General features: G+C 46.8%; 1 protein-coding gene across 1 annotated transcript; it reads right to left on the reverse strand.

Annotated features, from left to right (window-relative positions):
- Positions 1 to 71,619: 71,619 nt before the first annotated feature.
- LOC139265468 (transmembrane protein 255B) lies at positions 71,620 to 184,941 on the reverse strand. Its single transcript, XM_070882485.1, has 9 exons — positions 184,890 to 184,941; positions 178,240 to 178,382; positions 170,854 to 170,916; positions 114,387 to 114,476; positions 113,778 to 113,858; positions 103,504 to 103,589; positions 89,901 to 90,060; positions 77,701 to 77,850; positions 71,620 to 71,766 (listed from the first exon to the last, which is right to left on the reverse strand). Exons 1-9 carry the CDS (start codon positions 184,939 to 184,941, stop codon positions 71,620 to 71,622), a joined length of 972 nt encoding a protein of 323 aa, XP_070738586.1.
- Between the last annotated feature and the right edge of the window lie 103,417 nt (positions 184,942 to 288,358).

Genomic DNA, 288,358 nt, shown 5'->3' on the forward strand with positions numbered 1-288,358 from the left:
GTAACCTTTGCCTGCGGTGTGACCAACTCACTAAACGTGCTATTCACGATATCCTCAGCATCGCGGATGCTCCAGAGTGAATCCATGCGCAGCTCCAGTGCCGCAATGCGAACTGTCAGGAGCTGCAGCAGGATACACTTCCTGCACATGTCGTCGTCAGGGACACTGGAAGCGTCCCTGAGTTCCCACATAGCACAGGAGGAGCATGACATGGGTCTGGGCTCTCCTGCCATGACTTAACCCTTAAATTAACTTAATTTGGCAACAATGATAAAGGTTACCTCCTGATAAAGGCAAAGAAAAAGAAGAAAAACTACTCACCGATCACCAGCCAATCACTTACTCCCTTGGCTGTGACGTCACCCTTCAATTTCTTTCTACTTCTTTTTTGCCTTCTCTCCCTGCTGCAGTTGCACCAGCTGGCTCCTCCTCTGACACTGCCTCTCCCCGACTGTTGGGCCTTTTATAGGCCTCCCCACTCACCGCCTCCTCGATGCTTCAAAACAACCTCTTCGCATCTACCCTTTCAATTCCCCTTCAGAATCGTATATGTTTCAATAAGATCGCCTCTCATTCTTCTAAACTCCAGAGCGTATAGTGTCAATTTACTCAATCTCTCCTCATAGGACAATCCCTCATCTCAGGGATCAATCCAGTGAACCTTCGTTGCACCGCCTCTAAGGCAAGTATGTCCTTCCTCAGATAAGGAGACCAAAACTGTGCACAGTACTCCAGGTGTGGTCTCATCAAAGCCCTATACAATTGTAGCAAGACTTCCTTGCTCTTGTAACCCACCCCCTTTCAATAAAGGTCAACATGTTATTTGCCTTTCTAATTGATTGCTGTACCTGCTTGCTAATTTTATGTATTTATGTAAAGGCATCAAGGGGTATGGAGAGAAAGCAGGAAAGGGGTACTGAGGTGAATGATCAGCCATGATTTTATTGAATGGTGATGCAGGCTCGAAGGGCCGAATGGCCTACTCCTGCATCTATTTTCTATGTTTCTATGTTTCTATGTTTGCAGATGCTTAAAAAATCTCTGAACACCAACATTTAATAGTTTTTCATAATTTAAAAACATGGAAGTTATTTATGTCCAGTGTTACTGAGGCAGTGATAAAATAAATTTAGACATATGAGGGTAGATTTCCAACTTGCCGCCCGGGCTTGAAACTGATATTGCTCACTCATTATAGAAAAACACCTGAGTCTCCTTTCCATTCATTTCATAGTGTTTCTATAATGGGCAACTTGATGGGCTCAATTTTTCCCCAAGCCCGTTTTCTGGCGTATTGCCAGAGTTACGGCCGTTTTTCTAGGACAGAAATGCGACAGAAATAATTTGCCAAAGTTTCACCGATGTATAATTTGAATTAGGTGCCGCACAGTGTGTCCAGTCGCCTCAGGGGGCGGGGGATGGAACTGTCTGCACTGAAAAATGATGCTGCACCTTCTGCACATGTGCGGGAAAAAAAAAGTGATGTTCTTGACGTCATTGCAACGGACGCACATGCGCAGTACAACTCCGAGTTGGCAGTCGGCCATTTTTAAAGAGCCAGTTGTATGTGTGAGAACGTTGAGTGCTGTGTGAGAGCATTGGGAAAATCGCAGCTGCAGCAGTACAAGATGCAACGCGATGCAAGGACCAAGAATTTATTACAGGGTGAAGTGGAGCCACTAGTTACTGTGATTGAGAACAGGTGGCAGGAGCTGGACACCGGCAGAGGTCACATAAAAGTTCCACCCAAAGAAATGAAGAAACTCTGGAACCAAGTTGCAGAAGATTACTGCGCAGTGGTGACCACCACGAGATCTGGAGGCCTGTGTAAAAAGAAATGGCAGGACCTTGGTCAAGTAGTTAGTGTTAGTAATATTTTCATTTATTCAATGCAATTGCAATTGTAAATGTGACCATCTGTATATGTCTCACCCAGCAGAAAGACACCCTCTTTAAAAAGTTAGGTTTTCATATTTTTGCAGAGGAAGGTGGCACATAATAAAAGGGACAGAACTCGAACAGGAGGAGGCCCGGCAAATCTGCAGCCACCGACACCCTTGGAAGAGAGGGTCGCTGCTTTGATGAGTCCTGCCTGGAGAAAAGCAACCACCACTGCACAAGCTGGGCCCACACTCGAGGGAGAGGGTAAGTCCTGCAAATTCATTGTGGTCCTTCAAATCAGCCTGCTGTCTGGCCTGTGATGTGTGAGCCTACTCTTGCCACCCACCCTGGCCCCTCCTCTGCTGCTAACCATTTGTCTGTGTTCTGTTATATTTTGCAGAACTTGAGTCCAACTCTGACGATGCGGAAGAAGATTCAGATGCGGACAAACCTGAAGAGGAGAACATCGTCCAATCCAACCCTCCAGACCAAGAACATGGGGGTGAGGGTGAGGGGGAGGGGGAGGGGATGGAGCTGGATGAAGCTCCCACTGTTGTACTGACTTTGGAGGAGGTGACGCTCATGGAGGTGACAGCCCCTTCCGTGCCGAGTGGTTTGAGTGCTGGTGGGACATTCCATGGTTTCCCACCTTCTGAGGTTGCGGGTCCCAGTGGTGTGGTGCAGCGAGGCACACCCAGGGCCCCACCATCCCAGGCTGCGGGTCCCAGTGGTGTGGTGCAGCGAGGCACACCCAGGGCCCAAATTGCAGTCTTGTGACTTCTTCTCTCTCCCACCCCCGCCCCCCCCTTAACTAATTGGAGTCTTGTGACTCCTCCCCTTCTCTCCCTCCCTCAACCCACACCCCGCCCCCCCGCCCAATCATTGCAGTCTTCAGTGCAGAAGCTTTCCGATTGGCACCTCCCTCTCTGTCTCTCCTCCACCCCCTCCCCCACCCCCACCCCACGGCTTGTTTTGTAGCCGAGCCCCGCGCCCCCATGTCCTGGCGCAGGGCCGATTCTGCCGGCCAAACCTACGACCCTCCAGTCCTGCTTCAAGAGCAGAGAGTTGTTGATGCCAGTTCATTAGATATATTCAAGAGGGAGTTAGATATGGCCCTTACGGCTAAAGGGATCAAGGGGTATGGAGAGAAAGCAGGAAAGGGGTACTGAGGTGAATGATCAGCCATGATCTTATTGAATGGTGGTGCAGGCTCGAAGGGCCGAATGGCCTATTCCTGCACCTATTTTCTATATTTCTATGTTTCTATCTTTCTATGTTTCAAGACGGTCGATGGTGGTGTGTGAGTGAGTAAAAAAATGTGAAAACTTCTGAAATCCAACAAATTTATACTTCTACGTTGACAGGTAAAAAAAAGTTGAACTTTATTATAGATTTTGACAGTGTTCTTGACTCCCTCCAAAATCTTCAATTTAAAAACAATGGCATCTTTCAACGCAGATTTGTGAATGGCCGCTGGTTTTCTTAAGTGCCCAGAAGGTTTTTCGCGACTGGCCAGATACGCCGACCTAGGAGGAAAAAATGTTGGCCAAACTGCAAAAAATTGAAAGAACCAGTGCAGACATGACGTAAAAAAAAAACTGGCCTAGAAAAATTGTAACTAAGTCAGTTATGCCGGTGCAGATCACAGGAGGAAACTTGGAAAAAATAAATATGCCAGAGAAAAATGGCGCAAATGTCCGGGGAAAATTGAGCCCACAGTTTCTGTTGTGTATCTGTAAAGCATGCACTCCCATGTTCCGCCACCAGGGAGCTCATCCCCTGAAGTCCCAAGGGATCCCAGCATCCCTTGGGAGCACTGTATATAAGCCAGCCCCTAAGACCTGTTCTTCACTTTGGAGTATCTTATTAAAGACTGAGGTCACTGTTACTTTAACCTCTCTGTGTGCAGCCTCATCTGTGTTAGGAACACAATAACTGGCGACGAGAATACGAATCCAACGCAAAGATGCAGCAAACTGTGGGCATCCTGGAGAAGTTCTCGGAGGGTGAGGACTGGGAAGCCTATGTCGAACAGCTAGACCAGTACTTTGTAGCCAACAAGCTGGACGGAGAAGGAAGCGCTGCAAAAAGGAGAGCGGTCCTCCTCACAGCTTGCGGGGCACCGACCTACAGCCTCATGAAGAATCTTCTGGTTCCGGTGAAACCCACAGATAAGTCGTATGAGGAGCTGTGTACACTGGTTCGGGAGCATCTTAACCCGAGGGAGAGCGTGCTGATGGCGAGGTATCGGTTCTACACGTGCCAGCAATTTGAAGGTCAGGAAGTGGCGAGCTACGTCGCCGAGCTAAGGCGACTTGCAGGACAATGTGAGTTTGATGTCTACCTGGAGCAAATGCTCAGAGACTTTTTTGTACTGGGCATTGGCCACGAGACCATCTTACGAAAACTTTTGACTGTAGAGACACCGACCCACAGAAAGGCCATTGCGATAGCACAGGTGTTTATGTCCACCAGTGATAACACCAAACAATCTCTCAGCACACAAGTGCTAGCAATGTTCATAAATTAACTGGAACTGTGTTTGCGAGCAGAAATGTACAGGGCAGAAACCACGAGTCTGCAACTGCCAGCAGGCCTCAGGTGACCCAGATGACTCAGAGTCCCCAACAAAGGATGAATGCAAGGCAATTCACACCCTGCTGGCGTGTGGAGGCTTCCATTCAGCCTATTCATGCCGCTTCAAAGGGTATGTTTGCAAGAGCTGTGGAACAATGGGGCACCTCCAACATGCGTGCAACGAGCTGCAAGATCTGCAAAACCTGCTAACCACCACGTGGCAGAGGAAGATCAGTCCATGGTGGATCAAAGCAATTTCGAGCCTCAGAGAGAGGAGGCAGATGCTGAAGTACACGGGGTGCACACATTTTCGACGAAATGTTCACCTATAATGCTAAATATAAAATTGAATGGCTTACCCATAGCCATGGAACTGGACACTGGCGCTAGCCAATCCATCATGAGTAAAAAGATGTTTGATAGAATGTGGTGCAACAAGGCATTCAGACCAGCCCTGAGCCCCATCCACACGAAACTGAGAACATACACAAAGAGCTTATCACTGTGCTGGGCAGCACCATGGTCAAGGTCACCTACGAGGGCACGGTGCATGAACTGCCACTCTGGATTGTCCCGGGCGATGGCCCCACACTGCTTGGAAGGAGCTGGCTGGGCAAAATCCGCTGGAACTGGGATGACATCCGAGCGCTATCACATGTCGATGAGGCCTCATGTACCCAAGTTCTAACAAATTTCCTTTCCTTTTTGAGCCAGACATTGGAAACTTTTCCGGGGTGAAGGTGCGGATCCACTTGGTCCCAGAGGCACAACCCATTCACCACAAGGCACGAGCCGTACCTCACATGATGAGGGAGAGAGTGGAAATCGAGCTGGACAGGCTGCAACGCGAGGGCATCATCTCCCCAGTGGAATTCAGCGAGTGGGCCAGCCCGATTGTTCCAGTACTCAAAAGTGATGGCACGGTCAGGATTTGCGGCGATTATAAAGTAACTATTAATCATTTCTCGCTGGAGGACCAATACCCATTACCTAAGGCAGACGACCTATTTGTGACGCTGGCAGGAGGCAAGACGTTCACCAAGCTCGACCTGACTTCGGCCTACAAGACGCAAGAGCTGGAGGTGTCTTCGAAGGGCCTCACCTGCATCAACACGCACAAAGAACTGTTCATCTACAACAGATGCCTGTTTGGAATTCGGTCGGCTGCAGCGATCTTCCAGAGAAACATGAAGAGCATACTCAAGTCAGTACCACACACGGTGGTCTTTCAGGACGACATATTGGTCACGGGTCAGGACACCTCCGAGCACCTACAAAACCTGGAGGAGGTCCTCCAGCGACGGGATCATGTAGCGCTGTGGCTGAAGAGGTCGAAATGCGTCTTCATGGCAATAGAAGTGGAGTTTTTGGGGAGAAAGATCACGACGGATGGCATTCGGCCCACAGACGCCAAGACAGAGGCTATCAGGAATGCACCCAGGCCACAGAATATCACGGAGCTGCGGTCGTTCCTGGGATTCCTCAACTATTTTGGTTACTTCCTACCGGGGTTAAGCACCCTTTTAGAGCCCCTACATGTGTTATTACGTAAAGGTGAGAACTGGGTATGGGGAAAAAAACAAATAATTGCTTTTGAGAAAGCCAGAAACATTTTATGCTCCAACAAGCTGCTTGTATTGTATAACCCATGTAAAAGACTTGTGCTAGCATGTGATGCGTCGTCGTACGGAGTCGGGTGTGTATTACAACAAGCTAACATTGCGGGGAAGTTGCAACCTGTCGCCTATGCCTCCAGGAGCTTGTCTAAGGCCGAGAGGGCCTACAGCATGATTGAGAAAGAGGCATTAGCGTGTGTGTTAGGGGTAAAGAAAATCCATCAGTACCTGTTTGGCCTCAAATTTGAGCTGGAAACCGATCACAAGCCCCTTACATCCCTGTTCGCTGAAAACAAGGGGATAAATACTAATGCCTCAGCCCGCATACAAAGGTGGGCACTCGCGCTATCAGCGTATAACTATACCATCCACCACAGGCCAGGCACCGAGAACTGTGCGGATGTTCTCAGTCGGCTACCATTGCCCACCACGGGGGTGGAAATGGCGCAGCCTGCAAACTTGTTGATGGTGGTGCAGCCCGCAGACTTGTTGATGGTCATGGAAGCATTTGAAAATGATAAATCACCTGTCACGGCCCGCCAGATTAGGACTTGGACCAGCCAAGATCCTCTGCTGTCCCTAGTAAAAAACTGTGTACTGCATGGGAGCTGGGCCAGCATCCCCGTTGAAATCCAAGAGCCAATCAAGCCGTTCCAGCGGCGAAAGGACAAGCTGTCCATTCAGGCAGACTGCCTGTTGTGGGGTAATTGCGTAATGCTACCAAAAAAGGTCAGGGAGACGTTCATCTCGGATCTCCACAGCACACACCCGGGTATAGTAATGATGAAAGCGATAGCCAGATCCCACGTGTGGTGGCCCGGTATCGACTCTGACTTAGAGTCCTGTGTACAGCAATGCAGCGTATGTGCTCAGCTGAGCAATGCGCCCAGAGAGGCACCACTAAGTTTGTGGTCCTGGCCCTCCAGACCATGGTCGAGGATCCATGTCGACTATGCGGGCCCGTTTCTCGCTAAAATGTTTCTGGTTGTGGTGGATGCTTTTTCAAAATGGATTGAATATGAAATAATGTCGGGAAGCACCGCCACCGCCACCATTGAAAGCCTGAGGGCCATGTTTGCCATCCACGGCCTGCCTGACATACTGGTCAGTGACAACGGGCCATGTTTCACCAGTGCCGAATTTAAAGAGTTCATGACCCGCAATGGGACCAAACATGTCACCTCGGCCCCGTTTAAACCAGCCTCCGATGGGCAGGCAGAACGGGCAGTACAAACAATCAAACTGAGCCTTAAATGAGTCAAAGAAGGCTCACTCCAAACCCGCCTGTCCCGCGTACTGCTCAGCTACCGCAGGAGACCCCACTTGCTCACAAGGGTGCCCCCGGCTGAGCTACTCATGAAAAGGACACTTAAAACCAGATTCTTGCTGGTTCACCCCAACCTGCATGATCAGGTAGAGAGCAGGTGGCAGCAACAAAATGTAAACGATGGTCGCGTCACTGTGTCACGGGAAATTGATCTGAATGACCCTGTGTATGTGTTAAACTATGGACGTGGTCCCAAGTGGATCGCGGGCACGGTGATAGCTAAAGAAGGGAATAGGGTGTTTGTAGTCACAGACTGCCCTGAACAACCCACAGCAGACACCACCTTTTTCGAGCCCACAACACACACCCAAAGGATCAACGACACCACGCCGGACCAGGAAATCGAACCCATCACGCCCAACAGCCCAGCAAGGCCAGGCTCACCCAGCAGCCCTGCAGGGCCAACAACACGCCAACCCAGCGAGGGCACAGCCAACACATCAGAACAGACATTTGTACCGAGGCGGTCCACCAGGGAAAGAAAGGCTCCCGACCGCCTCACCTTGTAAATAGTTTTCACTTTGACTTTGGCGGAGGGAATGATGTTATGTATCTGTAAAGCATGCACTCCCATGTTCTGCCACCAGGGAGCTCATCCCCTGAAGCACTGTATATAAGCCTGTTCCACATTCTGGAGTGTCTTATTAAAGACTAAGGTCACTGTTACTTCAACCTCCCTGTAAGGAACACAGTAGTTTCTATAACGGGCAACTTAATATCTGTGCAACAAGTTGAAAATTTACCCCTTGATGTTATGAGGCAATTTGTTACTACCCCATTTAAAGTAGTCTGTTTTAGTGCCCGTTTTTTCTAGTACTACTTACAGGAAAGTGGGTCAGATATCCAGAGTAATGTGATCCTGTCCCACTTTCCACCCTCATTCTCTTGGAATATCGTCTGATTATTCGGCAGTATTTAGAGTAAATTTTAGGAAGGTATATTCAGACGAGCCTGATTTTTTCCATGTAAATCTAATTACAAAATTAGGACCTAATTACTGAAGGACATATCCTGTGTTGGCATACAAAATGTAAAAAGCTAAGTCTTAATACATGAAAGATAGACACTGAAAAACCTCTGTCCTGTTTAATCGTAGTTTCCTGTCTTTTTCTCAGGCTTATTTATTTTCATTTTCTTACTTACTTTATTTATTGAAATTAGATATCCCAGTGGATTTGCAATGGGTTTAAAGCGGAGGTCAAGTGACGGACATTTTGTAGTGCAGCATTGAATTAGAATAACATTGTACTGTCTGTGACATTAACTTTCTTATTGGAACCTATAATATTGAAGATTTTGTTGAAGATGTGAGAAAAATAAGATCGCTCAAGCTTAATCTTAGGCCATGGGCAAGAAACTGATTGGAGGACATAATTCTGATTCTCGGATTAGGATAGTGAATGTCAGGGAGGGAGCCAGGATACGGGCTGTAAATGTTTGGGTTACTTGTTGAGATTAGGAAAGTTCAGCATGTGGGAATAAAGGAATGTCTCCCAGTTGGAGCCAGCAATTCTCAATTTTGTTTGAAACCACAAACTCCAACTAGACACTGACGATGCAAAGTATGGAAGGTTTCAATAATAGATAGGGTCTGGTGCCTATCAGTCCCTGTGGCAAAATCAGTCTGTCATTGGTTGGGGTTCAGTGATGGCTATAGCCAGTAGAGGTTGGCATACTAGAGAGGTTGGTGTTAAGTGGTTAAGGTCGACTAAGTAATTTTCCTCCTGGAATAGAAAATGCTAAGAAGATAAGAAATAGGAGTAGGAGTAGGCCATTCGGCCCTTCGAGCTTGTTCCGCCATTCAATATGGCTGATCATCTACCTCAATTAAAGCGTCCCACACTATCCCCATATCTCTTGGTTCCCTTAGTATCAATGTTTCCGTTAAACTGCGCGGCCATGCAGTCTGGGGGTCCCATGCAGGTCGCTCAGCTGCTTCTAAATGGAAAAACTGTGCATGTGCAAAAATCTGTATGGGCAGCACAGCCCATTAAAGGGGCAACGTACCCAAAATAAAATTAGCAGGAACATTGCTTTGTATCCAAAAATCTATCGATCATTGTTTTGAATATACTCAAAGACTGAGCCTTCACAGCCCTCTGCGGTAAAGAATTCCATAAATTCACAACCCTTTGAGCAAAGAAATATCCTCTCATCTCAGTCCTAAATGGCCGACCCCTTATTCTAGAACTGTGAGCCACTGGTTCTAGACACCCCAGTCGGGGAAACATCCTCCCAGCATCTACAATGTCAAGCTCCTTAAGAATTTTATATGTTTCAATGAGATCACCTCTCATTCTTCTAAACTCTAGGGAATATAGGCCTAGTCGACTCAATCTCTCCTCATATGACAATCCCCTCATCCCAGCAATCAGTCTAGTGAACCTTCGTTGCACTCCCTCTATGGGGACATGATTGAGTGTGGTCGGTGCTTCAATGCCAGGGCTGTTAGCCTGGACGAGGACACTAATGTACTCCCAGGGGATTTATGGGATCTTGCAGAGACATCGTTGGTGATATATCTCCAGCGACTTGAGGTGTCTTCTGCACATCGTCCATGCCTCTGATCCATACAGGGGGGCGGGTATTACTACAGCCCTGTAGACCATGAGCTAGCTGGTAGATTTGAGGGCCTGGTCTTCGAACACTCTTTTCCTCAGGCGTCCAAAGGCTGCACTGGCGCACTGGTGGCGCACTGTTGCGGAGAAACTCGGAAACATTACACACGGTCTCTTGATCCAAATCATCGGCCCGTGGTCAGCCTCTGGCTCCGAAGTAAGCTTCGCACAAAGGTCTCGCAAACTCTGTGGCGAGAAGTTCGGCTTTTCCGAAAATGAATTGAAATCAATGCGCGTTAATGGGCAACTCCCAACGCGAGCTGCTGTGACAGCAACAAGCTGCTTAAGCAACCAATCAAATTGTAGAATTCTCACAGACAGCAAACGTTTTGAAAGTGTTGAGAAAGCAAGACAAAGATTGGTGCTGTCACATGGCCAAAAGGCAAACCTGAAATAAAGATACACAAACTATTTAAAGAAAATTATACATCTTTTCAAGTTTCTTAAAAATTTTAATTTTTATTAAAATAAATACATTTGACACTACACAAAATGAAAATTATTTTTTCAGTGCCATAACCTTTGTTTATCAGTCAATACGCTGTTAAAACCCCAGTTACACTTAATCCAAGAGGGTCTAAATTTGAATGGGATATTTAACAGCAGCATTACCGTGGCAGAGCCAAAGTTTTTGTCAGTTTCCCTGATTTGACAGATTACACTGATTGCCTGTTCTTGGCACTACATCCTGAAGTTGCGGTCAGTTTCAGAGGGGTAATAACAGCAAGCACTATTCGTTCCGTTATTACCGACCGCAAATTACAGGCCTTTGATTATAGATTGTAAATTGCTGAGTCGCGAGCACTGATCCTTCGAGCACCCCACGAGTTACAGCCCACCAACTGGAAAATGGCCCATTTATCCCGACTCTCTGTTTTCTGTCCGTTAACCAATCCTCAATCCATTCTAATATTTTACCCTCAATCTCGTGAGCCCTAATTTTGTGTAATCACCTCTTGTTTGGCACCTTATCCATGCCTTTTGAAACTCAAAATAGAGGATGAGCATCCAAAATCCGGATTTCCGGGATCCAGAATGTTCCGGAGTCCGTAAAATGTTCTGGAATCCGGACCTGCCGACCTCGAGGTTCCGCCGCTGCCCGGCCTCGAGCCTCGCCTCACCGCTCCTCGCCTCGCCTCACCGTCCCTCGCCTCGCCGCTGTCCGGCCTCGAGCCTCGCCTCACCGTCCCTCGCCTCGCCGCTGTCCGGCCTCGAGCCTCGCCTCACCGTCCCTCGCCTCGCCGCTGTCCGGCCTCGAGCCTCGCCTCACCGTCCCTCGCCTCGCCGCTGTCCGGCCTCGAGCCTCGCCTCACCGTCCCTCGCCTCGCCTCACCGTCCCTCGCCTCGCCACTGCCCGGCCTCGAGCCTCGCCTCACCGTCCCTCGCCTCGCCGCTGCCCTTACCTCGAGCCTCGCCTCACCGTCCCTCGCCTCGCCACTGCCCGGCCTCGAGCCTCGCCTCACCGCTCCTCGCCTCGCCACTGCCCGGCCTCGGGCCTCGCCTCACCGTCCCTCGCCTCGCCGCTGTCCGGCCTCGAGCCTCACCTCACCATCCCTCGTCTCGCCTCACCGCCTCTCGCCTCGCCACTGTCCGGCCTCGAGCCTCGCCTCACCGCCCCTCGCCTCGCCACTGCCCGGCCTCGGGCCTCGCCTCACCATCCCTCGCCTCGCCTCACCGCCTCTCGCCTCGCCTCACCGCCCCTCGCCTCGCCGCTGCCCTTACCTCGAGCCTCGCCTCACTGCCCCTCGCCTCGCCACTGCCCGGCCTCGGGCCTCGCCTCACCGCCCCTCGCCTCGCCACTGTCCGGCCTCGAGCCTCGCCTCACCGTCCCTCGCCTCGCCACTGTCCGGCCTCGAGCCTCGCCTCACCGTCCCTCGCCTCGCCTCACCGTCCCTCGCCTCGCCACTGCCCGGCCTCGGGCCTCGCCTCACCGCCCCTCGCCTCGCCACTGTCCGGCCTCGAGCCTCGCCTCACCGTCCCTCGCCTCGCCTCACCGTCCCTCGCCTCGCCACTGTCCGGCCTCGGGCCTCGCCTCACCGCCCCTCGCCTCGCCACTGTCCGGCCTCGAGCCTCGCCTCACCGTCCCTCGCCTCGCCGCTGCCCGACCTCGAGCCTCGCCTCACCGCCTCGCGCCTCGCCTCACCGCCCCTCGCCTCGCCACTGTCCGGCCTCGAGCCTCGCCTCACCGTCCCTCGCCTCGCCGCTGCCCTTACCTCGAGCCTCGCCTCACCGCCTCTCGCCTCGCCTCACCGCCCCTCGCCTCGCCGCTGCCCTTACCTCGAGCCTCGCCTCACCGCCTCTCGCCTCGCCTCACCGCCCCTCGCCTCGCCGCTGCCCTTACCTCGAGCCTCGCCTCACCGCCTCTCGCCTCGCCTCACCGCCCCTCGCCTCGCCGCTGCCCTTACCTCGAGCCTCGCCTCACCGCCTCTCGCCTCGCCTCACCGCCCCTCGCCTCGCCGCTGCCCTTACCTCGAGCCTCGCCTCACTGCCCCTCGCCTCGCCTCACCGCCTCTCGCCTCGCCTCACCGCCCCTCGCCTCGCCGCTGCCCTTACCTCGAGCCTCGCCTCACCGTCCCTCGCCTCGCCACTGCCCGGCCTCTGGCCTCGCCTCACCGCCCCTCGCCTCGCCACTGCCCTTACCTCGAGCCTCGCCTCACTGCCCCTCGCCTCGCCTCACCGCCTCTCGCCTCGCCTCACCGCCCCTCGCCTCGCCGCTGCCCTTACCTCGAGCCTCGCCTCACCGTCCCTCGCCTCGCCACTGCCCGGCCTCTGGCCTCGCCTCACCGTCCCTCGCCTCGCCACTGCCCTTACCTCGGGCCTCGCTTCACCGCCTCTCGCCTCGCCGCTGCCCTTACCTCGAGCCTCGCCTCACCGTCCCTCGCCTCGCCTCACCGCCTCTCGCCTCGCCGCTGCCCTTACCTCGGGCCTCGCCTCACCGCCCCTCGCCTCGCCGCTGCCCTTACCTCGAGCCTCGCCGCCACTGCCCTTACCTCGAGGCCTCTTTGCCGGCCCGTCCGAAGACCCTCTCGCGATGGGGCCGCCCAACCAGCTCTTCGGCGGGCCCCGCCCGAACACGTCCTCAGCGGCGGGGCCCTGGCGACAACCTCATCGCCCGGCGAACACCACTTGCAACGACCTCATCGCCCGGCGAACACCACTTGCAACGACCTCATCGCCCGGCGAACACCACTTGCAACGACCTCATCGCCCGGCGAACACCACTTGCAACGACCTCATCGCCCGGCGAACACCACTTGCAACGACCTCATCGCCCGGCGAACACCACTTGCAATGACCTCATCGCCCGGCGAACACCACTTGCAACGACCTCATCGCCCGGCGAACACCACTTGCAACGACCTCATCGCCCGGCGAACACCACTTGCAACGACCTCATCGCCCGGCGAACACCACTTGCAACGACCTCATCGCCCGGCGAACACCACTTGCAACGACCTCATTGCCCGGCGAACACACCCCCCACCCACCTTCTGACGTTCCAAAATCCGGAAATACCCGAACCTGGGCTCGGGGGTTTCCAGATTCGTGACATCAGAAAGACGTTCCAAAATCCGGCAAAATGCAAAATCCGGAACAGCCTCAGTCCCGAGGATTCCGGATTTGGGGCGCTGCATCTGTACATTACATCCACTGGCTTTCACTTATCTTCCCTGTTAGTTATGATCTCAGAAACTCCAACAGATTTGTCAAACATGATTTCCCAATAATGTTATGATTTTCTGTCCCTAATAATAGATTCTACTATTGATGCCAGAGAGTGGATGTAGGGAAATTGGATGCAATGATTTACAAGCACATAGTTCAGTTGAGCAATTTTAATCATGCCAATACTAAAGCTTATGTAAGAATAAAAGTGTTTAGTAATGATAAAATTGATTCTGTATATATCTAAAAGTGTAGATTATATGGAAAGGCTGCAGTGTTAAAAGAAACAAAATGGATGATGTCCCCAAGTTTATGTCAGCATGGCTTTGAAACTCACCAAACTAGAAAAGGTGTGCATTGGAAAGCCATTAACCTAATCAAGGAATGGCACTGGTCCTCCAGACAGACACATGTATGAGGAGAAGCCAATCAGGAACGGCCCTGGAAATAATACCCAATCCTGAGGCTTTCTGAGAAACAATGGCCACAAGGAGTATAATAATCCAAGCAAAGATTGCTGGGTCTCTCTTCTCCTGAGCACTCGGTAAAAGCAGGAACCGCCCTCCACAGCAGAAGCAAGGACGAACGCCATGTACTTATGCTTTGCCTGAGGGAAGAAAAGTATACCTTTTTATAAATCATTATTGTAACATCATTGTATCTGTTGTAACTCAGTAGATCCATAGGATAGCTGACGACTGCTGATAGATGTGCATGTGTGTGTGTTTAATAAACTATTCCAAAATTGTTTTAAAAGAATTGTTCTTGCTGTCAATTTAATGCCAGAGATTTAGAAATATTACACATGGGATTTATAAACAGCAGAGGTCTCAAAATAAATCACTCCCTTAAACTCAGCGCTTGTAACTTTTAATTGTGCATTTATATTACGTCTTTTCTTAAAGTTTCATTTTCTTGTTGTGGGGTCATTGAATGCAATCGCATTGTTGAGGTGATGTAGCATATGTCAAAAGGCAATAAAACTGAGTGTGAGATAGGGCCCATCTTGCTATTACTGTACTAACTTGTCTATTTTTCAAATACAGATTTTTCTTTTCAATTCAGAAACCTAAGTGGAGGGCCAAGGCCCATAATGCAGGACACTACTGATGCAGAAACTAGTAGGAAGGAAGACAAGAAGCAGTGATCAGGAGATACCAAAGTTGAAGGAGGTAAAGACATCCATAGCTAGAAATTCATTTGCCCACGAAAACAGGTGCAGAGATCACGATGGGGGATCGATCCGTGCCCGCTCAAAGTAATGCAGGAAGCCCAGTGCTAAAAGCACTGCTGAGTGGCTCAACACTCAGCAAGGTTCCATGTGTGTGCAAGGGTAGCACCAATTAAAGCCAGTCTGCACCTCTTAAAGGGGAGGTACATTCTGTCTGCAGCAGATGATTCAATTGGCTGAGGAACAGAGTCTGAGTCGGAAAAAGTACTACTAATGTCACAACAGGGCAGAGAACATGCATCTAGCTTTTCCAATGCAGAACTAATGGTCTTAATGCAGGAGGTGAACAGGAGGAGAGAGGTCCTATTTCCACAGGAGGCCAGGAGGCCCTCCAAGCAAATGGGGAATAGGCGATGGGAGCAGATAGCCAATGTGGGGCAATGCCAGTAGTGTAGTCCCAAGGACCGGGATGCTGTGCAGGAAGAAGTTCAATGACCTCACACGTATGGTCAAGGTCAATGAATTCATCTTCAAATGTCATATCCCACCAGCTGCACCACTAGCCTCACACACTGCTCAATGCAGCACACCCCCATCACTCATCTACCAACAATCTCTACCAAACATGGCTCATACCTCACAATTATACCTTTACCTACCCTCACACACTTACCACTGCTGCACACAAGCCTCCCACCCACATCTCATAACTTGCACACACAGTCAGCTATTTAACCATGACAGGCACATCACCCAAACACATTACATCGCACTGACTGACATACTTCCTTTTCTCTTGCAGGACAAGATACCTCACAACCGGAGGAGGCAGGACCTAAACAGCGAGGGACAGGCACGCCCCCACTACCTTACCTCGATCGAGGAGACGGTGCTGACCCGTTATTGGGAGGGTCATTGCTCATTCAGGCCAGCAGCAGGGCTGAAACAATACAAGATGACGGTCCCCTCATACGTAATCCTCCTTCTCACATCCCACTTCCCTCTCACCCCACAATCTCTTCTGATTTACAAGCTGTGCATGGTGCACTCTTGCTTTCCACCCGCAGCCCCTCACCACAACATTACCCTTGTGCCTTGCTCCTTTCAGATAACCCAGACCTGTCCCCTGAACAGGCATTGGTGGAGGGGCAGGAAATAGAAGACACTGAGGATGAACACACAGTAAGTCACGGATAGATAGATTTTTAACCAATAAGGGAATTAAGGGTTACGGGGAGCGGGCGGGTAAGTGGAGCTGAGTCCACGGCCAGATCAGCCATGATCTTGTTGAATGGCGGAGCAGGCTCGAGGGGCTAGATGGCCTACTCCTGTTCCTAATTCTTATGTTTTATGTCACCCGATTTCACACTTGCAGCCACCAGCTCAGATACTGACACTGTGCGTACTTTAGAGGATAGGTTCGAGGCGAAATCTGCATGTGATGAGTCACCGGGCGCGAGTGGCCTGCAGCCAGAGCCGGGGGGGAAATGAAGCGCGGGCGCTCGCTCCTGGAGGGCGAGGTCGCACACACGTTCTTCTGCAGAGGACTCAGGTGACGTCACGACTTTGATGAGGTGGCCGACAGAAGACTGCTGATGGGTAGGCTGAATTAAATGCTTGGTGCATTGGCAGACCTGCCAGAAAGCCTGAGCGCAATGTCAAGGAGCATGGAAGAGTCCGGCACCAACCTCACACAGGGTTATGCGCAGAGCTTGGAGCCCATGATTTCCAGCATGGAAGAGATGGGCAACTCCATTAGCACATTTGTGGACCCCAACATCATGCAGTGTCTTATGGCTGATGTCTCAGCTTCCATTGCAGCAGAAGCAGAAGCCACCCAACATCTGAATGCTGCAATGGAAGTTCATACCAAAGTCATGGAACCTCAGTCTGCTCCCATGCAAGCTCAGTCTGCTGCTATTGTGGCTGCGTTTACCAGTGTGGAGTGGGGCTCGCAGGGTGTCATAGCAACCGATCCAACAGATTACTCGGATTGCGGAGGCACCGCCCTTGGGAAGTGGCAGTGGCTTGCTGTCCTCTCTCAGGGTGACAGCATTCGTAATCCCACCACTGCCGCTCTGCCAGTGCCTTCGCTGTTGCCTGTCAGCCGGCCAGCCCAGACTGCTGCCGCCCAGGCTGAGGTGGGGGCAGACTAAAGCCAGGCCTTCTAAGCCCAGAGCTGCTCAAGGAGACCTGCAAGGCAATCTGCAGTCTCCCCCACTGAAATTCAGCAGCCTCCCACCAGCCTTTTTTTAAAAATTCGTAGCCAATCTTTCCAATTCTTTGTCAAATCACAAACGCCAGAGGTTGCTCCCACCAGCCATGATGCAGCCACTGGAGTAGCACCGCATAGTAGCGATAGGACAGGAAAAGGCAGACACTAATGCTGAGATTTTCCTTACCTCGGCCAGTCCGGTGCGGCCGGGGTTGATGGCGGCTTGCGGCCCCGCTGCTGACTCCATCCCACTCGAGAAAATGTATAACCATTGATACGGTTTGTTACACCCGCCCAGCGTGTTTCCCGGTCCAATTAGAGAAAGCGGGTATGGTGATGTCATTCATGGCGCATCATCAGCTAATTTCCTTAAAGGGACCGTGGCCAACTTTACTTTGACATTTGTGCTGTCAGTGTTCTACAGCATTAAAGTGCTGCAAACACTGGAAATCATTACAGAGAAGAGGGCTGTACCCAGGTTCTCCCATGACACCCTTCCCGTGGGCTGAAGAGACCTCCCCAGGAGACCAACGCCGCCTGGTTGCACATTGCAGAGGAAGCCACTGTTATGTTCATAATAAAGTAATGTAATTGAGTACTGTAGACGTGAGTAATAGTTCTTTTACTTTAACTCCAGAGTGCTGGTACAGCATGGGAGCCTGCTTATATACAGTGCTTCAAGGGATGCTGGGATCCCTTGGGACTCCAACAGGTACGCCCTCTGGTGGCGGTATGATACTGGTTACATAGGGTTGCCTAAATAACATCACTCCCCCCCAAAGTCAATAGTACACTTATTTACAGGGTGAGACGATCTGGGGCCTTTCGCTCCCTAGTCGATCGTCTCGGTACAAATGCAAGTATAGGTGGGTTGGTTGGTTCTTCGCTGGGCTGCTGTGCAGCTGGCCTTGCTGGGCTGCTGGGGATGGTGAGTTCAGCTTCGTGGTCAACCGTGATGTCGGTTGCTACGTGTGTGTGCGTGTCGGAGGGTCGAAGTTGGTGGTGTCCTCATCAGGTTGCTCGTGGCTGTCTGTGAATCGCAGTTTGGTTTGGTCCAAATACTTTCTGCAAGTTAGTCCATTTGAGAGTTTGACCTGAAACACCCTACTCCCTTCTTTGGCTATGATAGTGCCAGCGAGCTATTTGGGACCATGTCCATAGTTGAGTACAAATACAGGGTCATTGACTTCCATATCGTGTGACAAGTTTTTGCGATCATGGTACAGGCTTTGTTGATGCCGCCTGTCCTCAACGTGATCATGGAGATCAGGGTGGACAAGAGAGAGCCTTGTTTTGAGCGCCCTTTTCATGAGCAGTTCGGTTGGGGGAACCCCGGTGAGTGAGTGGGGTCTGGTGCGGTAGCTGAGCAGGACTTGGGACAGGCGGGTCTGCAGGGAACCTTCCAACCTGCATTTCAAGATTTGCTTGATGGTCTGAACTGCCCGTTCTGCCTGGCCGTTGGATGCGGGCTTGAACTGGGCAGATGTGACGTGCTTGATCCTATTGCGGGTCATCAAGTCCTTGAATCCAGCACTGGTGAAGCACGTAAGAACATAAGAACATAAGAATTAGGAACAGGAGTAGGCCATCTAGCACCTCGAGCCTGCTCCGCCATTCAACAAGATCATGGCTGATCTGGCCGTGGACTCAGCTCCACTTACCCGCCCGCTCCCCGTAATCCTTAATTCCCTTATTGGTTAAAAATCTATCTATCTGTGATTTGAATACATTCAATGAGCTAGCCTCAACTGCTTCCTTGGGCAGAGAATTCCATAGATTCACAACCCTCTGGGAGAAGAAATTCCTTCTCAACTTGGTTTTAAATTGGCTCCCCCGTATTTTGAGGCTGTGCCCCCTAGTTCTAGTCTCCCTGACCAGTGGAAACAACCTCTCTGCTTTGATCTTGTCGATCACTTTCATTATTATAAATGTTTCTATAAGATCACCCCTCATCCTTCTGAACTCCAACGAGTAAAGACCCAGTCTGCTCAATCTATCATCATAAGGTAACCCTCTCATCTCCGGAATCAACCAAGTGAATCGTCTCTGTACCCCCTCCAAAGCTAGTATATCCTTCCTTAAGTAAGGTGACCAAAACTGCACGCAGTACTCCAGGTGCGGCCTCACCAATACGCTGTACAGTTGCAGCAGGACCTCCCTGCTTTTGTACTCCATCCCTCTCGCAATGAAGGCAAACATTCCATTCGCCTTCCTGATTACCTGCTGCATCTGCAAACTAACTTTTTGGGATTCATGCACAAGGATCCCCAGGTCCCTCTGCACCTCAGCATGTTGTAATTTCTCACCATTCAAATAATATTCCCTTTTACTGTTTTTTTTTCCAAGGTGGATGACCTCACATTTTCCGACATTGTATTCCATCTGCCAAACCTTAGCCCATTCGCTTAACCTATCTAAATCTCTTTGCAGCCTCTCTGTGTCCTCTACACAACCCACTTTCCCACTAATCTTTGTGTCATAGAAACATAGAAAATAGGTGCAGGAGTAGGCCATTCGGCCCTTCGAGCCTGCACCACCATTCGATGAGTTCATGGCTGAACATGCAACTTCAGTGCCCTGTTCCTGCTTTCTCGCCATACCCCTTGATCCCCCTACTAGTAAGGACTACATCTAACTCCTTTTTGAATATATTTAGTGAATTGGCCTCAACAACTTTCTGTGGTAGAGAATTCCACAGGTTCACCACTCTCTGGGTGAAGAAGTTTCTCCCCATCTCGGTCCTAAATGGCTTACCCCTTATCCTTAGACTGTGACCCCTGGTTCTCGACTTCCCCAACATTGGGAACATTCTTCCTGCATCTAACCTGTCTAAACCCGTCAGAATTTTAAACGTTTCTATGAGATCCCCTCTCATTCTTCTGAACTCCAGTGAATACAAGCCCAGTTGATCCAATCTTTCTTGATATGTCAGTCCTGCCATCCCGGGAATCAGTCTGGTGAACCTTTGCTGCATTCCCTCAATAGCAAGAATGTCCTTCCTCAAGTTAGGAGACCAAAACTGTACACAATACTCCAGGTGTGGCCTCACCAAGGCCCTGTACAACTGTAGTAACACCTCCCTGCCCCTGTACTCAAATCCCCTCGCTATGAAGGCCAACATGCCATTTGCTTTCTTAACCGCCTGCTGTACCTGCATGCCAACCTTCAATGACTGATGTACAATGACACCCAAATCTCGTTGCACCTCCCCTTTTCCTAATCTGTCACCATTCAGATAATAGTCTGTCTCTCTGTTTTTACCACCAAAGTAGATAACCTCACATTTATCCACATTATACTTCATCTGCCATGCATTTGCCCACTCACCTAACCTATCCAAGTCACTCTGCAGCCTCATAGCATCCTCCTCGCAGCTCATACTGCCACCCAACTTAGTGTCATCCGCAAATTTGGAGATACTACATTTAATCCCCTCGTCCAAATCATTAATGTACAATGTAAACAGCTGGGGCCCCAGCACAGAACCTTGCGGTACCCCACTAGTCACTGCCTGCCATTCTGAAAAGTACCCATTTACTCCTACTCTTTGCTTCCTGTCTGACAACCAGTTCTCAATCCATGTCAGCACACTATCCCCAATCCCATGTGCTTTAACTTTGCACATTAATCTCTTGTGTGGGACCTTGTCGAAAGCCTTCTGAAAGTCCAAATATACCACATCAACTGGTTCTCCCTTGTCCACTCTACTGGAAACATCCTCAAAAAATTCCAGAAGATTTGTCAAGCATCATTTCCCTTTCACAAATCCATGCTGACTTGGACCTATCATGTCACCTCTTTGCAAAAGTGCTGCTATGACATCCTTAATAATTGATTCCATCATTTTACCCACTACCGATGTCAGGCTGACCGGTCTATAATTCCCTGCTTTCTCTCTCCCTCCTTTTTTAAAAAGTGGGGTTACATTGGCTACCCTCCACTCCATAGGAACTGATCCAGAGTCTATGGAATGTTGGAAAATGACTGTCAATGCATCCGCTATTTCCAAGGCCACCTCCTTAAGTACTCTGGGATGCAGTCCATCAGGCCCTGGGGATTTATCGGCCTTCAATCCCATCAATTTCCCCAACACAATTTCCCGACTAATAAGGATTTCCCTCAGTTCCTCCTTCTTACTAGACCCTCTGACCCCTTTTATATCCGGAAGGTTGTTTGTGTCCTCCTTAGTGAATACTGAACCAAAGTACTTGTTCTGCAAATTCTGCAAATACTCATCTGCAAATTTTGTTACACTACTCTCTGTCCCCTCTTCCAGGTCATCTATGTATATTGTAACGAGTTGTGGTCCCAGCACCGATCGCTGACATCAGGCAGGCCGTGCGTGGCGAACATGGCTCGTAGGTTTTCGCTGGTGACAGTGGATGTGCTTGCACACTCAATCCATTTTCAATAAGCAACCACAACAATCAAAAACATTTTGCCTAGAAATGGGCCAGCAAAGTCAACGTGGATCCTAGATCACGGTTTGGAGGGCCATGATCACAAACTTAGCGATGCCTCCCTGAGTGCATTGCTCAGTTAAGAGCAAGTGTTGATTTGGCGCACGCAAGATTCCAAATCTGAGTCGATGCCAGGTCACCACACATGGGATCTGGCTATAGCTTTCATCATAGAAACATAGAAACATAGAAAAATAGGTGCAGGGGTAGGCCATTCGGCCCTTCGAGCCTGCACCACCATTCAATAAGATCATGGCTGATCATTCCCTCAGTACTCCTTTCCTGCTTTCTCTCCATACCCCTTGATCCCTTTAGCCGTAAGGGCCATATCTAACTCCCTCTTGAATATAGCCAATGAACTGACATCAACAACTCTCTGCGGCAGGGAATTCCACAGGTTAACAACTCTCTGAGTGAAGAAGTTTCTCCTCATCTCAGTCCTAAATGGCCTACCCCTTATCCTAAGACTATGTCCCCTGGTTCTGGACTTCCCCAACATCGGGAACATTCTTCCCGCATCTAACCTGTCCAGTCCCGTCAGAATCTTATATGTTTCTATGAGATCCCCTCTCATCCTTCTAAACTCCAGTGAATAAAGGCCCAGTTGATCCAATCTCTCCTCATAAGACAGCCCAGACATCGCTGGAATCAGTCTGGTGAACCTTCGCTGCACTCCCTCAATTGCAAGAACGTCCTTCCTCAGACTAGGAGACCAAAACTGAACACAATATTCCAGGTGAGCCCTCACTAAAGCCCTGTACAACTGCAGCAAGACCTCCCTGCTTCTATAGTCAAATCCCCTAGCTATGAAGACCAACATACCATTTGCCTTCTTTACCGCCTGCTGTACCTGCGTGCCCACTTTCAGTGACTGATGAACCATGACACCCAGGTCTCGTTGCACCCCTCCTTTTCCCAATCTGCCGCCATTCAGATAATATTCTGCCTTTGTGTTTTTGCTCCCAAAATGGATAACCTCACATTTATCCACATTATACTGCATCTACCATGCATTTGCCCACTCACCTAACCTGTCCAAGTCACCCTGCAGCCTCTTTGCGTCCCCCTCACAGCTCACATCGCCATCCAGTTTAGTGTCATCAGCAAACTTGGAGATATTACAATCAATTCCTTCATCCAAATCGTTAATGTATATTGTAAAGAGCTGGGGTCCCAGCACTGAGCCCTGCGGCACCCCACTAGTCACTGCCTGCCATTCTGAAAAGGACCCGTTTATCCCGACTCTCTGTTTCCTGTCTGCCAACCAGTTCCCTTTCCATGTCAGTATATTACCCCCAATACCATGTGCGTTGATTTTGCACACCAATCTCTTGTGCGGGACCTTGACAAAAGCCTTCTGAAAGTCCAAATCCACCACATCCACTGGTTCTCCCTTGTCCACTCTGCTAGTTACATCCTCAAAAAATTCTAGAAGATTTGTCAAGCATGATTTCCCTTTCATAAATCCATGCTGACTTGATCCGATTATGTCACTGCTTTCCAAATGTGCTGCTATTTCGTCCTTCATGATCGATTCCGACATTTTCCCCACTACTGATGTCAAGCTAACAGGTTTATAATTACCTGTTTTCTCTCTCCCTTCTTTTTTAAAAAGTGGTGTTACATTAGCTACCCTCCAGTCCATGGGAACTGATCCAGAGTCGATAGACTATTGGAAAATGATCACCAATGCATCCACTATTCCTTGAGCACTCTGGGATGCAGACTATCAAGCTCCGGGGATTTATCAGCCTTCAATCCCATCAATTTCCCTAACACAATTTCCCGCCTAATAAGGATATCCTTTAGTTCCTCCTTCTCACCAGACCCACTGTCCCCAGTACCTTCGGAAGGTTATTTGTATCTTCCTTCATGAAGACAGAACCGTTGGTTCAATTGGTCTGCCATTTCTTTGTTCCATATTATAATTTCACCTGAATCTGACTGCAAGGGACCTACGTTTGTCTTTACTAATCTTTTTCTCTTCACATATTTATAGAAGGTTTTGCAGTCAGTTTTTATATTCCCTGCAAGCTTCCTCTCGTACTCTATTTTCCCCCTCTTAATTAAACCCTTTGTACTCCTCTGTTGAATATTACATTTCTCCCAGTCCTCAGGTTTGTTGCTTTTTCTAGCCAATTTATATGCCTCTTCCTTGGCTTTAACACTATCCTTAATTTCCTTTGTTAGCCATGGTTGAGCCACCTTCCCAGTTTTATTTTTGCTCCAGACAGGGATATACATTTGCTGAAGTTCATCCATGTGATCTTTAAATGTTTGCCATTGCTTATCCACCGTCAACCCTTTTAGTATCGTTTGCCAGTGTATTCTAGCCAATTCACTCCTCATACCGTCGAAGTTACCTTTCCTTAAGTTCAGGACCCTCGTTTCTGAATTAACTTTGTCACTCTCCATCTTAATAAGGAATTCTACCATATTATGGTCACTTTTCCCCAAGGGGCCTCGCACAACAAGATTGCTAATTAGTCCCTTCTCATTACACAATACCCAGTCTAGGGTGGCCAGCTCCCTGGTTGGTTCCTCGACATATTGGTCTAGAAAACCATCCCTAATACACTCTAGGAAATCCTCCTCCACCGCATTGCTACCAGTTTGGTTAGCCCAATCAACGTGTAGATTAAAGTCGTCCATGATTACTGCTGTACCTTTATTGCACACATCCCTTATTTCTTGTTTGATGCTGTCCCCAACCTCACTACTACTGTTTGGTGGTCTATACACAACACCCACTAGCGTTTTCTGCCCTTTGGTATTCCGTAGCTCCACCCATACCGATTCCACATCATCCAAGCTAATGTCCTTCCTTACAATTGCATTGATTTCCTCTTTAACCAGCAACGCCACCCCGCCTCCTTTTCCTTTCTGTCTATCCTTCCTGAATGCTGAATACCCATGGATGTTGAGTTCCCAGCCTTGGTCCTCCTTGAGCCATGTCTCCGTGATGCCAATCACATTGTATCTGTTAACTGCTATCTGCACAGTTAATTCATCCACCTTATTCCGAATACTCCTTGCATTGAGGCACAGAGCCTTCAGGCTTGTTTTTTTTAACACGCTTTGCCGCTTTAGAATTTTGCTGTAATGTGGCCCTTTTTGTTTTTTGCCTTGGGTTTCTCTGCCCTCCACTTTTACTCTTCTCCTTTCTATATTTTGCTTCTGCCTCCTTTTTATTTCCCTCTGTCTCCCTGCATAGGTTCCCATCCCCCTGCCATATTAATTTAACTTCTCCCCAACACCAATTACAATGCCTGGGTGGGTATTGTGTAGGTCGTGTATGAACTTTTCTTAGGCAAAACCACGCGATTACCCCACAAAAGACAGTCCGCCTGTATGGACATTTCGTCGACACCACTGGAATGGCTGGATCTCTTCATGCAGCTCTGCTGGACCAGCTCCCATGGAGGACACAGAGGGACAGTAAAGGATCCTGGCTGGTCGAGTTCCTGATCTGGCGGGCTGTAACGGGTGACTTTTCGTTTTCAAATGCATCCATCACCAAGAGCAAGTCTGCAGGCTGTGCCATTTCCACCCCGGTGGTGGGCAATGGTAGCCGACTGAGAGCATCAGCACAGTTCTCTCTGCCTGGTCTGTGGCGGATTACATAGTTATATGCAGACAGCGTGAGCGCCCATCTTTGGATGTGAGCAGAGGCATTGGTATTAATCCCTTTTCTCTCTGAGAATAGCGATATGATCGGCTTATGGTCAGTTTCTAACTCAAACTTAAGACCAAACAGATACTGGTGCATTTTTTTTTACCCCGTAAACGCATGCCAGAGCTTCTTTTTCAATCATGCTGTAGGCCCTTTCGGCCTTGGACAAGCTCCTGGATGCATAGGCGACCGGTTGCAATCTTCCCGATTCTTTTGCTTGTAACACACACCCGACCCGTATGAAGATGCATCGCAAGCTAGCACTAAACGTTTACATGGATTATACAGAACAAGCAGATTGTTGGAACATAACAGATTTCTGGCTTTCTCAAAAGCAGCCTCTCGTGATTTCCCCCATACTCAGTCATCTCCCTTGCGTAGCAACACATGTAAGGGTTCTAGCAAGGTGCTTAACCCGGGTAGGAAATTACCGAAATAGTTGAGGAGTCCCAGGAACGACCGCAGCTCCGTCACGTTCTGTGGTCTCAGCGCGTTCTTGATGGCCTCCGTCTTGGCGTCGGTGGGTCTGATGCTGTCTGCCGCGATTCTCCTCTCTAAGAACTCGACCTCTGGCGCCAGGAAAACACACTTTGAGTGTTTCAACCTGAGTCCCACGCGATCTAGCCGACTTTGAACCTCTTCCAGGTTCTTCACGTGTTCGATGGTGTCCCGACCTGTGACCAATATATCATCCTGGAAAACCACGGTGCGCGGAATCGACTTTAGCAAACTCTCCATGTTCCTTTGAAAAATCGCCGCGGCCGATCGAACCCAAACGGGCATCTATTGTAGATGAACAGACCTTTGTGCGGGGGGTTGATGCAGGTGAGACCTTTCGAAGATTCCGCCAGCTCCTGCGTCATGTAGGCCGAGGTCAGCTCCAACTTGGTGAATGGTTTTCCTCCAGCCAGGGTCGCAAATAGGTCGACTGCCTTGGGTAGCGGGTACTGGTCCTGCAGCGAAAAACGGTTAATCGTTACTTTATAGTCCCCACAAATTCTGACCATGCCATTGCCCTTGAGGACCGGAAGAATCGGACTGGCCCACTCGTTGAACTCCACCGGCGCGATGATGCCTTCTCACTACAGCCTGTCCAGCTCATCCTCCAATTTCTCTGGCATCATATATGGCACCGCCCGTGCCTTGTGGTGGATGGGTTGTGTACCGGGAACCAAATGGATCTGCACCTTCGCCCCCGAGAAACTGGCTCAAACAACGACGGAAACTTGCTCAGAACCTGGGCACGTGAGGCATCATCGACGGACGAGAGCGCTCGGATGTCGTCCCAGTTCCAGCGGATTTTCCCCAGCCAGCTTCTGCCGAACAGTGTGGGGCCATCTCCTGGTACAATCCATAGCGGGAGTTCGTGCACTGCTCCTTCATGCGAGACTTTTACTGCTGCGATGCCAATTACAGGGATCAGCTCTTTGGTGTAAGTTCTCAGTTTGGTATGAATGGGGCTAAGCTTGGGCCTGTGTGCCTTGATGCACCACAGCTTGTCAAAGGCCTTTTTGCTCATGATAGACTGACTCGCACCCATGTACAGTTCCATGGATACTGGAATTCCATCCAGTTCAACTTTTAACATGATCGGTGGATATTTCGTGGTGAAGGTGTGTACCCCAGTCAGTCGAGGAGGCGGGAGCTCGGAGCAGCGCGAGTCCGGGGTCGGCGAGAGGCCTATAAAGGCCAGCGGGAGTCGAGCAGTTCGAGCAGTCAGTCGAGGAGGCGGGAGCTCGGAGCAGCGCGAGTCCGGGGTCGGCGAGAGGCCTATAAAGGTCAGTGGGAGTCGAGCAGTTCGAGCAGTCAGTCGAGGAGGCGGGAGCTCGGAGCAGCGCGAGTCCGGGGTCGGCGAGAGGCGTACCGGTGCAGCTACAGGGAGAAGGCAAAAAACAAAGGTGACGTCACAGCCTAGGGGGTAAGTGATTGGCTGGTGATTGGTGAGTAGTTTTTATTTTTCTTCTTATATTGGTCAGTAACTTTTAACATTGTTATTACCAGTTTAAGTGTATCTAAGGGTTAAGACATGGCAGGAGAGCTCGGTCGGGTGTTATGCTCCTCCTGTACCATGTGGGAACTCAGGGACGCTTCCGGTGTCCCTGACGACTATGTGTGCGGGAAGTGTATCCGCCTCCAGCTCCTGACGGTCCGCGTTGCGGAATTGGAGCTGAGGGTGGATTTACTCTGGAGCATCCACGATGCTGAGAATGACGTGAGTATCACGTGTAGTGAGTTGGTCTTACCGCAGGGAAAGGGTCCACAGCCAGATAGGGAATGGAAGACCAGCAGGAAGAGTAGAGCAAGGAAGGTAGTGCAGGGGTCCCCTGCGGTCATCCCCCTGCAAAACAGATACACCGCTTTGGGTACTGTTGAGGGGAATGACTCATCAGGGGAGGGCAGCAGCAGCCAAGTTCATGGCACCGTGGCTGGCTCTGCTGCACAGGAGGGCAAGAAAAAGAGTGGGAGAGCGATAGTGATAGGGGATTCAATTGTGAGGGGAATAGATAGGCGTTTCTGCGGCCGCAACCGAGACTCCAGGATGGTATGTTGCCTCCCTGGTGCAAGGGTCAAGGATGTCTCGGAGCGGGTGCAGGACATTCTGAAATGGGAGGGAGAACAGCCAGTTGTCGTGGTGCACATTGGTACCAACGACATAGGCAAAAAAAGGGATGAGGTCCTACGAAACGAATTTAAGGAGCTAGGAGCTAAATTAAAAAGTAGGACCTCAAAAGTAGTAATCTCGGGATTGCTACCAGTGCCACGTGATAGTCAGAGTAGGAATCACAGGATAGCGCAGATGAATACGTGGCTTGAGCAGTGGTGCAGCAGGGAGGGATTCAAATTCCTGGGGCATTGGGACCGGTTCTGGGGGAGGTGGGACCAGTACAAACCGGACGGTCTGCACCTGGGCAGGACTGGAACCAATGTCCTAGGGGGAGTGTTTGCTAGTGCTGTTGGGGAGGATTTAAACTAATATGGCAGGGGGATGGGAACCAATGCAGGGAGACAGAGGGAAACAAAAAGGAGTCAAAAGCAAAAGACAGAAAGGAGATGAGGAAAAGTGGAGGGCAGAGAAACCCAAGGCAAAGAACAAAAAGGGCCACTGTACAGCAAAATTCTAAAAGGACAAAGGGTGTTAATAAAACAAGCCTGAAGGCTTTGTGTCTTAATGCAAGGAGTATCCGCAATAAGGTGGATGAATTAATTGTGCAAATAGATGTTAACAAATATGATGTGATTGGGATTACGGAGACGTGGCTCCAGGATGATCAGGGCTGGGAACTCAACATTCAGGGGTATTCAACATTCAGGAAGGATAGAATAAAAGGAAAAGGAGGTGGGGTAGCATTGCTGGTTAAAGAGGAGATTAATGCAATAGTTAGGAAAGACATTAGCTTGGATGATGTGGAATCTATATGGGTAGAGCTGCAGAACACCAAAGGGCAAAAAACGTTAGTAGGAGTTGTGTACAGACCTCCAAACAGTAATAGGGATGTTGGGGAGGGCATCAAACAGGAAATTAGGGGTGCATGCAATAAAGGTGTAGCAGTTATAATGGGTGACTTTAATATGCACATAGATTGGGCTAGCCAAACTGGAAGCAATATGGTGGAGGAGGATTTCCTGGAGTGCATAAGGGATGGTTTTCTAGACCAATATGTTGAGGAACCAACTAGGGGGGAGGCCATCTTAGACTGGGTGTTGTGTAATGAGAGAGGATTAATTAGCAATCTCATTGTGCGAGGCCCCTTGGGGAAGAGTGACCATAATATGGTGGAATTCTGCATTAGGATGGAGAATGAAACAGTAATTTCAGAGACCATGGTCCAGAACTTAAAGAAGGGTAACTTTGAAGGTATGAGGCGTGAATTGGCTAGGATAGATTGGCGAATGATACTTAGGGGGTTGACTGTGGATGGGCAATGGCAGACATTTAGAGACCGCATGGATGAAGTACAACAATTGTACATTCCTGTCTGGCGTAAAAATAAAAAGGGGAAGGTGGCTCAACCGTGGCTATCTAGGGAAATCAGGGATAGTATTAAAGCCAAGGAAGTGGCATACAAATTGGCCAGAAATGGCAGCGAACCTGGGGACTGGGAGAAATTTAGAACTCAGCAGAGGAGGACAAAGGGTTTGATTAGGACAGGGAAAATGGAGTACGAGAAGAAGCTTGCAGGGAACATTAAGGCGGATTGCAAAAGTTTCTATAGGTATGTAAAGAGAAAAAGGTTGGTGAAGACAAACGTAGGTCCCCTGCAGTCAGAATCAGGGGAAGTCATAACGGGGAACAAAGAAATGGCGGATCAATTGAACAAGTACTTTGGTTCGGTATTCACTAAGGAGGATACAAACAACCTTCCGGATATAAAAGGGGTCAGAGGGTCTAGTAAGGAAGAGGAACTGAGGGAAATCCTTATTAGTCGGGAAATTGTGTTGGGGAAATTGATGGGATTGAAGGCCGATAAATCCCCAGGGCCTGATGGACTGCATCCTAGAGTACTTAAGGAGGTGGCCTTGGAAATAGCGGATGCATTGACAGTCATTTTCCAACATTCCATTGACTCTGGATCAGTTCCTATGGAGTGGAGGGTAGCCAATGTAACCCCACTTTTTAAAAAAGGAGGGAGAGAGAAAACAGGGAATTATAGACCGGTCAGCCTGACCTCAGTAGTGGGTAAAATGATGGAATCAATTATTAAGGATGTCATAGCAGTGTATCTGGAAAATGGTGACATGATAGGTCCAAGTCAGCATGGATTTGTGAAAGGGAAATCATGCTTGACAAATCTTCTGGAATTTTTTGAGGATGTTTCCAGTAAAGTGGACAAAGGAGAACCAGTTGATGTGGTATATTTGGACTTTCAGAAGGCTTTCGACAAGGTCCCACACAAGAGATTAATGTGCAAAGTTAAAGCACATGGGATTGGGGGTAGTGTGCTGACGTGGATTGAGAACTGGTTGTCAGACAGGAAGCAAAGAGTAGGAGTAAACGGGTACTTTTCAGAATGGCAGGCAGTGACTAGTGGAGTGCCGCAAGGTTCTGTGCTGGGGCCCCAGCTGTTTACATTGTACATTAATGATTTAGACGAGGGGATTAAATGCAGTATCTCCAAATTTGCGGATGATACTAAGTTGGGTGGCAGTGTGAGCTGCGAGGAGGATGCTATTAGGCTGCAGAGTGACTTGGATAGGTTAGGTGAGTGGGCAAATGCATGGCAGATGAAGTATAATGTGGATAAATGTGAGGTTATCCACTTTGGTGGTAAAAACAGAGAGACAGACTATTATTTGAATGGTGACAGATTAGGAAAAGGGAAGGTGCAACGAGACCTGGGTGTCATGGTACATCAGTCATTGAAGGTTGGCATGCAGGTACAGCAGGCGGTTAAGAAAGCAAATGGCATGTTGGCCTTCATAGCGAGGGGATTTGAATACAGGGGCAGGGAGGTGTTGCTACAGTTGTACAGGGCCTTGGTGAGGCCACACCTGGAGTATTGTGTACAGTTTTGGTCTCCTAACTTGAGGAAGGACATTCTTGCTATTGAGGGAGTGCAGCGAAGGTTCACCAGACTGATTCCCGGGATGGCGGGACTGACCTATCAAGAAAGATTGGATCAATTGGGATTGTATTCACTGGAGTTCAGAAGAATGAGAGGGGACCTCATAGAAACGTTTAAAATTCTGACGGGTTTAGACAGGTTAGATGCAGAAAGAATGTTCCCAATGTTGGGGAAGTCCAGAACCAGGGGTCACAGTCTGAGGATAAGGGGTAAGCCATTTAGGACCGAGATGAGGAGAAACTTCTTCACCCAGAGAGTGGTGAACCTGTGGAATTCTCTACCACAGAAAGTAGTTGAGGCCAATTCACTAAATATATTCAAAAGGGAGTTAGATGAAGTCCTTACTACTCGGGGGATCAAGGGTTATGGCGAAAAAGCAGGAAGGGGGTACTGAAGTTTCATGTTCAGCCATGAACTCATTGAATGGCGGTGCAGGCTAGAAGGGCTGAATGGCCTGCTCCTGCACCTATTTTCTATGTTTCTATGTTTCTATACACTTCTGCCTCCTCGGTTTGAGTCTCTAGTTCAGCCTGATCCACCATGGATCGATCTTCCTCTGCAACGTGGTGGTTTTCAGGGTTTGCAGCTCGTCTGCACATTCACTGGAGGTGTCCCATTGTTCCACAGCCTTTGCACACATTGTGTTTGAAGCGGCATTGATGGGCTCGATGATCACCTCCGCAGCGCCAACAAGGTGTTAACTGCCTCACATTAACGCCTGATGGTGGACTCTGGGTCATCTGAGGTCGTGCAGCTGCAGAGGTGTACATTCTGCCATATGCATTCCTGCCTGAAAATGACGTTCTTTGTGTACAGTATTTGTCGAAACCTCTTTATGCTGCCAAATTTGTTTGGTGTTATCGTTGGTGGACATAAATGCCTGGGCCATCGTTATGGCCATGTTCAGGTTCGGTGTTTCAACAGTCAATAGTTTGTGAAGGATAACCTCATGGCCAATGCCAAGCACAAAAAAGTCTCTTAGCATTTGCTCCAGGAATCCATCGAATTCGCAATGTCCTGCAAGGTGCCTTAGTTCAGCGATGTAGCTCGCCACTTCCTGGCCTTCAGACCATTGACATGTGTAAAATCGATACCTTGCCATCAGAACGCTCTCCTTCGGATTTAGGTGCTCCCGGACCGGCGTACACAGTTCTTCATACGATTTGGTTGTTGGTTTCACGGAGCACGAAGATTCTTCATGAGGCCATAGGTTGTTGCCCCGCAGAGGGTGAGGAGGATCGCCCTTCATTTGGCAGCGTTCGCACTCCCTTCCAGCTCGTTGGCCACGAAGTATTGGTCGAGTTGCTCCACGAAGGCCTCCCAATCGTCCCCTTCTGAGAATTTCTCCAGGATACCAACAGTTCTCTGCATTTTCACGTGATTGTTCATTATCTCTGTTGTATATCTGTAAAACATGCAGTCCCATGTTCCGCCACCAGGGAGCGCATCCCCTGAAGTCCCAAGGGATCCCAGCATCCCTTGGGAGCACTGTATATAAGCCTGCCTCTAAGGCCTGTTCCTCACTGTGGCATGTCTTATTAAAGACTGAGGTCACTGTTACTTTAACCTCCCTGTGTGCAGCCTCATCTGTGTTAGGAACACAATAACTGGCAACGAGTATATGAATCCAACGCAAAGACGCAGCAAACTGTGGGCATCCTGGAGAGGTTCTTGGAGGGTGAGGACTGGGAAGCCTATGTCGAACAGGTGGACCAGTACTTTGTAGCCAATGAGCTGGACGGAGAAGGAAGCGCAGCAAGAAGGAGAGCGGTCCTCCTCACGGTCTGCGGGGCACCGACCTACAGCCCCATGAAGAATCTTCTGGCTCCGGTGAAACCCACAGATAAGTCATATGAGGAGCTGTGTACACTGGTTCGGGAGCATCTTAACTCGAGGGAGAGCATGCTGATGGCGAGGTATCGGTTCTACACGTGCCAGCGATCTGAAGGTCAGGAAGTGGCGAGCTATGTCGCCGAGCTAAAGCGACTTGCAGGACAATGTGAGTTTGATGGCTACTTGGAGCAAATGCCCAGAGACTTTTTTTACTGGGCATTGGCCACGAGACCATCCCACGAAAACTTTTGACTGTAGAGACACCAACCCTCAGTAAGGCCATTGCAATAGCACAGGCATTTATGTCCACCAGTGATAACACCAAACAAATCTCTCAGCACACAAATGCTAGCAATGATCATAAATTAACTGGAACTGTGTTTGCGAGCAGAAATGTACAGGGCAGAACCCACGAGTCTGAAACTGCCAGCAGGCCTCAGGTGACCCAGATGACTCAGAGTCCCCAACAAAGGATGAATGCAAGGCAATTCACACCTTGTTGGCTTTGTGGAAGCTTCCATTCAACCTATTCATGCCGCTTGAAAGGGTATGTTTGCAAGAGCTGTGGAAGAATAGGGCACCTCCAACGAGCTTGCAAATGAGCTGCAAGCTCTGCAAAAGCTGCTAACCACCATGTGGCAGAGGAATATCGGTCCATGGTGGATCAAAGCAATTTTGAGCCTCAGAGAGAGCAGGCAGATGCTGAAGTACATGGGGTGCACACATTTTTGACATAATGTCCACCTATAATGCTAAATGTAAAATTGAATGGCTTACCCATAGCCATGGGACTGGACACTAGTCAATCCATCATGAGTAAAAAGATGTTTGAGAGACTGTGGTGCAACAAGGCATTCGGACCAGCCCTGAGCCCCATCCACACGACACTGAGAACGTACATCAAAGAGCTTAGCACTGTCCTGGGCAGCGCCATGGTCAAAGTCACCTACGAGGGCTCGGTGCACGAACTGCCACTCTGGATTGTCCCAGGCGATGGCCCCACACTGCTTGGAAGGAGCTGGCTGGGCAAAATCCGCTGGAACTGGAATGACATCCGAGTGCTATCCCATGTCGATGAGGCCTCATGTACCCAGGTTCTTAACAAATTTCCTTCCCTTTTTGAGACAGGCATTGGAAACTTTTCCGGGGTGAAGGTGCGGATCCACTTGGTCCCAGAGGCACGACCCATTCACCACAAGGCGCGAGCAGTACCTCACATGATGAGAGAGAGAATGGAAATCGAGCTGGACAGCCTGCAATGCAAGGGCATCATCTCCCCAGTGGAATTCAGCGAGTGGGCCAGCCCGATTGTTCCAGTACTCAAAAGTACTCAGCACGGTCAGGATTTGCAGCGATTATAAAGTAACAATTAATCATTTCTCGCTACAGGACCAATACCCGCTACCTAAGGCAGACGACCTGTTTGCGACGCTGGCAGGAGGCAAGACGTTCACCAAGCTCGACCTGACTTCAGCCTACATGACGCAGGAGCTGGAGGAGTCTTCAAAGGGCCTCACCTGCATCAACACGCACAAGGGACTGTTCATCTACAACAGATGCCCGTTTGGAATTTGGTCGGCTGCAGCGATCTTCCAGAGAAACATGGAGAGCCTACTCAAGTCGGTACCACACACGGTGGTCTTTCAGGACGACATATTAGTCACAGGTCGGGACACCGTCGAGCCTGGAGGATGTCCTCCAGCGACTGGATCGCGTAGTGCTGCGGCTGAAGAGGTCGAAATGCGTCTTCATGACAACAGAAGTGGAGATTTTGGGGAGAAAGATCGCGGCGGACGGCATTTGGCCCACAGACACCAAGAACACGCTCCGGCCACAGAACGTCATGGAGTTACGGTCGTTCCTGGGATTCCTCAACTATTTTGCTAACTTCCGGCCGGGGTTAAGCACCCTTTCAGAGCCCTTACATGTGTTATTGCGACAGGACTGGACAGGTTAGAAACATAGAAACATAGAAAATAGGTGCAGGAGTAGGCCATTCGGCCCTTCTAGCCTGCACCGCCATTCAATGAGTTCATGGCTGAACATGCAACTTCAGTACCCCATTCCTGCTTTCTCACCATACCCCTTGATTCCCCTAGTAGTAAGGACTTCATCTAACTCCTTTTTGAATATATTTAGTGAATTGGCCTCAACAACTTTCTGTGGTAGAGAATTCCACAGGTTCACCACTCTCTGGGTGAAGAAATTCCTCCTCATCGCGGTCCTAAATGGCTTACCCCTTATCCTTAGACTGTGTCCCCTGATTCTGGACTTCCCCAACATTGGGAACGTTCTTCCTGCATCTAACTTGTCTAACCCCGTCAGAATTTTAAACGTTTCTATGAGGTCCCCTCTCATTCTTCTGAACTCCAGTGAATACAAGCCCAGTTGATCCAGTCTTTCTTGAGAGGTCAGTCCCGCCATCCCGGGAATCAGTCTGGTGAACCGTCGCTGCACTCCCTCAATAGCAAGAATGTCCTTCCTCAGGTTAGGAGACCAAAACTGTACACAATACTCCAGGTGTGGCCTCACCAAGGCCCTGTACAACTGTAGCAACACCTCCCTGCCCCTGTACTCAAATCCCCTCGCTATGAAGGCCAACATGCCATTTGCTTTCTTAACCGCCTGCTGTACCTGCATGCCAACCTTCAATGACTGATGTACCATGACACCCAGGTCTCGTTGCACCTCCCCTTTTCCTAATCTGTCACCATTCAGATAATAGTCTGTCTCTCTGTTTTTACCACCAAAGTGGATAACCTCACATTTATCCACATTATACTTCATCTGCCATGCATTTGCCCACTCACCTAACCTATCCAAGTCGCTCTGCAGCCTCATAGCATCCTCCTCACAGCTCACACTGCCACCCAACTTAGTGTCATCCGCAAATTTGGAGATACTACATTTAATCCCCTCGTCTAAATCATTAATATACAGTGTAAACAGCTGGGGCCCCAGCATAGAACCTTGCGGTACCCCACTAGTCACTGCCTGCCATTCTGAAAAGTGCCCATTTACTCCTACTCTTTGCTTCCTGTCTGACAACCAGTTCTCAATCCATGTCAGCACACTATCCCCAATCCCATGTGCTTTAACTTTGCACATTAATCTCTTGTGTGGGACCTTGTCGAAAGCCTTCTGAAAGTCCAAATATACCACATCAACTGGTTCTCCCTTGTCCACTCTACTGGAAACATCCTCAAAAAATTCCAGAAGATTTGTCAAGCATGATTTCCCTTTCACAAATCCATGCTGACTTGGACCTATCATATCACCTCTTTCCAAATGCACTGCTATGACATCCTTAATAATTGATTCCATCATTTTACCCACTACCGATGTCAGGCTGACCGGTCTATAATTCCCTGTTATCTCTCTCCCTCCTTTTTTAAAAAGTGGGGTTACATTGGCTACCCTCCACTCCATAGGAACTGATCCAGAATCAATGGAATGTTGGAAAATGACTGTCAATGCATCCACTATTTCCAAGGCCACCTCCTTAAGTACTCTGGGATGCAGTCCATCAGGCCCTGGGGATTTATCGGCCTTCAATCCCATCAATTTCCCCAACACAATTTCCCGACTAATAAGGATTTCCCTCAGTTCCTCCTCCTTACTAGACCCTCCGACCCCTTTTATATCCGGAAGGTTGTTTGTGTCCTCCTCAGTGAATACCGAACCAAAGTACTTGTTCAATTGGTCCGCCATTTCTTTGTTCCCCGTTATGACTTCCCCTGATTCTGACTGCAGGGGACCTACGTTTGTCTTTACTAACCTTTTTCTCTTTGAATATCTATAGAAACTTTTGCAATCCGTCTTAATGTTCCCTGCAAGCTTCTTCTCGTACTCCATTTTCCCTGCCCTAATCAAACCCTTTGTCCTCCTCTGCTGAGTTCTAAATTTCTCCCAGTCCCCGGGTTCGCTGCTATTTCTGGCCAATTTGTATGCCACTTCCTTGGCTTTAATATTATCCCTGATTTCCCTTGATAGCCACGGTTGAGCCACCTTCCCTTTTTTATTTTTACGCCAGACAGGAATGTACAATTGTTGTAGTTCATCTATGCGGTCTCTAAATGTCTGCCATTGCCCATCCACAGTCAACCCCTTCAGTATCATTCGCCAATCTATCCTAGCCAATTCACGCCTCATACCTTCAAAGTTACCCTTCTTTAAGTTCTGGACCATGGTCTCTGAATTAACTGTTTCATTCTCCATCCTAATGCAGAATTCCACCATATTATGGTCACTCTTCCCCAAGGGGCCTCGCACAATGAGATTACTAATTAATCCTCCCTCATTACACAACACCCAGTCTAAGATGGCCTCCCCCCTAGTTGGTTCCTCGACATATTGGTCTAAAAAACCATCCCTTATGCACTCCAGGAAATCCTCCTCCACCGTATTGCTTCCAGTTTGGTTAACCCAATCTATGTGCATATTAAAGTCACCCATTATAACTGCTGCACCTTTATTGCACGCACCCCTAATTTCCTGTTTGATGCCCTCCCCAACATCACTACTACTGTTTGGAGGTCTGTACACAACTCCCACTAACGTTTTTTGCCCTTTGGTATTCTGCAGCTCTACCCATATAGATTCCACATCATCCAAGCTAATGTCCTTCCGAACTATTGCATTAATCTCCTCCTTAACCAGCAATGCTACCCGAACTCCGTTTCCTTTTATTCTATCTTTCCTGAATGTTGAATACTCCTGGATGTTGAGTTCCCAGCCCTGATCATCCTGGAGCCACGTCTCCGTAATCCCAATCACATCATATTTGTTAACATCTATTTGCACAGTTAATTCATCCACCTTATTGCGGATACTCCTTGCATTAAGACACAAAGCCTTCAGGCTTGTTTTTTTAACACCCTTTGTCCTTTTAGAATTTTGCTGTACAGTGGCCCTTTTTGTTCTTTGCCTTGGGTTTCTCTGCCCTCCACTTTTCCTCATCTCCTTTCTGTCTTTTGCTTTTGCCTCATTTTTGTCTCCCTGCATTGGTTCCCATCCCCCTGCCATATTAGTTTAAATCCTCCCCAACAGCACTAGCAAACACTCCCCCTAGGATATTGGTTCCGGTCCTGTCCAGGTGCAGACCGTCTGGTTTGTACTGGTCCCACCTCCCCCAGAACCGGTTCCAATGCCTCAGGAATTTGAATCCATCCCTGCTGTCCCACTGCTCAAGCCATGTATTCATCTGCGCTATCCTGCGATTCCTACGCTGACTATCACGTGGCACTGGTAGCAATCCCGAGATTACTACTTTTGAGGTCCTACTTTTTAATTTAGCTCCTAGCTCCTTAAATTCGTTTCGTAGGACCTCATCCCTTTTTTTACCTATGTCGTTGGTACCAATGTGCACCACGACAACTGGCTGATCTCCCTCCCTTTTTAGAATGCAGGTAGATTGTTCCCAATGTTGGGGAAGTCCAGAATCAGGGGACAGTCTTAGGATAAGGGGTAGACCATTTAGGACTGAGATGAGGAGAAACTTCTTCACTCAGAGAGTTGTTAACCTGTGGAATTCCCTGCCGCAGAGAGTTGTTGATGCCAGTTCATTGGATATATTCAAGAGAGAGTTAGATATGGTCCTTACGGCTAAAGGGATCAAGGGGTATGGAGAGAAAGCAGGAAAGGGGTACTGAGGGAATGATCAGCCATGATCTTATTGAATGGTGGTGCAGGCACAAAGGGCCGAATGACCTACTCCTGCACCTATTTTCCATGTTTCTATGTTTCTATGAAAATCATTAGAATGCAAATGTGTTAATGGTCATGAAATGTAATGTCTGCGATGATTTGGAGAGTGGTGGTGCTTTTGTTGTGCATATGCTGTGTGTAGCGCTGGACTCACCTTGTGACCCTAGCACGCCCTTCTCTTCTATTAACCTTATTTGTGTTTTGGAGCTCAGCCAGTGACGCGTCCCAAGGCAAGACCACAGAGGCCAGAAGGTGGGGGCGTGGGGCAGGAGTTGGCGGACGATCCTGCCACATCTGGTGCTGAGGAGGTCCAATTCTCGCCCGTCAATCCGCTGGGTCTATTCTCCACGGATGAGAGCATGGACTTCAAGGAACCTGCTTCGCCATGCTCTAGAAGCCATTCCACCCCGAGGCTATCTCGTGGCCCTCCAGTCATTCCCGCCTCCATTCTGGAGATACTGGGTCCAAGCAGTTCGCCACAGGGCACCCCATTTGTCCCTAGGACGGCGCCAACCCCGCAGAGGCCTCGTGGATGCTGCAGGTCTGTTCTATGAGTGTCACATGACACTGGAGAGATGGTACAGTTATCCAGGAGGACTGTAGACATTGGTGACCAGCTCATCGAAGCATTGGTGGGCATATCCTGACAACTGGCCGCCATTTCTGGCACCATGACCAAGTATGTTCCACGGATGGCGGAGTCCCTGGATGTGATAGCCAGGAACACTGCTGCCACAGGTCTCCCAGTGGTCCCCGAGTGCGGCACTCTACCCCTCAGTTCCGCACCACCACTGTGAATGACAGATGAGAGAAGGACCAAGATCCTGCTTCTGCATCAGATAATGTTGCCCCTTCGGCACCCCCCGCTCCCATACCCGTGCAACCACCGCCTCTGCCTTCATCCCCCCCAATGAGGCACCACCTGAGGAGCTCCTCGGTCAGGCGCTGTGGAGCGAGGAGGGGAAGGGGTAGAGGTGGGGAGAAGAAGGGGGGGGGGAAGGAAAGTGAGGTGCATGTCCGCGGGTGATGGTTGTGTTATATCTCCATCTGTGCGTAAGCAATTTGTTGCAATGTATGGGGGCTGGGGACCACGCTCCTGCTTTGTCTTTGTATTCTGTGTTGCTGGACATGTTGATCATGTGATTTATGTCACAAGTGGAAAAAATGGGGTGTGGGCTGGGGTTGGGTGTTATTGGCTGTGATACTTAAGATTTCAGATCAATGTTGGTATAAAAGTTTTGTTATTGAACATAACCTTGTTGCGCGTTGTCTCAGAAAGCTGGACTGTTACACACCATTGATTCCTTACCATGAAAGGGTTAAATACAACTTAATATCAATCAACGTTAACTTTAACTGGCACCAAGGTGATGGGCACCATTGATGTCTGAGCTGCACACACACAGCAGTGTGGCAGCGTTGTCACTCACATCAACACTATTTCAGGCAAATCGTTCAGATATCAGCTCCTCACGTAAGAGTGGGATTTTACAAATGCCAGCCACACCGCTGGTGTTCGTTCCGGTTAGTTCCATTTTTTGTGGGCGGTTTTTTGGGCGAGCGATATTGTGCGCGATATGTGTGCGAGGTGGTGAATTTGATGCTGGCCGATCTCATGGCTGCTAGTTTCGGCAAATATGCTCTTTACGACAAAAAAAAGCGGGTGGGCATTAATATTGAATCTCGGCGTTAAATCCGTGCGGAAAGTAACGCTGGGTGAGATTATGGCCGTTGATTTCGGCCATTCTGATGATTCCGCCCCAAAAAAGTGGGCCGGCAGTAATTTTTTTTCCTGGCGTTAAGCAGATGGGGAAAGTAACGCTCGCCGATAAGTTTTCTAAAAATGGGTGTCAGTTTCCATTTTGTGCCAAAATGGGCGATATATGGGCATTATACATTATTTCAGCGGTAAAATGGGCGTTCAGTGGGTGTTAAACATGCAAAAAAAGTGGAGGTTCTAGCCCATGGACATATTTTGCCTTATTTACAAATCAAACTTAAGCACTGGTTTTCTGATTCAAAGAGGATACCTTTGCACTTGAACAAAACCGTCCAAATTTGATGTCGAACTTGGACTCATTCTAAGCTGAGACCAAAGAGAGTTTGTCTCCAAGGACAATCCTTGATTTACATTTGAACTCTCTAATATTTGAGACTGTTTGTCCGCCTGACTCAGACTCAGACTTAAATTCTGACTTTCTCTTGGATTTGTTTCTAGCCCATCTGATGTAGGATTTGCTACTGGTACTCTACTTGTAACAATACTATCTGATTCATCAGAAATAATCAAATCATTGCAAACTTTCAACTCCTTCCACATCTGTAGGTAAAATATGATCAATGTGATCAAACACCTTGATCAAATATGTGTGAGGACTACATATCTTCACTATTCTTCCTGGTAACCACTTTAATCATTTATGTTGGGAAATTGTGTTGGGGAAATTGATGGGATTGAAGGCCGATAAATCCCCAGGGCCTGATGGACTGCATCCCAGAGTACTTAAGGAGGTGGCCTTGGAAATAGTGGATGCGTTGACAGTCATTTTCCAACATTCCATTGACTCTGGATCAGTTCCTATGGAGTGGAGGGTAGCCAATGTAACCCCACTTTTTAAAAAAGGAGGGAGAGAGAAAACAGGGAATTATAGACCGGTCAGCCTGACATCGGTAGTGGGTAAAATGATGGAATCAATTATTAAGGATGTCATAGCAGTGCATTTGGAAAGAGGTGACATGATAGGTCCAAGTCAGCATGGATTTGTGAAAGGGAAATCATGCTTGACAAATCTTCTGGAATTTTTTGAGGATGTTTCCAGTAGAGTGGATAAGGGAGAACCAGTTGATGTGGTATATTTGGACTTTCAGAAGGCGTTCGACAAGGTCCCACACAAGAGATTGATGTGCAAAGTTAGAGCACATGGGATTGGGGGTAGTGTACTGACATGGATTGAGAACTGGTTGTCAAACAGGAAGCAAAGAGTAGGAGTAAATGGGTACTTTTCAGAATGGCAGGCAGTGACCAGTGGGGTACCTCAAGGTTCTGTGCTGGGGCCCCAGCTGTTTACACTGTACATTAATGATTTAGATGAGGGGATTAAATGTAGTATCTCCAAATTTGCGGATGACGCTAAGTTGGGTGGCAGTGTGAGCTGCGAGGAGGATGCTGTGAGGCTGCAGAGCGACTTGGATAGGTTAGGTGAGTGGGCAAATGCATGGCAGATGAAGTATAATGTGGATAAATGTGAGGTTATCCACTTTGGTGGTAAAAACAGAGAGACAGACTATTATCTGAATGGTGACAGATTAGGAAAAGGGGAGGTGCAAAGAGACCTGGGTGTCATGGTACATCAGTCATTGAAGGTTGGCATGCAGGTACAGCAGGCGGTTAAGAAAGCAAATGGCATGTTGGCCTTCATAGCAAGGGGATTTGAGTACAGGGGCAGGGAGGTGTTGCTACAGTTGTACAGGGCATTGGTGAGGCCACACCTGGAGTATTGTGTACAGTTTTGGTCTCCTAACCTGAGGAAGGACATTCTTGCTATTGAGGGAGTGCAGCGAAGGTTCACCAGACTGATTCCCGGGATGGCGGGACTGACCTATCAAGAAAGACTGGATCAACTGGGCTTGTATTCACTGGAGTTCAGAAGAATGAGAGGGGACCTCATAGAAACATTTAAAATTCTGACGGGGTTAGACAGGTTAGATGCAGGAAGAATGTTCCCAATGTTGGGGAAGTCCAGAACCAGAGGTCACAGTCTAAGGATAAGGGGTAAGCCATTTAGGATCGAGATGCGGAGGAACTTCTTCACCCAGAGAGTGGTGAACCTGTGGAATTCTCTACCACAGAAAGTTGTTGAGGCCAATTCACTAAATATATTCAAAAAGGAGTTAGATGAGGTCCTTACTACTCGGGGGATCAAGGGGTATGGCGAGAAAGCAGGAATGGGGTACTGAAGTTGAATGTTCAGCCATGAACTCATTGAATGGCGGTGCAGGCTAGAATGGCCGAATGGCCTACTCCTGTACCTATTTTCTATGTTTCTATGTTTCTTCACTCTAACCTTCTGATTCAATGTTGCACTGCTCTGTCTAATGTTACCTCTATCATGATTCTCTTTCTGTCTTAATTGTTTCTCTTTACTGATTGTGCCAAGTTTGGCTTTAACAACGAGAACCCGGTTCATGGCTGTCATTTGAGAAACAACTTTGCTGGTGTTCTACCAGTTGTTGGATGAGGAGTTAAAGTTAAATGTGCAAGGAGTTAAATGTGCAAAGTTAAAGCACATGGGCTTGGGGGTAGTGTGCTGACGTGGATTGAGAACTTGTTGTCAGACAGGAAGCAAAGAGTAGGAGTAAACGGGTACTTTTCAGAATGGCAGGCAGTGACTAGTGGGGTGCCGCAAGGTTCCGTGCTGGGGCCCCAGCTGTTTACATTGTACATTAATGATTTAGACGAGGGGATTAAATGCAGTATCTCCAAATTTGCGGATGACACTAAGTTGGGTGGCAGTGTGAGCTGCGAGGAGGATGCTATTAGGCTGCAGAGTGACTTGGATAAGTTAGGTGAGTGGGCAAATGCATGGCAGATGAAGTATAATGTGGATAAATGTGAGGTTATCCACTTTGGTGGTAAAAACAGAGAGACAGACTATTATCTGAATGGTGACAGATTAGGAAAAGGGGAGGTGCAAAGAGACCTGGGTGTCATGGTACATCAGTCATTGAAGGTTAGCATGCAGGTACAGCAGGCGGTTAAGAAAGCAAATGGCATGTTGGCCTTCATAGCGAGGGGATTTGAATACAGGGGCAGGGAGGTGTTGCTACAGTTGTACAGGGCCTTGGTGAGGCCACACCTGGAGTATTGTGTACAGTTTTGGTCTCCTAACTTGAGGAAGGACATTCTTGCTATTGAGGGAGTGCAGCGAAGATTCACCAGACTGATTCCCGGGATGGCGGGACTGACCTATCAAGAACGACTGGATCAACTGGGCTTGTATTCACTGGAGTTCAGAAGAATGAGAGGGGACCTCATAGAAACGTTTAAAATTCTGACGGGTTCAGACAGGTTAGATGCAGGAAGAATGTTCCCAATGTTGGGGAAGTCCAGAACCAGGGGTCACAGTCTGAGGATAAGGGGTAAGCCATTTAGGACCGAGATGAGGAGAAACTTCTTCACCCAGAGAGTGGTGAACCTGTGGAATTCTCTACCACAGAAAGTAGTTGAGGCCAATTCACTAAATATATTCAAAAGGGAGTTAGATGAAGTCCTTACTACTCGGGGGATCAAGGGTTATGGCGAGAAAGCAGGAAGGGGGTACTGAAGTTTCATGTTCAGCCATGAACTCATTGAATGGCGGTGCAGGCTAGAAGGGCTGAATGGCCTGCTCCTGCACCCATTTTCTATGTTTCTATGTATTACGATAAATAATTAGACATTTTGCCAATTTGTAGTCCAATGACAACTGCTGTTTCCTTGGATTTGGATCCAACATTTGCTTGATGAGAGCACATTTTACAATTTGTACTGTGCGCTCTGCTGCACCATTTGAAGCAGGGTGGTATGGTGGAACCTTGGTATTTTTCACACTGTTTCTGCTCAAACTGCAAATTCTTCTGAACAAAATTGCAGTCCATTATCAGACACAATTTCTTCTGGGAGGCCATATAAAGAAAACAATCTTTGCAAATTGCCTAGTGTTTTACTTGTTATTTTCTGCATCGGAAACACCTCTGCCAACTTCGAATGGTTATCAATCACAATGAACAATTGCTGTCCTTCTAGCTCAGCAAAATCTACATGTAACCTTTGCCACACCCTGGAAGGCCATTTCCATGGCTGTAATGGTACTGATGATGGTTTCTTGCTTACCAATTGACATGTTGTACACTGATTGACAATGTACTCTATATCTTTATCTAGATCTGGCAACCATAAGTAACTGCGTGCAAAACTCTTGGTCAAGCACATTAGTAGGTGGTCATGAAGATCTCCTAATAATTTGGATCTGAATTTATTTGGAATAACTACTCTTGCACCCCACATGATACAATCTTTATCCACTGGAAATTCATTCCTATGAATGAAATATGCATGAAAATCTTTCTCTGATACCTGGTTTGGCCAGCCATTTGTTATGTAATCATACACCTTTGACATAACTGGGTCATGTTTGGTTGCTCTACCAACCACTTCAGCTGCGACTGGCAGTTCATCAATGTATGAAAAATAGAACACTTCTTCCCTATTGGGTGTAACTTGTGATGGGGTGGCAACCTGGACAAAGCATCAGCATTACTGTCATCAGCTGATCGTCTGTATGTCATACATATATGCTGACAAAATCAAAGCCCATCTCTGCATTTGGGCTGTAGCTAAGTTTGGAACTGGGGACTTTGGATGGAGGATTGCTGTCAGGGGCTTATGGTCCATAACGATGGTAAACTTATAACCATACAAGTATTTGTGGAACTTCTCGACCCCAAAATTTAATGCCAAAGCTTCCCTTTCGATTTGCGCACAATTACGCTCATTGGCACTGAGTGTGTGTGAAGCAAAAGCAATTGGTCTCTAATACCCACTATGTAATACATGAGAGATCACTGCCCCAACTCCATACAGAGAGGTGTCACATGCTAGCTTGATCTCCTTAGAGACGTCATAGTGAACTTACATAGTACTCTCTACCAACTGGTTTTTACACTTTTTGAATGCTGTGTCGCATTCTTCTGACTACTTCCAATGGACCTGTTTTTTCAATAGTTCATTCAGTGGATGTGATACTGTAGCCAAATTTGGTAGGAACTTCCGATAATAGTTCAAAAGACCCAAAAATGATCAAAGTTCAGTGACATTCTTGGGATTCTTGGGATTTCTAATTGTATCCAGCTTTCTCTTGGGTGAATGTAAATCATCTTTGTCTACTCTGTGCCCTAAGTGCTCCAGGGATATTTGAAATGACACACAATTGTGAGCAGTCACTCGTACTCTGTGCTTCTCTAGCCATTTGAGCACTTCATTCAACACGTTATTATGGATGTGTCTGTTTGGTGTTGAAATGAGTATGTCATGTAATTAACATACTACCCTTCAATGCTGTGCAAAATCTGATTCATCGCACCTTGGAATTTGGTGGGGGCGGAAGACCTCCAAAAGTTAGCCTATTAAATTGATGCAAGCCTAGATGAGTATTTATAGTCAAGCATGACTTGCACTTCTCATCTAGTTCAAGTTATAAATAGGCATTTGTGAGATCTAACTTTGAGAAGGTCTGACCACCTGTCAGCGCTGTGAACAAATCTTCTACATTTGGCAATGTATTGGGTATATTACCGTCCAGAACCTGGTTTACGGTTACTTTATAATCACTACACAACCTTACCATACCATCTGACTTAGGTACAATGACAATGGGTTTAGCCCAATTACTTAGATCTATCTTAGAGATAACGTTCTCAGTCTCTAGTCTTTTGAGTTCTTTCTCAACTTTCTCCTTGAATGCGTATGGTACACGATGTGGCTTGCAGTAAACTGGCCTAGCATCCTTCTGTACGCTGACACTCACCTTGAAACCTTGGATCGAATTGCCTGTTTCACAGAACACCTTCGGATATTGCTTGATGACATCATCCTTCGATGCAAATCTCATTTCAACTCAAAAAATCTCATTCCAATTCAGCTTCAGTGATCCTAACCAATTTCTATCTATTAAAGCAGGCTTGTCTCCTGACACTACTAAGAGACGCAAGCTCTGAAACCTATCCTTATATTTCACCTGTACGGTGATACATCCTACCACAGGGATTTGCTCTCCTGAGTAGCCTCGCAGCTCTATCTTTGATTTCTTCAGTGGAAAATCGCTCAACTTGTCGAGACATAGCAATTCCGGTACTACACTCACAGATACACCAATGTCGATTTCCATGGGTATCCTGATTCCTGCAACATCTATTTGGATGACGATACTTTGCAAATCATTGTTAGGTACCCTTGTGCTCCTGATGACGTGTATCTCCAGAACCTCCTCGTCCTGTTGCTTCTCTTCAATGCTATGTAGTGTCTGGCAATTTCTGCTTATAGCATTGAAAGTTGGTTTATTCTTCAGTCGGCATGCCTTGCAAGATGCTCTGTTTTCTTGCAGAAGAAACATTCTGCCTTCACATATGGACAACATTGAGCAATCTATTGTCCCAGACACCGATGTCACGACTTCATTGCGCTGTTACCTTGGCTAGTTGCTGAGGCCTTGGGGCCCAACTGCCTTTTACATCTAACCTGCAGGCGATTCACCTCGGTTGTCTGACGATTGGAAATGGCGCGAAATTCTCGGGAGTATTGGTCGGCCATAGCTGTCTGACAAGCTAAATCAAAAGTCAAGTTAGAGGTTGACAACAACTGATTGCTTCTTTTTTCATCCCACAAATAAAGTGGTCACGTAATGCTCGGTCCTGAAAGTTTCCAAAATGACAGTGAATGGATAGCTTCTTTAAAGCTACAATGTACTCACTGATACTCTTGTCAATGAATTGATTTTGTATTCCAAAACCATAACTGTCAGCGATTTCCAGAGGCTCAGGACTGTAGTGCTGTTCTAACTTGGTTAGAATCTCTGTCAGTGGTGTGTCCTTCAGCTTGACGGGAACAAGCACATTGTTTAGGGTTTCATACCTCAGGACCTGCTTCAGTCAGGAAAATAGCCTATTTTCTTTCTAAAATCGCCCGGTTACAGTTTTCATCATCGGGGACTTCAACGATACTATATGTGGTGAAAAACATTTCTAGTCGCTCCACATACATTCCGAAAGTCTCTCAGTCATGATGGAATTCAACCAAGTGCATTATTATTCCCATAGGCACGGCCATCTGGACTCTGACAGTTCAGCTAAGGGTGCTTGCCATTTACCTTGGATTTTTAGCTGTTCTGAAAAACAAAGAAGCTCCCAAAGTCTCTCAGTTGGTTGACTGAGTCATCCACCAACAAAAATTTCAGCTAGGGAATCCTAATTCCGATCCTATGTCGCCAATGTGATATATTCTTTATGGCATCACAAACACACACTGACAAGATGGCTCCATTACGCAGGAACTTGTCAGGTGACCTTGTCACTTGACGCTTTTATTTTATTTACATAAGCAATTGCATTACCATTACACTTCAACCATCTTTTTAACCATACCTTTTGAATTTTACTGCATGATCATGAGAATGACGCAGCTCGGGAACCATGCCTGTCAAGCTGAGGTGAAAGCTCAGTAGCCTTTGATCGAGGTCATTACTGCAGAGCATGGAATGTGCAATAAATACTGACACCTCACACTTGTTTCCTTTCCTAAGGGAAATGCCGTTGCTGAGTGCACTTTCAGCACAGATTTAGGTCTCTAGAGTTTGCAAATCTTTTCTGTAAATTTGGAAACCACTGTCACCTCATTGCTACTACCTATCACACCATTGGCAGATTGCTTCTCTGATCTCTACATGATCTGCCATCTATTCCATCATTATGGGTGCAGTTTGTACTGTCTCACCTTGGTCCTCAGAATCTGACCATGGTGAGCCCCAATATCAGCAGCACCAGTCACACCAGCAGCAGCAACAACACCAGCAACCTTATTCTCAACCACTTAATGCTCCACTCGATAGAGGGCATCAGTCCTGGGCAGCAACATGTCGGAGGCGATACCGCCAACACAGTGTATACAGGCAGAGGATGAGCTTCCTCAACAACACTGCCAAAGGAGGCTCAGATAATCACTCCAGGTCGGCGCAGACATTTGCAGCTTGCTGGAGCAAGACTCGCTGCCCAGAGAGCAGTGGCTGTCAAGTCACCAGCGCCCTCCACTTTTTTACCTCAAGCTCCTTCCAGGGGTTGGCACCAGCCATTGGCTGCATCTGGCAGTCAGCCGCAAGCCAATACATCACACAGGTCACCGATGCCCAGCCAGACAAGTCAGTCAATTATCTCAACTGGCCATTGATAACACCAGTGTTACTGAGTCGGGCGCTGGGCTTTTCCACTCTGGCTGGCTTACAAGAGTGCAGGGCTTCATCGACTGCACACATGTGGCCATCAAGGCACCCCACATCACCCAGGAGTGTTTGTGAAGCACAATGGCTTCCATTCCCTCAATGTGCAGCTCATCTGCAACCATAGGAAGATCATCACGCATGTGTGCACCAAATTTCCTGGCGGCTGCCATGGCCCATTGGTCCTTCACAGGTCCACCTTCCCTTAGCTCTTCGCTCATCCAACTGGACTTTCCAGGTGGGGTCTTGGAGACAAGGGCTATCCTCTGAAGACGTGCCTCATGACACCTTTGAGGAGGCCAGATTCTGATGCTGAGGAGAGATATAATGAAAGCAACATGTCCATCTGATGTGTCATAGAGCAAATAGGCATGCTGAAAATGCACTTCAGATGCCTTGACAGATCTGGAGGAGCCCTTCAGTATGCACCAGCCAGGGTCTCCAGAATTGTCGTGGTCTGCTGCACAACATAGCGCAGTAGCAAGGATTAGCTCTACATGTGCAGCAAGGCTCTGAGCACACAGCCTCTTCAGAGGAAGAGGAGCATCAGCTGGGAGGAGAAGCAGGGGGAACCTCCAGATGCCACCAGCACCCAAGTACATTGCTGCCCAGGAGGCTAGGGATGGCCTAATCATGGCGAGATTTACTTAACTTCATGCAGTGCATCCATATGGCTGTCACATGCTGAGCCAGGTCTCCCCACACCCACATCTCCCAACACAACAATACCATAAAGCATCCCTACAATGACCAAGCCATTCCTTTCACACTAACTGTCATGTATTTAAACATCTTGCAATGACATAGTCATGTAACTGTAACTCATGTACACTGTACCTGTACCCTAGAAATGCACACCTTGATCACAAGGGGTGAACTTGCGGGAGATACTCCTCACCTGGATTTCCAGGTATAAAAGGGGAGGTCCCACCCAGGGTCAACACTCCTTGGTCCTTGCAATAAAGGTGAAGGTCACAGAGTGACCGTGTCTGATATGTCTATGCCTCGTGTGAGTCTGTAGTAAGGTGCAAGGGACACTACATTTGGCGACGAGAAACGGGAATCACCGAACCACGAGGATGGCCACCGGTGGCACAGAGGAACGTTACTGTGTGGGTGAGGACTGGGACGACTTCGTGGAAAGACTCCAGCAGAGCTTTGACACAAAGGACTGGCTGGAAGAGACAGCGGCTGACAAGCGGAGGGCGCATCTACTGACCAGCTGCGGACCACAGATGTATGCGTTAATGAAATACCTGCTCGCACCCCAAAAGCCAGCGGACAAGTCCTTCGAAGAGCTCAGCCAGCTGATCAGTGAGCATCTCAAGCCGGCGAGTAGCATACACATGGCCTGGCATCGGTTCTACTCTCACTGGCGTCGGGAGGGACAAAACGTCTCGGACTACGTGGTAGAACTGCGGTGCTTGGCCAGTCTCTGTAACTTCTCCGATGTCTGTAGGGGGGAGATGTTAAGGGACTTTTTCATCGAGGGCATTAATCATGCCGGCATTTTCAGGAAGCTCATAAAGACTAAGGATTTGACTTTAGAAGGGGCGGCGTTGATAGCTCAGACCTTTATGGCAGGGGAAGAGGAGACCAAGCTAATTTACGCGCACAGCCCTGGTCCAAATGTGACGATGGACCAGGGAGTTAACATTGTGAACGCGGCTCGGGACCCCACAGGCAGGCAAGGGCATTTCAAAACCGCCCAGGCAGCAACAGACTCTAGAGTGGGCCTGCAACAAGGACAATGGAAAGGGGATCGGCAATTCACGCCATCTCGAGGAACAATGCGTCCCGCGATGGGATCATTAACACCCACCATCAGAGTGCTTAGAAACAGCCAAATGGGCAATCAGAGAGGAATGCCTGGTAATAGTCCTTTTGTTAACAGCAATCTCAATCTCAGCTCATGCTGGAGGTGTGGGGGTAGACACACTGAGAGAAGCTGCAGGTTCCAGCAATATACCTGTAGGATTTGTAATGTCAGTGGACAATTGGCCAGGATGTGCAAAAAGGCAGTAGCGAGGCTAATCTGCGAGACAGAGGAACCAGACGAGGGGTCTGCAATGCAGGATGAGGCCTGGCGTAAAGTCATAGATGCTGAAGTTCAGCGGGTTCATGTGGCAGACGTTCACAGCTCATACACTAAAACGCCACCCATGCTGATGAAAGTCTTACTGAATGGCATCCCGGTGCACATGGAGCTGGATATGGGAGCTAGCCAGTCACTCATGAGCGCCCAACAACTTGAGAGACTATGGCCACACAGAGCTAGCAGGCCCAAACTGGAATGGATTGAGACGCAGCTATGGACATACACCAAAGAGATCGTCCCAGTGCTGGGCAGTGAAAGCTTGGTGGTAACACATAATGGATTACAGAACCGGTTGCCACTCTGGATCATTCCGGGAAATGGCCCCACGCTTTTGGGGAAGGGTTGGCTAGCTGAGATGAAAAGGAAGTGGGAGGATGTGCACGCCATTTCATCCATGGAGTGAAGTTCATGCTCACAGGTCCTGCAAAAATTCGGGTCACTGTTTCAACCCGGTGTCGGAACGTTCAAGGGCACTAAAGTAGTGATATGCATCACTCCGGACGCCAGACCAGTGCACCACAAAGCCAGAGCGGTGCCGTACGTGATGCGTGAAAAAATTGAAAGTGAACTGGACAGGCTGCTCAGAGAGGGCATGATTTCGACCGTTGAATTCAGCGACTGGGCAAGTCCCATTGTTCCCGTCCTCAAAGCAGATGGCTCGGTCAGGATTTGTGGCGACTACAAAGCCACCATCAACATGGTGTCGCTGCAAGACCAATACCCGCTCCCGAGAGCGGAGGACCTTTTTGTCATGCTCGCAGGTGGCAAGCTGTTCACGAAGTTGAACCTCACTTCGGCCTACATGACTCAGGAACTGGCTGAAGAATCCAAGTTTCTGACCACCATCACGACGCACAAGGGATTATTTGTCTACAACAGGTGTCCGTTCGGCATTCGTTCGGCAGCAGCCATCTTTCAGAGAAACATGGAAAGCTTGCTCAAATCCATTCCTGGAACGATCGTATTCCAAGATGACATTCTCATAACGGGTCAAGACACCGAGGAATACCTCCGCAACCTGGAGGAGGTTACTACACCGATTGGATCGGGTAGGCTTGCGACTGAAAAAGGCCAAGTGTGTTTTTGGCCCCAGGGGTCGAGTTTTTGGGCAGGAGGGTTGCCGCAGACGGGATCTGGCCCACTGAATCAAAAACGGAGGCGATCCGCCGGGCGCCCAGGCCCAGCAACACGTCGGAGTTGCGATCATTCCTGTCACTTTTGAACTATTTTGAGAACTTTCTGCCGAACTTAAGCACATTGTTGGAGCCGTTACACATGCTCCTGCATAAAGGTTGTGAATGGTTTTGGGGGGACTGTCAAGAACAGGCTTTCAATAAGGCGAGGAACTTGCTGTGTTCCAACAAACTGTTGACTTTGTATGACCCTTGTAAAAAACTGGTCTTAACGTGCGATGCGTCATCCTACGGGGTTGGGTGTGTGTTGCAGCAGGGTAACGATGACGGCCGACTCCAACCGGTGGCTTACGCCTCCAGGTCGCTCTCCCAGGCAGAGCGTGGATACGGCATGGTTGAAAAGGAAGCAGTCGCTTGTATTTACGGTGTGAAAAAGATGCACCAGTACCTTTTTGGTAGACATTTCGAGCTAGAGATGGACCACAAGCCGTTAACATCCTTCTTGTCCAACAGCAAGGCTGTCAATGCCAATGCGTCAGCTCACATACAGCGATGGGCTCTCACGCTGGCTGCGTATGACTACACCATACGGCACCAGCCAGCCACCGAAAATTGCGCTGATGCGCTCAGCAGGCTCCCACTGGCCACCACCGAGGGGGCGTCGGAGCAGAGCGCTGAGATGGTCATGGCCGTTGAGGCTTTTGACACTGCGGGCTCCCCCATCACAGCCCGCCAGATCAAACTCTGGACCAACAGGGACCCCCTCCTATCCATGATAACAAATGTGTCCTGACTGGGGATTGGGCGCCCGCACATAGGGCGTGCCCCGAGGAAGTCAGACCATTTCAGAGTCGGCTGGATGAGCTCTCCATCCAAGCCAACTGCCTGCTATGGGGCAGCCAGGTAGTTATGCCCCAGAAAGGAAGGGAAGCGTTCATCAGGGAACTCCACAGCGAGCACCCTGGCATCGTGTTAATGAAGGCCATTGCCCGGTCACATGTATGGTGGCCGGGGATTCACTCAGACTTGGAACACTGGGTTCGCAGGTGCACGACGTGTGCCCAGCTGGGCAATGCCCCCAGGGAGGCCCCACTCAGCCCGTGGCCCTGGCCCACCAGACCATGGTCACGTATTCACGTGGACTATGCGGGTCCGTTCATGGGGAAAATGTTCCTGATCGTTGGCGATGCATACTCGAAGTGGATCGAGTGCATCATATTGAACTCGTGCACAACATCCATCACCGTGGAGTCTGGGTACAGTTTTCGCGACCCATGGATTGCCGGACATCCTGGTCAGCGACAATGGCCCGTGTTTCACCAGCCATGAATTCCAGGAGTTTATGTCGGGCATTGGTATCAAGCACGTCCGGACAGCGCTGTTCAAGCCAGCTTCCAATGGCCAGACGGAACGGGCGGTCCAAGTCATAAAGCAGGGCATGCTCTGGATTCAAGGACCCGCCCTTCAGTACCACCTATCGTGCCTCCTGCTGGCCTACAGGTCCCGCCCGCACTCGCTCACGGGAGTCCCGCCAGCGGAACTCCTCATGAAACGCACGCTCAAGACATGGCTGTCCCTCATTCACCCAGCCCTGGCAGACATTGTTGAGGGCAAGCGCCTGTCCCAAACTGAACTCCATGACTGAAACTCAAATGACCCGGTATTTGTTCTTAACCATGCTTTGGGACCCAAGTGGCTTGAGGGCACTGTAATTGGCAAAGAAGGAAATAGAGTCATGGTGGTCAGACTAAACAATGGGCAGATATGCCGCAAACGCTTGGACCAAGTAAACACAAGGTTCAGCATAGACACGGAGGAGCCTGAGGAAGAGCATGAGATGTCACCCACACCACTGCCAGCGGACGAGCAACAAAGACAGCCCTCAGCATGCACAGTCCCTGCGGCCAGCCCGGAATCACCTCAAGTGACAGAGACGCGTGCTGAGGCTCAGCCACCAGAGCCACAACTGCGGCGCTCCACGAGAGAGTGTCGACCACCTGACAGACTTAACCTCTGAAACTAAAAGATTTAAGGGGGGAGGTGATGTCATGTATTTAAACATCTTGCAATGACATAGTCATGTAACTGTAACTCATGTACACTGTACCTGTACCCTAGAACTGCACACCCTGACCACAGGGGGTGAACTCCTCACCTGGGTTTCCAGGTACAAAAGGAGAGGTCCCACCCAGGGTCAGCACTCCTTGGTCCTGGCAATAAAGGTGAAGGTCACAGAGTGACCGTGTCTGATATATCCATGCCACGTGGGAGTCTGTAGTAAGGTGCAGGGGACACTACACTAACCCCCATTGTTGGAGGTACGTTATGTCTTACCATTCACCCCAACTCACGAAGCCATTCCCAAGGTAGCTGAGAAAATTGGGCATGACCGGAAAGTGGTGAAATTAAATAGTTTTATATGTGACCTAAGAGTAATGGAACCTTAACAGAAACAGTTCATTCAACACCCATGTGCTTACCCTTGTGCATCTACTTCTGTGTCATTTTTTGTTTACGGGTGTTTCTACAAGGTGCATCCCCTGTGGCTTCAGCAGAGGAAGGCAACCAGCTCACTTCCCTGCTGCGATTGCATAGGCACTTTTGGCGGACGTCCTCTAGGTTTTGGAGCCTCCGATGACCCCACCAAAGTCTGCTCCTCCTGCGACTGTGCAGGAGCAGACTTGCCCATCGCAATCCCAGGAGGCATCTGGGGCTCTGACTGGGGGGGAAGGCAAAGGGGACGAAGTGCATTATCCCTCTCATGGGCCATCCGCACCTCTCTGCTCGCAAGGAGCTGAAGAGCACCTTGTTGCGCATTAGCGTGGCCATGAGGACCCAAGTCTACGTCAACATCCCTCCTAGAGAGGAGGTCTATAAGCCTCTGCCACCTATTCTCCGTGGATAGCATGTGCTCATGTGAGTAGTGCATTAGCTGCTCCATGCAGATGGCCATTCTTTCCAATGAAGAGCCTACAGTCACCATCGCCTGCAGCAGGGTGCTGCTCATGTTGGAGATGGACACCTCCATTCTCTGCACATTTACTGGCATCGCGGTCACAAAACCTGTCAGAGCCTCCTGGACTTCTTGCTGCACCTCGATGCCCTTCGAAGCTCAACGTCTGCATGCAGAGCTGGGAGTGTCCTGCACCCCCCCGGTGAGAAGTATCCACTGCTGTGCCTGTCTCCAACATCTACTCTTGCTCACTTGTGAGCCACCAGGTGACAACACTACTCTACCCCGCATAGGATCCACTGAGGTGTGCGTCTCTGTGTTGGTGCTAGGTGCGCCTTTGTGTATGACGTTGCATCCTCAGAGGCTGGAGGCTTCTCTGAGGAGTCGTCTTCTTCCACCTGGACAGTTGGGGGGGGGGGGGGGAGGGAATGTGGGTGGGGGGGGGGGGTGCAGTGGGTGGGGCTCTTGACGGACATGTGGGAGAGTAAAGAATATTTAGAAATGTCATATTAAGAACGACACCATTATGCACATGTTGACCATTCACTGGCTGATGACATCAGTCCCCATGTGAGTGACTGCTGTATGCCATGTGGCTGTATGATATGTAATTCTGTCACCCGGTTACTGAACTGTCGTCTTCTCTCCGCCTCCCATCGCCAGCTGCTCTGCAACTCCTGAGACGTGCAGGGCGACCTACTCTGCTGGAGTCAACGTGGCCAAATGATGGTCGGTCACCTCTGGGTCTCTCCCTCTTCCTCTTATTATGGGCTCTCTTCTCTTGCACAGAGGGAAAGAAGAGAAGTTTGAGTGAGAGTGATGGAATGAGTGTAAGGAATGGATGGGTTATATCTGTCGAGGGTGACTATGAGGGAGTGGAGTGCCAATGCCAAATGGCCTCCTTGTTTGGTGTTAGTTGGTATGAATGCATTAGGATGAGGGTGCATGTGAGGGGTGGTAAGTCAGATGGGGATGTGAGAATGTAGATAGAGAGGGATGGGTGGATGTTCAAGGTATGTTGGTGTAAGGATGTGGAGGAGCAGGGTTGGGAAGGCAGAGTGATGGGGATGTGAAGAGAGGCACAGCAGGATGAGGGTGAATGTGGCTTTGCACTCACCTTTCCTGATCTAATGAGATAATTGAAGCATTTCCAGCACTGCACCCAGGTCCTCCTGACAACATCCCTGTTGTTCACCTCTTCTACTATCTCCAGCCAGGCTCTTTTGGTCTTCGGAGGAGGACTCTAGCGTCGATCAGAAGGGAAGAGAACCTCCCTGCGTGCTCTCACTCCATCCACAAGCATATGCAGGGAGTCATCTAAGAACCTTAGTGCAGCCCTCTGCCTCCGTGCAGTCATGTTTGCAAGGCTGAGCAAGATCCAAAAGCTGAAATGTAGTGCTTGCACACTCCTAGATGAACCTTCAAATGTGATGCTGCCATGGCTCCTTTAAATATCCCGGCTGGAAGTGAGTCATCGATGACATCATCAGACCCAACCCATTTAATAGGCACCATTAAGGGAAAGTCGCTCTGAGGAGCGGGATCCCGACCAGCTAGGCCGATTGCCCACACCCAACACACCCATAGTATTCCCGTCCCAGGTCACAGGATGGGAGAGTGGAGAGCACCAGTTCCCACTGTCACAGGACAGAGAGTGGAGAGCATCAGTTCCCACTGTCACAGGACGGGAGAGTGGAGAGCACCAGTTCCCACTGTCACAGGACGGGAGAGTGGAGAGCACCAGTTCCCACTGTCACAGGACGGGAGAGTGGAGAGCACCAGTTCCCACTGTCACAGGACGGGAGAGTGGAGAGCACCAGTTCCCACTGTCACAGGAGCATCCAGTCGTGCCCCGGTAACTGCCCCCAAAGGAAGTGGAGTGTGGGAAATTGCGCTCCGCTTCCATTGAGGAGTGGTAAGGCCAATTCTGCGGCGGGAGCAGGACTTCCACGCTGAGGGCTAAAATTCCCTGCCCCAGAAGGTTACCGCCCCCAAGCTGGGAGCCTGTGCGGGGAGGCAGAGTGAAGTGGAGGGGAGACGGGGGCGGGGGATGGAGGGGAGAGTGGTGGAGGTGGGGGGGGCGGAGAAACCCAGGGCGGGGGACAGGAGGGGCCACATTGCAGCGAAGGTCTGGGGGCGGGGGCGAAGTGTGTTGGAGGGGCGGGCCTGGGGGCTCTGTGCCTCGGTGCGGGGAGTGTTTGGAGCGGGGTGGACTGTGCAGATGGCGGTTGGTGGATGTGGTGTGGTTGGCGTTGCGGGGGGGGGGGGGTGGGTGGCTCCGGGGTGGCCGGGGGCTCGACATCCGGGGGTGTTCGGCATTTGGGAAGGATTCTGACGGGACGGGGCGGGTTGGGTGCGGGGGGAGTGTTCCCGGTGTTGGGTGGGTCCGGAGCCGGGTGGGGGGGGGGGGGGGGCACGGTCTTGGGATGGGGGGGTGGGCTGTTTGGGGCTGGGATTGGGAGCGACTTCTTCACTCGGGGAGTTGTTGGCCTGTGGGGTTCCCTGCCGCGGAGAGTTGTTGATGCCAGTTCATTGGATGTGTTCGGCAGGGAGTTGGATGTGGTCCTTGCGGCTGGGGGTGGTCAGGGGACGTGGGGGGGGAGCATGGGTGGTGGGAGGTGCTGGGGTGGGTGATCAGCCATGATCTTGGCCGAATGGCCTACTCCTGCACCTATTTTCTATGTTTCTATGTCCCACTAATAAGCTAAGATAGAGGTTAACGGGGTAGATTTTCAACTTGTCGGCTCCGCGTAAAACTGGCATTGCGAAGCAGCTGCCCGTTATAGAAATGGCCTACATTCCATTGTTGATAACGGAAATTGGAACCAAGTGGTTCTAATACCGGGCAGCCGAACTGCAACATCAGTTTTACGCTCACGTGACAAATTGAAATCTACCCCATCCTATTCAATAATGACAGAGGTATTTTACTATATAATGCACAGGGCTAGAAATTCCGTTGCACCCCGTTTAGGGCGGTATATGAAATCTTTGAAAAGTATCGACAGGTGGTAATCATTATTTGCTCCCGGTAATTTCAGCTTTAGCGCTCCAAGAGGCAAGTGGAGCACTAAATCAAGCTCTAACCACTTCTCTTGGGGCGCTAAAGTGCGTGCGCGGGGCAGTAGCGGCAGAGCGCTGAACTATGTGCGGTGCTGTGTTACCGGCATCAAAGTCTGCTTCCCTCTCTTAAAGGGAAGGGCCAGTGATGGTTTACAACATCCTTGTGGTCAGTTCTGTGTGGCCAGGGGACCTGCACAACTTCAATTACAGCCACAATCACTCTCAGAGAGTAGAGGGCGTGGACATTGTGCAGTAATGATGCATCAAAAACTTTCAGCGGGCACCAGACTCGTGCCAAGAATAAAGTTTGGCCCTAGCTGAACACCACTGCCTTGAATTATTGCTCCCCAAGCGGCCAGCCAGGGTGACAACGTCTCTTCTTGATACATTGTTGACGCCCGGCGATACAGCAGGGGGCGGGAGCGAATTTCACATCCGGGGTGGTAACGGGGCGCCGTGCACTTGATGGCGTCACGATCTACGGGGCGCTAGAGACCGAGGCTGTAAGTGTTAGCGCCAGCGCCAAACCGGCAGGGAAGTTCACCGGCGTCGCTAAATTTGCCGCGCCCGATCGGTAAACCCTTAGCGATCCGTTACTGCCCCCCCGCAGGCACTAATGGGGAGCGCAAAGCAGCCAAATTTCTCCTCCGTAATGTTTTGTTAAGGATGGGAATTACAGAGCATAGGGCCTTGGCAACTGAAAGCGCGGCCACCAATGGTGGAGCGATGAAAATTGGGGGTGCGCAAGAGGCAGGAGTTACCTTTTACAGAACCTTGACTTTTGTTCTGGTATATAATGGCTCGCATGCTATAGAAACTGGTTCCACAATCGCTCAGTTGCAATAAAGTGAGAAATTCAACAAAAGGTTAAACTTTCCATTTTTAAATTTTAATAGTCATCTTGCATTAGTTAACGTTACCATACGGAAAATTCTCTTCATACTGAAAGATGATTTCATGATATAAATGCATTCAATGCACAAAAAAGAGCACATTCAATATTACTTTCTGAATGATCGCTTGATGAAATGCAGAAGTTGGGTGAGAGTTCAATTACTCAAAACAGATGTTGAAATCGTTGTTATCTTAACACGAGATCAGAGAATGAATCTGAGACTCTTAATCCACAGAAGGTGTTGTGTCCTCCACCTCCTCTGAGTCTTGCATGAAATTGATGGCAGACTTTGTAAAAAATGGGTTGAAATTGCGCCTTAAAGGAGTGTGCAGAGGTAGAGAGGCGGAGAGGTATAGGAGGCAAGTCAGAAATTAGGGCTTAGATGGCTGAACACAGGGTCATCAATGTTGGGGCGAAGGAAGTGGGGGATGCACCAAAGGCCAAAGTTGGAGGAACATATGGGCTAGACTTTCCACTTTTAGGCTAAGGCCGAAAAAAATAGGCCTTGTCCCAGCGATGCGGGACCTATCGCCCGTGCTGATAGCCGGCTCAAGGCCCATTTTTTTTTTTTTGCGATTTTCCACTCGGCCTTACCCCAGCGATGTTAAATGGGCCATGTCATTTCTCGGCGATCTCCTGATCGCCCAAAGAAAACGGAAGTGAATGAAAAAAAAAGCTTCCCTAGCAACGCATTACTGCGCATGTGCAGGTTGATTTTTTTTTTAGGTTGATGTTCTTTCCCGCGTTTTGGGAGGTCAGGGATCATCACACATGCTCAGAAGCTCTGTGAGGGTCGGGGAGAGAGAGAGAAAGAGAGAGGAGAAAGCATTTTGCGTGGCAAACAATCTGTTGGTAGTAATCTTTAACGGAGGCATCAGGGGAAAGGCATAGGGCCAAGCCTTTTAGCGAGGAGGTCAATGAGGCCCTCGTGAATGTAGTGAGCACCAGGTGGGAGGATCTGACACGGGGTGGGCATGGGAAACCTCCATCCCGTGCATATCGCAGGATTTGGGCAGAGATTGCCGACGTGAGCCCGGACACCGGACCAGTGCCGCAAGCGTGGAACAGCCTACTTGCAGCCGCGAGAGTAAGTTGAAATTTATATTTATGTATTGTTTAATGATATAAATAGTGACTAGAATCTGCAATGTTATTTGGTTACATTTAAACATAACTAAATTATGAATAAATTTATGCAACCCAGCGTAAAGTTAAATGTTGTAGTGTGAAATATGCAACGTAATGCTAATTTGTATTAGAACATTTAAGTCTGTCAGTCTTAAATGTCTTCAATGTCTTAAATTGCCTGCTCCATTTGCTTATGCCGTGCAACGTTATCGTATCATTAACAGAAGAAGATCTCGATGAGTAATCGGGAGCAGCGCAGGACGGGCAGGGGCTCTGCAATGATGCACACTCTGTCTGCTTACGAGGAGCTCGCGGTGGCCTTGGTGGGGCCAGAAAGCCGTTCGGTCACATCCCGTGGTGTGGCCGAACCCACCCTTGAGACATGTGAGTAATGAGAAATGTGCATTGTGCAATGTGTGAATCATTAGTAGATACTGAAAATATCGTCATTGCACATGTAATGTTATGCAATTAAAATGTAATTTGATGTTATGCAATGTTATGCAATTACAATCTAATGTTATGCAAGTATAATATAATCTGATATATAATGGTGATGTACTATAGATGTTCGAATGAAGTCATGTTAGGTCATGTTGAAGCTTGTGATCGCCTGTGCATATGGGGTAAATGAAAGCATTGCAATGTTTTGATTAGAGAAAAATTGTAATGCAATGAATTGAATAGTTAATCGTTGTTTATCAAATTAAAGGTCAAGTGGTCGTCGAGTCCTTGGAATCAACTGCCAGTGAACCGTCTCCTACATCACAGGAGGCTGAAGAAGAGGAACCACTACAAACTCCTGCTGCTGTGCTTCACCAAGAGGAGGAGCCAGAGGAAGAAGAAGAGTTTTTTTTGCGGGGGAGAACAGCCTGCAGCCATCTCGGTTGAGATGGAAGAGGCACCGCGACCAAGCGGTGTGCAGGTGGCGATGCCAAGGCGCGTCATATTGCAAACGCTGACCCCACGGAGGTCCGGTCAGCGTGGTGAGCAATGGCCTGCCTTGGAGGGCCAGGCAGAGAGCTCGATTTCCCTGTGCAGGGAGACGGTCGCGATTGGTCGCGACCTTATCCAGGGGTTCGAGGGATTCTCTGCGAACTGGAGCCAGTTTCCAGCATCCTGGAGCGAGTTCTGCCAGAACTTCTCCAACTGGTCTTCTGAGCAGTCACAGACTGCAAGGGAGACCTTGGAGACTATTCGGCAGCAGACAGCCGCAACCAATGCCCTACGGCAGGCGTTGCTGGCTGGACACGGCGCTGTACCCCAAGGTGTCGTGTCTGCGCGCAAGCGAGACCCCTAGCGCGCAAGCGAGTACGGAGGGCACAAGTTCCTCCTGACTCCGAAGTGGAGCTTCAGGCTTACGCTTCCTCTCCGTCACCTCCACCACGGCAGGAAGTCTTGACATCCCACTCTGCACAATGTCTTGGTGTCGGTCTGCGTAGCCCAAAACGGGCGGGTGGGGTGCGAACACGGGATGGGACAGGATCTGGAGGGAAACGTGGCCGCAGGTAGGGAGGGGGAGCTGTTTTCTATGTAGTTCACTTGTTTTAAAATGTTCACTTGCTGTTATCTATTTTTTATACTCTTGTTATTGTTATTGCCACTAAATTGGCCAACTTTATTCAATAGTTAAATGTTCATTTGTTCACTTGTTATCATTACTTAACTGTTCACTTTCCATTCTTTCTTAAATGGTCACTTGTTAGCATGATTGAAATGGTCACTTGTTATCATCACTTCATTGCTCACTTGTTCCTTAAAATTTCTTCTTTTAACATTTTGGGGATTTTGAGGGAAGGGTGGGTTTGTGCGGGGGGTGGGGGGTTAGAGGGAGGGTGTTGTTCACTAGTTGTTTAAAAAAAATTTTGTTTCTTAATAAAAAAAATATTTTTCTACAACTTTTGTACCTTCTCTCTTAGTTACATAAATGTTACAATGTACAGTTTTTCATGCATATTTGTTTGTTTATTCAGTTTACCCACACAAATGAAACTTTTGATTAACCGTAACTGTAATTGAACGTTTAAATATCAACAATAATAGTTCATGCGAAGCGTTCATTAATGAGCTGCTGACACAAAAGCTTAGCGGCCGTGTAACTGCCCCGGGCTGCTGATCTTCGGGAAAGGTGAGGTGGTACCCGTGCTAGATCGCCAGGCTGATTAAGTTCCCCTGTGTCCTCGCCCGCGTCCTCTCCCGCCTGTTCCTCCTCTTCATCTTCGCTGGCTGCCTCTTCTGTCTCATCTCCTTCTGCAGGTGGACCTGCGACACGATCTGGCATTATTTGTCCTCTCTTTACAGCTAGGTTATGCAGCATGCAACACACCACAATAAACTCTGCTACCTGATCAGGGCGGTACTGGAGGCTGCCTCCTGAATGATCCAGGCATCTGAAGCGCTGCTTTAGGACTCCAATTGTCTTTTCAACGATGTTGCAAGTCACTATGTGACTTTCATTAGAAACATGGAAAACATAGAAAATAGGTGCAGGAGTAGGACATTCGGCCCTTCGAGCCATTCAATGAGTTCATGGCTGAACATGCAACTTCAGTACCCCATTCCTGCTTTCTCGCCATACCCCTTGATCCCCCTAGTATACCGTCTCTGTGCTTCAGTGACAGGAAATGTAGCATTTACTGTCAGAATTGTTCGATTGTGGTCGACAAAAAGCTACACATTTAGGGAGTGGAATCCCTTTGTTACGAAACACCCCTGCGTTCTTTAAGGGTGCTTTCAGGGCAATGTGCGTACAGCCTATTGCTCCCTGCACCTTGGGGAAGTCTGTTATTCTCGAGAAACCCAACGCCCTCTCGGTCTGTGCCTCCCTGGTCATTGGGAAGCTTATGAAGTCCATCCTGCGAGCGTAAAGGGCTTCAGTCACTTGTCGAATGCAGCGGTGTGTAGCGTGCTGAGAGATATGGCAGATGTCACCAGCTGAAGCCTGAAAAGATCCCGATGTGTAGAAGGCTAGGGCAGCAGTAACCTTCACCTCAATGGACAGTGTGGTTCTGATGGTGCTGGAAGGCTGCAGATCACCCTTGACGAGTTGACATATCTCATCCATAACCTCCTTCCGGAATCTCAGCCTCCTAAGACAAGCATTTTCAGACAAGTTCAGGTAGGATTGCTTCTCCAAGTACCTTCGTTGGCTGTACGGTCTCCTCCTCTGTCTTCGTCTCCGTCTACACATTACTGTGCCACCTCTTCGATTGATCCCTTCAGTAACCAGTGTGTGGGCAGTTGCAATTAAACGCAGGGAAAGCATAGGCCCCATAATCACTATCAATAATTACTTTCACTAATTTTAATAATCTCTATGCTCTATACTCTCTAATCTGTAGCCTGCCCTCTCTGTACCAGTCAGTTTGATAGGCCCCAACAATATCATTAAATAACTTCACTATGTAAAAGCTATTTACTAAATTATTCCAATATATGAGATCTATTTAGCATAAATAAGTTGATAATACCTATTTATATTCCCTGTACAAAATTTCTGAGTACAATTTTCTTCAATTTTACTCTCTAAATAACTCAGAACTAATTCTCCACCCTTCCTCCAAAGTTAAAAATGGCGTCCGTAGTGCCCATTTCCCTCTAAGGCCCTGAAAAAGCAACTATTTTTGAGCACTCTTTTGGGCCTTGCATTGGCCCAGCGAAGTGCATGCTAAGTGCTGAAACTTGGGATGGGCCTTGTGTGGGTGATCATTTGGGTGATCATCGCGGCGATCAAAGTGGAAACTTAGGGGCCTGTTTTTCCGGCGATATTTTGGGCCTAGTTTCCACTTTTTGCTCACAATGGGCGATAGAGGTCCGTTTTGGGCCATAGATGGGCGATGTGAAGTGGAAAGTCTGGCCCATAGAGTTCTCGGAGGGTTGTAGGGCTAGAGAAGGTTACAGAGAGAGGGCGGGGCGAGGCCCATGGGGTGATTTAAACACGAGGATGAGAATTTTAAAATCAAGGCGTTGGTGGACTGGGAGCCAAAGTACCTCAGCGAGCACAGGGGTAATGGGCGAACGGGACCTGGTGTAAATTAGCGTGAATGGTATGAATACGAGCAGCAATAGTTTTGGATGAGCTCAAGTTTATAAGAACATAAGAAATAGGAGCAGGAGTAGGCCATTTGCTGTTTCGAGCCTGTTCTGCCATTCAAAAAGATCATGGCTGTTCCTTTACGTCAACACCACCTTCCCACCCTATTTTCATATCCTTTGATTCCCTTTGTATCGAAAACTCTATTGACCTCTGTCTTGAATATATTCTAACAACTGAGCATCCCCAGCCCTCTGGGTAGAGAATTCCAAAGATTCACCATCCTCTGAGTGAAAAAATTTCTTCTCCTCTCAGTCCTAAATGGCCGACCCCTTATTTTGAGACTGTGACCCCTAGCTCTAAAATACCCAGTCGGGGGAAACGACCTCCCAGCATCTACCCTGTCAAGCCCTGTAAGAATTTTATCAGTTTCAATGAGATCACCTCTCATTCTTCTAAACTCTAGGGAATATAGGCCTAGTCTACTCAATTGCTCCTCATAGGACAATCTCCTCATCCCAGGAAACAGTCGAGTGAACCTTTGTTGCACTTCCTCTCAGGCAACTATATCCTTCCCTAGGTAAGGAGATCAAAACTGTACACACAGTGCTCCAGGTGTGGTCTCACCAGGGCGCTATATAGTTGCAGTAAGACTTCATGTGGCCAAAATTGCCCACCGCCTGAAACAAAGCACACCTTAACGCTTTGTGGCATGCATTCCCGCCGCAGTGAATGCAGAGGTTAGTAGAGCAAAATTCAAGCAATTATGCTGAAATATAAAGGAGCGGTGCAGCACTGGTGGCGGGAATGGGCTCTTTGCAGCAGTGTGGGGGCAGAGTGGCCGATTAGGCCGCGAAATTCAGCTGATGCCCATTGACTGATAACCAGGCAGCTGATCCCTGGCCTTCTCAAAGGGGCAAGTTTTGCAGCTAGGTCCTGAGCACTGAGTTTGCGAAGGAATGACGAATGAAAGAGGTTTTAAGGAGGGCCAGCCGCTTCTCGGATGTTGAACGGGAGACCCTGGTCCAAGCTGTGGAGGGAAGGAGGTGCGTTCTCCATCAGGACACCGGCAGACCCAGTTGCGCTGTCTTTGTCAAAGCGTAGAGCGAGATCGTTATGGAGGTGTCGGGGACCACCATTCATGACCGCACCCCCACCCAACGCCCCGATTTAAAAAAGGAGGCAGACAAAAAGCAGGAAACTATAGACCAGTTAGCCAAACATCTGCGGTTGGGAAGATGTTGGAGTCCATTGTTAAAGAAGCAGTAGCAGGACATTTGGAGAAGCAAAATTCGATCAGGCAGAGTCAGCATGGATTTATGAAGGGGAAGTCATGTTTGTCAAATTTGCTGGAATTCTTTGAGGATGTAACGAACAGGGTGGATAAAGGGGAACCAGTGGATGTAGTGTATCTGGATTTCAGAAGGCATTTGACAAGGTGCTACATAAGTAGCACAAGATAAAAGTTCACAGGTTTGGGGGTAATATATTAGCATGGATAAAGGATTGGCTAACGAACAGAAAACAGTAGGAATAAATGGTTCATTCTCGGGTTGGCAATTAGTAACTAGTGGGATGCCGCAGGGATCAGTGCTGGGACCCCTACTATTTACAATCTATGGAGGAAGGGACTGAGTGTAATGTAGCCAAGTCTGCCGACAATACAAAGATGGGAGAAAAACCAATGTGTGAGGAGGACACACAAAATCTGCAAAAGGACATAGACAGGCTAAGTGAGTGGGCAAAAATTTGGCAGATGGAGTACAATATTGGAAAGTGAGAGGTCATGCACTTTGGCAGAAAGAATCAAAGAGTAAGTTATTATTTAAATGGAGAAAGATTGCAAAGTGCTGCAGTACAGTGGGACCTGGGGGAACTTGTGCATGAAACACAAAAGGTTAGTATGCAGTTACAGAAAGTGATCAGGAAGGCCAATGGAATCTTGGCCTTTATTGCAAAGGGGATGGAGTATAAAAGCAGGAAGTCTTGCTACAGTTATACAGGGTATTGGTGAGGTCACATCTGGAATACTGCGTGCAGTTTTGGTTTCCATATTTACGAAAGGATATACTTGCTTTGGAGGCAGTTCAGAGAAGGTTCACTAGGTTGATTCCAGAGATGAGTTATGAGGAAAGGTTGAGTAGGTTGGGCCTCTACTCATTGGAATTCAGAAGAATGAGAAGTGATCTTATCGAAACGTATAAGATTATGAGGGGGCTGACAAGGTGGATGCAGAGAGGATGTTTCCACTGATGGGGGGAGACTAGAACTAGAGGGCATAATCTTAGAATAAGCGACCGCCCATTTAAAACTGAGATGAGGAGAAATTTCTTCTCTCAGAAGGTTGTGGATCTGTGGAATTCGCTGCCTCAGAGAGCTGTGGAAGCTGGGATGTTAATTAAATTTAAGACAGAAAGAGACAGTTTCTTAAACGATAAGGGAATAAGGGTTTATGGAGAACGGACAGGGAAGTGGACCTGAGTCCATGATCGGATCAACCATGATCATATTAAATGCCTCGAAGGGCCATATGGCCTGCTCCTGCTCCTATTTCTTATGTTCTTATGTTCTTAAAAGGATGAACGACATCATTCGACTGATGAAAGTGAATACATGTTCCCCCAACTTCTCACTTTCCATCTGCCAGCCTCTCCTTCACTCTCTTATTTCCCACCTTCACTATATAGTCAGTGAAGCGCCATTTGTTTGCTGAGGCATCGATATCTATGTGTGCATTCTCAGATTGAAGGGTCCCTTTCATGTGAGAGTTAGACCTGCACGTAATGGACCCACACTTGCACTAATTGCCGAGGCCTCATGACACTGCTACTCAGCAATCCTTCTTTGCTTTGCAGGCCAAGGTCTCCCACAATCATTTGGAGCAACACAGGACTGGTGGGGGTGAGGCCGATATCTCGCAGCAGCTAGTGGGCCCGCATGTTGCCTTCCCTGTGGCTGCCGGCACTGTGGATTCTGCTAGGGGGCAACGTCGGTAAGTGAAGGCCTTCCTTTAATGCCATCTCTCCCTGAAAGTCCAAGCGCCTACTAGTCAATTTGCTTATGATTGTGTGCAAGTTGCTGGCTGCATGGTGCAATGCCCTACCTCACCCTGATGGGACCGCTTGTGCCATTTATGAGACCCCCAAGTGTGAGTCAGAGTGAGACCAAGACCCTTGAGGCGAGTCTGAGCCAGAGTCAGGCCAACACGCTTGAGCCGAGTGCAGACATTGGCGGCATGTCCGATGAGGGCGATGAAGAGGGGACACTGCTGTCAGCACCACGTCACTAATTCCTACACTCGCACGCGGCAGCTCAGATACTGCGAGTACGTGGCCGGGTCAATTAGATTTAGCAGAGGGGTGATGCACCGGGGCCTAGCGGGCTGCAACATGGTCAAGGGCAAAGGAAACTTCGGGTGCCATCTCTACGGGGGGGCGAGTACACACACGAGTTCTGCTGGAGGAGGATTCAGATGAGCCCAGCGATGTTGGGGCTTGTGAAAGGAGGGTGGAGGCCATGGATTCGCAGATGTTGGGGGCAATGGCAAGGGTGGTCAGGGGCATGGAGGTGTCTGCCTCCCGCATTGTGGACAGCTCTGCGCACTCCATGGAGCCCATCATTGCCAATATGCAGATGATGGTGGACTCCCAGAGTGACCATGCAGATCCAGCTGTGATGCCGCATGTCAATTGGGTGATGGGGCAGCTACCATTACAGCACAGGGACAAGAGAATGAGTGTATGAATGCTGCTTTTGAGAGGATGGTCGCTGCCCTGGAAGCTCAGAATGCTCTCACGCACTCTGAGCAACAACCACGGAGCATCTTACTGCTATCGTCTCTGGCGGCATCGAGACGGTGTCTGCTCTCATGCAGTCTCAGCTGGACGCCACGCGAGATCTGACTGCTGCCATTGTGGCTGGGTCCACCGTGGTCCACGGGGGACCTTCCGGTGTCGCGCCACCCCACCGAGCTGTGCCCCAGTAGATCGGTGGCGATGGTGAGGTGCTGCCCCCCGGAGCGTGGCGCAGGCCCATCGGGGCAGGTTCCCGATGTGCTCTCCCAGGATCAAAGCAGTCCTGAGCCAAGACCTGCCACTCCGCCATTTCTCAACGATAGAATCACCCCGGCCAATTCCGACTGAAGGCACCGAGGAGGATGAGGCTCAGTCTGCAGCCGGCCCTTCCCGGGCCAGAGCTGGTCGAGGGCATCCTAGAAGGACATCTGTACCATCTAGACCTGAAACACAGCAGCCTTCCCAGAGCCACGATGCAGACACTGCGACGTAGTTCCAGAGGAGGAATGCGTAAGAGGGGTTATAAGGAAATGCACGAGGGTGAGAATTGATAATGTGTATGTTTTGTGGATCCATTATTTCTGGCGTAATAAATCTTTAATTTGGGTTTGAATATCTGCGCAGGCCTCTCATTTCAGTGTGGGGAATGCTGTGTGAAAGGGCCTGTTGGTTTTCCCATGGAGATGCACAGATGAAAGTTAAAGTGCGGATGGACTCAGCGGAGACGAGCAGCAACGAGACGGTTTAGGACTTCCCTTGCAGGGTCCGGATGGCGACACCACCTCCCGCGTGGCCGCTGCCCCACATCCTGCACCTCCTCCTCCTGGTCCTCCTCCTCAGGCGGCACTGCTGCCTCGTCCTCCGATGGTTGTGCCCTCATGATTGCCAGGTTGTGAAGCATGCAGCAGATGACCACGAAGAGGGATACGCTCGCTCAAGTACTGCAGCACTCCTTCTGAGCGAACCAGGCAACGGAACCTCCGTTTAAGAATCCCGATGGTCTGCTCAATGCTGCATCTGCTGGCTGAAGGAGAGTCACTGTATGATTGCTGTGCTGCAATCCTGGGGTGGCGAAGAGGGATCAGCAGCCAAGGGCCGAGTCGGTAGCCCTTGTGTCCAAGGAGCCGGCCGCAATCTTGGTTTGGACCAGCAAAGACGCCTGGCACACCGGTCTGCCGCAGGATGAAAGCATTGTGGTTGTTGCCAGGATACCGGGCATCAACTGCCATGATTTTGCCGTTGTGGTCGCACACCAGGTGGATATTGAGGGAGTGGAATCACTTGCGGTTACGGAAGATCTCAGGATTGTTCTGTGGCACCCTCGATGCGACATGGGTGCAGTCGATGGGGCCCTGAACCCCGGGGAGGCTCGCTATCCTGACGAATGCAGTCTGCCTCTCCAGCTGTTTCTCCCTGCTCATCGGGAAGGTTAGGTACTCCCTCCTCCTTTTATACAGGGCATCTGTCACCTGACGGATGGAGCTATGCGCGGCGAACTGGGAGATGTTTGCGATGTCTGCTGTTGCAGCTTGAAAAGATCCAGTCGCATAGAAATTGAGTGCGTTAGTGGCATTTAATGCAACGGTCCGCGTTGCCCTCAACCTTGTTTGAGGCTGCAGGTCTGGCTGCAGGAGATTGCACAGCTCTGTGACGATGTCCTTGTGGAATCGCAGTCTCCAGAGACACTGGTCATCTGTCAGGTCCATGAAGGAGAAATGCTGTCTGTAGACCCTTTGACGATAGGGCCTTCTACCACCACGTCTGTGTAGGTGTCTTCCTCTGTTCCGTCTTCTCCCTCCTGCTCTGTTGGTCCTCTAGAGCTGGCAAGCATCTGGCTGCTGTGTATGCTGCCTCCTCTCCACCTGGTCCATTATGTGGTGCTGGGGTTCTGCGTACCTGACCCTCCTCCTGAAGCAGGCCCTTCCTGAGGTCCTTCCCGGTGCATGCGCAGGAGGCGTTCCGCTGCCGGCAGTGACCCACTTAGTTCTCCTCTGCAAGCCCAGCCTCCTCAATCATGGCTCTCTGTTGTAGAGCATGAACAGCCTGGGCCAATATAACTCAATCCCGCTGTCAAATACAGCTTCTCGCAATGGCTGAAAAAAATCTCCCCGGCAAGAATGCTGCGACACGCAACATGCCCTTTAAATGTCGCTGGCGTTCTTGCGGAAGCAGTGAAGCAGTGTGTCCCGACCCAGAAAACCTGTCGTTGGCACCTACAGGCGGCCGGAAGACGACTCGAGCTGAATTTAGCTTCCAGGGTGGGCTCGAGGCGGAGCGCAATCTAATGACATCGTTAACGACGCATCTGCAGGGGCGGGGCGGAAGTGGGGGGGAGTGGGCGGATATCCACACTGCCGGAAAAACCCTCCAGGGCAATGTCGCAAATGTCGGCCAGTCTGCCGCGACCCGGCAGCCATTGCGCATCGACCTGTGGCCGCCGCTTGCAGGCGGCCAAAGGCCTTATGGAAAGGGGCAATTTCGGTCCCCCTTACTCTTATACTCAATCCCTTTGTAATAAAGGCTAACATACCATTTGCTTACCTAATTGCTTGCTGTACCTGCATGTAACATTCATGTACAAGGACACCCGGGTCCGTCTGAATACTCTCTGACTGGGAATATTTCCCAGTCTCTCACCTGTTAAAAAATATTTTGTTTTTCTATTTCTCCTATAAAATTGGATCATTTTACGTTTCTCCACTTGCCGCGTTCTAGGGCATTCTCGAAGATCAAAACCAATGCATCCAGTGTCTCTCAAAACCAATGCAGCCACATAAGAACATAAGAAATAGGAGCAGGAGTAGGCCCCTTGGGCCTGTTCCGCCATTCAATAAGATCATGGCTGATATGATCATGGACTCCGCTCCACTTCCCTGCCCGCTCCCCATAACCCGTTATTCCCTTTGCGCTCAAAGATCTGTCTATCACATGGCTCTCTGTTGTAGAGCATGCAGAGCCTGGGCCATTATAACTCAATCTCGCTGTCAACATCGCTACTTGCAATGGTTGTAAAAGTCTGGAAAAATTCTCCCCAGCAAGAATGCTGCTACACGCAACAAGCCCTTAAACATATTCAGTGACCCAGCCTCCACAGCTCTCTGGGGCAGAGAATTCCACAGATTTACAACCCTCTGAGAGAAGAAATTCCTCCTCACCTCTGTTTTAAATGGGCGGCCCCTTATTCTGAAACTATGCCCCCTAGTTCTACATTCCCCAATGAGTGGAAGCATCCTCTCTGCATCTACCTTGTACATGTTTTAAAGCCATAGGATGTAGGCCATCAGGTCCAGGGAATTTGTTGGCATTTAGACCCACTAATTTTTCCAGTACTATTTCGTTACTAATACTAATTTCGTTAAGTTCCTCATTCTCACTACATTTCAGGGCCCCCATTATTTCCTGAATATTTTTTTGTGTCTTCTACCGAGAAGGCAGGTACAAAGTATTTGTATAAAGTCTCTGCCATTTCCTGATTCCCCATTATAATTCCTCCTGTCTCTGCCTGTAAGGGACCCACGTTTACTTTTTCTAATCTCTTCCTTTTTACATACCTATTTTTATGGCAAGTGGAAGATGCGAGGCCGGACAGGGGAGCATTCCAGGGGAACTGAAATGATTAATCCTGAAACTCAGTACCTGTCGGATGATTATGTGCTTTGGAAACTGAAGTCCCATTGGTCTGTATGGTGCCTTGTGTTGTTCCTCATGGGCTGAAAGTCAGATTTGCTGCAGGTTTCCATTACAAGCTGGAGTAACAGGTTATTCCATTCCATTACATGGTAAATTTAGCTGGAATGTTACATATTTTCTTTATAAATGAGTTCTATTATAGCAGCTAATATATTGAAAAATACAATTTGTACGATATAAATATATACAATTGTTTAACAAAGTGAAACCAATACATACATCACACTCTGACTAAAACTTCATGGGGAAGATCTTGATTGTGTGCGATAATGTAAAATGGGTGATAGCGAGCCGACTGCCCATATTACATCGTTTTACATTGAGGTCAATGGAAATAAAAATCGGGAAAAGTGGGGTAAAATGGGCTGCCAACTTTCTATCTATCACCCGTTTTACACCAGTGCATAAGTCAAGATCTTCCCCTTGCAGTCTAATCCTTTTAGGCCTCAGATTTTAGTACCGGGGTAGTTTGTCATTGCACACAGGCACAGAATAAGTGATCATATTGGATATGCCACTGGATTTTCTGGCAACAAATTATATAATGGGGCAAATGCTGGAGGGTTGCTGTCCATCTTGGTGGGGTTAAAATTGCAGCAAGGTGAAGATGCAGCCATTGGCATAGACATGTATTGGACAGTGGGCCTCTGGAGGAGAGAAAGACAACACTAGTGATTATCATTTCAATGTATTTTTTTACAATGTACATTTTTTCCGTAATTAGTACAAATGTTAAATGTAAGAATCTGGAAATGCTTTTATGATCCAAGTTATTTTTGTTCGTTACAACTTATATCCACCAGACAGTGTACTATCACCACAGCAGTTATATCATTTAGGAAAGGATGTGGAAGTGTTTGAAATGTATTTGTAAATTTCTTTTGGGAAGGTACAGTAACCAGGTTCTCACAGGACAATGCTCTGCTACAGGTTAAGAAATTGATTCCTGCCTCATTTTACATTGAAATAGGAGAATCTCCATCTGATTTAACCTTTGTGATTGCTTGCAAGTTCAGAGATATGATGGTCTTCCTGGACCAACTGGATTTGTAAGTTTTTAGCTCATGCACTATGATACTGAAACAAACAATAATATGACATTAATAAGTCTGTTCAATGTCAGTTCAATGTTCAATCATATTACAATAATATTCAATAAACAACAAAAGCAAAGACTTAAAACATTGGAACCAAAATTGTTGTAAAACGTAAACAGTTCAATTCTGCTTGTTCCTTCCTGCCTGTTCTTCTTTAGTACTTTCTCAGCCTGGTGCTACTGTTTTATTCTACCTAATTTAGTTTTTCTATCCTTTCAAAGAGATTTGGTGGAATTAAGTCATTGAGCTAAGTAATGTAAGATGGATTTTAATGTAGCCAAATATATGGTAATGCATAAGCAAAATACTGCGGATGCTGGAATCTGAAATAAAAGCAGAAAATGCTGAAATCTCAGCGGGTCAGGCAGCATCTGTGTCAACGTTCCAGGTTGATGACCTTTCGTCAGAACTCATTTTATATGGCAATACATGTTCGAACAGGAATGACTATTGTCATGTATTCAACTGTCATTGTAACCCATGTATAAACTGACCTAAGTTGTACACCATGATAAACACTGACCACTAGGTGGTGAACTTGTGGGAGACACTCCTAACCTGGACTTTCCGGTATAAAAGGGGAAGTTCCACCCACCTTCATCACTTCAGTGCTGGCTAATAAAGGAATGGTCACAGAGTGATCTTCTCTCAAGTATGGGCCTCGTGTGCATTTGTACTGTATAGTAAGGACATATTATTGGCGACGAGAAACTGGGATTTAAAGCACGCGAGCATGGCCACTAGCAGCACAGACGAGAGGTACTGTGTTGGTGATGATTGGGAGATTTTATTGAGAGACTGCAGCAAAGTTTCATCACTAAGGAATGGCTGGGACAGGATTCGGCCGACAAACGCAGGGCTCATCTCCTGATGGTTTGTGGATCCAGGACGTACTCCCTGATGGAGGACCTTCTAGCGCCAGAGAAGCCGGCGGACAAGACTTTTGAAGAGCTCAGTAATTTGATTGGGGAACACTTTAAACCGGCGAGCAGCATGCACATGGCGGGACACCGGTTTTACACGCACCGGCGGCGAGAAGGGCAAAGCATTCCAGACTTCGTGGCAGACCTCCGGCGACAGGCGAGCCTATGTAAGTTCCCAGATGCATGCAGAGCGGAGATGCTGTGAGAATTTTTTATTGAGGGCATCGGGCATGCTGGGGTTTTCAGGAAACTGATTGAGACCAAAGACTTGACCCTGGAAACGGCGGCTTTGATGGCCCAGACATTTATCTCAGGGGAGGAAGAGACCAGAATGATGTTTGACAAAAATCTTGGTTTAAATGCAGCAAATAGACAGGTAGTCAACATTGTTAACGCGGCACACAGTTCTCCAGGCAGACATGGGCAATCGGACATGCCCGAGCCTGTAGTCGAACCCAAAGGGGGATTTCAACAGAGACAATGGCTAGCTGAATGGTGATTCATACCATTGCAAGGGACAATGCGGCCAGTAATGGGGCTATCAACACGTGTCAATGGTGCGCTTAAGGACAGTTACAGAGACAGTCAGAGACGATCGACTGGTAATGGACCTTTTGTTTCCAACAACAGCTCATGTTGGAGGTGTGGAGGCAAACACACAGCCAGAGCTTGCAGATATCAGCAATATACCTGCAGAAATTGCAACGTCAGTGGTCACTTGGCGCATATGTGCAGGAAGTCTGCAGCCAGGTTGATGTACGAGGAGGACGGGCCCGATGTAAGCCCTACGAGGCCAAATGGACACTGGGGGAAATCGCTGGAAGCTGAAGTTCAGCGAGTTCATGTGGAGCACATATACAGTTCATACACCAGGACGCCACCGATAATGATGAAAGTGCTCCTCTATGGCATCCCAGTATCAATGGAGCTAGACACGGGGGCCAGCCAGTCCCTGATGAGTATCAAACAGTTCAACAAGTTGTCCAAGGCCAGGAGGCCGAAATTATTGCCGATTGACGCACAGCTACAGACATATACAAAGGAGATCATTCCGGTGCTCGGCAGCACCACGGTAGTTGTGACCCACAAAGATTCGGAGAACAGGTTGCCACTCTGGATTGTCCCAGGGATGGTCCCGCACTGCTGGGGAGGAGTTGATTTGCTGTCATGAACTGGAAATGGGGCGATGTCAATGCAATTTCTTCTGTGGAGCAAATATCGTGCTCACAGATCCTGGACAAATTTGACTCACTATTTCAACCCGACATTGGCACTTTCATGGGGAGTGCCAAGGTAGTGATTCACATAAACCCGGACGCCAGGCCAGTACACCACAAGGCCAGAGCGGTGCCGTACGTGATGCGGGAAAAGATAAAAGGCGAATTGGACCGCCTGCTGAGGGAAGGCATCATCTCGCCAGTCGAATTCAGTGACTGGGCAAGCCCGATTGTGCCAGTGCTCAAGGTGGATGGGTCGGTCAGGATATATGGTGATTATAAGGCCACCATCAATCGGGTGTCACTCCAAGACCAGTACCCGCTATCAAGAGCGGAGGACCTCTTTGCGACACTATCTGGTGGCAAACTTTTTTCAACACTGGACCTGACCTCAGCTTACATGACCCATGAGCTGGCAAGTGAGTCGAAGAAGCTGACTACCATCACGACACACAAGGGGTTATTTGAGTACAACAGATGTCCGTTCGGGATTCGCTCGGCCGCCGCGATCTTCCAACGAAATATGGAAAGTCTCCTCAAGTCGATTCAGGGACGGTGGTTTTTCAAGAAGACATCCTCATCACGGGTTGCGATACTGAAGAACAACTCCGCAACCTGGAGGAGGTGTTACGCAGACTGGACCAGGTAGGTCTGCGACTGAAAAAGGCGAAGTGCGTCTTCGTAACTCCAGAGGTAGAATTCCTGGGGATAAGGGTAGCAGCAGACGGGATCAGACCTACTGCGTCCAAAACGGAAGCGATCCAGAGAGCACCCAGACCCCGTAACACGACATAGCTGTGTTCTTTCCTGGGGCTCCTGAACTATTTTAGTAACTTTCTTCCCAAATTGACCACGCTGTTAGAGCCGCTACATGTGCTCCTACGCAAAGGTCGCGAATGGGTCTGGGGGGACAGCCAGGAAAGGGCTTTTGATAGAGCACGCAATTTGTTATGTTCCAACAATCTGTTAACGCTATATGACCCATGTAAGAAACTTGTGTTAACGTGTGATGCGTCGTCCTATGGGGTCGGGTGTGTGTTGCAGCATGTTAATGCCAAGGGTCAGTTACAGCCGGTAGCTTATGCCACCAGAAGTCTGTCCCAGGGAGAAAGGGGCTATGGGATGGTAGAAAAGGAAGCGCTTGCATGTGTATATGCAGTAAAAAAAATGCACCAGTACCTGTTTGGCAGGGAATTTGAGCTGGAGACAGATCACAAACCCCTAACGTCCCTTTTGGCTGACAACAAGGCCATAAATACAAATGCGTCGGCCTGCATACAGAGGTGGGCATTCACGTTAGCCGCCTATGACTATACAATTCGGCACAGACCGAGCACTAAAAACTGCGCCGATGCACGCAGCAGGCTCCCACTAGCCACCACTGAGGGGGCAACCGAGCATGCTGCTGAGATGGTCATGGCTGTTGAAGCTTTCGAAAGCGAAGGCTGACAGCCCGTCAAATTAAAGTCTGGACAAATAGAGACCCGCTGTTGTCTTTAGTCAAGAAATGTGTCCTGAATGGGGACTGGGCAGCCACGCACGGGGCATGCCCTGAGGAATTTAAACCATTTCACAGGTGCAAGGATGAACTCTCGATTCAGGCCGATTGCCTACTATGGGGAAACCGAGTAGTCATGCCCCAGATGGGCAGAGAGGCGTTCATCCGAGAACTCCACAATGAGCACCCGGGCATTGCCATGATGAAGACAATTGCCAGGTCACACGTTTGGTGGCCAGGGATAGATGCAGACCTGGAACTTTGTGTTTGCAGGTGCAACACATGTGCTCAGCTGGGCAGTGCCCCCAGGGAAGCCCCCCTTAGCCTCTGGTCCTGGCCCGCCAAGCCTTGGTCACGCATCCATGTGGACTACGCAGGTGCTTTCATGGGAAAAATGTTTTTGGTTGTAGTAGATGCCTACTCCAAATGGATCGAATGTGACATTCTCAATTCAAGCACATCCTCTGCCATGGTAGAAAGTCTACGGGCAATGTTCGCCGCCCATGATCTACCAGACGTCTTGGTCAGCGACAATGGCCCGTGCTTTACAAGCATTGAGTTCCAGGACTTCATGGCAGGAAATGGTATCAACAATGTCAGAACGGCACCGTTCAAGCCGGCCTCAAACAGCCAGGCGGAACAAGCAGTGCAGATAATCAAACAGGGGATGCTCAGAATCCAAGGGGGTTCTCTACAAAGCCGCTTATCACCCCTCCTGTTGGCCAATAGATCCCGACCACACTCGCTCACAGGGGTTCCACCCGCAGAGCTGCTAATGAAAAGGACGCTCAAAACCAGGTTATCCCTCATACACCCCACCATGAAAGAAATTGTTGAGAGCAGGCATCGGTCACAATGTGACTACCATGACAGGAATGCGAGGGCGCGATGTATTGATGTCAATGACCCTGTCTTTGTCCTCAACTACGATGCAGGGCCCAAATGGCTCGCAGGCACCGTGATTGCCAAAGAGGGGAATAGGATTCTGGTAGTTAAACTTATCAATGGACAAATCTGCCACAAACACGTGGATCAAACAAAAAGGAGGTTCAGCAACCCCATAGAAGAAGCAGAGGAAGAACACGACGTAGAGTTTACTCCACCACAGGTGACCGAACACCGAAACCAAGTGGAGGAGAGCGCAGTCACTGTGGGCAGTCCGGACAGGCCTGAGGCACCGCTAACAGCAGACACTCAGGCCAGCGCCCAACAACCGGAGCCCCAACTCAGACGCTCTACAAGGGAGCGTAAACCACCAGAGAGATTTAACCTGTGATCCCAATAAGACTTTGGGGGGGAGGTGATGTCATGTATTCAACTATCATTGTAACCCATGTATAAACTGACCTAAGTTGTACACCGTGAGAACACTGACCACTAGGTGATGAACTTGTGGGAGACACTCCTAACCTGGACTTTCAGATATAAAAGGGGAAGCTCCGCCCACCTTCATCACTTCAGTGCTGGCTAATAAAGGACTGGTCACAGAGTCACCTTCTCTCTAGTATGGGCCTCGTGCGCATTTGTACTGTATAGTAAGGACATATTAACTATCTTGTGCATGATGAAAGGGTCATATTTTGCAATGGGCCAAAATGGGAAATTCAGGGAAGGGAAAAGCCTAATTGATGTTATTACCTTAATGGAAAAGGAAAAGAATTCTTCTTGACTGACCATTTCCAGACAGACAATGTGACGTTATCAGCAAAACAAATCCAAGATGAGGAGAGACTTATTTGGTCAAAAGTCAAAACAAAGTTATTTCCAGCTTTCTATAGATCACTGGTGAAGCCATATTGGAATAGTATGCCCTCTTCTAAATTCACAAAACAAAAACACAACATACCAGCTCCATTGTGTCTACCCCTTGTTCTTGTAGCAGGAGAGGTGCTGTTGGAGATAGCGTAGGCTGTATCTGCATCTGTTCCTTGGACTTATGTCTGGAATTTTGAATGTTGAAGAGCTGGATGCTAACATCAGGTCCAATGAGAGACGCCTAGCATTAGCACAGACAGAATGTTTCAAAGCACCAAACCGAGCAGTGGCTTTATTGGTAAGATAAGCTACACTGCAATTATCGTGCTAGCTTAAAACAAAATAATTTGGGGCCGAAATTCACCTGTTGTGCGCCTCCCGTTAGCACCTCCGGAGGGCACGAACCGGGCCCACATCCGTTCCTGGGGAGGAAGTTAAAGGGGAGCTGCGCCGTGCTGCCATTTTTTTTGGCCGACTCAGCGGAGAAGCCGCGTAGCGCTGCCAATCGCGCCCAAGTAGCGCCAATGATACCGCCCCAACAGGAAGTGGATCGCGCAACATTACGCTCCACTGCCTGTGAGGGGTGGTATTCCCAATTACGTGGCCGGGCTGTGCCGGCCACAGGAAATCCCACCCCGACTGGGTTACTGCCGCCAAACGCTCGAACGCTGGGGAATTTTGTCCTCTTTACCGATTCTAAATAAATTCACAGTACAATGCTGCAAATATTTTTTACAAGGGCATCATCTTCAGGAAAATAGGTAACAAATGAAAAAAAGGTGTGACAAACGCACGATGAAATAATATAAATTATATCAAAATACATCAGAATATTACGCTAAGTGAGACCGCAACATTGAAAATGATACACAACTCAGCTGAATTTCTGCTCCTCAAAACAAAACAAAAAAGGATTTGCCTAATACTTTTTCATACCCCACTGAATTACTAATGCTGGTACTTGATTAATCATTTTCAATTTTTCAGCTATAAATATTGTTTTTAGTGCTTTGCTCCAGTACATTCAAACTCCTTAAAATTTAAGATATTCATTCATTGAATATTTAAAGATATTAATGTGATTCTAATTGTAGACATGGTCTAGCATAGAATCTCAGTTCAGTTTATTAGATCATCTAATGGCAGTGCTCCTGCTCTGCTCCAAAAATATGCTTTCTACACTGATTAATTTGGAAAGCCAGCCGGTATGGAATAAATGGCTACCACTGCCCCAAACTGTTTCTACCCTCCTGCAGCTGATTTACCCTATTACCGTTATTTGGTAACTTTGCAGGAATTAGCTGAAGTAATTTCAACAACAAATGCAAACAAAATACTGTACATGCACTGCACTGATGATGATATCACATAAGAACTTAAGAACATAAGAAATAGGAGCAGGAGTAGGCCATTTGGCCCCTCAAGGCTACTCCGCCATTTAATAAGATCATGGCTGATCTGATCTTGGTCTCAATTCCACTTTCCTGCCCGTTCCCCATAACCCTTGACTCCCTTATCATTCAAAAATCTGTCAATCTCCACCTTAAATATATTCAATGACCCAGTCTCCACAGCTCTTTGCGGTAGAGAATTTTAAAGATTCACGACCCTTTGAGAGAAGAAATTCTTCCTCATCTCCATTTTAAATAGGTAACCCCTTATTCTGAAACTATGCTCCCTAGTTCTAGATTCCCCCATGAGGGGAAACATCCTCTCAGCATCTATACTGTCGAGCCCCCTCAGAATCTCATATGTTTCAATAAGATCACCTCTCATTCTTCTAAACTCCAATGAGTATAGGCCCAACCTGCTCAACCTTTCTTCATAAGACAACCCCTTCATTGTAGGAATCAACCTAGTGAACCTTAAGGATGTCATAGCAGCGCATTTGGAAAGAGGTGACATGATAGGTCCAAGTCAGCATGGATTTGTGAAAGGGAAATCATGCTTGACAAATCTTCTGGAATTTTTTGAGGATGTTTCCAGTAGAGTGGACAAGGGAGAACCAGTTGATATGATATATTTGGACTTTCAGAAGGCTTTCTACAAGGTCCCACACAAGAGATTAATATGCAAAGTTAAAGCACATGGGATTGGGGGTAGTGTGCTGACATGGATTGAGAACTGGTTGTCAGACAGGAAGCAAAGAGTAGGAGTAAATGGGTACTTTTCAGAATGGCAGGCAGTGACTAGTGGGGTACCGCAAGGTTCTGTGCTGGGGCCCCAGCTGTTTACACTGTACATTAATGATTTAGATGAGGGGATTAAATGTAGTATCTCCAAATTTGCGGATGACACTAAGTTGGGTGGCAGTGTGAGCTGCGAGGAGGATGCTATGAGGCTGCAGAGCGACTTGGATAGGTTAGGTGAGTGGGCAAATGCATGGCAGATGAAGAATAATGTGGATAAATGTGAGGTTATCCACTTTGGTGGTAAAAACAGAGAGACAGACTATTATCTGAATGGTGACAGATTAGGAAAAGGGGAGGTGCAACGAGACCTGGGTGTCATGGTACATCAGTCATTGAAGGTTGGCATGCAGGTACAGCAGGCGGTTAAGAAAGCAAATGGCATGTTGGCCTTCATAGCGAGGGGATTTGAGTACAGGGGCAGGGAGGTGTTGCTACAGTTGTACAGGGCCTTGGTGAGGCCACACCTGGAGTATTGTGTACAGTTTTGGTCTCCTAACCTGAGGAAGGACATTCTTGCTATTGAGGGAGTGCAGCGAAGGTTCACCAGACTGATTCCCGGGATGGCGGGACTGACCTATCAAAAAAGACTGGATCAACTGGGCTTGTATTCACTGGAGTTCAGAAGAATGAGAGGGGACCTCATAGAAACGTTTAAAATTCTGATAGGTTCAGACAGGTTAGATGCAGGAAGAATGTTCCCAATGTTGGGGAAGTCCAGAACCAGGGGTCACAGTCTAAGGATAAGGGGTAAGCCATTTAGAACCGAGATGAGGAGAAACTTCTTCACCCAGAGAGTGGTGAACCTGTGGAATTCTCTACCACAGAAAGTTGTTGAGGCCAATTCACTAAAAATTCAAAAAGGAGTTAGACTAGGGGGATCAAGGGGTATGGCGAGAAAGCAGGAATGGGGTACTGAAGTTGCATGTTCAGCCATGAACTCATTGAATGGCGGTGCAGGCTCGAAGGGCCGAATGGCCTACTCCTGCACCTATTTTCTATGTTTCTATGTTTTCTCTGACCTACCTTCAATGCAAGAGTATCCCTTCTTTAATAAGGAAACCCAAACTGTATGCAGTACTCCAGGTGTAGTCTTGTAGCAAGATTTCCCTACTTTTATAAACCATCCCCCTTGCAATAAAGGCTAACATTCCATTTGCCTTCCTAATTACTTGCTGTACCTGCATGCTAACTTTTTGTCTTTCATGTACAAGGAACTCCACATCCCTCTGTAGCATTTGTGGTCTCTCTCCATTTAAATAATAATTTGCTTTTTTATTTGGTCGACCAAAGTGGATAACCTCACATTTTCCCACATTATATTCCATCTGCCAAATTTTTGCCCACTCACTTAGCCTGTCTATATCCCTTTGCAGATTTCTTTGTGCCCTCCTCACAACTTGCTTTCCCACCCATCTTTGTATCAGCAAATATGTCTACAGTACACTCGCTCCCTTCATCCAAGTCATTAATATAGATTGTAAATAGTTGAGGCCCCAGCACTGATCCCTGTGTTACCCCACTGGTTATAGTTTGCCAACCTGAAAATGACCCATTTTTCCTGACTGTCTGCTTTCTATTAGTTAGCCAATCCTCTATACACGCTAATATATTACCCCCAACCCCGTGAGCTCTTATCTTGTGCAGTAACCTTTTATGTGGCATCTTATCGAATGCCTTCTGGAAATCCAAAAACACCACATCCACTTTACTCACCCTGCTCATTACATCCTCAAAGAACTCCAGCAAATCTGTGAAACACGATTTCCCTTTCAGAAAAGCATGCTGACTCTGCTTGATTGTTTTTTGATTTTCTAAATAACTTGCGGCTACTTCCTTAATAATGGACTCCAGCATTTTCCCAATGACAGATGTTAGGCTAACTGGTGTATAGTTTCCTGCTTTCTGTCTCTCTCCTTTCTTGAATAAGAGCATTACATTTGTGGTTTTCCAATCCGCTGGGACCGCTCCAGAATCCAGGGAATTTTGATAGATTACAACTAATGCATCCACTATCTGTGCAGCCACTTATTGTAAGACCCTAGGAGGCAAGCCCTCAGGTCCAGGGGATCTTTAGTCCCACTAGTCAGCCTTTAGTCCCACTAGTTTGCCTAATACTTTTTCTCTAGTGATAGTGATTGTTTTAAGTTCCTCCCTCCCTATAGCCCCTTGATTATCTATTATTATTGGGATGCTTTCCATGTCTTCTACCGTGAAGACCGATACAAAATATTTGTTCAAAGTCTCTGCCATTTCCTTGTTTCCTATTATTAATTCCCCAGTCTCATCCTTTATGGGACCAACATTTACTTTAGCTATTCACTTCCTTTTTATATAAGTGTAGAAGTTCTTACTGTCTGTTTTTATATTTCTTGGTAGTTTACTCTCAATCTATCTTCTCTTTGCCAAGTAGTAGGGATGTTGGGGAGGGCATCAAACAGGAAATTAGGGCTGCATGCAATAAAGGTGTAGCAGTTATAATGGGTGACTTTAATATGCACATAGATTGGGCTAGCCAAACTGGAAGCAATACGGTGGAGGAGGATTTCCTGGAGTGCATAAGGGATGGTTTTCTAGACCAATATGTTGAGAAACCAACTAGGGGGGAGGCCATCTTAGACTGGGTGTTGTGTAATGAGAGAGGATTAATTAGCAATCTCATTGTGCGAGGCCCCTTGGGGAAGAGTGACCATAATATGGTGGAATTCTGCATTAGGATGGAGAATGAAACAGTAAATTCAGAGACCATGGTCCAGAACTTAAAGAAGGGTAACTTTGAAGGTATGAAGCCAGAATTGGCTAGGATAGATTGGCGAATGATACTGAAGGGGTTGACTGTGGATGGGCAATGGCAGACATTTAGAGACCGCATGGATGAATTACAACAATTGTACATTCCTGTCTGGCGTAAAAATAAAAAAGGGAAGGTGGCTCAACCGTGGCTATCAAGGGAAATCAGGGATAGTATTAAAGCCAAGGAAATGGCATACAAATTGGCCAGAAATAGCAGCGAACCTGGGGACTGGGAGAAATTTAGAACTCAGCAGAGGAGGACAAAGGGTTTGATTAGGTCAGGGAAAATGGAGTACGAGAAGAAGCTTGCAGGGAATATTAAGGCGGATTGCAAAAGTTTCTATAGGTATGTAAAGAGAAAAAGGTTAGTAAAGACAAATGTAGGTCCCCTGCAGTCAGAATCAGGGGAAGTCATAACGGGGAACAAAGAAATGGCAGACCAATTGAACAAGTACTTTGGTTCGGTATTCACTAAGGAGGATACAAACAACCTTCCGGATATAAAAGGGGTCAGAGGGTCTAGTAAGGAGGGGGAACTGAGGGAAATCTTTATTAGTCGGGAAATTGTGTTGGGGAAATTGATGGGATTGAAGGCCGATAAATCCCAAGGGCCTGATGGACTGCATCCCAGAGTACTTAAGGAGGTGGCCTTGGAAAAAGCGGATGCATTGACAGTCATTTTCCAACATTCCATTGACTCTGGATCAGTTCCTATGAAGTGGAGGGTAGCCAATGTAACCCCACTTTAAAAAAAAGGAGGGAGAGAGAAAACAGGGAATTATAAACCGGTCAGCCTGACCTCAGTAGTGGGTAAAATGATGGAATCAATTATTAAGGATGTCATAGCAGTGCATCTGGAAAATGGTGACATGATAGGTCCAAGTCAGCATGGATTTGTGAAAGGGAAATCATGCTTGACAAATCTTCTGGAATTTTTTGAGGATGTTTCCAGTAAAGTGGACAAAGGGGAACCAGTTGATGTGGTATATTTGGACTTTCAGAAGGCTTTCGACAAGGTCCCACACAAGAGATTAATGTGCAAAGTTAAAGCACATGGGATTGGGGGTAGTGCGCTGACGTGGATTGAGAACTGGTTGTCAGACAGGAAGCAAAGAGTAGGAGTAAACGGGTACTTTTCAGAATGGCAGGCAGTGACTAGTGGGGTGCCGCAAGGTTCTGTGCTGGGGCCCCAGCTGTTTACATTGTACATTAATGATTTAGACGAGTGGATTAAATGCAGTATCTCCAAATTTGCGGATGACACTAAGTTGGGTGGCAGTGTGAGCTGCGAGGAGGATGCTATTAGGCTGCAGAGTGACTTGGATAGGTTAGGTGAGTGGGCAAATGCATGGCAGATGAAGTATAATGTGGATAAATGTGAGGTTATCCATTTTGGTGGTAAAAACAGAGAGACAGACTATTATCTGAATGGTGACAGATTAGGAAAAGGGAAGGTGCAACGAGACCTGGGTGTCATGGTACATCAGTCATTGAAGGTTAGCATGCAGGTACAGCAGGCGGTTAAGAAAGCAAATGGCATGTTGGCCTTCATAGCGAGGGGATTTGAATACAGGGGCCGGGAAGGTGTTGCTACAGTTGTACAGGGCCTTGGTGAGGCCACACCTGGAGTATTGTGTACAGTTTTGGTCTCCTAACTTGAGGAAGGACATTCTTGCTATTGAGGGAGTGCAGCGAAGATTCACCAGACTGATTCCCGGGATGGCGGGACTGACCTATCAAGAAAGACTGGATCAACTGGGCTTGTATTCACTGGAGTTCAGAAGAATGAGAGGGGACCTCATGGAAACGTTTAAAATTCTGACGGGTTTAGACAGGTTAGATGCAGGAAGAATGTTCCCAATGTTGGGGAAGTCCAGAACCAGGGGTTACAGTCTGAGGATAAGGGGTAAGCCATTTAGGACCGAGATGAGGAGAAACTTCTTCACCCAGAGAGTGGTGAACCTGTGGAATTCTCTACCACAGAAAGTAGTTGAGGCCAATTCACTAAATATATTCAAAAGGGAGTTAGATGAAGTCCTTACTACTCGGGGGATCAAGGGTTATGGCGAGAAAGCAGGAAGGGGGCACTGAAGTTTCATGTTCAGCCATGAACTCATTGAATGGCGGTGCAGGCTAGAAGGGCTGAATGGCCTGCTCCTGCACCTATTTTCTATGTTTCTATGTTTCTAAGAGGTTATCCTTTGCTGGTTTCTAAAAAATTCCCAATCCTCTGGCCTACCACTAATCTTCGCAACATTGTACCCTTTGTTTTCAATTTAATACCATCCTTAATTTCTTTAGTTAGTCACAGATGGTTCATCCTTCTCGTAGAGTCTTTCTTTCTCACTGGAATATATCTTTGCTGAGAGTTATGAAATATCTCCTTAAATATCTGCCACTGCTTATCTACCATCTTATCCTTGAATCTATATTCCTATTCCACTTTTGCCAACTCTGTCTTCATAGTTTTGTGATTGCCTTTATTTAAGTTCAGGACACTAGTTTGTGACCCAAGTTTCTCACCCTCAAACTGACTTTGAAATTCTAACATGCTATGATCACTCTTCCCTAGAGGATCCTTTGCTATGAGATCATTAATTAATCCTGTCTCATTACACATTACCAGATCTAAAATAGCCTGCTCCCTGGTTGGTTCCACAACATATTTTTCTAAGAAACCATGGAAACAGGCTAGATGAAGCATACAAGTGTGAGGGAGGTGAGAGGACATGAACTGGGACACAATTATTAACTTGGGGGTACTCCAGCTTTAACACTGTGCCTGTATTTTCTGTCGCTCTAGAAATTAAAAAATAAAATTAAGCAGAAGCTGTGACAAGAGCATTGCCCAAAATTGAAGTGGAATAAGAGGCATGTGCACGATCTCTAGACATCTCCAGATCAATAATTCTGAAGCAGGATTCTTCTCCAAACACCAGGTAATGTGGACTTTACCCAATTGTGCAAAAGGATAGTATGCAGGTACAGCAAGTGATCAGGAAGGCCAATGGTATCTTGGCCTTTATTGCAAAGGAGATGGAGTATAAAAGCAGGGAAGTCTTGCTACAGCTATACAAGGTATTGGTGACGCCACACCTGGAATACTGCGTGCAATTTTGGTTTCCATATTTACAAAAGGATATACTTTGGAGGCAGTTCAGAGAAGGTTGATTCCGGGGATGAGGGGGTTGACTTAAGAGGAAAGGTTGAGTAATTTGGGCCTCTACTCATTGGAATTCACAAAATTCCGGTTCTGGGGTAGGTGGGACCAGTACAAACCGGACGGTCTGCACCTGGGCAGGACCGGAACCAATGTCCTAGGGGGAGTGTTTGCTAGTGCTGTTGGGGAGGATTTAAACTAATATGGCAGGGGGATGGGTACCAAGGCAGGGAGACAGAGGGAAACAAAAAGGAGGCAAAAGCAAATGACAGAAAGGAGATGAGGAAAAGTGGAGGGCAGAGAAACCCAAGGCAAAGAACAAAAAGGGCCACTGTACAGCAAAATTCTAAAAGGACAAAGGCTGTTAAAAAAACAAGCCTGAAGGCTTTGTGTCTTAATGCAAGGAGTATCCGCAATGAGGTGGATGAATTAACTGTGCAAATAGATGTTAACAAATATGATGTGATTGGGATTACGGAGACGTGGCTCCAGGATGATCAGGGCTGAGAACTCAACATCCAGGGGTATTCAACATTCAGGAAAGATAGAATAAAAGGAAAAGGAGGTGGGGTAGCATTGCTGGTTAAGGAGGAAATTAAGGCAATAGTTCAGAAGGACATTAGCTTGGATGATGTGGAATCTATATGGGTAGAGCTGCAGAATACCAAAGGGCAAAATACGTTAGTGGGAGTTGTGTACAGACCTCCAAACAGTAGTAGTGATGTTGGGGAGGGCATCAAACATGAAATTAGGGGTGCGCGCAATAAAGGTGCAGCAGTTATAATGGGTGACTTTAATATGCACATAGATTGGGTTAACCAAACTGGAAGCAATAAAGTGGAGGAGGATTTCCTGGAGTGCATAAGGGATGGTTTTTTAGACCAATATGTCGAGGAACCAACTAGGGGGGAGGCCATCTTAGACTGGGTGTTGTGTAATGAGAGAGGATTAATTAGCAATCTCATTGTGCGAAGCCCCTTGGGGAAGAGTGACCATAATATGATGGAATTCTGCATTAGGATGGAGAATGAAACAGTTAATTCAGAGACCATGGTCCAGAACTTAAGGAAGGGTAACTTTGAAGGTATGAGGCGTGAATTGGCTAGGATAGATTGGCGAATGATACTGAAGGGGTTGACTGTGGATGAGCAGTGGCAGACATTTAGAGACCGCATGGATGAACTACAACAATTGTACATTCCTGTCTGGCGTAAAAATAAAAAAGGGAAGGTGGCTCAACCGTGGCTATCAAGGGAAATCAGGGATAGTATTAAAGCCAAGGAAGTGGCATACAAATTGGCCAGAAATAGCAGCGAACCCGGGGACTGGGAGAAATTTAGAACTCAGCAGAGGAGGACAAAGGGTTTGATTAGGGCAGGGAAAATGGAGTACGAGAAGAAGCTTGCAGGGAACATTAAGACAGATTGCAAAAGTTTCTATAGATATGTAAAGAGAAAAAGGTTAGTAAAGACAAACGTAGGTCCCCTGCAGTCAGAATCAGGGGAAGTCATAACGGGGAACAAAGAAATGGCGGACCAATTGAACAAGTACTTTGGTTCGGTATTCACTGAGGAGGACACAAACAACCTTCCGGATATAAAAGGGGTCGGAGGGTCTAGTAAGGAGGAGGAACTGAGGGAAATCCTTATTAGTCGGGAAATTGTGTTTGGGAAATTGATGGGATTGAAGGCCGATAAATCCCCAGGGCCTGATGGACTGCATCCCAGAGTACTTAAGGAGGTGGCCTTGGAAATAGTTGATGCATTGACAGTCATTTTCCAACATTCCATTGACTCTGGATCAGTTCCTATGGAGTGGAGGGTAGCCAATGTAACCCCACTTTTTAAAAAAGGAGGGAGAGATAACAGGGAATTATAGACCGGTCAGCCTGACATCGGTAGTGGGTAAAATGATGGAATCAATTATTAAGGATGTCATAGCAGTGCATTTGGAAAGAGGTGATATGATAGGTCCAAGTCAGCATGGATTTGTGAAAGGGAAATCATGCTTGACAAATCTTCTGGAATTTTTTGAGGATGTTTCCAGTAGAGTGGACAAGGGAGAACCAGTTGATGTGGTATATTTGGACTTTCAGAAGGCTTTCGACAAGGTCCCACACAAGAGATTAATGTGCAAAGTTAAAGCACATGAAATTGGGGGTAGTGTGCTGACATGGATTGAGAACTGGTTGTCAGACAGGAAGCAAAGAGTAGGAGTAAATGGGGTCTTTTCAGAATGGCAGGCAGTGACTAGTGGGGTACCGCAAGGTTCTGTGCTGGGGCCCCAGCTGTTTACACTGTACATTAATGATTTAGACGAGTGGATTAAATGTAGTATCTCCAAATTTGCGGATGACACTAAGTTGGGTGGCAGTGTGAGCTGCGAGGAGGATGCTATGAGGCTGCAGAGTGACTTGGATAGGTTAGGTGAGTGGGCAAATGCATGGCAGATGAAGTATAATGTGGATAAATGTGAGGTTATCCATTTTGGTGGTAAAAACAGAGAGCCAGACTATTATCTGAATGGTGACAGATTAGGAAATGGGGAGGTGCAAAGAGACCTGGGTGTCATGGTACATCAGTCATTGAAGGTTGGCATGCAGGTACAGCAGGCGGTTAAGAAAGCAAATGGCATGTTGGCCTTCATAGCGAGGGGATTTGAGTACAGGGGCAGGGAGGTGTTGCTACAGTTGTACAGGGCCTTGGTGAGGCCACACCTGGAGTATTGTGTACAGTTTTGGTCTCCTAACCTGAGGAAGGACATTCTTGCTATTGAGGGAGTGCAGCGAAGGTTCACCAGACTAATTCCCGGGATGGCGGGACTGACCTATCAAGAAAGACTGGATCAACTGGGCTTGTATTCGCTGGAGTTCAGAAGAATGAGAGGGGACCTCATAGAAACGTTTAAAATTCTGACGGGGTTAGACAGGTTGGATGCAGGAAGAATGTTCCCAATGTTGGGGAAGTCCAGAACCAGGGGTCACAGTCTAAGAATAAGGGGTAAGCTATTTAGGACCGAGATGAGGAGGAATTTCTTCACCCAGAGAGTGGTGAACCTGTGGAATTCTCTACCACAGAAAGTTGTTGAGGCCAATTCACTAAATATATTCAAAAAGGAGTTAGATGAAGTCCTTACTACTAGGGGGATCAAGGGGTATGGTGAGAAAGCAGGAATGGGGTACTGAAGTTGCATGTTCAGCCATGAACTCATTGAATGGCGGTGCAGACTAGAAGGGCCGAATGGCCTACTCCTGCACCTATTTTCTATGTTTCTATGTTTCTAAAATGAGAGGTGATCTTATCGAAACGTATAAGATTATGAGGAGGCTTGACAAGGTGGATGCAGAGAGGATGTTTCCACTGATGGGGGAGACTGGAACTAGAGGGCATGATCTTAGAATAAGGGGCCGCTAATTTAAAACAGAGATGAGGAGGAATTTCTTCTCTCAGAGGGTTGTAAATCTGTGGAATTTGCTGCCTCAGAGATCTGTGGAAGCTGGGACATTGAATAATTTAAGACATAAATAGACAGTTTCTTAAATGATAAAAGAATAAAGGGTTATGGGGACCAGTCGGGGAAGTCGAGCTAAGTCCATGATCAGATCAGCCATGATATTATTGATTGGCAGAGCAGGCTCGAGGGGCCGTATGGCCTACTCCTGTTCCTATTTTTTATATTGTTATGTTCTTATAATTGAGATCAAATTTGAATATTTACAGATGCATGGGAAAGAGAACAGTCAGCAGGAAATTTTTAGCACAGGTTGTGTTCAACAAGTTTACTACAGTTTCTTGGACATCACTGCGTCGATAGAGGAAATGCAGTAGATGCAGAGTTTATAGATTTACAGAGGCATTTGATAAGCTGTCTCACAGGAGGCTTGTTGCAAACATTCAGTCATATGGTAATGTAGCAACATGAATAGAGAGTTATCTAAGAAGATAAAAGATGCTTCAGAAATGCAAGCTTTCTTTATATGTGCTTTATGTGTTTACACAGGTATTAAAGCACAACAAAAAACATTGCTTAATTTGAGTAAATCTAAGCATTCACCCTATAAATACTTTGACCACTAACTGACTGCACCTGAAAGAAAAAACATTCCTCATCGAAGATCAGATCGTTCTTGGCAATTTTACATTGTCTTACCATGTTTTTAAAGCTGCCAAGAATGGCAGTGGTGATAATTCCCAAAAGAAAGGCAGACACATTCAGCGCTGTTACCAGCCAAATCATGATGTATACAAAGTGCACCTCTTGGCAACTCTTCACTCCAACAAACTCGAAGTAATTGTTCAAATAGCCGCCACTGTAGAAAGAAAAGTGCTTAATTGATGAATGAATTTCTAACCAGATAAGAGTGGACTAAGTTCTGATCTCTTGATTAAGTGCCCACCCATCTTAAATCAGTTTGTAACGCAAGAGATTTTCTGACACAAACTTGATGGAGCAGTTAGAATCCCACGTGTATGCCACCAATGCTATTCAAGTGTATTTTAACTAGCAAGTTTGTCATTGATTAAGTGTTATGCTCAATGAGGCAGTGCTAGGAAATCTGGGGGCGAAATTGCCCCGCGCCCCATTTGGGTTCGGTAACCTTCTGGGGCCGGGACTTTTAGCGTCCGGCGCCAAAGTCCCGCCCCCAATGTGGAATTGCCCCTTTAATCACCCCCCCCCCCCGAGCGGATGTCCCCAGCTTCGCAACCCGCTAAGCTAGCGTTGAAATTCGCCCGTGCCAGCCTCATGGCCCCGCAGTGCAATTTCCCCCGCGGGGCGTTAAGGGGTTGATGCGGGGTGGCGAGGGGTTGCCACGCATGGTGGTGACATCATCACCTGTTGTGCGACGGCAAGGGGCGTTAACCGCAGGACGCAGCACTGCCAAGCCAGCGCCTCCACAACCACCTGGGAAATTTCTCAGGAGGTGGTAATGTCTCCCCCCCCCCGGACAAAAATTGTCTTCCCCCCCCCCCCCCCCCCCCGGAGGTGCTAACGGGGCTATAAAAAGGGCCAATTTTCCCCCTCAGAATGTACTTGCAAAGTTACCACCAATTCTGAAAGATCAGATACAGCAGGAGCCAGATGCAGTGTCAGGCTCACAAGGCTTTGGAGAGAGTGCAGAGGAAATTTACTGGAATGGTAGCAGGGATGAGGGCTTTCAGTTATCTGGAGAGGCTGGAGAAGCTGGAGGTGCTCTCGTTAAAGCAGAGAAGATTAAGGGGAGATTTAATAGAGGTGTTCAAAATTATGAGGGGTTTTGATAGAGTAAATGGGGAGAAACTGTTTCCCCCGGTAGGAGGTTTGGGGACCAGATTTAAGATAATTGGCAAAAATGTCAGGGGGAATGAGGAGAAACGTTTTTAATCAGCGAGTTATGATGATCTGGAATGCATTGCCTGAAAGGTTTGTGGACGCAGATTTAACAGTACTTTCACAAGGGAATTGGTACATATTTAAAAAGGAAACATTTGCAAGGCAGCTGGGAAGGAGTAGGGAAGTGGGACCAAATGATAACTCTTTGAGAGCCGGCCTAGACATGATGAGAGAATGGCCTACTACTGTGCTGTATTTTTAAAAATTCATTCATGGGATGTGGCCATCGCTGGTAAGGCCGGCATTTATTGCCCATCTTTAATTGCCCTCGAGAAGGTGGTGATGAGTCACCTTCTTGAACCCTGCAGTTGTGTGGTGAAGGAGCTCCCACAGTGCTGTCACGGAGGGAGTTCCAAGATCTTGACCCAACGACGATGAAGGAACAGCGATATACGTCCAAGTCAGGATGGTGTGTAGATTGGAGGGTTAACGTGGAGATGCTCCCATGCGCCCGCTGCCCTTGCCCTTCCAGGTGGTAGAGTTTGCGGGTTTGGGAGGTGCTGTCAAAGAAGCCTTGGCGAGTTGCTGCAGTGCATCTTGTAGATAAGAACATAACAACATAAGAAATAGGAACAGGAGTAGGCCATATGGCCCCTCGAGCCTGCTCTGCCATTCAATAAGATCATGGCTGATCCGATCATGGACTCAGCTCCACTTCCCCACCCGTTCCCCATAACCCCTTATTCCCTTATCGTTTAAGAAACTGTCTATTTCTGTCTTAAATTTATTCAATGTCCCAGCTTCCACAGCTCTCTGAGGCAGCAAATTCCACAGATTTACAACCCTCTGAGAGAAGAAATTCCTCGTCATCTCTGTTTTAAATGGGCGGCCCCTTATTCTAAGATCATGCCCTCTAGTTCTAGTCTCCCCCATCAGTGGAAACATCCTCTCTGCATCCACCTTGTCAAGCTCCCTCATAATCTTATACGTTTCGATAAGATCACCTCTCATTCTTCTGAATTCCAATGAGTAGAGGCCCAACCTACTCAACCTTTCCTCATAAGTCAACCCCCTCATCCCCAGAATCAACCTTGTGAACCTTCTCTGAACTGCCTCCAAAGCAAGTATATCCTTTCGTAAATATGGAAACCAAAACTGCACGCAGTATTCCAGGTGTGGCCTCACCAATACCTTGTATAGCTGCAGCAAGACTTCCCTGCTTTTATACTCCATCCCCTTTGCAATAAAGGCCAAGATACACACTGCATCCACGGTGTGCCAGTGGTGGAGGGAGTGAATGTTTAAGGTGGTGGATGGGGTGCCAATCAAGCGGGCTGCTTTATCCTGGAAGATGTCGAGCTTCTTGAGTGTTGTTGGAGCTGCACTCAGCAGGCAAATGGAGATTATTCCATCGCACTCCTGACTTGTGCCTAGTAGATGGAGGAAAGGCTTTCGGAAGTCAGGAGGTGAGACACTTGCCGCAGAATACCCACCCTCTGACCTGCTCTATTTGCCACAGTATTTATGTGGCTGGTCCAGTTAAGTTTCTGGTCAATGGTGTCCCCCAGGATGTTGATGGTGGGGGATTTGGCGATGGTAATGCCATTAAATGTCAAAGGGAGATGGTGAGTGTTATGTATGCAATAAAGGTTCAAACTGAGTAGTGTTTAACTAAGCAAGGTACAACCTTGGCTCTGCTTTATTTAGGCCCAAAGTGCCTGACTCACAAAATGGCTGGCCTTTTATACCAGAGCAGCACCATGTGCGTGCTGCTCAGTGGCCTCCAACAATGACGCCATCTGGTGGCTACAAACAGAATGTACATACATGACAATACCCTCCTCTGAGATCTTATCACAGTCTTTCACAGGTTGAGACGGTCCGGTGCTTTATACTCCCAGGTTGACCGTCTCAGTTCGATCCTGGCCTTAGGTGAATGTGCGGAGTCTGTTGTGGTTGGATGTTTGACTTGTTGCGGGTGGCAGTGGCCATGTCAGGAATTGCAAGTCCATTTTTATTGATGGAAAGTCTGTGATGGAAATGCCGGGTTCACTGATGACCCTTGAGTCCACTGAAGGCTGCTGGTAGATTGGTTGGTCGTCGACGGTTTCTTCGTCCGACTGCTCTGGCTCGTCTGTGTGCCTCAGCTTTGTTTGATCCATGTATTTCTTGCAAGTTTGCCCATTCTTGAGCTTAATAACAAATACTCTGTTGCCCTTCTTGGCCATGACTGTACCAGCGATCCATTTGGGACCCTGACCATAATTCAACACATACACTGGATCATTAACAGAAATTTCGCGTGACACAGTTGCGCGATCGTGGTACCCTTGTTGACTCTATCTTCTGTATTTAACATGATTACTTAAATCCGGGTGTACAAGAGATAACTTGGTCTTAAGACCTCTTTTCATCATTAGTTCAGCAGACGAGACCCCTGTGTGTGTGTGGGGTCTTGTCCATAATTCAGCAGTATGCAAGACAAATGGGTCTGCAGTGTTCCTTGGGTTACTCTCCTCATGCTTTGCTTGATAATTTGGATTGCACGTTCTGCTTGCCTGTTGGATGCTGACCTTACATGTTTTATGCCATTAAGTTTTATAAACTCCTGAAACTCCTGACTGGTGAAGCACGACCCATTGTCGCTCACCACTATGTCAGGCAGACCATGTGTCGCGAACATGACACTGAGATTCTCTATGGCTGCTGTGAACGTACTGGATGACATGATTGTGCATTGTATCCACTTCGAATAAGCATCCACCACCACTAAAAATATCTTGCCCAGGAAAGGACCTGCAAAATCTACATGGATCCTGGACCAAGGTTTGGTCCACAGACTCAGCGGCGATTCCGCTGGTGCTTTGCTGAGCTGCATGCAGATGTTGCACTGATGCACGCATGCTTCCAGCTCAGAATCAATTCCTGGCCACCATACATGGTACCTGGCGATGGCCTTCATCATCACTATACCAGGATGTGTGCTGTGTAACTCACGCACAAACTTCTCTCTCCCTTTCTTAGGCATTGCATCTCGATTGCCCCACAATATCCAATCTGCTTGAATAGACAGTTCGTCCTTGCGACGAATGTACGGTTTGGTCTCCTTGCACATTTGCTTAGTTATGCTTAGTTGAGGATGCGACCCTTTACCACCGATAATATCGGGTCCTGGTTGGTCCAGGTCTTAACTTGTTGAGCCGTGACAGGGGTGCCTTCACTCTCAAAAGCATCCATGATTAACATTAAATCTGCCGGTTGTGGCGTTTCCACCTCCAGTGTGGGCAACGGCAACCGGCTCAAAGCATCGGCACAATTCTCTGTGCCAAGTCTGTGGCGAAACACATAATCATAGGCAGATAATGTCAATGCCCATCTTTAGATACGGGATGAAGCATTGATGTTGATACCTTTGCTCTCGGAAAACAACGAAATGAGCGGCTTGTGAGCGGTCTCTAATTCGAACCTCAGACTGAACAGGTATTGATGCATCTTTTTAACACCATACACACAGGCTAATGCCTCTTTTTCTACCATACTGTAGGCTCTTTCTGTTTTAGACAAACATTTGGATGCATACGCAACAGGTTGAAGTTTCCCATACTCATTGGCTTGTTGTAACACACAACCAATTCCATATGACGATGCGTCACAGGCCAAAACTAAATGTTTACATGGGTCATAATGTACCAGCAGCTTGTTCGAGCAAAGCAGATTGGTGGCTTTCTCGAAAGCTCTGGCTTGCGATGCGCCCCACACCCAGCTGTTGCCTTTTCTCAATAGCATGTGCAGTGGTTCAATTTAGGTAGGAAGTTACCAAAGTAGTTGAGTAGACCCAGGAACAAATGCAGCTCCGTCACATTCTGTGGCTTGGGTGCATTCTTGATGGCCTTGGTTTTCACGTCAGTAGGTCTAATGCCATCAACGGCGATTTTCCTCCCGAAGAATTCGACCTCCGGTGCCATGAAGAGTCACTTCGATCATTTAAGTCTGAGTCCCACTCTGTCCAAACACAGTCGAACCTCTTCCAGGTTGGTCAGATGTTCCTTGAAGTCATGACCGGTGATCAGGATGTCATCTTGGAACACGACAGTTCTGGGAACGGATTTCAGTAGACTTTCCATGTTCCTCTGGAATATTGCTTCAGCCGAGCGAATTCCAAACGGGCACCTGTGGTAAATAAACAGTCCTTTGTGCGTGTTAATGCACGTAAGTCTCTTTGAAGTCTCGAGCAACTCCTGCGTCATATATGCCGACATCAAGTTCAGTTCAGTTTCAGCCTTGTAGTCTCCACAGATTCTGACTGTGCCATCACATTTCAGCACAGGAACAATGGGGCTGTCCTATTCATTAAATTCGACCGATGATATGTGTTGTGTATCTGTAAACATGCACTCCCATGTTCCGCCACCAAGGAGCTCATCCCCTGAAGTCCCAAGGGATCCCAGCATCCCTTGGGAGCACTGTATATAAGCCGGCCCCTAAGGCCTGTTCCTCACTCTGGAGTGTCTTATTAAAGACTGAGGTCACTGTTACTTAACCTCCCTATGTGCAGCCTCATCTGTGTTAGGAACACAATAATTGGCGACGAGAATACGAATCCAACGCAAAGATGCAGCAAACTGTGGGCATCCTGGAGAAGTTCTCGGAGGGTGAGGACTGGGAAGTCTATGTCGAACGGCTAGACTAGTACTTTGTAGCCAACGAGCTGGACGGAGACTGCCCTGAACAACCCACAGCAGACACCACCTTTTTCGAGCCCACAACACACACCCAAAGAATCAACGACACCACGCCGGACCAGGAAATCAAACCCATCACACCCAACAGCCCAGCAAGGCCAGGCTCACCTAGCAGCCCTGCAGAGCCAACAACATGCCAGCCCAGCGAGGGCACAGCCAACAGACATTTGTACCGAGGCGGTCCACCAGGGAAAGAAAGGCTCCCGACCGCCTCACCTTGTAAATAGTTTTCACTTTGACTTTGGTGGGGTAGTGATGTTGTGTATCTGTAAAGCATGCACTCCCATGTTCCACCGCCAGGGAGCTCATCCCCTGAAGTCCCAAGGGATCCCAGCATCCCTTAGGAGCACTGTATATAAGCCGGCCCCTAAGGCCTGTTCCTCACTCTGGAGTGTCTTATTAAAGACTGAGGTCACTGTTACTTTAACCTCCCTGTGTGCGGCCTCATCTGTGTTAGGAACACAATTATATGATCTCTTTTCGCTGGAGTCTGTCCAGTTCAATTTCGACCTTCTTCCTCATCATATACGGCACTGCTCGAGCTTTTTGATGGATGGGTCTTGCATCTGAGTCCACGTGGATGTCACCTTGGCTCCTGTGAAGTTGCTGATACCCGGTTCGAACAGCGAGAGGAACTTGCTCAATACTTGGGCGCATGTACCTTCCTCCAACGACAACGCCTTTATGTAGTTCCAGTCGCATCTGATTTTCTCCAACAGCTTCTGCTGACCAGCGTTGGGCCATTGCCTGGAACAATCCACAGCGATTACTCGTGAACCGCACCATTATACGACACATTCATTTGTGCACTGCCAATCACCTTTATCAGTTCTTTGGTGTACGTGCGCAGCTTGGTGTTAACAGGGCTCAGCCTGGGCCTCACAGTCTTAGTATCCCACAGCTTATTAAATGCCCTCTCGTTCATGATCGATTGACTCGCCCCTGTGTCCAGTTCCATCGATACCGGTATCCCGTTAAACTTCACATTAATCAAAATTGTTTTACGCTTGGTTATGAAATCCATACACTTCCTCCTCTGGCATCTCGGATTGCGTATCCGGATCCGCGCTAGTCTGACTCTCATCCTCCACGTGGTGTGTCGCAGCACGCTTGCTCATCTGCGGACACTTGCGCTGGAGATGCCCCACTCTCAGACAGCCTTTACAACTATATTGTTTAAATCGGCACTGCTGGTGCCGATGATTTCCCCACAATGCCAACACGGAGAAATCGGATACATTCCCGCTGGAGGACTTTGGGCAGCCATAGGCCCTGCCATGTGCCGCTCTGCCAGACGGCGAATCAATCGCATTTACAGTACTTGCTGAGGTTCGGTTCTTCACCGCTATTTGCTTTAGACTCCTATCCGTCGTCACACATGATTGAGCGATCTGGATGGCCCATTTTAAATCCAACTCCTCCACCGCCAGAAGTTTGCGCTGGATCACCTCGTGGTTGATACCGATAACAAAGAAGTCCCACAGCATGTCTGACAACACCGTCCCGAACTTACACGGTCCCGCTAGAAGTCTCAGGTCTGCAACAAATTCTGCCGTGCTCTGGCCCTCCGATCGAACGTGTATATTTAAAACCTGTATCTCGAGATGATGATGCTGTCGTCTGGCTTGAGGTGCTCCCGTACCAATGTACACAACTCCTCGTACGTTTTCTCTGTTGGATCACTAGGCATGAGTAGATTCTTTATCAGACCATAGATCTTTGAACACGGCCTGGCGCCAATCTGCATCATCGACCCCCTTCATTTTGTTGGCCACGAAGTACTGGTTCAAACGGCTCACAAAGTCGGCCCAATCTTCTCCCTCCACAAATCGCTCTAAAAATCCAATCGTGCTCATTTTGCAAACAAAGGTTCTTGTATTCTCGTCACCAAATGTTATGTCTGCAATAAAGGTTCAAACTGAGTACTGTTTAACTACGCAAGGTACAACCTTGGCTCTGCTTTATTTAGGCCCAAAGTGCCTGACTCACAAAATGGCTGGCCTTTTATACCAGAGCAGCACCATGTGCGTGCTGCTCAGTGGCCTCCAACAATGACACCATCTGGTGGCTACAAACAGCATGTACATACATGACAGTGAGACTCTCGCTTATTGGAGATAGCCATTGCCTGGCACTTGTGTGGTGCGAATGTCACTTGCCACATATCAGCCCAAGCCTGAATGTTGTGCAGGTCCTGCTGCATGCGGGCATGGACTGCTTCATTTTCTGTGGAGTTTGGAGTAGCACTGAATTCTGTGCAATCATCAGTGAACATCCTCACTTCTGACCTTATGATGGCAAGAAGATCATTGATGAAGCAGCTGAAGATGGTTGGACCTAGGACACGACCCTGAGGAACTCCTGCAGTGATATCTTGGGGCTGTGATGATTGACCTCCAACCACCACTATAATATAGTTCCAGCTAGTGGACTACTGTGGTAATGCAGCCATTGCTGTAAATACAGTAATGGCATCAGGTGGCAGGTCACCTGACAAGTTCCTGGAGTTTACAGCCATCTTGGAGTCTGTGTGTTTGTGAGGTCATAAGGAAAATATCACTTTGGTGATGAGGATAGGATAATCAGATTCCCAGCTGAAATTTTTGTTGGTGGATGATTCCAGCCAAACAACAGAGAGACGAGAGTGGTCCTTTGTTTGCAGAACAGCTAAAATCCAAGGTAAATTACAAGCACACTTGGCTGAACTGACAGAGTCCAGATGGCTGCGCCTATGGGAATAATTAGGCGTTGGGTGATTTCTATCATGACCGTGAAACTTTCAGCGCATATGTGGAGCGGCTAGAAATGTTTTTCACCGCGAATAGTATCATCGAAGTCCCCGATGATTAAAACCATAACCGGGGGGTGATGGAAAGAAAACAGGCTATTTTCCTGACTGAAGTAGGCCCTGAGGTGTTTGTGAGGTCGTAAGGAAAATATCATACCCACAACCATCTGCCTTTGTGCTGGGTATGACTCCAGTCAGTGAAGAGTTTTCCGCACGATTCCTATTGACTTCAGTTTTACTAGGGCTCCTTGGTGCCACACTCGGTCAAATGCTGCCTTGATGTCAAGGGCAGTCACTCTCACCTCACCTCTGGAATTCAGCTCTTTTGTCCATGTTTGGACCAAGGCTGTAATGAAGTCTGGAGCTGAGTGGTCCTGGCCTAATCCAAACTGGGCATCGATGTGCAGGCTATTGGTGAGTAAATGCCGCTTGATAGCACTGCCGACGACACCTTCCATCACTTTGCTGATCATTGAGAATGGACTGATGGGGGCGGTAATTGGCCGGATTTGATTTGTCTACTTTTGGCGGACAGGACATGCCTGGGCAGTTTTCCACATTGTCGGATGATGCCAGTGTTGTAGCTGTACTGGAACAGCTTGGCTAGTTCTGGAGCACAAGTCTTCAGCGTGACAGCCGGGATGTTGTTGGGGCCCATAGCCTTTGCTGTATCCAGTGTGCTCAGCTGTTTATTGATATCACATGGAGTGAATCAAATTGGCTGAGGACTGGCTTCTGTGATAGTGGGGACCTCAGGATGGGGCCGATATGGATTATTCACTCGGCACTTCTGGCTGAAGATGGTTGCAAACGATTCAGCCTTGTCTTTTGCACTCACATGCTGAGCTCCACCATCATTGAGGATGGGGATATTCACGGACCCTCTTCCTCCTGTTAGTTGTTTAATTGTCCACCAGCATTGATGACTGGATGTGGCAGGACTGCAGAGCTCTGATCTGATCCGTTGGTTGTGGGATCGCTTAACCCTGTCCATAGCATGCCTCTTCTGCTGTTTAGCATGCAAGTAGTCCTGTGTTGCAGATTCCCCAGCTTGGCACCTCATTTTAGGTACATCTGGTGCTGCTCCTGGCATGCTCTTCTACACTCTTTATTGAACTAAGGTTAGTCCACTGGCAGAGCGAGGGATATGCCGGGCCATGAGGTTACAGATTGTGGTGGATTACAATTCTGCAGCTGCTGATGGCCCTCAGCGCCTCATGGATGGCTAGTTTTGAGCTGCTAGATCTGTTCTGAATCTACCTCATTTTACGTGGTGCTAGTGCCACACAACATGATGGAGGGTGTCCTCAGTGTGAAGACAGGACTTGGTCTCCACAAGGACTGTGCGGTGGTCATTGCTACCAATGCTGAAAGGCATGATTCTGTGAGTATGACTATGTCAAGTTATTGCTTGACTAATCTGTGGGACAGCTCTCCCAATTTTGACACGACCCCAGATGTTAATGAGGAGGACTTTGCAGGGTCAACTGTGCAGTGTGTGCCGTTGCCATGTCCGAAGCCTGGTCTGTCTGTCTGTTTTCTTTCCTTGTAGAGTTTTTATTTTACAACTGAAGGTAGTTTCAGAGGGCAGTTATGAATGGGTCTGGAGCCACATATAGGCCAGATCAGGTAAGGACAGCAGATTTCCTTCTCTAAAGGACATCAGTGAAATAGATGGGTTTTTACTACAATCTGATAGTTTCATAGTCACCATTACTGATACTAGCTTTTTATTCCAGATGTATTTAATGAACTGAATTTAAATTCCCCCAGCTGCTGCTCACGTCTCTGGATCATCAGTTCAGGCCTCTGGTTTACTAGTCCAGTAACATGACCACTATGCTACCTTTCCCAGGTAGCTATAAAGCTATGACAGCTGGTCCAACATGTGCCTTAACTATGAGCACAGAAAAGTTCACCTAGTGTGCCAGCAAGGACTGTTCTAATTCCTGTGGCCTCTTGAAGTATGTTTGCCAATTTAGAGTCCTTTTACATCACCTTGTAGGGGGATGTGATCGGGGCCCAGGGGAGGCGTGAGTTCGGGGCCAGGCGCCCAGGGACAGCACGGGCCCAGCCCACACTGTGATACGTGTGCGCACTGGGTCCGTGCAGCAGAGCAGGTCTCCAGTTGTCTTAGGTAATCCTTGCCACTGGACCAAGACCTAGCTCTGTCAAGCCCGTGTGGTGGCTGGTGTGCAACGGCCACCACCTGTTAAAAAAATCCACGCACAGGCACCTTCCACCCTTGAGGATGTAGTTTGGGTTTTTCTTTCGAAACACCTGTGAACTCATCCTTTTTTTTGGTGTGGAAGCAAGTCATCCTCGTTTCGAGGGATGGCCTATGATGATGACATCAACTTGATGACAGTTTTGTGCTGTGGGCCCACATTTGCTAGGAAGTGGATTGAATCTACCCAAAGTTATTTTGTATAGGACCCGCACTGTCAGCAGAGAGAGGAGTGCCATCTGCCTGAGCTGGATTCAAAATTCTCAAAGGCATTAAGTACATTGCTTTACCCACTGAATGTATTTTTACTCCATCTATTCAATGTCAATTCTTTGTTTGGTGACAGATGCTAACTTTCCTGTGTATTGCTGCATTTGATGTGGCCATGAAGAATGGGCCAAGAGGTGCTTCTCATGCCTGAATTTTCACCTCTTCTCTGTACAGCAGCAGATACCCTCTGCTCAGTAATTGTACACATATCAATTATGATAAGTTATAGCAACCTTAGCGACAGTTCCCATGTTGGGAAACTTTATGATTTTTTTCGTAGGAGATATTTTAGATGATGCAATCCCTTTTAATCAGCTCACAGCTCGGTCAGTGGAGTGGCCGTGTTTCATGGAGTGAGAGCAGGAAGAGGAAAGTCTGGCTATTAGTAAGCTTTTGCCCACTTGAACTATGCCTTCTGCAGAATGGTCAGAGAGTAAAATTGACAGCTCGCGAGAAGATGTGACCAAAACTGCTAAAAATCTACTTTCAGAGAGAAGGGTGAGACAAAGTGTGCCACTCTAGGACCAAAGGAGGATAGGAACAGGAGCAGGCCATTCAGCCCCTTTAGTCTGTTCCGCCATTCAAGGAGATCTTGACTGTTCTACATCTGAACTCCATCTATCCACTTTGGTAATGTAACCCTTGATACCCTTACTTAACAAAAATCTACCAATCTCAGTTTTGAAATTTTCAATTGACCCAGTCTCAACAGCCTTTTTGGGGAGAGTTTTCCAGATTTCAACTACCCTTTGTGTGCAGAAGTGCTTCTTGGCATCATCACTGAATGACCTAGCTGTAATTTTAAGGTTATGCCCCCTGTTTGAAGAGGACCTGGAATGGACTGTGCCATTGCCAGAAAGGCCAAAGCTGTACATCTATAAAATACTGTGGATGCTGGAATCTGAAATAACAACAGAAAATGCTGGAAATTTCAGCAGGTCAGGCAGCATCAATAGAGAGAAAGAGAGTTAACGTTTCAGTTCGATGGCCCTTCGTCACAGACCTGAAACGTTGGGGTAGAAATTGCCCTCCGCCTGAAACTGGGCACACCCTCAGTTTTTTAATGTTTTTCTCCACCGCCGCTTATAGAAAAGGGCAAGTTCAGCCCCGTTAACTCTGTTTCTCTCCACAGATCTGCTGAGAATTCCAGCATTTTTTGTTTTTACATGAGCATTTATAATTCTTTGTTTATCACAGTTGACTTAATTTCTATTAGTTGAGAAGTATCCCATTGGAAGGGGAGCAGCACTAATAAAGAACAGGCATCCTGACCAAACTAAAAGTGTGTGCCAATAGCATTTTTAAATGACAATTTGAAATATGTACTTCAGTAATGTCAGTGTTCCATATCAATCTGATGGTTTCTTAACAATTAGTACCTGGCAACGTATCAATTAGGCAGAACTGTTTGGAACTGGATTGGAGTCTGACAGCTTGCAAGTTGGAGTTTGTAAGCTAGGAGAAGCTGCTTTTTGTACAGTTGTTTTTAGCCTGATTAAATCTATTTATTTAGGAACATAGGAACAGGAGCAGGCCATTTAGCCCCTTGAGTCTGTTCCGCCATTCAATGAGATCATGGCTGATCTATGACCTAACTCCATATCCTTTAATACCTATGGTTAAAAAAAAATCTAAAAAATATATTCAGTATTGGATTTTAATGAATGCTAAAACATATTCAATATAAGAATTATACAAAGGGAAAGTAATGAAAAGAAAAGGGGGATTAGTCGCATTGTACTTACATTGGGCTCAATTTTCCCCAATGCTGTCTTTTGGCATATTGCCAGAGTTACGCCCGATTTCCTTGGCCCCAATTACTCCCTCTGCAAAAAAGTGGCAAGTTTCCCCGATCTATTTTTTGAAATTGGCGCCATGCAGCCTGTTCTGTAGCCTCAGGGGGTGGAGCCTAATGTCTGCGCCGAAAAATTGATGTTGCCCTTTCTGTGCATGTGCGGGATGGGGGGGGTGGGAAAAGGACATTTTTGACATGATTACTATGGGCACGCATGCCCAGTACAACTCCCGGTCTGCAATCGACCATTTTTAAAGAGCCAGTTGTGTGTGAGAAATGTAATTCTCATTGGAAAAATCGGAGCTGTAGTACAAGATACAAGATACAACACGGCACAAGGACCAAGAATTTCTTACAGGTTGATGTGGAGCCACTAGTTACTGTGATTGAGACAAAATCCCTCATCCTCTAGTCATAAATCTTCAAAGCATTGGAAATGGATTGTGACTAAAATCACATGGTTGTGTGTTTAGCATTGTTGCGTTTGTTTTTTATTGCGTGTGTGTGCATCTCTCAGGCTTTGTGCACTTGTCTTATTCCCATTGTTGTGTCCCACTCTCCTAGCACTCTAGCTAAATAAACACAAACAATTCGTAGGATACAGAAGGCAGAATACTCACTTTGCACAGTCATACAGGTCACAGCAATAGCAAGTGTTACTCCGCACTTTCAGACTGCATGATTCCGTGAGGCTCTGGCAAGGCACCTGCTCCGAATAGTAAAACAAGGATGTGTAAAACGACTGCTATACGTTTGGTAATAGAAACACTGAAAATAAATAGTGTTGATAAGCATCGTAAACATTATAGGAATACGGGTGGGAACAAAGAATGTTAAATATCATAGCCAGAACAATACCGCTGTGTGCCTCTGACAGTTGGAGTTACTCACAGCCCAGCTCTGACAATGCCCACTACTGCTCACCTACTTGTGCAAGTGTGTACTGCTATTAGAAATCACGTTAGACCAGCTGACACTATACCCCGATTTTAATTTGTGACGTGAATCGCCAATGCAGGCTGTGAACAGTGCAGCCCCCCCCACCCCGGGGTGCGATTTTAACTCCTGGGCCTCATTTACAGGCCTGGACATTGACTTTGGCCCGACGCCAGTGGAAATGACATCACCGCCGGCATGTGGGAGTCAAAATTTGTGGGGTGGGGGAGGGGGCATCAGATCACCACTGTGGATGATGGAAACGGTGTCCGGCAAGAATTTTGCAGGGGAGAGGGGGTTCCAAACATACCGATAGGGGGAGGGGGATAGCCCAGGGTAGTGGAAGCTCATAGTGTCCTTGTGGGCCCTGGAGGAGCACTCTGATCCTCCTGGTCCACAAGGAACCTTAAAAAATTTTTTCAAAAATCACTTATCTGGGCTTCTGTGGCCAGGATCCTTCCTGCCACCCAGCTTTCACAAGCAGATTTGGGACCATCTGGACCCCGTGGTTAAAATGGCCTGCTCATCCCAACCATGTGGTTTTGTCATTGAAATTAGGACCCCACTCCTCTGGGACGGGTAGCCAGCCTGTGCCTGAATTCAGGCAAGTAAAAATGGTAGGGCGGGAGAGTGGCGCGAACACGCTGGTCATCTGAACACCCACCCTCGCTCTACCCACACCATAGAAAATAGGTGCAGGAGTAGGCCATTCAGCCCTTCGAGCCTGCACCGCCATTCAATGAGTTCATGGCTGAACATGCAACTTCAGTACCCCATTCCTGCTTTCTCGCCATACCCCTTGATCCCCCGAGTAGTAAGGACTTCACCTAACTCCTTTTTGAATATATTTAGTGAATTGGCCTCAACAACTTTCTGTGGTAGAGAATTCCACAGGTTCACCACTCTCTGGGTGAAGAAGTTTCTCCTCATCTCGGTCCTAAATGGCTTACCCCTTATCCTTAGACTGTGACCCCTGGTTCTGGACTTCAACAACATTGGGAACATTCTTCCTGCATCTAACCTGTCTAAACCCGTGAGAATTTTAAACGTTTCTATGAGATCCCCTCTCATTCTTCTGAACTCCAGTGAATACAAGCCCAATTGATCCAGTCTTTCTTGATATGTCAGTCCCGCCATCCCGGGAATCAGTCTGGTGAACCTACGCTGCACTCCCTCAATAGCAAGAATGTCCTTCCTCAAGTTAGGAGACCAGAACTGTACACAATACTCCAGGTGTGGCCTCACCAAGGCCCTGTACAACTGTAGTAACACCTCCCTGCCCCTGTACTCAAATCACCTCGCTATGAAGGCCAACATGCCATTTGCTTTCTTAACCGCCTGCTGTACCTGCATGTCAACCTTCAATGACTGATGTACCATGACATCCAGGTCTCGTTGCACCTTCCCTTTTCCTAATCTGTCACCATTCAGATAATAGTCTGTCTCTCTGTTTTTACCACCAAAGTGGATAACCTCACATTTATCCACATTATACTTCATCTGCCATGCATTTGCCCACTCACCTAACCTATCCAAGTCACTCTGCAGCCTCATAGCATCCTCCTCGCAGCTCACACTGCCACCCAACTTAGTGTCATCTGCAAATTTGGAGATACTACATTTAATCCCCTCGTCTAAATCATTAATGTACAATGTAAACAGCTGGGGCCCCAGCACAGAACCTTGCGGTACCCCACTAGTCACTGCCTGCCATTCTGAGCATGTGTCCCTAAACAGTGGAAGCAGATGCATTAAAAATAAACCATTTCAGTTAGCTGCTAATTTTCAAATAAAATTCTGCCCATTGTTTTTAGATACCAAAGTCTTGCTTTTATAACCTCATTTTAACCAAAGCCTGTTCTTATTTCTAGGAGAAACATGTTCAAAGCCTACTGTTTTTTGTATGCATAAATTTGTTTGTTTGTTTGTTTTTATTACATAAAAGGTATATGCCTCATTCTTCTGGATAATATTATTGGCCCTGAAATCCCGGCCTCCCCGGGTCTGCACGGAGTGTATACGGACCTGGGAAGGCATCGCAAAAGCCATTTTTCCGATCTGTGAAGTGTTAGCACACATCTCGGCAGCCAGGACACTCGCGTGGACAAGACTGCGGTATTTTCCCATCTTGTGTCCTTAAAACTCTTGCGCCTGGTAAAAGCAAGCGCATAACCTACTTTTATCCAGAGTAAGAGTTTTAAAACATACAAAAACATAAAAATAAAATTAAAAAACACATTTTAATGTTTTAAAAACCCTGCCCACTAATTATTTTAAACCATAATTTAAAAACTTTTTAAAAAAATCGGATAAATATTTTTTTTCTCTAAGACATTTATTAACTTTAATTTAAATTAATGTTAAATATGTGATGTTTCTTTCTATTTTTTTTATTGGTGTTTTCATGTTCAGGAGATGTTTCTCAATCATAATAACGTGAACTCCTACTTACAGAGTTCCCATTATTATAAATGAGAAAATACTTCACCTGGATTGGCTGCCCAGTGCCACGTGACTCCAGTCCAGCTCTACGTGCGCGCGCGCGCTCCGATGCGCAGGGAAAGGAGGCCTCAGGACCGGGATCTCTGGCGGGCGCAGCAGCAGAAGGTAAGTGTGCATCTTTTCTTTAGAATCGAGTCGAACGCCCATGGGAAGAAGAAACCATGATTTCAGGGCCAATGTGTTTAAAGCAGTGACTCCAGCTCCAAGTCTCAGGCATTATAAGCAGGGACACACATTATTGTGACAGCTAGCATTGAGGTTGGCACGCAATCGATAAGATGCCAAATTAAATACATATGCAATATATTCATACTCTTTCCTAAATATTACTTACTCCTATTAATTTGATGGCATCCTATTCTTTTAAGAGGAAGTCTGGTTATAATGCAACGTGGTGTCAATTTTACTTCTCCAACTTAAAACCCATATGAGCATATATAACATTTAAAAAGCTGCTAAGAAGAGAAGTTAAGACTCTAATCTTAAAAATAAACACATGCTGGTAAGGTACTTTAATGTTGCGGCTTCTCCTGCCATCATAAATCAGTCAAGATGCATTCTCGCTGGTTTTGATATCCCAAGCATGTATTGATGCCAAGGCGTGAAGGCACGACTCTGAGAGAGTGGTATGCAAACCAATGTGAGCAAGGGGAGGAAATTAAGCTGAATCAAAACACAGAAACCAAGAGGATGAGATGGAAACTGGCAGAGACACTAATGAATCAAGCAAGAGACAGCGAAACAGAGAGACGCTAAGGGTAAACGATATCATTTCGAGAATGTGGGAGCGATCAAGTGTTAAATAGATATAATCAACATTTCATATATAGTTATGTAAGTGCGAATGAATTGCTTTGCACATCCTAGTTGTGTGCAAGTAATTATATTTGTTTCAGACCCTTTTTAATATCATCTGGTTACAACAGTAAGAGATCCTTGAGTTATGTATCTTATATAACTTAACATCTTCCTCCAGATGTGGGAGTAGATTCTTGTTTTTACATAGGATTACATATGATATACGGCGCAGAAACAGGCCATTCGGCCCAACCAGTCCATGCCGGCGTTTATGCTCCACTCGAGCCTCCTCCCGTCTTTCCTCATCTAAATCTATCAGCATAACCCTCTATTCCCTTCTCCCCCATGAGCTTGTCTAGCCTCCCCTTAAATGCATCGATACTATTTGCTTTCACCACTCCCTGTGGTAGCGAGTTCCACATTCTCACCACTCTTTGGGTAAAGAAGTTTCTTCTGAATTCCCTACTGGATCTCTTGGTGACTATCTTATATTGATGGCCTCTAGTTATGCTCTTCCCCACAAGTGGAAAGATTCTCTCTGTATCCGCTCTATCAAAATCTTTCATAATTTTAAAGACCTCTATTAGGTCATTCCTCAGCCTTCTTTTTTCAAGAGAAAAGCCTGTTGATCCTTTCCTGATAGGTATGCCCTTGCATTTCTGGAATCATCCTTGTAAATCTTCTCTGCACCCCTCTTCAGTGCCTCTATATCCTTTTTATAATATGGTGACCAGAACTGCACACAGTACTCGAAGTAGCGAAGTAATGCTAAACCTGTATTGAGCCAAGTTCCCAGGCTCTCGTTAGATCCTCGCATCCAAAGCACATTGGAAAATCAAGAACATCAAGGGAGGAAAGAGATGCAGGCTTTCTCCTCTAATTTTCTTTCATTGCAACCTTTATGTGCTCTCAAACTAGAATACTTGTATGATGTACATATCCAAGCATACAGTGATGACAGCCTTTGTAACTGACTTCCCTTACACACATTTAATGCACCTTAGTCTCTTTCCCTACTCTTCCAGTAGCTTCTCCTTCTTCGAGCACCTTACCTTGTTACAACCTCTTTGACTTTCCTTATTGTCTACCATGACCCCACCCCCCACTCCCCCACCTTAGCCATGTTTCTCCCTGCATGATCTTCGTTATGCCTTCCTCTTCACCCATTTCCTTGTATCCCTCACAACCCACACCCCTTCTCCTTACACCCTTTCAACCCCATTTCCTTCTGCATTTGCTCCCCCAAGATTTTTCAAGCCCAAATTGATTGATTCTGTCTGAAGGCCCAATGAAAAGACTTTTCCCAATCTTAACCTAGTTTTCAATGTGTCACTAGCACAAAACTAGCCATGATTCAGCACAATTTCAACATTTCACTTGGAGAAGGCATTAGGAAGGCTGGTGCTTGAAGTAGAGGCCTCACATTGGTACAATGCTGAGTGCTATTCCGATGTTGGAGTGTATTAATTGAACACTGCAGAGGAACCTTTTGGCCTGCAAAATGGACCACAATGTGCACGTCTTCACATTTTGTGGTGGCCTCGCCCATCTTGCTTACTGCCCTAAAGTGATTCTCACTTCAATCTAAATTGTCCACCTTCTTACATCCGCTTGGTCTACATCTCAGCAACTTTTTGCTGGTAGCCTGAAAGGAACACAAAGCACATGCAGAAAATGAACTGCAATGGTCTCAAGAATGAAGTCATTGTCACCCTATTTGACAGCTTGCAGAGAAAATTTCCCCTGTTAGTAGGTTCTGAACATTTGAAAGATATTCATGTGGTGACGAAAGGTGAAACGTTAACTCTGTTTTTCTCTCCACAGATACTATTTGACCTGCTGAGTATTTCCAACATTTTCTGTTTATATTTATGAAAGAAAGAGGCAGAGAGGTTGTTTCCACTGGTCGGGGCGACTAGAACTAGGGGGCACAGCCTCAAAATACGGGGGAGCCAATTTAAAACCCAGTTGAGAAGGAATTTCTTCTCCCAGAGGGTTGTGAATCTGTGGAATTCTCTGCCCAAGGAAGCAGTTGAGGCGAGCTCATTGAATGTATTCAAGTCACAGATAGATAGATTTTTAACCAATAAGGGAATTAAGGGTTACGGGGAGCGGGCGGGTAAGTGGAGCTGAGTCCACGGCCAGATCAGCCATGATCTTGTTGAATGGCGGAGCAGGCTCGAGGGGCTAGATGGCCGACCCCAGTTCCTAATTCTTACGTTCTTATGAAAGATATTCGTGCCAGTTTATGGATGAGACTAATTCAGTTGATGCCAAGAGTTTCGCCTGTATAAGAGATCTGACCAGACGCATGGTTCTTGATCAGACATGATGAGTTAGGAACGTCAAGAGTTGCCCACACTTAAATAGACCTATGTTTTTATGCTAGGAACACAAGAGTGGCTGTAGTTGTGCATCAATCTTCTGTATCAATCCTGCAGACTTGTGTTGTCACACAGGATTTTGTATTTAAACTTTTGTAAAAGGAAAGAGACCACATTAATCTCAGTTGGTGAAACAGAGGTAATGGAGTCTGAATTAGACCATAAGAAAACTCTGCACTGTGTCCGCTGTGGCTCAGTGCATAGCACCCTCGCTTCTGAGTCAGTAGGTTGTATGTTCAATCCCTTCTACGGGGACTTGAGCATAAAATCAAAGCTGACACCCCAGTGCCATACTAGGGGTGTGCTGCAATTCTTCAATTGAGACTTGCGTAAAATTCCTTGAAGAACATGTAACTAATTTGATTCTTATAATTAGATGATGACCTTATCTTAAATCAGTACCATGAGCTAATTTCTCTGCGCCTTGAGAAGTTGTCCAAAGTGAAAGGGCAGGGGGGCCTCAAAAAAAGACTGGCAACTATAGGCGGGTAAGAAAACCCCCAGATACAGGCCTGAATCTGCAAGCATTGCCAGAGCAGCCCAACAGCCCACTGCTGAAGTGGAGGCATGAGGTGTTTGCCAGCACGCTTTCCCTCTGTGCCACTCCACAACACTATCCTGATAGATCAGCACTGCAACGTGCTGACAAGGTGGTGGAGCCAAGCTTCAGGGCATGGCTTATGCCACATGATAGCACCATAAGTTGGCACAGCACAGCATCAGTCTCTTTGCTGAGCAAGCCCATGCGAAAAACAAAGAAAAACAGTTAAGAAATGGCTAAAGTCCACTTGGTTTTATATTTGCGTCCTCTCCATGAAACCTCCCACCCCTCCGCCCCAGGATGCTTACTGCTGCCCAGAAGCCCTGGTCACCCAGTTCAAGAGGACTTTCTTTATGCCAAACGTCATACGTGCCTGTATAAGTCAGCCGTATAAACTTGCTGAGCAATTGAACAGCCAATCATCAAGCTATTCTTGAAGCATTAATCCCGTGGTAACATCCAGGTTGTAAAGGAAAGAAATGTCAAGGATGTTGCGTCCTTGAGGATTAGTTTATCCAGGTCCAGAAGAATTATTGCAACTTTTCAAATATAGGTCAATAGCATTTTTATATAACGGCCCTGAATTTGCGGTTGGAGGCTTCCCACGGCGAAATACCTCCGATCCGCAAATAAAATGCCCGCCGACCTGGTGGTCCGGGCGGTACAGAGATTCACGGACCTGGGCCACTCTGGATACCCAAGAGTAGAGACCCACCTATCCCAGAGGCACAGGCTTTGCGCACTGGGATCACGTGGTCCAGCCCAACCAATAAAAGGAAATCCCTATTCATGCCGCACATACGGAATCCCAAAAGTATGACTGGGAATAGCCCACTAAATACATCTACACTTCAAATACATTTTTTAAAAGCACATTTTTAAAAATTAATTAAAATGGAATGTAATTAAATATTTAAAGCAAATTTCTAATTTTTTGAAAAATAAATTTACATGTTTTAAAAGGGCTTACGCCAGGTGCAAGAATTTCACAGGCATTCGCTGGGCAGAAGTTGGGTAAATAGCCCAACTCTCCACCTGATGATGCTCTTTTCCCGGAGATGAGTTGGATCTCTCAAGAAAATTCTTGACAGATCGCAAGTTCCGGGATTTTGTGCGTGCACTTTACACGCAAAAACCCGGAACGTGCGCGCCCTTACGAGCGCGTACACACCTCGCACGTGCCAGCAGGGGCCGCAAATTACGGCCCAATCTCTTTTGTTGTCCATATGTTAAACCGTGTCTGAAAATAAATTGAAAAAGAGATTTATGAAGAAAATAGGAAGGATAAATTGTTGTGTGATATCAGAGTAGAGTGGAGCTGTCCTATTTTAGTAATTTCAGGCTAACTGGTCCAAGTGTGGCACATAAGGTTTTCGGGCCAGTGGCAGGATGCTCACATAGCACCTTATTGCTAGCCAGCAGAGCTCCACATGCTTTGTTGATCCGTTGGCGATTTCCTGGAACCCAAACATGTTTAATTCAAATTTCCTGCTCAATGGCAGCCTCATGATGCTTAGGGAAGGAATTACAGCGCTTAAGACTTAGACATCAAAAGTGTAAGATTCCAAAATTCGTGGAAACCCCACAGTGTTTGGACACACTGAAAAGGAAATTCGATTTGGGATTACTGAACAGAAAGTTTGGGATCCTAGAATGCATATGGAAGAAATCTATGAGTTTTAACCAAGTTTGGGATTTTAAAAAGGTGCAGGTTGGGTCTGTGAGAAAAGGACTGCAAAACCAGGGGTGGGTTCAACCTCTGAAAAGCCAGTTTGGATATTGGAGCTAATCAAATTGTCTGGGGAACTGTTTACCCTCAAACCTGCGCCCTACAAGACATTTACATTTCAGCAATCGATCCAGGGAAGTACTGTTTAAATCCAAGCACAGAGCCCATCCAACACATGCATAATGCTAATAACCTTTCCGGCCTGCATAGAAAGCTGGGACCCAGGCAGACAACTCAACACCAGAAATTATCTTTAACAATTGCGACTCGAAACCAAAGGATAATTTCAACAATTGACAAGAGCTCGTCAGTTCAGAAAAGTCTATCAACGCCAGATTAAAAACACTTCATCAAGTTTCAGTTAGCTGGGCAGCAAAGCTTAAACAAAAGAAACGTTAGATTAAGGAGCCTCTCAGAGTATAATTGAGGGCCTATCGTACCAAGCGAACGGTCTCTATTCTGACCATCACTTCGGAACAACAAGACCGAGAGCACATGGCAAGAAACCACAGGAAGAAACATCGCAACATTGGAGAAAAGAACTCACCCCAACTGGCTTCAATACACAGCAGACATCTTCTACCACGGGGTGCAACAAGGCAAACCGGCTATAACCAAAGAACCCCGAAACCGCGAAACAGCCCTAGCTGTCAAAGGGAAGGATCTGGTGAGCATGAATCTCTGGAGCCCTAGAGTTTGACCTAGTTAGAGAGTAAGTGGGAGGTGAGAGATATTTCTGTTGTGTTTTTTACCTGTAATAAAATATTCCCCGTTGCTTAGAATCCTTTTGTAAGATTTTACAGTTTTATTAGAGTGTATTTGTGTTATTTGCTTTCTTGAATAAAATCCAAACCTTCTTTGTACAAAACAGTTGTCTACTGCACTTTATCACACCCTGATTAATAAATCCAAGCTCGAGAACCAGGGGGTGGGAGCGACTCACAACCGCTCTGGGTCAGGAAGGCAAGCTGACAGACCCACCAGCCCCTACAGAAGGCACGGACACACTCATAGTGTACACCCATATATGCCAATGTGAGTCAGTACCTTCAGAAGAGGAGGGATAAGACTTTGGGGCAGGGGAAACAGCAACGTTTGCTGAAGCAGACTTTAATTTGAGATAGTTCATCAAAAAAAATAATTAAAGGAGATTTATCAAAACCAGGTTCATTATTATTGGAATTTTTCTTAAAATTGTTGCATTTTCACAGCTTAGAAATTACCACCGTAAGTATTCTGATTTGAAATTATCATGACTCTGAATTATTATTTTATTTTATGTTTTTATATAAAAACAACTTGTATTTATATAGCACCTTTAACATAGTAAAATGTCCCAAGGTGCTTCACAGGCGTATTATAAGACAAATTTGATACTGAGCCACATAAGGAGAAATTAGGGCAGATGACCAAAAGCTTGGTCAAAAAGGCAGATTTGAAGGAGCATCTTAAAGGAGGAAGGAGACGTAGAGAGGCAGAGAGGTTTAAGGAAGGAATTCCAGAGCTTAGGGCCTAGGCAGCTGAAGGCACGGCCGCCAATGGTTGAGCGATTATAATCAGGGATACTCGAGGGTAGAATTTGAGGAGCGCAGACATCTCGGGGGGTTGAGGGGGTTGTGGTTGTGGGGCTGGAGGAGATTACAGAGATAGGGAGGGGTGAGGGATTTGAAAACAAGGATGAGAATTTTGAAATCAAGGTGTTGCTTAACCGGGAGCCAATGTAGGTCAGCGAACACAGGGGTGATGGGTGAGAGGGACTTGGTACGAGTTAGGACACGGGCAGCCGAGATTTGGATGACCTCATGTTTACGTAGGGTAGAATGTGGGAGGCCAGCCAGGAGAAGATGTCTCTGCTCCATATATCAATGTTCACCAATGTCCAGATGCATGGCTTTAAATCAGCCTACATTAGAAAACTGTGACTCATTTTTCTGTCAAAATTTCCGTTCCAAACAATATTCAATCATTTAAACCATTCAATCTCCAAAGATTTCATCTACTTACGGAAGTTATATAATTCTCATAAATATAGTTCTGTCCACTGGTGTAATGTTGGCATCTCCCTACATGCAGTGGTCTTAGATCCTCGGAGCAGAAAAAGATGAGAAAAAAATCTTCAATAAATGTCATCGTTCAATAAATTTCAGAAACAGTCCAAACTAACTTCTTACTTGAGAGTTTTATTTAAAGATTATTTTTAAAGAATTATTCCCACTCACTAACACTGTTCTCATCCACCACCGCTATTTGACACTCTCCCCATCCCCCCAGAGTATTTATTTCAAAATCCCTTCATGGTCTAGTGCCACTCTACTCTAAAACCCCAAACTATGCCCCAACTAACATCCTCTGCTTCTGACCCCCATTTAAACTACTGTCCAGGTCACTGGAGAGCTCCCTGCACTTTTTGAAAAATGCCATGAAATCTTTCATATCCATCTGAAACACTGGAAGATTGGTCTCATTCAAAGATGGGTAGCAATGCTGAGTATTTCCAGATAAGGCTGTTTTATTGGTGGTGGGTGCTGGGAGAGGGTTAACTAATCTATCCTGCTTCTTGAGGACCAATGTGCCTGTTAATTCATTTTAAATTGAAAGAAAAATACAACTCACAATGTTTATAGCTGTGAAGACGCCATCCACAACCACACAGAAGAATGCTCCTATAATTCCAAAACTGAGGAAAATGATGGCTGCGACCAACTATAAGGGGGAGGAGGAAACAAATAAGTAGCTATTTTAGCCATTTTCATTTTAAACGCAAGAGGCAGTGTCGGTTTCTTTTTGCAAGTAAATGTTTAAACATAAAACAATGAAGATTGCTACAATTCAGGCTTTTTCACCAACAACAACAATTCGCATTTATATAGTGCATTTAACGTGGAAAACATTCCAAAGTGGTTCACAAGAATTATAATCAAAAACTATACGGTTACAGGAGGTTGCAGAGAGAGGGAGGGGTGAGGCTGCAAACCAATTTATACATGAGAATGAGAAATTTAAATTTGAGACTTTGGACGGCCAGGAGCCAATGTAAGCCAGGAGAGGATAAAGGTCATTGATGAATGGATACAGGCAGTAGGGTATTGGATGAGCTGAAGTGTACGGAGGGTAAAGGATGGGAGGCCGGCCAGGAGAACATTGGGATGATCGAGTCCGGAGGTGGCAAAGGCATCAATGAGAACTTCAGCAACAGTTGGCCTGAGGTTGAGGCGGAAGCTGGTGATGGTATTGAGGTGAAGGAGGATGTCGGTCTTTGTGTTAGAAAGCAGATGGAAGCTCAGCATTGCTCTGCTGTTTGCTACTTGACTCGGAGTGGCCTAACCAGCAGTTGCTCCTGCTCCAGACCCCAAAGAATAGTCTAAGTCTAGAGCATGGATGAGGGTTTCAGCAACATATGAGCTAAGGCAGGGGTGGAGTTGGGCGATGTTACAGAGATGGAAATCGGCTGTCTCAGTGAGGGTGCGGATATGCAGTTCGAAGCTCATCTCGGGGCCAAATAAGACACCGGGGGGGAAAATTTGGGTCGTTTGCGCCTCCCATTGGCTTTGATTGAAAAAGGCATGATAAAACTTGCTGAGGCCACACAAGGTGGCTGGAAGCAAGAAAAAAAGACAGCAAATTTGAATCCCAGAGCAGGATAAAGACTTCTTGGAGCCCCAGGCACCAAACTTTGTGCTGCCTGTAATTATACTGATAGCAGCACGCAGTCCAACACTGAGTACTGTGGTGACTGGCTGTATGCTCAGCAGGAGGCCAAAGTTTGTGAAGTTTGTGCAAGGCTAGCTTTATTTAAAGCTAGCCTGCACCTCTTAAAGACAGTATGCACCTCTTAGAGGTGAGTTGCCTTCTGGTTATCCAAAATTTTCAAACTGCTTCAGCACAAACCAAAGTGGCTCAACAGGCCAGGGAAAGGGCACCCAGGGTCACAGACGCAGCGCTCGAAGTCTTTGAGCCGAGAGTGAACACAGCAAGAGATGTCCTCTCTCCACAGGGGGGCAGGAGGCCCTCCAGAATCACTATACAAAGATCGTCGAGGCGGTCACTGCCAGCACTGTCGCCCCCCCCAGGACACGGCTCCCGTACCAAAAGAAGTTGAATGACCTCACACGAGCGGTCAAACTCAGTGAATGCATCTTCAAAAGCCATCTCCTACCAGTTGCACCACTCGCCTCACACACTGCTCGATGCATAACACCCCCATCACTCACACGAGTTCTGCTGCACAGGACACAGATGAGGACCGATCGCTGATGGGCGTGCACAATGAACTGCCTGTTGCCATTGTCGAGGAGCATGGAGAGTCCAGCACCAACTTTGCACAGGCCTTTGCACAGAGCTTGAAGCCCATGATTTCCAGGATGGAAGCGATGGGCACTTGTGGACTCAACCAGGATGCAACTTCTGATGGCCAATGTCTCAGCTTCCATTGCAGCACAAGCAGAAGCCACCCAACGTCCTAGTGCTGCAGTGGAAGCTCAGACTTGTGCATGCAGGTTCAGGCTGCTCTCGTGCAGGCTCAGCGTGCTGCTAGCCATCATGGCTGGGTTTACCAATGGGGAAAGGGGCTTGCAGGGTGTCACAGCAGTCCAACAACTGTTCTCCAACAGATGACTAAGATTGCTCAAGCGCCGCACCGGTGGACTGGCAGTGGCTCCGTGGAGCATGAACCTGCTGTCCTCGCTCAAGCTGACAGCATTTGTCCTCCCACCACTGCCACTCCCTTGTTGCCGGTCAGCCAGCCAGCCCAGACTGCTGCCGCCCCGTGCCGAGGTGGTGCAGTCCGCTGCCGGGCTTTCTCGGCCCAGAGCTGCTCGAGGTCATCCTGCAAGGCCCTCTGCAGTCTTCCCCACTCAAAGTCAGCAGCCTTGCACCAGCCATGCTGCAGCCACTGGGGTAGCACTGCGTAGGAGCACTAGGATAGGCAAAGGAACACAAGCATTTTCAACTTATGGGGCCGAAACTTCCCACTGCCCCAAACAAGTCGCACCTACCGTTTTTGAATGGTTCCGTCTCCCCACAACGCCCCTCCCCCACCTGCCCCACCCTCCGATGCATGGGGTGGACAATCCGGAGAAAGTCAGGTGTTTTTTTTCATAGCGCGGCAGAAGTGGTCTCAACATCGGGGCAGAAGTGGGGGCGGGTCAGAGTGGCCGACGCTGCAAGTCATCAGTGCTGCGCTGATGATGTCATCGTGCTGGCGCGTCATAGCATCCTTCCCCTTTAGTTAAAGGGGAGGGCCACTTCAAACTCTGCAGCCACCAGGCAGGGTTCCGGCCAGGCCAGCAGCCTGGCACCCAAGAAGGGGCTACCAGGATGCGTGTTGGCAGCCCGGCCGAACCCAGGGATTTAATTGTCGGCCCGACCTGGCAGTCGCATGGCATCGCTGGCAGCACCACCTCCCCTTTAAGGGCAGCCGTGTCGCCAAAGCCACAGAAAGGGCACCGAGAGCAAGGCGGGGCAGCTCCCACGGGGCAATTCCGGGAAAGGGGCAATTTCCCGCGGGGAAATTTCGGGCCAGTTGGCAAGGGGCCGGCGCGTGCTCGCCGCGGTGGGAAAACGGGCCCGTACACCGTTCCAAAACTGAGGAAGGGCAATTTTGGAAATGGCGGCCCCTCCGCCCAGATTCGGCGACCATTCCACACCGACCCGTGGCCGCTGCTTTCAGGCAGCCATGGATCTTATCGAAAGGGGAAATTTGTTGCTGATCCCTTTAAATAGTGCTGGTGTGGGTCCCTCGTGCAGTTGAACGCACCTTCAGCTGTTCGTGTTTTGGGGAGGGCGTTGAATGGATCAGTAACGTTGAAAAAGGCCGGTCGTGCGTCAAATCAGCACTGCACACTGGTTGACATCACGATCTGTCTCATTTTTCCAGTGAGCGCAGGCAAAGGCCGACATGCTCAAAATGGAACGCACTGGAAGTGGGCAGAGGTGACGCGGCTGACATTTTCTTAACAAAACTGGCCTTAACAGCCAGCACTAAAGTGCCAAAATTCACAGCCAAAGATTATAACAACTTAACAATAACAAGCTCCTTTTACTGAAGTCGGCTAGGACAAACGTGTCTTGGTCTAACGGCAAGAAGACATCTAAAGATTCAACAGACTTCAAGTAATCATCAGTTTGGCCACCGAGCACTTGAAGACTTCAGGACAGGTCAAGTTGTATTTCTTAGGGGGCAGAGTCTAAAAACTAGAGCCAAACCTTTCAGGAGTTAATTTAAGAAATGCTTCTACACATGAACAGCGATTGATGCTATATCAGTTATTAATTTTTTAATCTAAGATTGGTAGATTTTTGTTAACCAAAGTTATTAAGGGATCTGGGGCAAAGGCAGGTATATGGAGTTAGGTCACAGATCATCCATGGTCTCATTGAATGGCGAAACAGGCTCGAGGGGGTTAAATGGCCGAGCTATGTTCCACCGAGCAGGTAATGATTCCTGCTGAGTTCGGACAGGAGTCGGACTGCCCACCTGAACCCCTGGAAATGAGGCCCAGGAGTTAAAATCACTCCAGGCCTCACACAGCAGCAGCATCAGAGCTTGCCTCTCAAATTATGATAAGACTTTCTAACAGAGGGCAAGAGAAATGGCAGAAAGAGACAAAAAGAGATAGTACAGACGTAATTTCAAAGTAAGGGGGAAAAAAAAAAGAGTTCCAAAACAAGTATGAGTGAGCCCAAAATTATCGATTCAAAAAGTAAGTCATGAAATCACCAATATTTTTAAAATTAATAGAAGAGGGGAAAAGATATACCATATCTGAACTCTATGTAGAGGGACAGGACTGAGTCCAATTACCACCGGGGTTCTCCTGATCTCCTGCCGTTACTTTGACGGAAGGGTAGGCAGAAACCCATACAGCATTTCACCAGAGTTTCCACCAACCTTCTGCCGAAGTGAGGGCAGGAGATCAGGAGAACCCCGTGGAAATTCCAGGCGTCGTGTTTCGGAAGAGAGCGTCCAAACAGATTCATTAACAATAAAGACCCAAATATAAGTGTATGGTAGAAAATTCACAAACAGGCTCAGAGCTAGCAAGTGTGCCTATACATGAATAGAAAAATGACTTCCAGCCGACAGAATCCTTCAAAACAGACTCCCTTAAGCTCCTTTTTATTTTATTGTAATGAGAATGAATGCGCATAGTAAGAAAATAAAACTGAGCAGAATTCTTGAATCATATCAAAGGATCCTTTCTTATAATGCTCAACATTATGGATCCTGTCATGTATTCAACCAGCATTGTAACCCATGTATAATCTGACCCTTGGCATTGACATGCTGCAACACACACCCGACACCATATGTTAACACAAGTTTCGTACATGGGTCATATAGTGTTAACAGATTGTTGGAACATAACAATTTGCGTGCTCTATTAAAAGCCCTTTCCTGGCTGTCCATTCGCGACCTTTGCGTAGGAGCACGTGTAGCGGCTCTAGCGGCGTGCTCAATTTGGGAAGAAAGTTACCAAAATAGTTCAGGAGCCCCAGGAATGAACGCAGCTCCGTCGTGTTACGGGGTCTGGGTGCTCTCTGGATTGCTTCCGTCTTGGACGCAGTAGGGCTGATCCCGTCTGCTGCTACCCTCATCCCCAGGAATTCTACCTCTGGAGCTAGGAAGACGCACTTCGCCTTTTTCAGTCGCAGCCCTACCTGCTCCAGTCTGCGTAGCACCTCCTCCAGGTTGTGGAGGTGTTCTTCAGTGTACAACTTAGGTCAGATTATACATGGGTTACAATGCTGGTTGAATACATGACAGATCCTCTCAATCTCCAACTCTGTATCGAAACATAGAAACATAGAAAATAGGTGCAGGAGCAGGCCATTCAGCCCTTCTAGCCTGCACCGCCATTCAATGAGTTCATGGCTGAACATGAAACTTCAGTACCCCCTTCCTGCTTTCTCGCCATACCCCTTGATCCCCCGAGTAGTAAGTATCTATAGCTATTAATTGTACATTTCAACCCCAAGGTTTGGGGTGTAAAGGAAGTGCATGAAGAACTCTATCCAGTTCCATTGACATCGATACCACAGGTAGTGTAGTGAGGTTTATAGGTTAAAGCCAATTTCAATCTTCAAGACATTTTGGGGGAGAAATTTGGTCTGGTCCTGTTTGGAGGGCGGTAACAGTCGGGAGGCACAAGACTTAGCGCCAGGCGCTGAAGGCTCGCCCCCCTCTCAAAAAATTCAGGCTACCGCCCTCGGAAGGGTGTGGAGCGCTACATCAAGCTCCACTTCCTTCCTGGGGCGCGAAAGGGGGCAGGCGCCTCAGCAGCAATGCACACTGGGGGTCATGCAGCACTGCCGCGTCCGAGGGGCCCTTCCCCCACTTAACGGGGAAAGGCCCACGCTGCACACACTCTGCGAGCGAACAAAGGGGACCAAGCTGGACCATCGTGGAGTGGGGGCTGCTGTGCGATCAGCGCGGCACTCGAGCAGACCGCTGGGCTGAGCGGTCGTGGCCAGGGCCTCCCCAAGAAAGCAGAGCAGCAGGGGGGAAAAATAAGATGCGATTTTTTAAACATTTCCAATCAGCCACCCCGCCCTTTAACTTTCGCCCCGGTAGCGGCCGGCCGCCCGACCCACACTTCCTGCGGCAGCCGGTATTTTCGCCCGACGCAGGCAAAAGTGAATTTTGGGGCCGGAGTGCTAACGGGGCAATGTGCGCGCCGATGATGTCACGATCTGCGGGCGAAGGAGACCGGGGTGCAGCGCTGTAGCGCCGCCGCTAAACTCTTGCCCAATATGGCGGGATTCGTTGCCAGTGCCGCGCCCAGGCGGTAAAGTACTTGCGCCCCCGTTACCACCACCCCCCCAGGGGCACAAACGAGAAGAGCAAATGCATCGAATTTCGAGCCTTTTGCTTTTTGTTGCGTGCTTATTTTGGTGCATTCTGCATTGTTTCCTGCTGCAGATGTAAGGCAGATTTTGTTTCTCCTTTTCGTGCTTACATTTTGTGCGTGTCTTCAAATTAAGGCCTAGAAAGTGGCTTCCTTAGCTTCTCCCGTTATCGCCACCCGACTTACCGACCGGGCGCGGCGAAATAAACAACTCCCGATCGTGATGTCATTGCCGTGTGCATCGTCCCGGTAGCTGAACCGCAGTCCAACCCCTGCAGCATTGCCGGGCAACACCAGTAGCTGCAGGAGGCGTCGTTCGAGAGACCAGGCGATTCAGCGGCGCAAGTTAAAGGGGATGTTGGGTGCAGTAACTACAAAAAATTGATTCAATGCCCAAGTTCAATTTTTTTCCCCATTAGTTTCCGGCCGCGATCAATCGGTTCGGCACTCCGCTGGAGCGCTTGGGCCTGACCGGGCCGGATTGTGGCTGCGGTCCGCGACCAGCTCACTGGTCCCAATGCAGAGCCTGCAACAATGGCCCTTCCCTTTGAGCCTCGAATCACGGCAGCGCCGCACGGAACATTTTGTAGCGCTGCACTAATACCACCCCGCCTGAATCCTTTAACGCTCCAGGAAGGAAGTGGAGCACCTGATTTAGCACTCCACTTCCTTCCCGGAGCGCTGACACCGAATTTAGAGAAAGCTGAGAATCATTAGCGCCGGCCGCTAATTTTTCCAGCTTTCCAAAACGGCCCCCAAATTTCTCCCCCTTAGTTTCTCCGTAAATTAAATACTTCAATGAAAACGCTGATTATATTCTCCAAAAGATTTTATGAAATGTTGCCCTTACTCCTTGCAACAATTGAGAGTGGAGCAACTGATGAAGATTAAATAGCAAGTGCCAGATCTGCATTTTGTTGGCAGTACTAAAATAAACAGCAGCAAGCATGTTAGAATTTTGTAAAGAGATCTAACCCCTCAGGGTTAGAGACAATACTTTAGTTTCCTTGTTTTGTTGGACTTTCATTGTTTGTGGATGACAAGAAAATGATTTTTGAACAACTGTGATCAATTTAAAGACGATTTGGGGCCCGACCAATGCTAATGAACTCCCATGGGACTATTCAAACTCTGCCAGAAAAGTGTGGAACTAGTTTGTTAGTAGCCTCCAAATTAATTTCTCAACTTACAACTTACAGCAACTATTCCCAGAAGGAAATCTCACTAAATCAGCTTCTCAGCATCTCTTCGGAAGGGCATCAAGCCACAAAGTATTTTTTTAATAGCCGACGTTACGAAAATTTGCGTGCTGCCTGCATTGGAAGGAACTGGCCCGTGTTAATCGTGCATCGTGATCCCTGCGCCCGTTTTCAGTCCTTGTCCAATTTCTAGGCCTTCAAGTCCACAGGCTGCACTCACATATCTAGTCACACAGTTGCTAGCAATATGTATAAAAGGCTTTCATACTATGACTGCAGGTGGCACTTGACACCCAAACATCATTGTGAATGAACGAGCTAACTACATTTGCGACAACAGTGGCTTATTTATCCTTGCTGACTCACAATTACATAGAATTGCATAGAATTTATAGCACAGTAACAGGCCATTCAACCCAAATGGTTTGTGTCAGTGTTTATGCTCCATGCAATAGTAAGGAGGGACATTAGCTTGGATGATGTGGAATCGGTATGGGTAGAGCTGCGGAATACCAAAGGCCAGAAAACGCTAGTGGGAGTTGTGTACAGACCACCAAACAGTAGTAGTGAGGTTGGGAACAGCATCAGACAAGAAATTAGGGATGCATGCAATAAAGGTACAGCAGTTATCATGGGTGACTTTAATCTATATATAGATTGGGCTAACCAGACTGGTAGCAATACAGTGGAGGAGGATTTCTTGGAGTGTATTAGGGATGGTTTTCTAGACCAATATGTCGAGGAACCAACTAGAGGGCTGGCCATCCTAGACTGGGTGATGTGTAATGAGAAAGGACTAATTAGCAATCTTGTGTGAGGCCCCTTGGGAAAGAGTGACCATAATATGATAGAATTCTTTATTAAGATGGAGAGTGACACAGTTAATTCAGAGACTAGGGTCCTGAACTTAGGGAAAGGTCTTCGAAGGTATGAGACGTGAATTGGCTGGAATAGACTGATGACTGATACTTAAAGGGTTGATAGTGGATAGGCAATGGCAAACATTTAAGAACCACATGGATGAACTTCAACAATTGTACATCCCTGTCGGGAATAAAAATAAAACGGGGAAGGTGGCTCAACCGTGGCTAACAAGGGAAATTAAGGATAGTGTTGAATCCAAGGAAGAGGCATATAAATTGGCCAGAAAAAGCAGCAAACCTGAGGACTGGGAGAAATTTAGAATCCAGCAGAGGAGGACAAAGTGTTTAATAAGGAAGGGGAAAATAGAATATGAGAGGAAGCTTGCCGGGAACATAAAAACTGACAGCAAAAGCTTCTATAGATATGTGAAGAGAAAGAGATTAGTGAAGATAACGTAGGTCCCTTGCAGTCAGAATCAGGTGAATTTATAATGGGGAACAAGGAAATGGCAGACCATTTGAACAAATACTTTGCTTCTGTCTTCACGAAGGAAGACACGAATAACCTTCTGGAAATATTAGGGGACAGAGGATTTGTTAGCTAAAATAATTTTACAGGTCTGTCCATGTGATTTCTGACAGTGTTATGTCATAAAATATTCTCTTCTTAGGTGACAGAGACTATGCTCTGAGACTCCTATATAACCCATTGCCCAATTTTTAATTATATGCACCAGAGAGAGTAACACTTTTGGCCACTGAAGTTTACATACAAGTAACCCATTTCTTTCAAATAGACAAACACCTGCATACATTTTTAAAAAATTAGTTCCTGGGATGTGGGCGTCACTGGCAAGGCCGGCATTTATTGCCCATCCCTAATTGCCCTGGAGAAGTGACAGGGAGCCACCTTATTGAACCGCTGCAATTCGAGCGGTGAAGGTTCTCCCACAGTGCTGTTTGGGAGGGAGTTCCAGGATTTTGACCTAGTGATGATAAAGGAACGGCTGACCTGTTCTTTTGCTGCCAACTAAGATTCAACTCTCTTCTTGATAAGCCAACAGTCTCCCTTACCTCCATCTATGGTACTCTTAATTGCAGCATTGATCACTGACTCTCCGACTGACCCTAGCAACCTGAACTGCCTTTTCCCCTGCTGCTGGCTACATCTCTATAACCTTTTCCCGATCCCCGTTTCCCTCCTACTGCCTCCCACACAGGTTACAGTGTTGGGTCATCAACTGGCAGTCCACTCTGTAATGCCCTTCAGAACTTTCATTCTCTAACAAACAAGGTCCTCACCATCCATGTTCTCAATCGACATCCTGGGGGGATTTCTCCTCTTTGAGTCAAAGTTCTGGCGGGGTGGGACTTTGGCTATCTGCCCCAAACCCTGACCCATTTTCCTAGGTCAGGGCTCATTCCATATGCACGGTGGGGGTTGCCACGGTCAAGGGAGAGCCCACCAATGCGACTGAGGAAACTCCAGCGGTGCTATAGCCAGGACACCGCTGCCACACCAGAAGAGAAGTGGTGAGGTGCTTTAAAGGGAATGGAGCACTCCACCAATCAGAACGGTTTCCACTGAAGGCCTCAGCCAACAGCAAGGTCTTCAGAAGGTAAGTGTTTGGTGCCAACAGGAGGGAGCGAAGGCCACTGCAAGGTCCCCATTCAAGTGGAAACACAAGACGTTCACCATCATGTTCCGGGACCTTCCGCATGGCAATCCCCAGAAGCAGCAATAAGTGGGCAGAATATAGGATAATCCACCAAGGGCCTGGGCCCTGCCTCCCACCACCATTTGCATGCTGTGAGTTAGGAAGGAGCGGCGGTCCCAGTGGGGCCTGGAGGGAGGGAAAACTCAGTCGGGGCAGTGAGGCAGCAGTGCACCCACGGCCAGAAATTTCCCAAATTCTCTGTTGTTACTCTTTGTCGATTACCACCCTCTGAAGTGGCAGGGCGACTTCCTGACCAAAAATCTTCTTCCTTCCCTCACATTGTGTACCGTCATTGCTCAGTGACTCCAACCTCCATCTTAATTCTCCTTCCTTCCTTCTGATCTGGCTTCACTGCACCCCTGCCCTCCTGTAACTTCATCTTCTCCACCCATATCTATTAACACCTCCTCAATCTCACCATCAGATCTAGCTAGGCTGGTGAAATGGGTGAACACGTGGCAGATGAAGTTTAACGCAGGAAAGTGTAAAGCAAGTGTGATGCATTTTGGTAGAAAATTTGAGGAAAGGACATATAAACAAAATGATACAATCCTAAAGGGGGTGCTCAAACAGAGAGACATGTGCATAAATCACTGAAGGTGGCTAGACAGTTGAAAAGGCTTACAGGATCCTGAGCTTCATAAATAGAGTATAAAGTACTAAAGTGTGGAAATTATGATGAACCTGTATAAAACACTGGTTCGGCCCCAACTAGAGTATTGTGTCCAATTCTGGGCACCACAGCTTAGGAAGGATGTGAAGGCCTTAAAGAAGGTACAGAAAAGATTTATGAGAATTATTCCAGGAATGAGGACTTCAGTTATGTTGATAGTTGGGAGAAGCTGGGGTTGTTCTCCTTGGAGCAGATTGGCTAAGATCCGGAATGCACTGCCTGAGAGGGTGGTGGAGGCAGACTCAATTTTATCTTTCAAAAAAGAGAGTTGGATAAGTATCTGAAGGAAAATAATTTGCAGGGCTACGGGGAAAGGGCGGGGGAGCGGGACTAACTGAGAGCCAGCACAGGCTCGACGGGCCGAATGGCTGCCTTCCATGCTGTAGCCATTCTATGATTCTATCTCGTGTGGTCTCACCAACTCCAAGGTCTCAATCCCTGTTACGGTCATCTCCAACCACGTACTCATCTCCCTACCGAGATTAACCCTTACCCTTCACCCCTGGAAAATAACCTGTCCCCCAGATCGCTCATCAATTACATAGAAACATAGAAAATAGGTGCAGGAGTAGGCCATTCGGCCCTTCAAGCCTGCACCGCCATTCAATGAGTTCATGGCTGAACATGCAACTTCAGTGCCCCATTCCTGCTTTCTCGCCATACCCCTTGATCCCCCTAGTAGTAAGGACTACATCTAACTCCTTTTTGAATATATTTAGTAAATTGGCCTCAACAACTTTCTGTGGTAGAGAATTCCACAGGTTCACCACTCTCTGGGTGAAGAAGTTTCTCCTCATCTCGGTCCTAAATGGCTTACCCCTTATCCTTAGACTGTGACCCCTGGTTCTGGACTTCCCCAACATTGGGAACATTCTTCCTGCATCTAACCTGTCTAAACCCATCAGAATTTTAAACGTTTCTCTCCCTAACTCCCAAGTCCCCTTCTGGTCCTCAATTTGTCATGACACTACTGCTACTGTTAACCTGCTAAACAGCTCCCTTCTGCAATCTCCTTTCCTCTGACTCCGACCTCCTGTGCAACCCCTTTCCTTCCTCCCTCCAGCCCACTACTGCACATTTAATGACAGAGTCTTCAGTTGCCTCAGCCCGATTCTTTATAATTCTCTTCCCACGTTGCTCTATCTATTTATCCACCCCTAAAATCTCTCTAAACAAGCATTTGGTCACTTTTTCTGACCTTCCTGCAAAACTCTTTGCCGAATCTTTTTCTCCTCTGTGAATTGTCTCAGGACATTATTTTTCTACTTTAAGCGGCAAGTTGTTGTAGTGGTAGTATAAAGACAGCACAGTGCAACCCTAAGAAAGTTTACAAAAATTTCGCTTCCTATTGCATTTCGTGCAACGTGGCAATACTTTGTGGTATTCATTAACGTCAACAGATGAATAATGAAGCCAGATGTTCAAGCAAATATTTAAGAATACTTTCATCCGCTCCAAGCTTGCTTGTGCTCTCAACATTTTTTTAATGCAGTTTCAGCATCAAGGATTCAATGTCAAATTTTTAATCTCATACTACTCCTGTGACGTGCCGTGGGGCATTTCACTACGTTAAAGGCACTATATAAATACAAGTTGTTGTTGTTTTATTGCTACAGGAAAGAAATGCAGAGTACAGCCTCCTCTAAACTGCCTCAGAAATGTAACAGAGCAACAATCTCCGATGAATGCCTCTCCTTTAATTACTATAACTGAGCTGGCAGTCAGTGGATGGGTGGCAGCCTGTTCTACAAACTTCATTCTGAATGAAATAATGCTACTCCTCCAGGTACGTTTAGCTCACTAGCTCTTTAACTGATAATCATGTTGTCTGGTTTTCCAGTTGCAATACTGCAGAAAACTCCTCACTCCATTCATATTTTTGAATTTTGCTGTTTGTTAAAAATATGGATTACACCCTCCCCTCCCATTAATAATAATTTAAGCATTCAGTAAGGCCCGCTTTTGTTTTATAATTTCCCATTTATAACATTAGAACTGAATTAAGAACAAATTGGAGAAACTGGATTAATTTCAGGGTATTCCGCTATTACTACATCAAGTTATTGGATTTGAATGGGCATGGTCTTGTGAAAAAAGTGCCTGGGAAATTTTTATCTTGTCTGAAAAGAAATGTGAGCCATATCTGTGAAAAATTTTCATCGTGGTGACATCATGCACTACTGACCCAATGATGCATTTCAAAGTCACTTATGTTACTGTCCTGTGTGTTTCCATAAAGCAGCAAAGGATTTGTCAATTGAGTTTTTAATGAACACTAGCTCCTTTAGAAGTGTTTAAAAAAGTCGCAAGTGCTTAAAGAATGCATTCCCTTTATAAATGCGAAGAGTTGAAGTCACTGGTAGTAACTTTCTCTACTTGGTGGGTAAAAGATTTGCAGATATGTAATCATGTTCAAAATATTGTACTTACTTGTAATAGTAATCTTTCCACGTACTATGCTAATAAGTAGTTGAAGTCTGACTTGACTATACAAACTGATTGGCTGAGCACCTGACCATGATAGCACCACTGTTGCTTCTCTAATTTTTTTATTTAATTTTCGAATCTTAATTTTTCTGATTTGGTTTTACTTTGCATATTAAGTGGTATAACAACTAGCTGCAGCTTGACATAACTGTAACAAGGACAGATGTTTCTTGACTTTAACCACGGGGTTACTGAAAGATTTGGAGAAATGACTCTGGAATCAGTTTGGCATGAGTAGTAGCATTGCCTCGATGGCAAAAAGGTTATAGTTCAATTTTACATCAAAGATCTGTGTATGCGAACCAGGCTGAGAATGCAGTGTCATACTGAGGCAATGCTACATTGTGGAAGGCGCCAACCTTCAAAAGGTGACGTTAAACCAAGGCCCTACCTGCTTGTTCAGGCTATACACGCCGGACGTCTCAACAAGGTCGGAAACATTATCCTCACGGGGAGGTTTACTAGTGCTGTTGGGGAGCGTTTAAACTAATTTGGCAGGGGGTGGGCACCAGGATGGAACATTAGAAAGGGGAAATAAAAGTGCTCAAAGGATTGGGAGAAGCAGAGAGCACTAAAGAAAGAAATAGTAAGGAGGGGTCCAACTAAGAGAGAATACAGGATGGTCTAATGTGGGTTTACAGTGTTGTGAATGCATGAAGCGTAGTAAACAAGGCAAGTGAGCTGCAGACATAAATAGCCACATGGGAATATGATGTTGTGGCAATAACTGAGAGCTGGCACAAAAAAGGGCAGGATTGGGTATTAAATATTCCTGGTTATAAGGTGTTCAGGAAAGATAGGAGGTGGTGTGGCAGTATTGGTTAAGGAGAGTGTTGGAGAGGAAGGATATCCTGGAAGGGGTCAAGAACAGAATGTGCATGGTTAAAGTTAAGAAATAATAGAGGTGCCATTACATTACGAGGTGTATTCTATATACCACCAAATAGTGGGAAAGATATAGAGGAGCAAATTTGCAGAGAAATTACAGAGAGGTGCAAGAACTATACAATAGTGATAATGGGAGACTTCAACTATCCGAATATAGACTGGGATCATAATAGTGTAAAGGGCAGAGAAGGGGAAGAATTTCTGATATGTGTTCAGGAGAATTTCTTGATCAGTACATTTCCGGACCGACGAGGAAGGAGGAAAAGATGAATCTGGTTCTGGGGAATGAGATAGGTCAAGTGGAGCAAGTGTCAGTAGGGGAACATTTAGGGAACAGTGATCATAGTAGCATAAGGTTTAGATTAGCTAGGGAGCAATCAAGAGTAAAAATGGTTAACAGGGGAAGGCCAATTTCAGTGGGATGAGAACGACCTGGCCTGGGTAAACTGGAATCAAAGATTGGCAGGCAACACTGTAGTGGAACAATGGGCTGCATTTAAAGAGGAAATAGTTCAGGTACATTCCCATTAGGATGAAAGGTAGGGCAACTAAAGTCAGGGTTTCCTGGAATACGAAACATATCGAGAATATGATGAAGCAGAAAAAGAGTGCTTATGACAGATTTCAGGTTGCAAAGGCATTTGAGAATCAGGCTATATATAGAAAGGTCAGAGGAGGTGAAAAAGAAAATAAGAGGGACAAAGAGAGGGTATGAGTATAGAATGGCAGCCTACATAAAAGCTAATCCAAAGGTCTTTTATAGGCATATAAATAGTAAATGGGTAGTAAGAGGAGGGTTGGGACCTACGCATGGAGGCAGAGGATAGGCAGAGGGACTAAATGAATACTTTGCATTTGTCTTCACCAAGATGAGGATGCAGCCATAGACATATTGAAGGAGGAGGTAGTGGAGATACTCGATGGGATAAAAATTGATAAAGAGGTATTAGAAAGGCTGACTGTACTTAAAGTAGATAAATCACCTGGAGCAGATGGGATACATCCTAGGATGCTGAGGGAATTGAGGGCGGAAATCGCGAAGGTACTGGCCATAATATTCCAATCCTCCATAGATACAGGGCTGGTGCCAGAGGACTGGAGAATTGCAAATGTTACACCATTGTTCAAAAAAGGATGTAAAGATAAACCCAGCAATTGCAGGCTAGTCAGTTTTATGGTGTATGAAATGATACAATGAACTCTGTACTGTGAGCCAGTGACTAGGTGTAACCTGGTCAGTCTTTAATGGCTTCCAGAAGTGAAGATACAAAGGTGAAGTTCAGCTTATATACCAGGCCCAGCACGAGTGTACCTATGACCCTCGGACCTCCGACGGTAGTGCCCCCTGGTGGTGGGCAGACCTTATGTACATACATTACAAGTTTAGTGGGGAAGCTTTTAGAAACAGTAATGAGGGACAGAATTAACAGTCACTTGGATAGGGGTGAATTAATTGAGGAAAGTCAGCATGGATTTGTTGAAGGCAAATTGTGGTTGACCAACTTGATGAAATAACGGAAAGGGTTGATGAGGGTAATGCGGTTGATGTAACATCATGGGCCACCCCGACCTGCGAGAGGACACCACTGCAGGTCAGGAGGATAAAAGAGCTGGAGCATGCTACTACAATTTCCAGGAATGAGGGACTTCAGTTTTGTGGATAGACTGGAAAAGCTGGGGTTGTTCTCCTTGGAGCAGAGAAGATTGAGAGGAGATTTGATCGAGGCGTTCGAAATCATGAGGATCCTGACAGAGTAGATGGAGAGAAACTGTTCCCATTGGCGGAAGGGTCGAGAACCAGAGGACACAGATTTAAAGTGATTGGCAAAAGAACCAAAGGCAGCGAAAGACAAAGCTTTTTTACGCGGCGAGTGGTTAGGATCTGGAATGCACTGCCTGAAAGGTTGGTGGAGGCAGACTCAATCTTATCTTTCAAAAGGGAATTGATTAAGTATCTGACGAAAAAGAAATTGCAGGGCTACGGGGAAAGGGCAGGGGGGAGTGGGACCTGCTGAGAGTCGATACAGGCTCGATGGGCCGAATGGCCTTTTTCCATGCTATAACCATTCTATGATTCTATGCTAAAAACCACTGTTTTTCAACCAATACTACCAAGCAGATGAATTGATTAGTAATGTAATTTGCTGTTTGTGTATTCCTGCTCTGGAAACCATGGGAATAGCTGTTCACATATGCATAGCAGCAGTGACAGCACTTCAAAGTAATTCATTGCTTTTGAAGTCTTTTGGGTTGTCCTTTGATATTGTGAAATGGCACGATATAGATTCACCCCATTTTAATACACATTACAACAATCCCAGTTCAATAACTAAAACTTCAGTCGACATTTAAGCTTCTACATACAAGGAGCCCGAGTTCTGATTTGCAACCTGCTAAGCTAATCACCCAGTGGCTGATCTCACCCGATGGTTGCTTGCTGGTCTTAAAGTGACACCGCACCACCTCAGCAGCAGAATAATACATTCTGCATTACATCGTGTGACATGGTCCTCATGCAACAGCATATCACCTGACCTGCTGTGAGCAATGCCGTTACATGTCCACTAAAATAGTATTTGAAAAATGGCATAACTGTATGCACTTCCTGTCTTTCAGCATCACACTTCCTGTGTTCCGCTTCGGAATGACACTTCCACATCACACGTTTGACTGACGGAGATTTTTATTCATAAAATAGCAAAAAAAATCAAAACAACAACAATTTGAATTTATATAGCGTCTTTAACGTAGCGAAATGTTCCAAGGTGCTTCACAGGAATATTCTAAGATAAAACAATTTGACACTGAGCCACATAAATTAGGGCAGCTGACCAAAAGCTTGGTCAAAGAGGTAGGTTTTAAGGAGCGTCTTGAAGGAGGAAAGAGAGGGCGAGAGGCAGAGAGTTCCAGAGCTTGGGGCCTAGGTAACAGAAGGCACGGCCGCCAATGTTTGCGCGATTATAATCAGGGATGCTCAAGAGGGCAGAATTAGAGGAGTGCAGGTATCTCGGGGAGTTGTGGGGCTGGAGGAGATTACAGAGATAGGGAGGGGTGAGGCCATGGAGGGATTTGAAAACAAGGATGAGAATTTTGACGTCGAGACGTTGCTTAACTAAGCTGGGTGGCAGTGCGAGCTACGAGGAGTACTCTGTTCCTAACACAGATGAGGCTGCACACAGGGAGGTTAAAGTAACAGTGACCTCAGTCTTTATTAAGACACTCCAGAGTGAGGAACAGGCCTTAGGGGCCGGCTTATATACAGTGCTCCCAAGGGATGCTGGGATCCCTTGGGACTTCAGGGGATGCGCACCCTGGTGGCAGAACATGGGAGTGCATGCTTTACAGATACACAACAAGGAGGATGCTCAGAGACTGCTGGGGGACTTGGACAGGTTAGGTGAATTTACTGCATCTGCCATGCATTTGGCCAATGTGGATAAATGTGAGGTTATCCACTTTGGTGGCAAAAACAGGAAGGCAGATTATCTGAATGGTGACAGATTAGTAAAAGAGGAGGTGCAACGAGACCTGGGTGTCATGTTACATCAGTCATTGAAGGTTGGCATGCAGGTACAGCAGGCAGTAAAGAAAGCAAATGGCATGCTGGCCTTCATAGCGAGGGGATTTGAGTATAGGAGCAGGAGCAGGGAGGTCTTACTGCAGTTGTACAGGGCATTGCTGAGACCACACCTTGAGTATTGTGTGCAGTTTTGGTCTCCTAATCTGAGAAAGGACATTCTTGCTATTGAGGGAGTGCAGCGAAGGTTCACCAGACTGATTCCCGGGATGGCAGGACTGACATATGAAGAAAGACTGGATTGACTAGGCTTATATTCACTGGAGTTTAGAAGGATGAGAGGGGATCTCATAGAAACATATAACATTCTGACAGGAAGAATGTTCCCGATGTTGGGGAAGTCCAGAACCAGGGGACACAGTCTAAGGATAAGGGGTAAGCCCATTTAGGACCAAGATGAGGAGAAACTTCTTCACTCAGAGAATTGTGAATCTGTGGAATTCTCTACCACAGAGAGTTGTTGAGGCCAGTTCGTTAGGTATATTCAAAAGGGAGTTAGATGTGGCCCTTACGGCTAAAGGGATCAAGGGGTATGGAAAGAAAGCATAAAAAGGGTACTGAAGTTGCATAATCATATTGAATAGTGGTGCACGCTCGAAGGGCCGAATGGCCTACTCCTGCACCTACTTTCTATGTGTCATGTATCTGTCATTACTGTATATAACGGTATCTTACCATGCTAAACATGACTGTAACTGGATATGACCTGTAACAATAAGCATACCTTACCACCAGGGGTGCACTTGCAGGAGACACTCCATACCTGTCCCACTGAGGTATATAAAGGGAGATCTCAGGCAAGTGCAGCACTGGAGAGCTGTGAATTAAAGGTGCAGGTCCTGAGTGACCTTGACTTAAGCATGTGTCTCGTGTAAGTCAGTACGTTAGAGTCAGGACTTAACACGATGTTTCTATGTTAACCGGAAGCCAATGTAGGTCAGCGAGCACAGGGCTGATGGGTGAGCGGGACTTGGTGCGATTTAGGACATGGGCAGCTGAGTTTTGGATCATCTCTAGTTTACGTAGGGTAGAATGTGGGAGGCCAGTCAGGAGTGCTTTGGAATAGTCAAGTCTAGAGGTCACAAAGGCATGGATGAAGGCTTCAGCAGCAGATGAGCTGAGGCAGGGGCAGAGACAGGTGATGTTATGGAGGTGGAAATAGGTGGCCTTAGTTATGCTGCAGATATGTGATCGAAAGCTCATTTCAGAGTCAAATATGACACCAAGGTTGCGCACAGTCTGGTTCAGCCTCAAACAGAAGTTGGGGAGAGGGATGGAATAATAATGTAGGAATCAAATACAACTAGAAATTTACTAATAAGTAATAAGCCCATGTAAAAGCAACAATGAGCAGGGATTAAATCTATCTCTAAAACTATTGCTACAACTGTACAGGGTATTGAGGCCACACCTGGAGTACTGCGTACAGTTTTGGTCTCCGTATTTAAGGAAGGATATACTTGCATTGGAGGCTGTTCAGAGAAGGTTCACTAGGTTGATTCCGGAGATGAGGGGATTGACATGAGGATAGGTTGAGTAGGTTGGGCCTATACACATTGGAGTTCAGAAGAATGAGAGGTGATCTTATTGAAACTTATAAGATAATGAGGGGGCTCGACAAGGTGGATGCAGAGAGGATATTTCCACTCATAGGGGAAACTAAAACTAGGGGACATAGTCTTAGAATAAGGGGCCGTCCATTTAAAACTGAGATGAGGAGAAATTTCTTCTCTCAAAGGGTTGTAAATCTATGGAATTCTCTGCTCCAGAGAGCTGTGGAGGCTGGGTCATTGAATATATTTAAGGCGGAGATAGACAGATTTTTGAGCAATAAGGAAGTAAACAGTTATGAGGAGAGGAAAGGGAAATGAGCTGAGTCCATGATCAGATCAGCCATGATCTTATTGATTGGCAGAACAGGCTCGAGGGGCCAAATGGCTTACTCCTGCTCCTATTTCTTATGTCATGTTATGTTCTTAAAGGAGAAGTTGAGCCAATCAAATTGTTCCAAAAATGTTGTAAACTTGAATTGAACTGCAATGTTAGAATTTTCCCAGCGGAAAATGTTACAGGCAAAAGCAACACTTCTAATATAAGTAACCCATAAAAACAGTTCTTTTTCTCACTTATTCTCACTCATAAAGCTGCATGTAAATTGCTATTAATTCCCGAGACAAATTTTCCTGGAGATGCCTATTCCTGTGTGATTAAGTCTCAATTTGTAGTAAAAACAAAATTGCTGGGAACCCTTCGCAGGTCAGGCTGCATCTGTGAAGAGATAAACAGAGTTAATGTTTCAGATCGATGACCTCTCATCGGAGCTTGGTTCTCATATTTTATCAGATATTCCGTTCTAGTGAAAGGTCATCGAGCTGAAACATTAACTCTGTTTCTCTGTCCACAGATGTTGCCCGATTTGCTGAGTGTTTCCAGCATCACCTGATTTTATTTTAGATTTCCAGCGCCCACACTTTTGTACTTGGCTTTCAATTTGTAGTTCTTGACTGGAGCTTTAACAATTGGATTTGGCTTTGCTGGCTATTCACCCTCCCCGTCTCTGTAGCTGACAACCCTCAGGGCTCTCTGCGCTCCTCCAATTCTGGCCTCTTGCATATCGCCGACTTTCATCGCTCCACCATTGCCAGCTGTGCCTTCAGCTGCCGTGGCCCTAAGCTCTGGAATTCCTTCCCTTAACCTCTCCGCCTCTCTTCCTCTCTCTCCTCCTTTAAGATCTTCCTTAAAACCTGCCTCCTTCACCTGTCCTAATATCTCCTTAGGTGGCTCGGTGTCAAATTTTGTTTGATAATGCTCCTGTGAAGCACCTGGAGATGTTTTACAACATTAAAGGCACTATTTAAATACAAAAATTTTTGTTGTTGTTGTTTTCTCTGTAAATGCTCTGATTGGCTACTGCCTTTGTTACTCACAATGAGCCCGACTCCTCCTTTTTTTTTTGGCACCTAAGGCAGTTAAGAATCCTTTCCTTCTGAATCAAATGAACATTCAATGCGATGAAATTCCAGGTACGTGCATCCAATGGGGAACCTCTCTGTGGCCATGCATGTTGGAAAATGTGATTGGTAGACTTGGGAAAAACCATCAAAGCTAAAGAAAAAGGGGGTGGTAATTTGGCATGGCTTGAAAGGAAATTCAGTATCAGTGCGTAGACGTACATAAATAGGATCCTTCAGTTCAGTTGCTGTCATAATAACCACAAACAGAAAACACTGGGTTGATAGATAACACAAAACAGTTACCAATGCAAGCTGTGTACAGATTGGGGAGAAAGTGGCCTCCTTTGCATGTCCTCTCAGCTCCTCTAGGGTCGATAACGGGGCACTACCGGCTGTGCGACCGGGTGTGGCGAGAGTATCGATGCCCGCGAACTTGCTGCAGGGGTTACTGCTGCCACAAACCTCTAACACCACGATTCCTCCCCTGCACCTCAGAGATCGTGTCGCCATCCGGTGCACAGCGCCCCAGTACCGCCATGGATGTGAATTTCGGTTCCACCCGCCCCACCGCATCGCTGGGCATCAACTTTGGCAGCTGCAGGGGGCGCTGTAAGGTACGCCGACCACGTGGGGAGCGGTATTTAAATGTAACGTCACTTAGGGAAGTAAAATATTTGTATTTCTCCCTCGGGTCATTTTTTTTTTTTTTTTTCCGCCATTCTGTTCGAGTGCTTGGGGCTGATCGTCACAGATCGCGGCTGCCGGAGATGTGATTTAATGCAGAGCTTGCAGCAATGGCCCTTCCCTTTAAGGGAGGGAAGGAGCCTCCGATCCCCGGCAGCACTACACTGGACATTGTGCCATGACCGCCCCTCCTGTCAGGGTTTAGCGCTTCAAGGGAAGCGGTCGCACTTGATTTGTTGTTCCACTTCCCTCCTGGAGCGCTAAAACCGGAAGTTCGCGGCCGCAGCAATTGGGCAGCGCCTGGCAATACTTGCGTGCTCCCGGGGGCGCTGCCCAGTTTCTAGCCCATGGTGTTTACAATAACAATAATTTCTATTTATACAGCACCTTCAGTTTAACGTGAAAAAATGTCCCACGGCAGCTCACAGATAAAGAGTAAGGAAAGCAGCCAGCCAAATTAGGGGTTAAGGGGGTTATTTTGGGGGGGGAAATGAAAACAGGCACTAAGTGACTGCTATGCTGATAAGATATGCCTGTTTAAAAGTCTGGTGTTAGCCTGCAGTTTTGGGGCTAATTGCTGATGACTGATTTAACGGCCAGGAGGTGCTCGACTGGAGACCTGCATGTTTAGCACTCAAGTGCTGATTATCGTGCAACTATCGTGGAGCGATAACTGTAGCCTCCACACACACACACACACTTCCACTGAAGACATGGAGTGCACTGGCTGACAGACAAAGGCATGTAACAGGATGGCTCAGGGACCGAGGGAGAGGGCTCAAAGGTGCTCGGATGTGGCACTGGAGGTCTTGATGGAGGACGTAAAGAGGGATGTCGTTAACCCATAGGGGAGGGAGGAGGCCACAGAGGAAAATAATGTAGCAGATTTGGGAGGAGATCACCGCCAGGAGCCCTGCACCCAGGACATAGGTCCTGTGCCGCAAAAGATTTAATGATTTGACGTGAAAGGTCAAGGTAAGATCCCACCTCACAAATACAATAACTGCACCCCCATCAGCAGCACAACCTCAAGACACTTTATCCACCATCTAACTATACACTAACACTTACACACCCCACACTATTGCCCGTTCCCCGCCAGAGGAGGCGGAGGAGGAGACCGAAGATAGCACTACATCAATGGCTTCCACTGTCGCAGGCACCAGATCAGAGATCGACACCTTGCATAACTTAAAAGGATAGGGTAGAACACGGATCCTCACAATAGCCCGCACCGGGCAATAGTGAGCTGCAACCATGCAGGGTGGAAGGGACACCACAGGTGCCACCTTTCTGGGGCGGAGGGGGGCGGGGGGGGGGGGTGTTAAGGTCGCTGTAGTTCTGCTGTAGAGGAATCAGATGAGGACCTCACAGGGCCAAGCTTCAGAAGGCGGCTGATGGGTCTGACAAACCAAATGCTTGGTGCAATGGACAGCCTGTCTGAAAGCTTACAGTTGATGGCTAGGGGGATGGAGGAGTCCGCCTGCGTGGCTTGACGCAGAGCCTGGAACCAGCATGGAGAGGATGGCCAATTCCATCCAGTGACCTCTGGAGCCCAACATCATGCAGCATCTGATGACTGAGGTCACAGCTTCCACTGCAATAACGGCAGCTTCCGTGGAACGACAAACAGCTTCCATGGAATGGCCAAGTGCTGCGATGGAGGCTCGGGCAGTTGCCATGGTGGCCCTGGGCTCCTCAGTTGAAAGGGGCTTGCAGAGTGTCTCAGCTAGCTATAGATCTGTCCTCCAGCAGATCACTGTTCTGGCGTAAATAACGCCTATTGGCCTCTCTCCAGCTGGCAGCATTCCTGCTTCCTCCCTCGGCACTCCTCCATTGCCCTTGCAAGTTGCCTGTCAGCCGGGCAGCCCAGACTGCTCGAGTCCATGCTGAGATGGTGCAGTCTGAGGTAAGGCTATCATGGCCCACAGCCTCTCAAGGGCATCTGAACTGCCCTCTTCAGAAACTTAGAACCTTAGCTGCCACTCGGGTTGCACTTCATAGAAGCACCTGATTAGGCAACAGCTCTTATAGGATAGCCAGTCAGGGTAATAATTTAATATTTATGTGCTGTTGGTTATGTCATGTTACCATTGTTTTTGTTTGCTCTAGATCAAGAGTGATTACGGTAATTGGGTAATACTGGAATTGGTGTTTTTTTTATTGTGCTGTTCATGGCAAAGGGGTTGAAAGGATTGAGTGCAAACAGTGGATTTAAGAACATCATCATCATAGGCAGTCCCTCGGAATCGAGGAAGACTTGCTTCCACTACTAAAGTGAGTTCTTTGGTAGCTGAACAGTCCAACAAGAGAGCCACAGACCTTGTCACAGGTGGGCCAGACATTCGTCAGGGGAAGTGGGGGGGGTTGGGACTTCCGCTGCCAGTGCCTGACCTCTTCACACTCGCAGTGTTGAGATTTGAAGAGCTCAACGCCCTGCACTTTCTCGACCTAGGGCAGTCTTCGGCCAGGGTCTCCCAGGTGTCAGTCGTATTTCACTAGGGAGGCTTTGAGGGTGTCCTTGTAACGTTTCCGCTGCCCACCTTTGGCTCATTTGCCGTGAAGGAGCTCCGCCTAGAGCACTTGCTTAGGGAGTCTCGTGTCTGGCATGCGAACTAAGTGGCCTGCCCAGCGAAGCTGATTGAGTGTGGTCAGTGCTTCAATGCTGGGGATGTTAGCCTGGGCGAAAATACTGATGTTGATGCGTCTGTCCTCCCAGGGGATTTGCAGGATCTTGCGGAGACATCGTTGGTGATATATCTCCAGCGACTTGATTTGTCTTCTGTACATCGTCCATGCCTCAGATCCACACAGGAGGGCGGGTATTATTACAGCCCTGTAGACCATGAGCTTGGTGGTAGGTTTGAGGGCCTGGTCCTTGAACACTCTTTTTTCCTCAGGCGGCCAAAGGCTGCACTGGCGCACTGGAGGCGATGTTGAATCTCCGCATCAATGTTGACAGGCTCCCGAGGTATGGGAAGTGGTCCACATTGTCGAGGGCCGCACCGTGAATCTTGATGGTTGGAGAGCAGTGCTGTGCGGCGATGACAGGCTGGTGGAGGACCTTTGTCTTACGGATATTAAGCGTAAGGCCCATGCTTTCATACGCCTCAGTGAATACATCGACTATATCCTGGAGTTCAGCCTCAGAATGTGCGCAGACGCAGGCGTCGTCCGCATACTGCAGCTCAATGACAGAGGTTGGGGTGATCTTGGACCTGGCCTGGAGGCGGCGAAGGTTAAACAGCTTCCCACTGGTTCTGTAGTTTAGTTCCACTCCAGCGGGTAGCTTGTCGACTGTGAGGTGGAGCATGGCAGCAAGGAAGATTGAGAAGAGAGTTGGAGCGAAGACGCAGTCCTGTTTGATCCCGGTCCGGACGTGGATTGGGTCTGTAATGGATCCGTTGCTCGGGATCACGGCCTGCATGTCATTGTGGAGCAGGAGATGGATGTTGACAAACTTTCGAGGGCATCCAAAATTGGAGGAGGACACGCCATAAACCCTCATGGTCGACAGTGTCAAAGGCCTTTGTGAGATCGAAAAAGGCCATGTATAAGGGCTGGCGCTGCTCCCTGCATTTTTCCTGCCGTTGTCGTGCTGCAAAGATTATGTCCGTTGCTCCCCGTAGGGGACAAAATCTGCACTGCGACTCTGGGAGGAGCTCCTCGGCCACAGGGAGAAGACGGGTGAGGAGAACTCTAGCGACAACCTTCCCAGTGTTTGATAGCAGGGAGATTCCCCTGTAGTTGCTGCAGTCGGATTTGTTCCCCTTTTTAAAAATGGACACTAAGAACATAAGAAACATAAGGAGACCATAAAAACAAAAGAAATAGGAGCAGGAGTAGGCCACCTGGCCCCTCGAGCCTGCTCCGCCATTTAACAAGATCATGGCTGATCTGATCATGGACTCAGCACCACGTCCCTGCCCGCTCCCCATAACCCTTTATTCCCTTATCGCTTAAAAATCTATCCATCTCCGCTGTAATGTATGCGTAGTGTATGGAGAAAGAGTCAGACTGAACACTGTGAGCTCAAAGAGTGCCTCTCCAACCTGTGAAGCCTTCTTAAATACGTGCTCCTAAGGGATTATGGGATCCCTTGGGACTCCAGGGGATGAGCCCTCTGGTGGCTGTACAGAGTAAATACAAGTTTACATATATAACAACACTTTCCCCTAAACTCAATAGTGTAACTATTTACAATGTGAGTCGATCTGGGGCCCTTTTTGCCCTGGTTGATCGTCTCGGTGTGAAAGCTGGTGTTGTTGAATCATTGGTTAGGCCCTCGCTGGGCTGCTGTGCAGCTGGCCTTGCTGGGTTCCTGGTGTGTTGGGTCCTGCAGGGCTGCTGTGGATGATGGGTTCTGCTTCGTGGTCAACCGTGGTGCCGGTTGCCACTGGTGTGTATGTTGGGGGGTCAAAAAATGTAGGGTCCAAGGTGGGTTGCTCAGGGTAGTCCGTGAATCTGAGTTTGATTTGGTCCAAGTGTTTCCGGTGAATGAGTCCATTTAAAAGCTTGACCCGAAACACCCTGCTCCCCTCTTTGGCCACGACAGTGCCGGGAAGCCACTTGGGACCTTGTCCATAATTTAATACAAATACAGGATCATTGATTTCAATCTCGTGTGACACATTTGCGCTATCATGGTATGCACTTTATTGAAGCCACCTGCTCTCTACCTGTTCATGTAGATCAGGATGAACTAACGAGAGCCTTGTCTTAAGTGCTCTTTTCATGAGCAGTTCAGCAGGTGGGATCCCAGTGAGCGAGTGGGGTCTCGTGCGGTAGCTAAGCAGGACTCGGGATAGGCGAGTCTGCAGTGAGCCTTCAGTTACCCTCTTCAAGCCTTGCTTGATGGTTTGCACTGCTCTCTCTGCCTGACCATTGGACGCTGGTTTAAACGGGGCAGATGTGACATGTTTGATCCAGTTACAGGTCATGAATTCTTTGAACTCAGCACTGGTAAAACATGGCCCGTTGTTGCTCACCAGGACATTGAGTAGGTCTTGTGTGGCAAACATGGCCCGCAGGCTTTCAGTAGTGGCAGCGGACGTGCTAGTCGACATTATCTCTCATTCAATCCACTTGGAGTACACGTCTGCAATCACAAGGAACATTTTACCCAAGAACGAGCCGGTATAGTTGACGTGTACCCTAGACCACAGTTTGGAGGGCCAAGACCATAAAGTTAGCGGCGCCTCCCTGAGTACATTGCTTAACTGCGAGCATGTATTACATCTGTGAACGCAGAACTCTAAGTCCACATCGATACCGGGCCACCACACATGGGATCTAGCTATCGGTTTCATCATTACGATGCCTGGGTGAGTACTGTGGAGGTCATTGATGAAGGTGTCTCTGGCCTTCTTGGGGACCACTACTCGATTGCCCCACAGAAGGCAGTCTGCCTGTATAGACATTTCAGCTTTGCACCGCTGGAACGGCTTTATCTCTTCCTGCATTTCCACTGGGACACTGGACCAACTCCCGTGAAGCACACAGCTTTTGACTAGAGATAATAAGGGGTCCTGGCTTGTCCAGGTTTTGATCTGCCGGGCAGTGACGGGTGATTGCTCACTCTCAAATGCTTCCATAACCATGGCTAGATCTGCGGGCTGCGCCATTTCCACTCCCGTGGTGGGCAATGGCAGCCTACTGAGAGCATCGGCGCAGTTTTCTGTGCCTGGCCTGTGGCGGATGGCGTAGTTGTATGCGGACAACATGAGTGCCCATCTCTGGATGTGGGCCGATGCATTGGTATTTATCCCTTTATTCTCGGAGAACAGTGATATAATTGGCTTGTGGTCAGTTTCCAATTCGAATTTTAGCCCAAACAGGTATTGATGCATTTTCTTTACCCCACAGACACACGCTAACGCTTCTTTCTCAATCATGCTGTAGGCTGTCACAGCCTTAGACAGACTCCTGGATGCATAAGCAACCGGTTGCAGTTTCCCAAAATCATTAGCTTGTTGCAATACACACCCGACGCCATATGACGACACATCATATGCTAGTACCAAACGCTTACATGGATCATACAACACAAGCAATTTGTTTGAGCATAACAATTTTCTCACTTTTACAAAGGCATTTTCTTGGCTTTTGCCCCAAACCCATTTGCCCCCTTTTCGTAGTCAGACATGTAATGGTTCTAGCAGTGTGCTGAGACCCGGTAAGAAGTTACCAAAGTAGTTCAGGAGTCCCAGAAACGACTGCAGCTCCGTCACGTTCTGTGGCCTCGGTGCGTTCTCGATTGCCTCCGTCTTCGTGTTGGTGGGCCTGATGCCGTCCCAGGAACTCCACTTCAGGCACCAGGAAAACGCACTTCGAGCATTTTAACCTGAGCCCCAAGTGGTTGAGTCGACTAAGAACCTCCTCCAGGTTCTACAGATGCTCGACTGTCTTCCGACCTGTGACCAAGATGTCGTCCTGGAAGACCACGGTGTGCGGGACTGACTTCAGTAAACTTTCCATGTTTCTCTAGAATATCGCCACCACTGATCGGATTCCAAATGGGCATCTGTTATAAACAAAAAGACCTTTGTGTTTGTTGATGCAGGTGAGGGCCTTTGATGATTCCTCCAGTTCCTGCGTCATGAAGGCTGAAGTCAGATCTAGCTTTGTGAACGTCTTTCCTCCCGCCAGTGTTGCAATGAGGTCGTCGGCTTTTGGTAGTGGGTATTGGTCCTGCAGGGAGAAACGATTAATAGTTACTTTGTAATTGCCACAGATTCTGATGGTGCCGTCTCCCTTGAGAACTGGGACAATAGGACTGGCCCACTCGTCGATCGGTGAAATGATGCCCTCTCTTTGCAGCCGGTCTAGCTCGATCTCTACCCTTTCTCTCATCATGTACGGTACTGCTCTCGCCTTGTGATGGATGGGTCATGCCCCCAGAATTAGGTGGATCTGCACTTTTGCTCCTTGGAATTTCCCGATGTCTGGTTCGAACAGCGAAGGAAATTTGTTTAAGACCTGGGCACCCGAAGTGTCGTCAGCGGGCGATAGCGCTCGGACGTCGTCCCAGTTCCAGCATATCTTTCCCAGCCAGCTCCTGCCGAGCAGCATGGGACCATCACCCGGTACCACCCAGAGTGGTAGCTTGTGCACCGCTCCATCGTAGGAGACCTTTACGGTAGCATTGCCGATTACAGGAATCAGTTCTTTCGTGTAAGTTCTTAGTTTCGTGCGAACTGGAGTTAAGACTGGCCTTGAGGCCTTGTTGCACCACAACCTTTCGAAAGTCTTTTTGCCCATGGTGGACTGGCTCGCGCCCGTGTCTAGCTCCATTGACACCGGGAGTCCATTTACTTCAACATGCAGCATTATCGGGGGAAAATTCATGGTGAATGTGTTCACCCCATGTACCTCTGTCTCCTCGATCTGAGGCTCTGGTTCGTCGTGATCCTCCGTGGATCTGTCCTCCTCTGCAACATGGTGGTTTCCAGGTTTAACAGGCTTTGCAGCTCGCCTGCACACTCGTTGGAGGTGTCCCATTGTTCCACAGCCCTTGCAAACGTATTTTTTGAATCGACATGAATGGAAATGATGATCACTCCCGCAGCGCCAACAAGGTGTTAATGGCCTTGCATTCAGTACCCTTGATGGTGGATTCTGAGACATCTGCAGACGTGTAGCTGCAGGTATGCGTGACCTGCCCTGTACGTTACGATTTGAAAACAACATCACTTTGTTCACACTACTTGTAGCAGCATTTGTGTGCTGAGAGATTTGCTTCGTATTGTCACTGGTGGCAATGAACGCCTGGGCTATCACTATAGCCTTACTCAAGGTTGGGGTCTCTACAGTCAAAAGTTTGCGAAGTATGGTTTCGTGGCCAATGCCAAGTATGAAAATGTCTTAGAGTATGTGCTCGAAATGTCCTTCAAATTCACAATGTCCCACAAGGCGTCTTAGCTCGGCAACATAACTTGCCACTTCCTGGCCTTCAGACTTTTTGTAGGTGTAGAACCGATACCTCGCCATCAGAACACTTTCCTTCAGGTTCAAATGCTCTCAGACCAATGTGCACAAATCGTCGTACGATTTCTCCGTGGGTTTCGCTGGAGTGAGCAGATTCTTCATGAGGCCATACGTTGGTGCCCCACAGACGGTGAGGAGGATCACCCTTCGTTTGGCAGCGCTCTCGTCCCCATTTAGCTCGTTGGCCACGAAGTATTGGTCGAGGCGCTCCACAAAAGTTTCCCAATCATCTCCCTCCGAGAATTTCTCCAGTGTTCTCTGCCTCTTTGGGTTCGCTATCTGTATCTCGTCGCCAGTTGTAGTGTATGGAGAAAGAGTCAGACTGAACACTGTGAGCTCAAAGTAAAGTGTGACCTTAGTCTTTTATTGCAGGTCTCCAGAGTGCCTCTCCAACCTGCAAAGCCTCCTTAAATACTTGTGCTCCCAAGGGATTGTGTGATCCCTTGGGACTCCATGGGATGAGCCCTCTGGTGGCTATACAGAGTAAATACAATTTTACATTTATAACAGTATGTACATAAGGTCTGCCCACCACCAGAGGGCACTACCATCGGATGTCCTAGGGTCATAGGTACACTCGTGCTGGGCCCGGTATATAACCCAAACTTCACCTTTGTATCTTCACTTCTGGAAGCCATTAAAGACTGACCAGGTTACACCTGGTCACTGGCTCACAGTACGGAGTTCATTGTATCATTTCATATACCACAACTGGTGATGAGGCAAATACAAACCCACGCAAAAGCATGGCGAGCACAGCACGATCGAGTACTGTTGGAATTCGAGAGATTCAATGAGGTAGAGGATTGGGGAGATTTCATGGATTGTCTCGACCAGTATGTCGTGGCAAATGACCTAAACAAAGACAAGGATGCAGAGAAGCGCAGGGCAGTTCATCTCACCATTTGTGGCCCACTGATCAAGAATCTGATCTCACCCACTCTTCCTACAGAAAAGGATTGCAAAGAACTGTGTGCTCTTGTTCGGGAACACCTTAAACCCACGGAAGGAATCCTTATATCCCGATATCGCTTCTATGCACATGTTCATCCAGAAGGCCAGGACGTTGCAGCATTTGTTGCCGACCTGAGACATCTTGCAGGGCCTTGCAAATTTGGGCCTGCATTGGAAGACATGCTGCGTGACTTTTTCGTGATCGGGGTCAAACACGTGGTGATTTTGAGTAAGCTGCTGGCTGTGGAGACGTCGGACCTCAGCAAGGTCATCACCATCGCCCAGGTTTGCATGTCCACACAGAAAAGCACGAAGCAGTTATCGTGACAAAACAAGAATTCCACGGCAACTACTGTGCACAAAATTGCGTCGACGCCCAGCAGAGCTGCACAAGGTAGGACCTACTCAACTGTGTGTGCGAGAACGGGAGCCGCTCAAAGCCCGCCATCGGGCGCAAATCTGAGCTCAACGTGTGGCATTGCGGGGGCAATCACCGACCCAATCAGTGCCGCTGTATGTATGCAGAGGGTGTGCGAAGACGGGGCATCTTCAGTGGACGTGTCCACAGCACAGCAAGCGAGCTGCGACGCACCACGTGGATGATGATCAATTCAGTGTGGATCTGGCGATGCAGCCCGAGGCATTTGAGAGCTCCGAGGAGGAAGTGTACAGCGTACGTGCGTTCCTAACAAAGAGCCGACTGATAATGATGGAGGTAAAATTAAACGGCGTGCCGGTATCCATGGAATTAGACACGGTGCAAATCAATCGATAATGAGCCAGAGGACTTTCAAAAAGCTTTGGGAGACCAAGGCAGAGAGACCCAAGCTGAATCCGATAAATGCGAAGTTGCGAACCTACACCAAAGAGCTCATACCAGTGATCGATAGTGCAGCAGTAAGAGTGACGTACAAGGGAGTGGTTCATGATCTACCATTATGGATTATTCCGGGCAACAGCCCATTGTTATTTGGCAGGAGTTGGCTCGAGAAAAATAAAATGGAAATGGTACGGTATCAAAGCTTTGTCATCAGCGGATGATGATTTGTGTGCTCAAATGCTGAGCAAATTTCCCCTCATTGTTTGAACCGGGGCCCAGACGCAAGGCCCATCCATCACAAAGCCAGGGCGGTCCCACACATGATGAGAGAAAAGGTCGAGCTCGAATTGGACAGGCTACAACGCGAGGGGGTTATCTCACCGGTCGAATTTAATGAATGGGCCAGCCCCATCGTTCCGGTGTTAAAGTGCGACGGCACGGTCAGGATTTGTGGAGGCGACAATGTTACGATCAACCGAGTTTCGAAACAAGATCAGTACCCGCTGCCGAAAGCTGATGACCTGTTTGCAACGCTAGCCGGGGGAAAATCGTTCACCAAATTGGATCTAACGTCAGCCTACATGACACAGGAACTGGTTGAATCATCAAAGAAACCTACATGCATCAACATGCACAAAAGACTGTTTATTTACAACAGGTGCCCTTTTGGCATTCGTTCGGCGGCAGCCATATTTCATAGAACCATGGACAGCCTTTGGAAATCCATCCGCAGGACCGTGGTATTCCAAGACGAATTCCTAGTCACAGGTTGTGGCACCGCCGAGCACCTGCACAATCTGGAAGAGGTTCTGCGTCGTTAGGACAAAGTGGGACTCCGGCTGAAACGTTCGAAGTGCGTTTTCATGGCACCAGAGGTCGAATTCCTTGGACAAAAGATTGTTGCAGACAGAATCAGGCCCACAGATGCGAAAACAGAGGCCATCAAAAATGCGCCTAGGCCCCAGAATGTGACAGAGCTGCATTCGTTCCTGGGTCTTCTCAACTACTTCTGTGGTGTATGTAGCACACAAATCACTGACTCCACACGGTCTGGTGTTAATGTAACTGCTGTGACCTTAGTCCTTTATTGTGTAACTCCAGAGTGCCTCTCAGGTGTGGTGGGCAGCCTTTTATGCTCTGTCTCCTACCACAGCGCCCTCTGTGGCGCACCATTGTAACCATACATTTAATGTACCTGGACAATACATAACAACTTCGGTAACTTCTTACCCAAATTGAGCACAGTATTAGAGCCTTTGCACAAACTGCTCAGGAAAGGAGACGACTGGGTGTGGGGTGAACTTCAAGACAGAGCCTTTGAGAAGGCTAGAAATCTGTTGTGTTTCCACAAGTTACTGGTACTATATGACCCATGCAAGCATCTAGTTTTGACCTGTGATGCGTCGTCGTATGGGGTCGGCTGCGTACTCCAGCAAGCCAATGAGTCAGGCAAACTACAACCAGTTGTATACGCGTCTCGAAGCCTGTCCAAGGCGGAAAGAGCCTACGGCATGGTAGAGAAAGAGGCCATAGCATGTATTTATGGGGTAAAAAGAATTCACCAGTAGCTGTTTGGACTTCGCTTCGAGCTGGAAACCGATCACAAGCCGCTTATAGCGTTGTTCTCGGAACATAAAGTTATCAATACCAACGCGTCGCCCCGCATCCAGAGGTGGGCGCTGACATTATCTGCCTATGATTATGTCATTCATCATAGACCAGGCACCGACAACTGCGCTGATGCATTGAGCCGGTTACCGCTGCTCACACCGGAGGTGGAAACACCAATGGCCGCAGAGCTACTCGTGGTCATGGATGCCTTTGAAAGTGAAGATCCCCTCAACAAGTTAAGACCTGGACCAACCAGGATCCAATACAATCGGTTGTAAAACGTTCTGGTCACTGGCTCACAGTACGGAGTTCATTGCATCATTTCATACACCATGTCCGCCTTAAATATAATCAGTGACACGGCCTCCACAGCTCTCTGGGGCAGAGAATTCTACAGATTTACAACCCTCTGAGAGGTGACATTCCTGCTCATCTCAGATTTGAATGGACGGCCCCTTATTCTGAGACTATGTCCCCTAGTTTTAGTTTCCCCTATGAGTGAAAATATCCTCTCTGCATCCACCTTGTCGAGCCCTCTCATTATCTTATAAGTTTCAATAAGATCACCTCTCATTCTTCTGAATTCCAATGTGCATAGGCCCAACCTATTCAACCTATCTTCATAAGTCAACCCCCTCATCTCCAGAATCAACCTGGTGAACCTTCTCTGAACAGCCTCCAATGCAAGTATATCCTTCCTTAAATACGGAGAACAAAATTGTACTCAAGTTGTGGCCTTACCAATATCTTGTACAGTTGTAGCAGGACTTCTCTGCTTTTATACTCTATCCCCCTTGCAATAAAGGCCAACATTCCATTTGCCTTCCTGATTACTTGCTGTACCTGCATACTAACTGTTTGTGTTTCATAGAAACATAGAAAATAGATGCAGGAGTAGGCCATTCGGCACTTCGAGCCTGCACCGCCATTCAATGAGTTCATGGCTGAACATGCAACTTCAGTACCCTATTCCTGCTTTCTCGCCATACCCCTTGATCCCCCCTAGTAGTAAGGACTACATCTAGCTCCTTTTTGAATATATTTAGTGAATTGGCCTCAACAATTTCCTGTGGTAGAAAATTCCACAGGTTCACCACTCTCTGGGTGAAGAAGTTTCTCCTCATCTCGGTCCTAAATGGCTTACCCCTTATCCTTAAACTGTGACCCCTGGTTCTGGACTTCCCCAACATTGGGAACATTCTTCCTGCATCTAACCTGTCTAAACCCATCAGAATTTTAAACGTTTCTATGAGATCCCCTCTCATTCTTCTGAACTCCAGTGAATACAAGCCCAGTTGATCCAGTCTTTCTTGATATGTCAGTCCCGCCATCACGGGAATCAGTCTGGTGAACCTTCGCTGCACTCTCTCAATAGCAAGAATGTCCTTCCTAAAGTTAGGAGACTAAAACTGTACACAATACTCCAGGTGTGGCCTCACCAAGGCCCTGTACAACTGTAATAACACCTCCCTGCCCCTGTACTCAAATCCCCTCGCTATGAAGGCCAACATGCCATTTGCTTTCTTAATCGCCTGCTGTACCTGCATGCCAACCTTCAATGACTGATGTACCAGGTAATGACACCCAGGTCTCGTTGCACCTCCCCTTTTCCTAATCTGTCACCATTCAAATAATAGTCTGTCTCTCTGTTTTTAATACCAAAGTGAATAACCTCACATTTATCCACATTATACTTCATCTGCCATGCATTTGCCCACTCACCTAATCTATCCAAGTCACTCTGCAACCTCATAGCATCCTCCTCGCAGCTCACACTGCCACCCAACTTAGTGTCATCCGCAAATTTGGAGATACTACATTTAATCCCCTCGTCTAAATCATTAATGTACAATGTAAACAGCTGGGGCCCCAGCATAGAACCTTGCGGTACCCCACTAGTCACTGCCTGCCATTCTGAAAAGTCCCCATTTACTCCTACTCTTTGCTTCCTATCTGACAACCAGTTCTCAATCCACGTCAGCACACTACCCCCAATCCCATGTGCTTTAACTTTGCACATTAATCTCTTGTGTGGAACCTTGTCGAAGGCCTTCTGAAAGTCCAAATACACATCAACTGGTTCTCCCTTGTCCACTCTACTGGAAACATCCTCAAAAAATTCCAGAAGATTTGTCAAGCATGATTTCCCTTTCAGAAATCCATACTGACTTGGACCTATCATGTCACCTCTTTCCAAAAGTGCTGCTATGACATCCTTAATAATTGATTCCATCATTTTACCCACTACCGATGTCAGGCTGACCGGTGTACAATTCCCTGTTTTCTCTCTCCCTCCTTTTTTAAAAAGTGGGGTTACATTGGCTACCCTCCACTCCAGAGGAACTGATCCAGAGTCAATGGAATGTTGGATAATGACTGTCAATGCATGCGCTATTTCCAAGGCCACCTCCTTAAGTACTCTGGGATGCAGTCCATCAGGCCCTGGGGATTTATCGGCTTCAATCCCATCAATTTCCCCAACACAATTTCCCGACTAATAAGGGTTTCCCTCAGTTCCTCCTTCTTACTAGACCCTCTGACCCCTTTTATATCTGGAAGGTTGTTTGTGTCCTCCTTAGTGAATACCGAACCAAAGTACTTGTTCAATTGGTCTGCCATTTCTTTGTTCCCCGCTATGACTTCCCCTGATTCTGACTGCAGGGGACCTACGTTTGTCTTTACGAACCTTTTTCGCTTTACATATCTATAGAAGCTTTTGCAATCCATCTTAATGTTCCCTGCAAGCTTCCTCTCATACTCTATTTTCCCTGCCCAAATCAAACCCTTTGTCCTCCTCTGCTGAGTTCTAAATTTCTCCCAGTCCCCGGGTTCACTGCTATTTCTGGCCAATTTGTATGCCACTTCCTTGGCTTTAATACTATCCCTGATTTCCCTAGATAGCCACAGTTGAGCCACCTTCCCTTTTTTATTTTTACGCCAGACAGGGATGTACAATTGTTGTAGTGCATCCATGTGGTCTCTAAATGTCTGCCATTGCCCATCCACTGTCAACCCCTTAAGTATCATTCACCAATCTATCCTAGCCAATTCATGCCTCATATCTTCAAAGTTACCCTTTTTAAAGTTCTGGACCATGGTCTCTGAATTAACTGTTTCATTCTCCATCCTAATGCAGAATTCCACCATAGAAACATAGAAACATAGAAAATAGGTGCAGGAGTAGGCCATTCGGCCCTTCTAGCCTGCACCGCCATTCAATGAGTTCATGGCTGAACATTCAACTTCAGTACCCCATTCCTGCTTTCTCGCCATACCCCTTGATCCCCCTAGTAGTAAGGACCTCATCTAACTCCTTTTTGAATATATTTAGTGAATTGGCCTCAACAACTTTCTGTGGTAGAGAATTCCACAGGTTCACCACTCTTTGGGTGAAGAAGTTCCTCCGCATCTCGGTCCTAAATGGCTTACCCCTTATCCTTAGACTGTGACCTCTGGTTCTGGACTTCCCCAACATTGGGAACATTCTTCCTGCATCTAACCTGTCTAACCCCGTCAGAATTTTAAATGTTTCTATGAGGTCCCCTCTCATTCATCTGAACTCCAGTGAATACAAGCACAGTTGATCCAGTCTTTCTTGATAGGTCAGTCCCGCCATCCCGGGAATCAGTCTGGTGAACCTTCGCTGCACTCCCTCAATAGCAAGAATGTCCTTCCTCAGGTTAGGAGACCAAAACTGTACACAATATTATGGTCACTCTTCCCCAAGGGGCCTCGCACAACGAGACTGCTAATTAATCCTCTCTCATTACACAACACCCAGTCTAATATGGCCTCCCCCCTAGTTGGTTCCTCGATATATTGGTCTAAAAAACCATCCCTTATGCACTCCAGGAAATCCTCCTCCACCATATTGCTTCCAGTTTGGTTAGCCCAATCTATATCCATATTAAAGTCACCCATGATAACTGCTGCACCTTTATTGCACGCGCCCCTAATTTCCTGTTTGATGCCCTCCCCAACATCACTACTACTGTTTGGAGGTCTGTACACAACTCCCACTAACGTTTTTTGCCCTTTGGTATTCTGCAGCTCCACCCATACCGATTCCACATCATCCAAGCTAATGTCCTTCCTAACTGTTGCATTAATCTCCTCTTTAACCAGCAATGCTACCCTACCTCCTTTTCCTTTTATTCTCTCCTTCCTGAATGATGAATACCCTTGGATGTTGAGTTCCCAGCCCAAGGACTCCCAGGTCCCTCTATACTTCTGCACTTTGCCATTTTTCTCCATTTAAATTATGATTTGCTTTTCTATTTTTTCTGCCAAAGTGGATAGCCTACAACTTCCCATAGTATATTCCATCTGCCAAATTTTTGCCCACTCATTTAGCCTGTCTATACCCCTTTGCAGATTTTTTGTGACCTCCTCACAATTTGCTTTCCCACCCATCTTTGTATCATCAGCAAATTTGGTTGCATTGCACTCGGTCTCTTCACCCAAGTCTTAGTATAGATTGTAAATAGTTGAGGCCCCAGCACCAATCCCTGCGGCACCTCATTAGTCACTGTTTACCACCGGAAAATGACCCATTTATTCAGACTCTCTGTTTTCTGTTGGTTAGCCAATCCTCTATCCATGCTAATATATTACCCCCAACCCCGTGAACTTTTATCTTGTGCACCTGATCGAAAGCCTTCTGGAAATCCAAATACACCACATCTACCTGGTCCTCCCTTTTCCACTCAGCTCGTTACATCCTCAAAGAATTTCAGAAAATTTGTCAGACATGATTTCCCTTTCATAAAACCATGCTGACTCTGCTTGATTGAATTATGTTTTTCCAAATGTCCCGTGACTGCTTCATTAATAATGGACTCCAGCATTTTTCCAATGACAGATGTTAGGCTAACTGGTCTATAGTTTCCTATTTTCTGTCTGCCTCCTTTTTTAAATAGGGGTGTTACATTTGCAGTTTTCCAATCCGCTGGGACCGCCCCAGAATCCAAGGAATTTTGGTAGATTACAACCAATGCATCCACTATCTCTGCAGCCACTTCTTTTAAGACCCTAGGATGTAAGCCATCAAATCCAGATCTGCCTTTAGTCCCATTATTTTACCGAGTGCTACTTCATTAGTGATAGTGATTATGTTAAGTTCCTCCCTCCCTCTAGCCCCTTGATTATCCACTATTGGGATGTTTTTCATGTCTTCTACCGTGAAGACTGATACAAAATATTTGTTCAAAGTCTCTGCCATTTCCCTGTTCTCCATTATTAATTCCCCAGTCTCATCGTCTAGGGGACCAACATTTCCTTTAGCCACTCTTTTCCTTTTTATGTGCCTGTAGAAACACTTACTATCTGTTTTTATATTTCATGCTAGTTTACTTTCATAATCTATCTTCCCTCGCTATCATTTTTTTAGTCGTTCTTTGCTGGCTTTTTAAATTTTCCCAATCCTCTGGCCTCCCACTAGTCTTGGCCACTTTGTATGCCCTTGTTTTCAATTTGATACCTTCCCTTATTTCCTTTGTTAGCCACGGATGGTTATCCCTTCTCTTACAATCTTTCTTTCTCATTGGGATATATTTTTGTTGCGCGTTATGAAATATCTCCTTAAATGTCTGCCACTGCTCATCAACTGTCCCACACTTTAATCTATTTTCCCAGTCCACTTTAGCCAACTCTGCCTTCATACCTTTGTCGTCTCCTTTATTTAAGCTCCTCCTCTTGTGGCTTCTGAGCTTGTCCTTCTGGCACAATTGCTGGTGGTAATAGCTGGTCTCTCATGATCATTAGATGTTGGCATGAATCTGCAGCCCTCCTGTCCCTCTCTCCTCTAGCAGCTGGTGGTGCTTTGCCTGGCCTCATCTCCTCTTCAGTTTCCTCCTTCAGACCAAGGGAGACCCCGAACAAGATCCCCATGAGCTAGCACTCTCTTTCTCCTGGTGACTCCTACAAGGTCTCCAATAAAGTAGAGTAGCAAAGCACTCTCTCTTTAGCTGAAGTCCTCAGAGCGTTTCCAGAATAAATGTTGATAGGGTGTTGGTGAAGTCTTGACAAAGTCTCCCAGAAAGTCTCCCAGATGGTGTATCTAAAGTCCCCCTCAAACACAGTGTAGTCAGTCGATCTCCAGCAGCAAGTGAACAGTGAAAGCGGAGCATGGCCGTGAGCAGCGCTCGCAATCCTCACCAACGACTTCTTTACTCCTGTTCATCTGGTCGCCGTTAGGGGAGGTCGTTAATTGCAGTGCTAGCCAGCAAAATGGCATGCAGCCTCGTTAATGAGCATTAGGAGCTTGGTCATCAGAGCTTTAATGATCCTCGGGGAAGCCATTCTTGGTGCCGCTTCAATTCCTTCACCAAGATGGCTAACCAGCCATTGCAGCTCAAGACCACATCTTGGCCACCTGGTAGACTGTTTAGCACCTAAGGTATCCAGGGAAAACCAAAGACTGGAAAACTAGGTCAAAGTTATGGGTTTCAAAATGGTTTTTAAAGGAGGAAAGAAAGGTGGAGAAGCAGAGAGGTTTAGGGAGGCAATTTCACAGTATAGGACTCGGAGGCAGAAAGCCCTGCCAGCAATAGTGAGGCAAAGGGAGGCGGGATGTGCAAAAAGCCAGAGTCAGAGAAATGGGCAACTTGGGGTGGCGCGCGGGGGGCGAATGTAAGGCTATAGGAAATTGCAAAGTTAGAGTGGGTGAGGCTATGAAGGGATGCAATGATAAGGATTCTAAACTTGAAGTATTGTAGAATAGAAAGCCTATTTCGGTCAGTGAGAACAAGGGTTATAGACAAGCAAGATTTTATGCGGGACAATGTTTAGCCAAGATGGAAGATTCTACCAATTACATATCTGCAGCAGATTATTAGTGAGCTTTCTAGAATTGATAATTAATGATTCACTGTACCAATGCATATCAGCAATTCATTATTAGTGAGCACACTGTATGTAGTAGATAAGGGAAATCCAGTAGACATTGTCGACCTGGAATTTTAGAAAGCCTTTAATAAGGTTCCTCACAGTAGGATACTTCACAAGATGGAATCTTATGGTGTCAGCAGGAAATTAACATGCTGGATTAGTAATTGGCGTCCAACCCACAGCCAAAATGTTGTAGTTAACGGATGTGATTCAGTCTGGAGGCATATTACTACCGGTGTTCCCCTAGGCCTGCTACTGTTCGCTGTCTTTATTATGATCTCGACTGGGGATTTGGGAGTATGGTAAGTTTGCTGATGACACCAAAATCTGTGCAAGGGCTAAGACAGTAGAGGAGTGCAATCGATTGCAAAAAGATTTAGATGTGCAAGGGGAGTGGGCCACACAATGGCAAATGGTGTTCAATTTAGATAACACGGTGATACACGTATAATTTGCAAGGAACAATACTGAAAGAGCTTGAGCGAGAAAAAGATGTAGCTGTTATTGTGGACAGATCACTGAAGGGTCATGATCAATGTAGAGAAAATGTTGCTCAAGCTAACAGGGTATTGGGTTGTATTAATAGAACCATTCAGTATAAATCACTTTGGCACTATACAGGTCGCTGGTCAGACCACATCTGGAGTACTGTGCTGAGATTTTGTCCCCACACGATGGGTGATATAGTGGCCTAGCTTAAAGAACCTCAGCTACATTAGATAGGCTCAAGGACCTTGGTCTATTTACTTTAGAGCAGTGTAGACGTAAAGGTGACCCGATAGAGGTTTATAAAAAAATTAAAGGACTAGAATAGCATGCCGATTGATAGAGTATTTCAGTTTAGCAGGGAGGGCCAGGGTACGCCTGTTTAAACTACGTAAGATTAGGAATAGACGGGTTGTTCGGAGGTTCTCCTTTTCCCAGCGAGCAGTGGCCCTGTGGAATACATTGCTGGCTGGGGTGCTGACTCTCTGTATGCCTTCAACAGGGAGCTGGACCGGTCCTTGACTGGGGCAGAGATCACATCATGTTGAAGGAAGGACAGTGAAATTCAGCTCAGTAATGCCTATTTTTTTGGCGCTGCGGATGGCGTTTTGGGTCCAAAATGGCGTCCATGACACATGCTCACACTTCTGGTGTGGGCTGTGCCGGCCGCCATTTTGGTGAGGTCATTAGCGCGGGAGCTGGGAGCATGCGCCAGGAGTATGCAGAGTGGGCAGATCATGACATCAGTCATGTGTTGGCCAGCAGGAAGGACCCCACCCAACAGCATTATTTAAAGAGATCATGAACTACTTTCAGGTTTGTTGCTGATGCATTTCTACTGGCTCTTGGTGAGTTTGTACAAGTGTTTGGTGGTTTGTTATCTTGTTTGAAGTTGCTGAAGTCTCCAGGGAGTGGTGTGGCCGGTTATTTGGATGCTTCTGCTCAGACCAATTGCTCCCAGACATGGGTGCAATAGTTTGTATCCCCCTTGTCCTGCAAGAGAGAGAGAAGTGTGTCAGCAAGTGTGGTTCAATGTGTTTGGGTGATGTGCCTGTCAGAGTTGAATAGCTGACAGTGTGTGCAAGCTGTGAGATGTGGATGTGAGGCTTACAGCAGTGCTAAGTGCGTGAGGATGAGGTGGAACTATTAACATAAGCTATGTCGTGATTAATGGAGATTGTTGGTAGGTGAGTGGGGGGAGGGGAGTGATAAATTGAGCAGTATCTGAGCCTATTGGTCCAGTTGTAAGGATATGACATTTGAAGATAAAGTCACTGACCATGACCACTTGTGTGAGGTCATTAAACTTCTTGCGGCATTGCATCCAGGTCCTCGGGGCTACACTGCCGGCATTGACCATGATGGCTATCTGCTCCCAGTGGCTTCCCTCGGTTTGTCTGGAGGGCCTCCTGGTCCCCTGTGGGTAGAGGACCTCTCTCCTCCTATCCACTTCCTGCACCAAGACCTTAGGTGCCTCATCGGAAAATCTTGCAGCCAATTCTCTCCCCTGTTGTGCCATCGGTACGTTTTCTTCCTGCTCAAAATATATTCCCCAGCCACTTCCAGCACCTGCTGCAGCCAAAATGCACCTCCCCTTTAAGAGGTGCAGGCTGGCTTTAGTGGCGCTAACCTCGCACGAACTCGAGTCCCCGGCTGAGATGTGCAGCCACTCAACTGCGCGTTCAGCGCTGGGCTGCAAGCCACCATCATTTAAATTAGGAGGCAGCACAAAGCTTATGTGCAGACTGCATTGGACTAAATGAGCGTGGGCTAATTGAATTTAGCCCCCTAAATGTCCTAAGAGATAACACTTGGTCCATTGGCTCATGTGATCTTCTGGATTGGTTTTGATCGCCTGAGGGGGTTGGAGAGGAATTTTCCCGAGTATTTTTTCCCTTATTACCATGGGTTTTCCTTTGATTTTTACCTCTCCCAGGAGATTACATGGTGGGGTGGTGGGGGGGGGGGGGGGGAACAGGGAGCGAGGAAGTGTTGTGTCATGATGGTCCAGCCATCAGGGTGTGGGGATAGGCTTCTTGGACTAGCTGGTCATTTCCTGCCCATCAATTTCATGTTAGTATCAAGTCCAAGCAATCACTGATCAAAATGAACCACTTAACAGCAGGAGTTGTACGGTAAGTGTAGAATTCTTAATTCTCCTTTGGAATAGAACACATGCTGAAGATAACGGGCTAACAGTTTGATTCCCCGAAGAGGGGCGCCGGGATCGCGAAGCGCGATCAACTCGCTCCCGTTCAAAATGCTGCAGGTAACGCACAAACTTCGCGCTGCCTGCTGATGAGAATGATGGTGGCATGCAGCCGAGCGCTGAATGTGCTGCTGAGTGGCTGAGAGCTCAGCAGAGGGCCCACGTTTGTGCGAAGCTAGCCTGCATCTCTTAAAGGGGCAATAGTGGTGCACAACAGTAGGCATAAGCAGCGAACCAGAGGACAGGTCGCCTGCATATCATAACTCCGATGGAGGCGACGATGCTTGGTATTATTGGAGCGGCCATGACTTAGCCCTCAGCCATTGAAGGTAACCTCATACCTAATCCTCCTCCTCACATCTCACCTCGTCCTCATGCCACAATATCTTCGGATTTATAAGCTGCTGATGGTCTAAGCTTGCTTTCCACCCTTCCCCTCACCACAACCCTACCCTTGTGCTCTTCTCCTTTCAGACACCCAAGAACTCCAACCTGGACGGGTAGTGGTGGAAGGGGAAGACACTGATGAAGAGGAGACACCATCACTCAATCTCACACTCGCAACCACCAACTCAGATACTGGCGCTGTGCGTACTTGAGAGAGGTTGTGTTCACTGGTACTGCAATTGGATGAGTCAATCACAGACAGTCCGGGCAGAAACAGGTTGTGTTAGTTGCCTCCTTCCTTCCTCCTCCTCCTCAGCTCTTCTCAGTATGCCTGATGGCCTCATGATGGTGAGGTTGTGCAGCATGCAGCAGACGACAATGAATCTTGAGACGGCTCTGGTGAGCACTGCAGGGCTCCTGGACCGAGCGGCCCAGCGGAAATATTGTTTCAGCACGTCAATGGTCTGCTCGATCACATTCCGTATGGCAGCATGGCTTTCGTTATTTGCATGCTGACCATGTGTGCCTGGGTTGCACACTGGTTTCAAGAGCCAGGTGGTCAGCAGATAGCCCTCGTCGCCCAGTAGCCGCCATTTGGTTTGTCATGGTGGCTCAAATGCGGACGGTACAGCGGACGGCTGCAAGAATGAAGGCCTCATGGCTGCCACCAGGATACGGAGAGGTGCAAGAACTATAGAGTAGTGATAATGGGGGACATCAACTCTCCCTAATATAGACTGGGATAGTAATAGTGTAAAGGGCAGACAGGTGGGAAAACTTCTGAAGTGTGTTCAGGAGAACTTTCTTGATCAGTGTGTTTCCAGCCCAGCGAGGGAGGAGGCCTTGCTGGATCTGGTTCTGGGGAATGAGGTGGGTTAAGTGGAGCAAGTGTCAGTAGGGGAACATTTAGGGAACAGTGATCATAGTATCACAAGGTTTCGATTAGCTATGGAAAAGGGACAGGGATCATCTAGAGTAAAAAATACTTAATTGGAGGAAGGCCAATTTCAGTGGGTTCAGAACGGATCTGGCCCGGGTAAATTGGAATCAAAAATTGGCAGGTAAACCTGTAACTGAACTTTAAATAGGAGATGGTTCAGGTATAGTCAAGGTATATTCCCACGAGGGGGAAAGGTCGAGCAACCAAAGTCAGAGCTCCCTGGAAGACAGAAGAGATAGAGAGTAAGGTAAAGCAGAAAAAGAGTGTGTATAACAGATGTCAGGTTGAGAATACATGTGAGAATCAGGCTGAATAAAAAATAAGAGGGGCAAAGAGAGAGTAGAGGAACAGATTGGCAGCTAACATAAAAGGGAATTCAAAAGTCTTCTGAAGGCATATAATTAGTAAAAGGGTAGTAAGAGAAGGGGTGGGGCCAATTAGGGACCAAAAGGAGACCTATGGATGGAAGCAGAAAGCATAGAATCACAGAATAGTACAGCACGGAATGAGACCATTCGGCCCATCAAGTCTGTGCCGGCTCTTTCGAAGAACAATCCGGTTAGTCCCGCTCTCCCGTTCTTTCCCCAATATCCCACCAATTTTTTCTCATTCAAGTATTCATTCAATTCCCTTTTGAAGGCTACTATTGAATCTGTCTCCACCACCCTATCAGGCAATGCATTCCAAATCCTGACCACTCATTTTTTTTGGCTGAGGTACTAAACGAGTACATTGCATCTGTCTTCACCAAGGAAGAAGACGCTGCCAAAAATCATAGTGAAAGAGGAGGTAGTGGAGATACTGGATGGGATAAAAATTGATAAAGAGGAGGTACTAGAAATGCTGGCTGTACTTAAAATAGATAAGTCACCAGGACTGGATGGGAGGCATCCTAGGATGCTGTAGGAAATTAAGGTGGAAATCACAGAGGTATTGGCCGTAATCTTCTAATCCTACGTAAATACAGGATTGGTGCCAGAGAATGTTACACCCTTGTTCAAAAAAGGGTGTAAGGATAAACTATAGGCCAGTCAGTTTAGAAACTTTTAGAAACGATAATCAGGGACAAAATTATCACTTCGACAAGCGTGGATTAATTAAGGAAAGCCAGACAGATTTGTTAAAGGCAAATCGTGTTTAACTAACTTGATTGAGTTTTTTGATGAGGTAACAGAGAGGGTTGAAGAGGACAATGCAGTTGATGTGGTGTACATGGATTTCCAAAAGGCGTTTGATAAAGTGCCACATAATAGGCTTGCCAGCAAATTTGAAGCCCATGGAATAAAAGGGACAGTGGCAGCATGGATACAGAATTGGCTAAATGACTGGAAACAGAGAGTTGTGAACGGTTGTTTTTCGGACTGGAACAAGGTATACAGTGGTCAGTACTAGATCAACTGCGTTTCTGGCTACATATTAATGACTTGGACTTGGGTGTACAGGGCACAATTTTAATCTTGGAAATATAATGAACATTGAGGAGGATAGTGATAGACTTCAAGAAGACAGAGAGGTTGGTGAAATGGGTGGACATGTGGCAGATGAAATGGCAAACTGTGAGGTGTTGCAAATGTCACATGCTACAGCCCGAAAAGAGCCCAGGCATAAAAGTTCAATGTCACACTCACCTGCACAGCTCCTGGCAATGCTGTCCTGGCCCTGCTCTGAGCTTGCAGGTCTGCCTGCAATGGACGGATTTCAGTGAGCATCTCTAGTGAAGCGGAGACATCGCATACACTGTTCCTCATTGAGGTTGAGGTAGGAGAGGTCCTCCCTGAAGACCCTGGGTGGATATGGCCTCCTGCTGGGAGCCCTTCTCCCACTCCTCCCTCTTCGAGCAGCTTGTCCCACTGTGTTGCCTCTGCTCATCCTCCCTATCATGCTGCAGGCCAAGGGGGGGGGATACAAACCACAGCATCCATGTTTAGGAGCAACTGGTCTGAGCAGAAGCCTTGAAGTAACCGGCCACACCACTCCCTGGAGACATCAGCAATTTCAAGACAGACATCAAACTGAGAAGCACCTATACACACTTACCCAGAGGCAGCAGAAATCAATCAGCAACTAAATGGAAAGGAGGCGATGATCCCTTTAAATAGCACTGGTGGGGGTCCTTCCTGCTGCTGAATACATGTTCAGCTGTGGGAGATTGAGAGGGGCTCCAGCGTTGAGGTCATAAATGGCAGCGTTGACGTAAAATCAGTGTTGCATGCTGATTGATGCCACGATCTGCGTGCTCTGCATACTTCCACTGCACGCTCCCCGCGCTGACGTGGACAACCTCACCAAAAATGGCGTCCAGTGCGGCCTGCACCAGAAGAGTGTACGTGCGGCGCGGATGCCATTTTGGGTGCATCATGGGCTACGGAGCCGAATTTCCAGGCCAACATACCTATGGCCTTGGGGATTGTAAATTAAAACATGGCCCTGAATTTCCTCGATGTTAGTTGCACCGTTGTTGCACAAGAAAGTTACGTTGTTCACCACAGAGACTCATGAGCAGGCACAGGCCAGCTGTGCCCATGGGGAACCACATGACAGTATGGCATCTCGCAAAAGGATTGTGTATTTTTCACAGGAAGACTTGCAAGCCCGGCTGGAAGAGATGGAAGACAGGAGGGGGAGACGGGCTCAGTGGGTAGTACTCTCGCCTCTGAGTCAGACGGCTATGGATTCAAGTCCCACTCCAGGGACTTGAGCACAAAAAAAAAAAAATCTAGGCTGACACTCCAGTGTAGTGCTGAGGGAGTGCTGCACTGTCGGAGCCATCTTTTGGATGAGACTTTAAACCGAGGCCCCGTCTGTTCTCTTAGGTGGACGTAAAAGATGCCATGGCATAATTTTGACGAAGAGCAGAGGAATTATCCCCGGTGTCCTGGCCAATATTTATCCCTCAATCAACATTTTTAAAAAGATTATCTGGTTATTATCACGTTGCTGTTTGTGGGAGCTTGCTTGTGTGCAAATTGGCTGCTGTGTTTCTTACATTACAACAGTGACTACACTCCAAAAGTACTTCATTGGCTGTAAAACACTTTGAGACATCCGGTGGTCATGAAAGGCGCTATATAAATCCAAGTGTTCCTTCTTCTTTCTTACTGGATGTGCTAGGCAGCCGGTAGTCTCAGCCTTGCAGGTGGTTAGTGGTCTAGGCACTCAATGCCAACTCCCTCAAACTGAGGTTTGCACTGCAATGCTGGAAGATGTTCAATGACTTGACCAGATCTGGCAAGGTAATGTCCAAATCAATTTATCCCTTTGTTCCATGCCTGCCCTGGGCATCACCACGCTCAGCCCTCTAAAAGCAACACTCACAATACTGACCTGCACACTCCACCCTGCAATGACACTAACAACTCCTTATCCCACACTCTGGCCACACATCTCCACCAGCATACAGCAACTGCATTGCACAACTCCAAAACAGCTTCCTTCACTCAAACCCATTCCTCTCTCACCTTACCTCCCCCACTACGCTTGCCACATGCTCCTTAACTGCAAGCCTAATTTAGTTATACTGTTGGAAGAGCGGTTGCTGTACAATGCTAGGCAGAGGCTCACTACTGGCAGGGAATTCCCCTAGAGATTCCTGGCCCCTCACGACCAGGCGGCCATGGGCATTATGGGCATACGTGCCCCCATCAGTGAGCTGTTGCCCAAGCCAGTGCCGAGTGATTACCTAAACAACTGCAATCTCACACCAAGTATATGGGGGGAGGGGGCTGCTGGGGGGATCAAAAACTGTAGGGGTGAAGTGAAACTGTGGGGTGGGGGAGTTGGATTAAGTGCCAGTCTCAGTGGGTAAAACTCTGCGGATAAAAACAAGATTGAAAAAACGTCTGTGAAGTCAGGAATCAGCAAAGCAAAATTTGGGGATTCTTAAAGGCTACAATCTCTTCATTTCTGCTTGATTTAGGTGACTGGGAGAGCAGCTGGGGCCTGTTTTATATGGGTCTAACTACCCCCAAAATGCAATTGTGACGTAAAAGCAAGTCGTCCCTGGCACATTGCCCCCAGGTGAGTGGCACTCCTGTGGCAATGAGCCCCACAGGAGTTGGACGGGTGGATACTCGAAACTGTCAAAAAGAAATCAACCAAATTCATATTTAGTGCATCAACAGCGCATACACATTGAACCGCGCGGAGTGCAAGTTTCCCCGATCGTTTCTAGCCCACTAATGGTGTTACGTGCTGAAGACAACGAGGAAATTCAGAGGCTAATATTCAACAATTCAAACTTACGCTAGGAGGGAAAAAAAAAATCACTGCACTAATCTTTTTTGGGCAGAAACTGCTATAAATTCTAAGTAAAATGACACAAAGCTGCCAAAAGATGGAGCTATGTGGTATAACACAACGGTTATCAAACTTGTACACGAAAGCTGCACTGGTTCATTTAAAGTCAGCAAAGGGGACAGAGTGTAATGCGACAAAATTTGCAGATGACACAAAGATTAGTGGGAAAGCGGGTTGTGTAGAGGACACAGATAGGCTGCAAAGAGATTTAGATAGGTTAAGCGAATGGGCTAAGGTTTGGCAGATGGAATACAATGTCGGAAAATGTGAGGTCATCCACCTTGGGAAAAAAAAACAGTAAAAGGGAATATTATTTGAATGGGGAGAAATTACAACATGCTGCGGTGCAGAGGGACCTGGGGGTCCTTGTGCATGAAACTCTTTTAGGAATCCCAAAAAGTTAGTTTGCAGGTGCAGCAGGTAATCAGGAAGGCGAATGGAATGTTGGCCTTCATTGCGAGAGGGATGGAGTACAAAAGCAGGGAGGTCCTGCTGCAACTGTACAGGGTATTGGTGAGGCCGCACCTGGAGTACTGCGTGCAGTTTTGGTCACCTTACTTAAGGAAGGATATACTAGCTTTGGAGGGGGTTCAGAGACGATTCACTAGGCTGATTGCGGAGATGAGGGGGTTACCTTATGATGATAGATTGAGTAGACTGGGTCTTTACTTGTTGGAGTTCAGAAGGATGAGGGGTGATCTTATAGAAACATTTAAAATAATGAAAGGGATAGACAAGATAGAAACATAGAAACATAGAAAATAGGTGCAGGAGCAGGCCATTCAGCCCTTCTAGCCTGCACCGCCATTCAATGAGTTCATGGCTGAACATGAAACTTCAGTACCCCCTTCCTGCTTTCTCGCCATAACCCTTGATCCCCCGAGTAGTAAGGACTTCATCTAACTCCCTTTTGAATATATTTAGTGAATTGGCCTCAACTACTTTCTGTGGTAGAGAATTCCACAGGTTCACCACTCCCTGGGTGAAGAAGTTTCTCCTCATCTCGTCCTAAATGGCTTACCCCTTATCCTCAGACTGTGACCCCTGGTTCTGGACTTCCCCAACATTGGGAACATTCTTCCTGCATCTAACCTGTCTAAACCCGTCAGAATTTTAAACGTTTCTATGAGGTCCCCTCTCATTCTTCTGAACTCCAGTGAATACAAGCCCAGTTGATCCAGTCTTTCTTGATAGGTCAGTCCCGCCATCCCGGGAATCAGTCTGGTGAATCTTCGCTGCACTCCCTCAATAGCAAGAATGTCCTTCCTCAAGTTAGGAGACCAAAACTGTACACAATACTCCAGGTGTGGCCTCACCAAGGCCCTGTACAACTGTAGCAACACCTCCCTGCCCCTGTATTCAAATCCCCTCGCTATGAAGGCCAACATGCCATTTGCTTTCTTAACCGCCTGCTGTACCTGCATGCTAACCTTCAATGACTGATGTACCATGACACCCAGGTCTCGTTGCACCTTCCCTTTTCCTAATCTGTCACTATTCAGATAATAGTCTGTCTCTCTGTTTTTACCATCAAAGTGGATAACCTCACATTTATCCACATTATACTTCATCTGCCATGCATTTGCCCACTCCCCTAACCTATCCAAGTCACTCTGCAGCCTAATAGCATCCTCCTCGCAGCTCACACTGCCACCCAACTTTAGTGTCATCCGCAAATTTGGAGATACTGCATTTAATCCCCTCGTCTAAATCATTAATGTACAATGTAAACAGCTGGGGCCCCAGCACAGAACCTTGCGGCACCCCACTAGTCACTGCCTGCCATTCTGAAAAGTACCCGTTTACTCCTACTCTTTGCTTCCTGTCTGACAACCAGTTCTCAATCCACGTCAGCACACTACCCCCAATCCCATGTGATTTAACTTTGCACATTAATCTCTTCTGTGGGACCTTGTCGAAAGCCTTCTGAAAGTCCAAATATACCACATCAACTGGTTCTCCTTTGTCCACTTTACTGGAAACATCCTCAAAAAATTCCAGAAGATTTGTCAAGCATGATTTCCCTTTCACAAATCCATGCTGACTTGGACCTATCATGTCACCTCTTTCCAAATGCGCTACTATGACATCCTTAATAATTGATTCCATCATTTTACCCACTACCGATGTCATGCTGACAGGTCTATAATTCCCTGTTTTTTCTCTCCTTCCTTTTTTAAAAAGTGGGGTTACATTGGCTACCCTCCATTCCATTGGAACTGATCCAGTGTCTATGGAATGTTGGAAAATGACTGTCAATGCATCCGCTATTTCCAAGGCCACCTCCTTAAGTACTTTGGGATGCAGACCATCAGGTCCTGGGGATTTATCGGCCTTCAGTCCCATCAATTTCCCCAACACAATTTCCCGACTAATAAGGATATCCCTCAGTTCCTCCTTCTTACTAGACCCTCTGCGCCTTTTATATCCGGAAGGTTATTTGTGTCCTCCTTAGTGAATACCGAACCAAAGTACTTAAGTACTTGTTCAATTGGTCTGCCATTTCTTTGTTCCCCGTTATGACTTCCCCTGATTCTGACTGCAGGGGACCTACGTTTGTCTTTACTAACCTTTTTCTCTTTACATATCTATCGAAACTTTTGCAATCCGTCTTAATGTTCCCTGCAAGCTTCCTCTCGTACTCTATTTTCCCTGCCCTAATCAAACCCTTTGTCCTCCTCTGCTGAGTTCTAAATTTCTCCCAGTCCCCGGGTTCGCTGCTATTTCTGGCCAATTTGTATGCCACTTCCTTGGCTTTAATACTATCCCTGATTTCCCTTGATAGCCACGGTTGAGCCACCTTCCCTTTTTTATTTTTACGCCAGACAGGGATGTATAATTGTTGTAGTTCATCCATGCGGTCTCTAAATGTCTGCCATTGCCCATCCACTGTCAACCCCTTAAGTATCATTTGCCAATCTATCCTAGCCAATTCACGCCTCATACCTTCAAAGTTACCCTTCTTTAAATTCTGGACCATGGTCTCTGAATTAACTGTTTCATTCTCCATCCTAATGTATAATTCCACCATATTATGGTCATTCTTCCCCAAGGGGCCTCGCACAACAAGATTGCTAATTAATCCTCTCTCATTACACAACAGCCAGTCTAAGATGGCCTCCCCCCTAGTTGGTTCCTCGACATATTGGTCTAGAAAACCATCCCTTATGCATTCCAGGAAATCCTCATCCACCGTATTGCTTCCAGTTTGGTTAGCCCAATCTATATGCATATTAAAGTCACCCATGATAACTGCTGCACCTTTATTGCATGCACCCCTAATTTCCTGTTTGATTCCCTCCCCAACATCACTACTACTGTTTGGAGGTCTGTACACAACTCCCACTAGCGTTTTCTGCCCTTTGGTATTCCGTAGCTCCACCCATACCGATTCCACATCATCCAAGCTAATGTCTTTCCTTACAATTGCATTTATTTACTCTTTAACCAGCAACGCCACCCCGCCTCCTTTTCCTTTCTGTCTATCCTTCCTAAATGTTGAATACCCTTGGATGTTGAGTTCCCAGCCTTGGTCGCCCTGGAGCCATGTCTCCGTGATGCCAACCACATCGTATCCGTTAACTGCTATCTGCACAGTTAATTCATCCACCTTATTCCGAATATTCCTCGCATTGAGGCACAGAGCCTTCAGGCTTGCCTTTTTAACACAACTTTGACCCTTTAGAATTTTGCTGCCAAGTGACCCTTTTTGTTTTTTGCCTTGGGTTTCTCTGCCCTCCACTTTTACTCATCTTTCTGTCTTTTGCTTCTGTCTCCATTTTGTTTCCCTCTGTCTCCTTGCATAGGTTCCCATCCCCCTGCCATATTAGTTTAACTCCTCCCCAACAGCACCAGCAAACACTCCTCCTAGGACATTGGTTCCGGTCCTGCCAAGGTGCAGACCGTCCGGTTTGTACTGGTCCCACCTCCCCCAGAACTGGTTCCAATGCCCCAGGAATTTGAATCCCTCCCTGCTGCACCACTGCTCAAGCCATGTATTCATCTGAGCTATCCTGCGATTCCTACTCTGACTAGCACGTGGCACTGGTGGCAATCCCGAAATTACTACTTTTGAGGTCCTACTTTTTAAATTTAGCTCCTTGCTCCTTAAATTCTTCTCGTAGGACCTCATCCCATTTTTTACCTATATCGTTAGTACCAATGTGCACCACGACAATTGGCTGTTCTCCCTCCCTTTTCAGAATGTCCTGCACCCGCTCCGAGACATCCTTGACCCTTGCACCAGGAAGGCAACATACCATCCTGGAATCTCGGTTGCGGCCGCAGAAATGCCTATCTATTCCCCTTACAATTGAATCCCCTATCACTATAGCTCTCCCACTCTTTTTCCTGCCCTCCTGTGCAGCAGAGCCAGCCACGGTGCCATGAACTTGGCTGCTGCTGCCCTCCCCTGATGAGTCATCCCCCTCAACAGTACCCAAAACGGAGTATCTGTTTTGCAGGGGGATGACCGCATGGACCCCTGCACTACCTTCCTTGCACTGCTCTTCCTGCCGGTCTTCCATTCCCTATCTGGCTGTGGACCCTTTACCTGCGGTAAGACCAACTCGCTAAACGTGCTACTCACGTCATTCTCAGCATCGTGCATGCTCCAGAGTGAATCCACCCGCAGCTCCAATTCCGCAACGTGGTCCGTCAGAAGCTGGAGGCGGATACACTTGCCGCACTCCACCAGTTACACCCTCTGGAGTTGCCAGCATGTATGTACACGGTGTGAACCTTATTGATAGTACATCAGGTAAACAAGTCTCCATCTTATGCAAATTCACAGTGACTACACATCGATTACATCCATGTTCAGCATATACAACAGCTGTCATCTGTAAATCAGCAACAGGCTGGAGCAGCTGTCATGCCACCCACTTGAAAAACTTGGCCAGAAATGGCAAAGTTAATGTAAAATTAACAGATTCTGTGAGAATATTTGAAATGAACTGCGTACAGTTTTACTTGAACACATGCAGAGCTGCAAACAAGGCAACTAGTCCTATTAGAAACGGAGCTTACACAATTAAAAATACACAGTGGGGGAAACCCACTTCATTATTTATCCAGCTGATTGATTCTTATTGAAACCCCAACTGAGTTCTTGGAAGAAAGCTCTGAAGTCTTGCCTCGGGAGAAAGAGGAGCACGATCATAAACATAAAGAGGAACACATGGATGAAGAAACGGAGGGAAAGCAAGAATTAGATCATAGAGTCATAAAAGTCTACAACACAGAAGGTGGCCATTTCGTCCCATCATGTACGTAACGAGCTATCCAGCCTAAACCCACTTTCCAGCTCTTGGTCCACAGTCTTGCAGGTTACAGCACTTCAAGTGCACATCCAAGTATTTTTTTAAGTGAGGGTTTCTGCCCCTATCACCCTTTCAGGCAAGGAGTTCCAGACCCCCACCACCCTCTGGATGAAAACATTTCTCCTCAAATCCTCTCTAAGCCTCCTACCAATTACTTTAAATCTATGCCCCCTGGTTATTGACCCCTCTAATGAGGGAAATATGATGCCGCCGGAACCGTGCAATATTAGCAATATTTAAAATGGCACAGCTGGAAGGCTCAGTTATCGGAATGTCCACAAAGCCATTGTACCAAAGGGATAAGGATGTGGGGCCGAAATTGCCCCTTTCTATAAGGCCCCGTGGCTGCCTGAAAGCAGCGGCCATGGGTTGGTGCAGACTGGCCGTCGAGGCTCCGTGGAGGGACCGCCATTTTAGAAATTGCCCTTCCTCAGGTTCGGGGTGGTGTAAGGGGACCGGCTGCTCTGCCCGTTTTCCTGCTGCGGCGAGATCGCGCCGAGCCCTTACCGATCGGCGGCGACCCCTTCCAGAAATTGCCCCACGGGAGCGCCAGCGCCGCTGTTCGGTGCCACCGACAGTTTTTTTGCTGTCGGTGCCCTTTCTGTGGCTTGGTGGCGCGGCCGCCCTTAAAGGGGAGGTGGCACTGCCACAGCAACTCCTTGTTTTTTGTTTGGTCGGACGGCTGCCAGGTCGGGTCGACAATTACGGCCGCAGGTTCGACCGGGTCGCCAACGGGCAGCCTGGCACCCCCTCTTGGGTGCCAGGCCACCAGCCTGGCCGAAACCCTCCCTGGTGGCCCAGTGTGTTGGCCACTAAAGTGGCTGCAGAGTTCACAGTGGCCCTCCCCTTTAATTGAAGGGGGAGGGGGGGGGGGGATCATTGTGACGCACCAGCACGATGACATCATCAGTGCGGCGCCGATGACTTGTTGCGTCGGCCACTCCGACCCAACCCCACTTCCACCCCGATGGTGAGGTCACTTCCGCCCCGCTCCAAAACAAAAAAGCACAAAGTGCTGAATTTCTCCAGTTTGGTCGCCCCATGCGTTGGGGTGGCCGGAACACTTCAAGAGCAGCAGGGGAGACTCGTTTCGGGCAGTGGGCAATTTCGGCCTCCATACACACACGTATATCTGCTCAACTCCACCCACTTGAAGCCTAATGAAACAGGAGGCCCAACATTTCTCTCCGCTGCCCCTGCCTAGGCACAAGGTTAGTCACAGTGCATCCACCTGTATTGCTGGGTTGAGGGGCCTGCAGCTAGGCCAACGGCCACAGGTAGCGGAGCCTTCTGGTCAGTGTCTACAAAGAGCAACCAGAGGCCTTGAGCCCAAAGATCTTGGGTGCTACAGCCAAATCAAAATAAAAAACGTACCTTTTTGGTCCCTCCATGTCCCTCTCAGACCCTCTAATCTGAGGGGCTAAGTGTAAGAACCAAGGCCCGCTTGCAGAGACCCAGGAAAATGAGGCAATTTCTGGAAGGGGTCACCGCCAAATCGGTAAGGGGGTCAGCGCGTGCTCGCCGCAGCGGGAAAACGGGTGGGGCGGTCGGTCCCCTACACCGCTCCAAACCTGAGGAAGGGCAATTTCTAAAATGGCGGTCCCTCCGTGGAGACTTGGTGACCACAATTCTTGCGGTTGTTCCGGGCACAAGTACATCCCGCCTTCTGGAGATGACTCGTAAATATCTAAAAGGTAACGCAAAGAAGGTGGAAATCAACGTTACGGGTCCCCACCCCTTCTTCCTGTTTTGCACCAAGCCTTCCCCGGGCATACAGCAGAAGAACATTGGCCTTCGGAAGCGTCACCTGTCTTGTCAATCTCGTAGGGATAGGTTTTCTTTCCACAGCCTCTGCAGCGAGCTTGCAATGTGGAATGACAATGGTAAGCTGTGCTGTATGTCTGGTTGTACCAATTTTCTTCTCGGCTTTGAGACTTATGAGGTCAAGGTTTCAGTGGAGCCAACTAATCAGGTGCGGCCCTTGTTCATGAGAATTGTAAATTGGATGTTGGCCACAAAAATGGGTCGCTTAAGTATAAATATGATTGAATTGACATAGGGATACTTGGAAAGGGAGCAGGGAATAATACTAGACCCATCACAATCAAATATCCAAGCAAAATGGTGAAGGAATTTAAACAATAGAATGCTGAAATGCCAGAATAGTTGAGTACAATTCGAGTGATTATACTGTCAGTAAATACTTGCATTGGAGGCTGTTCAGAGAAGGTTCACTAGGTTGATTCCAGAGACGAGACTTATGAGGATAGGTTGCGTAGGTTGAACCTGTACACATTGGAGTTCAGAAGAATGAGAGGTGCTCTTATTGAAACGTATAAGATAACGAGGGGGTTCAAAAAGGTGGATGCAGAGAGGATATTTCCACTCATAGGGGAAACTAAAACTAGGGGACAAAGTCTTAGAATAAAGGACCGTCCATTTAAAACTGAGATGAGGAGAAATTTCAGCTCTCAGAAGGCTGTAAATCTATGGAATTCTCTGCCCCAGAGAGCTGTGGAGGCTGGGTCATTGAATATAGTTAAGGTGGAGATAAACAGATTTTTGAGCGATAAGGGAGTAAATGGGGAGCGGGTAGGGAAGTGGAGCCGAGTCCATGATTAGATCAGCCGTGATCTTATTGAATGGTGGAGCAGGCTCGAGGAGCCAAATGGCCTACTCCTGCTCCTATTTCTTGTATTCTTAAATGCTTTTGGGAGTGATTTTCATCTCCCTACCATTCTGGTTGCGCTTACAATCGGGACAGTGGCAGGATTTATTGCAAGAGCATGGGATTCACGGAGGTCGGGTGCTGGGAGTAATCGATGATGTCATCAGATCGGCACCCTTTAATAGGGCTGGGAAATGCGCACGTCTGCTTTAGCAAGGACCATTACGCTAAATCGCTGTGAAGAGCGGGCCGGTCAAGGCATACACACCCGCACGCAGCCAGCCTGATTCAGAAAGGAAAATTCCGGCCATTGAAATTGTTGATTAAATTAGCTATAATATTTGATAAATATTTAACAGGCCAGCATTGTCCGTTTTATGAAGAACACATAGAAAGAAAAAGAAAAGAACTTGCATTTATATAGCGCCTTTCACGACCTCAGAACGTCCCAAAGTGCTTTACAACCAATGAAGTACTTTTGAAGTGTGGTCACTTTTTCCAAAACAACTGTGGGAAAGTCTGTGTCAAGTTAGTTTGTGTGTTTGTATCTGGTACTGCTCCCCTGTCTCAATATCCTGCAGTACATATTATTTGTTATCATCCAAACTATTACCTAACGCCTTACCAGTTGTTTTCGGTTTTCATCTAGAAAGAGTCCCAGCAGTCCAAGAAAGGATCCAAAGGCAAGCTATGGAAGAAAATGAAAATTATTCCGTGAGTTACATTATTCACAACCTTAATGTATCATAATAGCTGCCATTGTAATAATAACAACAACTTTTATTTGTATAGCGTCTTTTAACGTAGCAAAATGTCCCAAGATGCTTCACAACAATTTTACAACTCATTAGATATTGACCATTGAGGGAAAGAGAGAAAAAGTGTGAGAAGGAAGTGTAAAAAGAGGTTAAAGGCTTGGGTCCAAAGATTTTATAAAACCAGGCTAGACAATGTAAGTGTTCAGCTTTTTTAACCATCCCACCAGTATGCAGAACCTTGAGTTCTGGTTACATTGTCCTGTTGATGTTGGATTTAAAGCAGAAATAATTAAATCTGTAAACCAAGTAGAAGTTTATCGGATTCCTTGCCAAAATCACAAATTAAACACAGGAAAAAACAACATATCTGCACAATTAGCTAATCTTTAGGCTGAATTTCCCCTCCCAGATCTTGATCTACCCTATCCAGCTATACACCCCAGCCCACATCAGCCATCCCTCCGATTCTGAAGTAATGCTTCTTCTTTGCTCCCTCTGCTGCACCATCGAATGTTTATCTGTCAGCTACATTGCTCCCACCCCTTCCAAAACCACTTTTTGATGTTACTTCTCTCCCTGCCTTCAAATCCTCCCTGAAACCCCAACTCACTCACTATGCCTTCCGTGTTCTACCAATCTTCTGCATATTTTTTTTCCCTTTGGTGTTGATCTTAAATTTATGCCCTTTAGTTGCTGACTCACTAAAAGTGAAAATAGTTTTTCCCTATTTAGTTATGATTTAACACCTTATCAAATACTTTTTGAAAATCCATACACACAGCAATCCCTTTATCAATACATTCTGTTATTTCCCCGTAGAGATCCATTAAATATGTCAAACATAACTTATCTTTTACAAATCCATGTTGACTGTCCTTAATTAACCTATGTCTTTCCAAGTGTAGCATTAATTTAATCCAACATTATGGACTCTAGAAGCTTACTTACTCCCAGTTTGAGGCTGACTTGTTAAATTAACTGGTCTACCTTATAGTGTTCCTCATCATCCAGTAACCAGACCTGCAACAAGCACCCAGCATTACACAGGTGGTCATTTTTTATTGAATGTTACACTAGCGCACAATAACAGTTAATCAGATGCCAGCGGCCACAGCGAGAAGGTGATCTTGTACTTGTTGACTTGGTGTTGGTGATGGTTAGCTTGGTGTTCCATGCAGGTGACCAAAGGGGAGAGTGCCACTGGAGATTTTGTGGCCAACTCTATGGCATCCAATTCCCTTTTACCATGAGGTGTCAGCGCGGCTGATCCGAGCACTGAAATCTACAAGGATTGTCATTTCTTGCTGTTGATGATGTTGGTGAGATCGTCATAGAACTGCCCTTGGATGTCACGGAGGTTGGTTATGCTTGATGCGTAGGCACTGATGATGCTGGCATGTAGCCCGAAGGTGATGCGAAGAACCTTCAGCCAGTCATAGATGCCCTTTGGCGTGGCGTGTAGCTTATGCACTAAATCTGTGCGGATAGCAAAGCCCATGTTAAAACGGCGGTGTTTAACTTACAGCTTATCGATGAAGTAAAAGATGTAGCCAGCCCCAACCTCCTCGAACTGACAGTTGCCAGGGAACCGAGTGTCACTGAGGGCAGCTATGAGGCCATTGACATTGTCGAGTAGAGAATGAACATTCCAGGAGGCAAAGCTTATGGTGTATTTTTGCAAGCGCCATTGTTGTTTTGTTCTTTGACTGTATGACTGGATGGCAAACTGCTGCAGCAGGCCAGCAGACTCATGGTGGAGTGAGACATTTTTCGGGATGTATTTTGCTCCCCCCTTCCTGAGCTGGAACGAGTAATGGTGCCCCTGACAAGGGCTGCCGTCATTGGAGGAGGATACTGTTACGTTTAGAGTAACGCCACAGGACTGTACATCTTCAGCTCAAACTGTTGTGACCTTGGTCTCTTTATTGTAACCCCAGAGTGAGGAGGCAGCGTGGTAGTCTGCCTTTTATACCTGCTTGCCCAGGGTGTGCAGGTGACGCTTGGGTCTCCCACAGATGCGCCCCCTAGTGGCAAGTCTTACATATTGGTAGTGTTTGCTTACATAACAGATCGAAACAACAGTGTTGCTCCAAGATCAAAGTCGAATGATCATCACTCGCAAACCGGCCAGATTACAAGTTTGTGGCTAGGTACTCCCAGTAACATCCTACACCTCTCACCACTTGGCCAAACCACAGATCTAGCGGTGCTGCAAGATATCCACATTGTGTGTCAACTGAGAAATCTCCACATAGAGTGGATTATAGAGAGAGAAGCGTCTGTGCGATAGCTGGTCTCACTCTCTGCCTGCTGGTGAAGGTTGCTTCAATGAGAGGACTGGAAGGCATGGTGAAAGTCCATTGACTGAACCGATTGAAGGCCAAGGTGACCACAGTCTCTGGCCAGGGTTGCGTTACAGTGCTGAGCAGATGACAGGGGGCAATAGTCTTGTGACACCGCTGTAAACTAGTAACTCAGTCCAGTTATTGGCTGGAACCCTCCTAGATAGATTGACAACACAGGCTCATGAGGTCAATCTGCTCAGGTCAGCTTGTACTCCCAGGTTGGGGTGTGGTGTCAGGATCCTTCCCTTGATGGGTGCAGAGACATCCCTACCCCAAAATGCAAATGCCCCCCCGCGCCCCCCCGCCCCCCCCCCCCCACCCCCACCCCTCACCGGCCCCACCCCCTCTCCCGCTACTCTTGGCTAGGCACATAGGACCTAGCCCCCCACTCATTCATGGAAAGTCATAATGACCCTCTGGTTCAACTTCCATATCCAAAGACTTTCCATTGCCTCTGATCCATATAGTGGGACAGGGATAAGAGAGCTGTCAAACACAGGGCTCCAATCTCAGTGTCTCTCTCATCTCTTTGTTCCAGGCTGGGACAAATGTAAGATAGTCAGATATTGCTCACAATTATCAAAGTTGGTCCACTGCAAAAGGTTTCAAAAGTAGCAGGGCAATTTCTTAGATACCGGACTCCACCAAATGACTCACCTTCAGGACTAAGCTGAACTGTGAGTCCATATTGAGTCAGACATCAAAGAAAATGGCCTTTAAATGCCTGAAACATTTGCAAATTAATACCAAAGAGTATAAGTACAGCTCGATCATAGCCTGGTGGTCAATCATAATTATTTCTACCATTTGAATGGACAGAACATCTGGCACCATTTATTAGATAATACAAATCAAATTATTTTGTCTTGACCTTCAAAAATCAACATACATATAGATGACTCATTTGCTTTTGAAAGCAACATACATATTCCCCTCCAGCCTCCACAATCCCTCAGATTTGTTTTCCAGAAAATTATCACAGAACCCAATTTTAAACAGTTAAAAACTGGCATATGTACAAATTCCTTTTAAACATTGGCTTATGATCTGAGACAGGACAAACCTCTGATCTGACACATATTGGGTTTTGGAAGGGGGTTACAGGACAACATTTGGAACTAATTTTAAGCCAAGATTATATAATGCCACTGAAGAATATAACACTATGAATTATTTGCATTATTCATAAGCACTTGGCCAAAAATTACTTCCATTTAGTTTTCTGTGTGTTAACCTTCTCTGCAGAGTCCCCAATACTCTTTTTAATTCTGTAAATAATAAGCAGAAACTGAAAAGCCAAAAGTTGGCCCAATATGAGTTTCTAAATGGACCAATTCTATTGCTACTGGTGACAAGGACTTGACGTGCTCCATGGGGAATATTTTATCGTGCATCACTCAGCAAACTCCCTGAATAAAATGGATGAAGATATGGGATTCCATGAGGGAAAAATGTCAGTAAAAATAGCTTTAAAAGTTTAAAAAAGTAATTGATTTCCAGATATTAATAGTATTTACCAGGCCTGTCAAAATAACGTTAACTACAGGTTGAACCTCGCTTATCCACCACCTTCGGGACCTGGCTTGTGCCGAATGAGGGATTTTGCCGGATATGGAAAGGTCATCGTCCCGAGGGGGGAGGTGGCGAGGGGGGGGAACGGGGAGGAGGTTGGTGGCCCGAGGGGGGGAGGTGGCGAGTGGTAGTGGCGGGGCGGGGGGAGGAGTTCGTCTGAGGTCGTGGGGGGGAGGAGGGGGGGGGGGCGGTGGCCCGAGGGGGGGAGGCGGCGAGGAAGTTTTCCCAAGGTCGGGGGGGGGGGGTGGGGGAGAGGAGGTCGGCGGTCCGAGTGGCTCCAGCGGGATCAGCTAACTGTGCACAGAAAAGGGACTAACCCTGGAACCTCCCTGGTCTATACTTACTCCATGTTGTGCACTTACCAACCGATGCAGTGGGGAAAACCACATTAGTTTTTTAAAATTCCAGTTGTGTTGGTGTTTGAAGCAATTAACTTAGCTTGGCCGAGTGATAACACTCTTATCTCGGAGGAAGGATTTTGACCGGCTGTGTTCTGCACATGCGCCATCTGGGAATGGTTCTGGACGAGGTGTGGTGGCGGGTAAGGGAGCCTCGGATAAGAGAGGTTCAACCAGTATTAAGTTTTCTGGGACATTTACCTCAACTATTTTCCTTGCATTCCATGCCAAAGATCATTTCTGTAAGTGAGCTCTTGCACCCTATGAATCAGAATGTGCCTTTAACTATCCAATATTACCCAATACAAGTGCAGACCGGGGTCAAGCAAGGCTGTGTCATTGCACCAACGCTCTTCTCAATCTTCCTCACTGCAATGCTTCATCTCACCCTCCCCACTGGAGTGGAGTTAATCTACAGGACAAGCAGAAAATTGTTTACATCTGACGCTTCCAGTCCAGATCCAAGGTTGTTCCAACCTCTGTCATTGAATTATAATATGCAGATGACACTTGCGTCTGTGCACACTCGGAGTCCGAACTCCAAACCATCGTTGACACCTTCACTGAAGCGAACGAGAGTCTGGGCCTCCCATTAAACATCTGTAAGACAAATGTCCTCTACCAACCTGCCCTCGCCATACAGTGCTGCTCCCCAGTTATCAAGATCCACGACGAGACCTTGGACAATGTGGACCACTTCCCATACCTTGGGAGCCTACGATCTGCAAAGGCAGACATCGATGACAAAGTCCAACACCGCCTTCAGTGTGCCAGTGCAGCCTTCGGCTGCCTGAGGAAAAGAATGTTCAAAGACTAGGATCTCAAACCCGGCACCAAGCTCATGGTCTACAGAGCAGTAGTGATACCCACCCTCCTATATGCTTCAGAGACATGGACTATGTACAGTAGGCACCTCAAAGCACTGGACAAGTACCACCAACGCTGCCTCCGCAAAACCCTGCAAATTCATTGGCAGGATAGGTGCATCAAAGTTCTTGTTCAGGTCAACATCCCCAGCATCGCGGCATTGACCACACTCGACCAGCTCCGGTGGGCGGGCCACATTGTCCACATACCCAATGCTAGACTCTCAAAACAAGCACTCTACTCGGAGCTCTGACATAGCAAGCAAACCCCAGGAAACGCTTTAAGGATACCCTCAATGCCTCCTTGAAAAAGTGCACCATCCCCACCGACATCTGAAAATCCCTGGCGCAAGATCACTCAAAGTGGAGGAGAAGCATCCGGGAATGTGTCGAACACCTTGAGGCTCTTCGCTGGGAGCAAGCAGAGGCCAAGCGCAAACAGCGGAAGGAGCGCTCGACAACCCAAGTACCCCACCCACTCGTCCCTTCAACCACCGTCTGCCCCACCTGTGACAGGGACTGTAGGTCCCGCATTGGTCTCATCAGTCACCTGAAAACTCGTTTTTAGCGTAGAAGCATGTCATCCTTGACCCCGAGGGAATGCCTAAGAAAGAAGATGATTTATATAAAGACTCTAGAGAATCACTCCAGCATGCCACCACCTCCATCGCATTGTACCGCCAAGACTTTAAACAACATCAGTTTCAACACAGGCTCATTCATTCACAACCAAGAAGTTGATACCCATTTTGAAAACCTATCAAGGACAATTTTAAGAGAAAGTTGGAAAATTAAATATGAACTTATGTGGCATCATTCTGTTTACAATCAGAGAGAATCTGATTGCCAGTGTCATTTACAGTTTACAGGTTATGTCTGGAAAAGTTAAGTTAACATCAATATTTTTATTTTGCATCAACAATTTCAGATTGTAGGATTGTAGAAGAAATTGAGCTGAATAGAATATGTAGCAGACAAGACTGAACACAATGATCAACAACGCACAGAGCTGTAGAGCATCCAGCTGAATCGAACAGTATCTGTTACGTAGGTTTGTAATGGGGCTAGCTTTAATTAGAATATATGAAACATGTTAATGAGCTCAAAGTCAGCTTAAATTCAATTATTTTAGACCCCAAACTGCTCCACAAAAGCATATTTACAGCCATAATTATGATGGCAGCCATAGATCTTTCCAGCCTCCCGGGTAAAGGATATAAAAAAAGGTACAATGGGTCATCTAAAAAGGAGAAAAAAATAAGAAACTATTGTATAAACAAATGAGAATCTGGGTCCACTCGGTTGCTGCAAATCTGGAACATTGTACTCAACTTGAAACATAATTTTAAAACATGGCCGCAACTAGATTTTTCATTCGAGCTGCCTCCTTGTGCTGAATATGCAGCAGAGTGAGAAAGAGCAGCGTACAGGTACAATGTCCCGAATCCGGAATTCCAGAAACCGGAATTGTCCAAATATCGGACATTTTTGTGGCGGCCAAGATGCCAACATCGGGTGGCGAGGGACGTGGAGATCGGTAAAAAATGCCGTGCCGGGGGGCTGCGGGTGGTGAGAATCGGCGGGCAGCGAGAAGCAGAGGAGTGGCAGGAATCGGAGGGCAGCGAGGAGCGAAGGGAATTGGCAGGCGGCAAGGAGCAAAGGATCAGCGGGCGGCGAGGAGCGCCAACAGCGAGATCCGAAATCCGGCAAAACCCTAAATCCGGCACGGATTCAGTCCCAAGTTTGCCGGATTTCAGATGTTGTGCCTCTATAAACTTCATATCCAATCCCTTATAAAATACATCTGTATCTGGATCTTGGTATTTTTTGTATCAGTGGGGATCATCACTGCCACTGGTTGGATCTCACTACCTTCCCAACCGATGAGAACTTGGATCTGAGGAGTGGAGAGGTAACCTGGGGGAGGACTAGCGACATAGTACAAAAATGTATCATTAGAAATGCTTCAAACTGCATTTTGGTATCACCTATGTTCTCGGAGAGAGTGTGTTTATATGGGGACGGTGACTATTACATTTGTCCATTCGCAGGATATTCTCATTTGCACTTACAATTATTCCAGATGCATAGCCGATAATGCTGATATTCTCTGTTCTTGTTGCGGTGAAAATACCAACAGCTGTGATTAGAAGTGACAGAAGTAGCAGAACACTTGAAAGCCACACAGCTCTTTTCTTTCTTTTCATCAGTAACTCTGAAAAAAGGAAAATGCCAGTCATTTTAAGCCATACAACTTGTTTGTCAATCTTAAACGGAAGAAGTTAATTTGCCGTTTCATGTCAGATTTCATTCAGGAAGTAAACTTGTAAGTGGCTGCTAACAGTTGCAAGCTGTCCAATTAGAACATATTTAAATAACAGGGTTGTGAAATATTTTGGTGTTTTCTTACATTCCAGAGAATGGCATTACTCATTCTACTAATTTGACAACTGTCAATGTAAAATGAATGACAAAATGTTGTTTCAACTTTCATATTTTAAAATGGTCTGTTATCATCTAAAATTGGTACAATCCACTTGTATATTGCAGTGCATAATCCCAAATATTTTGGGGAAAAGGAAGTGCAAGAGAAGCTGGTTAACAGGAATATTTAATTATAGTTCTAGTGATAATCACAGTGCAATTCAAGGGGAAATTGTTAGTTTATCAGAAAGCTTACACACAGAATTAGACACCTTTTCATTGTTCATTTCATAGGCAGTACTGATCCATTATCATGTCAGAAAATGTAAATATCTTCAATAAAATAAAGCTATACAGATGAGACCCATGAGTCTTATCTGCATGTTTTACCATATATGGATGTATTCTAATTAGGACGATTATAAGATATTGCCAGAACATTTTGCACAACCTCTAACAACTGGTATACAATATAGGAGGTTATATGTAGCTCAACCAGAATTCCTTTCTTACTATTTTTCCTCCCTCCCCTCTCCTCTCCTCTCCTCTCCTCCCCTCCCCTCCCCTCTCCTCTCCTCTCCTCTCCTCTCCTCTGGAGGCGTTGACTCACTGCAGGGGTATGGTCCTACCGTGTCAGCTGCCTTCCAGAAGAAGACATTTGTGTGGAGAGGGATGTAGAAAAAAACTGCTCAGAACGCTGCACTTCATTTAAGTCCCAAGAAAATAAAAGTAATATGCTGATTGAAGATCATGTGCGATGCCCACCACATTCCTTGTGACTGTTTCAAAAGGTAGAAAATACCATGCCGTTAGACCAATGCATACAGGCGGAAACTAACAGATTAAGTTACAGGTTGAATAATACATAGAATCAGTAAAGTGCAGAAAAGCACTAAGGGTACAATACTTAAAAATAGTAAGGGTACAATGGACTGAAAATTCATTATGTCCTAATTTCGACCACATAACTGATGCCACGCATCCAGCGTGTGCCCGAACTCAACAGAAATTGGGCCTTGGGTCTCACTGACAAAATTGGGGTGAGTTGCCAATGCTCATCCCAAGCAATGCTCTGTGTGACAAATTTGAACTGTTTGCCTTATCAGCAGTGGCCCGAAGGTAAGTCTTGGGGGAAGGGAGGTGAACAGAAAGGAGGCCACGGCAAGCCAGTAGAGCGGACTGCAGAATTAATATGGAGGCAGGAAAAGCATGCCTGGTCCTCCTGGCTCCACAATGAGGTAAGTATAAAAAAACTTCTCTCATGGTTTCTTTAGCGACCTCCTTTGGTCCTTTTAAAGACTGCTGGTTAGGCTGCTATATCCTGAAAAACAGGTTGGAGCTTCTGCCATGCAAGCTCCATCTAGTCTTCACAAATTTTATAAACAGGTCCTGAAATGGTCACAATATTGAAATGAAGCCTATGCTCATTAATCCAGCCTTCCCACAGATCAGTGGAGACACAAATCCAGGGACCAGTGGAATAGTGATGGCTGGAGTTGGTCATTACAATGTTGTCATCCACACAGTTCCGGTTCCAACGAAGCTGGGACCATCACACCAGCAATGTTAAAGTCCAGCTCTTTCTGTGTGGCAATGTTACGCTGGGCACAGCGGGCTACAACTATTCACGACATAAAAACATAAAATGCTGGAAATACTCAGCAGGTCAGGCACGACCTCTGGAGAGAGAGACAGAGTTAACGTCGCAAGTCGCTGACCTTTTGTTAAAAAAGTTTTAAAAAATAGTTCAAACTATTCATGACACTTGTTAGCAAAATTGAAGCCCATGGGATTAAAGCAACTGTGGCTGCATGGATATGCAATTGGCTAAGGGACAGAAAACAGAGAGTAGTGGTGAACATTTTTTTGCAGACTTCAGGGAAGTATACAGTGGTGTCCCCCGGGCGTCGATATTAGGATCATTGCTCTTTTTGATATATATTAATGACTTGGGTATACAAGACATAATTTAAAAGTTTGCAGATGATACGAAACTCAGAAATATTGCAAACAGTGAGGAGGATAGTAACAGACTTCAGGAGGAGAAGGAAAGGAAAGAAAGAAAGACTTGGATTTATATAGTAGCTTCCACGACCATCAGATGTCTCAAAGCACTTTACAGACAATGAAGTACTTTTGGAGTGTAGTCACCACTGTAATGTGGGAAACGCGGCAGCCAACTTGCGCGCAGCCAACTCCCACAAACAGCAATGTGATAATGACCAGATAATCTGTTTTTGTTATGTTGATTGAGGGATAACTATTGGCCTGGACACAGGGGATAACTGCCCTGCTCTTCTTCGAAATAGTGCCATGGGATCATTTGCATCCACGTAAGAGGGCAGACGGGGCCTCAGTTTAACGTCTCATCTGAAAGACGGCACCTCTGGCAGTGCAGCACTCCCTCAGCACTGCAATGGAGTGTCAGCCTAGATTTATGTGTTGAAGTTCCGGAGTGGCACTTGAACACACGATCTTCCGACTCAGAGGCGAGTTGCTCCCCACTGAGCCACAGCTGACACTGATGAAATGGGCAGGCACACGGCAGATGACATTTAACGCAGAGAAGTGTGAAGTGATTCATTTTGGTACGAAGAACGAGAGGCAAAATAAGTGAAATGGTACAATTTTAAAGGGGGTGCAGGAACAGAGACCTGGGGCTGTACGTTCACCAATCTTTGAAGATGGCAGGACCAGTTAAGAAGGCCTCCTTCTGTGTGGTGTCATTCTATGATCTGGAGCAGAAGCCCTCTCACCCTGCAGCAAAAATGTCCCTTTACGATCCACTTGATGACCAAACTTGCCTCCGTGTAGTGGTCTTCTGCTGCTATTCAGTGGTCATTATCCATGGGAGCAGGGGGTAACTGTTGTTACCCAGAAGCTATCCACTGACCTGATTTTATTCCTGAAGAGGTCACGGAGGGCTGAATTTCGAAGGATGAATCCAAAGCGATATGAATGTGTCAGATCCTTTGCATGTTGTCATAAACAATCAATAAATGTTTTTTTATTCATTCATGGAATATGGGCGTCACTGGCAAGGCCAGCATTTACTGCCCATCCCTAGTAACCCTCGAGAAGGGAATGCCGTATCTCATGCTGAAAAGCCCTCACTGTGGCTGAGAGGGGGTGACAATCTGTTGTTGGTCACACCCTGTCAGAAGCAGTGAGAAGCAAGTCCAGATCTGTATAAGCAGAATGGCAACATAAAAGAAAACGCTGCAAAGAATGGTTTGCAGCTGCAGAAATCACTAGTGAAACACCCGCTCTTCACGCTGAGAAACTTCTCTCTCCTGTCTCAGCTGAATCTGGCAACAGCTGGACCTTATAATTCTCAGTCGAAGTCACCGTGCATGCCTGGGGAATGAAACTCAGAGACAGCTGCAGTGCCACTGATGCTCCTCATGATATATTTGCATAAGTTCACTTGGACCATCGCAGGCAGATTGCGGGAACAGTTAAAAAGCACAATGCATCTGGAGGGCTTGATTTCGCAATGGAAAACTGGCCAAAATGGTTCCTACCCCATTTTCCTACACACAAAACTTTCTTGCCCCGATGACACACTGACATTACCCTTAAAAACAGCACTGATATTCTCTGCCTCAGCATTTTCCTATGTGGTGTTTACAAAAATCTGTCACTCTCACACTAGAATGCAAAAAAATACATTTATTATTGCTGTTTTAATTCGGTAGATCATTTGGCTACAAAAGTATTAATTTTCTTATGCCTAAATATAATTATCCTATACTGTAAAGAGTCCTGCAACAAATTTAATTTGGGAAATAGTACATTGCATTGCTTAAAACACATTTCTATATATGTCTTCCTTTTAATTTAAATTAATTTGCTCTACATTTTTGAATAAGCATCTTTTATACTTAATCACAGAATATTTACAAATTCACATTAAACAATTTTGAGAAATGGTATTAATCGCATGGTTTCTGCAAAATAATTACACAAAACAGTTCATGTACAAACACTTTGGTTTTATGTCTGCCACCTTTTTGGATGTTCATTTCATTGGAACTTCTTTAGATGTATATTAAGTCTTTTTTTAAACTTATTTAAATACATAGGTAATGATATTCATTACCATTGCAGTCTAACTCTCAGGAATCGCCTGTGGTGAGTAATTGTAGCTGCAATTTAATTATAGTGTAGAAAATAATGAGGCTCTGTTATGTTTCTCTCTGATCTGCAATATGTTCCTTTGTAAAGTAAAAGTATTGAAAACATTATATTTAAATTATAGGCTTGAAACATATTCACGTATTCATTTAAATGCAGTCTTAAGTGTTTAGATCCATAATGAAATTTGAATTGGCCTTTTTTGTTTCCCTCACCTATTTGTTCCCCATTCCTGAAAGAGTTGGCTCTTTATTGGGGTACGATTAGATTCCTGTCATGCTCTGGTACTTCACCCAACCTTTTGTAATTATTATTTATGTGGCTCTTGACAACATAGCTGAGCCCACTTCATTGGAGAGCAGCTGGAATTAGGATCTTTGCTTAAATTCTCCCTCACTACATAGCCCAGGACTGACACTGTATTTTCAGCATGGTTTGGGGCAAATACAATTAGTTATACTCCAACAGTTTTATCAAATTGAAGTACCTTAAAAAATTCAGCTTCAGTGGAATGTAGAAGAGAGATGACTAATTGCCCAGCCTGGGGTAACAGTCATTTACTGTGAAGCAGCACTAAAGTTCAGCTCAATGGAGAACTTAAATAGTAGAAAGCAGTATGTTGTCCACCTATTTAATTCTGAAATGTGTCTGTAAAGAGGGAATGGAGTGGAGAATTAAAGTGACAGGCGACCGGAAGCTCAGAGTTACGCTTACAGACCACTCCACTCCCACTCTGATCTCTCCGTCCTCGGTCTCCTACACTGTTCCAATGAAGCTCAATGCAAGCTCGAGGAACAGCACCTCATTTTTCGTTTGGGCACTTTACAGCCTTCCGGACTCAACATCGAGTTCAACAATTTCAAACCATAACCTCTGACCCTATTTTTTTCTCTTTCCTCTGGTAGCTGTTGCTGATTCTGCCATCCCCATTTACACCCTATCTAGACTCATCTTTTGTTTCTTAACGTGTCCCGTTCCCGTCTCCTTTTGCCTTGCACCATCATCCCTTTTGTCTCAATCTCTTCTGCCTTCCACCCTATCAGACTTTCCCTTTTATTATTTCCTCCCCTCTCCTCGTTCCCTACACTTGCTTAAAAACCTATTACACCTCTGTCTTCTTCCAGTTCTGACGAAGGGCCGTCGACCTGCAACGCTAACTCTGTTGCTCTCTCCACAGGTGCTGCCTGACCTGAGTATTTCCAGCATTTTCTGTCTTTATAGCCTCTAAATAGTTTGATAAACGAAATACAAACCGCACAACAACTCGTATCGTGCGATTTGAAAGCATTTGCAAATTTCACTCTCGGCAGTTTGCCGTGTGCAACAGTTTCTTTGAGAGGATAAAGTCGTAATGCACTTTCAGTAAAAATATACCTGATCCTGGTAAAGTATCCGGTGACCTCGTGTGTGTGTGTGTAACATTGTGGGGGAAATACAATGTAACGATTAAACACAAACTAACGTGATCAGCGAAGATTTTGTACAAAATTGCGTATCGTCCATCGAAATTTATATGCTCTGCAAAAGATTAATGCGAATTACTTTTAAACCTTTCCAATACATGCTGCCCTTCCAAACGAATACAACTGGTCTTAAACGTGCAAACAAAACGATAATGAAAAGTAATTAAATGGCATTTAAAGAAAACCGAATGCAACGGGATTAATAATAATTTAAATATGTATAAAGCGTTTAGTCAAGAAATTCGCATTTCCTGGGATTTGTTGTTTTTGGGTGGGAGGAGGGGGGGGGGAAGCGATTAAGTATAGTTTTTTTTTAAAATCCTACGAGCGACCGAGTGAGTTTAGTTTCGATGCTGTCTTCGATTTCTAAACAGTTTGCCCATTGCCTGAACTTTTGGTTCGAATGCAGGGGGAACTGCTCTGGTTAAAAACTGGACACGTCTTCATAACGCATCACTGCGCTCACCCCGGCAGGACACGGCGCGAATAGATTCTCCCGTGCATTGACTGATGACTGTCTTACGGTTAGTTAATGTAGGGTTTTGTAATTTGGCAACACATAGAAAGCGCCGTTTCGCATTCCCCTCGATTGGGGCTCGCAGGACTCGAATAGCTGCTGCAACGAAAGAATTGACCTGCATTTGAAAAAGAATTAATTTAATTCAGCGACATTCGTAGTGACGCAATTATGAACTCACCGAAAAGTTCGAATCCAAGGTGGGGTCGAATTTGCCCTGGAGTACGCTGCATGTCTTATTGTTAGGCTGGGATGGGTAAGAGAGGCTGTCGGATTGTGAAGTTACCGTTGTGCAATCACCAGGTGTTGGGCGAGATGGCCGATTCCTCCTGGGATGAATGAATGTCTGTCCCTCACTGGCTTGCGGGTCCCCGTTTGATGTCCTGGGCTCCACACGCACAGACTGGCGCACACTGGGCTGCTTGGGAGATGGGCTTGAGCTGGTATCCACTCAGCAGACAAGCCCACAGCGCCTCGAAGCGCGCACTCTCGCCAACAGTGACTTTTGAGTAGCACTTCAGCGCCCTACCTTCCTCCCACAGCACATTGCACAAGCGCCCAGACACTGGCGATATCCCCGTGAATGGAGAGGATTCGTTAAACCTCTGCTGCCCGCGGTAAACTGTTAGCCAGCTTTAATTGTGGTGAGCCGAGAGATCACTATTGGGTTGGTGTTGGTTGGAAGACAAAAACAAACCCCATTGGGGAATGTGATTTTTTGGAAACAATTTTAAACAGCACACCACTGATATAGAAGGACTGGGGGTATAGGATTCGATCCCGTATATACATACATCCGCTCTTTTAGAAATCTGACAAGTGATTTTATTCGAAAATACAAATTATTTTCATTTTGCAACCGTAAGCTTACTGCATCGAGCAAAGAACGGTACGAATCCTCGTCAACTTTTTAAAGTAAGATTGCTGTATGTAGACTGGGGTCCGCGTGCGATAGATTTAGCGCATAATAGTTTTCTCAATTTACTGGAACTAGTACAAAGGAGGATTAGAGGGACACACACAGAGCGAGTTTCAGTACTGTCTAGCCATTTGCTTTCTGAAATATACAAATATGTTGGAAAACATTTAATCAGTTTTAATACAGACTGGTTAGATATTACTATAGGTTCTGATGAAAGGTTATCGACCTGAAACGTTAACTCTGTTTCACTCTCCGCAGATGTCTGACTTGCTGAGTGTTTCCAGCATTTCCTGCAGTATTTTGATATTGCTCTGACACCTGCAAAGTATGTAACTACAAAGCATGTTTGCAAGGGCGGATCGTTCTTCTATTGACACCCGTTGGTATAGTTACTCATTTAAAACGTAAAAGTAGTCAAATCTTCCAAATAAATCCCCACTGTTGATATTTTTGTTGGTATGATCGCTCAATGTAAAAGTATCCAGCCACATTCTTCCCATCGCCACTCTCCAAATCAGCCTGCACAGAATGTCAAGCACTGCATGTTCAAACAAATTATTAGTTGAATAAGACTAATAGCAAATGCGTTTATTTATTTATTTTTAAATCTACATATTCATTCCCAGGATGTGGGGATCACTGGCAAGGCTGGGATTTATTTGCTCATCCCTGGTTGAGAAGGTGGGTATTCCTCTGAAATCACTACAGCTTACGTGACAAAAATACTCCCACAGTGTGGCTAGGGAGGGAGTTCCAAGATTTACATCCAACTATTATGAAGGAACAGCAATATACCTCCAAGTCAAGCTGGTGTGTAACTTGGAGGGGGAACTTCCAGGTGATGGTATTCCCATGCGCCTGCTGCTCTTGTCCTTCTAGGTGGTGGAGGTCGCGGGTTTGGGATATGCTGCCAAAGACACCTTGATGAGTTGCTGCAGTGCATCTTGTTGGTAGAACAAACTGCAGCCACAGTCCACTGGTGGTGGAGGGAGAGGATGTTTAAGCTTGTGGATGGGGTGCCAATCAAGCGGACAGCTTTGTCCTGGGTGCTGCCGAGCTTCTTGAGTATTACTGCAGCTTCATCCATCACACTCCTGACTTGCTGCAGAATACCCAGCCTCTCACCTGATCTAGTAGTCCAGTGGCTGGTCCAGTTGAGTTTCTGGTCAATGCTGACCCCCTAGGATATTAATGGTGGTGGTAATAATGCAATTAAAGTGACAAACGTACTCTCTCTTAGGCTGTCTCTTGTTGGAGATGGCCATTGCCTGGCACTTGTGTGGTGCGAATGTTACTTGCCACTTATCAACCCAAGCCTGGATGTTGTCCAGATCTTGTTGCATGCGGGCATGGACCGCTTCATTATCGGAGGAATTGCCAATGGAGCTGAATACTGTCATCATCAGTGAGCAAGCCTCACTTCTAACCTTATAACGAAGGGAAGGTAATTGATGAATCAGCTCGGGGTGTGGGCTGCACTAGAGCCGGCATTTATTGCCCATTCCTAGTTGCACTAGAGCAGGTAGGTGGTGGGCCTCCTTCTTGAACAGCTGCAGTCCATATTTTGTTCTGATGAAAAAAGGCCTAAATGTCTCTAGTCTCTCCTTATAACTAAATCCCTGCTAACATATTAATAATTACTTTCTGTACCCTCTCCATTGCCTTGACATCCTTCCTAAAGTAAAGCACCAAAAACTGGGCATAATACTCCAACTCTGCCTAATCAAAAAATGTGTACAGGGTTTTTCATTGTCTCTTTGCTTTTGTACTTCACATCCCTATTTGTAAAACCTAGGATCCCAAATGCTATTTTTAACAGGTTTATCAACTTGTCCTTCCATTTTTAAAGGTTTGTACTCCTCTCTATTTAGTGTATATGTCTTTATCTTTCTTGCCGAGATGTATTATCTTAGCCTGTCTATGTCCTTCTAATGTTGTTTACAGTCATCTTCACAATTAATCATGCTCTCTATTATTTTAGGATCATCTGCAAATTTTAACATTGCACATCCTAGAACCAAGTCCAGATCATTTATTTATTGAGAAGAGCAATAGTCCCGAGGTTAGCCTCTGGGGACACCACAGTTTATATCCCTATACTCCAAAAAAAATCTATTCACCACTACTCTCTGCTTTCTGCCCTATAACCAATTTCCTACCTATGCAATCACACTCCCTTTAATACAATGTGCCTTAATTTTATCAAGAACCCTCCTGTGCAGCACCTTTTGAAAATCCATACACAACATTCCCTGTATTTCCTTTATCAACGCACCCCACTATTTTATCAAAAACGCTATTAAATTTGTCAGACACAGCTTGCTTTTCTAAATCCATGCATTCTATCCTTAATTAACCCATGGCTATCGAGGTAAATATTAATTTTATCCAATAAAATGTCTTTTGAAGTTTATCCACTATTTATTATGGTAGCAGTAGATGGAAGGATAGGCAAGCATGACACGTAAGGTGGAATAGTTGACAATAGATAGCATGGTGCTTCTTGGAACTTATCTAATGTCCTCCAGCCCTATGATTCCCCGAGATCTCTGCGCTCTACCTATTTTGATCTTTTGAACATCCCCAATTTTAAATGCTCCACAATTGGCTATCATGCCTTCAGCTGCCTAGAAACATAGAAAATAGGTGCAGGAGTAGGCCATTCAGCCCTTCAATGCACTACCATTCAATAAGATCATGGCTGATCATTCACCTCAGTACCCCTTTCCTGCTTTCTCTCCATATCCCTTGATTCCTTTAGCCGTAAGGGGCATATCTAACTTCCTCTTGAATATATCCAATGAACTGGCATCAACAACTCTCTGCGGTAGGGAATTCCATAGGTTAACAACTCTCTGAGTGAAGAAGTTTCTCCTCATCTCAGTCCTAAATGGCTTACCCCTTATCCTCAGACTATGTCCCCTGGTTCTGGACTTCCCCAACATCGGGAACATTCTTCCTGCATCTAAGATGTCCAGTCCCGTCAGAATTTTATATATTTCTATGAAATCCCCTCTCATCCTTCTAAACTCCAGTGAATACAGGCCCAATCGATCCAGTCTCTCCGCATATGTCAGTCCTGCCATCCCAGGAATCAATCTGGTGAACCTTCGCTGCACTCCCTCAATAGCAAGAATGTCCTTCCTCTGATTAGGAAACCAAAACTGAACATAATATTCCAGGTGAGGCCTCACTAAGGCCCTGTACAACTGCAGTAAGACCTCCCTGCTCCTATACTCAAATCCCCTAGCTATGAAGGCCAACATACCATTGGCCTTCTTCACCGCCTGCTGTACCTGCATGCCAACTTTCAATGATTGATGTATCATGACACCCAGGTCTCGCTGCACCTGTCCTTTTCCTAATCTGCCACCATTCAGATAATATTCTGCCTTCGTGTTTTTGCCACCAAAGTGGATAACCTCACATTTATCCACATTATACTGCATCTGCCACGCAATTGCCCACTCACCCAACTTGTTCAAGTCACCCTGCAGCCTTTTAGCATTCTCCTCACAGCTCACACTGCCACCCAGCTTAGTGTCATCTGCAAACTTGGAGATATTACACTCAATTCCCTCATCCAAATCATTAATGTATATTTTAAATAGTTGGGGTCCCAGCACTGAGCCCTGCGGCACCCCACTAGTCACTGCCTGCCATTCTGAAAGGACCCATTTATCCCGACTATCTGCTTCCTGTCTGCCAACCAGTTCTCTATCCACGTCAATACATTACCCCCAATACCATGTGCTTTAATATTGCACACCAATCTCTTGTGTGGGACCTTGTCAAAAGCCTTTTGAAAGTCCAAATACACCACATCCACTGGTTCTCCCTTTTCCACTCTACTAGTTACATTCTCAAAAAATTCTAGAGTATTTGTCAAGCAGGATTTCCCGTTCATAAATCCATGCTGACTTGGGCTGATCCCATCGATGGTTTCCAAATGTGCTGCTATTTCATCTTTAATAATTGATTCCAACATTTTTCCCACTACTAATGTCAGGCTAACCGGTCTATAATTACCCATTTTCTCTCTCCCTCCTTTCTTAAAAAGTGGTGTTACATTAGCTACCCTCCAGTCCACAGGAACCGATCCGATCCTAATTTCTGGAATTCCCTCCCTAAATCTTTTTGCATCTCCACTTCTCTTTCCTCCTTTAAGCCGCTCCTTAAAACTTACCTCTTCGACCAAGCATTTGGTCATCTACCCTAACATCTCCTTATATGGCTTTTTGATAACACTCCTGTGAGGTGCCTTGGGATGTATTATTACATTAATGGCGCTATATAAATAAAGATTGCTGTTGTATGTTGAAAAATTGGGCAGGACCAACTGTACAGAGGCAAGATAAGCAATTTAATTGAAACAGTTTTCAGGAGCACCATTTTTCCAGACTGCATGTCGCCTTCCTTCATTTTTTCTTCTATCTTCTTGTCCTCCTGTGGCAATAGTTCTGCATGAACCTTCTGCATAATTTATTCCTTTTTTGACAAGTCCATTCAGCTGATGTTTGCAATATCCGGGGGAGAAATGTTGCCATCAGCCAGGACCAAAGAGCCTAGCTCTCGTCTCCCTCCCCTTCAAATAAATCTGAGGTCAGTGGATTGGTGCAAACTGAAGCTATAATGGCTCCTTCTAGGGTATTGACCATTGACTTGCACATTTCTGTAGTCCAGCACCACTTGCACAGCAACGGAATGGAGGCACTTGTTCTTTACATAAGTCATGGGACTGATTTGAGGAGAGTGGTTGCTATGGTGCACTGTATGCTTGCAAACCCCTGCCAATTGGTTAAAGCTCTGTACTCTGATGCCTCCTGTCCATAGAAAGTGATTAAGTTGTTGTTCTCGCAATCTCTCTTTTGTTTAATTCATCTACAGAAAGCAGTGGTGGCATATGTCCTGTGCATTGTTTTGGAAGGTTGCATAAAAGCTTAAAACCAGCACAACTATGGTAACTTTATCGATAACACTAGGTCCATGTGATCTCCTGGACTGGTTTCGCACTGAAGGGGTTGAAGAGTAATTTTCCAGGGTCTTTATTTCTCCATTGGCCCTGGGCTTTTTGCCTCTCCCAGGAGATTACATAGCTATGGTGGGTGGGGGTAGGGTGGGGAAGGAGAAAGGGAGGTGTCATGTATCTTACATTATTATATATAACTGTATCCTAACCTGCTATACATGACTGTAATAAGATATGACCTGTAACCACCAGCATACCTTATCACCGGGGGTGCACTTGCAAGAGACAGGTATATAAGGGCAGGTCTCAGGCAAGTGCAGCATTCCAGAGCTGTGAAATAAAGGTGCAGGTCCAGAGTGACCTTGACTTCACTACATGCCTCGTGTGAATCTGTATTGAGGGGACAGGACTTTACAGGAGGAAGGAAGTGTTTAGTCATGATGCTCCAGCCATCATGCATGTGGGGCAGGCTTGATAGACCTGCGAGTCCTTTCCTGTCCAATAACTTTATATGGTCATAAAAGCCATCCCTATTGTTGAAGTTGTCTGTAGGTTGCCCTAGAGCAAATGACATAGCTCTGAAACAATCCATCACGTGAAGTTGAGGCAATGAAGACAAGTCTCTTCTAAGATGCCCAGGTAGGTTTGCCTTGGTCTGTAAATGTAGATCCAGGGGTAAACATGAATGCATGCATCATGCCTGAGCTGTAATGTAATCTGTCTTTCTTCTTCTGTCATGAATTTGAATTTCTCCAAGTTTTAGCGCACTGTCAGAGTCCCTAAAGGAATTCTAAGCTTGAGAACTTTGCTGCAAATGAAATTGTAGCTACAAAAGGGATTAACAAGTAAAAGTTTTGCAATAAATGTGGAATTTACAGCAACAAGAACACACAAAGAAAAATGCAAGTGAAACTATTAAGAAAACGAAAACTGAAACTTTACAAACATTGCCAAACTGCAAAACAGCTTTGAGAAGCCCACTTGTACAGACAAACAATCAGGATTTCAATGGGATGAAATCAATGATAACTTTACAAATATTGCCACTCGGGCAGTGAAATTGTGTCTCGGCTACAGCTAATTGAAGCCAAGTTAACTTTACAGGGGTGTAAGGGGTTCTCAGGGAGTGTTTTTGTGCCTTGGGTGTCTCTCTCTGGGCTTCTGCCCTCACAGCTTATGCCTGGCCTGTGAGGTACCCTGAGTGCTGCAAGAGCACCCCTGGAGAGACTGTGTGCACAGCTTATGAAGGGGGTTTTGAGACTTGTGCGTCCCCACAGCTTATGCCTAGCCTGTGAGGCACCTGTGAGTGTCTTCGAGGTGCTCCTAGCTTCCTTTACACTGTTCTGACATAAGACTCATGATCAGGAGATGTAATACAATAGAACTGAGACAAGGTAATTCCAAGAGGAACTTAGGCTTCCAATTTATTTGACAAGGTGTATCTCAACAAACAGCAATACACCAACAAAACAATCCCGCTAAACCGACACAACGAAAATCTTTAGCAGTACAATGCCAAACCTCCCACCTTTCCTGGCCTAACTGAGTTGGGAGTTCTGGGGACCAGAAGTTACACTCACTACTGTGCCTTCTGCAGTCTGGTGGTTTGTTTCTTCTATCTTCGGTGTCTCCGGACACTGGTTTTCCTTCAGTGTCGAGAGACTTGCTGGTTGTTGGATCACGAGAGCAGAACACACACACACTGGGTCAGAAACCCCTTTTTATAGCCAGATATCCAGTCTGCCTCTCGAGCTGAAATCGATCCTTCCCATTGGTGGGCTTTGTGATTTTGAAAAATGCAGCAGTTTTTTTCCCACTGATGTTAACCTATTCAAGGTTTGAGTAGGTGTTGATTGCGTTGGCCTCCTGTAGCCATTGTGTAGGCCCTTGGGTTGTTTTGGGTTCCCTAGTTTTCTGAAGGTCTGCATAATTTCCCTCCATAGTGTAAACATGGGGAACACAATTGCCCGATAACGGCGATGAGTCAGTCCCACAGTTTTTGAGCAAGTGCACTCCCATTGGCTTGAAAGCCCCATGCTTCGGGCTGACTCTGTCCCACCATTGGCCCTCCGGTGCCCTCCCCCGTCCAATCACTGCTCTGCCAAGGTCAAACCGTCTCGGTTTCAATTCACATTGCAGCACAGACAGATCCCACAGCTCTTTTCCTTCTGGGCAAAATGAGGGTTTTTTTGTCCTCCCCTACAGGGGTAGAAATTGGTTATGGCCCATTTAGGCCTCGTAAGCAATACTGATGATGAGCACTAAGATCGCAGGAAGATGTGGAGCAGAAGTTAGAATGGCTCACCTAGAGGAAAGCAAAAAAAAAAAGCGTGTTAAAATTAAAAGTACTTAAACTGGAAAGTAAAAAGGATAAGGCTGAAGAAAAAGAACAACAACACCAGCACGAGGAGACTCTGCATCAGCATGAGACAGAAGAAAAAGAAAAACAGCTGTGACTTGCACATGAATTCGCTGAGAAAGGCTTATCAACTAATGACTAGGGGTTCAATTGATTCAGCTATCATTCCTTGAAAGTGTAAATGTAGACAGATAAAGCCATAAAATGGTCAACGGCATTTTGAGTTTTATTAATAGAGGCAAAGAATAAACGAGGAAAGAAGTAATGATAATTGTACAAAATATTGGTTAGGCCACAGAGTACAATGTGTATTTTTTGGGCATCCCAATGTAAAATAGATATTAAAGTCACAGACAGCATGGGATGATGCTGAAGCTGAGAAACTATAGTTCTGGAGAATGAAACTATTTCCTCTAGAACAGAGATGGCTGAGAAGAGATTTAATAGATGCCATTAAAATTCTGATGATTTTTGACAGTAACTAGTGAAAGACATAGTCCTCTGGTTGGGGAGCCAGTGCTCTGGGTTATCAATTTAAAACTGTCACTACAATAGTGAGGAAAGTAGAAAGATGTAATTTGTTTACACAGCAACTTGTTGGGAGAATGGAATGCTTTACCATGCGAAACGGGTGAGGCAGGGACAGTTGTCTTTGTTCAGAGAAAATTGGATAAACAGTTGTAGCAGAGAAAGATACAAGACTATGGGGAAGAGAACAGGATAACGGGATTCATTTTGAATTGCGACAGTAAACAGCTGGCACAGGTGTAATGGACCGAATTGACACTTTTTGTGTAGGAACAGTTTATGTTCCAGCCCACACTACTGTGCAGAACTCTTTTTTTTTTAATTCAAATTTCTTCTCTCAGAGGATTGGAAATCTTTGGAATTCTCTGCCCCAGAGAGCTGTGGAGGCTGGGTCATTGAATATATTTAAGGCGGAGATAGACAGATTTTGGAACGATAAGGGAATAAAGGGTTATGGGGAGCGGGCAGGGAAGTGGAGCTGAGTCCATGATCAGATCAACCATGATCTTATTGAATGGCGGGGCAAGCTCGAAGGGCCAGGTGGCCTACTCCTGTTCCTATTTCTTATGTTCTTGTGTTCTAATAAGGGCTTTTGAACTGTTAGCAAACCACATAGGTGGCAAAAAGGCTGGTATTGTCATGGAGTAGAAAACACACTTTTTTTGAGGAAATCAGATGTATGGTTAAGACTATGTCCATTGAGTGGAATTTGCTATTGTAACTTGATATCAGAAGCATATGGATATACATTTTAAATGTTCCTGAAAGCTCAGTTCATCAGCTGCTGTAAGCTAGCAATAAAATTCAATGGTGGTTAGATAGGGGGAAATGTAATGTCTTATGATGAAATACATCAATTAGTATTGAGATAATTATAGGAAGTGGTTCTACATGATTAAAGGGCATGGATGTTTGATCCAAGACCAAAGTCAGATGGCCAAATGAGCTGATCATTTTGGTGACTCGGAGCTAATGGATAAATGCCGAGACAAAAGTCCCACACCGATCAACCAGGAGGCAGCTTACCAAGCCAGATCATTGGCTGACAGCCTGCGAACCTGTGTTGGTGCAGCCTGGCAGATCATAGTGGGGCCATTCAAGGGAAATCAAATATCGTTGATGCAAAAGAGAGGTGTCAGCAGCACAATTAGGGAGCTGAGTGCTGTCAGGAGTTCTGAGATTGCCAATGAATGTGTGATGGCTCCAAATTTAAGGAATTTCACACAGTATGTACAGTCAATGGGGTCAAACTTGACTTTGCACAATAGTGTAAAACAAGGGGTGATAGTGAATTGGCAGCCCAATTTACATCTCTCCCGATTTTTATTTCCATTTACGTCAACAAGTGAACAAGTGGCCAACAGAAGCTTTTTGTCTGCCCCTATTTAAAAAAGGAGGCAGACAAAAAGCAGGAAACTATAGGTCAGTTAGCCTAACATTTGCGGTTGGGAAAATGTTGGAGTCCATTGTTAAAGAAGCAGTAGCAGGACATTTGGAAAAGCAAAATTCGGTCAGGCAGAGTCAACATGGATTTATGAAGGGGAAGTTATGTTTGATAAATTTGCTGGAATTCTTTAAGGATGTAATGAACAGGGTGGATAAAGAGGAACCAGTGGATGTGGTGTATTTGGACTTCCAGATGGCATTTGACAAGGTGCCAAATAAAAGGTTACTGCACAAGATAAAAATTTACGGGGTTGGGGGTAATATGTTAGCATGGATAGAGGATTGGCTAACAAACAGAAAACAGAGTGTCGGGATAAATGGTTCATTCTCAGGTTGGCAACCAGTAATTAGTGGGGTGCCGCAGGGATCAGTGCTGGGACCCCAACTATTTACAATCTATATTAACGACTTGGAAGAAGGGACTGAGTGTAACGTAGCCAAGTTTGCTGATGATACAAAGATGGAAGGAAAAGCAATGTGCGAGGAGGACACAAAAAATCTGCAAAAGGACATAGACAGGCTAAGTGAGTGGGCAAAAATTTGGCAGATGGAAAGTGTGAGGTCATAAACTTTGGCAGAAAAAAAATCAAAGAGCAGGTTATTATTTAAATGGAGAAAGATTGCAAAGTGCTGCAGTACAGCAGGACCTGGGGATACTTGTGCAAGAAACACTAAAGGTTAGTATGCAGGTACAGCAAGTGATCAGGAAGGCCAATGGAATCTTGGTCTTTATCGCAAAAGGGGATGGAGTATAAAAGCAGGGAAGTCTTGCTACAGTTGTACAGGGTATTGGTGAAGCTAAGGGGCCGCCCATTTAAAACTGAGATGAGGAGAAATTTCTTTTCTGAGGGTTGTGGATCTGTGGAACTCACTGCCTCAGAGAGCTATGGAAGCTGGGACATTGAATAAATTTAGGACAAAAATAGACAGTTTCTTAAACGATAAGGCGATAAGGGCTTACGGGGAGCGGGCAGGGAGATGTACCTGAGTCCATGATCAGATCAGCCATGATCGTTTTGGATGGCGGAGCAGGCTCGAAGGGCCGTATGGCCTACTCCTGCTCCTGTTTCTTATGTTCTTAGAATCCAGGGTGTACCTAGTTGCTTGTACATCAGCAGCTGGTACAGGTGCCATTCAGTTCCAAGAGGCCAAGGAGGCCAGCATTTATTGAACTTTGGGGATGAAAGATGTGCCTTTGGATAAAGTGCCCTCTTTGGACATGTGAAAAATAAATATGAGTTTGTAATGTGGTGTACTGCTTTGGAATGATTTCAATGTTGAAATAGCTCTAAACTGTGGAACATAAAAAAAGGATCAGGCTGGTGCTGGACACATGAGAAAATCCTATGTTGTATCATCACAGCCAGCTTTTGTGGACACTGCAGGGGCAGGAGCTTCGCCAAAGTGTGACATTTACACAAAGCTTTTAAAAAAATAAAAAAAAATTTGATCCACTATCGCCTTATTCATGTTGGAAACAGGGTGCTGACAGTTGAAAAGCCCCTGTTGGACAGCATTATTGTTTTTCATCTCGTTACTTTGAATGCCAGATTACGCACACATTCAGTTGTAGTGTTGGAGCGGATTTTTGGACATATACTTGACTAGGATACGGGACCAAACATTTGTTTTTATTTTCCCCTTTAATGAATTTTGTAAGGGACAATACTGATGCATTATGCTTTATATAAAAAAAACACAGTTAGACTTCACGGTATGCTGGCCTTGAGTTATGGAGATAGGAAAGTGAGATAATGAACGACTGGAGAGATAAGTGCTGGGTATGTTTGTCTTTACCGGTGCCAAAAAGCCTGCACTTGTTTATAATGCCCTGTCACAATGCAAGCTGGTTTATATCAAGAGCTCAGCCTTGGATATGAAAAGCTTTGTAAACCTTGTAATGCGATGATTAGACTTAAGGACTAGTGCTAAAGCATGTGATGTAAAGTGACATAATTTGTAAGATAAAAGAACCTCACTGGAGATACCAATTTGAGAAGTGGTTCTCCCAAAGCTTTGTCTCCGATTTAATAAACCTCCCTTTATATATTATACAGTCTCGGAAATATTTTTCCACAACAAAATGGCGTCACGAACAGGATGCTGTCCGATCAGACGTGATCACTTAAGACAGTATCTGGAATCTGGTGTTAGAGACTGAAAAGAGAGGGGTACGGGCACAACGGGATAGTGTATAAGATACGAGTAAACAGATAGCTGGAAGAGGCTGACTAACCAGTTTGAGTTGTGCCTTTAGTAAATAAGGTCGGTGCGGAAGGGAACTGATCGATCCAACCTCGAGCCGAAAACTCCGGTGGTAAGGAAACACGCTAGCTTTGTTGCGAAGACAAAGGGTCTCCACAGAGTAGTTGTGGCCGTGAGTATTACAGAAACAAAGAGAAACGTCCGATACTGGCGAACATGGAAGGTAAGGAAGGGAATATAAAACGCGGGCTACCCGGGTCATTAATTAATTCCTATCATTAATTGTAACTTGCGTAATTACGTAATGCCATAAAAAAAGCTGATAGTGACTATCTTAAGTGACATATGGATCCAGACATAAGTTTTGTTGAATGAAGAGAGACTTTTGTGAGTGTCTATTTTGAATGAAGAGAGACTTTTGTGAGTGTCTATTTTGAATGAAGAGAGACTTTGTGAGTGTTTATTTTGAATGAAGAGAGTACTTGAGTGATTTTGACTGCGGAATGAATGAAAGCCTGTTGGGAAGGTGTGGAGTTGCCTGCCTGTTTTAGCTCCACCCACTTTTTCCAAACAGAGTGAAATTTTTTTTAACCCTTCGTAGTGTTGTCCTGTATGTGGGAAGTTTAAGAAATTGTGAACCTTATGGTATTACATTTTAAATTAGAAACGAAGGTGTGGATATATTCGGATGATAAGTTACGGAGCTAGGAAATGCACAAAGGATAGGTTTGTTGAGTAAAAGATAAAAAATACATGGTCCCGGTAGTAAAAAAAAAAAGAATTTATTTGACACGCTCACTTACTTGTCGAAAGAAAACATGCAATTGGGTTGAAAGACATAAATTTAGTCCAGGAATGAGATAAAGAATGCCTTTTAAAACACTCCCATTTTCCTTTGTGTAAAACCTTGACACGAAAGCTTCTAGCTCAGTAAAAATAAAAAAGAGTTTTAAATTTAGAAATACCTTCAGGGATCAGGTCAAACTCCTGGGCGAGTGGTGAGCTATCTGTGAAGGTGTAAAGGGGACTTTTGAAAAAGGCTAAAACAGTAAGCTTTAGCAGTTTAGAAAATAAAAAGATAAAGCAGGAAAAGGTCTCTGCCACGGGAACAGGAGGAGGGCAGAAAAGGGGGACTTGCCATAATTGTGGAAAACCAGGCCATTTTGCCAGGGAATGCAAAGGGAAAGGCAGTGAAAAGCAATGTACGTATTGTGGTAAGAAAGGGCACCTGGAAGCGACATGCTATGATAAAAATGGCTATCCTGATAAGGCAAGGACCCTGTCAGAACAGGAATACCAGCAGTGACAGGCATACAAAGCCACCCAGTGATGTCTGGCGGCCCCTGTACAAAGTAAAAAGGAGGGAAGGATATATGTGTCTGCACTAGTAGGGGGCTGACAGTGTGAGATGTGGACACGGGGCCTCAATATCCATTACCAATATGCCTCTTCCCGTCACCGACAAGAAGGCTCTAATAAACGGAATAGATGGACGGCCCACACTGGCCTACCTGAGTACCACCCAACTGGTGGAAATTGATAACTTATATATACCCATGAGATTTTACGTATGCAAGAATGGTGAGGGAACAATATTGGGGAATGATGTAATGAGGGAATTTAAGGCCCTGATTGATTGCGGCAAGGAGAAACTGACATGGCCAAAGGCGGATGGCAGTAAGGGAGATTTAGGACAGATAGCCCACCATGTGGAAAGTATAGGTGTAGCTACAGCCACAAAAACTGACTGGCTTATCGGGACTAGAGGGTATGGAGGCATATGTGCCTCTGTGCCCGGGGTCTGGGCATAGACAAAATTGGATACTGGAAAGGTGAAGATGGATCCTATTAAAGTCCCTGGACCACCTCATAAACCACACCGACAATACCCTATAAGACCTGAAGCTAGAACAGCGGTTGTAGAAATAGTAAAAGGGCTAGTGGAAAAGGGTATCTTAAAAGAAACAGTTAGCACCACTAACTCCCCAACATGGCCGGTAGGGAAATCCCAGGTCCTGTACCTAGGGTACTGCCTCTCAAAGGGGCTGAAAGAAATGCCCTCGGATAGGAAAAAGGCTGTCAAGGACATGCCTAGACCAGTAACGGTAAGAGGGGTGAGGAAGGTACTGGGCCTCTTTAATTACAGCCAGAATTTTATCCCTGATTTTGCAAAAATTGCTGAGCCAATACAAAGATTAGTGAAAGGGGGGAAACCGGCCCTAGACCTCATAGAGTGGGGCCCTGAACAAGAACAGGCGTAGAGTAAACTCAAGTCAGAACTAGTCTCCGCACCTGGATTGGGACTGCCTGACATGGGTAAGGATTTCCACATCCACTGTAACAATGAAAGTGGGTTCTATATGGCCGTGGTCACCCAAGATCACGGGGATAAAAGGAGACCTATAGCCCATTACTCTACCACCAAAAGCCCGGTGGTGACTGGGTTATCCAGATGTATAGCCGCGCTAGATTGCGCAGCTGGGGCGGTAAAAATTAAGCGAGCCTGTGGTGATGACCGGAAACATCATTTTCCACACTAAACACACATTGGTAGAAATGTTAAACACAGGAAAACTGAGAACCGTATCTAATATGAGACGGGCAAAGTGGGAAGCAGTCCTCTTAACACCCAACAAAGCGGTAACCATAATTAGGGATGTCGGAAACAACCCCGCAGAAGGTATGATGGGTGAGGGGGAACCCCACTTTTGCGAAGAGGTATGTGAGGATATGGAAGAGGATAGAATAAAAGACGCCCCCCCTTCAAACCGCAGAACAAACCTTGTTTGTGGACAGCTCACGAAAATACGTAGAGGGACTACCCTGTACCGGATGGGCCGTAGTTAACCAGGATCTAGAGACAGTTGAATCAGGGCGAATTAATGGGGGGGGTCGTCAGCTCAAGTGGCAGAACTGGTAGCCCTCACCCGGGCACTGGAATTATCGGAAAATAAGATTGTTAATATCTATACGGACAGTAGATATGCATTCGGGGTAATGGCGCCTGAATGCATACAGAATACCTTATTGGAGTTGTATCATGGCCTGTCTCATTCAGGACGAGAGGCCATGACCGGGAGTCTTGGAAGAGATTGGTGGTGGAAAGGGATGGGGAGAGATATCGCCAAACATTGCCATCGATGCCTTACGTGCGCGCAATATAATCCAGGCAGGCCCATTAAAATTAAAATGGGACACCAGCCCCGTCCACGGGGGCCATGGGAACATTTACAAATTGATTTCACAGGTCCTTTGCCCCCATCCCATGGAAAAAGATATTGCAGAGTGATTATAGATCAATTTATCTGGTGGGTGGAAGCTTTCCCCACACGTGATTGCACTGCCTCAACATTGGCAAGGATATTGAGCGAGCAGGTGATTCCCCGATGGGGAGTGCCTCAACAGTGGCAAGGATATTGACCGAGCAGGTGATTCCCCGATGGGGAGTGCCTCAATAGTGGCAAGGATATTGACCGAGCAGGTGATTCCCCGATGGGGAGTGCCTCAACAGTGGCAAGGATATTGACCGAGCAGGTGATTCCCCGATGGGGAGTGCCTCAACAGTGGCAAGGATATTCTGACCAAGGCACCCACTTCACCGGAAAAATTGTAAAAACAATATGCCAGCTGATGGGCATAAAACAAAAATTCCACATCCCCTACCACCCGCAGAATTCTGGGATGGTAGAACGCATGAACCATACCCTTAAGAACATAGAAACATAGAAACATAGAAAATAGGTGCAGGAGTAGGCCATTCGGCCCTTCTAGCCTGCACCGCCATTCAATGAGTTCATGGCTGAACATTCAACTTCAGTACCCCATTCCTGCTTTCTCGCCATACCCCTTGATCCCCCTAGTAGTAAGGACCTCATCTAACTCCTTTTTGAATATATTTAGTGAATTGGCCTCAACAACTTTCTGTGGTAGAGAATTCCACAGGTTCACCACTCTCTGGGTGAAGAAGTTCCTCCGCATCTCGGTCCTAAATGGCTTACCCCTTATCCTTAGACTGTGACCTCTGGTTCTGGACTTCCCCAACATTGGGAACATTCTTCCTGCATCTAACCTGTCTAACCCCGTCAGAATTTTAAACGTTTCTATGAGATCCCCTCTCATTCTTCTGAACTCCAGTGAATACAAGCCCAGTTGATCCAGTCTTTCTTGATAGGTCAGTCCCGCCATCCCGGGAATCAGTCTGGTGAACCTTCGCTGCACTCCCTCAATAGCAAGATTGTCCTTCCTCAGGTTAGGAGACCAAAACTGTACACAATACTCCAGGTGTGGCCTCACCAATGCCCTGTACAACTGTAGCAACACCTCCCTGCCCCTGTACTCAAATCCCCTTGCTATGAAGGCCAACATGCCATTTGCTTTCTGGCAAAGGCCATGAAAACGTCAGGAAAAACGTGGACAGAAGTATTACCCATTATATTAATGAAGTTAAGAGCCACGACAAACCGGACAACCGGATTAACTCCTTATGAACTAATGACAGGAAGGGTGATGCAATTACCACAGAACATCATAACAGGGGGGGGCCGATGTAGGCCCATTAAAAGACAAGATAAAACGGTATGTTTTGGAACTAAGGACTCAATTAAAAGGGATGCGTAAATTAGTTAGGGACAATCAGGAAGAGACGCGGAAGCAGAGCTTACAAAGCTCCCTGAAGTCCCGTTGGCAGGAAGTCGCGTTATGGTAAGGGTCCTCCCGGGAAAACCGGGGTTTGCCCCAAAATGGATAGGACCATATGAGGTTATAATCAGCGGGGACACTTGTGCCTGCATCGATGTTAAAGGGAGCGGACAATGGAAGCATTGGACCCAGCTTAAGGTTTTTGAACCAGCCGTTTAGCACACGTATTAGTTGTTGTTGTTTGTCTATTTACAGATTGACAGCGAGAGATTCTTCAAGCAAGCCATACGGCCATTTTGCCTTTGACTATTTGTTAAATATAGAGTAATAAGATGATGAAACTATATATTGCGATCGGTGCGATTATACCTTTTTGTACATGTCTTATGTTTATGTGCAAAATGAGAACTTTTCCAGTTGCTGGGTATGTTCGCACATCCCCATACATAGCAAAGGAGGCATCCCTTTGAGGTCAATCTCCCTTAACATTTCGGAAGTAGCGGAGTGGGTAATGCGACAAAACGGTACAGGGGAAGTAAATGATACTTGGAACTAGAGTGGGGATAAAGAAACGTGGAGATTACCTTTTGGATGCATTTGACGGATGGTACCAGCCGGAATACAATAGGTCGGTACGACCCCCGTTCCTGGTTTTGACCAACACCTCAGGAGTTGGAAGGCCCACCGCTGACATTTGTTTCACTAGAGACCTGACTGGTGAGGAAACAGGTTTTGTAGCAGGATATAGCAATTGTAGCAATACTTTAACCTCACCAGGTGGAACATAATAGCCAGCGAAACAACAAACCAGGGGTCCTTTGAAATAGAGGGTTTGAAGAATCAGACAAGTAGCCAGGACTGGGACCCTAAGATTAGGTGGTGACGGGGGCTGAGAGAGAGATTGGGATCGAATCTAACAGCATACAATGGCACTTATTTTGTGTGCGGGCACAAGGCCTACCCCTGGTTGCCACAGAACTGGAGGGGGTCCTGTTATTTGGGATATGTGGTCCCTTTTGTCAGACGGGTACGTACTTTAGCAGAAGTACAGACACCAGGTCGACTAAGACGAGATCTTACCCCGGTAGAGAGGCTATTTGGGGTCATGATGCTCCCATTCGGGATAGGACGCACCATGGATGAATTACGTAACCTAGAGAGGGTACTGGAACAGATAGTTAATGACACTGTTGAAGCAATAGAGGGCATAACGGCTGAAATGGTAGCCATACGCACAATGGTACTCCAGAACCGAATGGCCCTAGATACTAGCACAAAGTGGAGACACATGTGCCTTAATTGGAGCTGAATGTTGCACTTACATTCCCGATAATTCAGAAAACATAACCAACCTCGCTGATCACATAAGAAGGGAGGTAAAGAAGTTATCCACGACAGCAGGAGGATCTGGCTGGTTTGACTGGCTGTTAGGGGGATCCTGGGGGTCCTATCTTATGCACGGAGTAATTATTCTGGTTGTAATAATAATTACTTGCTGTCTGATTATCGGGTGTTTAATATCTGCTGTAAAGTTATGATGGCTCGACTGATGCCAGTAGCCAGTGTAATCGCCGAAGAAGAAGCACACCTGATGGAAATACCTGAAGACACCAAGGATGAAAAAACAGACGACGATGACACCTACCACTATCTTTGAAGGGTAGCCTAGAGCTACAGGCAAGGTGGACATATGGAACATCAGGAAAGTAACATACCCCAAAGGACGAATACATGACACCATGCTACTATCATTGTGGTCATCTGGATTTTGTGAACATCCTCCAGGACCAAAAGGGGGAATATTGTTGGAGCGGATTTTTGTACATATACTTGACTAGTATACGGGACCAAACATTTGTTTTTATTTTCCCCTTTAATGAATTTTGTAAGGGACAATACTGATGCATTATGCTTTATATAAAAAAAACACAGTTAGACTTCAAGGTATGCTGGCCTTGAGTTATGGAGATAGGAAAGTGAGATAATGAATGACTGGAGAGATAAGTGCTGGGTATGTTTGTCTATACCGGTGCCAAAAAGCCTGCACTTGTTTATAATGCCCTGTCACAATGCAGGCTGGTTTATATCAAGAGCTCAGCCTTGGATATGAAAAGCTTTGTAAACCTTGTAATGCGATGATTAGACTTAAGGACTAGTGCTAAAGCATGTGATGTAAAGTGACGTAATTTGTAAGATAAAAGAACCTCACTGGAGATACCAATTTGAGAAGTGGTTCAGAGACAGGGGTCTCTAACACTTCTCCCAAAGTTTTGTCTCCGATTTAATAAACCTCTCTTTATATATTATACAGTCTCGGAAATATTTTTCCACAACAGTAGCAATGCAGGATTATTGAAACCTTATTGAAACCTCGTACTATCCACAACCAGTATGGGCTCTGTGAGACCATACTTTACGATGCCGGTATGAGCTCACAGGTCTTTTCGTACTTCATAAAATCAGTGTGGTAGCTCAGATCTTTCCATACTACACCATCCCAGTATGACTGAATGACTCTTGAGTATTCTACTATTTTACTTTCTTGTGAGGATATCCTTGCTTTAAAATCCCCTTACACAAAAACTACAATGCAGATTGCTGTTTTAACTTTTAACTCATCGTGTGCTGGTCTCACTGACAGCCCAGAAAAAATAGGGAGGTACCAGGTCGTGTGAACCCTCATTCCCACACTCCCACGATTCTTCTCTCTGTTGTTTCTGCCAAGTATTATCTGGGTAATGCTATAATGTGCCATAACAGCAAGTAATTGTTGACTTAAACAATTCTCCAGCTATCGTTTCCATTATGCATCTTGTGGATATTCTTGCAAAGTAACGTTTCCCACTTGCTTTCAGTCAACCCAATTTCATTGTTAATTCAAAGGAATTCAACCCTGAATTTTAGAAATCCAAATTCTATGTCCCTCTTCTTTCATTTTAATCCCTTTGATAGGTACCAGTACATTTAACTTTATTATGTTTCACTAAAAGTCAGTTTCGCTTTGGAGCATATGTTCGTGCCTTGATTAAAAGTTGCCACACTTCCCTGAGCCACATTAACCATCTCGTGTCATGCTGTTGACAAATAACTCAGCATGTCTGAGACCCATTCTTCAGTGCATCTTCACCATGCATTTCCACATGTTAGTTGCCTCATGCGCAACATATCACATTTGCACAAACACCAGTATCCCAATATCGTACCACAAATGACATCAGATACAAGCCATTCCTGGGCTTTTAAGTTATCTTCTCAAAAAATCGGAGGTCTTTTCCCATCTCTGCCTGCATGGTCCCAATGTCTAGGAAAGTGGCCCGATTATCAACTACATTTTCCTCATTGTTCAGTAGAGGCAAATACACAAATATCTCCAAGAGAAACCTATCAATTAAAAATTCTCACCTACACTTTCCTGACTTTCAATAGAATGATTTATGTTACTCAGGGATGCACTGACACATCTTTCCCTAGGCCCTGTTCAAGTTCCTGAAATTCACCCATAATCACCTAGGAAAATTATTTTAGGAAAATTCGCATTATATTACCATTTCATCTCATTCATGAGCCCTGAAGAAACTTTACCATCCAATACAATATGATCATTACTATTTAACCACTCTTCCTCAATAAATTCCAGAAAGCAATTCCATTTGCAAGATGTGGGATGTTAATTACCTTTAACACTGCAGTCTCTCCCCCCCCCCCCACCCCCACAGACCCCCCAAAAAACATCTTTCTTAATAGTGCTTGGGCAGAACCAAGTAGACTGGACCTTTTCAAAACCAAAATTTGATCATCCCCTTAAGCTTCAGATAAATTTTCCTTCCTGAAAGCTTGAAGAGCAACTCATCAGGAGTTAGATGAAGTCCTTACTACTAGGGGGATCAAGGGGTATGGCGAGAAAGCAGGAATGGGGTACTGAAGTTGCATGTTCAGCCATGAACTCATTGAATGGCGGTGCAGGCTAGAAGGGCCAAATGGCCTACTCCTGCACCTATTTTCTATGTTTCTATCTAATCAATTTTAATTTCCCAAACAAATTAAGCCCAGTTTGGTGCAAATCTTTTATCTCGAGCAATGTGTCTTGGAAAATAACTAACGACTCCCAAGCATTGGAAAGGCAAAGTCAACACACTGCAACATTCAAGATCTATCACTGTCTGCACATAAGAATGTAACGTCTGCGAAGAACCACTCTTAATAGGCTTGCACCGTCAACATCTGCTGAAAAGAAAAAAACAGAAAATCCATTGTGGCTTTCCTGTGACCTCAATGGGTTATTAATCAATCCCTGATCCCCTTTTATCACTGTGAGGGAATATCCACTCAGATTAAAAATGTAAAATGTAATAATGTCCAAAATATTTGCATTCAGCAATGCAAATGTTGTTGCTAAGTGGATTAAAAACAGTGTTCACAGCTGCTTGTGAAGAGTTTTCATATGCATTTCAAAATAAGACATTCAAACATCGTCAGTCAATGTCAGCTTGTGCCACACAGCTTCTCGCAGCTTCCAAATACATGTTAAACTTTTCACCAAATAAAAAAAACCTTTTACTTTTGCAAAGTCTTTGGGGGAGAAATTTGTCTGTTTGACGCCACATGTTGGCGCCACAAGATGGTGCTAAAATGGTGGTTGACACTCTACCACTAGCTGATGTTGGTGCCAGTGCCGCATGCCATATCTGCCTTGCCGGTGGCGATGCCGGTAAACGCGAGTGTCACGGACATTGCATTCAAGGAGATCATGAAATCAGTGAGTGCGCAACGCTCATTTGACGCCGATCTCCCAACTTGGTTTTGGCCATTGAACTTGCCGACTGGAGAAAGCAATGATAGGTTGATGTGACGTGCAGCAGCAGGAAGCCAGCTCCAGCCACGCTATTTAAAGGAATCATCACCTGACATGGTTTTGAAGTTTGAGTGGCTGTGTGCTACTTCCTGAAACTGCAAGAGTTTTCTTTAGTAATTTCTAAGTTATTTGGTATCAGAGAGTGTTCTGGCAAGTACAAAACTCCCTAATATTTTTTGAAATGCTTCAACCTACAACACTTGCCAAAGGGGCTGTACTGGCAGTTGACTTCACCTTCCAGGATCTACGCCGGAGGGAACAGATGCAGCGAGAAGTACGGGAACATGTGCGCTGAGGGAGGAGAAGGACCATCAGGGCTCTCAACAGGAGGCCTTACCCTCTTAGGGTCTTCTGACATCACTTCTCCTACCTTCAATTAAGCAAGGAGCAGTGTAATAGGAGGCTTTGCTTCACAAAGGAGGTGGCCACAGAAATCTGCCACCTCCTGCAACCAGAACTCCAGCCTCAGCCCAGGGTGACCACAGCTCCCCCAGTGGCAGTCCTTAAAATTCTTCACCACCGGATCCTTCCAGTCTGCAGCAGGAGACATAACAAATGTCTCACACACAGTTGTCGATCACTGCATCCGGGTGGTTACTGAGGCTCTCTACAGGAGGAGAAGAGAGTACATTGGCTTCCCGATTACCAGACAGAAGCAGGGTGAGCTTTGCCAGGATAGCGGGTTTCCCCATGGTGCAGGGCGCCATTGACTGCACACACATGGCATAACAATCCTGAGATCTTCCGTAACCGCAAGGGCTACCACTCACTTAATGTGCAGCTGGTGTGCGACCATACACAGCAAATCCTCAATGTCAATGCCCACTATCCTGCCATGATGCCATCGTCCTGTACCAGCACTCTTCCAGCCACCACATCAAGCTCGCGGGCGGTTGATTGAAGCCAAGGGTTGTCCTCTCTCCACCTGGCTCATGACTTCCCTCCGCAAACCCAACACTTGTGCTCAGCACTCATATAATGAGAGCCATGCTGCTACCTGGAACATTATCGAGCAGACCATCGGCCTAGTGAAGCATCGGTTCCACTGCCTTGACCTTTCGGGAGAGCCCTCCAGTACTCGGCTGAGCAGGTGTCCCATTTCGTGGTGGTCTACTGCATGGTCTACAACTTGGCCATCATGAGGGCGCAGCCCTTGCCACCAGAGACTGCGGAACCACCTCAGGAGGATGAGGAGGGATAGGAGGAGGAGGAGGACGAGGAGGGATAGGAGGAGGAGGAGGACGAGGAGGGGTAGGAGGAGGAGGAGGAGGACGAGGAGGGATAGGAGGAGGAGGAGGAGGACGAGGAGGGATAGGAGGAGGAGGAGGACGAGGGGGAAGAGGAACAGGAGGAAGGGCAGAGACAGCAGGACAATCGGCCTTCCAGATGGGCTGTCCGTGACTGGCTCATCAGATTCCATGAATGAAACCCTAGATCCCCCGAACACACCATATCCCCTTCATACCATCCCTGTCTCACGCCATTTCACAGCGTTCTCCTGGTGGCAAAGCTGAAATGAGAGACACTACAAAAGATTCCAAACACAATTAATAAATTTATCTATAAACAGATCACATATTACATGAATGCTATTAACTAATCAGCTGTGTGCAATCCTTTAGTGCCTGTCGATCGTGCGTGTCTTTTCCTTCTCTAGTACTCCTACGCATTGCGCCCCCAGTGGCTGCAGCAGGGCCGGTGGAAGGCTGCTGAGTTTCCGTGCAGATGACCTTGCACGACGACCTTGAACAGCTGGGGACCTGGTAGGCCCGGCTGTAGGCTGCAAGAGCTCGGCATGTGCGGCAGCAGTCTGGGCTGGCTGGCTGATGAGCAACGGCAGAGTGGCAGTGGTGGGGGCAGGAATGAGAGAGGACAGAAGGTTCCTGCTCCACAGACACACTGCCACTCCCCCAGGGTGGTACCACAGCATTCCGAGCAATCTGATGGAGCTTGGATTGCTGGCCTGCTGCGACACTGTGAAAAGCCCCGAACGCGGTGGTAGATCCAGGCGTGATGGCGCGCATGATGAGTGATGTCGCAACTTCCATTGCAGCACAAGCAGAAGCCACCCAACGTCTTAGTGCTGCAGTGGAAGCTCAGACTTGTGCATACAGGTTCAGGCTGTTCACGTGCAGGCTCAGCGTGAAGCCACCCAAGCTCTGACTGCTGCCATCACGGTTGGGTCTACATCGCTCGCCATTTTTTCCAGACTGGAAATTATGTTCTCCATTTACTGTGAAGAGCCCCATGCAATGTTGGAGGAGGCCTCCTCCATAATCCTTACCATTGGCTAGAGGCTCTCTGACTGCCTCCCCATTGCACCTATCACTTCCGTGTGCATGCCCATGGCCCTTCTTCTGAAGGCTTCCTCATTGAGGACCTCATCTGAGTCCTGTGCAGCAGAACTCGTGCGTGAGCTCGCCCTCCGGGCTACCCTTTCCCCCTGGCCTTGCTGATGCCCACTCGTGCCCGTTGCCTTACCCTGTGCCGATCCCACTACTACACTAGCCTCTAAAGAATGCGTGGTTCCAGTATTTGAGGTGGTGTCTGTGAGTGACAGATGCAGTGATGCGGTGTCTTCATCCTCCTCCTCTTCTCCCGCCTCACTCTCTGCAGTGCCCTCAGGGACAGGCTGCTCGGCTGCTTGCTGATTATCTGAAAGCAGAAAGGCACAAGAGTCGGGGTATAAGAACATAAGAAATAGGAGCAGGAGTAGACCATACGGCTCCTCGAGCCTGCTCCGCCATTTAATACGATCATGCCTGATCCGATCATGGACTCAGGTCCACTTCCCTGCCCGCTCCCCATAACCCCTTATTGGTTAAGAAACTGTCTATCTCTGTCTTAAATTTATTCAATGTCCCAGCTTCCACAGCTCTCTGAGGCAGCGAATTCCACAGATTTACAACCCTCTGAGAAGAAATTCCTCCTCATCTCAGTTTTAAATGGGCAGCCCCTTATTCTAAGATAATGCCCCTAGTTCTAGTCTCCCCCATCAGTGGAAATATCCTCCCTCCATCCACCTTGTCAAGCCCCCTCATAATCTTTTACATTTTGATAAGGTCACCTCTCATTCTTCTGACTTGCAATGAGTAGAGGCCCAACCTTCTGAACCTTTCCTCATAAGTCAACCCCCTTATCTCTGGAATCAACTAGTGAACCTTCTCTGAACTGCCACCAAAGCAAGTATATCCTTTCTTAAATATGGAAACCAAAACTGCACGCAGTATTCCAGGTGTGGCCTATCCAATACCCTGTACAACTGTAGCAAGACTTCCCTGCTTTTATACTCCATCCTCTTTGCAATAAAGGCCAAGATTCCATTGGCTTTCCTGATCACTTACAGTGCCTGCATACTTTTGTGGTTCATGCACCAGGACCCCCAGGTCCCGCTGTATTGCAGCACTATGCAATTTTTCTCCATTTAAATAATAACTTGCTCTTCTATTTTTTCTGCATAACCTCACACTTTCCAACATTATGGTGAGAGGAGGGGGGCAGGAAGTCAGAAATGCATGCTTACAGCCTAATTAGCCTGAAAGTGAGAAAAGATTTTGGGCTGCGGGGCAAGTGGGACGTGAGAAGGGTTAGGAATGAACATACCGTTGTTGTCCCCAAGGGGGTCAATGTTGCCGATGGCCATGGTGCTGATGACCTCCCACCCAATGGTCTCCAGCACTCTCGTCTCCAGCTGGAGATCATTGGGCGGCAGGTCATCAGCTCTTCGATCTGGGCTTGGCCCCCACCTGTTCACTCCTGCTCACACCAGTTGTGAGCCACCTTGGCCTGCAAGGGAAAGGAAAGTGTGTGAGTGAGTGTGGTACAATGTGATTGGGTGATGTGCCTGCCATTGTTGAATAGCTGTCATTGTGTGCAAGTTGTGAGATGTGGGTGTGAGTGTTAATAGGTAGAGATTGTTGGTGGGTGAGTGCTGGGGGTGTTGTGCATTGAGCAGTGTGTGAAGCGTGACGTACAGGTGGTGGTATGTAGCATTTGTTGAAACCTTCACTCACCCTGACCACCCGTGTGAGGTTGTTAAACTTCTTCCTGCACTGGATGTGGATCCTTGGGACCACAGTGCAGCCCATGACATGGTGTGCCAACTCCCTCCACATTAGCCTTCTTAATTATTTTTTTGTACCTGTTATATATGCAAGCACTCTAATAATTACTCCACGAGGTAGGGTATTGTACTTGAACTGTTGTATCCTTAGTCCATTTATTGTAGCTCCCTGAGTGCGGACACAGTGAGGTGAGCTCCCTTTTATACTTGGTTACCTGCAGTGTGCAGGTGACCCTTAGGTCTCCACCAGTAGTACCCTCTGGTGGTACAGGTATGGTGTATATAGTTTGAAGATACATTCAGTGATCTAATGTTACAGTACATACATTATACTTACACAACAACACTCCCCCTTAAGTCTTGTGCCACTGGCTTTTGCACTGTGTGCTCTGGCCCTCGATTTGAGTGCCCAAAGCCCTTGCACTTTGTCTTTGCTTCGGAATGGCTCTCTCCCAGTGGACCCCCAAGTCCTTATTGCCACGACATTGGGAAATGGCCAGCAGTGGACATTTGGAGGTTGTAGTGAGGGTTGTGTGGGTTCTGGGTGTGATCCATGTGTGCCCATGGCTACATACATCCATTTTCCCCCCCACCCATGCATAGACCATGCGTGTGGCTCAACATCCGCATTGGAGTACATGTACAGAGAATAAAGAATAGGATTGGTTATATCGCTGTTTTTAGGTTCAGCAGTGGTGGAACAAGTACATTTTACAGGTAAGGTGCATACGTGATATTACAGTCTTGCCCCTGGGGTGTGGGTGCAGGTGGGTGAGGACGCTTGTTCCGGAGCAACCGGTCTGTGCCCCCTGCCAGCTGGGTGGGCTCAGATTGCTCACCTGGCTGTGTCTCAGGGCCTTAGCCGTTGCTTAGTGGTGGGCAGAGCCACCGGAATGTGTGGCCTCCCTGTCCTTCTTTGAGGGCTGCGGGGTCTCCCTGCTGCCCTTCAGTGGTGGTGGGAGTCTGGTCATCCCAGGTCCCGTCGGGAAGGCTGGAGGCTGCTGGCCCCTTGCTCCCGGTACTGGACCTGGTGGCCAGAGGGGTAGGGCCGATCTGGGGCAGGGTGCCAGTGGTGGTGCCTGTGCTGTCCAGTGATCGCTGGACCTGCAGTGGGTATGCTCCCACTGTGTGTGTGGCCACCTTCCCTGGGGCATCACATTGGTCCTGGAAGCGCAGGCTAAATGATCGGGTAGCCCGCTGGACCTGGGTGCTTCCCACGGGAGGTTGCCCTTGCCTTTGTTGGCATGCATGTAGAACCCGACATCACATCTCATTTCATCGTTAGCATTCATGATACATTGGCTCCAACCGCAATCAGCCGACTCGACATTGTTATTTGTCTTTACACTTTCGCATTTGTCAATGACATCACTTTCCTGTGTACTATCAGCATCTCGGTGCAAGGTTACATTTCGATACTTGCATTTGTTGATTACATCGTTTACATTAGTGTCACCAGCATCGCTGTTCAACGGTACATTTGTATACTTGCATTTGTTAATTACATCTTTTCATTAGTGTCACGGCATCGCTGTACAAAGAGTGGAACTGTCCCTTTAATTATGCTGGGTTGCCGGTCTCCTTTAAGAGGGCCTTGCAATCTTTACCTCAATCTGGTTCGCTGCTCAGCATCACGTGTTGCTCCCTCAACGCTGCCCCTCGTGGTCTGGTCGCGGCCATCTTGATTTCAGGCACTTCACCTTGTGGTGCGGGCGCCATCTTCTTCCTCTCCACGAGGTAGGCTGTGGTGATCCTTTTCTCCCCAGGTTCTGCCACGGAAGCCGGGAATCTACCTTCTGCGCCGACCTTCTTCCCTCAGAGTCCTAACACTGGAGTCCGGAAGTTGAGGTCTGGTCGTTTTGGTTGGATTATCTTGCCGTTGAGTTGTGCCGTCTGTGTTGTCGCCACGCAGTCGAGCTGGATTTTCAGGTGCTATGATGGATCCAAATTTGGGGTACTGTATGTACTGTAACATTAGACCACTGAATGTATCCTCACACTGTATACACCATACCTGTACCACCAGAGGGTGCTACTGGTGGAGACCTAAGGGTCACCTGCACACTGCAGGTAACTAGGGAGCTCACATCTTTGTGTCCTCACTCAAGGAACTGCAATAAACGGATTAAGGTCACTACAGTTCAAGTACCATACCCTTACCTTGTGGAGTCATTATTAGAGTGCTTGCATATACTACAGTTACAAAACAGATATTTGGCATACTCCTATGCGGCCCATAAAAATGTGTACACTGTGGAGTTGGCCCATCATCACCTTATTCTGAAGAGGTGTACTAGATTTTGTGCCAATGTGTGGTAATTGCCCCTTTAGAGTTACCATTGGGAACATTGCTTTCAGGGTGGAAGCAAAAGTACTGAAGATAATCCAAAAGCTGGACACACGCCGCACAGCTCCACACGGCACAGCTCACTATACAGGCCCGACTTCCGGTGTCGGGTTCGAGGAGTCTGTGCATGCTCGGGAGGACGGGGGCGGAGTCTGGGGGGGGCGATAGTACACATGCATAGGCGTCGGGGACACTCAAAAAACCAGTGCAAATAATCACTCCAGAAGGAAAACACTACGTTGGTATGAAACTTTGGAGGCAAAGATCCCTTTCATCCTATCTTTAACTAATCAATATTGGGCTGGATGCTGCTTTTGCAAGAGAGGTCTTTTTTTTTGTTTGATTGACTTTTCTAGGTAAAGTCTAGATGCCTGTATTTGTTTGGTGATTAGATGATTGGATGGTTGAGACCATCTTAGTTGCTATTGTAAATATTGTAGGAATGGGCTCTGCACAGATTGTCCACCTGCTCAGTTGATGCATTGATATTCCCTCCAGGATTCTGGGACCTTTTAGTGATGTACTGCGATCTGCTCGGCTTGATGTTATGCAACTATTTTTTGGTTAGGAACATACAAAAAAGGACAGGGTCTGATCATCTGGTCCATCCAGACATGGAAAAGTCTTGCGCAGAATTGCCCAAAGCCTCCCACCCTCTCCGTGGTCACGCACTCTCCTGAAAGAAACAAAAAAAAAAGAGAAAAACTTGTGACCCATTTAGGAAAAACTCTGGAAAATTCAAACAAGTGCCAGGAGATAATATTATCTTGTGAGTCTCACTATCCTCAGCTATTCCACAATGTATATTTTACCATGATAAATGCTCTCCTCTTGCTAGAACTTGTTCTTATGTTCTTATGTTTTGCAGGACTACAATGAATTTATACTTAGCACACATTTCAGTAATCAGAGGGCGATGATCCTCTAAAATGAATACTTCCTGGCATCTAATCTAATTCTTTGCCTATATAAGTCATAAATTGTACTAACAATATATACCCTGACAAGAATAGTTATGAAGGGCATCAGATGAATCCTCAACTCTTCACCTTCACCCCTTTTCAAGGAACCATCTTGGTTGACCACAAGTTTATGCCTGAGAGTTAATGATGGCCAGATTTGGCTCACCGAATTGTCTTACCTCAGCCAGTTCTGATATCTTAGCATTTCCACTAACAACCTCTCATCAGAAGTCAGACAACAAAGTTAATAATTGTTTATTAACCTTATAATCATAGTTAACAGCACTTAAACATTGAATATACAGATAATTGACAAAATAACCAACAGAGGTTCAGTATGTCACAGTAAATCAGCTGTAACTGCTCGCGGATTATAAATTCACAAGTGTCTGAAATTGATGTAAATTAATATAAATAGAGCTTTGATTGGCAGCTCAGCATACTCAGAATTGAGAGATCGACTTCTCTAACTCTGGGTGTTGATTGGTCTGCTGAGCTGCCAGTCAAAGTTGCTAACTTGAATGTAAAGCTACCTCTGATTGTGTGGAAGCCTACTGCCATGAGCAATGAATGTAAACCATCCTAACCGTAGGGTCTGAGCTGCTATAGCTTATACACAATGGGATAGGTTTTGACTTTTTTGCGACAGTGTAAAACAGGTGATAGCAAATTAGCAGCCCGGTTTACAACTCTCCTGATTTTTAGTTCCATTGAGGATAGCATGCCAGACATCCCAAAGAAACTAACATTGAATCAGGAATGGGGACTCACCAAAAATTAACATAAGTAAAATAACAGTAATGAAGAAAATATTGGCACTAAAGAGTGACAAATCCCCAGGGCCAGATGGTTTCCATCCCAGGGTTTTAAAGGAAGTAGGTGAGCACATTGCAGGAGCCCTAACCATAATCTTCCAAAGTTCAGGAACCATTCCTTTCGATTGGAAAATTACGCAAGTCGCTCTGCTATTTAAGAAAAGTGGGAGAGGGAAAGCAGGGAATTATAGATCAATTAGTCTAACGTCTGTTATCGGTAAATTAGTAGAGTCTGTAATTAAGGATAGAGAGACTGAACGCCTTGAAAATTTCCAGCTGATCAGAGAGAGCATGGATTTGTAAAGTATAGGGAGGTCATGCCTGACAAACCTGATTGAATTTTTGAAGAGTTGACTAAGTGGTTTACAGGGGAATGTCTATGGATGTTATTTATATGAATTTTCAGAAGGCCTTTTATAAAGTCTCTCATAAGAGACTGTTAGCTAAAGTTGAAGCTCAATGAATTGAAGGAAATTATTGACCTGGTTAGGAAATTGGCTGAGTGGCAGGAGACAGAGAGCAAGGATAAAGGGCAGGATGTGACTGGTGCTGTCCTGCAACGATCTGTGTTGGGGCTTTAACTATTAATTACATAGGATTTTATAGGATACACAGGCCATTCGGCCCAACCAGTCCATGCTTATTCTCTGCTTGAGCCTCCTCCCATCTTTCCTTATCTAAATCTATCTGCATTGCCCTCTATTCACTTCTCCCTCATATTCTTGTCTAGCCTCCTCTTAAATGCATCGATACTATTTGTTTCAACCACTCCCTGTGGTAGTGAGTTCCACATTCTCACCACTCTTTGGGTAAAGAAGCTTCTTCTGAATTCTCTATTGGATTTCTAGGTGACTATCTTCTATTGATGGCCTTTAGTTATGCTCTTCCCCACAAGTGGAAACATTCTCTCCACTGTATCAAAACCTTTCATAATGTTAAAGACCTCTATTAGGTCACCCTCCAGCCTTCTTTTTTCAAGAGAAAAGAAACCCAGGGGCCTAAGTTCAGCAGCACAAGAAAGCTGGTGCACCTATGATTTTTTTTCTTTGTACTTACTGCACGGATCCTTGATGCGGTCGGAAGAGCCAGGCTGCCCATCGGAGGCCCGGCCGAATCCGGGGACAGTATTTTTCTGGCCGATCGGGAAGTCGGCCGGCAAAAATTATTACATGGCGGCCGCGGCAGTGGGCCCTCCCCTTGAAGGGCTGTCGTGCTGCCGTGCCGCTGTGCTTCAGAGGGTGCACCAACAGAACAACCTGTCGGGGGGGCCTATTGGGGGCACTGCTCAGCGGGTGATCGATTTCTGCAGCTGAATATTGGTCGGAAGATTTTTAAGCTGAGGGAAATGGTGGTGCGCATTCTGCTGTCGCGCTTTCGCCGGTTATCAGAATCGGGCGGTATCGGGTCCAGGCCAAAGAATCCCCGACCTGAATTTGGGTCGGGTCGGCCAATTGACCCCAAAGCGGTGGCCACTGGAGTCCCACGCATGGCCGCTGCTAACGGACAGTAATGGGTCTTTCTTAGACCCTGAATTTCGCCCCCCCCCCCCCCAATCTATTCATCCTTTCCTGATATGTATACCTTCGCATTTCTGGTATCATCCTTGTAAATCTTCTCTGCACCCTCTCCTGTGCCTCTACATCCCTTCTATAATATGGCGACCAGAACTGTACACAGTACTCTAAGTGTGGTCTAACCAAGGTTCGATACAGGGTTAGCATAACTTCACTACTTTTCAATTCTATAACTCTAGAAATAAACCCTAGTGCTTGGGTTGCTTTTTTTCCGACCTTGCTAACCTGGGTCACAACCTTTAGTGATTTGTGTATTTATACTCCGAGATCCCTTTGTTCCTCTACCCCACCCAGACTCTCACCCTCCAAATAATAAGTGACCTCCCTATTCTTCCTCCCAAAATGTAAGACCTCACATTTATCTGTGTTGAACTTATTATATGCCCATTCTGCAAGTTTATGAATGTCCTCCTGTAATGTGTTGCAGTCCTCCTTAGGATTGACTATTGCTCCCAATTTGGTGTCATCCACAAATTTAGAAATTGTATTTTTAATTCCAAAGTCTAAATCGTTAATATAAATTTTGAACAACAATAGTACCAGCACTGATCCTTGTGGAACACCACTATCCACCTACAGCCACTGTGAATAGCTACCTTTTAGCCTACTCTCTGCTTTCTGTATTGAAGCCAGCTCGCGATTCATTCTGCTACATGTCCCCTGACTCAATATTCTCTGACCTTGTTCATCAGTCTATTATGGGGTACCTTATCGAAGGCCTTTTGAAAATCTAGATAAATTACATCTACTGCGTTACCATTGTCTATCTCTCTGTTACCTCTTCAAAAAATTTAATTAATTTGGTCAAGCAAATCTTTCCCTTTTGAAATCCATGCTGACTATTCATTATAGTTTTGCTTTCTAGATGGTCTTCTATTTTGTCCTTTAGTAGGGATTCCATTATTTTTCCTACCACCGATGTTAAGCTGACTGGTCTATAATACCCTGGACCTGTTCTATCCCCTTCTTAAATATAGGTATTACGTTAGCTATCCACGAGGGCTACAGAGTGACTTGGATAGGTTAGGTGAGTGGGCAAATGCATGGCAGATGAAGTATAATGTGGATAAATGTGAGGTTATCCACTTTGGTGGTAAAAACAGAAAGACAGACTATTATCTGAATGGTGACAGATTAGGAAAAGGGGAGGTGCAACGAGACCTGGGTGTCATGGTACGTCAGTCATTGAAGGTTGGCATGCAGGTACAGCAGGCGGTTAAGAAAGCAAATGGCATGTTGGCCTTCATAGCGAGGGGATTTGAGTACAGGGGCAGGGAGGTGTTGCTACAGTTGTACAGGGCCTTGGTGAGGCCACCTGGAGTATTGTGTACAGTTTTGGTCTCCTAACTTGAGGAAGGACATTCTTGCTATTGAGGGAGTGCAGCGAAGGTTCACCAGACTGATTCCTGGGATGGCGGGACTGACATATCAAGAAAGACTGGATCAACTGGGCTTCTATTCACTGGAGTTCAGAAGAATGAGAGGGGATCTCATAGAAACGTTTAAAATTCTGACGGGTTTAAACAGGTTAGATGCAGAAAGAATGTTCCCAATGTTGGGGAAGTCCAGAACCAGGGGTCACAGTCTAAGGATAAGGGGTTGTTGAGGCCAATTCACTAAATATATTCAAAAAAGAGTTAGATGTAGTCCTTACTACTTGGGGGATCAAGGGATATGGCGAGAAAGCAGGAATGGGGTACTGAAGTTGCATGTTCAGCAATGAACTCATTGAATGGCGGTGCAGGCTAGAAGGGCCGAATGGCCTACTCCTGCATCTATTTTCTATGTTTCTATGTTTCTATGTCCTCTGGCACTACACCTATATCTAATTAATTATTAAATATGTGTAGTAATGCCTCTGCTACCTCTTCCCTAGATTCTTTTAAAATGCGTGGGTGCAATCCATCTGGACCAGGGGTTTGAGTTTGATTAGTTTATTTAATATATCCCTTCTTTTTATTTTAAATGTACTTATCTCATTACTAATGACTTAGATGATGGGATAGAAAGCTACATATCCAAGTTTGCTGATGAACAAAGATAGGCAACATTGTAAACACTGTAGATGGAAGCATAAAATTACAAAGAGATTTAAAAGGTTAAGCGAATGAGCAAAACGGTGGCAAATGGATTTCAACTTGGCAACTGTAAGGTCATCCTCTTTGGACCTAAAAAGGATAGAACAGAGTACTTTCTAAATGGTGAAAAGCTAGAAACAGTGGAGGTCCAAAGAGACTTGGGGTCCATGTACATAGATCATTAAATTATCATGGACAGGTACAGAAAGTAATCAAAAAGGCTAATGGAATGCTGGCCTTTATATCCAGAGGACTAGAATACAAGGGGGTAGAAGTTATGCTGCAGCTGTACAAAGCCCTGGTTAGACCACACCTGGAGCACTGTGAGCCGTTCTGGGCTCCACACCTTAGGGAGGATATATTGGCCTTGGAGGGAGTGCAGCGTCGGTTGACCAGAATCATTCCTGGATTCCAAGGATTAAATTACGACAGGAGATTACACAAAATAGGGTTGTATTCCCTGGTATTTAGAAGAGTGATTTGATTGAAGTTTTCAAGATATTAAGGGAAACAGATATGATAGATGGAAACTATTTTCACTGGTTGGGGAGTCTAGGAGTAGGGGCCATAATCTAAATTTAGAGCCAGGCCTTTCAGGACTGAAGTTTAGAAACACTTCTACATGTAAAGGGTGGGAGTAGTTTGAAACTCTATTCTGAAAGTAGCAATTGATGCCAGATCAATTGTTAATTTTAAATCTGAGATTGATAGATCTTTGTTAACCAAAGGTATTAAGGGATATGGGGTTAGATCGAAGATCAGCGATGATCTCATTGATTGGCGGAACAGGCTCGAGGGGCTAAATAGCCTACTTCTATTCCAAATCTTTGAAGCATATGATCTCCCTGGCTTTATTAACAGAGGGATACAGTACGAAAGCAAGGAAGCTATGCTAAACCTTTACAAAACACTGGTTAGGCATCAGCTGGAGTATTGTGTTCAATTTTGGGCACCACACTTTAGGAAGGCTGTTAAGGCCTTGGAGAGGGTGCAGAGGGGATTTATTAGAATGGTAGCAGGGATGAGGGACTTCAGTTATGTGGGGAGGCTGGAAGATTAAGAGCAGAGAAGATTAAGAGAAGATTTGACAGAGGTGTTCAAAATCATGAATGGTTTTGATAGAGTAACTAAAGGGAAACTATTTCTGGTGGTAGAAGGTACCCAAAGGGCACAGATTTAAGGTGATTGGCAAAAAAAACCAGAGGCAATCTGAAGAAATATTTTTTTACACGGGGAGTTGTCGTGATCTAGAATGCACGGCCTGAAAGGGCGGTGGAAGCAGATTCAATAGCAACATTCAAAAGAGAATTGGATAAATACTTGAAAGGAAATAAAATTACTGGGCTATTGGGAAAGAGTAGGGGAGTGGGATTCATTGGACAGCTCTGCCAAAGAGACAGCACAGACACGATGGGCCGAATGGCCTCCTTCTATGCTGTATCATTCTATCACTAAAGGTCCTGACAGATCTCAATTTCAGCTAAGAAACAGCTATCCGGGATCATGCTGATTTGGGGCAAAAGGCACTTTAGTCATTCTCTATAAGCAGGAAAGTCCCAATTCAGATAAAGCTTGTGGCGTATCAGCCACATTTTCAAATAGTTCCTCATCAAGGTTCAGAACTCCTATACATGCAACATTTTCCATTTAATAGAAATCACCTTTAATGTTAAAAATGCCCCAGGGCACTTCTGGGCTTCCCAGAATGGGCAACTCGTCTCCCGATCACTCCTGGTGGCGACCCGGGAGAGCCAGGCTGTGAATTGGCAGTGCCCGGCTGCCGCAGCTGCCCACCGGACGGCGCTGTCTGAGCCCCGCTATTTGAAACACTCTGCTTCCTTACTGCTTGTGAGGATGACAGCGTCTGGGCCAGCACAAAGTACCTGGAAACCCCGTGAGTCCCGAGAGAGCATCTGGGAGAAGGGAGGGGTCGGGGGGAGAAATACAAACCGGGGAGGGACAGTGAACCACAAACTGCGGAGCGAGGGAGAGTGAAACACAAACTGGGGGAGGGAGAGAGAGAGACAGAAACACAAACTGGGGAGAGAGAGAGAGAGAGAGAGAAACACAAACTGGGGAGAGAGAGAGAGAGAGAGAAACACAAACTGGGGAAGAGAGAGAGAGTGAGAGAAACACAAACTGGGGGAGAGAGAGAGAGAAACACAAACTGGGGGAGAGAGAGAGAGAAACACAAACTGGGGAGAGAGAGAGAGAGAGAAACACAAACTGGGGAAGAGAGAGAGAAACACAAACTGGGGAGAGAGAGAGAGAGAGAGAGAAACACAAACTGGGGGAGAGAGAGAGAGTGAAACACAAACCGGGGAGAGAGAGAGAGAGAGAGAGAAACACAAACTGGGGAGAGAGAGAGAGAGAGAGAAACACAAACTGGGGAAGAGAGAGAGAGTGAGAGAAACACAAACTGGGGGAGAGAGAGAGAGAAACACAAACTGGGGGAGAGAGAGAGAGAAACACAAACTGGGGAGAGAGAGAGAGAGAGAAACACAAACTGGGGAAGAGAGAGAGAAACACAAACTGGGGAGAGAGAGAGAGAGAGAGAGAAACACAAACTGGGGGAGAGAGAGAGAGTGAAACACAAACCGGGGAGAGAGAGAGAGAGAGAAACACAAACTGGGAGAGAGAGAGAGACACACACACACAAACTGGGAGAGAGAGAGACACACACACAAACTGTGGGAGAGAGAGAGAGACACACACACACAAACTGGGAGAGAGAGAGAGAGAGAAACACAAACTGGGAGAGAGAGAGAGAAACACAAACTGGGGGAGAGAGAGAGAGACACACACAAACTGGGAGAGAGAGAGACACACACACAAACTGTGGGAGAGAGAGAGAGAAACACAAACTGGGAGAGAGAGAGAGACACACACACAAACTGGGAGAGAGAGAGAGAAACACAAACTGGGGGAGAGAGAGAGAAACACAAACTGGGGGGAAAGAGAGAGAGAGAGAGAGAGAAACACAAACTGGGGAGGTAGAGAGAGAAACACAAAAAGTCATAACATTTTATTTCTTATTTTTATAACTTTCTGTGTATTGTAAAAAGTTATAAAGTTGGATGGAAACTTTAGTTCGAGGTTACTTATATCAATGATGTTTTTGCTACATCACTGGTATTTACTTGGTGTTTCTCATTGCGGTCGATATTGTAGAAACCACACAGAAGCAATTTTTGTTTAAACATTACTTATCCTTAAATCTATATTTTGTTGTGTTCTTTCTTTGATTTATAAATCATGTTATTCATTTCACAATAAAACAAAAATCATATTTTATTCAGGGCTTGGCAATACTAAAACACTCAACCAAGGACCCAGAAATTCTGGCTTCTCGGGTCCGGACGGAGTGTGCACGGACCTGGGAAGACATCATGTCATGTTTGTAACCTTCACATAACTGTAACCTTTATGTAACAACACTGTACACTGTATACACCTGAGTAATGCACACCTTGACCACAAGGGGTGAACTTGTGGGAGACACTCCTCACCTGGTCATCCAGGTATATAAAGGGAGGTCCCACGCAGGGTCATCACTTCTTGGTCCTGGAATAAAGGTTCAGGTCACAGAGTGACCTTGTCTGCAGTACATGCCTCATGTGATTCTATAGTAAGGTGTAAGGACACCACATTTGGCGACAAGAAACTGGAATCAACAAGGATGGCCACTGGTAGCACAGAGGAACGGTACTGTGTTGGTGAGGACTGGGACGATTTTGTTGAGAGGCTCCAGCAGAGCTTTGTCACGAAGGACTGGCTGGGAGAGGAAGCGGCTGGCATGCAAAGGGCGCATTTACTGACCAGCTGTGGTTCCAAGACGTATGCGCTGATGAAAGACCTGCTCGCACCCGAGAAGCCGGTGGACAAGTCCTTTGAAGAGCTCAGCACTCTGATCGGTGAGCACCTCAAACCGGCGAGCAGTATACACATGGCCTGGCACTGGTTCTACACACACCGGCGTCGGGAGGAACAAAGCATATCGAACTTCGTTGCGGACCTTTGGCGTTTGGCCAGCCTCTGTAAGTTCACAGACGCCTGCAGGGGGGAGATGTTAGGGATTTCTTCATTGAGGGCATTGGTCATGCCGGGATTTTCAGGAAGCTTATTGAGACCAAGGACTTGACTTTGGAAAGGGCAACGTTGATAGCTCAGACTTTCATGGCAGGGGAAGAGGAGACCAAGATAATGGAGCCCTGGTTCCAACGTGGCGATGGACCAGGGAGTTAACATTGTAAACGAGATTCAGAACCCCGCAGGCAGGCAAGGGCAATTCGACACCGCCCAAGCAGCAACAGACTCTAAGGTGGGCCAGCAACAGAGACAATGACAAGGGGATCGGCAATTCACGCCATCACAAGGGACAATTCTATAGATGCAGGAAGAATGTTCCCAATGTTGGGGAAGTCCAGAACCAGGGGTCACAGTCTAAGGATAAGGGATAAGCCATTTAGGACCGAGATGAGGAGAAACTTCTTCACCCAGAGAGTGGTGAACCTGTGGAATTCTCTACCACAGAAAGTTGTTGAGGCCAATTCACTAAATATATTCAAAAAGGAGTTAGATGAAGTCCTTACTACTAGGGGGGATCAAGGGGTATGGCGAGAAAGCAGGAATGGGGTACTGAAGTTGCATGTTCAGCCATGAACTCATTGAATGGCGGTGCAGGCTAGAAGGGCCGAATGGCCTACTCCTGCACCTATTTTCTATGTTTCTATGTTTCTAATGCGCCCCGGGATGGGACCTTTGACACTCAGCAACAGAGTGCTCAGGAGTAATCAAAGAGACAATCAGAGAGGAATGCCTGCTAACAGTTCCTTTGTTCACAACAATCTCAGCTCATGCTGGAGGTGCAGTGGCAGACATGCTGCGAAAACCTGTAGGTTTCAGCAATTTATCTGCAGAATCTGTAACTTCAGTGGACATCTGGCCAGAATGTGCAGAAAGCCCGTAGCGAGGCTAGTTTACGAGGCAGAGGAACCAGACGAGGGGTCTGCAAGGCAGGATGATGCTTGGGACAAAGCTATGGACGCTGCAGTTCAGCGGGTTCATGTGGCAGACGTCCACAGCTTGTATACCAAAACGCCATCCATGATGATGAAAGTTCTATTAAATGGCATCCCGGTACACATGGAGCTGGACACAGGAGCCAGCCAGTCACTTATGAGTGCCCAACAATTTGAAAAACTACGGCCACTCAAAGCTAACAGGCCCAAACTGGAATGCATTGACACGCAGTTACGGACGTACACCAGAGAGATCATCCCAGTGCTAGGCAGTGCGAACTTGGTGGTCACACACAATGGATCGGAGAACCGGCTGCCACTCTGGATTGTTCCGGGAAATGGCCCCGCGCTTTTGGGGAGGAACTGGCTAGCCGAGATGAACTGGAAATGGGGGGATGTGCACGCCATTTCATCTGTGGAGCGAAGTTCATGCTCACAGGTCCTACAGAAATTCGAGCTACTTTTTCAACCAGGTGTCGGGACTTTTAAGGGCACCAAAGTAGTGATACGCATCACCCCGGACGCCAGACCAGTGCACCACAAAGCCAGAGTATGTGATGCATGAGAGAATTGAGAGTGAGTTGGACAGGCTGCTAAGAGAGGGCATAATTTTGCCTGTTGAATTCAGTGACTGGGCAAGCCCCATCGTTCTTGTCCTTAAAGCGGATGGCTCGGTCAGGATTTGTGGCGACTACAAGGCCACCATCAACCAAGTGTCGCTGCAAGACCAATACCCGTTTCCGAGAGCGGAGGATCTTTTTGCCACGCTGGCAGGTGGCAAGCTGTTCACCAAGTTGGACCTCACTTCAGCCTACATGACTCAGGAACTGTCTGAAGAATCCAAGCTTCTGACTACCATCACCACGCACAAGAGGCTATTCGTTTACAACAGGTGTCCGCTTGGCATTCATTCAGTGGCCGCTATCTTCCAGAGGAACATGGAAAGCTTGCTTAAATCCATCCCTGGAACAATCGTATTCCAAGACGACATCCTAATCACGGGTCGAGACACCGAGGAACACCTCCACAACCTGGAGGAGGTGCTACGCCGACTGGACCGGGTAGGCTTGCAACTAAAGAAGTCCAAGTGTTTGTTTTTGGCCCCAGAGGTCAAGTTTTTGGGCAGGAGGGTTGCCACAGACGGGATCCGGCCTACCGAATCCAAAACGGAGGCGATCTGTCGTGTGCCCAGGCCCGGCAACACATCGGAGTTGTGGTCATTTCTGGGACTATTGAACTACTTCGGGAACTTTCTGCCGAACTTAAGCACATTGTTGGAGCCGATGCATGTGCTCCTGTGTAAGGGTTGTGAATGGTTTTGGGGGTACTGTCAAGAACGGGCTTTCAATCGGGCGCGGAACCTGCTTTGTTCTAACAAGCTGTTGACCTTGTACAACCCCTGTAAGAAATTGGTTTTAACGTGTGATGCATCGTTCTATGGGGTTGGGTGCGTGTTGCAGCAGAATAATGATGAGGGCCAACTACAACCTGTGGCTTATGCCTTCAGGTCGCTCTCTCAGGCAGAACGAGGATATGGGATGGTTGAAAGGAAGCACTCGCATGTGTCTACGGGGTGAAAAAGATGCACCAGTACCTTTTCGGCAGACGGTTCAAGTTAGAAACGAACCACAAACTGTTAACATCCCTGTTGTCCGACAGCAAGGCTGTCAATGCCAATGCGTCAGCTCACATACAGCGGTGGGCCCTCACGCTGGCTGTGTATGACTACACCATACGGCACCGGCCAGGCACCGAATATTGCGCTGACGTGCTCAGCAGGCTCCCACTGGCGACCACCGAGAGGGCGTCGGAGCAAAGCGCGGAGATGGTCATGGCCGTTGAAGCTTTTGACACCGCAGGCTCCGCCATCACAGCCCGCCAGATCAAAATCTGGACCAACAGAGATCCCCTCCTATCCGTGATAAAGAAATGTGTCCTGACTGGGGATTGGGCGCCCGCTCACGGAGCATGCCCCGAGGAGGTCAGACCGTTTCACAGACGGATGGATGAGCTCTCCATCCAAGCCGACTGCCTGCTATGGGGCAGCCGGGTAGTCATGCCCCAGAAAGGAAGGGCAGCGTTCATCAGGGAACTCCACAGCGAGCACCCTGGCATCGTGTTAATGTATGGTGGCCGGGGATTGACTCAGACCTGGAACACTGGGTTCGCAGGTGCACGACGTGTGCCCAGCTGGGCAATGCCCCCAGGGAGGCCCCACTCAGCCCGTGGCCCTGGCCCACCAGACCATGGTCACGTATTCACGTGGACTACGCGGGGCTGTTCATGGGAAAAATGTTCCTGATTGTTGTCAATGCATACTCGAAATGTATCGAGTGCATCATATTGAATTCGTGCACGACATCCATCACCGTGGAGAGTCTGCGTACAGTCTTTGCGACCCACAGCTTGCCGGACATCCTGGTTAGCGATAATGGCCCGTGTTTATGTCGGGCAATGGTATCAAACACGTCGGGACAGCACCGTTCAAGCTGACTTCCGATGGCCAGGCGGAATGTGCGATTCAAATCATAAAACAGGGCATGCTCCGGATTCAAGGACCCTCCCTTCAGTGCCGCCTATCGCGCCTCCTGCTGGCCTTTCGGTCCCGCCCGCATTCGCTCACAGGATCCCCGCCCGCGGAGCTACTCATGAAACGCACGCTTAAAACACGGCTGTCTTTCATTAATCCAGCCCTGTCAGACATTGTTGAGGGCAAGCACCAGTCCCAAATCGAGAGCCATGATCGCAACTCAGTGGGGAGATGCATAGAAATCGATGACCCTGTATTCGTTCTCAATCATGCTTTGGGACCCAAGTGGCTTGAGGGTACTGTAATTGGCAAAGAGGGGAATAGGGTCATAGTGTTGAGACTTAACAATCGGCAGATATGCCGCAAACATCTGGACCAAGTAAAGAAAAGGTCCAGCATGGACACTGAGGAACGTGAGGACGATCATGGGATGTCAACCACACTTCTGCCAGTGGACGAGCAACAAGGACAATCACCAGCATGCACAGTCCCTGCGGCCAGCCCGGACAGGCCGGAATCACCACAGCCAAGGCCCAACCACCAGAGCCCCAACTGCGGCACTCCACGAGAGAGCGTCGACCACCTGATAGACTCAATCTTTGACCCAAAGACGTTGGGGGGAGGTGATGTCATGTTTGTAACCTTCACATAACTGTAACCTTTATGTATCAACACTGTACACTGTATACACCTGAGTAATGCACACCTTGACCACAGGGGGTGAAATTGTGGGAGACACTCCTCACCTGGTCATCCAGGTATATAAAGGGAGGTCCCACGCAGGATCAGCACTTCTTGGTCCTGGGAATAAAGGTTCAGGTCACAGAGTGACCTTGTCTGCAGTACATGCCTCGTGTGATTCTATAGTAAGGTGTAAGGACATCACACATCACAAAAGTCGGTTTTCAGCACAGAATGCGCATGCGCTGAAAACCAGCTTTTCCGATCTGTCAAGCTGGATCCAGGACATTCGCAGAGGCAAGATTGCGGGATTTGCCCATATCTTGCCCAGCAAATGTTCTGAAAGCTCTTGCGCCTGATAAAAGCAGTAAGAGTTTTAAACATAATAAAATAAAAAAAACACGTTATTGTTAAAAACCCTTCCCACTACGGTAAATTTATTTTAAACCATAATTTTAAAAAACTTTTTTTTTTAATCGGGAAAATATATTTTTTTATAATACATAAGTAACTTTAATTTAAATTAATAAAAAGATGTGGTGTATTTTTCTATTTTTTATTTGTGTTTTGGGTGTTTGGAGGGCGTTCTCAATCATAATAATGGGAACTCCAACTTACGGAGTACCCATTATTATGAATGAGTATATACTTTACCTGAATTGGCTGCCCAAAACCATGTGACTGTAGCTCCAGCCCTGCGCATGTCCTGACGTGCACGTGCCCCGAAGCGCAGTCAGTGGAGGCCTCAGGACCGGGAACTCTCGTGGGCGCAGCAGGTTCTGGTAAATGCGCATCTTTTTAAACTTTTTTTCCCGATTGCCCGCGGGAAGCAGCCGACCCGGATTTCTAGGCCAAGATAAATGCGATGGCCCGGGTTTTGCGGTACAAATAATAGTGAGGCTATCAGCGCTCACCGGTGTTATACAGTAAATCAGACAGCAACCTTTGCTTCCGCACATGCGCATTTAAATGCAGAAATCAGGAAGTTGCTGTCTGATTTGCCTTGCTCCTGCACAAGCATCGCTACACTGGTAGATTCGACATTAAAATACATGAAGGACATGAAGCTGCTGTAGTTACCCACTACTTACCCACTAAATGTGTCAGAAACAGTTAGGGCTGGTACATTCAGGTGTAAGTACATTTTTAATGGCGTGATAATCCTTAATTACTGCCAAACAACCTCTCTGGCCTTAAACAAGTAATTTTACAAGTATAGAGTTTCAGTCCTTCAGAATTTAATTATTGTTGGAGATTTTTAAAAAATGTAAACATTTTTTAACTTTTTCTTTCTGTATCTTAATCTCATCTTTCTTTCCCTCCCTTTATTTTGCTTTCTGTACATGATTTTACATTGAATAAAAATTCAAATTCATACTTCCTGGTTTAGAACCTGCGTGACTAGTGAAGATTCTTCAATCTGATTGTTTGAAGAGACACACTGCTGCTTTACCTGCTCATACATGCCACAAACTCTCTGCAGAGGGCACCGTGCAGATAAGGATCTCTAGTAAGTTGCTGCTCCACAGCCCATGAAAAGTCTGTGGGAAGCTGTAAGCTGAGCACTGTTCCTTTGCCGCTGACTGTAAAATCCAGGCCAATAACATTTGCAAACAGGGGCCAAATGTCACATGATCAAATGTCACACAATCGACTGCCACATGATCAAATGTCACATGATCAAATCTCCAGGAATACCTTAAACCAGAGTTGGCAACCCTAGACGGGCCTGTGGAAAATGGAGAATGAGCCAGGAAAAGGCACGATTAGGATAGACAACCAAAAGCTTGGTCAAGAAGATGACCTTTTAGGAAGAGAGACCGGGGAATTTAGGAAAGGAATGACAGAGAGAGCAGGTTGGAAGCAGCTGAGGATCTGTGCCAACGATGGAAGGGAGGGCAGTTGTGTAAGAGGCCAGAGTCAGAGGAACAAGGTAGGCTGGTGAGGAGTATAAAAGGGAGGTTGCAAATGTAGGGACCATAGAGGTGGGTGTAGATTTCTCAGTAGCTTGAATTAAAGACTCTTAAATACCATGAAGGTTGTTTGTATGTGTCATTCATCTGACTGACTAAAGAAACTGAGGGCTTTCATTGTATCCTTTGTCTTTAACAACCATTTCACTGTTTTTTTTATTTATTCGTTCACTGGATGTGGGTGTCGCTGGCAAGGCTGGCATTTATTGCCCATCCCTAGTTGCCTTTGAGAAGGTGGTGGTGAGCCGTCTTCTTAAACCGCTACAGTCCTTGTGGTGAAGGTACCATAATGTTGACTTTGTCATAGAAGTTTAGTACAACTGAGAGGACAGTTAAGAGTCAACTACATTGCTGTGGGTCTGGAATCACATATAGGCCAGACCGGGTAAGGACAGGAGAGTTCCTTCCCTAAAGTACACCAGTGAACCAGACGGGTCACCTTTACTGATACTAGCTTTTTATTTCAGGTTTATTTAATTCATTGAATTTAAATTCCTCAGCTGCCGTGGTGGGATTTGAACTCTGTATCATTACTCCAGGCCTCTGGATTACCGGTCCAGTAACATGACCACGATGCTACCGTACCCCTAATCTTTTGCTCTACCTTGGATTCTTTGAGGAAAATGTTTAATTAAAGTTATATTTAATACAAACAAGTATCCTCAAAAGGAATGAGAATACATCAAATGTTATATTTAAACATGACAGTAATTTATAAAAGTTCGCTCCTCTATCAAAATCCAAAAGGAAGTTCTCACTAGTCCCGCCCCATTTGGAGCATAATGGTCTTTGCTGTCACAACAGACTGTAAACACAAGGCAGAACCAGCAACAATAAGTGTTGTCCAATTCACTGCTTTTCAAAATGCTGGCACTGAAAGGTAACAGAAATTAAGACGATATTGGCCCCATGGATGCTCAGCTCTGATGATAACTATAAGCAACTAACGATTCAGTGAGTTGAAGCATTTGTGGGTGCCTTTGGTTCCATTAAACAGCAGGGAAATGATCACAGAATTCTCACTGCTACATTTATTATACGGTGGGTTCATTTACAATGGTTGCAGTGTAATGAACATGGAAGTCAGTCAGGGACAACTTTGTTGCTTTTTGTCTATATGTAATGTTGTAAGGAATGATGAAATAATGGTCAAAGCTAGGAGATTGTTTTTTTTGTAAAACTGGATTTTGGAGTGTGATGATACTCCGTTTGAAGAGAATGCAGAAAGGGCAAAGATAGAATCAGAGATTATAGTAGCAAAGAGGCGTTGGTGCAGGCACCTTGGACCCAAGTATCCCCCCATGTAAAAACGGCACACCTCCGTAAGATTTTGAAAAGTATATGACAATTTTTAAAAGGTGCTGTTTATCTGAATTTCAGAGAGGCAACCTGACTATAGAAACTTTCAAGTGCAAACTTAGAATTCCCCCAAATACACACTGGACATTATATAGTATTATTAATCAATTTGTAATGACCCATCTTATGAATCAGTGAAGAAGAGCAAATGGAATTTAAAACAGACGTAATATTTTAATCATTCTCACTCTGATATTTCCAACTTCACATAATGAACAGGATGTGGTTCGCGCTGTGCTCCATAGATCTCTGCTGGCATCTATTTTGTTTTCCATTTATATAAGTGATAAGCTCAAGAGGAATGCTATTGAAGTGAGTTGACACTTTTCTAGACTAAAAAGGGTACCGAAAAGTTACCTTCCAATTCTCCTCACTCCTCAGGGCGTCTTTGGCCTCGGCGTGATGCACATGTGTGTTAGAGTCTGCGCGCATGTGCAGTAGCTCTTCGCAGCCCCAATCTCTGCGACGCTCTGCAGGCTGTGTAGGAGGGGCCCGAAGCACGCCGCCCCTAGCCCTGGCTGACTGGGTTCCCTCATCGGTGGCCCGCTGCATTCCCTAAGGTAGGACTTCTATTTTTTATTTGCTATTTATTGATTGATTGCTTATTACTTTGGTCTTGGTGCTTTAGGTGCAGGGTTCCTTCTATTTTTTTTATTTGTTAATTAATTGCTTATTACTTTTTGTGCTTTGTTTAGTGCTTTGTAAGTCTTGGTGCTAGGTGCAGGCCCTCTCAGCTTCCTTGTATTTTTTATTTGTTATTGAATGCTCATTTTTGTGCTATGTTTAGTGCTTTAATGTATTTGTGCTTCTTTAATGTTGTTGTGAAGGTGTTTAGTGCTTTGCAAGGTCCCCTCACTTCCCTTCACTTCCCTTCCCCCCTGGCTACCTGCGCTAATTTCTTAGCTCACCGCAAGGTTTTTCTGTGCGGACACAAGTTGCCACATACGTTGCCCTAAGTTAGTTCAGAGTAATTTTTAGCTGTCTGAACTGCTTAAATGGCCAAAACAAGCATAAGTGGCTGGTAACGCCCCCTTTTGAAAATAAAAGAAACTTAAAATAAAGCCTAACTAACTCACTTACACTGGAGCAAATTAAATGGGCAGAATTGCGATTTTTAAGATACTCCAAAAAAATCTAGACTGGGGCCCACTCAGAAACACATTCCAAAGTCCGGAAAAACACAAAGTCCGGAATGACCTCAATCCCCGAGGGTTCTGGATTTTAAGAGATGTGCCTGTATCATCTTTGTGAATCCTTTTTGTACCTTCTCCAATGCTGCTCTATCCTTTTTATAATATGGAGACCAGAACTGTTCACAGTACTCCAAGTGTGGTCGAACGAAGGTTCTATACAAATTTAGCATAACTTCGCTGCTTGGCAAACTGATAAGAACACAAGAACACAGGCAGATTAGCAGAGTGGACAGATAAGTGGCAGATACAGAGCAATGCAGAGAAAGGTGAAAAACTACATTTTGGGAAAAATAAATTACAGATAAGATTTTGAAAAGTATATGACAATTTTTAAAAGGTGCTGTTTATCTGAATTTCAGAGAGGCAACCTGACTATAGAAACTTTCAAGTGCAAACTTAGAATTCCCCCAAATACACACTGGACATTATATAGTATTAATAATCTATTTGTAATGACCCATCTTATGAATCAGTGAAGAAGAGCAAATGGAATTTAAAACAGACATAATATTTTAATCATTCTCACTCTGATATTTCCAACTTCACATAATGAACAGGATGTGGTTCCCGCTGTGCTCCATAGATCTCTGCTGGCATCTATTTTGTTTTCCATTTATATAAGTGATAAGCTCAAGAGGAATGCTATTGAAGTGAGTTGACACCAAATTAAGAGCTTGGCAAACTGCAAGATCCCATTGGCAGATTAGCGATGTCTACAGATACAGATCAATGCAGAGAAAGGTGAAGCAGCACATTTTGGCAGAAAGAAGTGGACATCTATCCTGATTCTTAACAAAGTGCAAAGATCAATGATGTAGATGCATAGATTTTTAAAGGTAGAAGTACAGATAAATGGCGCATTGAATACAGATGCTGAATTTATACAAAATATGGGCTAGGGTTGGGCTAAAGTTGAAGTGTTGTGTGCAGTTCTGGGCATTGCGTTACAGGAAGTGAATTAGAGCCATGTAAAAGCTACAAAGATTCACTACAATTATACCAGGGATGAGAGATTACAGTTATGAAAATAAAAAGTTTTTAACACTGAAACAGAGAAGGTGGATGGTGTAACTAATAGATGTTTTCAAAAATGACGGAGGATTTTTGATAGGATAAATAGTGAAGGACTGTTTCCATTGATTGGCAAATCAGTAACAAGAGAGTACAGTATAATTTTAGGATTATATCACAAGAACAAAGAAGGAATTTAGAAGAGGTTTCTTACAACACCTTGAAGTACCTAGCCACAAACGGCTATAGAGTCAGAATCTCAATTGGATAAGTATTTGTAAAAATAAATGATATGGAAAAGGACAATGAACTAGGGTTAGAGTAGATTGCTCCAGTTATGTGATCATGTCCAAAGTCTGGAAACGCCCAAGCCCAGGTTCGGGTATATCCGGATTTCGGAACGCCAGAAGCGCGTCCTGAGTCCGGAAATGCCTGGGCCCAGGTTACGATATTTCCGGTTATTGGACATCATTTTGTAGTTCTTTTCTTCGCAGGCCTTGTAGTCCTCACTTCTTCGCAACGTATGGTAAGCCTCCCTCTCTGGTTTTCGCCACGCAGTAACTGTACTTAAAGTGAGCTTCCCGGCCTGTATCTTTTGCTACCATCTTCAAATTTGAAAAGGAATGTACAGTACTCAAGGCATGAAATATAATAAAGGTTTTTATTTGTAAAGCAGTAAAGTTATGAAATATAAAATAGTAAATGAAGTCTTTTATTTGGTAAACAGAGTAAAAATAAACAGGTACAGCTACAATTGGCTGGAGGTTGTGCTTGAGGTAGAGGGCTCAGCTCTGATGCCTGAGGCTGGAGGCTGTGCTTGAGGTAGAGGGCTCAGCTCTGATGCCTGGGGCTGGAGGCTGTGCTTGAGGTAGAGGGCTCAGCCCTGATGCCTGGGGCTGGAGGCTGTGCTTGAGGTAGAGGGCTCAGCTCTGATGCCTGGGGCTGGAGGCTGTGCTTGAGGTAGAGGGCTCAGCTCTGATGCCTGGGGCTGGAGGCTGTGCTTGAGGTAGAGGGCTCAGCTCTGATGCCTGGGGCTGGAGGCTGTGCTTGAGGTAGAGGGCTCAGCTCTGATGCCTGGGGCTGGAGGCTGTGCTTGAGGTAGAGGGCTCAGCTCTGATGCCTGGGACTGGAGGCTGTGCTTGAGGTAGAGGGCTCAGCCCTGATGCCTGGGACTGGAGGCTGTGCTTGAGGTAGAGGGCTCAGCTCTGATGCCTGGGGCTGGAGGCTGTGCTTGAGGTAGAGGGCTCAGCTCTGATGTCTGGGGCTGGAGGCTGTGCTTGAGGTAGAGGGCTCAGCTCTGGTGTCTGGGGCTGATGATGGGCCAACAATAGGATTCTCAAATGTGGAAATTACTGGTGTAGTTGCATGCTACAGGTCTTGGGCCTTGTGATGTGATATCTTTTGAAAGATATTTAATATTGTTGTTTGTTTAAATAATTTGGGATTTTCTTTCACTAATTTTTCCCAAATTCTGTAGACCTGCATTATTTCTTCTTCACTTATGAAGTTTCGTTGCTCTAAGGAATTAATTAATTCTTGACAAAAATTGATTGCTCTGTCAATCGGCACTTTTTCGACTTGATCACAGGCATCATCATCCTCACTGCTTTCATCCTTTTCTTCTGGATGCAAAACCCCTCTGCATGATTTCTTCATCTGTCACTGCATGCACAATGGGAGCATCGTTGCCTATGTCCATGACTTCTACGACATCGTCCTCATTCAATTCCTGCGCAGCTTTGCAAGTCGGCCCTCGTGTATTATCTAAAAGTTGAGCAATCATCGCTTTCTCCCTGGACACACAAAAGCCTTGAAAGTCCTGAGAAACATCATCAGCATCATTGTCGTCAGCAAACATAGTTGTTTCCTCCACAGCGCCAGCACGGGGCTAGCCGGTTGGCCCCATGTGGCAGACACAGGGTTGCGGGACTCGGGGCAGCATTCTTGCCTCTGAAAGTCGCCATTCTGTTCACTGCACTCGTCAGTTTAGAGTCCTGGGTGCGGATCATCATTTGTTTGGAGTCGCAGACCGAAATCATGAACGCCTGGCTCACTTTGATTGCCTTCTGCAGGGTGACCGTGGTGTCCGCAGAGAGCAGTTTATGGAGGAGGCCCTCGTGGCCGATTCCAATAACGAAGATGTCCCTTAGTGCTTCGGTGAGGTGCTCACCAAGATCACATGGTGCAGCCAACCTTCTTAGACCTGCAGCATACTTAGCAATTTCTTGGCCGACAGGCCGCCGGTGAGTGTAAAACCGGTGCCTGGCTGTGAGGATGCTCTCTTTGGGTTTAAGTTGTTCTTGTATTAAAGTTACAAGCTCCGCATAGCTCTTGGTTGTCGTCTTCGCTGGGGCTAGCAGGTCCCTGACGAGGCCATGGACAGTGGGCCCACAACTGCTGAGCAGGATGGCTCTGCGCTTGTTCACCAGAGAGATCGGTGAGTCCCCAGCCAGGTCGTTGGCGATGAAGAAGTGTTCTAACCTTTCCACAAAGGTGTCCCAATCTTCCCCATCAGTTAATTGTTGGAAGTTGCTTAGATTAGACATGTTGTGCATGGAAATCCATAACCTCGTCGCCAGTTATTGTATATGCAAGCACTCTGTTAATGACTCCACGAGGCAGGGGTATGGCACTTGAACTGTACAGACTGTAGTCCTTTATTGCAGCTCCTAGAGTGAGGACACCAAGAGGTGAGCTCCCTTTTATACTGGGTTACCTGCAGTGTACAGGTGACCCTTAGAACTCCAGCACCCTCTGGTGTACAGGTATGGTATATACAGGGTGAAGGTACATTCAGGTCTAGTGTTACAGTACATCATTGACATGCATTCATAACAGTTTACATGGGTCATAATGTACCAGCAGCTTGTTCGAGCAAAGCAGATTGGTGGCTTTCTCGAAAGCTCTGTCTTGCAATGCGCCCCACACCCAGTTGTTGCCTTTTCTCAATAGCATGTGCAGTGGTTCTAGTAAGGTGCTCAATTTAGGTAGGAAGTTACCAAAGTAGTTGAGTAAACCCAGGAACGAACGCAGCTCCGTCACGTTCTGCGGCTTGGGTGCATTCTTGATGGCTTTGGTTTTCATGTCAGTAGGTCTGGTGCCATCAGCGGCGATTTTCCTCCAGAGGAATTCGACCTTCGGTGCCATGAAGGCGCACTTCGAGTGCTTAAGTCTGAGTCCCATTCTGTCCAAACACAGTAGAACCTCTTCCAGGTTGTTCAGATGTTCCTTGGAGTCACAACCAGTGATCAGGATGTCAGCTTGGAACACGACGGTTCTGGGAACGGACTTTAGTAGACTCTCCATGTTCCTCTGGAATATTGCTGCAGCCGAGCGAATTCCAAACGGGCACCTGTGGTAAATAAACAGTCCTTTGTGCGTGTTAATGCACGTAATTCTCTTTGAAGTCTCGAGCAACTCCTGCATCATATAGGCCGACGTCAAGTTCAGTTTTGTGAACAACTTCCCTCAGGCTAGCGTCGCAAACAAGTCATTAGCCTTTGATAAAGGTTGCTGATCTTGTTTCAAAAGCCTATTGTTCGTAGTCTTGTAGTCTCCACAGATTCTGACTGTGCCATCACTTTTCAGCACAGGAACAATGGGGCTGGCCCATTCATTAAATTCACCGGTGAGATGATCCCTTCACGCTGAAGTCTGTCCAGTTCAATTTTGACCTTCTCCCTCATCATATACGGCACTGCCCGAGCTTTATGATGGACAGGTCTTGCATCTGAGTCCACGTGGATCTGCACCTTGGCTCCCGTGAAGTTGCCGATTCCCGGTTCGAACAGCGAGGGGAACTTGCTCAATACTTGGGCACATGTATCTTCCTCCGATGACAACGCTTTTATGTAGTTCCAGTCGCATCTGATTTTCTCCAACCAGCTCCTGCCGAGCAGCGTTGGGCCATTGCCTGGAACAATCCACAGCGGTAACTCGTGAACTGAACCGTTATACGACACATTAATTTGTACACTGCCAATCACCTTTATCAATTCTTTGGTGTACATGCGCAGCTTGACATTAACAGGGCTCAGCCTGGGCCTCACAGTCTTAGTATCCCACAGCTTATTAAATGCCCTCTCGTTCATGATCGATTGACTCGCCCCCGTGTCCAGTTCCATCGATACCGGTATCCCGTTAAACTTCACATTAATCAAAATTGGTTTACTCTTGATTATGAAGGACCACAGTCCATACGCTTCCTCCTCTGGCATCTCGGATTGCGTATCTGGATCTGCGCTAGTCTGACTCTCATCCTCCACGTGGTGTGTCGCAGCACGCTTGCTCATCTGAGGACACTTGCGCTGGAGATGCCCCACTCTCAGACAACCTTTGCAACTATATTGTTTAAATCGGCACTGCTGGTGCAGATGATTTCCCCCACAACGCCAACACGGAGAAGTCGGATACATTCCCGCTGGAGGACTTTGGGCAGCGACAGGTTTTGTGAACGCAGCCAGATAGGCCCTGCCATGTGCCGCTCTGCCAGACGGCGAATCAATCGCATTTACAGTACTTGCCGAGGTTCGGTTCTTCACCGCTATTTGCTTTAGACTCCTATCCGTCGTCACACATGATTGAGCGATCTGGATGGCCCTTTTTAAATCCAACTCCTCCGCCGCCAGAAGTTTGCACTGGATCACCTCGTGGTTGATACCGATAACAAAGAAGTCCCGCAGCATGTCTGACAACACCGTCCCGAACTTACACGGCCCCGCTAGATGTCTCAGGTCGGCAACGAATTCCGCTGCACTCTGGCCCTCCGATCGAACGTGTGTATCAAACCTGTATCTCGAGATGACGATGCTGTCATCTGGCTTGAGGTGCTCCTCTACCAATGTACACAACTCCTCGTACGTTTTCTCTGTTGGATCACTAGGCATGAGTAGATTCTTTGTCAGACCGTAGATCTTTGAACCGCACACAGTGAGGAACACGGCCTGGCGCCAATCTGCATCATCAACCCCTTCATTTTGTTGGCCACGAAGTACTGGTTCAAACGGCTCACCAAGTCTGCCCAATCTTCTCCCTCCACGAATCGCTCTAAAATCCAATCGAGCTCATTTTGCCAACAATGGTTCTTGTATTCTCGTTGCCAAATGTTATGTCTGCAATAAAGGTTCAAACTGAGTACTGTTTAGCTGAACCTTAGCTCTGCTTTATTACGGCCCAAAAAGTCTGGCTCACCAAATGGCTGGCCTTTTATACCTGAGCAGCACCATGTGCGTGCTGCTCAGTGTCCTCCAACAATGACGCCATCCGGTGGCTACAAACAGCATGTACGTACATGACACAACATGCTATGCAACAAAATTTTTAGCCCTCTATGTTTTAAAAGGAATTGATAGGATGTCAAATCTAAATTTTGCTGATGGGAGAACCAGCGTGAATGAACATGTAAAGTATAGGGCTTTTGATGTATCAGAACATAAGAAATAGGAGCAGGAGTAGGTCATGTGGCCCCTCGAGCCTGCTCCGCCGCTCAATAAGATCATGGCTGATCTGGAATACCATAATCTAAATTCCAGTGAAAAACTATCTTTTGTTATATGAACTGCTTTGAATGGAATTAGTCTTAAATTAGAAGAGAACATTTCATGGATTGCACTGCCGATCGCTGCTTGAAGAGATGAGAATATAGCAACTTCCCTACAGTATGAATTCGGAACCAGCTAATTTTGAGGCAAGGACATAAATGCCTGAGGTTTAACTAAAGGGAGCTACATAGATTTAGGGTGATGTACAGGCAGGCACTCTACACTGCTTAACACTCGCTTACTCCTCATTTACTCCACCGTTCAGTGGTCATTCCTTCAGCCACTATGGAACTATCCCGCTCCACACCACATTCCTTCCCGCCTTCAAAAAGCTCCTGAAAACCCGGTTTTGTAACCTCCCTTTAACCCGTATTTCTTTCCCTCTTTTTCTCTTCCAAATTTATATCCACTTAAAAAAAAAATGTTCTTGAAATGTTGTGCTCTGTGAGGCGTGTCATGGCAACACAAGTTGTCGTGTCAAATCCAGGAAGTGTGTAAACTTTATGTTGTACTCTGCAAAAATGCTAGTTTCACAAAAAATGAGGTTTAGGGCTGGCTGAATATTTATGTACAAGTCACTGATACCAACCATGTGAGTTGTTGATTTGCTGTGGTAATTAGTTTGCATTGAATCCTTCAGGTATGTGAAGATTCATTGTTACCGAGCTGGTTGTGTTTTGTGTTTATGTTGGTCTCCAGGGTAGATTGATTATAAAATCTGATCATGTGGTACAGCGGTTGGCTTGTTGATGTCGGCTATAGCTCTGCAGAAAAATGCTAATGTGATTTGCCAAGCCTCCACAGCCAGGGCTATGGAGATCCAGGCAGTTAAGTTGAAGGGCAGGAATGCTGCGTAAAGCAAAACACGGCAAAAATAGGTGATTTAATTTCAAAAATTGCTCTCTCTGCTTTATATCTGTCTGCTTTATCTGGTGTAAGCTCTTTTCCATAACTGATTTCAAACTCCACATAAAACTAAGATCGTTTCATGGTCTCCGTTACACCTGTCATCTTGAAATGGTTTATTGGAGGCAATTTTATATCCAACAAATAAAATGCTTTTGTACTTCGATGCTTGGGACAAACCAGTAAGTTGTTTATCTTGTGTTATTTTCCAGTATAGCTCAGGAAGGAACAAGAAAGATGCGGAAATCAAAGTCAAACAAGAAGGGGAAGGGACAAAATGTTTCAGTCATCATTCAAAGGTTTTTGAGAAGCTATGAACGACACTGTGCTCAGACTCTAAGTGCAGGCAGCTCGATGCTCGTACACAATCTGCGGAAATGCATTGAAAATGAAGAAGTGCTCACAAAGGTAACCTTTTTGTTTATTTTTACAATTTATTTATTGGTGAGGAAACTCGAGGGACTGCAATACGCCTGCCAGTTTCGGGTTGAGCAGTGCAGAGCTTTTTAAAATTATTTTACAAAGTGTGAGATCAGGAGTAAAAACAGAGGGGGCGAAATTTCCTTGCGCCCCGATTGAGGGCGGTAACCATCGGGGACCCGGCCTTTCTGCAACCCAGCGCAGATGTCCCGCCCCCGCTGCGGAATTGTCCTTACCGCCCCTCAAAGGAAGCGGATGCTCCGGGTAGCGCTGACGTGCTTCAACGCCCCTTCCCTTCGCTTAAAGGGGAGGGCCGCTGCGCTCTCTGCAAGGCCTCTGATGGTCTCCTCTGGGCCACCAGGGCAGTGTTCGACCGGGCCCGGCACCCAAAACGGAGTGCTGGGCCGCACGATGGCATCCTGGACCACACTAGGGCCGCCATCGTTGAACCGACCCAAGAGTCGGCAGGCAAAAAAAAGGTAGCGGCTCAGGACGCTGGCGCCCTCCCCTTTAAGGAGCGCCCCGAGAGTGGAGGTCGGCCAGCTACGCGGCGTGATTGTTGCTGCTCCTGCTCTTCCTGGTCCTCCTGCTGTTGCTCCTACTCCTGGTCCTCCTCCTCCTCCTGAGGTGGTGCGCCTATGCCCTGGTGGCAATGGCCGAGCCCTCATGATGGCCAGGTTGTGCAGCATGCAGCAGACGGCGACGAATAGAGACACCTGCTCAGGGCGAGTACTGCAGGACTCCTCCCGAGCGGTCAAGGCAGCAGAAGCGTTGCTTGAGCACTGCGATGGCCTGCTCAGTGATGTTCCTGTGGTGGTGGCATGACTCTCGCCGTATGAGAGCCGGGCAGGAGTGGCGGGGTTGCGGAGGGGAGTCATGAGCCAGGTGCATAGCGGATAGCCCTTGTCTCCCAGCAGCTAGCCGCAAGCTTCATTCGGGGGCTGGGACTGAGCTGGCACATCAGTTTGGCGCAGGATGAAGTCATTGTGGCTGTTGCCAGGATAGCAGGCATTCACGGTCATTAGTCTGTGTGTGTGGTCGCACGGCAACTGGACATTCAGTGAGTGGAAGCCTTTGTGGTTATGGAAGATCTCTGGATTGTGATGCGGTGCCTGCAAAGCATTGTGGGTGCAGTCAATGGCACCCTGCACCATGGGGAAGCCCGTTATCCTGGCAAAGCCATATGCATGCTCGCGCTGCTTCTGTCTGCTCATGAGAAAGGAGGTGTAGTCCCTCCCCCTTCTGTACAGAGCATCTGTGACCTTGCGGATGGAGCAATGGATGCCAAACTGGGTGATGTTGGAGATGCCTCCTGTTGCTCCCTGGAAAGATCCATTGGTGCAGGAACTGAAACCGATGCTGCCACTCAGAAAGCCGACCTTACCCTGAGGCTTGAGGTCCGGTTGCAACAGATGGTAGAGTTCTGTGACCACATGCTTCCTGAAATGCAGTCTTCGCACACACTGCTCCTCGATGAAATTGATGCCAGAGAGCCGCTGCCAGAATACCCTGGACCTCCTGTTGCTGATCTTGTGAAGTCTTCCTCTGGTAACATCCCTGTGCTACTGGCTGTGGTTGTCTGTGCCTATCCCTTGGCCTGTCCCTTTCCTTCTTCCTTTCCCACTGTGCCTCTCCCTGTGGTGCTCCCTCTCTTTCTCATAGCCTTTCTCTCTCCCTCTCTCGATGCCTTTCCCTCTGTAATTGGCAGTGCCTTTGTCTTCGTTGAAGCATCCTCTGACGGTGAAGTCGGAGCAGGCAGCCGAGTGCCAGCCCATCCCCCCACGAAGTGACAGAAATGGTAGAACATCGATAGTGCCGTGAGTGATACAGGGGGAGACGGTAGGAGGCAGAAGAATGTTTGAGCAAGTAATCGCTCCATTGGTCCACCAGCCGCTCTGCCCAACTGCTGGAAAGCAGAAATAAGTAATGACCGACAGAAAATACTTTCCAAGGTGGTGCCTTTAAATAGCACCAGTTCCCGACTGTGACTTGACAGCTCAAGCTGTCGTTGTCATCAGCAGCCGCTAAGGCAGTTTACCTTCCAGGGCGGTAAGGGGACGATGCGCACAGTGATGATGTCATGCCGGTAGGAGCAAGGCGCTACCTCGTAGCCCCTCCGCAAAGCACCCGCCCGATTCCACGGGGGACAATTTTTGCGTCGTGCCTGGACAATTTCTATTTTGCGCCCCGTTAGCACCTCCCAGAGGTGCTGACAGCCATCACTAAAAGGGGCAATTTCAAACCCCTTTGTGTTTACAACAAGAACCATCATTTTGTATTGACACAGCACATTTAATTTATGTGAAACATCCCAAAATGCTTCACAGGAGATTTATCAAAATCTGCCACCGAATCAATTAAGGAGATATTAGGGCAGATGACCAAAAGCTTGGTCAAAGATGCAGGTTTTAAGGAGAGTCTTAAAGGAGGAAAGTAAGGTATAGAGGTGGAGAGGTTTAGGGAGGGAGTACCAGAGTTGAGGACCCAGGCAGCTGAAGGCACGGCCACTGATAGTTGAGCTGAAATCAGGGATGCTGAAGAAGCCATAATTGGAGGAGCGCAGAGATCTTGCAGGGTGGCGGGGAGGGAGGAGGGGTGCGGCAGGAGGAGATTACAGAGATAGGGAGGGCCAAGACCATGGAGGGATTTGAAAGGAAGGATGACATTTTTTTAATTGAGGCGTTGCTTAACCGGGAGCCAATGTAGGTCAGCAAGCACAGAGGTGATGGGTGAGCGGGATTGGTGCGTACCTCAGAAGCTTTCAAAATTCAATTCATTTGTATGAAAAAGAAATAAAGAAGAATTATATTTTTTTCTCTGCGCCTCTCTCTCTCTCTCAGACATACTGACAATCGACCCACACTTGTTCTGACTCAGTTTAAAAAGTTAATAATTGATAGCATAGAAACAGAGAAAATAGGTGCAGGAGTAGGCCATTCGGCCCTTCAAGCCTGCACCGCCACTCAATAAGATCATGGCTGATCATTCCCTCAGTACCCCTTTCCTGCTTTCTCTCCATACCTCTTGATCCCTTTAGCCGTAAGGGCCACATCTAACTCCCTCTTGAATATATCCAATGAACTGGCATCAACAACTCTCTGCGGTAGGGAATTCCACAGGTTAACAACTATCTGAGTGAAGAAGTTTCTCCTCATCTCGGTCCTAAATGGCCTACCCCTTATCCTTAGACTGTGTCCCCTGGTTCTGGACTCCCCCAACATCGGGAACATTCTTCCTGCATCTAACCTGTCCAGTCCCGTCAGAATCTTATATGTTTCTATGAGATCCCCTCTCATCCTTCTAAACTCCAATGAATACAGGCCCAGTCGATCCAGTATCTCCTCATATGTCAGTCCTGCCACACTGGGAATCAGTCTGGTGAACCTTCGCTGCACTCCCTCAATAGCAAGAACATCCTTCCTCAGATTAGGAAACCAAAACTGAACACAATATTCCAGGTGAGGCCTCACCAAGGCCCTGTACAGCTGCAGTAAGACCTCCCTGCTCCTATACTCAAATCCCCTAGCTATGAAGGCCAACATACCATTTGCCTTCTTCACTGCCTGCTGTACCTGCATGCCAACTTTCAATGACTGATGAACCATGACATCCAGGTCTCGTTGCAACTCTCCTTTTCCTAATCTGCCGCCATTCAGATAATATTCTGCCTTCGTGTTTTTGCCCCCAAAGTGGATAACCTCACATTTATCCATATCATACTGCATCTGCCATGCACTTGCTCACTCACCTAACCTGTCCAAGTCCCCTGCAGCCTCTTAGCGTCCCCCTCACAGCTCACACCGCCACCCAGTTTAGTGTAATCTGCAAACTTGGAGATATTACACTCAATTCCTTCATCTAAATCATTAATGTATATTGTAAAGAGCTGGGGTCCCAGCACTAAGCCCTGTGGCACCCCGCTAGTCACTGTCTGCCATTCTGAAAAGGACCCGTTTATACCGACTCTCTGCTTCCTGTATGCCAACCAGTTCTCTATCCATGTCAGTACATTACCACCAATAACTTATGCTTTGATTTTGCACACCAACCTCTTGTGTGGGACCTTGAAAGTCCAAATACACACATCCACTGGTTCTCCCTTGTCCACTCTACTAGTTACATCCTCAAAAAAATTCCAGATGATTTGTCAAGCATGATTTCCCTTTCATAAATCCATGCTGACTTGGACCTATCCTGTCACTGCTTTCCAAATGCGCTGCTACTTCATCTTTAATAATTGATTCCAACATTTTCCCCACTACTGATGTCAGGCTAACTGGTCTATAATTCTCCATTTTCTCTCCCTCCTTTTTTAAAAAGTGGCGTTACATTATCTACCCTCCAGTCCATAGGAACTGATCCAGAGTCGATAGACTATTCGAAAATGATCACCAATGCATCCACTATTTCTGGGGCCACTTCCTTAAATACTCTGGGATGAATACTATCAGGCCTCAGGGATTTATCGGCCTTCAATCCCATCAATTTTCCTAACATAATTTCCCGCCTAATAAGGATATCCTTCAGTTCCTCCTTCTCACTAGACCCTCGGTCCCGTAGTACTTCCGGAAGGTTATTTGTATCATCCTTCGTGAAGATAGAACCAAAGTATTTGTTCACCTGATCTGTCATTTCTTTGTTCCCCATTATAAATTCACCTGAATCTGACTGGACCAATAGAAGCTTTTGCAGTCAGTTTTTATGTTCCCGGCAAGCTTCCTCTCATACTCTATTTTCCTCCTCCTAATTAAACCCTTTGTCATCCTCTGCTGAATTCTAAATTTCTTCCAGTCCTCAGGTTTGCTGCTTTTTCTGGCTAATTTATCTACCTCTTCCTTAGATTTAACACTATCCCTAATTTCCCTTGTTAGCCACGGTTGAGCCACCTTCCCCGTTTTATTTTTATTCCAGACAGGGATGTAGAATTGTTGAAGTTCATCCATGTGATCTTTAAATGTTTGCCACTGCCTATCCACCGCCAACCCTTTAAGTATCATTTGCCAGTCTATTCAAGCCAATTCACGCCTCATACCATCAAAGTTACCTTTCCTTAAGTTCAGGACGTTAGTCTCTGAATTAACTCTGTCACTCTCCATCTTAATAAAGAATTCTACCATATTATGGTCACTCTTCCCCAAGGGGCCTCGCACAACAAGATTGCTAATTAGTCCTTTCTCATTACACATCACCCCAGTCGAGAATGGCCAACCCTCTCGTTGATTCCTCTAGAAAACCATCCCTAATACACTCCAGGAAATCCTCCTCCACCGTATTGCTACCAGTTTGGTTAGCCCAGTCAATATGTAGATTAAAGTCGCCCATGATAACTGCTGTGCCTTTATTGTACACATCCCTAATTTCTTGTTTGATGCTGTCCCCAACCTCACTACTACTGTTTGGTGGTCTATACACAACTCCCACTAGTGTTTTCTGCCCTTTGCTATTCCGTAGCTCCACCCATACAGATTCCACATCACCCAAGCTAATGTCCTTCCTTACTATTGCATTAATTTCCTCTTTAACCTGCAACGCTACCCCACCTCCTTTTCCTTTCTGTTCATCCTTCCTGAATGTTGAATACCCCTGGATGTTGAGTTCTCAGCCTTGGTCACCCTGGAGCCATGTCTCCGTAATCCGAATTATATCATATTCGTTAATTGCTGCCTGTGCAGTTAATTCGTCCGCCTTATTCCGAATACTCCTCGCATTGAGGCACAGAGCCTTCAGGCTTATCTTTTTAACACACTTTGCCCTTTTGGAATTTTGCTGTAATGTGGCCCTTTTTGATTTTTGCCTTGGGTTTCTCTGCCCTCCGCTTTTACTTTTCTTCTTTCTATCTTTTTCTTCTGCCCCCATTCTACTTCCCTCTGTCTCCCTGCATAGGTTCCCATCCCCCTGTCATATTAGTTTAACTCCTCCCCAACAGCACTAGCAAACACTCCCCCTAGGACATTGGTTCCGGTCCTGACCAAGTGCAGACCGTTCGGTTTGTACTGGTCCCACCTCCCCCAGAACCGGTTCCAATGTCCCAGGAATTTGAATCCCTTCTTTCTGCACCACTCCTCAAGCCACGTACTCATCTGAGCTACCCTGAAATTCCTACTCTGAATAGCATGTGAAACTCTACCCAAAGAATTTGTTCTACTACTTGTTTTCAAATAATTTGGAAAACCTCAAAAGAAATGGAAAAATCCTTTTATATCATAATGAGATGTATTCTAGTATCATAATATCAACTTCAACCCAAGCTTTTGAAAGAGATTGAAGCCTTCATGTAAAAACATTAATGAAGCTATACAAACATATAAAGGGCAACTTTTATTGGTTAGTACAATTGCTAAATAAACTCAAGCTCAGGTTATTACAGATATGTTGGCCCGTTAAGTGACTGGTTTTGTTTTTCTATACTTTGAGCTTTGATACAGAATTTTCAGCGAAGCATTACATAGAAATTTGAGTGTGATACTTGAAAAGTGATCGAGAGGTGTGATGGACAGGAAAAATGCATGCTGGTTGATCGGGACCCTAAATTCCTGGGTCCATGCTGTAACGCTGGAAGTGCAACAGACTGGGACTTCTGGCCACCAGCCCACTGAACCGCTGGCCCTACTTCAAAACATGGGCTCAAAGTAATTTGCACAGTGAGTGCACAGGCACCCATGCTGTTTGCAGCATTGCTTGGCCACCTGCCTTGGCCCAGGGTAAAGACATCCTGGGCACATTGGGCTGGATTTTACAAACCTTGACTGGTCCGTGGCGGGCGATGTCAGTGGCGGGTCCCGACCCCGCTGCTGGCTCCATCCCGGCCTCTCAAATGAATTCCCCCTGATTGGGCCTGCCGGCATGCTTCCCTGCCAATTAGAAGAAGCGGGTCTGGTGACGTCATTTGATGATGCGTCACCCGCCGGTTTCCTTAAAGGGACCATGGGCAACTTTCTTTTGACATTTGTGCTGTCAGTGTTCTACAGCATTGAGCTGCTGCAAACACTGACAAGCACTGCACAGAGGTGCAGGGCTGTACCCAGGCTCTCCCTTGACTCCCTTCATATGATTATTGAGGAAATTACAGCACACAGGGAGATCTTCTTCCCTTCCCATGGGCGGAAGAAAGCTCCCCAGGAGATCAACATGGCTTGGTTGCATATTGCACAGGAGGGCACAAGCAGGGATGTGGTCAGGAGGACCAGGCTGCAGTGCCGCAAACGTTCCAATCATCTCAGTAGATCACGAAACGTTCAATAATCTCAGATCACGAAACATGAGTAGAAAGCCACATTCAACCTCATCCTGCTGCGACTCTCATCACATCTCTATCAGTCTGCCTTCCCTAACCTTATCCTACACATCCTTACTCACACCAACCTACTTTGCACCTCCACCCATCTCTCTCTATCTACATTATCACTTCCCCATCTCACTAGCCACTCCTCAGACTCCCCCTCATCCTTGTCCAATCATACCAACTAACAACACACAAGTGCAGGTACTTGGGTGTTTTATTGCGAGAGGGATGGAGTACAAAAGCAGGGAGGTCCTGCTGCAACTGTATAGGGTATTGGTGAGGCCGCACCTGGAGTACTGTGTGCAGTTTTGGTTACCTTACTTAAGGAAGGATATACTGGCTTTGGAGGGAGTACAGAGACGATTCGCGAGGCTGATTCCGGAGATGAGGGGGTTATGATGATAGATTGAGTAAACTAGGTCTTTACTCGTTGGAGTTCAGAAGGATGAGGAGTGATCTTATAGAAATATTTAAAATAATGAAAGGGATAGACAAGATAGAGGCAGAGAGGTTGTTTCCACTGGTCGGGGAGACTAGAACTAGGGAGCACAGCCTCAAAATACGGGGGAGCCAATTTAAAACCGAGTTGAGAAGGAATTTCTTCTCCCAGAGGGTTGTGAATCTGTGGAATTCTCTGCCCAAGGAAGCAGTTAAGGCTAGCTCATTGAATGTATTCAAATCACAGACAGATAGATTTTTAACCAATAAGGGAATTAAGGGTTACGGGTAGAGGGCGGGTAAGTGGAGCTGAGTCCACGGCCAGATCAGCCATGATCTTGTTGAATGGCGGAGCAGGGTCGAGGGGCTAGATGGCCTACTCCTGTTCCTAATTCTTATGTTTATGTTATGTAAAGTTTTTGTTAATGTGTTGTCAAACATTGAAACCTTTATTTTCAACAGTTTGTGTTCTTGGACAGATCTACGTGCACCTTCGGAAGTGGCTTAGTGAGTTGCAGTGAATAGTGAGACATAACGGTAACCCCCCGCAATGGTGATGAGTGTGAAAGGAATAGCTGGGGCATTGTAGGGATACTTTATGCTGCTGGTGTCGGGTGGTGCCAACCTGGCACTTCATGTGGCAGCCAGGGTGTACAGCATCAAGTGACTTAAATCTGGCCATGTTGAGGGCATTCCTGGCCTCCCGGGCAGCAATGTGGTCGGGTGCTGATGTTCTGTGTCCCGTGCGGCATCAGTTGATTGCGGAGAAGATTGATATTATCATTGGTGCTGCTGGTGTGCCCGGTGATGCTGGTGTTGAGGCTGATCATGGTGGGATTCTGAGGACCAAGGTGAGAGTTTCAAGGGCACACATGATGATGGAATAGATGGCAGGTGAATTAGAGATGACAGAAGCGATGGTGGGAGAGGTAATGATGTCAGACTGGATGGAGACATGTGTAAAGACTTGTAGCATTCTGCATCTGTAGTGGAAATGCAGTTTAGAGAAGCTAGTGGTAAGGGAACATTTCTCAATCAGCTGGGAGCTTTGACTTGACATTTGAAGCTGTCAACTCATCAATTGATTCAGTGGCCGCTGGCCTCCCAACCAGCCACCGATCGCATCTGCTGACCCGCCTGCAAAATCCAGCCCATTGTTTTTATGTTATTAGCAGATTCCCAATGGCATTGTTCAGAGTAAGTTGGAGTTCTGATGAAGGGTCATCGACCTGAAACATTAACTCTGTTTCTCTCTCCACAGATGCTGCCTGACCTGCTGAATATTTCCAGCATTCTCTGTTTCTATTTCAGGTTTCCAGCATCTGCAGTATTTTGCTTTCGTGGCATTCCTGTACTTATTTATTTTTAATTCCTTTTTTAAAGCATAGGATACACATTGGTCCTAGATTGAAGGTGGCTAGCTGGTGTTTGAGTGTGAAAGTGGAGGCATGATTTTTGTAGCTATAGTCGGATACTGGATTTTAGTAGCAATATCCCACAGTTTGGCAGATCCCGGGTGAGGTTCAAGGGGTTTAGCAGGATAGTAGGAGAGGGACTGAGGTTTTTCTGTACAGGGAATGGTCCTAGAATTTAGCAGCACAGTGGGTGGGGGTGCTGGAGTATAGTAGCATGACTAAGGTTAATCCTGAAGTTTTCCAGCAGTGTAATATGAGTCTTGAAGGTTTTGCAGTACTGAGATTTGCCAACACTAGAGAAGAAATCTGGCCTTCACTAGTGTTATATATGTAAACCTGTAAATACCTTGTTTAACCACCAGAGGGTTCATCCCCTGGAATCCCAAGGGATCCCACAATACCTTGGGAGCACCTGGTACATAAGGAGGCCTCACAGACTGGAGAGGCACTCTGGAGACCGGTAATAAAGGACTGCGGTCACACCTTACTTTGAGCTCACAGTATGTGGTCAGACGCTTTATTCAATAATAACAACTAGAGTTAGTGGTTGGAATATGGGGTTTAACGTAATTAAATAGATCATAGATAAATGCTTCACTTTAGTCACAGTTACATCCTGGTCATTAATGTGCAAACTGTTGAATCTGCTCATGTGGAGCCTTGTTGCTCACAAGGGTGCCATCTTTACTGTGGATGCTGGAATCTGAAATAAAAACAGAAAATGCTGGAAGTCTCAGTCAGGTAGCATCTGTGGAGAGAGAAACAGAGTTAATGTTTCAGGTCGGTGTCCCTTTGTCAGAACTAGCAAAAGTTCAAAATATAACAGATTCTTAAGGAAGTGCAGGGACTGTTCAGCCATGAACTCATTGAATGGCGGTGCAGGCTCGAAGGGCCGAATGGCCTACTCCTGCATCTATTTTCTGTGTTTCTGTGGGACCCTGAAAGGCGGCGGCGGGGGGGGGGGGAGGAAAGAACAAAAGGGGAAGGTCTGTGATAGGGTGGAAGGCAGGAGAGATTTGAGAGACAAAAGGGATGATGGGCCGAATTAAGATGGTAATGGCACAAGTTAGGAAACAAAAGATGAGTCTAGATAGGGTATAAATGACGGAGTAATTAGCAGTTGCCATGGGAAAGAGAAAAAAATAAAAATAAAAAGTGGCGGGGTGGGGCGGGGCTTGTAAAAAAAAAAGAGGAATGGAAAGTGAAAAAAATATGGGCAGAGATTTTGGTCTGAAATTGTTGAACACGATATTGAGTCCAGAAGGCTGCAAAGTGCCTAAACTAAAGATGAGGTGCTGTTCCTCGAGTGAACCATCTTTGATACCTTGCACTCAAGGGCACTTGCTTGATACATGTGCACTGCCTGATGTGACAGCTGTCCCCTAAGGTGGCTTAGAAGAATCTAGCAGCTTAAAAGCCGCAGGCTGTGAAAACCTTCACTTCTACAGGAAGAGTGATCCCAGTCCCAGATGTGGCTCTCCTGGTGATCCTGGAGCAGATAATACAGCTCTCTGAAAGCCTGTCTTATGATAATACTGGCGCTGTCTGGCAGGCAGGCAGGAGAGCACTACTAAAGCATAAAAATGCTGTGTGACTCCAGATGACATGCACGCCATTTTAACTGTGGGTCTGACTGAGGCTCGTACAGTCTCGAATCTGTCAACGTATGCTGGCTGCAGGCAAGATCCTGATCACAGGAGTCCCAGGTAAGTTATTTTTTTGTTTACCTTTTAAAGGTTCATTATGGGCCAGGGGGAGAAGGAGTTCTGCACACTTGGCCCCACAAAGATACCTTAAGTACCCCCTGCCCCGGGTTCTCCGCCAACCCCAATCTCCCCCCCCCCCCCGCCCCCGCCCCCACCCAATTCCTGACTTGCCTTGTTTCTCATAAAGCTGCCATTTGTTTCAAATGCTGCCTTAATCCCTTGGAAGTGCAGCGTCGGTCCCAGCACGTGGAGGATAATTGTACCGACTTTGACAAAAACGGGGCACATTTTTAAAAGTAGGCGATTTTTTGAATCCCACAGAATGCTTAATTATGGGGCTCTGATTACTAAAAACATGACTGGACAAACTAGTGGAGATTATTTTGTACTGTAAGGTTGAGCAGGAAGGAAATCAACAGGACATGTTAAACCTCAACAAGGTTGATCGAGAAGACATCTTCCCTCTGCTTCGTAGAATACCTTAATTGTGCCACGTATCACAACTGCCAATGGAAGTCATTTGTCTAATGGGCAGGAATGCACCCATTTTACAATATTTATCTGTCGCTCCCTCTGGATCTCTCCTTTCCCGCCCCCCCCCATAACCAGTGATATGAACAAGAAAAGCTGTCGAGGCTATGTCAATTGAAAATTTCAAAACTAAGATTGCTAGATTTTTGCCAGGCAAGAGTACGGAACCAAGGTGGGTAGACGGAAGCAAGATACAAATCAACCATGATCTAATTAAAAGGCGAAACAGGCTCGAGGGGCAGCAGAGGCTGCTGCTGTTCTTGCGTGTCTGAATGGACATTCTGTGAATGTAGAAATTCTGTGCATATAGACAGGACTTGTCGCGCACACATTGTGAAAGCTCACTTTTGTAGCTCAATGTCTCTGGAAACAATATATTTGTTTGTTTTCCAAATCTCAAGTTAAATGCAAAACATCTGGAAGAACAGATGCCAAAGGCATGTTACAAAAAGAATCATAAGAAATGCGAAAACTTTACATGAAAAGACTTCTGTATCACATGAAACTAAAAATGGAACACTTGTAATGTTTATATGCTGATTTCGAGACTGCGACAATTATTATAAACAACCACAAATATGGCGATGGCATTGAGTTTCACTGCTGAAAATACTGCTGAAGTACTTTCTTTGATGTCCAAAATACTCGCAGGAGATCTCTAACTTTGTGCTGAAGATTGTTTCTGGCAGACATTGCCTTTGGTTTAGATGTCTAATTAGAAAATATTTTTGTTGTACCACAAGTAGATTTCATAGCAACTTATTGGTACTAAATCTGAGATAGCATTTAGATTTAAAAAAAACAATGGTGAGAATTATTTCACAATTTTATAAAACATAACCAGTGATATGAACAAGACGATAGATAAACAAGTCATTTGGAGCCTTACCATTAAGGTGGCTGTGATCTATGTAAATATATGTGGCAAGCAATGTGTAACTGAAACGAATAGCACTAATATTCCAACTTGGATTTATATATCGCCTTTCACAATCACCTGACGTCTCAAAGCGCTTTACAGCCAATGAAGTACTTTTGGAGTGTAGTCACTGTTGTAATGTGGAAAACGCTGCAGACATTTTGCACACAGTTTGCTCCCACAAACAGCACTGAGATAATGACCAGATAAAGGGCCCAAGTTTCGGGCTGCGCCTAGAACAGCGCAGCCCCGACCTGGACGCCCGTTTCTCGCGCCACAAAGTGCGCCTAAAAAAAACTTACAGATACTCCGGCTCCCTGCTGGTCGTTTGCAGCTCAGCGCAGCGCAGCACGAGCTGTGAGGGTCGGAGCTAGGTCCCTGCGCTGAAAACAGTGCCGGGACCTCTGCACATGCGAGCTATAGTGGGCTCCCGCTTCCCCCCGCCCCCGGACTGGACCCGACCCGACCCAACCTGACCTCCCTCCCCCCGCCCCGACACGAACCGACCCAACCCGGCCTCCCTCTGCCCTCACCCCCCCCAACCCGCGCTCCCTCCCTCCCCCCTACCCGAACCAACCCGACCTCCCTCCTCCCCAACCCCCGCTCTCCCCGACCCAACCCGTGCTCCCAACTGCCCCCCCCCCCCCCGGACTGGACCCGACCCAACCTCCCTCCGCCCCCCCTGACCCCGACCCGCCCACCCGACCCCGACCCGCGCTCCCCCCGACCCCGGACCCGACCCGACCCAATGCTACCTACCTGTAAATCTGGTGCTGGGGACGGGCCCTGCCCGAAGTCTTGGACCCGGCTGGGCCCGGCCCGTTCAGCCTCCCTCCCCTTTCTCCTTCCCCCCTCCCCTTCTCCTTCCCCCCCCTTCTACTCTCCCCTCCTCCTCCTCCCCCCCTTTCTCTTCTCCTCCCCCCCTTTCCCCTTCTCCTCCTCCCCCCCTTTCCCCTTCTCCTCCTCCCCCCTTTCCCCTTCTCCTCCTCCCCCTTCCCCTTCCCTTTCCCCTTCTCCCCCCTTTCCCCTTCTCCTCCTCCCCCTTCCCCTTCTCCTCCTCCCCCCCTTCCCCTTCTCCTCCTCCTCCCCTTCTCTCCCCCCCGCCCCATCCCTCCCCCTTCCCTCCCTCCCCCTCTGCCTCCCTCCCTCCCCTCCCCCTGCCCCCCCCCCTCTAACCCCTCCCCTCGCTGTCAGAAATACAGACACTGAGACAGAGAGTGAGTGACACACAGCGACAGACAGACAGAGAGATAGAGACACTGACAGAGACACACTGGGGGGGTGGGGGGGGGCATCCCAGCACGCTGTTGGAGGGCTCCCGGTGCTGCAGTCGATAAGTAGAAAATGTTTTATTTATTGATTTAAAAAAAAAATTATTTCTTATTAATTTTTTTTTATTGATTTATTGGTTGATTTATTGATGTTTTTATCATTTATTATTGATGATGGCTCTTTATTTGTAAAACTGAAGTGTTTAATGTTTGTAAACTTCCCTTTAAACCCCCCCCCCCACCATTCCCGATGCCTGATTTTTAACCTACGCCTGATTTTCTAAAGTGTAGACAAGGTTTTTTCGAGCGTACAAAAATCTTCACTTACTCCATTCTAAGTTAGTTTGGAGTAAGTTTTCACTGACGAAACTTTGAAAACAGGCGTAAGTGGCCGGACACGCCCCCTTTTGAAAAAAAAATTCTGTTCCAAAGTGAAACTGTTCTAACTGACTAGAACTGGAGCAAACTAAATGCCGAGAATTTGAATTTCTAAGATACTCCGTTCTACACCAGTTGCTCCAAAAAATCAGGAGCAACTGAGGCCAAAACTTGGGCCCAAAGTGTTTTTGTTATGTTGATTGAGGAATAAATATTTGTCAAGACACCAGGGATAACTCCCTTACTCTTCTTCGAAATAGTGCCATGGGATCTTTTATGTCCACTTGAGTGGGACTTGAACCCACAAACTTCTGACTCAAAGGTGAGAGTGCAACCCACTGAGCCACAAGCTGAAACTTGGGTAGATTACGTGAGGTGAATTGATAAATGAATCAGGTTTTAACTGTTTGAAAGCTTTGAGGATTCTCCCCATCTCAAGGGGGAATGCTGGAATTACTAGCAGTTATTTTTGCTAACAACCATCTTCTGTGGACCTCATCATGTATTCATTATTCTCTGTAAACTGTTCCACCACATTAGGGGTCGATCTTGAACTTTGTGTAACAGTGAAAGGCAATGGTAATAAAAATCGGGAGAGATGTAAACGGGACTGCCGATTCCCCAACACCTGTTTTATCTCCTGCAATGGCTTCTCTTCCCACTCCCGCATCGTTACCTCTGGTGTCCCCGAAGGACCTATTCTTGGCCCCCTCCTATTTCTCATCTATATGCTGCCCCTTGGTGACATCAACTGAAAACACAATGTCAGTTTCTACATGTATACTGATGACACCCAGCTCTACCTCACTACCACTTCTCTCGACCTCTCCATGGTCTCTAAATTGTCAGACTGCTTGTCCGACATCCAGTTCTGGATGAGCAGAAATTTTCTCCAATTAAATATTGGGAAGACCGAAGCCATTGTCTTTGGTCCCCGCCACAGACTGCGTTCCCTAGCCACTGACTCCATCCCTCTCCCTCGCATCTGTCTGAGGCTGAACCAGACTGTTTGCAACTTAGGTGTCATATTTGACCCTAAAATAAGCTTCCGGCCACATATCCGCGGCATAACTAAAACCGCCTATTTCCACCTCCATAACATCGCCCGTCTCCGCCCCTGCCTTAGTTCATCAGCTGCTGAAACCCTCATCTATGCCTTTGTTACATCTAGGCTTGATTACTCCAATGCACTCCTGGTTGGCCTCCCACATTCTACCTTACATAAACTTGAGGCCATCCAAAACTCAGCAGCCCGTGACCTAACTCGCACCAAGTCACGCTCACCCATCACCCCTGTGCTCGCTGACCTACATTGGCTCCCAGTTAAGCACGCCTCAATTCCAAAATTCTCATTCTTGTTTACAAATCCCTCCATGGCCTCGCCCCTCCCTATCTCTGTAATCTCCTTCAGCCTCACAACCCGTCTGCACCGCCCCCCCCCACCATCCAAGATGTTTGCGCTCCTCAAATTCTGCCCTCTTGAACATCCGTCATTGTAACTACTCAACCATTGGTGGCCGTGCCTTCAGCTGCCTGGGCCCCAAGCTCTGGAACTCCCTCTCAAAACCCTTCTGCTTCTCGACCTCTCTTTCCTTCTTTAAGATGCACGTTAAAACCTATCTTTTTGACCAAGCTATTGGCCATCTGCCGTAATTTCTTATGTGGCTCGGTGTTAAATTTATTTGTTTTGTTTTGTAACACTCCTGTGAATGTTAAAGGCGCTATGAAAATACTAATTGTTGTTGTTGTTTATGCTCTCGCACAAGTTCAAGATCCATGTTGTGGTTTGTCTACCTTTGTATTTTTGTCTTCCCTTATTTCAGCAATTTCAACGGTCCAATATTATACATCTTTGAGCTGTTTGGAGGGGGTTGCCAGCTGTAGGCAGTCAAAATGCAGATAAAGTTGGTATGGCAACAATATTCTGCCTCTGAATAATGTTTGGAATGATTTCTAAATAGAACTTGATGTAGATCCAAAAACATGGATAATTAAGAAAACTAGCAAAATAGGTTCGTGGTACAAACCAAAATAATTAAGCGGATAATTTTCAATAATTGCCCAGGTATAGTACGTTAAATAGAAATATTGGAAGCAGAATTAGAGGTCATGATATCATTACAACTGAAATGCTCAGAAGGATGTGCAAAAAAGCCATTGGCTCAAAACATCATGGACTAAAAAGAACAGATTTCAAGGGAATGCAAAATGAGTTTTAAGAACAAGATTAATTGCAGGAAAATCGGAGTAGATGGCAAAAAAGATCATTCATGAACAATTTATTTCAGTATAACAAAATGTGATCTTGAGGGCTCTATATTAATGCAAATAACGTTTGGATTAAGCTTTAGGGGCTGGCGTACGAGTTCTTGTAATAATTCTGTCCGGTTGCTTTCTAGTTGATTCTTGCACATCCTGAAGTCACTGCAGATGATTTGCCACCAGTCATTCTGAAACCATTGCTAATGACAATTCGAGATGAACGTTACATGTATGGAAAGGAGTTGTGTGTCTGGAACATTGCTCTTAGCAACCAGGATGTAGCAAATTTAGTAAGTACTTTTAATTTCTATTCTAGATTTCGAGAAGGGGGCTCAGTCGGTCAAATTTCAGACTCTATTTTGAGGTTAAGTGTATACACGTGTGATATAATTATATCCAGTACTTGGAGAATGGTGCCTCGTGCAGCAGTATGAAAGTTATTAATCACTTACAAGCAGAATAACTTTCTGCTTTCTCTATGGTAGTTTCCACAAATCATATACTTCAGTTGTCCTAATGTCTGCACGACAGGATGTAAGTTCCTTTCAAGGTTGCGGCTACTGGTTTGTGTGGGGGGGGGGGGGGGGGGAAGGGTACAAATTAAAATTAAAATGACACATGTGGGAGTCATATGCTGCCATTGACCTGATTGGACACTGAATTGTGGGATTTTGGCCCTCTATGAATTTTGACTTTTTTTCCATCTTTTTAAACGCGAGACTTTGAATTATCTCCTGACCGAATGAATTCTGCCCTTCATTTCGCACACATGGGGGGGGGGGGGGGGGGGGAAGTCATTACCAAAAGGTCTAGTCAGGCAAGAACTGCAGCCTTCGTCATTGTCACTCCCAGTAACAATTCTCAACAATGGCCTGAACGTGTATCTGCATTTCATGGTTTTACCAGTGATTTGGTCTGACGTTTACGCCTGCATTGCAATGTTATACAATGCACTTGCCACTCTGAAGTCCTCAACAAGTTTGCTACATGTTGGCATTTGCATGATCAATTCTTGCACATGGTGCAAATAAATAACCAACTGCTTCTGAAATTTATTTGAGAAAAAATGCACACGGTACTTGGTTAGTCATAGCTAACCGTAAAGAACAACTCGTCACACACACAGGATCAAATTTGTGCCAAATTACTCAAAGGAAGTGGGGATGAAAACGTGACTACCTTCATTGGAATGGGAAAAAGAAACAACACCGAAAGGCTGGACAAAAGGTATCATTGTCATACTTCCCAAGAGAGGGGACAGAAGTGATTGTAACAGCTGGAATGGTACTACATTACTCTTTGTCAGAAGAACAACAGTAATCCATTCAGCCCTTCGAGCCTGTTCTGTCATCCAAACATGGCTGATCTGGATCTTAACTCCATTTACCTGCTTTGGTTCTGTAAAGTCCTGACCCTGCAGTACAGACTTACACGAGGCACCTTTATTTCACAGCTCTCGAGTGCCACACTTGCCTGAGACCTGCCTTTATATACCTGTGTGGAACAGGTATGCAGTGTCTCCTGCAAGTGCACCCCTGGTGGTAAAGTATGCTTGTGGTTACAGGTCATATCTAGTTACAGTCATGTATAGCATGGTGAAATATAGCTATATACAATGGTGTGAGATACATGACAGGTTCCATATCCCTTAACACCCTTACCTAACAAGAAACTACCAATCTCAGTTCTGAAATTTTCCATTGACCTCCAGCCTCAACAGCTTTTTGGGGGAGAGAGTTCCAGAGTTCGACTGCCCTATCCTTGACAAACTCTTCTGTAACATTATCCTCAACAGACTTAGGGTGACGATTGATGGCAGACTCCAAGAAGGGAAAGCTTTCCGGGTTTCCGTCAGAATAGATCTTCCATTGACCAGATCTTTACTCTTCGTAATAACATTGAGCAAAGCTAGGAATGGCAGTTTCCAGTTGTGCTGAATTTCTTTGGCTTTGAGGAGGCTTTTGATCATGCCGGCAGGTTAACTATTGCTGCGGGGGTGGGTTTAATCTAATTCGGCAGGGGGTTGAGCACCAGGATGTAGTGTTAAAAAGTAGAAACATGGTTCACAGAGGGACCGTTACAGTTAGAAATAATACAGAATTCGGTGGGTTCATAGAAAATATAAAGAGTTAGGTTTGAAGTGCATGTGTGTAAATGCACAAAGTATGGTTAATAAGGTTGGTGAGCTGCAGGCACAAATAATCACATGGGGATATGATGTAGTGGTGATAGCTGAGACATGGCTCAAAAAAGGGGGGGATTGATGCTTAATATTCCTGGGTACAAGGTATTCAGGCAAGATTGGGAAGGAAAGAAATGAGGAGGGATAGCAGTTTTGATTAAAGAAAATATTACAGTACCTGTAAAGTCCTGTCCCCTCAGTACAGACTCACACGAGGCATGTAGTGAAGTCAAGGTCACTCTGGACCTGCACCTTTATTTCACAGCTCTGGAATGCTGCACTTGCCTGAGACCTGCCCTTATATACCTGTCTCTTGCAAGTGCACCCCTGGTGGTAAGGTATGCTGGTGGTTACAGGTCATATCTTATTACAGTCATGTATAGCATGTTAGGATACAGTTATATATAATAATGTAAGATACATGACAGTACCAGAATGAGAGAATGGCCTTGAGGGATCAAAGACAGAATCTATTTGTTTGGAGTTAAGAAACGAGAAAGGGGCTATTGCACGATTTGGTGTATATTATAGACCATCAAATAGTGGGAAGGAGCGAGAGGAGAAGATTTATAAAGAAATTAATGAGTGGTACAAAAATTATAGAATTGTGATAATGGGAGACCTTAACTACCCAAAAATTGAATGGTGCAATGATTGTGTTGAGTGCAGAGAAGGGTAGAATTTCTGAATTGTGTTCTGGAGAATTTTCTTGATCAGTATATTTCCTGCCTAAAGAGGAAGGAGATGTTGCAGAATCTAGTCCTGGGGAATGAATTGGGTCAAGTGGAGCATGTCACAGTTGGAGAGCATCTCTGAAATAGTGAACATAGTATCGTATGTTTAGATTAGTTATGGAGAAAGACCAGGAGCAATCTAGTATAAAAATACATAACTGGAGGAGCGCTAATTTCAACTAATTGAGAAGGAACCTGGCCCAGGTAATTTAGAGTCAAAGGCTGGCAGGCAGAAATGTAATGGAGCAATGAGCAGTCTTTAAAGAGGAGATGGGTTGGTTACAGTCTTAAGTTCATTCCCACAAGGGAGAACAGGAGGGCAACCAAAGCCAGAGCTGGAGTTGGAGAGTAGGATAAAGCAGAAAAAGGGGGCATATAAGTCAGCTTGATAATACAAGGGAGAATCAGGCTGAATATAAAAAGTACAGAAGAGAAGTGTAAACGCAAATGAGGCCAAAGAGACAGTACGAGAATAGAATGGCGGCTAACCTAAAAGGAAATCCAAGGGTCTTCTATAGGCATATTTGACAGTAAAAGGGTTGTGAGAGGAGCGGTGGGGCCAATTAGGGACCAAAATGGAGACCTATTGGTGGAGGTAGAAGGCATGGCTGCGGTATTAAGTGCGTACTTTGCATCGGTGGTAAGTAAAGTGAATGGGCTGGATTTTCCGATCAGTTGCACTACGGGTTTCACTGCAGTGCGGCGTAGGGAAAGGCGACTTTAAGATCTCCAGCGCCCTGTCGCGATCCTCCGGCCCGGTTTTGCGGTGGCGCTGAGCAGCACCGCCGGGAAGAGCTGCGCCGGGTTTGCGACGCCTCTGGTTGCGACACCGGCAGGAGTTTTGACTTTTTGCCAGATCCGTCTGCCCAGAAGTGCGCCGGCAATGACCGCTTGGGGAATCGTCTCTTCAGTTCGCGAGTTTCCCATCCTTGTGCCACGGGAGGTGTACAACGCCCCCCTTAGCGCTGCACCGTGCCCCCTGATGCAGGGACCAGATGCCGAAACTTCCTTACCAATGCACAAACTATTCCCGGCCGGTAACTTTCCCGCCCCGCCTCCGTTTTCGATCAGCAAACAGAAAAGCCTAAAAATCCCCAATGGGCTGGATTTTTGGCTTGGTTGTGCCACTGTTTGCGCCCCGGAGGGGTGGTAAAGTGTGTTTCTAGATGTAACAGCTAGGGCGTTCAGCTTTTACTGCCCAGCAGCGACGCTAAAACTTACCATCCTGCCCTCTAGTTTCACTGCGATCATGACGTCAATTGTCGTGCATCACTGCGCTTGCACCCCAGATGCAAAATTCGGCCCAAACACCTCACTGAATGCCCGCCCCGGGAAACATCCGAGAAAACAGGCATTCCCAGGTTGCAGCAGGCGGCTGTGGCAGCAAATTTAAATAGAGGTATGAGGATCCTAAATCGCAGGTCAGATTGAATGCAACAGTTGTGCGCACCACACTGCGTGAAGCTCCAACTTGCAAACGGCTTTTATCAGCCATTACAGTGTCCTTACAAGGTCAGTGAGATAATTTAATGGGAACATTACTAGTTCGCCAGTGTATCCCACTGGTTGTTATTGTCAGGCGGCGTCATTCTGGCTTTCCCTGCTCCTTGGGAACTTTATGAAGTCCATTCTGCGGGCATACAGAGTCTTTGTGACATGGCTGCTGGCCACAACGGGCCATGAATGAAGAGAGGCCGAAGACATCTGGGGAGGAGGGCTTATCCCCAACGGGTTTACAGGCACCAACACTCATACCTCCGGCTCTCTGAGGAGCAGTGTGTGAGAAGGCTGTGCTTCTGAAAGGAGGTGCTGACAGAGATATGCCATCTCCTACAGGCAGGCCGACAGTCTTCCAGTGCCAACAGGACTGCACTGTCTGTCACAGTGAAGGTGACTGTGGCGCTGGCCTTCTATGCCTCTGGCTCCTTCCAGGCAGCAGCAGGGGACATATGCAGCATCATGCTAAACCCTACACATCGTTGCATTCGCCATGTCACAAAGACTCTGTATGCCCGCAGAATGGACTTCATAAAGTTCCCAAGGAGCAGGGAAAGCCAGAATGAGTGGGCATGTGTGTTTGGCAGAATTACAGGCTTTCCGAGGGTTCAAGGAGCCATTGACTGCACACACGTGGCCTTGCGAGCATCATTTAACAATGCAAAGGAATTCAGCAACTGAAAGGGATACCACTCCCTGAACCTGAAGCCGGCCTGCAGCCACATGCAGCGCATCCTGACAGTGGATGCCTGCTATCCAGGGAGCGCACACGATGCTTTCATCTTGCATGAGAGCAGTGTCTCACAAATGTTTCAGCACCAAAGGGAAGGGCACAGCTGGCTGATCAGGGACCAAGGGTACGGCCTAGCCACCTGGCTCATGATCCCCCTCCACAACCCCACCACCGACGCCAAGCAACACTACAATGAGAGCCATGCAGCCACCCGCAACATCATCGAACAGACAATCGGGTGGCTTCCGATGTCTGGACCGCTCTGGAGAGAAAGCCTTCAATACTTCCCTCAACAGGTCTCCGAATTAATTGTGGTGCGCTGCATGCTACATAACTTGGCCACCATGAGGGGGCCAGGCATTGCCAGTGGGGATTGCAGGCCCACCTCAGGAAGAGGAGGAGGACAACAACGAGGAACCTGGTGACGATAGAGCCATTCCATCCACGGGGGAGACAGCATGCAGATGAGGCAGGTATCTAACACTGGCCACGCTATGTGCCAGCATACAGGCGCATCTACACTGAGTTTTTGAATGATACACACGACACCAACGGCAAAGGGTTAAAGTAACATTTTTATCACAAAAAGCAACATATAATCCACCCCCAATAAAACCAAACGATACAATAAACAGCATTCTGCTGCAAGTAACTTAACAACAAGTGCATTATTAAAAAAACAATGATTTACAGGCGTGCTCATAATATAGCAAGGCACCTGCAGAAGGCTGTCCCACCCCTTACTGAGACTTGCCCTGAGATTTCCCCCACGCCCCCCCTTCCCTTCATCTCCCTCCCACAACTGCTGCTCCTCCTCATTGAGGCCAGTGCCGACAGCAAGGCTGCTTGAGGGCTGCTGTGTTAGGAGGGCAGAGAGTGCAGACGGCCTAGGATGATGCCCTGGACCAGCTCTGGGCCTGGAATGCTGCACCTCAGCATCAGTGAAAGCAGTCCCAGGTGGCTCGGGTGTTGACCATGTAAGCTGCACGGTGGGAGACTCAGTGGTGGGAGCCGGAATGCTATGGTCCCGAGGAAAGACCGCACCTTCCATTTCCTGGGAACCACAGGCACTCAGACCGGGGCTGGGCCCCAACATCCAGAGCACGATGTATCACTATAACTTCCTGGCCTACTACGGCACCGTCACTTCCCCGTTGGAAAGTGGGGACGCTGGAGAGGATGGCACCAGTCAGCAACCGCATGACATCACCAAGCTGGAGCGTAGCTTGTGCCCGCGATGCGATCGCTGCTACGGCGTGATCAATGGTGCGCGCCACAGGCTCTGGCACACCACCGTCACTGCTGGAGGCCACCTGCCTCTGTGAGCGGGCAAGGATGGTCTTGCTGGAGTTCTCAGATGCACGGACAATGCTTGAGCCAGCCTCCGCAACACTCACAGCGGGTTTGTCCATGCTCTCGGGGATCCTGCCCAATGCACCCATGAGCTCGCGGTGCATCTCTGTAACATTGCCACCAAGTCCAGGTCCATGTCTGCCTGTTCTTCAGTAGGACTACTGTGCTGACTTACCCTCCGGGAAGCTGGCCTCCGAGCTTCCCGTCCCGCTGGGCGTTGCTGTAGGCCACTGGGGCCAGGAACCTCAGCGTCCTCAAGCCCCGGGAAATCGGCTTTGTCCCAAGGTGTTGTGTCGCCAGACAATGCGACTGCTGGACTGTGAGGTTCAGGCAGCACACTTTCATCCCCTCCCTAACTGTCTTCCCCCGTGGCCAGATGTAGATGGTTCCCGAGAAGGAGGTTGCGCTTGTGGCTGGTCATCTGCAAGCAATAATACAACAGAGGTGTGGTCAGCAGCAGGGGAGGGGGCAGGGTGATAGCACAAAGGTGGCCTTGGACATGTACACGTAAAAAGGGCTAGGCCACTTCATATTGGGGGTCAATGAAGTCACATCAGCCGCGTGTTCCATTTACATACCCTCACTACCAGAAAGGGGCTCAGCATTGCCCCCGGCCACTGTCCGAACTGGGGTGCCCATGAGGGCCGAGACTCATTGATCCGCATCCGTTAGGTCCACCAGCTACGGATGTCCTATATGTCATTGCTCCCATCTGTTGTGTGAGAGCTTGGCCTGCAATAAGAACAATAAGAAAGGTTCAGTAAGGGTCCATGTCCTGTTGTGCCACATGTGCCTTCCATAGTTCAATAGCTGCCACTGTGCGGATGTGCAAATGTCTTCACTTCAATCTGTGTGGCTGTCGACTGAGGTTTTTCAAAGACTGGGAGGAGGTGAGAGGCAGATAGCATAGCGGCTCAGGGTGATGTTTATGAAATGCATTTCAGCAGTGGGAGTGGAGTGCGAGGAGGCTTGACAATGATTAGGGCACAAGAGGGTATGTGTATCCTGAATGCAGAGGCAATGGCTGGAGAAGTGAGCCTTCAGCTTTCTGCAGCATTCTACAGCCCACGTCATGGCCTGCAACACATTGAGAAGGGGCAGCTCCAGCAAAGACTTATGTGTTGTGTGAGACATTGATCTTGGAAGCATGGCAGGCCTACATAAACGTGATGGGTACTCACCTCGACAAGCCTCGTGAGGTCATTGAACTTTTTGCGGCATTGTGTGGCCACCATGTCTGCCGCTGACACCTCTTGTGCGATCTACCACCAGATTCTCCTGAACATGCTGGGCAGTGGCCTCTCTCCCCCAACCAGATGGAGTGCAGACCACGTCCTTTCAACAGCCTGCACTAAAGCCACAGCAGCCTCTGCAGAGAATCGTCTGGCACGCTGCCTGCCCTCTTGCTGCGCCATCTCTGCCAAAGTCTCAGAAGCAGGCCGGATCATTTGTACATGCGTGCAGGAAACCGCCGTGCCCTAAACTACCGACTACACCCGGGAAAACTAAAACGCGTCTGCACATGCGCAATATGGCGATCTTTTTTTAATAACATGATTTTCGGCTGGGGCGCACAAAGTTGCTTGTATAACACCGGATTTAGTGCCCCCCCCCCCCCAATCATGGATCCTCATTTTTTGGCGAAATTTGCAGACGAGGGCGCAAACATTTTCCAGGCAGTATCAGGACTGCCATTAGCGCCCCGAAATCTCAAAAGTCGAAAATCCAGGGCATTAAAAAAAAATTCAAAAAAAATAATTTGGGGTATAAAATATTTAATGAAATTGCATTTTAATTCATTCTAAAATTGTAATGTGTTCTTTTTAATTTATTTTCGGTGTTTGTGCTTTTTTTGGGGGGGGTATTTCCATTAATACTAATGTGAGCTCCGTACAAAAGGAACTCGCACTCGTGTGAATGGGGATTCCCCCCTACTCTGACAGGTTGGGCCAGCCCATGTGATCCCAGAGATCCGTACGAAACCCGTACGATCCTGGGATACGCGGGCCCCTACACTGGCCTTCACGCAGAGCCCCAGGAACGCAAGTCGCCAAACCTCCAGGACCACCAGGTACTTTCGTACAAATGGATTGCAGTCAGAGGCCTCCGACCGCGGGAAGATCTCCGACCGCAATTTTTGGCCCAGTAATCCAGAAGAAAATTAAAAGCTACTTGGAGAAGCATGGAATAATAAAGGAGAGACAGCATGTATTTGTTTCGGCCAAAAAGATGTTTCACTAAATTGATTGACTTTTTTTTTTGGTGAGGTAACAGAGGGTGGATGAGGTTGTGTATATGGACTTTCAGTTTTGGTCTCCGAACCTGAGGAAGGACATTCTTGCTATTGAGGGAGTGCAGCGAAGGTTCACCAGACTGATTCCCAGGATGGTGGGACTGACCTATCAAGAAAGACTGGATTAACTGGGCTTGTATTCACTGGAGTTCAGAAGAATGAGAGGGGACCTCATAGAAACGTTTAAAATTCTGACAGGGTTAGACAGGTTAGATGCAGGAAGAATGTTCCCAATGTTGGGGAAGTCCAGAACCAGGGGTCACGGTCTAAGGATAAGGGGTAAGCCATTTAGGACCGAGATGAGGAGAAACTTCTTCACCCAGAGAGTGGTGAACCTGTGGAATTCTCTACCACAAAAAGTTGTTGAGGCCAATTCACTAAATATATTCAAAAGGGAGTTAGATGAAGTCCTTACTACTCGGGGGATCAAGGGGTATGGTGAGAAAGCAGGAATGGGGTACTGAATTTGCATGTTCAGCCATGAACTCATTGAATGGCGGTGCAGGCTCGAAGGGCCGAATGGCCTACTCCTGCACCTATTTTCTATGTTTCTAAAAGGCGTTTGATAAAGTACCACACATTGGGCCCAAGTTTCAGTTGAGGATTAGAACGACGCACCTCTGAGAGATCCGTCGACTTCCTGGAATAAAAAGCGCGCCTGTTTCCTACCTTGCTATCATGAGGGCCTCCTGTGGCCTCGGGGCAGTGTAGCAGCAACAGCGGGGGGGAGCGGCGGGGGGGCGGAGCTACAGCTCCGCGCCTAAAAGACTGCCGGCAGCTGCGCGCGTGCGCAGTGGGGTCTACGCGTGGCGCAGAAGCTCCTGCGTAGATTCCGTGCGCGTGTGGTGCTGGCTGTGCGAGAAGGGGGCCCGAAGCAACGCCGCCCCTTAGCCCTGGCCGAATGGGCTCCTGGAGCGGGTGACCGACTGTGCGGAGGAGAAAGATATCCCGAGCTCGGAGCTGGAGACTTGGCAAGCAAGACAGGGAGAAGGAGCTGGCAAAAGTGACCATCAAGAAGGGAAGATGTCGGTAGCTCTCACTGACTTGAGGCCATCGAGTGTTCCTTGGGACTGCCTCGGAGATGTTCAAGAGGGGGGGCGGGCGGAGCAGGAATGCAAAGAGATTGGGGGCAAGACGTGAGTAGGATGGGACCTGGGCAGGCTCGTCTGTTTAACGTTGCCCCCTCTCTCTCTCCCTCCCTCCCCCTCCTTCCCCCTCCCCCTCCCCCGCCTTCCCCCTCCTCCCTCCTCCCTCCTCCTTCCTCCCCTCCTCCCTTCTCCTCCCCTCCCCTCCTCCCTCCTCCCCTCCCCTCCTCCTTCCTCTCCCCTCCTCCTTCTCCCCTCCTCCCTCCTCCCCTCCCCTCCTTCCCCCCCCCTTCCCCCTCCCCCTCCTTCCCCCTCCTCCTTCCTCCCCCTCCTCCCTCCTCCTTCCTCCCTTCCTCCCTCCTCCCCTCCCCTCCTCCTTCCTCCCCCCTCCCCTCCTCCTTCCTCCCCCCTCCCCTCCTCCTTCCTCCCCCTCCCCTCCTCCTTCCTCCCCCCTCCCCTCCTCCTTCCTCCCCTCCCAGCCGCGCTCACCACCCTATCCCTGGCCGAGTGGCCTGCCGCTACTTGCTGCCTGCATGTATGGGCTGCGTGTGCTTGCTGCTGTGTGCGCTGCTGGAGGGCTCCCGGTGCTCCCGAACCGGTAGGTGAGGTAGGAACTTTTAATTTCTTATTTATTGATTTTTTATTTTTTTTATTTTTTTTTGATTGATTGATTTATCATTTATTATTGATGATGGTTCTTTATTTTTAAAAGTGAAGGTGTTTACTGCTCCCTCTTCCCTCCCCCCACCCCCCTCCCTCGCCACCACCTCTGGCTAGCTGCGCTGATTTCTTAACTCGACACAAGGTTTTTCGTGGAGTACAAAAGTGGACACTGTCATGTATCTCACATTACTGTACATAACTGTATCTTACCATGCTATACATGACTGTAACCACAAGCTTACCTTACCACCAGGGGTGCACTTGCAGGAGATACTGGATACCTATCCCAGACAGGTATATAATGACAGGTCTCAGGCAAGTGTGGCATTCGAGAGATGTGTAATAAAGGTGCAGGTCCTGAGTGACCTTGACTTCAACATGTGCCTCGTGTGAGTCTGTACTGCAGGGTCAGGACTTTACAGTAGCGACGAGTTACGGGATTACAGAATCCACGGCTCAGATGAAAAATACAATGCTGGAGATAATTGGGAGGACTTTATAGAAAGGCTCCAGCAAAGCTTCGTAACCAAAGACTGGTTGGGCGACGATAAGGCAGGCAAGAGAAGAGCCCATCTCTTGACCAGCTGTGGCTCGAAAACATACGCCTTGATGAAGGGCCTGCTGGCACCCGAGAAACCAGCAAGCAAGTTGTTTGAAGAGTTGAGCACACTGGTAAGAGACCACCTGAAGTTAGCGAGCAGCCTACACATGGCCAGACACAGGTTCTACAACTACAGATGCTGTGTGGGCCAGAGCATACCCGACTTTGTGGCGGAACATCGGAGGTTGGCTAGCTTATGTGAGTTCTCCGATGAACTAAGGAGAGAAGTACTGAGAGACTTTTTTATTGAGGGAATAGGCCACGCAGGCATATTCCGAAAGCTCACAGAGACCAAGAACTTGACCCTAGCGGCAGCAGCACTGGTCGCACAGACATTCCTGGCAGGAGAAGAAGAAACGAGGTTGATCTACACTGCGGGTATGACAACTAACGAAACATCGGAACAAGGGGTTCACAGCGTGAAACAAGCCGCTACCCCCACACACAGACAAAGGCAGGAGAGCAGGCCCTCAACAGCAGGCAGTGGCACCAGAAGCCATCAAGGGCCACATGAACAGCCGTTCACACCTCATCAACCCACAATGCGAGCAATCAACTACAAACTGAGAGAAGCTCAAGAGAGATCAGCCGGACGCAGCTCATCCTTTGGAAACAATGGAAGCGGTCTGTGCTGGAGATGTGGGGGAAGGCACTCATCAAGGGGGTGTCGATTTCAGCATGCTGTTTGCAGAAACTGCGACTATACAGGGCATCTGGCCCACATGTGCAGAAAAATGGCAGCTTGGCTGGTATACGAATCGGAAAGGTCGGAAAGCGGACCAGAAGACGGTGGGGACAGTACCCGGGGCATCGAGGTACAGCGGGTCAACACGATCAATGGCCACTGCTCTTACAACAAGATGCCTCCAATAATGATGAGGGTCCTACTCAACGGGATACCCGTCAACATGGAGCTGGATACGGGAGCGAGTCAAACTCTCATGAGCGCTCAACAATTTGAACAGCTGTGGTCGCACAAAAGAGACAGACCAAGGGTCGACACCAAACTAAGGACCTATACCAAATAAATCGTCCCAGTCCTTGGCATCGCCATGCTCTCAGTCACACACAAAGGGACGGTGAACCGACTTCCCCTGTGGATTGTCCCCGGAAATCTCCCAGCACTGCTGGGGAGAAGCTGGCTGGCAAAACTAAATTGGAAATGGGATGATGTTCACGCCATGTCGTCAGAGGAACGGATCTCCTGCTCAAAGTTCTAAGTCGATTTGAACATCTCTTTCAGCCAGGTATGGGCACCTTCAAAGGGGCTAAAGTCAAAATCTACATCTGGATGCTAGACCGGTCCATCACAAGGCTAGAGCTGTGTCCTATGTGATGAGGGAAAAGATTGAACATGAACTGGACAGGCTTCTGCGGGAAGGCATTATCTCACCCGTGGAATTTAGCGACTGGGCAAGTCCCATTGTCCCAGTCATGAAGCCTGATAGATCCATACGAATCTGTGGAGACTACAAATCTACCATAAACAGAGTCTCCCTACAGGACCAGTACACACTGCCCAGAGCGGAGGACTTATTTGCCACATTGGCTGGAGGAAAACTTTTCTCAAAACTAGATCTCACATCTGCGTATATGACGCAAGAATTGACCGACAAGTCCAAGCTACTCCCCACCATCAACACACATCGAGGCTTTTTCATGTACAATCGATGCCCATTCGGCATCAGGTCGGAGGCTGCTATATTCCAGTGCAACATGGAGACTCTGCTCAATTCCATCCCGGGGACGGTTGTATTTCAAGACGACATACTCATCACGGGCAGGGACACCGACTCCCATCTCCGCAATTTGGAGCAAGTACTAAAGCGGTTGGATCGGGTAGGCCTATGAGTTAAGAAATCCAAGTGCCTGTTTCTCGCGCCCGAGGTTGAATTTTTGGGCAGAAGGATTGCCGCTGATGGAATCCACCCAACAGAGTCCAAAACCGAAGCAATTCGCCTGGCACCCAGGCCCCGGAATGTCTCAGAACTGCACGCCTTTCTCGGGCTACTCAATTACTTTAGGAACTTTATGCGGAACTTAAGCACGCTGCTGGAGCCTCTCCACGTGCTACTCAGAAAGGGGTGCGATTGGTTTTGGGGGGACGCCCAGGAACGCGCCTTCAACAAGGCACGCAACCTTCTGTTTTCCAACAGTATTTTGGCTTTCTTTGATCCAGGTAAAAAGCTAGTTCTTACATGCGATGCGTCAGCGTATGGGGTCGGGTGCGTTTTACAACATGTCAATGGTGCGGGTAAATTACAACCCATTGCTTATGCCTCCAGGTCACTTTCGCGGGCGGAGCGCAGGTACGGAATGGTGGAGAAGGAGGCGCTCGCATGCGTGTACGATGTCAAAATGATGCACCGCTACCTTTTCGGAGCCATGTTCGCGTTAGAAACCGACCACAAGCCCCTCACATCCCTACTATCCGAGAGCAAGACAATAAACGCCAACGCCTCGGCGCGCATTCAATGGTGGGCACTCATGCTGGCCTCTTACGATTACACCATGAGGCACAGACCAGGCACAGACAACTGTGCCGACGCGCTTAGCAGGCTACCCCTGGCGACCACGGAAGGGTCTGACGAACAGGACTGTGAGATAGTCATGGCAATCAATGCCTTTGAGTCCACAGGTTTGCCCATGACGGCTAGCTAAATCAGAGCCTGGACGACCAGCGACCCCACGTTATCCCTAGTAAAAAGATGTGTCTTAACTGGTGACTGGGCAGAGGCTTGCGATGTCTGCCCCGAGGAGATCAAACCTTTCCATAGACCCATGCATGAGCTGTCACTACAGGCAGACTGCCTGATGTAGGGCAGCCGAGTAGTTATGCCTCTGCGAGGCAGAGAGGCATTTGTCCGGGAGCTCCACCGCGAGCACCCGGGGATCGTTCTCATGAAGGCCATAGCCAGATCCCATGTCTGGTGGCCTGGCATTGACGCGGACTTGGAGCTCTGCGTCCGACGGTGCACCATTTGTGCCCAACTCAGTAATGCCCCCAGGGAAGCCCCCCTGAGCCCCTGGCCCTGGCCCACCAAACCGTGGTCGCGGGTGCACGTAGACTATGCGGGCCCATTCATGGGCAAAATGTTCCTCGTAGTTGTAGCTGCATTTTCAAAGTGGATCGAATGCACCGTTTTAAACTCGAGCACCACCTCCACCACTGTGGAGGGCCTTGGAACCATGTTCGCAACGCACGGCATTCCTGACATATTGGTCAGTGATAATGGTCCGTGCTTCACCAGCGCAGAATTCCAAGATTTCATGAGTGACCACGGCATAAATCACGTTAGGACGGCACCGTTCAAGCTGGCCTCCAACGGCCAGGCGGAGTGAGCAGTGCAGCTCATTAAACAAGGCATGCTCAAAATCCAAGGTCCCACACTGCAGAGCCGCCTGTCGCGACTGCTGCTGGCATACAGATCTCGTCCGCATTCATTGACTGGAGTTCCCCCCGCGCAACTATTGATGAAACGGACCTTAAAGACAAGGCTCTCATTAATCCTCCCAGACATGCATGAAATCATTGAGGCAAAGCGCCATAAGCTAACTGAGCACCATGACCGAAACTCGAGGGGGAGGTGGAATGAGATAGGGGACAAAGTGTTTGTGCTAAACTATGGCAGGGGTCCCAAATGGCTTGCAGGGACAGTAACAGGCAAGGAAGGAAACAGGCTACTGGTGATACAAATGGACAATGGCCAAACCTGCCGAAGGCATGTAGACCAAGTCAAAAGTAGATTTACCAACAACACTGCGGAACCAGAGGCAGACTACAATGTGGAACTCACACCACACCTGGTGGACAGACAGAGGGAACAACCTGAGGAAAGGGCAATCCCGACAGACAGCCCAGGCGAGACACCAACAATCATACTGAACGAAACAGACAGCCCAGGCGAGATACCAGCAATCACACCCAAAGAAAAACAGGCACCAAGGCAAACAACTGAACCACAACTAAGACGCTCCACGTGAGAGCGTAGACCACCTGAGAGACTGAACCTATAAAGACAATAAGACCTTGGGGGAGGGTGATGTCATGTATCTCACATTACTGTACATAACTGTATCTTACCATGCTATACATGACTGTAACTAGAGATGACCTGTAAACCACAAGCTTACCTTACCACCAGGGGTGCACTTGCAGGAGACACTGGATACTGTCCCAGACAGGTATATAAGGACAGGTCTCAGGCAAGTGTGCCATTCGAGAGCTGTGAAATAAAGGTGCAGGTCCTGAGTGACCTTGACTTCAACATGTGCCTCGCGTGAGTCTGTACTGCAGGGACAGGACTTTACAGACACTTACTCCGTTCTAAGTTAGTTTGGAGTAACTTTTCGCAGTCTAAACTTGCAAAAACAGGCGTAAGTGGCTGGACACGCCCCCTTTTGAGAAAAAAAACTGAACTAAAACCAAACTAATCTAACTCACTGAAACTGGAGCAAACTAAATGTGGAGAATTGCAATTTCTAGGATACTCCAAAAAAAAACTAGTTCCTCCAAAATAATTGGAGTAAATCCAGTTGAAACTTGGGCCCAATAGACTTGTTAGTAAAATTGAAGCGCGTCGGATAAAAGGGGCAGGAGCAACATAGGTACAAAATTGGCTTTGGGATAGAAAACAGAGTTGTGATGAATGGCTGTTTTTCGGACTGGAGGGAGGTATACAGTAGAATTGCTCAACATTCAGTACCAGTACCACTGCTGTTTTTGATATACATTAATGACTTGGACTTGGAGTACAGGGCACAGTTTTGAAATTTGTAGAAGACAGTGAGGAAGATAGTAATAGACTTGAAGAAGACATAGACACTCTGGTGGAATGGATGGATCCATGGCAGAGAAGTGTGAGGTGATACATTTTGGTAGGAAGAGTGAGGCGAGACCATACACACTAAATGGTACAATTTTAAAGGGCGTGCAAGAACAGAGAGACCTGGGGATGCTTGTGCACAAATCTTTGAAGGTGGCAGGGCAGGCTAACAAAGCTGTTAATAAAGGCTATTGGATCCGGGGCTTTATAAATTGAGGCCTAAGAGTACAAAAGCCAGGAAGTTATGCTAAACCTATACAAAACACTAGTTCAGCCCCAGCTGGAGTATTGTGTCCAATTCTGGGCACCACACGTTAGGAAGGACGTGATGGCTTTGGAGAGGGTACAGAAGAGATTTGCTCGAATGGTTCCAGGGATGTTTCCAGTGACTGAAGGATCGATCACGAGAGAGCACAGATTTAAAGTGATTGGCAAAAGAACCAGGAGGCAACTTGAGGAAAGACATTTTTACACAACAAATGGTTAAAATTTGGAATGTGTACTGCCTGATAGGGTGGTGGATAGAGGTTCAATCGTAGCCTTGAAAAGGGGAATTGGGTAAATACCCCAGGGAGAAACAAGTGCAGGGAAAGGGCAACTTTCCCGCAAAGCTGTGCGGCTGCAGTCATCTACAAGCAAACATTTGAATGGGCAGACCATGCAGGAGGCAGTGCAGCTTACAGGGGGCAATAGATATGAGGATAGAGCGAGGGAATGGGACTAACTGGATTACTCTTCAAAAGAGCCTGTGCAGACTTGATGGGCCGAATGGCCTCCTGCTGTGCTGTACTATTCTATGATAAATGGCAGATTTTCAAAGGGTATGGATTGCCTAGGAAAGTCATTAGTATCACCAAAATTCTGTATCACGAAGCACAGTATGCGGTGGGAAAAGGCAATGAAATATCATCATCAAAGGCAGTCCCTCGAATCGAGGATGACTTGCTTCCACGTCAAAAAGTTCACAGGTGTTTCAATGACGGACCTAATATTCCAGGTCCCGAACCACATCCTGAAGGGTGGAAGATGCCTGTGCGTGGATTTTTTTAACGTGGAGTGACCGTTGCACACCAGCCACCACACGGGCTTGACAGAGCTAGGTCTTGGTCCAGTGGCGAGGGTTACCCAAGACGACTGGAGACCAGCTCTGCTGCACGGACTTAGTGCGCACAGGTATCGCAGTGTGGGCTGGGCCCGTGCCCGTAACAGACCGGTTCAATACAACAGCCAGTGTCAGGCAAGGCTACATCTTGTCCCCTATCCTTTTTGACATTGTGATTAATTTTGTGATGAGACATTCTCCAGGCATCAAACCAGACCTTGTAAGGACCAGTGGAGATTTTGCAGACAACATCTGCCCTCAGTATTAAAAATATAGAAGATATGGAAAGAAAGACAAACTACCCTGCAGACTCATCCAGAAATGTTTGGTTATATATCAACGATACAAAAGCCTGGGCTAGGAAAGTTCATGTTGCCTCTGATGAAAATACATCTGGACTGCAAACTGTGCATTCTATTATCCACTTCGGCAGTGTTGTGCAAGATGACAGAAACTGCATGACAGAGCACTTGCATCGCAAAAGCTGGTGGAGCTTATCAAGTGCTTCACTCAATCTGGAATTCAAATGTGATGAGAGTAAAACCAAAGTTGAGAATATTTAAGACAATGTGCTGGCTGTCCTCCTATGTGGGCAAGAAACTTGGCAATCCAACAAAGCCAGTCAAAGGCAGCTCAACAGCTTCCAGTGTAGATGGTTTAACAAAGTTACAATGAAATAACACTTCAGAGAACACAGATAATCACGTGAAGCGCCTTGGGACATTTTACTACGTTAAAGGCGCTATTCAAATACAAGTTGTTGTTGTTATAACAGTCTGAGAAGGTAGATGGGCCTACATTGGTCACAACTGCGGTGCACAGTTTTGGTCTCCTTATCTGAGAAAGGTCATACATGCTGTTATGTTCAGAATAAATCCACAGGACTGTATTGCAAGCTCAAACTGTTGTGGCCTTGGTCTCTTTCTTCAGAGCGGGGAAGCAACATGGTGAATCACCTTTTATACCTGCTTGCCCCAGGGTGCACAGGTGACCCTTAGGTTGTTCAGAGCGGGGAAGCAACATGGTGAATCACCTTTTATACCTGCTTGCCCCAGGGTGCACAGGTGACCCTTAGGTCTCCCACAGGTGTGCCCCCTAGTGGCAAGTCTTACATGTTGGTAAGGTTTACATACATACATACATACATAACACATGCCATAGAGGTGGCACAAGGAAGGTTCACTGGATTGATTCCTGGGATGAGAGGGTTGTCCTATGAGGAGAGATTGAGTCGATTTAGCCTATAACTTTCTGGAGTTTAGAAGAATGAGAGGTGATCTCATTGAAACATAGAAGATTCTGAAGGGGATGGACAGGGTAGGTGCTGAGAGGTTATTTTCCCAGGCTGGGGAGCCTAGAACTAGTGGGCATAATCTCAGCATAAGCGATCAGCCATTTAAAACTGAGCCGAGGAGGAATTTCTTCACTCAGAGGGTTGTGAATCTTTGGAATTCTCTGCCCCACGGGGCTGTGGATGCTGAGTCATTGAAGCATATTCAAAGCTGAGACAGCTAGAATTTTGGAGCAGGATTTTCAGCTTGTTGCTGTCTCTGTTTTCGCCCCAGAGGGCTGGCAATGGCGGCGGTAAGCTTTCCTGGGCGGGCGGCGAGCTTCCAGCACCCCGCCGGGGTTTTCGGGGGCCGGCTGTGGCGGGTTGCGGAGCATTACCGCCCGGAAGAGGCAAGCCGCATGCAACGCCCCTGGTTGCAACACTGGATCGATTTTTTTTTTTGGCTCCAGCCCGACCCGTAGCGCTGTGTAGAGCGCCATGCTGGGACCGCCTGTGAAAACGGACGGCCCGAGCTGTAGCGGCTGCAGTGAGGTAAGTAATGTCGTCCCTCAGCTCAGTGTGATTGTTTTTTTTATTTTATTGTTTTGCGATTTATGTCGTGGTGACGTGAGTTATTTATTGGGAATGTTTTTGGGTGGTTTTTTTTTCATGTGTTTTTTTTTTCTCTCCCAGGCCTCCTTCAGAGCGCTCCGAGGCCGGCTGTTTAGCTCGGGATTTCCGCATGCTCAGCCGGCCTAGCGCCCTAAGAGAGGTGTGCAACTTTTCCCTGCGTGCTCCGCCCCACACTCAGGGCCCCTAGCTGCCCATGTTTGCTGACTGAGGCGCAAACATTTTCCAGGCAGTATCGGGACCGCCCTGTCGTCATTTAAAGGCCCGAAATCTTAAAAGCTGAAAATCCAGAGAATAAAGGGATATGGGGATCGGACGGGAAAGCCGAGTTGAGATTGAAGATCAGCAGTGATCTCCTGAGGGGGCCGTATGGCCTACTCCTGCTCCTAATTCTTATGCTTTATTCCGAGAAAGCCTGACACAAGGAGTGCTAATGAAACGTATAATTGGAAGCTTCAAGGGAAACGAGGGAGAGGTAGAAGACAGTCAAGAGAAACTCTATCATCACATTAACAATGGATACAGCTGTAATGCACCTGCAACAACACAAGTTGGAGGCATATGCCCAAGACAGAATTGGATTCCATTGATTGATTGCCTTATCCGCCTTAGCAGCGTGGAAAGAATTATAATGATGCACATATATTTCCAGTACTGTGGGATGGAGATTCAACCCTTGTTGATATAAGCGTATAATATCAGTATCTTGAAGTTAATTCAACAGACTGCAGGGCAGAACAGAATAAACCATAAAAGAGTTTGGAAATATTTTGCGCCTTGGAACCTCAAATCTCTGAAGTGTGCGTGAAAATGGAATTGAAGTGGTAACCTGACCAAGCAGGAGATTGTGGCTGCGCCGGAATTTCTTGGGGTCGAAATTCGGTACTGCCGTTTTAGAGGCAGTGACTCCGCCTGAACGGTGATTGTACACCACCAGGCGGTAATCACCGCCTCAAGCTGCCAAATTCAGTTTTACCGCCCAAAGATGAGAGAGCAGTGCTAAAAGTGGCGTTGCACGCTGATCCTCAGGCACCAACAGAGCGGTAGCTCAGGAGGCCTGCCGAATGTCCCGAGGGCAGGCTGCTATCACGTGAGTTGAAAAAACTGGGGGGGGGAAAAAATAACGTTTCCGAAAACTTCTCTGACCCACGCTTCCCCACTGCTGCCATTGATACATAAATGCTGAAAAAAAATTTGAGTTGACAACTTACCTCGATCTTTGGACGATACCGCCCCGGGAGCCCGAATGTACCGACAGCTTTTCCAGGCTGTATAAATGCCTGCCCGAAAGGCCACCGCACTTACCTAATTTCGCAGCCGCGACGCCAAGGAGGCGTTGCACGCTCGATGATGTCACCACGTGGGCGGCGGTAGAGCGCGCAGCGGTACCTCTTGGCACCTCCCCCACCGCCCAACCAAATTTCTCGTGAGCCGAGGAACCCGCTCCCCATTGACGGTACGTCCTTAGCAGACTGTTAGCTGCCCTTCTCCGGCGCCAATGGATGGCGTTGCAAACAGAATTTCAACCCCCTTATTTTTGGTGGATTGTTGGTAATAAATATTAACAATTTTAATATGAAAATACTGACAAAAGGATTGTTTTGCTGGATCAGTACCTCTGATTTCCTATATTGCATGTTTCTGATTTCATTCACACTCTCGCACATCTCATGGGAGCTGGGTTCATGGTGAATCTGTTGTGTTCCAGAAGCAGTGTGCCCATCCATGTCCCTTGTTAGTCATGGATACTGCGTGGTTGTGGAAGGATTTAGGACAATGTCCACTATATTAAGAGACACGGGGCCGAAATTCGGTACCACCCGCATTGAGCACCTTTAGTGCCGGGGGGTGTCTACCGTCTCGAGGTGTGATATTCGGTTGTTTAGTGGAGAGTGAAGTGCTAAGGGGAGTGTTCCTCTTAGGGCGCTAACGGAGCGATAGCGCAGGAGGCTCGCTCAATTTTCTGGAACTAGCATCCTAGCGCCTGAAAATGAAAAAATAAGTCTTGATGAAAATTTCAATGAACGGCACCCACACTTACCCACTGCTGCAACAAATAAATAGGTTTAAAAATGTAAATTTCACCACATACCTTGCTCTCCGGACGATATTGCCCCCGGGGTCGTCGCTGTACCAACCGCTTTTCCCTGCCAGGTGCTACGGCACGCGTAAGAGTGAAATTAGCAAACAGGGAACCAAGGCGGTGTTGCACCTTCGATGGCGTCACCGAATGGGCGGGGCTAGCAAGCGTAGTGCAATCTGCTAGCACCTCCGCTATACCTTCACTGATGTTCGCAGCAGGCGCTCGGGCAGTAGGTGTTCAGCAGCCCCCTGAGCACCCCTCTCTGGCGCTAACAGGTGGTGGTAAACAGCCAAATTTCTCCCCCGTAGATTCTTAATTTTATTTAAAATTAGAATAAAAATGCTAATTCATTTTAAGAGGGAGCTGGATCAGTTCTTGACTGGTTCAGTGATCGCATCATAAAGAAGGTAAATGAATTAACAGGTAACAAACACAGTGGGCGAGAAATTCGGTTGCACCTCTGCAGTGGCGCTAATTGAGGCGGAACGGTACTTTTAGCGCCTTGAAAAAGTTTGCAGCTTCCATTCAGAAATTCATCAGAATCGGTCGAAGAGCTGACGAGGCGCTAAATCAGCCATTGCACACCAGAGCTGGGGGCGCTAACGAAAATGCCGGCGCTAAATTTAACCGAGTCGTTGCGCATGCGCCGAACCTCCGATTCAGATCCTGGGAAAAGCCGAGTCTTGAAGGCACTTTAATGCACCCGTTAAACTTTTCAAAATCACTTTTTCTCAAGCCGAACTCTTAATTCTGTCTGTCGCTGCACACGTGGGGGCTCACGCACCGTGCTGTGTGTAAACGTTGCACTGACTGTGACCTCCGAGGGAAGCGCTTCCTCATCCCTATAAGTAGTCACCAGTTAATGACTCTGCAAGCCTGCACCGACTGTTTTTCCAGACGTTAAATGAGGCGGCTGTACCTAATTTTCCGACCAGGATGCAAGCATGGGCGTTGCACCAGGAATACGTTATGATCGGAGTGATTGTCAGCAGTCAGACACTACTGGCTTGCATCCCCGGTGAGCCTCTAATCAATTTTCAGTCAGGAGGCTAAACGTTGTGCTGCCAGTCAGTAACCTCCTACGCTCCCATTACCGCCGCCTCTGGCCGCTAACTGAGGCGTTAGGCAATCGAAAATCCAGCCCATTGTCTGTATCCAGGGCTGGTTTTGACTGAGGGGGTCAGAGAGGAATTTTCCAGAGTGTTTCTTTTTCTATTATTAACCATGGGTTTTTCCCTTTTTGCCTCTCACAGGAGATTCCATGGCTGCGGAAGGGCTAGGAAGTGTCCAGTCATGATGCTCTTGCCAGCATGAGTGTGGGGCAGGCTTGCTGGGCTAGCTGGTCTTTTACTGCTTGTCATTTTCACATGTTTGTATTAATGATCTTTTTAAAATGAAAGGGAACCCCACATCTTTTATTCATACTTTTTAATTCATTAAAATAATCATCTCTTAACCTTACTATTGTGGTAATTCTGGTAATTCCGAAACCTTCGTCTGTTTTGGTAAGTGAAGTGTGTAAAATCAGAAAAAGTTCATGTAGTATCTTAGCTTTAAATAACATGTAAAAAATAATTGTAAACAGCTTGCCTTGTTTTTCCCATTTGTTCTAACCATATAGGCAATACTTCTAGAACTCCGTGGACGAACATCCTATCCATTTTCCAAAGTTGAGCTGTTGGATTGTGGGATCGATACCTGGTCAGTAGAAAGACTTGGGAAAGCTGTCAGTTCGAGTGTGTTGACTTGCATTGTTCTGGATTATAATACGTAAGTACATGGCCGATGTTTCAGAAATTGTTTGATTTTTAAGACACATATGGCCCGAAAATTCCCTCTTGTGCGCATCCTATTAGCAGCTCCGGGAAGCACTGATAGGACGCGAAAGCGTTTTCATATGGGGGGGGCCGGTGATCGCTACCAGCTCTGGCGAAATTGTGCGGGAGTTATCGAAGGCGCGAATGCATTCGGGGTGTGCGATGCCTTTATAAAATAAATATCGAAATCGACATTATATACGTATGTGTGTCAATGTGCAATCAATTATACAATGAGTTTTTAAAAATATAAGGGAATATAAGAAATAGGAGCAGGAGTAGTATCTGCATACTAACACAAAAAGTTAGTATGTAGGTACAGTAAGTGATCAGGAAGGCAAATGGAATGTTGGCCTTATTGCACGGAAGATAGAGTATAAAAGCAGAGAAGTCCTGCTACAACTGTACAGAGTATTGGTGAGGCCACACCGAGAGTACTGCGTATAGTTTTGGTCTCCGTATTTAAGGAAGCATATACTTGCATTGGAGGCTGTTCAGAGAAGGTTCACTAGGTTGATTCTGGAGATGAGGGTTGACTTATGAAGATAGGTTGAGTAGGTTGGGTCTGTACACATTGGAGTTTAGAAGAACGAGAGGTGATCTTATTGAAACATATAAGATAATGAGGGGGCCCCTCGAGCCTGCTCCGCTATTCAATAAGATCATGGCTGATCTGATCATGGACTCAGTTCCACTTCCCTGCCCGCTCCCCATAACCCTTTACTCCCTTATCGCTCAAAGATCTGTCTATCTCTGCCTCAAATATATTCAATGAGCCTCCACAGCTCTCTGGGGCAGAGAATTCCATAATTTACAACCCTCTGAGAGGAGAAATTCCTCCTCATCTGAGTTTTAAAGGGGCGGCCCCTTATTCTATGTCCCCTAGTTTTAGTTTCCCCTATGAGTGGAAATATCCTTATGCATCCACCTTGTCGAGCCCCCTCATTATCTTATATGTTTCAATAAGATCACCTCTCATTCTTCTAAACTCCAATGTGTACAGACCCAACCTACTCAACCTATCTTCATAAGTCAACCCTCATCTCCAGAATCAACCTAGTGAACCTTCTCTGAACAGCCTCCAATGCAAGTATATGCTTCCTTAAATACGGAGACCAAAACTATACGCAGTACTCTAGGTGTGGCCTCACCAATGCCCTGTACAGTTGTAGCAGGACTTCTCTGCTTTTATACTCTATCCCCCTTGCAATAAAGGCCAACATTCCATTTGCCTTCCTGATTACTTGCTGTACCTGCATACTAACTTTTTGTGTTTCATGCACAAGGACCCCCAGGTCACTCTGTACTGTAGTACTTTGCAATTTTTCTCCTTTTTAATTATAATTTGCTTTTCTATTTTTTCTGCCAAAGTGGATAACCTCACATTTTCCCACATTATACTCCATCTGCCAAATTTTTGCCCACTCACTTAGCCTGTCTATATTCCTTTGCAGATTTTTTGTGGCCTCCTCACAATTTGCTTTCCCACCCATCTTTGTATCATCAGCAAACTTGGCTACATTACACTCGGTCCCTTCATCCAAAACATTAATATAGATTGTAAATAGTTGAGGACCCAGCACCGATCCCTGCGACCCCACTAGTCACTGTTTGCCAACCGGAAAATGACCCATTTATCCCGACTCTCTGTTTTCTGTTAGTTAGCCAACCCACTATCCATTCCAATATATTACCCCCAACCCCGTGAGCTATTACCTTGTGCAGTAACCTTTTATGTGACACCTTATCGAATGCCTTCTGGAAATCCAAATACACCACACCCACTGGTTCCCCCTTATCCACCCTGCTCATTACTTCCTCAAAGAACTCCAACAAATTTGCCCTTTCAATCAACCATGCTGACTCTGCTTGATTGAATTATGCTTTTCCAAATGTCCCGCTATTGCTTCCTTAATAATGGACTCCAGCTTTTTCCCAACAACAGATGTTAGGCTAACTGGTGTATAGTTTCCTGATTTTTGTCTGCCTCCTTTTTTAAATAGGGGCATTACATTTGCTGTTTTCCAATCCACTGGGACCGCCCCAGAATCCAGGGAATTTTGGTAAATTACAACCAATGCATCCACTATCTCTGCAGCCACTTCTTTTAAGACTCTAGGATGTAAGCCATCAGGTCCATGGGGACTTGTCCGTCTTTAGTCTCATTATTTTACCAAGTATTACTTCATTAGTGATAGTGATTGTATTAAGTTCCTCCCTCCCTATAGCCCATTGATTGTCCACTATTGGGATGTTTTTAGTGTCTTCTACCGTGAAGACCGATACAAAATATTTGTTCAATGTCTCTGCCATCTCCCTGTTCTCCATTATTAAATCCCCAGTCTCATTCTACAGGAGACCAATGTTTACTTTAGCCACTCTTTTCCTTTTTATGTACCTGTAGAAACTGTTACTATCTGTTTTTATATTTCGTGCTAGTCTGGTAAGCAGATTACCGAAATGTCAGTCAGATTTTCCAACTGTGCCAAGGCCAGATGCATAATACTGTGCAACCTGACCCTATTAATGTGCATCAGAGTGTACCAGGCTACATACTGGCATAGACATTGTTAATTGTTCAGAGCATACCCTCAGTCATCAGGCTCTAAATGGCGGTGAGAACATGAAAGGCCACCATCAGCCAACATGTCCCTTGACTGTTGCACAGGCCTTGTGGTATATGTTGCGTATTTCTGAAAATACCTATGGAGGTACTCTTGGTCTTCTTGCCTTCCGGCAGTGCAGTGTGGATTCTGTCCATTGTGTGGCACATTTCAGATGGTTAATATTGGTTTCCCCATCGTCTGAGGATTCAACGTCCGCTTCACAGCTTTCCTCTAAGATGTTTATAGTCTTAGGAATTCATTAAGCAAGTTGGATGAAGACAATCATCTGTGGAGGTTTAACGGACATTTAAGCACTTAGGACTGCACATACACTGGAACTGTATCCTCCAGAAATGCCTCCAGAAACTAAAAATGGCTCCGCAAGATCCTGCAAATTCATTGGCAGGATAGGCACACGAACGTCAGTGTTCTCTCTCAAGCCAACATCCCCAGCATCAAGGCATTGACCACGCTCGATAAACTCCGATGGACGGGCCATATTGTCCGCATGCCCGATGCTAGACTCCCGAAACAAGCACTCTCCTCTGAGCTACGTCACGGCAGGCAAGCCCCAGGACACCCTCAAAGCCTCCTTGAAAAAATGCAACATCCCCACCGACTCTTGGGAATCTCTGGCCCAAGACTGCTCAAAGTGGAGGGGAAGCATCTGAGAAGGCATCTTCGCCGGGAACACATGGAAGCCAAGCACAAACAGCGGAAGGAGCGTACGACAATCCAAGCACCCCACCCACCCGTCCCTCCAACCACCGTCTGCCCCACCTGTGACAGATACTGTAGATTCCACATTGATCTCATCAGTTACCTTAGAACTCATTTTAGTGTGGAAGCAAGTCATCCTCGATTCCGAGGGATTGCCTAAGAAGAGAAGGGAAGAAGGACTGCTGCATAATCCACAGAAACAGGCTAATTTCTGTAGATCATAGGCAGTTAAGGGATATGGCTGCAAGACTTTCTTCATATGACTATTGTCTTTGCACACTGCTGTTAGTTGATTAAAAGTAAACATTAATAATAGTTTCAAACTACTTTTACCATATAGAAACATAGAAACATAGAAAATAGTTGCAGGAGTAGGTCATTCGGCATTCCATTCAATGAGTTCATTGCTGAACATGCAACTTCAGTCCCCCATTCCTGCTTTCTCGCCATACCCCTTGATCCCCCGAGTAGTAAGGACTACATTTAACTCCTTTTTGAATATATTTATTGAATTGGCCTCAACAACTTTCTGTGGTAGAGAATTCCATAGGTTCACCACTCTCTGGGTGAAGAAGTTTCTCCTCATCTCGGTCTTAAATGGCTTACCCCTTATCCTTAGACTGTGACCCCTGGTTCTGGACTTCCCCAACATTGGGAACATTCTTCCTGCATCTAACCTGTCTAAACCCGTCAGAATTTTAAACGTTTCTATGAGGTCCCCTCTCACTCTTCTGAACTCCAGTGAATACAAGCCCAGCTGATCCAGTCTTTCTTGATACGTCAGTTCCACCATCCCGGGAATCAGTCTGGTGAACCTTCGCTGCACTCCCTCAATAGCAACAATGTCCTTCCTCAAGTTAGGAGACCAAAACTGTACACAATACTCCAGGTGTGGCCTCACCAAGGCCCTGTACAACTGTAGCAACACTTCCCTGCCCCTGTACTCGAATCCCCTCGCTATGAAGGCCAACGTGCCATTTGCCGCTTTAAACGACTGCTGTACCTACATGCCAACCTTCAATGACTGATGTACCATGACACCCAGGTCTCGTTGCACCTCCCCTTTTCCTAATCTGTCACCATTCAGATAATAGTCTGTCTCTCTGTTTTTACCACCAAAGTGGATAACCTCACATTTATCAACATTATACTTCATCTGCCATGCATTTGCCCACTCCCCTAACCTATCCAAGTCACTCTGCAGCCATCCTCCTCGCAGCTCACACTGCCACCCAACTTAGTGTCATCCGCAAATTTAATCCCCTCGTCTAAATCATTAATGTACAATGTAAACAGCTGGGGTCCCAGCACAGAACCTTGCGGTACCCCACTAGTCACTGCCTGCCATTCTGAAAAGTCCCCATTTACTCCTACTCTTTGCTTCCTGTCTGCCAACCAGTTCTCAATCCATGTCAGCACACTACCCCCAATCTCATGTGCTTTAACTTTGCAGATTAATCTCTTGTGTGGGACCTTGTCGAAAGCTTTCTGAAAGTCCAAATACACCACATCAACTAGTTCTCCCTTGTCCACTTTACTGGAAACATCTTCAAAAAATTCCAGAAGATTTGTCAAGCATGATTTCCCTTTCACAAATCCATGCTGACTTGGACCTATTATGTCACCTCTTTCCAAATGCGCTGCTATGACATCCTTAAAAATTGATTCCATCATTTTACCCACTACCGATGTCAGGCTGACCGGTCGATAATTCCCTGTTTTCTCTCTCCCTCCTTTTTTAAAAAGTGGGGTTACATTGGCTACCCTCCACTCGATAGGAACTGATCCAGAGTCAATGGAATGTTGGAAAATGACTGTCAATGCATCCGCTATTTCCAAGGCCACCTCCTTAAGTACTCTGGGATGCAGACCATCAGGCCCTGGAGATTTATCGGCCTTCAATCCCATCAATTTCCCCAACACAATTTCCCAACTAATAAGGACTTCCTTCAGTTCCTCCTTCTTACTAGACCCTCTGACCCCTTTTATATCCGGAAGGTTGTTTGTGTCCTCCTTAGCGAATACTGAACCAAAGTACTTGTTCAATTGGTCTGCCATTTTTTTGTTCCCAGTTATGACTTCCCCTGATTCTGACTGCAGGGGACCTACGTTTGTCTTTACTAACCTTTCTCTTTACATATCTATAGAAGCTTTTGCAGTCCATTTTAATGTTCCCTGCAAGCCTCCTCTCGTATTCTATTTTCCCTGCCCTAATCAAACCCTTTGTCCTCCTCTGCTGAGTTCTAAATTTCTCCCAGTCCCCAGGTTCGCTGCTATTTCTGGCCAATTTGTATGCCACTTCCTTGGCTTTAATACTATCCCTGATTTCCCTTGATAGCCACGGTTGAGCCGCCTTCCCTTTTTTATTTTTACGCCAGACAGGGATGTACAATTGTTATCGTTCATCCATGTGGTCTCTAAATGTCTGACATTTGCCCATCCACTGTCAACCCCTTAAGTGTCATTCGCCAATCTATCCTAGCCAATTCATGCCTCATACCTTCAAAGTTACCCTTCTTTAAGTTCTGGACCATGGTCTCTGAATTAACTGTTTCCTTCTCCATCCTAATGTAGAATTCCACCATATTATGGTCACTCTTCCCCAAGGGGCCTCGCACAATGAGATTGTTAATTAATCCTCTCTAATTACACAACAGCCAGTCTAAGATGGCCTCCCCCCTAGTTGGTTCCTTGACATATTGGTCTAGAAAACCATCCCTTATGCACTCCAGGAAATCCTCATCCACCGTATTGTTTCCAGTTTGGTTAGCCCAATCTATATGCATATTAAAGTCACCCATGATAACTGCTGCACCTTTATTGCATGCACCCCTAATTTCCTGTTTGATGTCCTCCCCAACATCACTACTACTGTTTGGAGGTCTGTACATAACTCCCACTAGCGTTTTAGAAACATAGAAACATAGAAAATAGGTGCAGGAGTAGGCCATTCAGCCCTTCTAGCCTGCACCGCCATTCAATGAGTTCATGGCTGAACATGAAACTTCAGTACCCCCTTCCTGCTTTCTCGCCATAACCCTTGATCCCCCGAGTAGTAAGGACTTCATCTAACTCCCTTTTGAATATATTTAGTGAATTGGCCTCAACTACTTTCTGTGGTAGAGAATTCCACAGGTTCACCACTCTCTGGGTGAAGAAGTTTCTCCTCATCTCGGTCCTAAATGGCTTACCCCTTATCCTCAGACTGTGACCCCTGGTTCTGGACTTCCCCAACATTGGGAACATTCTTTCTGCATCTAACCTGTCTAAACCCGTCAGAATTTTAAACGTTTCTATGAGGTCCCCTCTCATTCTTCTGAACTCCAGTGAATACAAGCCCAATTGATCCAATCTTTCTTGATAGGTCAGTCCCGCCATCCCGGGAATCAGTCTGGTGAACCTTCGCTGCACTCCCTCAATAGCAAGAATGTCCTTCCTCAAGTTAGGAGACCAAAACTGTACACAATACTCCAGGTGTGGCCTCACCAAGGCCCTGTACAACTGTAGCAACACCTCCCTGCCCCTGTATTCAAATCCCCTCGCTATGAAGGCCAACATGCCATTTGCTTTCTTAACCGCCTGCTGTACCTGCATGCCAACCTTCAATGACTGATGTACCATGACACCCAGGTCTCGTTGCACCTTCCCTTTTCCTAATCTGTCACCATTCAGATAATAGTCTGTCTCTCTGTTTTTACCACCAAAGTGGATAACCTCACATTTATCCACATTATACTTCATCTGCCATGCATTTGCCCACTCACCTAACCTATCCAAGTCACTCTGCAGCCTAATAGCATCCTCCTCGCAGCTCACACTGCCACCCAACTTAGTATCATCCGCAAATTTGGAGATACTGCATTTAATCCCCTCGTCTAAATCATTAATGTACAATGTAAACAGCTGGGGCCCCAGCACAGAACCTTGCGGCACTCCACTAGTCACTGCCTGCCATTCTGAAAAGTACCCGTTTACTCCTACTCTTTGCTTCCTGTCTGACAACCAGTTCTCAATCCACGTCAGCACACTACCCCCAATCCCATGTGCTTTAACTTTGCACATTAATCTCTTGTGTGGGACCTTGTCGAAAGCCTTCTGAAAGTCCAAATATACCACATCAACTGGTTCTCCTTTGTCCACTTTACTGGAAACATCCTCAAAAAATTCCAGAAGATTTGTCAAGCATGATTTCCCTTTCACAAATCCATGCTGACTTGGACCTATCATGTCACCATTTTCCAGATGCACTGCTATGACATCCTTAATAATTGATTCCATCATTTTACCCACTACTGAGGTCAGGCTGACCGGTCTATAATTCCCTGTTTTCTCTCTCCCTCCTTTTTTAAAAAGTGGGGTTACATTGGCTACCCTCCACTCCATAGGAACTGATCCAGAGTCAATGGAATGTTGGAAAATGACTGTCAATGCATCCGCTATTTCCAAGGCCACCTCCTTAAGTACTCTAGGATGCAGGCCATCAGGCCCTGGGGATTTATCTGCCTTCAATCCCATCAATTTCCCCAACACAATTTCCCGACTAATAAAGATTTCCCTCAGTTCCTCTTCCTTACTAGACCCTCTGACCCCTTTTATATCCGGAAGGTTGTTTGTATCCTCCTTAGTGAATACCGAACCAAAGTACTTGTTCAATTGATCCGCCATTTCTTTGTTCCCCGTTATGACTTCCCCTGATTCTGACTGCAGGGGACCTACGTTTGTCTTCACCAACCTTTTTCTCTTTACATACCTATAGAAACTTTTGCAATCCGCCTTAATGTTCCCTGCAAGCTTCTTCTCGTACTCCATTTTCCCTGTCCTAATCAAACCCTTTGTCCTCCTCTGCTGAGTTCTAAATTTCTCCCAGTCCCCAGGTTCGCTGCTATTTCTGGCCAATTTGTATGCCACTTCCTTGGCTTTAATACTATCCCTGATTTCCCTAGATAGCCACGGTTGAGCCACCTTCCCCTTTTTATTTTTACGCCAGACAGGAATGTACAATTGTTGTACTTCATCCATGCGGTCTCTAAATGTCTGCCATTGCCCATCCACAGTCAACCCCCTAAGTATCATTCGCCAATCTATCCTAGCCAATTCTCGCCTCATACCTTCAAAGTTACCCTTCTTTAAGTTCTGGACCATGGTCTCTGAATTTACTGTTTCATTCTCCATCCTAATGCAGAATTCCACCATATTATGGTCACTCTTCCCCAAGGGGCCTCGCACAATGAGATTGCTAATTAATCCTCTCTCATTACACAACACCCAGTCTAAGATGGCCTCCCCCCTAGTTGGTTCCTCAACATATTGGTCTAGAAAACCATCCCTTATGCACTCCAGGAAATCCTCCTCCACCGTATTGCTTCCAGTTTGGCTAGCCCAATCTATGTGCATATTAAAGTCACCCATTATAACTGCTACACCTTTATTGCATGCACCCCTAATTTCCTGTTTGATGCCCTCCCCAACATCCCTATTACTGTTTGGAGGTCTGTACACAACTCCTACTAACGTTTTTTGCCCTTTGGTGTTCTGCAGCTCTACCCATATAGATTCCACATCATCCAATCTAATGTCTTTCCTAACTATTGCATTAATCTCCTCTTTAACCAGCAATGCTACCCCACCTCCTTTTCCTTTTATTCTATCCTTCCTGAATGTTGAATACCCCTGAATGTTGAGTTCCCAGCCCTGATCATCCTGGAGCCACGTCTCCGTAATCCCAATCACATCATATTTGTTAACATCTATTTGCACAATTAATTCATCCACCTTATTGCGGATACTCCTTGCATTAAGACACAAAGCCTTCAGGCTTGTTTTATTAACACCCTTTGTCCTTTTAGAATTTTGCTGTACAGTGGCCCTTTTTGTTCTTTGCCTTGGGTTTCTCTGCCCTACACTTTTCCTCATCTCCTTTCTGTCTTTTGCTTTTGGCTCCTTTTTGTTTCCCTCTGTCTCCCTGCATTGGTTCCCATCCCCCTGCCATATTAGTTTAAATCCTCCCCAACAGCACTAGCAAACACTCCCCCGAGGACATTGGTTCCAGTCCTGCCCAGGTGCAGACCGTCCGGTTTGTACTGGTCCCACCTCCCCCAGAACCGGTCCCAATGCCCCAGGAATTTGAATCCCTCCCTGCTGCACCACTGCTCAAGCCACGTATTCATCTGCGCTATCCTGCGATTCCTACTCTGACTATCACGTGGCACTGGTAGCAATCCCGAGATTACTACTTTTGAGGTCCTACTTTTTAATTTAGCTCCTAGCTCCTTAAATTCGTTTCGTAGGACCTCATCCCTTTTTTTGCCTATGTCGTTGGTACCAATGTGCACCACGACAACTGGCTGTTCTCCCTCCCATTTCAGAATGTCCTGCACCCGCTCCCTTTGGTATTCCATAGCTCCACCCATACAGATTCCACATCATCCAAGCTAATGTCTTTCCTTACAATTGCATTAATTTCCTCTTTAACCAGCAACGCCACCCCACCTCCTTTTCCTTTCTATCTATCTTTCCTAAATGTTGAATACTCTTGGATGTTGAGTTCCCAGACTTGGTCACCCTGGAGCCATGTCTCCGTGATACCAACCACATCGTATCCGTTAACTAATATCTGCATAGTTAATTCGTCCACCTTATTCCGAATACTCCTCGCTTTGAGGCACAGAGCCTTCAGGCTTGTCTTTTTAATACACTTTGCCCCTTTAGAATTTTGCTGCCAAGTGACCCTTTTTGTTTTTTGCCTTGGGTTTCTCTGCCCTCCACTTTTACTCATCTCCTTTCTGTCTTTTGCTTCCCTCTGTCTCGCTGCATTGGTTCCCATCCCCCTGCCATATTAGTTTAACTCCTCCCCGACAGCAT

Source organism: Pristiophorus japonicus, chromosome 6 (assembly GCF_044704955.1).
Source record: "Pristiophorus japonicus isolate sPriJap1 chromosome 6, sPriJap1.hap1, whole genome shotgun sequence".
NCBI classification, from domain to species: domain Eukaryota; kingdom Metazoa; phylum Chordata; class Chondrichthyes; family Pristiophoridae; genus Pristiophorus; species Pristiophorus japonicus.

Bases quoted from the DNA above. Each gene is read 5' to 3' on its own strand.
- LOC139265468 (XM_070882485.1), bottom strand. From the start codon at position 184,941: ATGCAGCGTACTCCAGGGCAAATTCGACCCCACCTTGGATTCGAACTT. The intron at 170,917-178,239 runs GTAAGTGCAAAT...TTTCTTCCATAG, and splicing joins GCTATGCATCTGGAATAATT to CTTGCCTTTGGATCCTTTCT. The intron at 77,851-89,900 runs GTAAGACAATGT...TGCTAATGCTAG, and splicing joins TTGGCAGCTTTAAAAACATG to GCGTCTCTCATTGGACCTGA.